This window comes from Sylvia atricapilla, chromosome 9, assembly GCF_009819655.1.
Source record: "Sylvia atricapilla isolate bSylAtr1 chromosome 9, bSylAtr1.pri, whole genome shotgun sequence".
Lineage (NCBI taxonomy): Eukaryota > Metazoa > Chordata > Aves > Passeriformes > Sylviidae > Sylvia > Sylvia atricapilla.
This window is the reverse complement of record NC_089148.1, coordinates 9723116-10001393: the sequence shown is the minus strand read 5'-3', so window position 1 is coordinate 10001393 and position 278278 is coordinate 9723116. Positions and strand designations below refer to the sequence as shown.

The following is a 278278-nucleotide window of genomic DNA, read 5'->3' as shown; positions in this document are numbered from 1 at the left end:
TTATGGGTTTGTTGGGGCTTTTTTTGTTGTGGTTTGGTGGGGTTTTTTCCCAAGTTTCCTTATTTGTTTCCGTTCTTGCTCCTGATATGATAACCAGAGATATAGATAAATGACAGGGAGTTTCCATTCTAGAAAGTCTGGGGAAAAATACCAAGTGCATCCAGCCACAAAAGCTGTACAGGCCTTGAGGTTATTTTTATTTAAAGTTCTGGCTTCTTAAAAACCAGTGATCTCATTTTTTGAATTAGGCAAAAAGATACGGATAAAACAACATGTTCTCAAATAAAACCCTGCTGGCCTTTATGTGTGGTTGCCAACTAAGCAATCTATAGGTGGCAAGGTACAATATTTTTAATGGCACTTTCACACCAAGTTAAAGCATCTTCAAAGGAGCTCTAATCAGTTACAGTTCTGGTTCCCTTTCAGTAGGGCTGTGGTAGAGACAGGGATGACTAGGTTTTTCAATAAACTGTATGCACAATGAACACATTCATTTCAAAAGGTTACGTAATTCTCATGCAGAAAGTCAAGTCTCTCTTTACATTAATTGGCTCCTTAATTTGGGACAGCCCCTAGGTCAAAGCCAGGTAGATATAGTGGGAGGGGCCTGCCCATAAATGCCCAACTCTCATACACCCCCAAAGCATCTGCTCTTGCCCAGTGTCAGGAGGAGTTTGCTATATCAGAAATAACCCATCCGTTCTGGCAGGTCTGATTTTTTCCTTACAGGCACAGAGAGCCAGGAACACAACTGACTTCAAGACAAACGGGCCCACTTGGCTGCAGCTCAGTGTTCACCCTGTGCAGCCTCAGCTCTGTGAGACGGGCAATTTGTGCCCCGTGTCTCCCCTCCACACAGCACAGGGGGATGCTCAGCCTTGAGAGCTCCCACCAAATTTGCACATGTCCAGGAATGTGGAACTCAGCTTTGGAATAATCAGTAGTAGAAGCTTTAACCCACACCAAAACTTCACACAACCCCCAGTTTGCCACAAAACGAAAACAACTCTTTGCCCCTTGTGCAGGAAACTGAAAGCATAAAGAAGTTTGGTGTTGTCACACCTACTGCAACGCTGTCCTCAGGCAATTCCCTTAGGCATCTCCCCTTTCCTTTAACAGTTTGTATCAATCACCCACTCTCTGGCTGTGCCCTTGTAGCATATCCCCAGAGACAGAAAGATTCCTGCCACTCCACTCTAGTGAGGATGCAGACAACTGATGTCACTTGTGGGTGTTCAAAAAACATGCATTCAAAATGTCCATCCCCAGACCTGCTTCTCTCCACACACACACAGAAAATCACCCTGAAAAAACCCCAGACCCCAAGAACAGATACAGCCCTCTCCCGGTGGGCTGGTATCACAGCCACTTCCCCTCCTACCACTTCTTCCTAAAATGACCTTTCTAAAATTTTAAGAACTCTGGGTTTCCAAGTCATCCACAGAAACCAAATCCAGGTTTTCATGGGAAGAATCACGCCATGCCACCAGGCTGGAGGTAGCAAATGCTGCCGTGCCTGCATGTAGAAAACCCCCCCACAGAGAACAAGGCAGGGAAGCCAACCCCAGACCATCAGACCATCGCTCTTCCCAGCAAGCTGCCAAGGGAGCCCTCCAGCCACATAAATTTTGGGGTGCCCTTGCTCTGTGGTCAGCCCCAGTCAAAGACATCTTATCGCCGGCCGTTTCCCCATGTGGCACAAATTCATGTCCCTATCATTAAAGAGACACATGGTTTATTTACTCATTACCATATCCAGCTGTTGGCTTTCCTTCTCCTCATATTTCAGGGTAAGTAGTGATTTGACATAAATAATACCCCATTCAGCTATGGCCTGAAAGATATTGTAAATATAAAAAAAAAAGTCTTTGGCTACAATAGCTCTTTCCAAGTGCTCAGTCCAAATCCTACTTAGTATGGGAGTGGGGGGAGGTTGGGAAAGAGAAAACCCAACGCCATTACCTAAATAGCCCCATTAAAAATGAGCCCAGAGTGAGTTACGGCTTTATTAAACAGATGACATTACATCAGGAATGATGAATCATAATGTTTCTTTTCGGGATTACAATGCCATAGGACCTCTTCAGCTGTAATTGTTTGCCTCCTATTCCCAGGCACCACCAGGTGTGGTGGCCCCTGTCCTCACCACATCAATGCCAGCGCTGGGGACCTGTGAGCATCTCATCCTTAAAGGCTCACAAACTGTCACAGGGAAAGGGACAGAGGAGGACATTCCTTTCAGGAAGTCCAAAGGGGATCTTGGTTTTCATTCCCAGCCCTAGATGGGCAGGGCTGCCTTCCCAGGAAAGCACAGGGTGTTTCTCCACCTTTGCAGGCAGGAGGGGGTTTGGATTCTCAGGCTCACCCTCTTGCCTTGGTCTCTCCTGCATCAGAGCTAAGCAGGGTGAAGCAACAAGAGGGATCTGTGGTGGGAACCAGATTTCAGCATTGTGCTGCTTTCAGCTAGGTTAGAGGTTTGTTTCACCCTGGCTGGTGCAGGGCTGCATTTTGGATCTGTGCTGAACACAGAGATGTTCTCGTTGTGGCTGGGCAAGGCTTGCACAGAGCTGAGGCTGTTTCTACTTTTTATGTGGCCACCATTTATATGGTGAAGGGGCTGGAGGTGCATGGGAGGCTGGGAGGAGACAAAGCCAGGACAAGTGATCCCAGGTGACCAAAGGGATGTTCCAGAGCATCTGACATACTGCTAAGTATACAAGGTGGGGGGAAGGTGTTTTAAGTCTCTGTTTTTACTTCTCATTATCCTGCTCTGATTTTGTTAGCAACAAATCCAATGAGTATCTCTCTAATTCGAGTCTGTTTTGCCTGTGATGGCTTTTGGTGAGTGACCTTTCCCAGACCTTAACTCATGAACCCTTTGTTGTATTTTCTCTCCCTCATCCAGTTGCAGAGGGGAGTAAAAGTGAGGCTTTGGTGGGTGTCTGGCACCCACCCAGAGTCAGCCCACCACAGCATCCCAAGGCTTTTAATACCCAATTAATTTTTCCAATTCCCTGCCAAGCTGAGGGCTGCACTGGGGAACGCAGTAGGGATTTCAGGAACACTACAAGTATGGGAAATTGCATAGTGCAAGATGACTGGGACCACACAGGGTACAGCAAAAGGCTGTAAGAGAAAGGACTACAGGCTGTAGCCAGTCCAGCACTGCTCTGCTGGTTCCCCCACCAGAACAGCAGATTCCCCACTCCCAAAATATCACACATTGAGCTGGCTGCTCACTGTCTCTGTCCTTTGCACTTCTCTTCATCAGTTCCTTCAATCCATCCATCCATCTATCCATCCATCTCTTCCCATGTGTTTAAACCCACATTGTCCCCAAGGCAGGTCACACCCATGGATCAAGAGAAGAGCCCCTCTGAAGATGGACTCTCCTCCCTGTGTCGGTCCTTGCAGGATTGCTGGAGGGACCCATCAGGAGAAAACCCAGGGTTCACAGCGGGCACCAGCATGGCCCAAAACCACCATGTGAAAGGTTTTCCACGTTTTGCTCCTTTCATCCTTCTCCCAAGGTTTGCCTGCCACCTATAAATAGCCAGGAGAGCATGACATCCCAACTCCCAGATGAAGCAGTGCCGCGCCGCAGCCCCGCACAAGCCAACGGCTTCTATTTTTACATTCTTGGTGAGAACCACGTGGCAGCTTTTGACAACACGCACAAGGGGTTGGAAAAAGAAAAAAAAAAGAAGGTAAAGAAGCACAAAAAAAAAAAAAAAAAAAAGCCCCAGCACTCAGATCTCCACTCCCCCTCCACCTTCTGCTCAGGCAGACCTCAGACAAGCGCCCGGCAGCCCCATCTGCTCGTCACCTGCTGGCATTTGGGTAGCAGCTACGTCAAACGCCCGGCTCGCGTTCTCACATGTAGGAGTTTGCTGTCTGAGTGATGAGGCTGTCTGTGCTCCCATTGTGCTGTGCCATCCAGAAGGTTTTCTGGGAGCCTTTAACAAAATGCTGTGTGCCAGTAGCTCTTATGTAAGTTATCGACCTCCTTGCCCCCACTTTACAGACTGGGGAACTGAGAGAAAGCAGAGATACCTGTGATTTCCTGCATCCCCAACCCAGTAGCCCTCTGCCCCCTAGAAACTCACTCCTTTTGCTCTGGATTCCACTCATTTTCACAACTGTAGCTGAATCTGAAATGAAAAATTAAAAAAATATAACCAGCATCCGACAATAAAAGCTTGCCAAGGGAAGTGGAGCTCTGCCTTTGGCCCATGGAAAGGTCCAGGTCGCTTTGCAACCCTGATCACACTGCAGGAGGCCAGGAACCAGGACTCCTCACCTGCCTTGGCACCAGCAGGACCCCTTCAGTCTGCCCCAAACAGACACCTACACTTCTCTTCCCTTGGTCTTGGTTTGACCTCTCACCCCCACCACAAATTATCAAGTCCTAAAAAAAGCAGAGGTACAGCCCTAGAAAAGAGTCACTAACATGATAAGGGATCAAGCAGTCAAGGTCTCAGCAGTGATTCCTACCCCCTAAGTGAGCAGCATCATTTACAGAAATCCATGTCTGTGCATAACAACAAAAAGAAAAATAAATCTAGCGACTATGAAGTTGGTAAGTGGACAACTTAAGTTTAGCTTTCACGCATTAAAATCAACAATGGCAATCATTTCTCTTTCCACTGTAATTGTTGTAGCAGCATTGACTCTAATCTTAAAGAGAAAAAAAATATCCACCCCAGATTTCACTCCAGTCTGGAAGTGAGTCAGCTCTCAAACCTCAGTGAGAGAGAAAGGCACTTGCTAGGAAGGATGTGGGAAAATAGAGGGTTAGATTCACCAGGCTCCTCTTGGGTCATGCTAAAATTACTACGATTTAAGTTAATGAATAGATTTCCTTTTGTTCCAGCCCAGCTTCATTCTGCAGTGTTACAGCCCTTATCCCAAGCTGGAAGCAAGAGCTATTCAGATAAAACAAAGCCCAGCTTCCCTTTAGCATTACCACCAAGACTTCTTCATAATAATATTTATAAAATAGCTATTAAGATGGGAGGGGATAGTAAAACCATGTCAGTAAAAGGCACTCAGGTTATAAAATACCAGGCATTAAATCCGCCCTGCAACACAAATTCCCTTCCTGCCCACGTGTTTGCTTGTTTCAAAGCATCTCTCAAGGCAGAGCAGCATCCTGCTTATTCCTTGGGATCTCTAGCTCATCCAGGCTGTGAGATGAGCAAAGGGGTCCCCAAAGTTCTGCTGCTGCATATCAACGCATCTCACTGCTCTGGGCTCCAGTCTCTGCTCAGACATCCTTGGCACTAATTGCAGGGGCCATTTGGGTCAGGGCATATCCATTTGGATTGTCCCCAGCTCCCAACAGAGCAGGGAGGGTCAGGCAGGCACTGCTCCGAGCCCCCCAGGGCAAAGAGGGAGGGAGACAGCCACAGAGGTCACAGCAGAACCACAGGCCACCAGGGCAATGGGTCTTGCTCCTTGGCAGGCTGGGTTTGGCACCGTCTGTGCTTCTTCCAGGAAGCAAGAAAGCGTTTTTTGTGCTTATTTTGGCAAGAAGAGTGTTCCAAGGACAATCTCATGTGCAGCACATCCCAGCAGACTGCAGCAGCAGGGGAAACTGCTCAGCCTGGAAGTACATCTGCCCTCTGATGCCTCCCAATCCTTGCCCTACATCTCCACCTCCACCAAAAGGCAGCTCTGCATCACTGGGAAGCATCAGCCTCCTGGGAGGTGTCAGCAGCCAGGACAAGAAGCTAGTAAGGTGAAGACTTCCCCCAAAAGGTTAATTTGCTGGAATTGAGCATCAGTGCAGTCACCAGGACAGCAAGAGGGAATGAAAAGCACAGAGCCAGCCAGCCAGCTCACTGCCAGCCACTCGGGACCACCACACAGACACCAGGTAAAAGCACGAGACCGAGAATCAGATTGCAGATCTGCCCATCCAGTGAGGCAGGACCACAGCAGCACCTCTTCCAGGAGTCTTTTTCAGGCATTTTTCAGTGTCTGCAAGATCCTGATAATCCCAAACCAAGAAGTATCACATCACTGCAGAAACCCAATGCTGGTTTCCAGCATAATCTCAGCTCCGGAGCTGACCCAGCAAAGAGTCACGGAGTAGGGCTGCAAGTACCAGCAAGCCAAGGGCCTGGGAGGTAAGGCTACACCTACAGCCTGCACTAACATTCCCTGAGTTTTTCCAGCATCTGAAAGGTAAGGAGGGAGCAGGATAGCGGATTTGAGAGAACAGAAAGAAGCAGCGCATTTATCCAGGCTGACACCTCGCAGAGCACCAGCCAGAGCATCTCAGCTCTAACCCCTGCGCCCGCCAAGCGTTGACACTAATAGGACAACAGCTGAGCAATTAAAAGGAGGAGAGACAAGGAGATATCAAGTCAAAAAGGCTCATGGACAAGAGACAGAAAGCCGTAATTTCTGCTTGTTTGCTTTGGTGAGTGGAATACTGTCAGGCACATACCATTCTCAGGAAAAACTACATTTCTGTCACCACCAATTAATGCCTCTTTCTTAGGAGACTGCAATCCTCCTGCCTTTTTGCTGCACCAGGTTTTTTCACGGTCCTTATGGAAAGAGTGTCAGAATTTGGAGTGCACAGCATCCCTCTGTCCTGAGAAGTGTCTGAGACAAGCCACTGGTCCTGTGCTAGCTCTCAATTAAAGACTGCTCACAAACGGCGGGAAACAATAATTTACAGCCCCTTTGCTAGGGATAGAGGCATGGGGAAACACAGAGGAGAGCCTCGGAATCAGGAGGCAAGCAGCATTTCCCTGAGGCCTTATTTACACACTTCCCCAGCAGAGTAAACAAGCAGGACAGTGTGGAAGAGGGTTTGTACTGGTTTGGGGTGTCAGCTACAAGTACTTCAAAATCCCTGTGTGTAGGAGAATTCATCCCTAGCACTGAAAGTCCTGGGCAGCCTTGGGGCCCATGGCTGGTGAGAGGGCCCTGGGGGGAGCAGGGCTGCAGGTTTGGGCAGGTGTCTCTTCTAACACATTGTTTACGTGTGCAATGGGAAAAAGCAAGCAACAAGAAAGAGCCTCCTCCACTCACGCACAACTAATGCCCCTTACATCCAGCCCAGAGCCTCTGAACCCCTGTCCTAACAAATCCCTCTGAGGTCTCGCAGCAAAATCACAGCTAAAAGCCACTGTGAGGGCTGAGGATAAGGTCAGGAAGGAAACTCAAGGCCGGGGAGGAGGGGCAGCCAGTAAGCACGGACAGGCTGAAGAGCTGGACATCAAATCTGGTGCATGGCAGCAGTTGAAAGGAAGAAAAGCAGGACTGGATGGAGGCTGTGTGTCCAATCATTGCTTTCACTAGATTAAAAAAAAATGTAAATTCCCTGTGCCTTGGAGATACCAAGAATAACAGGAGGCAATTAGGAGTAACAGAGTCACGGCCATGGCAGCAACAGGCAAATGTCTTTGGGAAAAGAGCAGATTTGGGTGAGGCACAAACACCCCTCTTTGAAATCCCCCCACTTTTGAAAGGGTGTCTGGTCCAGCTCCCAGTTTCCTTCCCTGCCAGTTTAATGCTTCCCATCAAGCAGTGGTCCAACTAATTTAATCTAGGTTAATAGGATCGCTGGCACGCTCAAGGGAGACATTGCCGGGAAGCAGCACAGGCAATGTGACCTGTGGGCCTTGGAAAACCATGGACACACGTGGCTTTAAAGCCTGATGTGTGCTTTGCAGCTGGATCCTTAACAAACCTGGAAAATACCTTCCAGTGATCCACTGGAAGCGGACACAGCCTGTCATGGAGGAACACCACATGGACAGCCTGTGGGGACAACCCCACTTCTATCCCAGCGAGGAAGTTGAAATGGAGCAGAAACCCAAGATTTAGACAAGAACAGCCAAAGCAAGAGAAGGCAAATGCCAGGAAATATGGAGCACCTGGAAAAAAGTGCTGGGTGTGAAAACCCCCAGCAACCTGGAAAGCGGGGGTGAAGGAAAGCTGAGAAATAAGAGATGCAGAAGCACTGGTGAGAAGGAGATGGAGTTACATGGAGGCAACTGGGTTATAGGCAATCTTACATCAGTTTATGAAAATATCCCATTAATCTTCATAGCGCAATCTTAATTGCAAAATCTTTCATCAGCCTTGTTATTTGTGCACCTGTCACTGGAGACACTCGGAGTTGTTTTGTCGTCATTTCTCACACTAATTAGAGGGGCTTGGGGTGGTTTGAGGGGTGGGCTGGGGAGGGGGGGTGGGGGCTGTTATTTTTTAATTGTCCTCGAGCATGGCTCAGCTTTATGGTAACGCTGCCAATTAAGGTCCTGCCCTGTGCAGGGCTTCTAAGCCTGCTAGGCACGTTACACAGGACTAGAGGGGTTGTTTTAATTAAATACCCCCAGACTAGTAGGGAAATATTTAGAGCAATTTAACAATCTGCTGCAGAGTTGTTAAGCCTCCAATATATCTGCTTAATGTTCATTTGGGTATTTAATAATCTCCCTACCTTATCTAATCCTGTTTAAATTTAAAGAGATGCATCTAAGCTGGTGAAGTAGCGAGTGCTTATTAACAGCCTCTGGTTATTAAAACATATTTGAGATGTCATCACCAGTGAGCAGTCCCAGCAGCAGGCAGGGGACTTGGAGCCTGCAGATGTATTTCTTTCTTAACTGGGGCTGCCCAGGGACAAGACCCAGTGGTTTCCTCACAAGCTCTGCTGTCACCACACCGGTACCTTTAGTTCCCAGCCTGCTTCCACTGCCTGTGGAAGAGAAGGTGGTGGCCTTCCAGGGTAATTAGAGCTACTGGTGGCTTATTTTTAAGGCTGTTCTCCAGGTCTGCAGCTACTCAGGTTGAGGCATTTTTAAAGAACTGGATGTTTTGTTTTCTCAGTTTAATTAAAGTTGTGTTTTCTTCTGCTCAGAGAGTTCTTCATGACTCAGTGAGGTCCACGGAAAATCATTTGCTTGGGGACAGCCTACAAGACCAGAAAGATTATTTTGCAAAGTTTTAGCCCAGCTGTGCTTACATAATCTGCACGTTTCTGGTCTGGCTGCCCTGTGTCTCCTTGCCTCAATTGGATGCACCTGTCCTTTCCCATCTCTCCTCTCTTTCCTCCAAATCAGGCAGTTCCAGCACATTTCAGAGCGGTGCCGCTAAAAACTCGGATTAGGGCAGGTCCCAAAATGCTGTTATCACAGACAAGAAGAGGTTGTTATAGAACACACAATTCTCAACTTGGACAACTTATACAAAGAGGAGAGTCGAGCCAACAATTTAAGTTCCTGTGCAAAATGGCCTCCAGGCAAAACAAACAATTTTCAGGACACGAACAGTAAGTCACTCTTAAATCCCATGAAAATGAACAGCCCAGACTATTTCACAAGGACTCACCCACCCAATTTTAAAGTACCTTCAACTGCTGAGGCTGGAAATAACAGCTGGGGAAAGAGAGGGAAAAAATCCACCAGACAATTTAAAATAAGAAAACACATCTGGGAGAATTCTCCCTGCCCAACAAGACAGGCAGTTCTGAAGAGCGAAGGCCATGATGCCTTGAAGGTTTAATGTCAGCATCCTCAGATGAGGGAGGCTCCCCATACATCTTGTTCAAGCAAGGATATCTCAGCTTCTTACCTTAGAGGCTGATTTTCATCATAAGTCTGGTGCTCAGCTTTTGGCCACTGTGTTTTGAGACAGAAATGGACCATTTGGAGAGAGTAAGCCCAGAGGTGACACATCTGTCACATGCATTGCAGAGGAGCACAGCCATCAAGTTGGTCCTCACTGATCTGAGAGCAGCTTTCAAACAGCCTCCTGGAAACATGAAGGAAAATGTTTCCTCAGCCATAGCCACCACAGAACATAAACAACAGGCTCAGAATTGAGGCAAGGAAGAAACATAAACAAAAACACCCAACGCACTTGATATGCTTGTTACAATTATTCTTGTTAGAAGTCCTTGGAGAAGAGGCTGAGAAACCTGTATCCCTGAGGGTCTATAAAAACAGGTTAGTACAGCAATGACAGAGGTAGAGATGATCTCATCTTGAGGCAGGGAAAGAGACTCACACGACCTTGGCAAGGTCCTTCTGACGCTTGTGAAGCACCAGTGACACCAAGCTCTGCCCCATCCCCTTTTCCCCCACTGCAAGGGTCTGGTTATGGCACCAGCCAGAGGAGTCTGGACACCAGAAACAAGCTAAAATAGAGACAGAGACTCCACAGAGTCCAGCAAAGGCAGTGTTCTGGCCTGCCAGGCTTGTTGGTCCCATGTGAACAGAGCAAACCCATCTCATATCCCCAGCAGAACCCTCAAACCCCAGCCCTCCTCCACGGTCCCCACTCCAGACTGGGATGACAGATGACCAGAGGGGACCAAACCGAGCAGATAATTTTATTTGTTTTCCCTTTGTTCCTCGTCTCTCAGACACTGGTGTCATTTAGGATTTTTTGTGGAGGAGACACATCAGCACAGTGACGGATCCTGTCTGGTCCCATCAGCACCACGGCGGTGTGTCCCCAGAGTAACGCGAGAGGACTGCCATTCCTGCAGGGAAGGATGCTCAGCAGGAGGTGTCAGCCCGGGAAACACAACAATTGTTTCTCTCCCATCAGTTCGGTGGCACTTGGAAACTTTCAGGGTTGGGGGGGAAGGCGGAGCCTGAAGCCAGCAGACTTCACACCCAGGCATCGTCATCATCTCATCCCTGTCAAGGGAAAAGGAATAAGTGTACTTCAAGTGGCTGTTTCCTACAGGATGTGCCCTGCAGGGTAAGGAATGGAACTTCTGAGTCCTCCTCCCACTAGCTGACACTTCCCACTGCACTCCCTCGTCACCTCTGTGTGCAGAGCTGCAGTCACAAATCATGGGGTTACTTAGACTCTTGAAAAAAAAAGATAATAAAAGGATGCACGTATTTAAAATGCTATTTCCTTAATTCTCAATAAAGGATCCTATTTGCTTCCTCCTCCATAAGTCACCTCTGGCTGAACGGTGTGGGAGCAGGATGGAAGGGATGGTGTGAGTTAACACTGCAGTGCCCTCTAGCCAACACAGCTTCAGCAGTAGCAGAAGATCTTTGCATCCTTTATTCCATCAGAGGACTTCAGATTCTCCGTGGCCATGTGGAGAAAAGCCTAGTGCAGTCTGGCCATGCTGCTCTGCCTGCCAGGCAAACAGGGATCTGACTGAGATGCAGAAAAGGTGAGCTGTGCACCAGACACATCCACCAGCTCTCCAGACACCCAGACACCAACTCATCCACGCTCCCCACCCTGAAGATCTCAGCTAGAGCTGCAGGTATAATTTTATACAGGTAAGGGAAAACTGCCTGCAAAAAAATCATTTATGCATTTGTCTTAGTAAGAAAGGAACCCAATTCTGGGCTCTTTACCTGCCCAACAAAGCAGGAAGCATCAGTACTGGTTACACTGATATCACAACACCACATTCAGTCTCATCTCTGCAGCTCAGATCTAACCAGGCCTTGTCTTCTGCCAGCAGGAGATGCCACGACACGGCTCTTCAGCGGGTGGGAAGCGCTTGGAGGAGCTGCTTGGCGAACAGCAGGCTCAGAGGGATGAACCAGCAGAGGCATGCACAGAGCAAGTGATAATTTCCGTGCTGTGCAATTACAGCTGGGAAGGAGTAAACCTCTGGTGCACAAACCTGCCAACAGTTTACTGCCGACAAGGAAACAAAACCGACAGTTGACACTGGAACAGCTACTGATACCCTGTAATCATCTTAAAAATAGACTCTTTGCAAACCTGCTTGTTAGTAGTGAGAACATATGCTCTTTTTAAAAGGTGGGGGAGAGAAACCTCCCAGCATCTCTAAAGCGACATTTGCGTTAGCCAGAGCGTGTGTTTGGTGAAGCTGAGGCTGGAAGTTTCCCAGCACCTGGTCCAGTACTGCTGGGTGACCAAGGCACATCGAGATCTTGCATTGCCACTGCACATTTTGCAGCCTGAAGAACTCTCAGTCCTCTGAGCCCAGCAGCCAGTGCTCACACAGCTACTGCAGACAGCCAGCTTATTCCATCTTATGACACATATCTGCTTCCCAGGCTGCTGGTGCACAGCTTTTACTCGGGGAGAGTCCTCCCCATGGCTCCCTTAGCCCCTGACCAGCGTGGACAGAGGAACACCATCTTTGAGCCAAGGCCTATGGAGTCTTGTTCCAGCCTGGAGCATTGTCCATCACACAGAGCTGGATGGCAGCACAACGGTGGACATGGAAAGTGCCACAAGGTCTTCCTATGAAAGAGCACAGCTCAGGATGGATCCAGAGTCCATCAAAACAGAGACTGGAACCAGGATTTCGTCTATTCTAGGCTGGTTTTGTTTCTTGATTACAGGTTGATTTTGTTGGCTCTCTTAGAAGACAGAGCATCCACCCAGAAAGAGAGGTCTGATTCGCTTCCTAACACATTCAGCACAAAATTCACTCACCCACAAGTTTCTGTTCCCTCTGTGCTCAGCACAGCAGCACTACAGGAGAGTGAGGGACACGTTCCCTCATAAGTGCATTTCATTTTAGTATAAGCCATTTAGAGATTATATCCACTTCAATTTGGGCAGGGATCCAAGGTTAACCTCCCTGCTCTTGTTAACAGAGCTTTGCTCTCAAAAAGCCCATCAGCTCAGTTTCACGTCTTACATGGGAAAGTCAGTGCAATGTTACATTGGGCACCAGGGTGAGGGGAGAGGAAAGGCACATCTTGGGGAGCTTTGTGACTGCTGGAGCTGAGAGCAACTTCCCATGACTCTTAGACACACATCCCTGGTCTCCTCTGTCTGCCACTCATGACTACAGACATTGCACACTGTTATTGTAAAGCCCTATGGTCACCTCAGATACTTTCTGGTGTCTCTGCATGGCCAGGAAGGAAAATCTTTGCCAAACAGGTACAACACACAGTATGAGGGTGGCACCCTCCATCCAAGATCACAGCAGCATACACAGACACTTGGTCCTTTAAAATTCACATTCATGCAAGCCACAGTTTCCCAGTTCCTGGAAATTGCATCCATTTCTACAGGGCTGCTACTCCCACTGGGTCAGGCCAGCCAAGGTACAATTTCCTGCCTTGCAAGCCCCTTGAGAAGACTGCAGGCTGTGCCTGCACACAACAGGGTGTCCAAGGAGCAGCTGCAGAGCCCATCCTGAGGACCACCCTATCATATAAACGATTTTCAAACTCATCATTTCAGCCACCAGCAGGCACAAGAGTTTGCCTGCAAGTTATGGAAAGCTGGTGTTCAATAGCCTGGCTTCTTCAGGCACTTTGCAATACTCCAAAAAGCGAAATGGGAGCATGCTCTGGGTAACAAGGAGCAGTCTTGCCAGAGCTGCAACCCCAGAAAGGATCTGGCAGCCACAGGAGACTCTTTCCTGCATAACCCCAGCACCTGAGCAGAAGGCAGTTCCTTCATCCAGAGCAAGGGTCCTATAACAGCTCCCACCAGTCAGTACCTCTGGCGTGAATTATTAATCCGTGTGTCATCCAGCCTGGGAAAGCTGATACACCCACACCACGCAAGAAAAAAGCTTTTAGCAACATGCCCATGTCAGCAAGCCTGGGGTGAGCATGCCAGGCCCTTCCTCACAGCTCCGTGCCCAGCTGCTGGAGCCGGCAGCAGGACCCGTGGTGGTGTTTCCCGCTCCCAGATCCGGCTCCGTGAGCTCAGCACATCCACCTGTCACGCGAGCCACTCGCTCGGAAAATTATTCTGCTGGAGCATCACCGAGGACACCTTGCCAGTGAAATATCAGACAACATCAGGCGGTGTTTACTTGCTCCAGTGCGGATACTACACGTTTATTATTTACACTTTGCAGCGTATTTTTGGAGCTGTGTCAATAAGACTGAGGGTTATCAAGTGATCTGTTTGCAGTCAGTTGAAAGCTGCCGTGATTCCCAGGGAATTTCAGGACAGGGATTTACCTTTTCGCATCAGCCTCATCCACAACACAACATCTGGGAGATGCTGGGATTTGTAGGACCTCAAAGTGACTTTGTGTCCCTTGCCGTCTCTCCTTCCTGCATAAGAGTTCTCCAATAGGAACCAGTCCCAGGGGAAAAAAATGCTCCTGAAATTATGTAACAACAAAGTGGAGATCTTCTCCCTGAGTCCCAAGCATTTGAAGAGATGATTGGGTGGATGCAGCTCATCCAGCCTGGAAAAACTTGGAAACGACCAGCTGAGGACTCTCTACACACAGGGAACACAGATGGGTCTGGAGAGTGGGTCCTGGCTGTCCCACCTGCAGATGTCACCTCTTGTCCTAGCCAGTGTTTTCTCACATCTTTTCTACTGTCTTTTGTCAGAGGTAGGGAAAACAATACTTCCAACTCAGCCATGGCATAAGCTCATTATGCCCTTACTAAGAATCCCTTAATAGTAAATTTAGAAGTATCTTCCCTGGAACCTAAGCGTATTTTAAATTTCTTCTTTTGAACTGCTTCTTGAAATTAAATTTTACACTAAAGCTAGAGGAACAACCTAAACTGAGCTATTCTCACATTTTTGATTACCAGAAGTGCCTTCATAGTTCTGGCTGAGAGACCAAAGCATTGAGCCACACACCTACACAAAGCCACCAGGTGCTTTGGCAACCATTATCTGCTGCAAATCCCATTTCCACAATGGGAAATATTTAAGATTTGTTTCTGAAAGGCCCCTTTTACATCACTTCTTGAGCTGGGCAGGTTCTAGCATTCAGCCTAGCTCTGCAGTTTGGCAGCAGAGATCTGAATTCTTGGCCTAGTAATCAGTGCCAAGGCAGTTGTTTTCATCTTATTCAGTCAACAAGAACATGGAAATCAATTTTTCCCAATCTCAGTTATGGCTAGAAATCCATTCCTTTTAGGCCAGCTACAGGATTAATCTATTGAATGGTTTGCAGGCGTTTTGCTGACATACAAACATTTGAAGAATACATTATGCTTTCCCCCTCCTCGTATAGCATTAGTGCTTTTTTTTTTTTTTTTTTTTTCCTGTAAACATCTTTGTTCGGGAATCCATGAGACAGGATGTGGAAATGCATGTCTGCCTTGCAAACAAGCCTCGTGTCTGCAAAGTTTCTGCACTTAAATCTTTGGAGCTGGGTGACTTCAGGAAAAGAGTAAAGATGCCTCGTGCTGCACGAGATGTGCCAGCAACACAAAGCAGGAGCTGAGCTGCCTCTCCACAGCCAGTGCTGAACAAAGAAGCAGCAAGTTTAAATGAAATAAATTACATAAATTCCAATTTCAGTAGAAGCCTCAACCTAAAGAGCTGCCAGTCTAACAATTAGGCTCAGATGCTGGACCCACAGCATCTCCCAGCGACCACTGCAGCAGCCTCATGCAATTCTGTCACCCCAAAAAGGGGGTACTTGGCCACAGTTTGTTCTCTTCTCATAGAAAAGGAGAATCTCATCTCTTTTGGTCCTTACTTGGGCTCCAAAAAGTTTCTTGCCCTGTTCTCAGCAGGACTGGGAGACACCCTACAAACTTCTGGAAGAGTTTGTTACACTTACTGACATAGCTGAACCTTATTTTTTTCCCCAATTTACAGGCTTGGAAATAATAGCAAGTTTCTTTATTTCATCAGCATAAGCAGGTCCTCCTTTCAACACTAAAGCTTTTCCATTTCCCAAAGACTTGTTCCTCACCCAATTCTGGGGATACATCACTCTCCCTTCCAGTATCTGCACTTGCTCATAAGGATCTAAATTTCCACTTGTCCAATATCACAGTTTTTCCACAGCCAGACTCCAAATATCAGGATTGTTTGTAAAACTTTCCACAGGTGATGTATTTCAGGCCAAAGGCTAAGATTTGTTCTAAAATGTTCTTCACAAAATTTGATCTGGGCAGCAATATCGAAATGGTTTTGGAAGAACAGAGAAGGCTAAAGCAATTATATCCCACACAGCAGGACAGCAGAAAGTGAGTGCATCCATCTCACCACAGCTGTCCTTTCTTCCTGCAGCAACCTGAACCCAACAGAGTGTGCAGGTCTATTTCCCACTGCTGGGGAGAGCAGTACAGGTATTTCCGAGTCAGAAAATACTCCCTGTGCTATAATGTGTTTGTCTGACCAGAAGGGACATATCTAGTTATGAAGATATGATAGCCCTGCTTGCTTACCCACAAAAAACCCCCAATGCTCCAGGGCCAAAGGGAGGAAGAGAGCTGCTCCACAGCTGTCCCCACACCTGGACACCCCAGAGATGCAGGCAGCAGTGAAGACCTCAGCATGTTTACAGGACAGCTCTTAAAATGCCCCAGATACAACCTAGAAACCAGTGCAGAACAACAGCACCAACCACACAGTAGCCATTCCTATGAGCAGCTGATCCACACTCCAAAATATTCAAAAATCCAAAAATATTCTGTGGACACTGATATTCTGTGGACACTGACCTTAATGCCTAAATAGCACTACATTCACCTGGAGCTTCACGTTGTCCACTAAGATCTACTCTAAGGAGCTCTTAAGCTGCCCATGAAATAGATATTTGTACCTATCACAAAATCATGGTGCCCTCCTTCCGCCAGCTGATCTTTCCCCTCTGTTTCTGTATCACTTATTTGCTGGGCTGGAACTAAAGCAAAACATTGAAGCTAGGAGCAAGTCTCCAAAAATGGAATTATCTCAACAGCTCCCAGCACTTGCAGCAACACATTTACTCCCAGAGACCTCTGCATGGTCTCCAGCTGCCATCAGCAACACTTGTCAACAGGTGAGTCCTTCCAAACAGCACAAAATAGATCAGTTCTGATTATTTTTTGCAAGATTTTGTTGCCTGCAGCAGGATATGGTCACCAGTCATGAGCATGAAGGCACCTACACCATTCTGAGAAGCAATTCCTGTTGTAGGGAGAGCATAGTGCAACACAGCCGTGCTAAGCACTGCCTGCAGGGGAGCAGGGGCTGCTCAAGGACTCCTTTGTGCTACCACACAGCACCACTGGAGAGCTTCCATCAGGTTCTCTCATCTTGCCAGGACATCCAAGACAGATCCATAGTAACTGAATAATCAATTAATCCTCCTGTAGAGCGCCATTTACATAATGAAAACGCAGCCTCCCAATATACCACTATTTTTCAGTTGTCTAGACCAATATATCTGTCCTGCAGTTGGAAGGGGGAGACCTAACACAGCTTCTATTACGGGTGGCAGAGTTCCAGCTGACATCACGTGGTGGCAATAAAACTTGTATTGATTTCATGTAAGCATTTAACCCTAGCAGAGCACGTATCCCTTCAACAGCCCACAGCGGACTCCAGGTCCAGCAACCCAGACTGAATTACAGTTGCACCTCACATGGAGCCTGGGGAATTTCTCCTCTTTCTCTCCAGCTCCCCAGGAAGCCATAGAGAGGCAGAGAGCAGACAGGCTTCACTGCACATCCTGAAATATGGCAACAAGGTTGGGTTTCTCAGTGCAATGCCTGCAGCTTATCTCAGACCACAGAGGAAGGTCTCGCCCTACAGCTCTCAATGAGAAACAAATCAGCTGTAATTCTAGATCCAGCTCCTGTAGCAAACAAGGACCTGGGGTTGAGATCTGTCCTCAAAATCTGTTCCCAGCCTGAAAAGTGGGATGAACGGGGCTGAATAATCCCCTTTTTCCACTTCACACAGCACTGGCAAAGCACAAGGCAGTAGCCAGCAGAGGCTCTAGAGCTGAATTAAAGCCCTTACTATTCGCTCAGCTTTCACCGGCAAATAGCATATGAAGAGCAAACAACAAGAACATCACAGCAGGGCCAGTTTGCTGGTCCTGGTTCCCAGGACTGGCTGCAGAGGAGTCTGAGGTTAAGCTGCAGCTCCTGGTCCTGCCACAGACTTCTGCAGGCCAATAGACAAAGCATTTTGCACTTAACTCCAGACCCACAAAGTCAGTGCAAGGCTCACAATTGATCTCAGAGAAGAGGGAAGGGGAACAGAATGTCTGGCCAGCACTGCCAACAGCATTGCTGAGCCACTGGAGATAAGGAGACAAAGCTGTGTCAGACCTTGGTGCTTCTATGAAACAAACTGAACACATCTCTGCTCTAGCCCAGGTGAGCTCTAGGCTTGTTTTTTCTCTTTGTCCTTTGAGAAGCCCTGTCCCACTTGACTTTCCTCATCCCTCCTGCTCTTCAAAATGTGAATTCCCAGTTCTGCTGTAAAAAGTCTCTCCAGCTCCTCTCTGAGCTCCTAAAGGGGATCAATGTGCAGACTTACTTAGACTTCCAGGGCTAACTCTGCATCCTCAGCATACAGGAGACCATTAGGAACCATATCACAGCACTAAGAGAAGTGCAGGGCATCCCAAAGCTTCAACCATGAAGAGAGCCCCGGGCTACTGTGATCTTGTTCTACTCACAGGAGTAGAACTCACTTGTTCTGCTCCTGGAGTAGTGCTTACAGGAGCACTAAGGCCTGGAGTTTTCCATTTGTCAGGGGCACAGCACCGCCCAGGGATGACAGGCTGCCTTGGCAGCCCTGTGTGTCCCAGGCACAAGTTCTGGCACAGACTCCAAAGCCCGGGATGCCAATATCTTCCTAGACAGCAGCGATGCTTCTCCGTACTTCTGTCGAGGCTTTCCCTGCTCTGCCCCTCATGCTCTCCATCCCTGGGGACCCTGGCAAGCACAAAGGCAGCTACTCTTTTGCCCGTCTCCGAGTGGCTGCCTCGCACAACAACTCTGCACAGGTCTGGAGCTGCGGAGAGCAGCCTACACCTGGTGCGATGGCGCGCTCTGAGCCATCCCCGCTCCCAAGGGACAGCCTGAGCCAAGCTGGTGTTACCAGCACCAGGAGCATGTTCCCCTCTTCCTAAACATCGCATCAGAGCCGTGCCAGGGGCGTTCGGGAATGCGCCGAGGCCGCCTCTGCATGTGTGTGTCAGAGGACACGCACGCATCCCGCCTGGAAGCTCCAAGGAAGGCCAATCTGCCTTCCATCGCCAACTGGTGACGCTCCGAGGTTCTCCCTCCCTGTCGCCGTGGCCACTGCACGCTGTGCCCGGCTCCGCAGCGAGCTCCAGAGCCACCTCCTGGCCGAACGGATAACAGTCCCGGAGAACGGCAAGAACGGAAAACAAATTTAAAATATCCCCTGACGAATCCCAGCGCCGCCCCGCCAAATCCCGGCCGCCATGCCCTCCGTATCAAGTTCAGCATCACTCCAAACAGAGGCACTAGCCTGCTCCCGTTCCTAGGCATGCCCCAAAATCCAGGACAAGACTGGGATTGTACTCTTGGAGACACTTTTCCCTGCCTCCCTTGTCACCCTGGCTCCGGTGCTGGCACGCCTTGGTGCTCACTCCAGATGTCCCCCAGTCACCAACAGCCTGATGGACGCAAGGAAGGCGGAAGGCACAGGCGAAGTAACATACTGAGACAGAAGCAGAGCTCCTGCACTCAGGCTTAGAAATGTTGGCACTCTCCTTACCCCACCACATCTCCCCTTTGAATCCCACTTGACTTGTGGAAAGTAGAAACCCACCCTGCTCTCCCCAGCTTAAAATATTGTTCTGTTTCAGCCACCTCTGCATCTGTCTACACCAGGGTTCTTTCTTCTCGGCAGAAGGTCCCTGCCATTCCTTTACCAAGCTCAAGCCACATTAGGACAGTCAAGAACTGCTAGAAGGACAGACAGGACCACACACCTGGTCCTTGGTCCAGCAGGACAGAAAAGGAAACTTTTCTCCCAGTCCACAGCAAGGCCAGACCCAGCTGTTTGATTAGGTTTGTTTTCCAGTGAGGTTGTACAAAACATCCAGGCAGCTGAGCCACCTTGGGGAGAGCAAGATGCAGTTCATGTGGCCAAGTGTCCTTCCCCAGTGCTGCCAAAGGCAGGTAAAAGTGTTCCCCCTGGGACCCTTCTCTCTGTTGACAGAAAATGCCCTTCACAGCTGATGCAGCTTTGCACAAGGAAGGGTGCATTACCCAGCTCTGTAGACAGAGGCCAATTAAAGCACAGATTCAAACTCTAAGCCAAGGTTGTTCACTCAAAAACAGCTGATAAAACATCAGACTGAGCCTTATAAAAAGGTTTTCCCACTGTAAAGGTGCTAACATGAGGTAAAGGGAGGGTTACAGCAATTTACAGTAATCTCTAACCCTGTTTTCTTTCCTCTCAATCTTCTTTCTTGCTGCCATTTCCAGCTCATCCAGCACAATACAGAATATCCCAAACATGAGACCAAACTGAGGTGGCAACCACAGACTCAAGAGGCCCGGTGAGAAGAGACCAGCACAGCTACAACCCCACAGCAGGGAAACCCTCCAGCTACCCTTCAAACAGGTAAAAAAGCATCAGGCAAGCAGCGTAGCCAGCAATGACACCGGAGTCCTTAGGATGTAAAAATCCCTTCCCATGTTGCAGCATGTTGACCTGACAACATACCATCAGAATTTTAAATGAGGCATCTGAGCACTCTCCTCTCCGCCAGCGAGCACTTGAACCTGCAGAGGAGCCAGTGAGGAGCAGACAGGAGAGGTAATTACCCACGGCCTCCTCCAAGAGCTGACAGAAAGCAGGGCCCGTGCTGGAGATCCTGGCCTCATTACAGGCTCTCCTGGAGGCTGCAGCTGCTCCTCTGCATGCTCAGATGTGAGTCCCAGTGTTTGGGAGGAGAGAGGAATGCTCCCACAGGCTGCCACCGGCGTCCATCGGCCATGGCACAACCACAGCCATGCCCATATTCGAAGCCAGAGCCCTGAAACTTCAGCAGCTGAGCAAAAACCAGAAGTGAAGCTGGCTGGTTCATCACTGTGCCATTTCTAATTCGAGAAGGGGGCTTTATCCTGGGTCAGCGTGTTGCCTTTTTCCCAGCCTGGAAATGAAACTTGAGATAATTTTAGTAAGGAGGTAATATAAAAGATCTTTATTTGAAGGCCTTCAGAGGCAGTTATGGAAAGATTTTCACAAAAGCAAGAACCAGACGTGAAGCTGGCTGGTTCATCACTGTGGCATTTCTAATTTAGAAAGGGGGCTTTTTCCTGAGTCAGCGTCTGCTTTGGAGCAAACGGAAGTTGTTGTCTTTTTCCCAGCCTGGAAATATAACTCCAGATAATTTTAGTAAGGCGGTAATATAAAAGGGGATCTTTGGTTGAAGGCCTTCAAAGGCAGTTATGGAAAGATTCACAAAATCACAAAGAATCACTAGGTTGGAAGAAATCTTCAAGATCATCAAGTCCAACCCATGTCCCAACATCTCAACTAAACTGTGGCACTAAGTGCCACATCCAGCCTTTTCTTAAACACATCCAGGGATTGTGACTCCACCGCCTCCCTGGGCCGACCATTCCAGTACTTTATCACCCTTCCATGAAAAACTTTTTCCTGGTATCTAACCTGCATTTCCCTTTGTGCAGCTTCAGACTGTGTCCTCTCATTCTCAGTTGCTGCCTGGCAAAAGAGACCAAACCTCATCTGACTACAGTCATCTTTCAGGAAGTCTTAGAGAGTGATAAGTAGAGAGTGATGTCCACAAAAGCAAAAACCAGACATGAACCTGGCTGGTTTATCACTGTGGCATTTCCAATTCGGTGAGGGGCCTTTTTCCTGAGTCAACATCTGCTTTAGAGCAAACAGAACTTGGTGCCTTTTTCCCAGCCTAGGAGACAAAACTTGAGATAATTTTAGGTAATTAAGGAGGTAATATAAAAGGGGATCTTTATTTGAAGGGCTTCAGAGGCAGTTATGGAAAGAAGTCCACAAAAGCCTACTCACTCCCAGGGGTGAGTACAGCTTTATAGGTTTTAAGAAATTAGCATAATTGATAAAAAGCACCAATTACGAGGACAAGTGGTGGTGCAATTCCCCTCCAGGTCAAGCCCCTTCTCTGGAGCCCCACCCTCAGCACTGGCTGCACTTTGTCCATGGAAATGTATTTCCAAGAGTTGAGTTGTTCTTGGCCTTGGTTCCCAGGAAGAACCAAGATGGCACTGGGGCCTTGCACCCCCAGGGCTTGGAGCTCTGGCATTTGTCTTTCTGCCTACAGACAGGCCATGGAAAAGTGCTGGGGAAATCAGTCACTAATACAATAAGGCTACAGAGCTACAAATATATGTGCAAAGAACACAGAGAACATATAAAGAAAAAAGGCAAATCCCAAATGGCATTGAAGTGATGGAACAAACTCTCATTCCTTCCTTCTTTCTCACTGATGGCAGCAAGACAAAAACTGGGATTCCACAGTACCAACTTCTGCAGCAGAGGAAAAGACATTTTGCTCCAAGAGAGCTGCTACTCCAGAAAATCCAAGATTTCCTGGCAGCTTCTCCATGCTTTTCAAACGTTGCCTACACAGAGCAGGGTCTCCCTGTGGACCACAGACCCCCATCTCATGGCCCAGGACAGCCTTCCTGCCAAGGAAAGTGATTTACAACAGCACAGATGCAGCAAAGTATAGGACAACTTTGCTGGGGTTTCCTCAATGTGCTTCCCTAATGGCCTCTCCTGGTAGTGACCCTCTCTGACCTGACAATATCAGAGAACAAGGGAGTAATTCCAGCTCCATTCTCCCGAGCTGCTGCTGCCCATCTTCCCAGCCATGAGTGCACAGGGAGGTTGGGAAACCCCCATGATGGATTGCTGTCCAAAGGAGGCTGAGCCACTGAGCCTGTTTGATGGAAAAACTGCTGGCTGGACATGAACTACAGACCCAGACAGCAAAAGGTGACCTCTTCCAGCCTCCTCAGCCTCTTCCCAGCAAAGGCCTGGCCCAGGGAAGCAAATGTCCAGAATAGCAAAGTGTAGGAGACAGGAAGATAGAGACTTCCTCAGGTACTGAAGGGTTTGATCTGCAACCTTGGGAGAAGCTTAGACTGATGTAATAATAAAAGTACACAGACATTAAGCAGAAAAATCATAAACTTACATTCCTATGGTTGCAAGTAAGAGTGTGCCTTAAATGAGTAGGAAGCTGTATTGGGTAAGACAGTGAAGAGTTTTAGGGTGTAGTGGTGTGATTTTATGGAGTAAGTTAGAGGTCTAGATGATATAATAGAAGGATATGCATGTATGTGAGATAGGAAACTATCAGGTTTTGTGAAAAGTAGACATATTGCCACAAAATTAAGCAAAGGTGATAGGTTAAAAAAAAAAAGTTAAGCTCTGTGGCAACTTTCCATTGGATCAGAATGTTATATATTGCTTTCTAACAAAGAAGCTGGGTTCACAACTTCTCACCATGGCTGACTTCTCATTCCTCTGAAAATACAGTCTCTTAAGCTGATGTTTATCTGAGTAATAAATCATCTAATAACTCCAGTGGTTACCTTCCTTCATTTAAAGGCATCAGCAATATCAAAGGAGGGGGAAACACATCAATAATGAAGCACTGCATGGGTGTGAGAAAAACCCTGTGCCCATCTACTCCAGGAGAGGAGATATGAAGCATGTGAAGCCCCTTGAACACCAAAACAGAGGTGCAGAGGTGATGGAGAACCTGCAAGACCTGTTTTCCCTCATTGCTACCTGCTCTCCTGGCTGGTGGCACAGCCATAGTGCTGGGACACAGCACACCCCTCTCACTACACAGCTGTGACAGCTCTAGTGCTTCCTATGAAGCCAGGAATTACTCACTTTGTCTCTAGAAGGTCCACAATTAACCAGCAGCTTCCTTTGGGGAAAACAGAGACCTCACAAAAGCAAAACCTGAGCATCAGTTGTTGTTTAGCACAGCAAGCAAACCTGAGCTCACAGTGTTGGCAGTGCCTCTCTTTGGATCCTGGGAGTCCAGGGCAGAGGAAAGATGTGTCAGGCTGTTCCCTCCCCACTCCCGAGGAAAAGGACAGGAGGAAAATGTGTATGAATCAAAAGGGTAATGTTGGCACATCACAGGCAGCAAGTTTAATGACACCTAATCATAATGCTACAGAATTTTGGAAAGGATATAAACCCTTGGGCTTCCACTGACCTTTGAAAGACAGAGAAGAATGGGAGTAAGTCCCCCCTGCAGCTGCCTGCTCTTCAGTTTCCTCCTTCAGTTTCCTTCCACTAAACCACACAGGGCTGGAGCCATCACGAACACCAGACTGAATCAAATGGATCTTGGTGCAACTCCCACCATCCCTTCACACCTAAACAATAAATGCAGAAAATAATTTCCTTCTTGACAGGTCTTTACTCAGTTGAGAGCCATTTTCTACCACCTCTCCTCTTCCCAATTCTTTACCTCAGCCTTTCTTTTTCAATCCAAGCCAAATTCTTTGGGCAGCTTGGGGCCTGAGCTCCAGGTACGGCACTGTGCACAGTAACAGATTTCCCACCGAGCTCAAGGGAATGGAATCAGACTCCAAAAGCCTCCTAGAAAGGCTCATATTTCTCTCCACCACATGTCCCAGGAGGATCTGTTAACACAGGCAGCTCCTGTGCCATCCTGGACGAGGCTGTGCTTGAGGAGCCTTAAAATGGAGCATAAACTCCTGCCTCCTCCTAAAGGGATCGGTGGGAAATTTCACACAGGGTTAGTTTTAATGCTTTAAATATTCTGTGAGGTTTGTGTTCAATTTCTCATCATAAAGTTTTAATGGCAACTCCTTGAAATTGCCAGCTCTTCTGATGCATCTTCAGACAGAAACTGTCTGTCTCTGCAAAACTTGGTGAGGTGCATCCTGGTTATATTTATCTGTCTACAGTTTTTAGTCTGAAAAAGAAAGCACATCAGATATGCAAGGTTTAGCAACATTTTTAACGAGGATGTGTCAACATTCGTCCCACTCTTGCAAGCCTGATAGCCTAAATCTTTGGTGGAGGATTATATATATTTGATAAAGGTGCTTTTATGGTTGTCTCCAGCAATGGGAGACAGGAGCTGAGGACATCCAGGCTCAGCTCTGAGCTGCCATAAGTTAAAACCCACTCCCCCACAGGTCACACATCCCTCTCTCCACCATAAAACTCTTGGAAACACCAGGGAACAAAAAACTTTGTGGAAAAAGCTGACTGTTATGCTACCTAACAAGCTCCCAAAAGTAAATCCATCTCTTCTCCCCTGAGACCAAGGCATTGCCAGCATGAGCAGAGCTGTGAGAGGAGGATTTCTAAGAGGCAGTGGGCAGCTTTTCCTAGCACATTCTTACTGTTCAGGGCTGGATCTGCACGCAAAATTTAGTCCTAAACAGTCAGGGTCTTCAGGTAAAAGCAGAGGAAAAGAATTTTAAGAATTGAAAAAAGAAGGATGTGGAAAATGGAGGCAGAGGGAATAACTAGAGACTTAATTTGGTCAGGGAGAAAAGGTAACAGTGGTTTTCCAACCCATCAGCTCAGCATGAGTGTCAAGTGTGCAGATCATGAATAAAAAAGTTACTCATAAGATAGGATGAACTCGATGAATTCTGTAAAATAAAAACAGAAGTGATGATTTCTGCTCTGAGAGGGGATTTCTGAGCCCTTGCATATTATTGCCTGGATTTGACCCTACGTCTCACATGCTGAAGGAGAGTACATCTGCTCTACCTGCTCAGCCTGCACAGGATCCCTCTTGCAGCAGCCTGTGCCCCCAGGGAACAGCAACAGCTCCCAGCAGAGCTGAAAGAGTCACAGAATCACAGCATGGCCTGGCTTGGAAGTGACCTCAGAGATCACCTAATTATCTAGATGGACAGGGACCTCTTCCCCTAGACCAGGTTGCTCAGAAGTCCATCCAGCATGGCCTTAAACACTTCCAGGGATAAGGCAATCACAATTTCTCTGGGCAACAACAGGTCTGCAGGGCTCTTCCTTGGGCAAGAGCATCATAGGGGCACAGCTGAACTGCAGCATCACTCCTCACCTTGCACAGCACCAGCCTCAGCTTGGGATTGGGGATTTTCTGCTTGGGATGGGGATTTTCTGTTCAGCCTCAGCTTGGGATGGGGATTTTCTTCTTTCGACCCACCCACTGACCCTACTCATTGTCAATCCCCCCCCAAAATTAAGCAGCCCTCAGCTGCCTGGGCAGCAGGCCGGGGGTGCACTTCATCCTGCATCCCTGGACCACCTCCAGCCCAGGCAGTGGGGGTAGTTTCTCCTGCTCCTTTCCCCTCTCTTCACCACAAACACTTTATGCAAATCCATCTCTCCTTGGCTGGCTCCCACTGTGCTGCAGAGGACTGGGGAAGGGGAGGAGAGGGGAAGGGGTGGGAAGGAGGGGGGAAGAGGATGGAGCCTTGCTCGCTATCAGCTGCTCAGAAGAGCAGAGCAGAGACAAGATTGATGATGCTCTCTGGATATAAGATCTCCTCCTTGTGAAAGGCTGCTTATGAGGCCTGATAGACTTGTCATCTCTTAATAAACATCGCTGATATGTCGGTGAGGAGAAAGCCGAGGCGAGGGGAGGACACACAGAAAGGCTGCTGACAATTTACTCAGAACGCTGCTCCCCTCTTGCCTCGGCCTCCACGTGCAATTCTGACAGCCTCTTCCCAGGGGGAACATTCCCAGTCCAGCCTCACCTGCACCTCCCATCACAGCAGAGCCCAGGAACAGTCTGGACTCAGCATCTGGGCATTTCCAGTGAATGAAACAACCCCTTTTCCCTGTGAGCCTTTGGCACACACTTGACCCTAAACCACAAAGCCACAAGGTTTTTCAAACAACTTCCACAGTAGTTATGGGAGCAGATCCCGTTGGGACAGAGTGCAAGGGAGGCATTTCATCAGCACCTTGCAGAGTTCAAAGCTGTTTCACTGCTGTTGTGCTCCTTCTCTAAACTGCTCTCCAAATATAAGTGTCTCTGCTCTTGCCCACACGGCTGTAAATCAGAGGGACTTGTCCGTGCTCAGGAAACACATCCTTTGTTTTTATTTAACCTCTGTAAAGCAGCGAGGAACATTTTAGGGCCCTGAGCGGGCATTTGTCCCACCCTGTTCCAGTCCCAGGTAGAAAGTGTGGTGTCATCACCCGGAGCTTGTTTGGATACAAAAAACCCACATCAGGCACACAGGGTTTGTGTGACTATAGCCACATTTCCCCTGCATATCTGGCTCTGTTTGTATTTAATCAAGCTATGCATGGTTAAAAATCCTCCAGAGCATTAGCAGGTGCTTAGTGGTGCTGTGTAAGTGCAGAGCTAAGGAATAACGTGCTGTAAGCACAGCTAACATAAGTGTTCATGGCTCCCTGCGGGCTGAGGATGGCTGCAAACCAGCTTATCCACCCCGGGCTTGCAGATGCCCAGAGAGGTTCGTTCAGTCAGGCAGGCTCCTGCTGGGAATGCCTTTGGCCCCTCCGAGGTTTCTGCTACTCCCTGTCCTCCCCACAGCCTGCCCCAGCACGCTGGTGCTTCGCAGTGTATTTCATCCCACTGAAACTATTTCTCTGTAAAGCACTATTTCTCTGTAAAACAGCACCATACAGTGATTTTCCCTGTCTCACACAAATTCAGCCTTTATCACTTTATGAGCATGGAATAGTCTGGCTTGGAAGGGAGCTGCAAAAGCCACCCAGCCCAACCTCTCTGCAATAAACAGGGACATCCTCAATTTCCTCAGAGCCCTGTCCAGCCTGAGCTTGAACTCTTTCTTTTCAGGGATGGGGTATCCACCACCTCTCTGGACAGCCTGTGCCAGGGTTTTATCACTCTCATTGTAAAAAAAAAAATTCCTCTGAAACAGCCTCATTAACAAGTTCTGGGACAAACTCATTGAGCTATGAGGACTTGCTGTATCTGCAGCACCAATACTAATATTGTAAGCAAAGTAAGTCCTCTCAGGGCTAGGATTAATTTTTGCTCAGAATTCAGTATATTTTTCACCATGGCACCTGTGTTTGCAGAAACCCCAAACCAGTTGCATCTCGTTCCAAAAATCTTAATATAGGAGCAGATTGTCCAGGGTTGGATTCATCATCTGTAAACACTCATGCTAAATGAGCACAGGAGTGAGTACCTGGCACAGGAAACAAATATATTTCTCCCCATTTTGCACATGACCTTTCCACCACACCTCCCAGGAGAGAGATGTCAGGCCTCTCTCCTCCCCAGAATTAGTGACCCACAAGCAATGAGTTCCTCAAGGCTGGAGTTCAGACTAGACCAGGACAGCCTCAATTTCATTAAGAAGGAAAACAATCTCCACTGCAAAAGGTGAAAGTGCAGTGCTGGCATTTCCTGCCCTCGGCAGCCCGTAACAAACCAGTGTCCCCAGCATCACCTTCCCAGCCAAAAGGGCACTTCAGCACTTGGAACCCTCCTCCTCTGCTGCCCAAAGGAAATCAGAGGGATTTTTTTGCAACATCCAGCTCCCAGGATGGCATTCAGGCATTGGAGTGGGATCACTCTCACAACCTGGAGTGTCCCTGCCTGCCTGCAGGAACTTCAAGGCATGCTCAGTTCTTGGACAGCCAACACACCATACCCACCTCTGAGTACACATTGTGACTCTCTAGCTCACATTTTTAATTTAAAAAAAAAAAAAAAAAAAAAAAAAGTGAGCTAGAGAGCTGCTGATTTTGCAGCTACTCCATGCACACAAACATCTCTTACTCGCCTGGCACCTCGACCCAGATCCATGAGACAGCAGTTCCACAGCACTTCCAAACAGATAAAATTTCAGATGCCTAATGCAATATTCCTAAATCCTTATTATTTCATTGTCTTCAGTTATTTCAGGAGCTTTTTTTTTTACCCAGCTTCAGCTGCTGGTGGCAGGTGAACACATGAGACTCATCGTAATTGTGCTAAAGGATAATTATAAGTTTCTGACCTCTGTGGCTGCCAAGTCCTGGAAACCAGCAACAATTGGAAAAATCTCCAGTTGAATTTTTCTTAAATTTCACTCCCCCACATAGCTCCCACTGGCCCCTCTCCTCAGCTTAGGGCTCAGAGCTTAGTTGGAGTTTCAGATTCATTTACAGAGCCTTGCTTCATTGGGATTTTTCATTGCACTGGAAAAGCGATTTTTAATTTTAAATCCCTGCAAAATCACATGCACGTTGTAGTCTTTTCTGCTATTTCCTTTCAAAAAAAAATAGAGGGTAAGAGGTTTTCACAAACATGAAAGGAAAAAAAAAGCTTTGCTGAGGCTATAGACAATAAAGAACCAATTAACTACCTCATCCAAGAAACTGAATTGCTGGCTATTAAAAAAAGATAGCACCAATCTAAACTCTGCCACAGAGATTAGAAACTTAAGGTACAGTATATACATTTTCTGCTCAGCACTTAACCTAATGGTTATAATGAAGATATCTAAGTGACTGAGGATATTATTTGGTCAGAGGGTCACCACAGAGCCAGACAGATAAAGCATAACTAGAAAATATGAGGGTATTTTCACATCACGTTGTACAAGTTATCTTCCAATACAAATAGAGGCACAGAAAGAAAAAAAAATTGCTACACCATTTAGAAATTCTTCACATTAACATACATTTAAATAAACAACAAAAATACAGTGATAAAAAACAGGATTCATGAGTGATGAAGCGATGGAGTAGGAGTATTAAACTTGGTCTTTGAGAAGGATACTTAAAATGAAAAGAAAAGGTATATCTGAACATAAACTAGAAAAAGAACCCACAAAGGGGAGGAGGAATTATTCACATTCAGCAATTGTTTGCAGTCTTCCATCTCTGCACTCCCACATTTTTGTGTGACACACAGACCTTTCCTTCCAGGAGCGTTGCAGGGAACGGGAAGGGGAACGGGAAGGGGGAGGGAAGTATTTGGAGAAAAAGAGAGACTTGAAGGTCTAAGGACAGCTGGGGGTGAGGGGGTGTATTTCTCTAGCACAACCCTCCCTGAACAGCAAAACTCTCAGAAATGCAGGATTGGTGCCCTTTGAAAGCTGCCTCCAGCTCGCAGCAGCAAAGATTAAAACCCCAGCAGTTCCCATCCATAACTCTTCTCGTTTGGCAGGGGCATCACAGCACTGCAAATGCAGAGACAAACGGAAGGTGTCAGCTCAGTAATTTCCCAGCTCTGCAGTGAGCAGCATGGAAAATATGTGAACCTCTACTTCATCCTCCACATCATATCCAAACTCGGATCTCCAGCAAGAGAGAATTCAGGTGTTTCTTCCCTGTGAGGGTGGGGAGGCCCTGCCACAGGGTGCCCAGAGAATCTGTGGCTGCCCCATCCCTGGAAGTGAGGGGTCAGGGTTGGATGAGGCCAACTATCCACTCTGGAATAGTGGAAGGTGTCACTTCCCATGGCAGGGGTGTGGAACAGGATCATATTTAACTTCCCTTCCAGCCCAAACCATTCTATGATTCTATGAACTAAGCTGTTCTAGTTTTTGAAAGACAGGGATAGGAATGTAATGCAAGGAGTGTTTTAGAATATATATTAATATACCAAGTGGAGGATGGAACAAAGCTAATGAACTCAAAAGAAGACATCTGAACAAGTAGTTCATTACCCAGATTCCTGCATGCTCAAAAATCATAGATCATTTGCTTTCACCTAAATGTCCATTATCTCTGGTTTGTTTGGGTTGACTTTTTTACGTCAAAAGACATTATCCCTGCTAAGATCTCCTGACAAAGATTTAATGCTGCCATTTGTCGTGGTTTAACTCAGCCCCACACAGCCTCTCACTCACTCCCCCTCGGTGGGGTAGGAGAGAGAACTGAAGGGACAAAAGTGAGAAAACTTGTGGGTTGAGGTAAAGACAATTTAATAGGGAAAGCAAAACCACACATGCAAAACAAGGAGTCCACCCTCCACTCCCCGTGGGCAGGCAGGTGCAGCCATTCCCAGTAAAGCAGGGCTTCCTCACATGTGGTTTTGGGAAGACAAACAACTTCACTCTAAATGCCTCCCTCCTGCTTCTTCTGGCAGCTTTATATCATCAGGAACATGATAAGTAACATCCCTTGGGTCACTTGGGGTCAGCTATGTCCCCTCCCAGCTCCTTGTGCACCCCAGGATTCCTCACTGGTGGAGCAGTGCAAGGAGCAGCAAAGGCCATGGATCTGTGTGAGCTCTAGTCAGCAACAACAAACACATCCCACTGTCATCAACACATCCAAAACACAGCCCCACAGCAGCCACTGTGAGGAAAATTAACTCCATCCCAGCCAAAACCAGCACACCATTTTGTTGCCTTTCACAGATAAGGAAATATCTCCTCCATCTTCTTAGCAAAAATCTCTCCCCCCCCCTCCCCTGCTGACACAGTGTAATTCTCCAAATCTGCAGTTTCAAGTGAAAGCGAATCTGATTTTGACTCAGGCTCCAGATGGGTCTAGCTGTAAAGATATTGTCATGTGAAAGATTAGGCGCTAGCTTAGACAAAGAGGTGTTCAGCTGCAAGCTTAATAGCCTCTGAAACAGCAACTGCCACCAAAGAGCTTCCAGGTACTGATATTGCTATCCATAATAACCACGGGATTGCAACAGATGATGGAAAGGCTGGAAACTCCCCGTGGGATTCAGTGCTCTTCACAGAAAGCTGCTAACCCCAGCTAGAGCTCTGAGTCCTTGCAGGTTGCCTTTGTCCACGCAGTGCAGTTTGCTCAGAGGAGCAGGATGCTGTTCAAGGACCCCTGTGCAGGTGACCTGCAGCTCCTCAGAGCTGGGGACCTGGGACAAAAGGCATGGAAAATGCAGGAGCAGGTTTAATCCCACCCATCCAACCCACTGACCACCCACTGCTCTCCTCACAACCCTGACCCTCGCACAAGGCTCAGCAGCTACGCGGCCAAAGCAAAGTTACGGGGTATAAGCGAAGGAGAAAAGGAAAATCAGCAATTGCAGCACCAGGCTTGGGATGAAGTCATGTCACCTCCTGCCCAGAAACCCCAGAAGAGGTCCCAGTTTGGGGGCTGGAAAGAATCCCACTGTACACACTGAATTGGCCTCCTGGCCCCTGCAGCTCAGAGTCATCACACACAGCATTCTTCCTGGAAACCCTCTGCATCCCAAGTTTGGAGAGGCCAGTTCCACCCAACTCACTGGCCTGAGATCCCCACTCTGCATCCACCTCAGCCAGAATGAGACAGCTTGGCCAGGTGGTGCAACAGAAAAGCCACAATGCCCATATGGCCTAGACATGATGATCACAGGTTTGAAAACAAGTCCTTCCTCCCACTCAGCAGTGACACAAACCTAAACCTTTTGAAGCAGTGGTGAATTGACCAAGGGGGGGCACCTGGATAGGTTCTGCTGGATATGGAGTTTTTCAGATGAGCGCCAGAAGCGCTGATTGAAGCTTGTCAGGACCCATAAACCCAACAGCTGGTGCAGCAAGCCAAGCTGAGCCCCTCTTCCAAAAATCCCAAACTACCACCATGACACCAAGAGTTCTGTGTTAAAACAACCCCTTCCTCCTAAAGAAATATTGCAAAGGGAGAAACTTCTCTGCTACTTGCCACAGCTCCTGGAGAATGAGAATTCTCAGGGATGAAACAGGATCTATGGACAACAGGTAAAGCTCTGTGTACCTGTAAAATACCATTAAAGAGAATCCAGTAATAACCACCTCACACAGGTAACGCTTCACCTGCCAAGAAAGACAGCTCAAACTGGGAGATGCCTCAGCATCCCTTCCACTTCATCCTAGAAAATCCTCCTGGCTGCAAAATCCTGCTTCCCTGAAGAAAATGCCAAGCTGGGAGCAAAGAGCTGGGTTTCCAGGGCATCCCATCCATGCCTGGAAAGGCACTGAAATTCCTTCAGTGCACAGTGGAGGCCCGTATGTGACCTGTGAGTGCCACATCACCATCACTCACCCAGCCCCACAAACACCCCCCTGCCCAGCCCACATCCCCATTTGCTTCACATGAAGTGTCACAGCCCAGCTCCATGGAAAACAAATGTCCAGAGGGAGGGGGATGGGAAGGGACCTCCTTTCTTTACCTCAGGTTAATTAATCTGCTCTGCTCACTAAGGAGCTGAGCCCTGAGGAGGAAGCCATACATTACACATGGAATTGTGGAGTTCAGCAGTATTCCCTGGCACAGCCATGCAGGTAGAGCTGGGAACCACTAAATTAACCCTGGCAACCATTTGCAGTAGGCAAATACCATGGCTTTGGGAGACAGGAACAATAAAGAGACAATATTTTTAGGAAAAGCTACAGCAGAGCCAAACCATGCAGAGCTTAAAATGAGGATGGTTTTCCCTGTTATCCATCTTGCCTCATGTCCAAAAAGCCAAAAAGGATCAGGCTAAAGGTACACTCTTATTTTTTTCCTGATGGAAATACAACCTTACTACGGACTTACACCACATCAACACGTACACAAGGCATACTTGAGTGATTTTTACACAGACAGCAGGAGGAAAGTTTACCTTCCCTAAGTTCACTTTAAGAAACCAGAGCACAGAGCTGATGAAGTGTGGGATAAACTTTGTGCAAGTCTTCTTTGTTGCAATAGGTGATGAATAGATAATGGGGTTTAAGGCCTCTGAAAAGGTCACCTGCACCATCTTCTTGCCCTAAAACAGGAGCCATAAACCATCTCCATGCCTCCCCGCGTGTACATTTTTATATTTCTGGAGCATCCAGCACAAAAGAGCTCCTTGCTGATGGACACTTTGATGATTTAAGTGTTAAGTAACAGATAGGTGCTATTTATGTGGAAATTATTTGTGTTGGGACAGAGACAAGAAAGCAGCATTTTCTCCAGTGCCTCTGCCTGCCTCACCTGCACTCTCACTGCTCATCCATCTCCCAGGATTGCCAGGAACATTGCACATGTAGGAGCATTTTCAAACAGCTCACATTTTCTTTAGAAAGTCAACCTGTTCAGTAATGGCTCATTCTGCTCCTCCCACCCCCTGCTACAATACTCTCTTGGGACCAAGAGGGGAGAGGATTCAGCCTGCACTGGAAAACAGCTTTATGTACATTAAAATATCACCACTTGTGAGTCTGATGCCACTGCAACCTGCAAAGCCAGAAATAGGAGCTTTTTCCCACGGGAATAGAGAAGGACGAATTTCCAGCCTCCCAGAAGGGCTCAAGGAATGCAGGTGCACTTAGTCCTGCAGTAGCACAATCTGCAACAGCAAAAATGTAACCAGAAGGATGGAAAAAACATTGGTTGAGGTCATTATGTTTTATATAATGCCCTTGTACAGCTGTACAGTGAACCTCCAGCTCAAAGATTCAAATAAAACATTTTATAGAGATCAAAGTAATAATCCCACATTTTCCATAACATTGAAAGAACTTGATGAAGCATTTGGTGGTGTCAAGGACCTCTACGGGGTGCTTGGGTAGGAAACAAAGAAATCATACAATTACTTAGGTTGGAAAGCACCTTAAAAACCGTCTCATTCCAACCCAGGGACACATTCCCCTAGGATCTTGTTGCCCAGAGCCTCGTCCAAACTGATCTTAAACACTTCTAGGGATGGGCAATATTTCCCTGCAACCAGCCATCATCTCAAAGTGACAAATAAAGACCTCAAAGAACTTAACATTATCTCCTTTTCCATGATAATCATAATCAATATTTCAATTTTCAAACAAAACCAATTTTCCTTGTCCACAGAGGTGCAGGTTTCCTGGCTCTGCCACAATCATCCCTTACGACTCATCCAACCCGTTCCATCCTGGATGTGCAGAGGCTTAGACATTTCCAAAGTTATGCAAAGAATTGGGACAACCAGGCAATCAGACATCTCCAAAAACACTCTGGTGTCTTGTAGGATTGGAAGATGATGGCAGGAGTGCAGCCCATCCCTCCCAGAGGTGAGAGGGGAGGCTAGGGAGCTGTCATAGATGATCGACAGGGCTGTTGGGAGTGGGAAGGGTGATGAAAAAAACAAAGATGAGGCTTGCACAGGTTTTTCCTCCCCACACTGAAGGAATTGTGTGGGGAATAGGGGTGTAGATCCTCCTGTGCTTACAGAATCATATGCCAAAAAGCTGGAGTGTAGCAAGGTGAGCTATAGCACCCAGGGAGCAGCTTCACTCTCTTCCCTCAGGGGCCACAAAACCAGTAAAATTGCCGGTTCTCAACAAGGAGGGACAGTTCAGGAGGTCTCTCCAGCCACGCTGAGACACAAATGGAGGGCAAATCAAAGTGAGCCCTCAGTTCACCCCTTCCCCTGTTGCTTTCCAGCCCTTGTGGCCCTCCAGGACAGCACTGGCAGAGCAGCAGCTCTCTCCAGCAGACAGATCAGGAGTGCCAAGGACTGGCACTCACCACAATTCTTCATACACCAAGCTTTGGAGATTTTTTGGTGATCCACATGGCTATAGCAGCAGCAGCCAGGCCCACAGAGGGATGTGCCATGTGACTGCATCACCTTTTGGGAAGATTTTACTGTTCTTTGCCCCAGGAAGCCTAGAGGGGACAGGGCTCCTTTAACACCACAGCAACCGAGCTAAAGCAAGCAGCCAGATTTTCAGGCAGGAAGCAGCCAAAAGAGCCCCAGGAGTTAAAACCAAGAGTTACTAACTCCAGCTATCATCTGCCTCTCAGTGCCATCACAGCAGCACACGGTTTTGCATTTTTGCTGGCAAGATGAGAACCTCAGAGAAGCCAAGCAGAGAGAGAAAAGTATTTCACCAAGCAGAAACCACTGCTGGATGGCTCCCAGTGACCTTCCCAATCCTCCCAGAGACACTCAGGAGTGTGCACACGCAGCCCCCATGGCTGGGGTTGTCACCCTTTTGGCAGCTCCTGCATGCAGGCTGATGGAAAATGCACTGGATGCAAGAGGGGAGCACAGTGGCACTGCTGCAGAACAGGAGCTGGATGCAGCGGCGGCAGCAGCAGCAGCGGGGAGTGCCGAATTCCCATTTAAATAAAATGCCAAAAGGCAGTCAGCGAAAGTGACATTTATGGTGTTACTACAAATGCATTCAGTGGGAAGCCGAGTAGCAGAAGCAGGTTGGGGGGAAAAAAACAAGCTGTAGTGAAAACTGCCATCTGTATATTGTGCCCCATTTTTAATATTCTGTATTCTCATAAAAAGTGTTGTTTCTGTCACTATTCAATCTCCCAAACTCACATGGAACACTGTTAAAAGTCAGCAGTGTGTGAAATGGTATTTTAAAATAAATGAAACCCGCTCGCAAAGCTGCGGAGGAATATTGCAATGCCAGGGTGCTGACAGACAGGCATTGAAAAGTAACAACCGTTATCATCTTAAAGCAAAGCGGATTAAATAAAAACCCACAGCTAGTGGTGCATTACCAAGTCTGATATTGACACAGCTGCCGTGGTGGTTATTTTTCATTGTCTCATCAAGACAAAGCATCACGGGATATCAATCTTCCCTCTGTCAGGCCATGCCTGCTGTAAAGTTTTTCGTTTACATTTTCATTATATCCCTTTTATCTCAGCTGCCAGCAAAAAATATATATATATGTATTTTATATATATACACCCGCATCTACATATATATATGTGTGTGTGTGTGTATCTGTAAGTGTGCATGTATGGATGTACTTTTTGGGAATGCTGAGCCTGGTTCACCTTCCACGTTGCCAAGACATTGCAGTCTCCAGCCAGGAGGATGCTCCCAAGACAAAGCAAACCCCAACTTGGTGGGCTGCAAGGACTGGGTTACATCCAGTAACTGGGGGTGGGCCAGTGGGGAGCTGGTAAAAATTTGACATTTTCAAAAGTATGATCCCCTGTGTGCTTTCTAGCCAAGAAATCCAACCCACACAGCTGCCAGTGCTGCCTGAAAACACCCCTTCCTGTAACCACGTTTTGCTGGGTGGACCAGCCACATCTGTTCTGCTACCAAACTTAGTTTGGGGCATGGAGAAGAAATAAAAAACGAAGCAGAAATTGTAATTCTCCTTGGAAGGCACTGGCTATCTCATCAATATCAGGATATGTTACATTTCTCCCTAGCTCTGCATCTGATCATTCCACGTGCTTCTGTCCATCTTTAAACTTTTCCAGCCTTGCAGCACCACCCAAGTGTTTTCAGGCAAGCCTCGCCAGGGCAGAGAACTCCCCCCGAGCATCCCAGAGCCGCAGAGAGCTCACCTGTCCTTTCCCTCCCACTAACAACCCTCCTCCTCCAAGGGACAGAGCCAGCTGTTCGCAGCTGGCCACAGCATTCCTCAGAGCAACAGGGACTGCAGGGTTTTTTTAAAAAAAGGTGCCTTTTTCCTTTATTCATAAGAGATGTCCATCTTCCAAACCCATCCTACATAGCTGATATGGTTGCTCCCTGCGCTTATGATTTAATTAAGTGCCGCCTACGACATTTCTCGTTCTTGCGTCTCCTCAGAGGCGGCTCAGCGCACAGCCCTTCAAGAGCAGGAACTCTGGGAAACGTAGTTCAGAGCACGAACACGAGGCTAAAGCAGCCACAGGAGGCAGGTGGTGCCCTGGGACAGCTATAAACAGGGCAGAATAAACAGCGAAGCTCCTTGGAAAGGGGCTGCAAACAGACAAGTGTGGAAGTGATCACCTGTGGCTCTCTGGCGCAGAACAGCCCCTCGTTCCTTTCCTCAGCTCCCAAATGACCACCCAAATCCTCTGCAACGTTGGGCACACGCCTTTGCACCAGCCCAGAGGGGTTCTTTCTCTGGCTACAGCTCCCTGTACTGAGTAGCAGGAGGGAAACCTCGATCACGCCCTCCCTAAGCCAGGGAGGGGCTCTCTGGCCCGGAGGGTTTTCCCATCCAGGCGGGGATTACCTCCAGAAAGCACCACTGGCACTCGTCCTGAGGTGAAGCCTCCGCTGCTGAAAACCACAGTGCAAGGTAGAGCAACTCCTCCTCCCACCTTCCCTTCCCTGCCTCAGTTTCCACAGCACTGAGGACAGTGTCCCTGAGCACTCCGCGATCCCTCTCTTCCCATTTCCCTGCTGTAAAGCCCCTGCAAGAAGCGCCCATCCCACCGAAGGGTCTCCACAACCCTGGCACGTGTGTCCTTGAGCCTGCTGCCAGGAGCATTCCCTCCCCATCTCCCGAATTTTTCTTTCTTCCAAACAACCACCAGCCTTCCCAAGGTGTTTTCGTTTCAAGAGAGGATCGTTAACCCCTACGAAAGGAAAACTTCTGCCATGCTCCAGCCCTCATCACTGCATCCCTCCGGGGTCACTAGTGCTCGTGTCCACTCACACCCAGCCTAAATTCGACCCCCAGGTCCTGGCCCTCCAGCCTGGGAGCCCCAAAAGAGCAGCACTTCCACCTTCTCCACAGCACTCGGCCCAGCAAAGGGTTACACCCGCTCTCCCAGCAGCGTTCCCCCTCTCTCTCCCTCTCTGCGAGCAGCAGCAATTGCCATTCTGCATCCTTAATAGCAGCGTAATCAAAAGTTATGATGCATTTTTCAGTAATCACAAGAAATGATCCCCACTTAGCGTTAAGTAAAGCAAATTTGCCACTGGAAGGATGAAAAAAAAAAAAAAGAAAAAAGAAAAAAAGAAAAAAAAGAAGTCAAAAGCATTTCAATTTTCATTTGAAACGAATGAGTCAGAGTCAATTTGGTAAAGCAGTTAACAGCAGCTGTGCTCCCCTTCCCAGCCCCTTAACAGGTACAATTTGCTTTTAACAAACAACCTCGCAGAGGTCTCTGGCACCATGTTAACACAGTGGCATTCAACCCCTCTTGCTGTTGTGTATTTAAATTGGGTAATAGAGGCAGGCAGAGGAGATCCACCATGAATCTTAAGAAGTGCAATTTGACAGCATCTTAAAACAACAACAAAAAAACGGGGGGAGTCTTTATAAAAAAATAATAAATGAGTTTGAGAGCAGCATTTGTTGGGTTGTTGCAAAGCTGCATATTAAAAACAACAGAAGTCCCAGAAAGCCCCAGCTTGGCAGCAAGATCCCAGCAAGTTTGCTCCTAAACCTGGGGTCCTGAGCACTCAGGGCACCTCCACAAAGAGCTCTGCAAAGCAGGGCAGGATGTTTGGCAGCCAAAGCACTCCCAGCCTGGGTGTATTTGGGGTACTTCGACCCACACCAAGAGCTTCAGTGGAAGGCTGTGTGTCAGAAAAGAAGAAAAACAATAAAACCAAACCACAACAGAGCTGCACACCCCACACTTAGGTTGCCCCAACCCCTCAGTCATCCCACAATCCCATAATCTGAGCATTTGCTCACAGCGGGGGGGGGAACTCCTGAGCTAGAATGAAAAGCAGAGATACATGATGAGCCTTCAGCACCCCTTGTTATCTCTCCTGACCCTAGAACAGCCCTGTCCTTCCCTCATCCCAAAGTCAGGCCCTTGAAGATACCCTCATCTCACTTTTGGTCCAGACAGTCGTCATCTCTCATTCATTTGTTCTTTGAAGAAATCTCATTTCATTACTTTCCAGGCTCCTGAGCTTTGTGGAGTATTACAGGAGGTCAATGAAAAATTCATGTTCTCAGTCAGTAATTGGCATTTTTGTTTCCTTTTTTTTTTTTTTTTTTTTTCCTTTGAGGAAGGAAAGCAAAGAAAAGGATGTGAGTGGGGCAGACAGCAGGGTGAGTGGGTATCTTCTGCCAGTTTTTAAGATAAAGTCTCTCATATTGCTCCTGGCCACTGTACTCTGGTGCTTGCTCCAAGCAATCCCTGTAATCCCGCATATTGAAATCTGAAAGCGTTCCTGGTACTTTCATTAGAGGGACAAGTAATGAAAGCAGACTGGACACACACAATTATTACAGTGTAATCCTCTGGAAATGAAGTCAATGCAATCACCCAGCATTCTGCTTTCTTCTCATTTTTTCGACTTCAAGTAAGTGCTTCCCAAATTCCAGCTGAAGTTACTGTTACAATCAATAGCACAAGGGCTCTCAACATAAGACTCAATTAATATGATGCTTGCAAGTGCTCCCCTATTGATCCCAGGCTGGTCTGAAACCCAAGGCAGCACTGGCACCAACTGCAGCATTAGCAAGGAAGACAAATGCAAAATTGGGGGATGCCAGCAAACTCAAAGGAGCAGCAGAACCTCTTTATGGATAACCAAGGAAAAGAGAAATCTCTGAAAGCACGGGACATTTTCCAAAACCCAAAATCTGCCTGGCTGCAATCCACTCTGTTGGATTTGCCACCTTCTAGCCTGAGACCAGGATTTCACCCACTCAGCCTGATGCTTTTTTGGGCTTACCTAGAGACAGAGGCCAGACAAAATTAAGGGAATAAAAAGCAGGTCTATTTGTTGAAGGGCCTTCAGGTACATTTCAGGCAGAAAAAGCCCCCTAGGGACTACACCTGAAGTGGATGATGGGTCACGGGTTTTCACACTTTTATAAGTTTGGACCATTTGACTATTGGGGTTAATCTTCCAATTACAGCTTCAGGTAATTAAGTCATTTACCACAGGTTTGCTCCCTCACAACTCACTTTTGTTTCCATCTCTCGGGGCCTGAGGCAGTGAGGTGTCCTTGATTGCCAGGCCTGGAGCGGAATTGTGTCTGACCAAGATGAGAAGCCACTAGCTAACACTGTATATGGAGTTTAGAGTTCTACACTAAAGAACTGCAGCGTCAACAAGCAGATGAAAACCACAAAAGCTGAAATCGCGAGGCACCAAACCCGCGGGAAGAAGCCGGGCTCAGCCGCCTTCAGGGCAGTGCCCCGCGGAGCCTCGGCCGGGCCCGGCGGCGCCTCCCGCTGCCGGCGGCGGGCTCGCTGTCAGCCTGCAAACAGATTGCTCCGGCCAGCACCGCCAAGGCTCGCCATGATTACAGCTATTAATGCGGTGCATCTGATCCACCTCCAAGGCCCCGGCGCTGGGTGACAAATAGGGACAGGTTTCCTCGCTTTGCCGAGCGGGGCCTGCGGCGCTGACCTCCCCCTCAGAGCCCCCCGGGCGGGAACAGCAGGGACACGGCAGCGGCATCACCCCGAGCCCGGGGAAGAAATAGGGTTGTACTCCCAGCAAGGAAAGAAGACTGGCAGCTGTCACCCCAGTTGGAGGATATAAAGAGGTCCTTGTCTCCTGCCCTTCCCGCGATCTCCTCCAGTCAGGGCTGTCCCCAGTCCCACCACAGAGATCACTCCACTGGCCCAGTGCCTCCTGCCTGATGCCAGCAAAGGCCCTTGCAATTCCATGTGTTCCCACTTACTGCTGCTTGGGATCCACATTTCCCTGAGATCTGTTCCTCTGCGCTTGTCATCTCCTCCAGGATCACCTCTCCTAACCCACGTCCCCCAGCAAGGACAGCCACCCACTGGCAATTCCCTGGGACATGGGCTTCCCTTAAGCTTCCGTGATTCGAATCCCAGGCTCAGGTTCTCCTGGTACCACCTGTTCCAGAGGGTGGTAAGGCACAGGAGGAAGCTGCCCAGAAAAGTTGTGGATGCTCCATCCCTGGAAGTGCTCCAGGCCAGATTGGATGGGAGTTTGAACAGCCTGGTCTAGAGGAACACGCCCCTGCTCGTGGCAGGGAATTGGAACTGGGTGATCCTTAAGGTGCCTTCCAACCCAAACTATGCCAGCATTCCCTGGTATCACAGCCTGCCCCATGGCTCTTCCCTCAGGGCAGGAGGAGCATTGTCCTGTGCTTTCCCTACTCAATATCCCCGTGTATTCCCTCAGCAGCTGCCTCCAGCTTCCCCTTGTCCATCACCTTATGCACTGAAAACTAGAGAAATCACAATTTTAGGACCTCGACCAAGGATGAAAAACATTCCATGACAGATCAAAACCCTCCCCATTCCCTATGCCAACCTGCTGCCTGACTTTCAGAGATCAGCCAAGCCCCACTGCAGCCTCCAGGCCTGATTAACCTGGGGTGAGGTTTTCCTGCCTTAACCTGCTTCCCCAGCCCCACACCTTGCCCTACAGAGCTCGTGGCTCCCCTGCCATGCCCGTGGCAGGAGAGAAAAGCCAGACAGGCATCGCTCCAGCATCGTCTGCTCCTCAGCCAGGGTGACGTCTCCTTGCCAGCAGCTGCAACCCAGGATCTGGGCAGGGGGGAGGCACGCAGGCAACCTGAAGGTGGACACTTAGCACATTTATTACCTGCTTATTAGATACCAGGCTCCCATTATGATGAATTGGCTGAGTGATGGCTCCCGCCAGCTCCCGGTGCTCAGCAAGGCTCTCTAATTCCATTTTGCGCAAGCTGGGCCAAGGCGAAATCGTTTCCGAGAGGAAGGAATAAGCAGTTGTTTTTCTCCTGCATCCAAAACAATCTGACCCTCTGCACAATCTCAGCAGGACCTTTCCTGCCTGCACTGTCTTTTCTCCTGACCATGTGAGTGGTTTAGATTAGATATTGGGAAGATATTAGGTTTAGATTAGATACTAGGAAGAAATTTTTCCCTGTGAGGGTGGGGAGGCCCTGGCACAGGTTGCCCAGAGAAGCTGTGGCTGCCCCACCGCTGGAAGGGTTCAAGGCCAATTTGAATGGAACTTGGAGAAACCTGGGACAGGGGAAGGTGCCCTGCCATGGCAGCTTCATCCTGTAAAAAAGGGCTCAGGCCAAGCTCTGCAGTAAAATATCACATCCATGAGCCTCCCAGTGGAAAAACTGCAGATGGCAACAGGTATCATGAAGTTAAAAAGTCACTAGATGGTGCAAAGGCTTTTCTGGGAATAGGGAGAGTCTTGAAAGACATTCCAGAAAACTGAAACTCAGAGAGATGATTTTGCAAAGCAAAATGATAAGAAGATAAGGAAATTCTTAATTGTTCCACAGGACCACTGCTCAGCTCTTCTTTGTCTTCCACAAAACTGGGATCCAGAAAGGAGACGATTTTGCAAAGCAAAATCACAAGGAAGTTCTTAATTGTTTCACAGAACCACTGCTCAGGTCTTCTAAAGGCTGTAGTGGAAGTCACAACAGGCTGATTGCTGTGGATGCTTCTCCCAACGGCTGTCATTCCTTTCGTGATAATTTTTCTGTATTCCCCAGCTCTGTAGAAACCTGTCCCAATATCCTTTATCCCTCCCTCAGGCCAGATTAAAAACTGCATGCAGGGGCAGAAAGTTCAAAGAAGCTGCATTCTCATCCAGCCACTCCCAGGCTTGGTGCTTTTACACATTCTTGGGCTTTTTCTGCTGAATTTGATCACTGAAAGCAATCCCTGAATGGCGGGTCCAGCAGAAATGAGCAAGCTTTGCTATGTAGAGGTATTTCATCACCCTTCCCCTCCGTTGGCAGGAAAGACATTCCCATGCTCTGGTTTCACAAGTGGCACTGACTGAGGGGTGGCAGCAGTGTCACTTGTCCTGAATGACACAAGGCAACTCCTTGGTCGAAGGACACTGGCTGTAAGGTGGTTTGTGACCCTTGTAGGCTGGTGTGTGTCAGTTCTTGGTGGCCTGCAAACAAAGCAGTCACTTGTTGTGTGAACAGTCCCAAAAGAACTGCTCAAGGGCTTTTACCTCCCTGCAGCTTTACCCAACAAGGTCCTGTGGACTCCTTTCCATCAGGCCCCCACTTCACCATTCCAAAGCAATATTCACACAGAGACAGACGGGATGAGGAGCCTCGTTCCCAGAGAGCTGAGCACAGAGAGGTTGCTGTGAGCGAGATGAACACCTGCCCTCCTTAGGGACAGGCTCCGTGCTCCAAGTTTCAAGTTTCCCTCCCCTCCCATCGCTGGAGGGCCCGGAGCCCCAGCCCGGGGGAGGACCACACGTTCTACATATCCCTGCTGAACTGTTACACATTTCTGCTGTGTTCCTTAGGCAGAGGACTCTGCTACCAGCAAGCAGGAGAGGAGCTGCCATCTGGGACTGCATGTGCTTCCCAGACAGATGGCTGCCTATTCTCGTCGTGTTTTATTTCAAGCAATGGTTCATACAGCAACAGCGCTAGTGTGAAAATGGGATGTGACAAGATGTGTATTGCTTACACCTTCTGGAAAGTTCAGATAAAACCAAGATGTACAGAATGTAAGAATCAATATAATTAGGTAATTAAGAGAAGTGAAAGCCCCCTGGTTTCGTGCTGCATTGTGCTGGTGTGTGTTGCGGGCTGTGTATGTGTGTGTGATATGGAACATACATATGTATGGTTCCACATTTGTGCATGTACACAATGCAAAACCAGTGAGTAATAATGAATGTATACACCCAGCCATTAAAATAAACACAGCTACCTGCTCCAGCAGGCATTTCACCATTTACACAGGGCAGGAAATTACCTCTGTCATGCTGGAGCAGAGCACAGGGCAAGGTCCTAGTTCTGCCCGTGTTCCTCAAATGTTTTTTCTTGCATTCTGCATTGCAGAACACCAACATCTAGAAATGTCAGTAGAAAGAAGAGCAGCATCACATACACAAGCTCTTACTGGCTAAGTTGGGATCATTGCCTTGGTCTCTGCCTGCCAGGAATTCAGCTCTGGGCAGTGTAGGGACACACATCCACAGAGAGATCGACACCTTCCCAAGTACACAGGAGTAGTGAAACACATACAAAACCCATTCCCAAATTGTTTTGCAGCTCAGGTTGCAATGAAAGCCTGAAATGGCTGTGTTAAAAGCCACTGGTCACACATGTGGAGCCTGCTGGAAGCTGACTTCTCTCCCAGATGGGAGCCCTGGGCAGCTCACAGCTCAACAACTCCCATCTCCCACACACAGGTCCTCACACAAACTCAAAGAGGAGGAAAAAGATGGCAAGTAAAGAATTCAGGACAAAAGTACCTGTCCCCTGGCTGCCCAAAGGCACAAGTTCAGGTGTAATGAGCTTCTGGAAGAGGCTGCTGCTGTGCTCAGGTACATCTGAGGCTGCACTTTCCTTATGTTCTGCTTCTTCAGCCCCAAGAGCATGGAGTGTCCATCTCATTTTGCACCATGTGAGACACTGTGGGACTCAGAAGAGCAAGTGAAAGAAAAGTATTAATTGAGCCACATCTCAATGTGCAAATCCCAAACAGCGAGGTCCTGTGCTCATGGCCCAAAACCCAGCTCCTAAGAAGCTCAAGAAAAGCAGAGATGTCCTCTAAGACAGCGATGAGGAGCTGTGCCTATTATCAAAACTCGTTATAATGGGCTGATGCAGAGCAGCTGGTGGTAAGAGACCCAAATGGAGTGTAGCATGCTGAGGTTATCAGCATATAAAGTCCCTGCAAATTATCATCAGGCAGGCAAGAAAAAATGATGCAGCTCTCCAAACATTAAACTGCAGGAATGGAACTCGGTAAGGAGTGGGTGGCAGTCAACACAGGATCCTGGGCCTGTGTGCACCAGTGTCCTGTGCAGGGACACCAGATCCTACTGTAGTGGGATAAGCTCAGGGATGCAGAACAGGGAAAATTCAGCCGAGGAGCAAGGGATGAGCCAAACAGCTCAAACCGCTCTCTGCAGGCAGGGATGCAAGGATCCTGGTCAGACCAGCAAGTGAAAAACCTGCCACCTCCACAGCCCCATAACTAATTCTGACTCAGCAAATGGGGGTTTTATATTTTCAGTTCCCAAAGTACAGTGAAAAGGACCTTGCATAGAAACCACATCGTGTTTGGAGAGTTTTGGCTACTCTGTCTTTTTGTCACTTTGCAGCTCCCTGGGTGTCACTCCAAGTGTAAACCTTCAGTCCGTTCCCGTTAGGTGTAGATGTGTTTTTCACACTTCTGCCGAGGCAGGTACTTTCTGTGCTGCTGCTGCTGGTTAATTACTTGAGGATGAATCACAGTGCTCAGCAGGGAGGTGGGGCAGGCAGAGTTGGCTGAGCAAGTCTGGAGTGGGGAGGAAAACATCTCTGCATCAGGCGGGTGGGCACACGTGTGCAGGATTCGCGAGGAATAAATTCAGAGAGGAACCGCGATAAATCTCCCAGCCTGGCCACTGCGGTGGGAGTTTCTTTTCCCCCTCCCCGCAACAGGGAAATTCTGCTCTTTCCACGGGGGGTGGGAAGTGGCACAGGGCTGCATTGAAATGTAAATTCACTCAAATTATTAAGCACAAGAGAGCAGCTCCTGCCAGCCCTTTGTTCCGCAGTCAGAATGTGTAATCTAGAAGAATAAATATAGTCAGATATCAGCTAAACAAAGAGACCCGGGGCCATGCATATTCAGCGACCCTCTCCCCCAGGACATCCCTTCCCCCTTTATCAGGGAGGCTCTTTCTGCAGTCAACAATTGTAGATCAAAATGCCCTCATTAACCAGGGCTGAGCTGGAAACCTCTTGCTGCTTCATATTGAGGGTGGGTTCCTTTATTTCTCTCCAGGAGCAGAGATCTTCCCAGCCCCTGGTTTCCTTCCCCTGTCCTTCTTCTGTCCCGGGAGGATAGGGCAGGGTTGTCCCTGAAGCCCATGGGTGCTGCACTCCCATCAGAGAGATGGGGTGGCTGTGGTACAAAGGCCAAGAGTCCAGCAGCTGTAGTGGCTCCAAAAATTGTCCTACACTTTGCTGCCATGTCCATCCCTGTTCCAGCAGCCAGGAGAACAGCCCCAAGAGAGGGCAGAAGCCACCAAATATACCTGATTTTGCCACTTCAGAACATACTGCCTGGACAGAACGATGACCTGGAGACTCACAGAGATGCTTTTTTAAAAAACACCACTCAGAGAAACCACTTCAAATGTTTTTTTCCCCACAAGCTCCTCACTCCCTGCAGCCACCACAGCAGCTCCAGGTCCAGCAGCCTTTTGCAGAGCTGCAAGTTCACACTGTGACCAAGGATGTCTCACTGCATCCGCTCTCTGGTTGTACAGGGGCAGGTGATCACACTGGCACAAAGCCGTGCTGGCAACACTGGAAGGGACAGCCCCAGCTTCCCACAGCCCTTCCAAGCAGCACTGGGGAGCTGAAAACCAAGGACTGCCTCTGCCATAAGCCACAGGGAGAGGTGGCTGGAGGGGGATAAAGCACCAGGGGAGGAAAAAAGGGTGCTCTCCCCACCACCTAAACACAGCTTCTCATCTCCAGTGCTGTCAGTCTCACACCTGTCACTGCCACAGAGCCTGCTGCAAGGTTTAAAAATGAGGTGGTGGAGGAGGGAAAAAGAAAAAATTAAAAAAAAAATCAATTTGGCTGGTTTTGAGTTATATGAATATAATAAACCCTGAGTGTCCTGCTTTTGGATGCAGTTTGCGCTTCCAATAACTCAGCAATATATTCATTAACCAAAGAGAGGTAAAAGCAGCAAGCCATTAAAAATAAAGCAGCAGGAGAGGGAAGGCCATGCAGGCTGTAAATATCTTTGACTCTTTTTCAACCTCCATTTTCTTATCCCTGCTCATTCACTAATTGACCTCTGGATCCTGCATCTCAGAACTGTTTCCATCACTGCACTTCGTCCTTCAACCACAGATGCAACAAAGGCACCCTCTAAATGCAGAATAACTCAGACCTCCCAAAGCAGGAGACAGAGTACGTTTCCCTCATTACCCTGGTGCTGTGATGCAACACCCTCTGTGCAAGGCTACAAACCCCCCAGTATCAAAGATCAGATGTCCCAGGTGAAAAAATAGGTCCAGTTAATCTGTTTCTACACTGGGCACAGACCTTCTGTACAAACACATGAAATCCTACCTTCTGTTGTTTCAGCTTCATTGCACAAAGTCCACCCACAGCTATGGAGACAGACTCTTCTTGCTCATCCATATGGAGGCATTCTGGCCACAGGGCACTGCTCCCTTTCCTGGCCCAGGCAGGGCTGAGCTCCATGTGGCAGCCACCAGAGCCTCACATGCTGATCCAGACTGAGGGACAGCACACACACACATTGGCACCAAACCATCTGGAAAGGAGGGCTTCAGCATGGCTCTGCAAGTCCTGAGAAGGGTGATCCTGTCACATGTAGACTTTCAAGCCTAATTCTAGGATCTTCAGGTTCCCTATGTGGCTGCCAGAAGGGTGCCCTTGACCCAGCACCTGAAGTTTTCCTTACCTTGTCCAATCTAAGGGCTTTAACTTCTTCATTAGACACTAACTCCAATCACATGCCACAGCAGTGATTCAGAATACAGCACCTGGCTGGCTCAGCACCCTCCAAAAGCCTCCCTAACAGCTGGGATAGATCTCCCACTGGCAAGGAGGGAAGTGGTTACTTAGCAGGAGGCTCAGCTCCATCTCTGCAGCATCTGGTTCTTCTCTGGAGCTCATCACCCTCTGCATGGTCTCATTTCTTCACAAGTTCCAGCAGCATCTCAGCATCCCCCAACGTGACAGCAAAACAGTAAATGGGGCTTCCCTCACATTTTCTCTGATTAGGAAACTCTGCAGGAAAACTGGGGGAGGCAGGCTTCACTTTGGCGAGGGCACATGGGTTTTCCTGCCCCCAAACCCATTTGAGATTTCTCTATTCCTTGCCTGCAGGCACTCAGAACGCCGCTTTTCCTCCTTTCCGTGGGATTTAAAAGAGCAGCCTTCTCATGTTCTCAATCCCTCCCAAAGCTCACAGCATATGGCAGTTTGGAAGGAAATTGGGTTAAGAGCATAAAGGCTATTACAGGAGTTTTGCTAAGTACTGGCTCTGCAAGGGATGCCACAGACAAGGCACAGGCTGGGGACATCACAGACCTTGTGGGGCCTTGGAGAGCAGAAAGCAGGCCTAGGAACTCTGTATCTTACACCTCTTTGAGGAGTTATTTGCATCCAGTCCCTGCCAGTGCTGAGCAGCAGAACAAAGAGCTCAAACAAGCTCCTCTCCCTGTTTTCTCTGAGAAAAAGATGTTCAGTGCAAGGAGGGACAAAGGATGGTGCAGCCCTCTGCTTCAACAACCCTTGCAGTGCTGCAGACAGAGTAGCTGGAAAGGACCTGGGGGTGCTGGTTTTGGCAAAGCCCAGGTGGGCAAGAAGCCCAAGGGCACCTGGACTGTCCCAGCCATAGTGTGACCAGCAGGCCCAGGGCAGGGATTGTCCCCCTGTGCTGGGCACTGGTGAGGACACACCTCAAATCCTGTGTCCAGTTCTGGGCCCCTCACTGCGAGAATGGCATTGAGGGGCTGGAGTGTGTCCAGAGAAGGGAACAGAGCTGGGGAAGGGTCTGAAGCACCAGGAACAGCTGAGGGAGCTAGGAGGGCTCAGCCTGGGGAAAAGGAGGCTCAGGGGGGACCTTATCACTCTCTACAACTCCCTGACTGGATGATGTAGCCAGGTGGGGATTGGTCTCTTCTCCCAAGAACAAGCCATAGGAGGAGAGGAGATCTGAAGTCACACCTGAGGAGGTTTAGGTTGCATATTAGGAAAAACTTCTTCAGGTAAAGGGTGGTCAGTTACTGTTACAGGCTGCTCATGGAAGTGATGGAATCGCTAACCCTGAATATATTAAAGAAATACATGGGTGCAACACTTGTGGACATTGTTTAGTGCTGGGTGAGTGGTTTGATGTGGTCTTAGAGGCCTTTCCCAATCATAATGATGCTCTGATGCCACAGTTCCTGAAAGTCCTTATTCCCCACATGGCCCAAGACTGATGAGAAACTGTCCATGAGACTTCTCCCCTCAGGCACAGCACACTGGACATCTCTGCTTTTATGGGTTTTTCTCCTTCCTCAGGTTGGGCTGGATTGACTAAAGTCATGCAGGTGCCAAGGACATGCCACAGCCAGCAGCTTTCACTGAACAGCCCATTTTTAACTACAAATCAGCTAATTTAAATGAAAGTGCCACTTTCTTCCCCTAATAACCACAGCACTTCTCTCACTGATTTTACCATGGTGCAAGTTTAGCAAAATATAAATCAGAAGCAAAAGAGAGCAGAATCTGGCCTCAGCTACTTGCATTTTGCCCCCTGAACAAAGACATATTTGACCAGGGATCTCCTTTTCCATCTTCTCATCACTGGCACTAGAAGACATTTTCAGAACAGCACAGCACTTGGATAGTTTCACACAAGATTTCTTACACTGTATTTTTCAGGTGAGTCCAAAAGTTCATCAAATGCTCCTTTATCCCCAGACACCCTCTGATCCATGCACAGGTGTGTGAACTCCCACACAGATCTGACACGGAGCCATTAGAGAGAAAAAAAAAAAAAAATCCAGAGTCTCTTGTTTGACTCATCAGTGAATATTAATTTCTATTGTCATGCAGTTGACTTGTAAATCAACTGGATCATTAACTCAGACCTTCTCTGCAGTAACATTACAAGTTATTTAGACACCACTGTGTTTCCTGCACTCCCACTGCTTTGAACACAGAGTTCTGCTCCCAAGGAAAGACGGACTAAATGGGTCCACACAAATACAGATAATTCTCCATGAGACTGTCCCAGCTGTCCACATTTGCCAAAATAACCACACCACGCCAACCTTGCCTGGCAAATAGTGCCTTCTGCTGGAATTGTAGGACTTTGGGATTAATGGCAGTCCTGCTTCTGCTGAGACAAAGGTATCCACGTTAAGTTTACAGGTCTAGGCAAAAGGCTGAAGTTTTAACTGAGGATTTGTGGCCCTGCAGTTTTGGGGAGTGAACAGATCTGTATCGATTTACAACATCAAAAGGCTCAGATCTTGTCTCTTTCATATCTATAAATAATAAGTATTGACTATAATAAACCAATTGAGAACAAACTGCTGGATCTCAGGCTGCTGTGAATACTGAATTAGTGGAGTGATGTGGAGCATAGGCTGTTTACTTCCCAGGTTGTTGCTGCCACAGATGTCCCATCTTGCCAAAGGTTTCTGAGCCTCTTGAAGAAAGGCACAAGCATCTACAGCCTCTGCTGGAAGCTCTAATTTGCTTTTTCTCCAGAGAGAAGTTAAAACCCAAGGTGCTTCCAAGCAGTAAGGAATGCTGGCAATAAGACATGAATTCACCTGGGCAACATGTAGCAAGTTCAGACCTGTGGGATTTTATGGGGATTCCTACGAGGGACTGAGGATTTTCATCCAGCAGCCTGAGGTGTCTCAGGGCTGGACACAATGGAGAGGGAAAGTGGCCCTGGAGAGGCGCAGGGGCTCCATTTCCAGTTCAACAGCGACCTCTGCTCTCGGCAGCCTGAAGCGCGGCTGTCTGCGATGTGCTGGCTTTGGGGACACCTTCAGACACATCCCTTAGGTCTGTTTTATCTATGGGGAATAAGGACACATCTTTCACACGTGGGCAGCCACCGTGACCTTCAAATCCCATCAGATGGAGCCCAGGGCTCCACGGCCCCGGCAGTTGTTAAAGCATCCTAGGATTTACCTTTTCCTACTTGGCTGATATTTAACCAGATGCCAAGAGAGACAAGGACACCTGGTTTCTAAATGGATTGTTTTCAGCATGCCTCAAGAGGGAATATAGATATATGTGCACTCTCTCACACGCACGAGACTTGCATGGAATCTCTGGAACAGAGCTGTGTAGGCAGGGCAAACCAAAAGGAAGGTTCAGCTTCCAAACCTACACAAACATCCCCTTGGGGCATTAATGAGGATGGTAGGACAGCTGAAATTCCATGACGCAGCACTGGGATACCACATATAACAGGTCAGTTTGAGCTCTCCAGCCCGCAGAACCATTCCCAATATACCCAAGCTAAAAGATCTGCCTCAGCTCCTCAAAACAGAGCATCCTTAGCTCTCAGCTCACCCTCCCCTGCTGGTCTCAACTCAGACTCCCACATCTCCAGATCTGGGATGTCCAGGACTCTTGTAATTCTTCACAAAACATCAAGCTGGATCACAGCTCACAGCTGTGGGAGTTTCCCACCCACAGCAGCAGAAGATCCCATAGAAAATCCCGCTTATGCCGTGGTAGACATCCAGCACTACAGATCCTCTGTCAGGCTGCAGAAATCAGTGACAGTTCTCACTCTATCAGTTCAGTCAAAGACCACCTGCCCTGTGTATCCTGCATGTCAGTGACCCACAGGAGCTGGGATTCAAGAAGAATGTGGTTTCCAGACCCTCTGAGGGTCAGCAGAACAAATGGATCCCTGTCCCTGGGAAGGATGCTCATGCCTGTGGCAGCACTTCCAGCTGTGCTCCCCACCAATAAACCCACGCACAGCAGCCCCTTCTACCCTTCTCCAAAAAGCCCCAAGCACTGGAAAAATTTATTTTGGGCTAAACTAAGACAGCAACGTGAGAATCTCACACCGTGCAAGCTCCAGAGGTATTTTACGAGCTTCCCAAAATATTAACAACAAGCTGAATATCCTAATGCTCTTAGGTGAAGCAGCTTTTAGGACTGCAGTGTGCTCTATGTGGAAAAGCTCCAATCCATGTCCCCTTTCCACTCACTCTACTGCAAGTCATTGGGATAATTCTTAGAAAAAGCAGCAAAGAAAATGAAGGTCAGTTTAAAATACCCTCTCAGCTGTAGATTAAAAAAAAAAAAAAAAAAAAAATCAAGCTAAAAATAACTGTTTTGAGCAAGACAGAAGAGGTATTAAGCAACTTTAAATTGCCCAGCCAAGAGTATCCAAAGCTTGGACAGAAGTTGGCAGAAAACAGAGAATAGATCCCTGCAGCTCCTGAGGACTTTGTGTGCTCACCCTACATATAGATATATATTTAAAAAAAAACCCCAAAACATTTATAAACATCACCGTAACTATAAATTAATATCATCCCACATACATATATAATTCTTTTTCAAAACCCAAAAACACTTATAAACATCACTTTAATTATAAATTAATTTATTGGTGTTTGTAGGGAGTATTCACATTATCTTTAACGAATAATTTGCACAAAGTTTGTCCCTTTTTCACAGCTTTGTGTGGCTTTACTCCTGCTCAGTATAACCCCATTTGTGTTCTCAGGACTGCACCTGCATCCACACCTCATTCACACAGAGCTCCAGAACTCAAAGGCAGAGAGCTCCAACAGATGAAGCTGCAGTTCACCCAAAAATATTTATGCACAGACTTCTGTGTATCTTTAGATCCATTTCTGTCTAAAGATCCTACATAAACAAGTCCTTATAGGGGGATATAGCAGCAAAAAACAGGGATAATAAAACCCTTCTCTCCAGTTTTGACCAAGAGATGGTTTGCCAGCTATTCCTGGGTCAAACATTTCTACCGCAAAGAGCACACAGCATCAGTAAACACACAGGTTTCTTCTTGGGCAAAAGCTGCCCATCATCACCCCATCCCTCCTGTCCCCAAACACAAGTGACGTGGCCCTGTTGGGTGCCTGCCCTCCAAGGCAGCCTGGAACTCCAACCAAAGGCCCAAATGCAAAAATCTCAGCATCACTTTAGCCTTTCAGAGCTCCCCAGCCAAGGTAAGAATGTTCTGCTTCACCACAAGCAGAGGTGGTCGTGCCCTGGTCTCTAGAGCCCTCCTGCTCTCTGATGGGGACAGCTGTGGGTGCATTAGCATCCATTCCATTTTCAGCACTTAGAAAAAGTGCTTCATGACTCTGAACTTCATAACTCTTCCCGTTTTGTCACTCTTCATATTTATAAGACATCCAGAAAATGATTGATTTTCCTTCGGACCCCTTGTCATTCACAGTTGCTTATCTCCTGCGTGTAGGGGGCAATCAACAGATTTATAACAGCCCATAAAAGTTGTTACCAAAAGTACAGTTTCTTTGTGTGTGATCATTTCTAATAACTCTCAGGCATGATAGCAATTACTGACAAAAGTCAGCCTCTGTTAATAGAGTTTATCTCAGTTCATCATATATCCTTTGTCAGTGGAAGCATTTTGACAAGCCTGGGGTTAATTAAAACCAAGAAGACAATAAAATACACCTAATCAAACATTACAGGTACAGAAATCAATTAGCAGATTTATGGCACTTTGGAGCCCTCTATAACGTGCAAAATTCAAAGAAACTGTCAGTTCCATCCCCCCCAAGACAGTGTAATTGAATTTCTAATTGAAACTATTTTTCAATAGGTAACACAATCCGCAAAGTTTGATTTGCATTAAAGTGGCATCAGCAAAGGACAGAGGAATCTAAAAAAAAATAAAGAAATCCCAGGCTACTCCTGTTATTACCAGCAATAATTATTAATATTATTTGCATATTTAACATTTTGATGAAGCCCTTTAGAGTGGCCAAGTCTTTTGCCAAGACAGCTTTAGACACCGAAATTTCTGTAGGAAGAGTTCACTTGGGTGAAAAGGGGGAAGAAGAAGAAGATTCAAGGTGGGCAGAAATGGGAAATAAGGTGAGCAGAAAGCATCTGGTCATCAGCAGAACAAAGCCCAAGAGATGATGGTATATCCTTAAGGGATGGACACTCGGACCAGTGTGTGGGACAGAGCATCCCAGCAGGGAGGGAACACTGGGACAGAGGGACAAGCTATGTGCTGGGGGATGCTGATGAGAGCCTGGGGGCATTCAAACACCTTCACTGGGATGTTTGGCTTTTGTCTCTGAGTGCAGATCTTCACACAGAGCAGCTATTGCCAGTTTGGGCACAGTGGCCACACCGATCTTCACGGAAGCAGCGCAGCTCAGGTCGGACTTTTCAGATCACTCAGCTCCCAACTAGATCTCGACAAGAATAACAAAATAGGTTTTAAAAGGCCAGGGAAACGGGGTTGTTCCCCCCAGCTTTTCTCTCTGAAATGCAATGAGACAGAAAGCCCAGGCGTGCACAGCTATACCGCCTAATTGCACATAGTGCTGTTCAGTCTGTATTATCTCTATTTTACACTGCTTCATTTCTTCTGCTGCCTGTAAGACACAGCTAGGAGCTCTCTCTCAGTAATTTACTGAGAAATGGGAAGGACTAGAAATGAAAAGTCAGGAGAAATGAAGACACAAGGTCAACAGAAAGCTTTCCAGCACTTGCATCTCTTTCAGTGCGGTGAACCAGATTAACCTCTGATTTCAGCACTCTGATATCCAGAATCCAATATAAACAAAAGTATGCTATTCAAAATGAAATATTAACTATTTGCTTAACTTGCAGTAAAATGTTCATTAAATTTTTTATGTTACACAATGAAACAAAAAGGAAAAAATTAAAATTGGCTTTACTGAAATATTGCAATTCTGAACTCCATTTCGCTGGGTCCTGCTTTGTGAGAACCTCAGCAGGAATAAGAGCAGAACATATCAGACTTTAAAAACAATACTCTAGGCAAAACAAAACAGCAAAGAGAAAAGAATGATGGGGCATTCTCAAACAGCAAAATGGGTCTTTCTAGTGATTTTCTCCTATTTTAAGGAAACTGGGCAAATGCACAAGGCTCTCCAATTCCACCCAGTTTTGTTTTACTGCTGTCTCAGCAGCATCTCATCTGGAAGAAAAGCACCTGCAGAGAACACAGCTACAGGAGCTTCACGATGCACTAAATCTTATCCCAGAGAGGAAGGGCATTCCCAGGCAGCTGCCTTAGCAGGATAAATCAGCAAGCAAGGCACAAGGACAGGGATCTTCTCCCAGGGAGAACAGCCACCTGTAATGGTGATCTGCTTTGCAGAGGAAAGATTCCCCACGTTACCAAAGGCAGCTTTTCATTGGGATAGCACTTGCTGTGAAATTAAATCCTGGCACATCTGGGAAATGGTCCATGGAGAGGTGATTATTTCTATTAGAGGATGTGAAGGGAACTCATTCTTATTTCCTTTGTTAAGGAACAGAACAAGAGTCCAGAATTCAGACTCTAACAGAGCAGATCCTTGAAATTGTCACTGCCAATCTACACTGCCTACCATTTAAAATATTCTAGAGAGCCCTGTGTGCCCTTTGGAAGGGAATTGATCCCAGATGGCAAGGAAGCATCACCTTACCATCAACTCCATGAAGGGAGACATTTTCTGGTTTCAATGGCTTTTTGGGGTTTGTTGGTGTTGTTTTATTTGGGTTTTTGTTTAATTTTGTTTGCTTCGTTTGGTGGGGTTTTCTGTGGTTTTTGTTGGGTTTGTTTGTTCGTTTTTTTGTTTGGTTTATTTTGGGGAGGGTATTTTGGGTCTTTTCCAGTTGTGGTCATTTGTTTTGGGGTTCTTTCTTATTTTAGTCTCTTTTTATTCCTTATCTTTCCTTCCCTTCCACTATGAGTACATCTTTTTGCTTACGCTGCTCCTCACACACACTGCTTGTTCCAAAAGAATTGGAGGATTTCTGGCACTGAGAAATCAAACCTTTCCCCTGGCCACCACCAGAAACAGCTCTCAGTGCCAGCCTCCACTGGAACTTGCTGCCAAAGCAGAATGAAAAAGGTAGCAGGGAACAGGAGTTAAAAGTAAAAGCAGGTGGAGTTGGGGGGCCAGAGGGCACATCCAGAGGGTTCCAGATCTTTTCCAGGCAGGCTGAGAGGTGAGAATTGAAGGCTGTGGTTAAGGTTTTCCTGGTATCAGCTTAATTCTCTCCTGCTGCAACTGAAGTTTAATTTTCTCCCTCTGTAAGGCTTGTCATTACTTATCCCCCAGATCATGATTTCCCAGCTCTTTCCCCATTCTTGGCTTTTGAAATGCAGGCTGCAGGGCTGGACACATTCTGCCAGCCTTCACCAAGCAGCACAGAGCAGTCATATCTCTCCCCCGACCCCACAACTTGCTCCTGACACTCCTATTAATGCTTCCAGGAACAAGATTTCTGTTTAAAGGCGCATCACTGACTCACTTATCTGTGATTCACTCTGAAGCCAAACCCTTCTCTGCAGTACTGCTTGCCTAGGCAGCTGTTTCTCATTTTTTTAATCAGATGTTTCCTCCCTAAAGGTAGCATTTGTCATGAATTTCATCTTATTGATTTCTAACCATTCCTGCTGTATAGATAATATTGAACTCAAAGGCTTCTCTGCAGACTGCTGGTAAACTCACACCTCACAGCATCTTCCTGAGGCATTGCAAGGGATTATCTCCTCTATGAGCCAAGGTATTCATGCAGGAGAACAGAACTCGGTGCAGGGAATTTGCAGAACTAGGGTTTGGGTTTGTTTTTTTTAATTAAAAAAAAAAATTTAAAATCACTCTGACAGTAAGCCAAGGGCAACTGTTCTTTGAGAAATGTTCTTCCAATAAATAAGTGTGATCCCACTTGCTAAGCAGATTCAGTTTATGCTGATTTTACAGTGGTGTCCTCAAGGATAACAACTGCAGTCAATAGAGGCATTGCACCAACTGCCCCTTCCCTCACCCACCCAGCAGCCATCCAACCCAAAGGAATCATCCACTTTGGATGATCCCCAGCCCAAGGAGAGAGGCTCAAAATGCTTCCTTGTCCCACCCAAGTGATAATAACTTGATCCTTCCTATCTGGCATTTCAAGAGCCTTCAGAATCCCAATGGTGCAGACCTTTCCACACCCAAACCGCTACATTCCAACCCAGACTAAAACTCTGGGTTTTAACTTTATTTCAGAGAATCACAGCCTGGTTTGGGTTGGAAGGGACATGAAAGATCATCCATGGCAAGGACACCTTCCACTAACCCAGGTTGTTCAGAGCCCCATCCAGCCTGGCCTTGGACACTGCCAGGGATAGGGCAGCCACAGCTCCTCTGGGCACCCTGTGCCAGAGCTTCCCCACCTTCACAGGGAAGAATTTCTTCCTAACATCCAATCTAAACCTCCTTTCTCTCAGTTTAAAGCCATCTGACAGCAGCACAGAGTGCCAGCACAGCAAACCCTGACCAGCTGACACATCTTCACTGATACAGGGCAGGACAGCTCAGACAGAGCCAACACGTGCTCTGCAATATGTTCACTGCTGGTTTAGAGCAGCAGATTACACCAATGCCCCATTCAGAAGATGTCAGGCTGTGTTGGCACATGGTCACAATGTGTTGTTACATGGTAATTTTCCCCTCAGCCCAAATATCTCTAGCTCACATTCTGGCCAGCCGTTGCAAGGTAATCCCAGGCAGAAAAAAAAAAAAAATCCCAAATTCATTCCCTATTGACTCTGTGTACAACATAAATCTTCCTCTTTTTTCTTCCCCTTGTATTTCAGCTTTTTGCCTGGCTGCAAGTAGACAGAGGTTTAAGAGGAATACATTAAAAAAAAATGCTTTCTTAACACCAACTTCAAATTCACCTGTCTCCTCAGTGCTGATACATTTTCCTTCAAAAGTTCGCATCCTTTGACATCTTTGCAGTCCCTCCATGTTCCTGCTGCTGCTTCTCAGCAATAGATAAGAAAACTTCAAAACCTTGCTCTGCAATAATGAGATTCAAAAGAAAAGATTTTTCCCAATCTTTCTACATAAAAAAGGCCTGAATCAGAGCCCAGCAGTGCACAAATATTACTCATGTCATTGACACTAAGAAAAGGGGAGCTGTGAATAAAAAATGTTAAAAATGAACACAAGGAGCATTGTTTGCATATCAGAAAAATTAATCTACATAGAGAAGTGTAAGAGCCTGCAATTCAGAAAGCAAAGAATTAGGACAGCCCAGCTGAGAATAATTTTCTAGCCAGTTAATTTAATTGCATAAATCATTCCTTTGTTAGCAATAAAGAGATATAATTAAAATGAGATTGCTTCTCATTTCTATTCTCTGGAAACTAAAGGAATTGATTTTGGGGAAAGCATTCTTCCAAATACCAGATCGGCAAATTACATTTACCTTTTTAGAAAGGCTAAATTATTTTGCGCTAATATCATGGAGGCTTTAATTAATTATAGATCTGCCATATGATCTTAAAGAAATAATTTACTCAATGCCCACAGAACAGAAGTTTGTAAGTGTGTGTATCCCTCTGATAGATGGTGTGCAGGTTTTTACAAACAGGTCACAAGTTGAACAGGTGGCTGTCAGGAGAAATAGGAGGAAATATAACAAAAGTTTAAAGAGAGGGGATGGTTTGTGAAAAGATATTAAAGCACTGCTTCCTATTTATTGGCACATACCTGGATTACTGGTCTTTGAACCCCTCTGAACTGGCTTTCTTTTAAATATTGTAATGATGATTGCGTTCTATTCGCAAATCTTCAGGGCTCAATAAGCAGTAACAGGTTAATAACAGAACAAGAGCCAGAGAAGAAAAAAACCCCAAACATAAAGCTCACCAATTAAACAGAATATTGCTTTTGCTGAATATTGCAGGGGTTGGCCACTGCCAGGTCCTTAACAAGGCTGTAACAAACACCTCAGACAGAAGAAATTCTTCCCTGTGAGGGTGGAAAGGCCCTGGCACAAGTTGCCCACGGAGCTGTGACTGCCCCATCCCTGGGAGCATCCAAGGCCAAGCTGGATATGGCTTGGAGCAGCCTGGGGTAGTGGAAGGTGTCCCTGCCTGTTGCAACAAGATAAGCTTTTAGGTCACTTCCAACACAAACCATTCCCTGATTCTATGACAATATAGTCAGCATCCTTTGGGATCCCTGCCTTTTCTTACCACCCTCTTTTTGTGCCTACTTACCATGCAGGGGACCCCAGGAAGTGAGAAAATTCTGCCTCCTCCATCTCATTTACCCCCTCCAAGGTCAGCCCCTCTTGCAAAGCCTGCTCAGAAGGCAGGGAACAGAATCCATTTCCTCTCTGCTGTACCAGGATGGGGTCTCGCATCCACTCCCTCCACTTCTCCCCCCAGAAGACACTCTTTTCTACATATTTGAGTCCAGTAGTCATCTCATGAACATTTGTGGTGCTGCCCACTCTCTCAGTTGTCCTCTTTGTCAGGTAAAGGCTGCCACCCTTTTGCCTTCCTCTGCAAGAAACCCAAGGATTCCCATTCCCCACAGCTGGGGCTTTTCAATGGGCAGAATACCAGGTACAAATCTAAGTCAGGCACATATTTAAAGTCAGGCTGCTTTGATGAACTCTCCAAACAGTCACTGAAAATCTTCCACAGACCTCAGACAGAGGCTGCCCTGGATCAGCACACCTGGTCTTTCCCACACACAAAAGCTGCCTCATAAGCTCTTCCTTTTCTGTGTGCTTTGGAACAGAACAGGAGTAGCCTTGTCTCAGGAATATCATTCCCCATGGAGACCACCGTGGTGTAGTGACAGCACACCCATCAGCAGGGACTGTGCTGTGCAGGAGACAGGTAAGTCAAGAGAGGGCTTTGCTTGCAAGATAATAGCAGATAAATTAGATAAATTAAATAGCAGATAGATTAGATCACATCATCTGAGTTTTCCAGGAAAAGTATTGTGTTGCTATGGAAACCCCAACATAACCTGGGTTTTCCCTCCTTTTGTTTGTTCATTTTCTACAAACACTGGCCTCTCCCAGTCCTCCCCAGTTGGACTTGCAGCTTGCAAAAACAGTGATTATTTTTTTTTCTTCCTCTCTAATGTCTATTTCTCTTTGCAAGTACATAATTCAGTGATTGCCTTTTTCTCAATATCACTCTCCCAGCCTCCAGATTCTCCCTTTGCAGTAAGGACTGTTTAATGTGCTGCCCATTAGAAAGTCAGCTCCTGAACACCTTGCTTTTTTCTTCCTGGGGAAAAAAGCCTCATGGTAATAAAACTTTTCAGTGAAAAACCACATGGGAACTCCTACAAGTGTGACTTTGTCATATACATTTACAGCATATCCATTTACAGCATCTCAAGAAACAGCACTCCTTCGTTAGCTTTGGATAAAGGAATTTTGCAAGCAACAAGAATTTGGATGTTCAACTCCAAGTTTTCTTTGGTTTTATTCCCAGGTATCACCAGCTATTTATTTTACTGTATCATAATAAGGATTGCCTTTAACAAGCCTGAAGGAAACATCAAGAGAGTCTTTCCAAAACATGCCCTAGATACAGCAGACCTTAACACACAGGAGCATTTATCTGCCAGATTGCTTTCCTCTGCACCTCACCACCTCGTGATTTACACACACTTGAGCCTTTCACACTGCTGCTAATTCCCCTGCTCAAAGAACAGGGAACAGACTCCTAAGTGCAGGCTCCATCTCCTTCCTCCAGCGCAGTTCCTACTTTGGCAGCATCAAGGGTCATATCCTTAGACGGAAACACCTGTCAGTAAGTTTTAACTTGCAGCTTACCTGGCTAGTCCTAGAACACACGAGTGTCAAGCTGAAAAGCTGTTATCCTGAAGCTGAAGATTCAGGTTTTCCTTTGGCTTCCTCAGCAGAGCTGTGGCAGGAATGGAGCATGAATCCAGGGCCACTCTCCATGCCAACATCCCCACCAAGTGGCCAGCACACCAGCTCCTCTTCCAGCTCATCCCATGGCCTCAGCAGGTGAAAACAAACCTGGCTCAACTCCTCTAGCCCAAAACCTAAAGGAAATCTGACTCTGAAGATCTTTCTTGCCACACTCTGGAGTAAAGACAAAACAGGAGTGATAAAGAGGTTTCTTTCCAACCCTTACACTGGGAAAAAAAAGTGTCACAATCAACCCATTTCTCATCTCAGCCAGTATTATTTTTTCTGCCTGCAGAACTTAAAAACTTGCTTACAGATTATTGTTAGTAAGTCCACACATTTCAAACAAGTGTTGTCATCAGCCCAAGTAGTACAATGCAAACTTGCTACACAAGCTTTATGTTGTATATGCAAAAAACAACAACAAAAAAACCCCACAGCAAAACCCCTACACTTTTAAACAGTAGCTAATACAGAAAGATTAGCAAACAAACCAAACCAAAAAAGAAAAAAGCCAACAAAAAAAGAAAATTTTGACTAACACTGCCCTCTTGAGGGAAAGGGAGCTGTACTTTTCAGCAAAGCCCTTCTCCCTTCCCTGCTCTTCAGGCCACACTAAACTCCCCCACTGCCTTGCCATATGGTTCAAGGTGGGTAGAAGTTTTCGACAAGCAGCAGTAGGAATCAATTCACACCCAGGAATCAATTACCTCTAGATAAATCATGCCTTGGTTGTTTTATTTATAAGTATTTTAGGCACAAATAAGCAATCGTGAAAGCACAAGAACCTATTAGAAATACAAAAACCTGGAAATCAGAGTTTTCCTTCCTTCATGAATTGCAGCCTTTTATTTTAGCCAACAGCTGGCGTGGCAAAATCTCTGAGAGCAGGAACCAGACTCCAGCTTTTTCTTTGTCCTAAAAATTCCTCATCACTGGGATACACAAGCATCATGTCTCTAGCCTAAGAATCTTGAGCTGCTGATTGGAATAATCCCCTGCAGTATCTACTGGAAGTTTTTGGGAACCCCTTTCCCCAGAGCTGCTGCAATATCCAGGCTGTGGAGTGCAGCCTCCAACCAGTCTTTATAATGAAGGAGATGCTACTATAATATTTCGAAGTGTAGTGGTGGCACTTGGGGACAGAGTTTAGTGGTGGAGGGGACAGGGCTGGCTTAATGACTGGACTTCAGCTTAGAGGGCTTTGCCAACTTAAACAATTCTGCTACAGTTCCCCCAAAAGAAAGCTTAAAGCAAAACTTTAGAAAGGTCTGATGCCTCTGTAGGAGCTCTAGAAGGTACAAGCACCTGCTCTTCCTGACTTGTTAGCACTTTTGGCTAGTAAAGAGATGAATTAAAATTTTAATTATTTTTAAATCATACTCCTCCTCCTTTCATCATAAAAGACTGCTCATAGCACACATTTCCCCAAATGTACAAAGCAAAACTTTTCAACTGAAATGTTATGCCAAGTCAGTTAGGGGAGTAGAAAGACCCAAGAGAAAAAGGGTTAAATATGTTTATATTAACTAGTGTCAAAATTAACATTTTATTTTTCCAAATAATGAAAACCACTGTGACCATCACAAGTTAAGGTACAAAACATCAGTCTATAGTTTTTAAGAGCACCCTAACACAGACTGAAGACAGATGAGGGTCCAATACCCCACAAAGCAGACACAATGAGTTGAAACATTGAGATGGAGTATACTGTTGACTAAAATAATATTAAAATTATACTTTTGAGTGTTTACAGTTACAAATATCTACGATGATAGTAACTTGGCATTTAGATGGATGCTACTGCTCTGTCAGGATTTTGTCTTAATTGAACAATGGTGGTGGAGCATCACCTGTTACTGACTTATCTTGAATATTCAAGCCAGATCAAGCAAGGCACCAGGTGATCCCAGATCAAAGTTTGCAGAACAGTTTCTACAAATGCAGGGGTCTGTCTAAAATGTTGAGCAGTTTGGTGTTAGCAAGGCTTGCAATTATTACCAGTAAAACCAGGTGCTGACTGAAACAACAGAAACTGAGCGTTTTCTTATCCGTATCAGCAAGCTAATGACACCAGGATCAGCCTGGAAAGCTAAACATGTTCTGACATGGTTTTTGAGAAAGCTGGATTTGCCTGGAATTATTATCCCTCCCATGCAAAGCAGAAGCTCTTGAGTTCAGGTATGAGCACAAACATAAAGAAAGTGGAACACAAGTGCAGACAGGCTTAAGAACTACTTCCAGAAGGCTGAGTGCTGAACAGCCCTTCTCTTATTTCATCAACTTTTTCTGCTCTTGAGGCTGCAGAAGTCCTTACTGCCTTAAGGAGAGATTCATGACATTTGTCCAATACAGCCTTTAAAATTAGGTGCACTTCCTGGAAAGAGAAGATAAAGAAGGGGAAAAAAAAATTCCATCAGCAAAGTTAAATCTTTATCAAGCACAAATGTCAAGTGAGTAGTCTGGTGGACTCGAATGATTTCAAGGGCATCTCATCCATAGTTTAGGAAGCAGCACTCACAAAACACAGGGAAGGCTGTTTAGAGCATCACTGAGCTGTCCACACTGCAACAAGAATGTAAGAAGATTCCTTTTGGGAAAGGGGGGTAAAAAAAAAAAAAAACCTTCACCTTGGCTTTTGCAGCTTTTTCTTCAGCATCATCCTTCAGCTGCTCAATTTCGTCCTTCTTCTGTTTGATTTCCTTGCGGATGGCCATAACTTTGTCATACACAGCACCTCTCTTCTCCTGGACTTTGTTAAAATGTCTAAAGGTGACAGAAAAAAAGTTAGTACTGAGCCTTTTGACTCATCCCAAATTAAGCTGAATCCCACCGTAAGCAAAGCTTGCATTTCATGAGCACAAAACAGCAGCTTCCAGAAGCAATGATATATAGAATTTTCTTTCTCAGAAATTAATGTGATTTTTAAACTAGAACAACTTAGGCACAAGAAGTGAAACTCACACTTAGCAGGGGCCCATATGCACCTTCCTACCTCAAGGGAACAGTCAGGACACTCTTTTGTTCACCAGAAAAAACTCTTTTTTTCAACGAAGGTTACCACCCTTCCCCTCTTGCTTATCAAAGCATCTAATTTACCACTCAAGGGAAATACCTGACACATTAAAAACCAAAAATTGGCAGCAACTTTTGACAAAAAGGAGCATTAGATTATACTGTTTTCATTCCTAAATTAAAAGCTACTTTTCACAGAATCATTTAAGTTGGCAAAGACCTCTAAGATCAAGTCCAACCTAGTAACACCCCCTTGTTTCTTTGACCATGGCACTTGGTCTTTGCTTCAACACTTTCAGGGGCAGTGACTCCACACCACTCTGGGCCGCTCATCACAAGGTCAAATCACCCTTTCTCTCTAGAAATTCCTCCCAGTGTCCAACCTATTCTCCTCCCAAATAATCTCCTTTAGCCGGTGCAATGCACTAAGTGCCATTCTACACACCACACAAACCTCAAGCGTGACTAAATCTCACTTGGCTCTCTCAGCCGTGTGGAAGAAGCTCCCTTCCATCACAGCCAATAATGCTCCATGTCCCCTTTCCTATCAACCTGTTTACAAGAAAATTGTTTTCAAATCAATTTTCTCCCTAACAGCAGTTCAGCACTAAGCTCACAGTGAAGCCAGGACCTTCCAGGGCTGCAGTTTGGTGCTGCCTTCAGCATATGGGAGGAAGGAAGAGGGGCTGAGAGGCTTTGATCAAATGACACTTTTCCTTTTGTTTAAGAAGCATCATGTCAGGATAATGCTCCTCTGAGATGCGAGCCCCATTTCCCCATGGGTCTTGAACATCTTTGATAATGAGCAAAAGTGGCAAGGGAAATTATGAAAAATTCATGAAAGGCAAATGGGGCTTTGTTGAAGTCTGATAAGTTGGAAAATTATCCCAATGTGACATTCTCTTTAAGAAGATAAAAGAATCAAGAATAAGCATTATAAATTAAATTAGTGCTCCAATAAAAGAATTGCTGTCAAGTCACATTGCAATTATTGATTTGAGACCCCAACTCCCTGCCTGCAGCATTGCTGGTCTTCATAGAGAGCTGTCCCACACTGCTCATTTTCCCCTCACTGCTAAGCTGTGTGTTTGTGGCAGACATGAACTTTGGCAGCACATAACAAAGACATAAAACAGCATCAGGCAGGAACATCAACGCCTCCATACTCGAGCACGGTGCACTTGTGCTGCTCAATGTCTTCACGCATCTTTTTGAGCCGTATCTCAGCTGCGGCAAGTTTCTCATGTTTTGCAGTGACTGCTCTCTTCAGGGACATTTCATCTGTCTTGGCCTTTTTCAGCTCTACCAGAGCACTCTCAAGCTGGTCCTCCAGATTTCTGGCCTAGAGTACAGAAATACAGAAATAAGTTAAATGGGCAGAGGGCAGGATTATTAAGACAGCATTCCCTGTAAATGTGCTAAGATTACAACTAGCTGCCTGCCTTTTGAAGATCTGATTGTCAACTCCTTCTCCCAGTTCACTGGTCTTTATCTGACTATAAATACATCCAAATGTATTTGTACCCTTTTTGCCAAGGGTAATTAGAACACATGCTATACAAATACCCAAAAAGGCTCCTGCACCATTTTTCAATTGCTCCTAACAACTACATTCTCCCAAAACCTAGTAGCAAATACCAAGGGACTGCATTGTGACAAACATTTCATCAGAGAATGTCTGGTTTAGTAATATTAATAAAGTTAAAGGCACTTAAGACATGACTCTTCCTGAAGTAACAATTTTTTTCTTCTTAGTTTCCATTCTTAAGACAGAAGAAACTCGATTTCACTTTTCTTTTCCCATCATTTCCTACCAACAACCCCAAGACACTTCCAACTATTTTAGGTCAGGTTTCTATGGCAACAGAGGCTTTGACTATTCAAAGTGGTCAATAGCTAGTGCACAGTACATTAGCTAGTGCCACCCAGCAAAGCAGCAGCAATGTTTTACTGACATTTTTAACACAGAATTTGGAAACTTAAAAATGCCATTCTTAACAGTGAAGAGGAAAGAGGGGATCATTGCTTAGACATCAAAATCTGCCTAACAGGATATAATTTGGATAATACAAACCTCTGATGATACACTGGCCAGTCGCTCCACATTTTCTCCCTGTATTTCCATCTTCTTTTGGTATAACTGCAATTCCACTTGGCATGATGGCAGAACCTCAACTACATCTCTATAACCTTCATATTTCTCAGTAACTTCTTGCTTTAAAGAGAAAAGGACTATCAATACACAGCTTTAGAGTTCTTTTATATAGAATTAAAGCATATTGAACTTTGAACCCTCCCCTCTTTGTTTAAAGACACTAGAAGTAATATTTAAGAGTAAGTGAAATGAGCTCTTCACTCTGTAAAAAAAAATTTTTAAAAAGGCATTTATTTGGAAGCACAGAAATAAAGGTGACATACAATTGGTTTACACTGAATTGGTCAGTAATCATCTTTTTCCAAGAGCTTTTAGAAAAGATAAAGCTGTACTGTGAAGAAATTCTACACTGGTAAAACAAGAGTTATTTAAAGCTTCATACCTGAAACTACAGTAATCCAGTTTACACCTTTGGAACAAAAATACCTTCAGAGGCAAAGTGCAAACTACACTTATGTGTGAGCAATCACAAACCATAAAAATGAGTGGATATAATAATAATAATAATTTTAAAAAATAAAAAAAAAATAAAATAAAAAAAAATAAAATAAAAAGCTAGGAGAGAACTCGGTGTTCAGCATATTAGTGAAGACAACCATTGATCCCAGAAACAGTGAATGACAACAGAAGCACTATGAAGCACATGTTCTAAATCCTAAGATATTTGGGAGCTGACAAACTATTGTCTCCTCTGGAGAACAAACAGCCAAACAGGTATAGATTCAAGAGTTTTACAAGTGACTGCAATCTTGCTTTCCAAAAGGAAAAAAAAAAAAAGCGCCCAACAAAAAGAAACCACCACCTCTACCACAAACCTTCAATTTTCTCTGAGGCTGTGATTTCATTTCAGACTAACCACTGTCCTGCTGGTGTTTTACCATCATTCAAGAAGCAGTTCTAAATGATGACAGTCCAGTAAAACATGCTTTTTCTAACAGAATACCTCCTTGAGTGGACAGAGAAAAAAAAAAAAAAAACAATCTCACCTTGGATCTCTTCAATTTCTTAATAGTCTCTTTCATCATCTCGTTGTAAGTTTTCCTTTCTTCTGGACTCTCCACAATTTTGGATTTCAGGTCCTCTTGTTCTTCTTTCAAAGTAGCCATAGACACTTTATACTCATTCTAGTTAATGAGATAAACACTTTCAATATTAGTGATTAGGTGAACAAAGAGGAATTGTGTAGCAAAATTTGCCATGATCTTAGGACTAGACAGGTTCTTTTTAGAACTCCTCATTAGGGAGTTCTAAAAATAAATTCTTCTAAACAGCATTAACATTCCAAATCAAAGCAATTAACAGCCCATTTTGCCTACAGGGGTTCACAAGAATAGCAGTTAACTCGTATTTTCCACCAAGAGCCTGCGAGCTAATCCTGGAATGGTTTGGGTTGGAAAGGACCTCAAAGGTCATCTCCTTCCAACCCCCTGCCATGGGCAGGGACGCCTCCCACCAGACCAGGTTGCTCCAAGCCCAGTGTAGCCTGGCATATTGCCAGCAGCTCTTTCCCTCAGGACTCCTGACCTAGGGATACTGAGGCAGTGACTGCAGCATTCCAGAGCCAGCTCTAGCACAAATCTGGGAGAAGAGCAACACATTTCCTGTGCAGCCTATCAAACCCTCCTGTTTTGCCTCATTAGCCCACTCTGTACATGCAAGGTAAACCCACAGCACCTCAGAGGTCCAGATTTCTAGGGACTGAGGGGCTCCAAGAATAATCTGATCGCAGAAAACGAGAGGTCTCAGTTGATCTGAGATGGAAGCAGCCAGCACCCACACAGAGGTGTACTCACCAGTTTTTGAGTTCTCTCGGCAATATCTGTCTTCTTTTGAGAAATCACTTCTTGCAAAGCTGCCTGAAAAAAACCCACCAAGCTTTCAACAAGCATCTCTACAGCTGCTACCTGCCTTATCCTTCTATTAGAGATATGTGCAGAGGAGAAATCCCATTTATGGATGTTGGGGAAGATGAATCAGGGAAACCTTATAAATATGATTGCTTAGCAAAAGATTTTGAAAATATGAAACCTATAATCAGGATAGAAATGAAACTTTACTTTGAGTTGTAGGATACTGAGTCTTAGTTACTATATAACCTGAAAACAATGGTCTAGCTAGCTGAAAGAGAATCCCTTTTGATTGAGCAGAACCCTTTCTGCTGGCTAAGGGATCCAAAGGTCAATGGAGAAAAACAGAAGTTTAAAGAGTAGTTTTTAGAGTTTAAAATATAACACAGTATGGTAATATAGTAGTTCTTATAGGCTGTATGTAGATTCTATAGGATTTTGTGTGTTGTGTTGGTTGGTCACTGAAAATTCATCACAAAAGGAGATATAAGGTATTGTAACAAGGACCTCGCTCTTACCTCTTCCTCCTCTCCTTCCTGCTACACTTAGCTCTTACCTCTTAACTCTTACTCTTACCTCTCCTCTTAACTCTTACCCTTCCTCTTCCCCCTATTCTCGCTCTCTCCTGCTCTCTTCCCCCTGTCACCTTGCTCTCTCACTGCCTTCTCTCTCAGCTCTCACCCTGCTGTTCTTTCTCCCTCTCTCTTTGGGACTTCCCTTCAGCCCAGGCTGGTGGCTGAAGGCAAGGCCCTTTTAGGCTGAAGGCAAGGGCCCACGACCCCTGCAATAAAACCACATGTTCTAGAATATCTCAGGTCAGCAGAATTCCTTGTCCCAGCCATCCACGGATTCGCCTACATATGGATCCTTTAGAATGCCATAACCAGCAGACAAAACTGTAGTCTGTCAGATTCAAAGACAGGACAATATTGTCTCCAAAGCCACTGGCTGCATCTCTTATCCCTAGGAATAGGGATAAGAGATGGGCCATCCCTATTCTCATTGACCCTTGCAGTTACTATACCCCCACAACTTTCTTTGCCAGGGGCTCTACTCTTCAGGGGAAAATATAATTTAATATAAGGTCCCAAATAATAGTCAAACACAAGGTTAATAATGCTAATAACAGAGACGTGGCCTGACCAAAAAAAAAAAATCCTGACCACAGATTATTTTCTTCCTCCCAAAGGAGCTAAAAAGGTTATCCATAAGACCTGAGAGGCAAGTTTCCACTGGTGAAAAGTTACTCCTGCAATTAACCCTACTCTTTTTGCCAGGCATTCCCTTTTTAGGCATCATTTCCTGCCATGACTCACCGCCAGTTCCAATTCTTTGAATTTAAATGAAAAACAAAGAGGAACATCCCTGTGTTCCTGTTTGGAAGTGTGCTGTGCATCTCCCAAGTCATTGCAGAGGTGCATTTCAAAAAAAGAGTCAACTACACTTTTGTATTCCCCAAGTCTGATTTAAAGCACATTTCACATCCCTTACAGTGAAACAAAGAGGACCAACCGCATTTTGCTAACATGGCCATTGTTTTAAATCAGAAAAGTCCCTTTTATCCACTGAGTTAGAGGGAAGGGAATAAAATCAAGAGAAGTGAGGAACCCAGAGCAGCTTTTCAGAGAAACACAGAACAAGATCCTACTTGTTTCCGACGATACTCCTGCCTCAGCAGCTGCTCCAGCTCCCGAATGCTCTCTGTGAGCTGCTTGATTTCTGCCTCATGTTCAACTGGGACTGTGCTGAGAGAAAAATAAAGATATTGGGTAGCTTCAGCATCATTATAGTCCAGTCAGAGTACAGTAGATAAAACAATCACTGTCTCCACAGAGTTTACAGCCAGTAATTTTAATAATTAGAGCAAGACACACTCAAATTAATATACCTTATTTTCCTTTGCTTCTAAGATTTTGCAGTTGAAGCATAACCTAAAGAGCTATTTTGGCAAGAAGTGGCACAAACATAGAGGACCAAGTTTAAAGATCATGTTAAGCAAAGCATGAAAGTACAACACTCCTACCAATTTTAGTGGTGACTTTCATTTATGAAATTCACATATTACCTGTCACACAAATAGCTTATATTAGAGTAGACCTATCCCAGCTAGAGAACCCCCCTGTGAAGCACACACCAAGAGCAGCTGTCAGAAAAAAAACCACTCTGTTTTGAAAGCCTTCTTGGAAACCAGCCATTTCTTCATCTTATTATCCACAAGCAAAAACAAAACTTAATGGTGCAAAGACACAGGCAGTAGGGCTAAATGGCCTGAGACAGAGATTGTGGCAAACATTTCAAATAACTAAGGAAGACAACTTTACTCATCTATTAAGTTAAAGATGGGCTTCCTCCAGCTTTTGGAAGGGATAAAGACATCACTAAAAGCTAACTAAGGGCAAAAAGTTTCAACCTCTCAGCTGCCCCTCATCAGACTTGTGCTCCAGACCATTCCCACCTTCGTTGCCCTTTTCTGGCCACACTCAATGTCCCTCTTGCAGTGAGTTGCCCAGAATTGGACACAGCTCTCGGGGTGTGGCCTCACCAGGGTCCAACACAAGGGAATGGTCACTGCCCTGGTCCTGCTGGCCACACCTGCTGCTACAGGCCAGGTGCCATTGGCCTCCTTGGGACATTGCTGCCTCTTGTTCAGCTGCTGTCAACCCAGCAGCCCCAGGTCCTTTTCTGCTGGGCCACCTTCCAGCCCCTCCTCCCCAAGCCTGTAGCAAGTTATTATGATCCAGGAATGGGGCTCTGCCCTCAGGCTTGTTGAGCCTCACACAACTGGCCCACTGATTCCAGCCTGAGCAGCAAAGGCAAGCAGTGCATCTTGCAGTGCTGACTCCTCACACTCACTTCAGTTTCTCCAGCTTCAGTGCTGCCTCCCGATTCACAGCCTCCAGCTGCTGGTTTTTCTCCATAGCTGATTTCTGCAAGGTAAATATTTAATTTTAGACAAGGGTGGTTTCTCTCTGGGCTTCCATTAGAGCCTTGCTCATCATTATTTCACATGAAATGCACCATCTCTGAACTACTGAGACATTCAGAACAGAAGCCACCTACAACTGCTGCACCCAATTTTTCTCAAAATGATCCAAGGTGCCAATCCTTGACTTACCAGGCTAAAGTATCCAATAAGTTATTGGGGAAAAAAAGACAACCTTTCAGTAATATCCTAAGTAATAATCATTACCTTCCTGAATTACTTGTCTACATTTAATATCCTAACATGTTACATCAACCTGAAGTTAAACCACAACCTTCCTGCTCCTAGTCCTAGGTTAACATCAGTTATACTTTTATAGATATTTGGAATAAAACAGCACCCAATCTTACATAGCTCAGTTGCAGCTCCAAGTAGACCTCACGCCGGAATTCCCTGAAGTTCACAAAGTTGATGATGCCACTCAAGAAGCGAACAGTCCTCTTTGTCCCTGAAACAGGAATTGCAAGAGCTCACTGAGCTGGTTTCCAAAAGCATTGCTTCAAAAAAGCTGGGCCAAGCATAATTCAGAGGAGACAGAAATTACAAAACACAATCCAAATTAGACCTTCCCCCACTCAGCTTGCAAAGATTTCAGACTACACAAAAACTAGCACCAAGCTGGTTACCAACTCTCAGCAATTCTGTGTAATTTAACAAATGAATAATGGCACCCGGGAGAAAAGGCTGTTAACACACAGCCCGCCATTACAACAGAAGCCAGGGAGAAAAGAGTGTCAATCTTGAATTACAGCTCTGAAGAGAGAACCTCTCTGTAGCGATCAGCTGAACTGAAGGCAGCAATTTGAACTGCAGGGACTTTTTAGCTTTATTCCAAGCAAATTTTCTGAAAGATGATTACAAAAGCTTTGAATGTCTTAGACAAGACAGACCCAGAAGTGAAAGAGTTCTTCAGAGTAACCTTTTTCATGTTGCCTTGTTGCGGCAGAATCACCACAATTGAGTATTGAAAGCAATGGAGCACAGGCATCAGCATAAGAAATTCTGAAGCATTCCAGAGCTCTCAGGGTTATTTTCATCACCATCTATTATTACACTGTTATAAGTACATCACAGTCCATCTCCAGACCAGCAGTTCAGCAGATTCACGGCATCCAAAACTGCCCTCAGTTACTGACCTGCACCAGCCCACAAAAGGAATAAGAACTGCTCACTAGAACCAGCTTGTTTAAGGGTGAGAAGAGCAGCAAGAAGTCAAGGACACTTCTCCACACTAGATGCCCATCTGGCTATGCCCAAGGAGAAAAACCACCTGGAATGTCTAGGAACACCCAGCATCCCAAGAAACAGAAGGATCACAAGGGTTTGCTTACTCGGGTTTAAAACATCCGCAATCTGAAAGTCACTAATCCGGCACATCGGCAGCAGGCGCTCCCTGCAGGGAACACAAAACACAACCCCAGCTGCAGTGACCACGGCTCAGGTTTGGTGACCATGACTCAGCTCCTGTCTGCACCCATTTGCTACAAAACAGATCTCATCCTCTCATCCCAGAGCACAAGACAAGCATCTTCTACTTACATGTGAATATACAAGTTACAGACAGGTAGAAAGCCCTCATAGATCCCTGGGTACATTATGTCAACGTTGAGTGGCATCTAAAAAGAGAGTTGGTGCATAAGAAAAGAACACTTAAAACAAAAATTATGCAGCATTTTCTACAGCATAAAATAATTTCAATACATTAAAAATACTAAGGATGATCTTCCCACCCACAGGGAGCACATCTTAAGGGCTGAAAAATGTCATCAAGTTAATCAGCACACTATTTAAGGGTCAACTGTGGCTGGAAAATATAAAATAAAAATAAGAACTAAATAAGAACTAAATAAGAACTAAATAAGAACTAAATAAGAACTAAATAAGAACTAAATAAGAACTAAATAAGAACTAAATAAGAACTAAATAAGAACTAAATAAGAACTAAATAAGAACTAAATAAGAACTAAATAAGAACTAAATAAGAACTAAATAAGAACTAAATAAGAACTAAATAAGAAACATTACAAACTCTGGAACGCAATCTAAACTCTGTTTTAATTTGTTCACAACCTGTGCAGCACAACAGTCTCTGCATTATACAGCTACCAGCAAGAAGATCCTTCTTTCAACACCCCAAAATTTACATGCTTGATTGCTTCATGGAGAAGTCAGGAGGAGAATGTAGTGGTACACTGTCCCCTTCCTCTGGCATTTCAAACCTCACAGCACAGCATGGGAGCTGATGTCACTGCCTGGGAAGAACAGAGTTACTCTGTGCACCTAATACTCTCCCCTTTCAGTTTATCCAGAAATGCCATGAGACAAAACCATTTACTCTCACTTTCAAGGATCAGTTCTTGCCTAACAGAGACAGTAGATAAATTACTGTTAGTCAATTTAGGTATCAGCCTCTCCTCACTTTTCTCTCAGTTAATCGAAGAGTAGAGATGATCAAATATCAAAAACAACATTTACATTCCTTCCAGATCAGCCCAGCCTCCTCCAGCCATAGCCAAAGGCAGGAGCCCAGTACGGCTTTTCAAGGCATGGTGCCCCTCCAAAAGCTTGCCCAGTCGCTCCTGGACCTTACAGACATTTCTGGCACCCTTAGCATCTCAGAGAACAGGTAAGTCCAATATTCTTTTCCTTTCACATTCCATCACCCCTGCCACAGGCAGCCCTACCATGTAGGCGTGCTCCAGTCGGATCCCACACACTTTCTGCAGGATTCTCAGGTAAATCAGGTGTAAAATGTCAAGCTGCAGGAAGAGAGGACATGAGTCAGTATTCCATATATTTGATTACTCGAGGCTCGCAGACCAGGCCATGAAAGCATTCAGCTTTTAACACAGGAAGGCTGATTTCACTGAGCCACCACGACAGCCAAGTTTCACTTTCCAACATTTTGCAGTTCAAGTATTACTTGCTCATAATTCAGTTTTAAGGGGCAGTAGTCTGTGACGGAGGGTCACATGTGTGGCTGCTGTTAGGAGCATGAAAGGATGAAACAGGCCAGCAGGAGGTCAAGCAGGAAAGCTTCTACTTTATTTTTCTGACTCCATATATATACAAATTTACAGACAGGCCAAGATTGGCTACACAGGTAGCTACTTCTTTGACCTCGTTGGTGAACATCACCATCAATCATCTTTCTCCTCCCAAAGGAGAAGAATGTAAACTTGAGATTATTTTCTAAAAACATACATAGTTTACTCGAAGCTGCGTGAAAACAAAATGCAAACAGTGAAAAGCAGGCAAACTTGAGGCAACAGTAGTCAGCTCGAGCAATTACAGCCCTGACTGTGCATTGGCATTGGTTTTCATTACACTGCTGCTGGCTGAGCAGTTTCCAAACCAAGCAATGCCAAAAACCTAAACAGCATCACAGAAATGATAATCCGTTAGCAACAAATGTCCTTCATTAGATTATTAAAATGAAGAGGAAAAAAAAATAATCACCAGCCAAACAGTTTTTCATTTATAGCTCTAATCCATCATCAATTTTGCTTCTTAAAAACCATCTAAACAAGCAGGGCCAGACCCCTCCCACCGCAGGCTCAAACACAAGCGATAACAGCACCAAGAACCACCCGGAGGCACCGGTTCCACTTTAAAGCAAATTTTCTTCCACTGAGGACACTCACTAGCACTAAACACTCAGAGTGAGGAAAGGGGCTGAAGCAGGGAGGGGTTTAAAAGCAGGGCTGGCTCAAAAAGCACTAAATGGATCCGACAAAATGTTGGAACTAGACACCGCGGGACAGAACAGGGAAAGACAGGCCGTGTGCTGCTGGTGACACCACCGCGCTTCCTGGCCAGGAGAGCCCCGGGAGCCCTCCGAGCCCAAGCCAGCCCCGCGGTTACTCGGGCCAGGGCAGCGCGTCCGTCCCACACGGCAGCGAGCAGGGCCCGGAGCCGCCCCGCGCCCCCCTCACGCACCCTGGTGTTGCCGAACACGTCGCCCTTGACCAGGTTCCGGGCCTCGGCGCCCTCCAGGATGTGCGAGCGGAGGAAGCTGATGATGTCGTCGAGGCTGTAGCGGGGAAAGGTCATAGTCTCCATGGCGGCGGCGGGGACGCGGCGCGGACACAACAGCGGCAATGGTGCGCGCCCGCTGCTTGAATCGGCCGCGCTACGCCCCCGGCCCACGCCGACCTATCGGAGACCGCGCCGTCATCGGGGGAGGGACTTTTGCGCGTTCCCGCCCTCTCCTGGCCTATCCACGACAGCGCTGCCATGGTGGGCGTGGTTTGGCAGGCCCCGCCCCGCCGCGGCCGTTGGCCGTGAGGAGGAGGGCGGGGTGAGGCGGCCGGGTCGGTTCGCTGCGGTTGGGCGCGGCTGTCACGGCCTCGGGAAGAGTCATAAAATCCCTGGAAGGACTATTAAAGCTTACCTGGTTTTCCCCCTGCCATGGGCAGGGACACCTTCCACTATCCCAGTTTGCTCCAAGCCCTGATCAACCTGGCCTTGAATACTTCCAGGGATCCAGGGGCAGTCACAGCTGTGCCTGCCGCATCACCTTCCCAGGGGAGAATTTCTCCCTAACATCCACTCTAAACCTGCCCTCTGTCCGTTTAAACCCATTACTCCTTGTTCTTTCATTACCTACCCATGTAATGAATCACTCTTCCTCTTTTCCAAAAACCTTTTAGGGGAAGCTTCCCCAGAATCTTCTCCAGGCTGCACAGCCCCAACGCAGCCTCTCGCCATACCAGAGTTGCTCCGGCCCTTTGAGCATCTTCATGGCCTCTCTGGACCCGCTCCAGCATCTCTACGTCTTGTACTGAGACCCCCAGACCTTGACACACTACTCCAGATGCAATAAATCCTCCTGGCTCCTGAAAAGAGACAATGGCAGCCCAGCATTGCACAGGATTCTTGCCTAACCAGTACCGCCTTTTGCCATGTGTCACCATTTCTGACACAATTTGTTCACACTCTCCCCACAAAGTTCCGATGCTCCCATGTCAGGCACAGCTTCCCACGCCTCCACTCAACTGGAAGCAGGTTAGCAAGGTCACAGCAGTGTCCCCGAAAACAGGCAGCTTCTACAAGCCACTGACATCACGGAGGTGTCAGCTGGCACTGAGTGTGAGACAGAGACGCTCCAGCCACTGTTCTGCACTTGCCGATGTAAAAGCCAGGCTCAGTTTCCAGCCGGGCACTCTGCCAAGGGCTCAGGTGAGCCCACGGACACAAAGTGCTTCCCAACAGCCTTGCAGCCAGACACCTCCTCGGCATGGCTGGGAGGGCAGTGCAGCCCTTGCAGTCCACAAAGGGCTAAGTGGTCTGGAAGGTCTCAAACCATGTCTCCTTCGGGTAGACCATGGTCCTTGAGCCTCATGTTTCTTTTGGGGATGGCATCAGAGGGGATCAACTGCCCGAGCAGGTGTAGCTGTCAGTACCTGGAGGTGAACTGCACCGGGCAGCAGTTGCAGGAGTTCCCTGTGGACATCCCTCTGGACACCAGGCAGCTGATTCTGGCAGCAAACAACGTCTCATACCTGCCAGTGGTGGAACTGAGCTTCCTGGCTGATTTGGTTTATCTGGACTGCAGAAAAAACCTCTTGGGGAATGACCTGGATTTCACTTTCATTGGCGTGGCCAAGCTTGTCTATCTGGACCTCAGCTTCAACAACCTCACACAGGTCACCTTCAGCACCTTCTCCCACCTCCTCAGCCTGGTGGTGCTGAAGATCTCGGATAATCCCAACCTTGTGGCCATTGAGAAGGATTCTTTTGCCAACAACACCTGGCTAAGGCACCTGGATGTGAGCCGGACGGGCTTAACCTTCCTGGACACCAGCACTGTCCGCGACTTGCCCAACCTGAGGCTTCTGGGGCTCAGTGACAACCTGTGGCACTGCAACTGTTCCTTTTTGGACTTCATCACCTGGATGATGGAGAGCGATGTGCATTTTCCAGGTGAGGGCTGTGTGAGCACAGATCTGCTTGGAATAGAGAGAGCCCTCTGTCCTCTTTCCCAAAAGTTCAGTTCACGGGGCTGTGCCACTGCATGTCAACTGTGGGTGCCATTTTCTGCTGTCACACAAACCAGGGATGGGAGCAGCTGGGTTCCACACACTCCACACATGAAGAGTCCCACTTGTTCACATCCCTGGGGCAGCCAGGGAGGTGTAGTCTGTAGCCAGGACACTGCTGCTTCCCTAAAACACCTGGATCCAGCCTCAGGTGTCCCCGTGCCTGCACAGCACACCATGGCTGCAGCACCAAGAACGAGGAGCCCAACACAGCTCCAGGGAGATGTGCACTGGGAAAATCATTGCTCTGAATTTCCTGCCTTGTCTCCATCCCAAAATTATATTAGAGATTCTATAACTGGGCCTTGGAGACGCCAAGGCAGAGTAATCACCAGTTCCCTTTCCCATAAAAACACTGGTCCCAAGGGTGTTGTTTTTCTTTGCAGCTGCAGCATATGGACTTAGGTTTTCCAAACTGGGAAGAGACACAGCAAACACGAACCAGGAAAGCTTTGGTGTCAGTAGTGCAGGGCACAATGATGAGAGAGAGCTGCAGGAGAGAAATTGTATGAGAAAGGCTGTCCACTAAATAAGGAAGGGCCACAAAAGAGCCCAAGGGGAAAAAAGAGAAGGGCAATTGGAAGCTGGTGTTAGGACAGAACTGAATTAAAGACATCTCAGTGTCTTTATTAAGTGTAGTAAGTTCCTTACAGACAATAAAGGTTTTGGGGGTTTTTTTCCACATACAGGCAATTACGGAACAGTGGAATAAAGTACAGCTCTCAGTAGTGAGATTGGAGATAACCCACTGAACCCTGCAACAGGAGAATAAAGCTCATTGCAGGCTGTTGGGGAGGGAAGAAGTAGGAAAGACAGCCTTAAACTGAGGGTTTTTCCAGGCAAAGGGATATGGGGATAGAGCCCTGGAATCTCCTGCAAGCAGACCCCACCCAGGCCTTTAGAAAGGCTCTTGACCTTCAGAAATGTCTGTGCACCAGAATTTAGAGCTCAGACAAAAGCTGCCCAAGTTTGCATGGATTTGGGTAACAGAGAGGTAAAAGCTCTCCAGTTATACTCAGGACCAGCAGCAAGATCAGCATGAACAATATCACTCAGTCATATACAATAGGGTGTAGTGCAATAATAATCCCCCATGCCTTGCTCCCCTCCACCACTCCCATTCCATCCCATGCTTTAAGCAGTGCCCAGCCTGTGGCTCCCTTTCCCTCAGGCTCTTCCATCCTGTCCATTGAGCAGTGCCCAGCCTGTGCCCACCACAGTGACCATGTCTGTGGGGTTCAAAACCTGCAGAGGAAGGAGAGGGCCATGCTGAGGGCACACCCCACACCACATTCATCCTTCACTAGCTTGAAAGGGAGCTGGCAGCATCTGTTTTATCACTGCAGATATTGCAATATGACAGGGTCTGGTTGTTATTTCAGTGGAACTGAATCATTGATGAGTTGCCTCTGCTTCCCTCACAGCGCAGGTAAGGCTGTGCCTCACTGCAAACACCCTCGTTGTCAAATGCACAGCAGCCTCATTATTCCAGCATAATTTAGGCTGTATTACTTCAGAAGGTATTTGAGATTTTAAAAAAACCCAACAAACACAGGTGCTCTTATATGAAGATGAAAGTGCTCAATCAGCAGAGATGAGCAGGGCAGGGACAGCAGTTTACCACAGTGGCATAATCCAGCGGGCAATATTATCCTATAGAGACAACACTACAAAAAACATTCTGGCAACCTGGGAATTGTGGTTTGGCAAGGGTTTAGCGCAGGTTTGGCATGAGTTTAGCTGTCAGACTTTTACTCAAGCCATGGGGGGAAGGGGTGGGTTGAAGTCTGCAGCTATTCTTCAGGCTTTTAGCAAGCACTCCCATAACTTTTCTAGTCCTGCTTCTGCTCATCTCTCTGCAGATGCTGACAACATCACCTGCTACACCCCAGTGGGCCTGCGTGCCCTGAGGATGCCAGCAGCTGAGGTACAGCTCCACTTCAGCTGTCTGACCCAGCTGTACAAGCAGGATTATGTCTTTCTGTGCCTCGTTGGCTTCTGCATATTCCTTGCTGGCACCATGGCAGCCTGGCTGGCCGGCATCTGTGCTGTCATCTATGAGGCCCATGCCTCAAAGGGGGAGGAAGAGGAGGAGGAGGAGGAGGAAGACACAGCCACTTAGGATCAGCCCTTCTGAACTCCCATTGTGGAAACCAAAGGCAGGCTCTTCCTGCCTCATTTCCCATGTGTCCCACCCTAGATTTTTTTTTGTTTGTTTGTTTGTTTGTTTTGGTTTGGTTTTTTGGGTTTTTTTGTTTGATTTTTTTATTTATTTTTATTTTTATTTTTGGGAAGTGAAATAAAACTGCAAGAGAAGGAAGTACCTGTGCTCCAGTTTTCTAGTTTCACTTGCTGTTCTATACTCAGTCTTCTGCCACTGGGCCTCAGGATTTTGGCAAAATATTCATTTGGGGGAGTTGTGAGAGATGTGCACAGTGCCAGGCATTTCCACTTCCACCCTACCTTGAGACCACAGAACCGGGAGGGAAATAAGGACTGACTTGAAAAGGTACTGAAATACAGGAAAGGTCCTGGCATTGTGCTGCATCCAAGGAGGTCACCGGGCCCTTCCTGGCCAAAAACCCCAGCAGGGCTTACTGGGATCAACCTACACTGCTGGGAGCCCCAGGGAATTACTGGATTGCTAGACCCTAGGGAACCCAAGAACTTCCTGCTGTGGAAATGCAAAGAGATGAAAACCAGGAGTTTTAGGAGCCCAGGATCCCACTGGTTCTTCCTTTCTTTTGCATTACACTGGTGACAGCAAAAGAACCCTCTGTGCTCCTGCAGCGCAGCCAGACCGCCTCGGCCTCCAGTGTTGTATGAACATTTACAGAACTGTAAAGTCCAGCTCTGCTTCTGTGTCACATAACCCTAAAACTGGAATGTTTTATAAAGTAAAAATATTGCTAACACGCTCTCCAAATAGTCTTGGAAATGGGTTGTGCGTCCATACCAAAGTGTCGGCGTTACATCTACAGGGAGATGTAAGATCCTTGTTACCACCAGCGCCGGGAATTGCCAAGGGGAGAATCTGCTTACATGACCCAGCACAGCGTGAAACACCGGCTACTTCAGCCGACACTGCAATCTGGCGAGGCAACAGGGGAAACCAGGAGATTACAGCAAGCACAGTGCGAATTATCAAATTTAGAGCCACTAAACTGTAGACTGCGAATCAAAGCTGAGAGCTCTTAGCCGTAACGGGTGCGGCACAAAGGGTGAGGATAAGGATGTCCGTGTGCTGGGCACACGGGCAGAGCCGCCAGCGGCACCGCAGACCCAGAGCCATGCGGGCCCGCTGCCTTGTCGCAGCGGCGAGGCGGACGGCGCCGGGCCGGGCCCCGCCTGCGGGCGGTGCTGTGGGCGGGACGGCCCCGCCGCCCGAGCCGCCCCCGGCGCCGGCCCTCAGCTCCGTCCCGCAGCGCCCGGGCTGCTCCGCGCCGCGCTGAGGGTGAGTGCGGGCCGGGGGGCAGGGGGATGCTCCCAGGGCACGGTAACTCCGGTTGTCCCGGTGGAGGACGGAGGAAGCGCCGTGGACGTCTCGCAGCCGAGGGAGGCTCCGGGGGAAGGGGGCTGTGGGACGAGCGGGGCGCGGGGCTCTGCTCGGCCCCGCCTGGCCTGCGCAGGGCTCGGCCCCGGGAGCGAAAGGGGCCCGGGGCGACAAAAGGCTCCGCTGGTTCGAAGGGCTGAGCTTACATCGGGTAATCCAGTCCCGATCCACGCGTGGGTCTGTTCAAAGACCCTTAATGCGCTTTGCTGACTCACAGCAGCTGCAGTGTTGTGGCAGAGTTGGGAAGGACCCTTTTTCTGCTGCAGCGCTGTGCCGTGTCCTGCTCCAAAATCTCGTGTCTGTGGCTCTAGCCGGAAACATCGCAGGGTAAAAGGCAGAAATTGAGTTTTGTGCACCGTGACGGGGTCTGTCAGCAAAGCCCTTGCAGCTGCAAGCAGAGGTTGCTGAAGCGCTCCGGACACCACAATCCGGAAATGACCGTAGGAGTCCTGGTGACTTTGGAGTGCTTTATGCGACTCCAAATTACGAGAGCAAAGGCTTGAGGTACACTTTGATATCAGTAGTGTAAGAGCAGCAGTTTTATGACACACCCGGTTTAATGCTTTGCCGTGCTCTTTGCTCCCAAGATAAACCCCCAGATTGCAATTTAGTGCTGGAAGATTAAATGCCTGGTTCTCCCAACAACCTTGTAATTTGAAGGGGGAAATGTGACCACCAACCTGCTGTACATGTTCTATTTTCAGTGTCACCTGTCAGGTGCCAGCCTCAATTACAGGTTCGTGCAGCTGACTTTTCTTCATTACTTCAGGGTTTTAATATTCTTACTAGCAATTGTTTGCCACACTTCCTGTGGACAAAGCCAGCTGTTGTCTTCACCTTGCTCCATCAATTATAATCCTTTGGAAATGAGAAATAAACCCCTCAAGTCCCCAGAGATCCCTTTTGTGAGGGGTGCAAGAGGAAGACTTTGCTGCAGTTCCCCGAGGTGGCCTGCTTTTCCCCACACTGACAGATTGTGCTGGTGGGTCAGTGCAGGAGACACCAAAACCTCGCTATACTGTGGAGCCACCATCTGGAGACAGGCATCGACTGGGGTTTGATTGGGAGAATTATCTCGGTGCTGGAGAGAGGTCTCTGCTGTCTTCTGCTGTGCTGTGTTATGCAGTACCCTCCAGGGTCACCCAGACAGGCTTCTGAGGTTTGGGGTTGTGCACGATGGTTGTGGGGAAGGGCCTTGTGCTCTCTGGCGGCCAGGAGGGAGCCAGAGTGCTCTGTGTGGAGCAGGGCAGGCTTATGGGGGCTGGTGAGCAGGAAGGAGAATGTGCAATGTGGGGCAGCATGGCAGAGGCTGCAGGATGCACCTTCTGCCCCATGCTTCTGTCTCAGGTCTGTGTGAGGGAGCACAGAACCATTAAACAAAAGCCACACAGGCCCTGGTGTCCCCTGGCTGCTGGTGCAGATGTTTGTAATGCCAGTTTAGTGTGTTATTTGGAGCTGTTCATCAGTTTGTGACTCTGAGAGGGTTCCTGGAAGCTGCAGGGCTGAGCATCAGTCATATGGCATGGGGCATTTTACTCAAAAGTTCAGTTGCCATTGCTGTGGTGGTGGGTTTTATTAGTATTTTTATAAAGATGGCCTTAGCAGTACAAATTAATCATTGATGCAGTCCAGCTCCTTCCAGCTCAGGGGATTTCTGATCCAGGTCCTATTATAATTCCCAATTTACCTCTTATTCCCAGAACTCACCCAATTTCCTGTTGAATTTATGAGAACTGCCTGCATTGACAGTGTCCCTTGGCAAGGAGTTCCACAGGTCTGGTTCCCAATGCATGAAGAAACATCTCTCTTAGGGAACAGGCTGGAAATAAACTGACCTCATTTGGTGGCCCCCAGCTCTGGGGCTGGAAAGGCACATGAGTTTCTGCCCAGGCTGCACTAAGGTTCTCCAGACACCACTTCCTACCAATGCTTAGGTGATTTTAAGCCTTGCTTGAGCAGGAACTATGCAGAGAACTCCTGGTCTGTGCAGGCTCCAAAAGGTACAAATGCTTTCAGGCAGTCTTTGTGCTGGTAGCTTGTGGGATCCAAGCTGAGCGACTCTTCCATGCACACATACTGTGTGTCGCTACTTCTCCAAAATACTCACGGGCTCCCTTTCTCTGGCAGCACCACGATGGCTGTTCTCTCCAAGGAATATGGCTATGTCATGCTGACCGGGGCTGCCAGCTTTGTCCTGGTCATGCACCTCGCCATCAATGTGGGCAAGGCCCGCAAGAAGTACCGTGTGGAGGTGAGTGCTCAGGCTGAGGGCATGGCACGGTTGGAGCCTGTCTGCTGACAAGTAGGTGACACCTTGATCAGTTTGGGGTGACTTGCTGACATTTCCTGCCCCACCACACAGATGTAGAAGGGATGGAGCTGCCATGGCTCTCCAGAAAGCATAACAGAGCTTGGGATTTGGGACATCGGGTGCTTGGCACCAAGCTGAAAGCATGTGGCTTTGAGCTTGGCAGCACTGATGGGCAAGAAACAGTTTGGCCCTTTTTCCCTGCAAATAAGACTTGATGCAGCACTGTAGGAGAAGGGGTCATAGTGGCACAAAAGGAGGGTTTCTCAAACTCAGGGGGAGCATGTGAGCCCTATCACTAGTCTTTCAAGTGACCTTCCCTCAGCATCCATTGGGGAGCCTTTAAGGTAGAGCTAGGCAGAGCTGTGGGCTGGGTGGGGACAGCTGAGTCAGGGCCATGGCATGCAGTGGCTGCTGTGCCACTTGGCTTCAGCACAAACCACTGCTCCTTTGCTCTTTCACCACTTCATTCATGGAAGTGACAAGCAGAGGTGGGCACGAGGACGGCTCCAGCTGCCTGTTGGGGTGATCTCATTCCTGCTGCATCAAGTCAGGATTGGAGCAAATGTATCCAGGGCATGTGGTGCACAGAGGGCTGCATTTGAGGCCTGGGGAAGCCTCTGGAGCCAGGCAGCAGCTCCAGGAAGGCAGTGACCCTGAACACAGCTTTTGTGGGCCTCAGGGCAGGCTCTAACCTGCCACTGCAGGTTGGTCTTGCAAGCACTCAGGCAGCCCTGGGCTCCTGGGGAGAGGAGCTGCAGGCCATGCTTGCTGACGCTTTGCTGCTGGATTGTTTTTTGGCAGTACCCAACCATGTACAGCACAGACCCTGAACACGGGCAGATGTTCAACTGCATCCAGCGCGCGCACCAGAACACGTGAGTGACACCCTCAAACAGGGCCCTGGAACACACAGGGCTGAGGGGCAGGGCCCACAGCCCCAGAGGTGCTGCTGCCACTGCTCTGATCCAGCCTCAGCCCTGCAGTGCTTAGCAAGAAGGTCCTTCCTGTGCCTTAAACTGTGGGATGGTGCTGTGAAGCTGTCTCCTCTTCCCCACCTCCCGCCTATTTGCTTCCATGGGTAGATCTTAAGACGTGAGGAATCTTGTTTCCACAAGGTGCTGCCCAGCTCTCCCTGGGGAGAGGCCCAAGTCCACCCAGCTCCTGTGGACAAGCTGCAACAGCACAGCAGAAGGGTGCTGGGAAGCACAACTCCTGAGGACTGTTTAGAGTGGCTTAGGGAACAAAATGGAAACAGTAGGTGGGTGTCCTGGGAGAGAGGCACAGGCTGGGAGAAAGCCCCTAAAACTGTGTGTGCTCAGATCCCTTCTTTCCTCAGCCACAGCACTGAGCACAGAGACTCTTAATGAGCCCAAAGTACCCTTGGCAGGGGATGTTTGCAGTTTATGCCCCTCTGGAGTTTCATCTTTTTAAGCAACCTGAGCACAATCACAACCTCACTTTCATTTTCAGATTGGAAGTCTACCCTGCCTTCCTGTTCTTTTTGGGCACTAGTGGACTCTACCACCCCGTAAGTGATGCAGAACTCAGCTCTGGCTCCCTGACCTGGGCAGGGTGGGGGGGCAAGAGGCCAAGACAACCCCTGCAGTAGGCACATCACACTTCACAGCACTGCCTCTTCTTAAAATTTAGTTGTAGAAGGTCCTCTGCAGGAGAATCGCAAGTAATAAACTCATCGCTGCTGTTTCGACTATTAGAGCCTTTCCTTCCCCTACGGGTGCCTTGTTAGACAAAGCAAAGTATTTTCAGCCTCCAGTCACTCACTGAGTGGGAAGAATCCCTCCAGCCCAGTTTTTCCAAGCCCTGACAAAGGAAGTCAACAAAAGCCTAATTATTTTTAACTGAAAGATGCAGACAACTTGGGAGGAGGCAGGCGCATGGGAGAGGCCAAATCCAGTAGCTCTGTCTTTGCCATCAAAAGACAAATTAAGTCTTTACTGAAGACAGACCCTTTTCCAAGAGGGAAGGAAGCAGCACAGGGACATCTGGCAAATGGAAGCCACATTGGAGAAGGCTCTAAATTAAGAGTCAAGGTGGAAGCTTGGAGCAACTGCTAGAGGCAGTGGAGCAGGGCTTGGAGCAGCAGCTGCCTCCACAATCCTGGTCCTTGCTCTGGCACCCTAACTGGCTGGGGCTGAAATGAGATTAAGCACTTGACTTTGCTCAAGCCTCTAAAGCCTTTAATGCTTCTCCTTTCTCTGCAGCGAGTTGCCACAGGGCTTGGCATCACCTGGATCCTTGGGAGACTCCTCTATGCCTATGGCTACTACACAGGAGGTAGGACCCTACCCTGCAGCACACATAGGGAGCTTGGAGACTCAGGTCTCCTACAGTGGCCTCAGGACTCTTTGCTCCCAGGCAGGAGTGGAGGAAAGGGTGCAGGTCTGCTGCCTGCCAACACTGCAGCACACTCTTCCTGCTGTTGGGAAAAGCTCTCATCCTGCAGGAATGCGTACCCTAGGAGGCCTGAGCTGGTGTCTGCTGTTTTGCCCCAGGGATTTCCCTTTAGTTCCTGCTCTCTTCTCTTCAATCTCCAGGGTGGGCTAGTCTTTCAGTGAACTGACAAATCCTGCTTTTTTTTCCAGATCCCAAAAAGCGAAGCAGAGGGGCCATTGGCTCCGTGGCACTCCTTGGGCTGGTGGGCACAGGTGCCTATTCAGCCTTCCAGCAGCTGGGCTGGCGCTGCCAGTGGAGCTGCGGATGCTAAAGGGAGTTTTCCTCTGTTTTCTTCCAGAACTCTTGGCTTCCTGTGTTTTTCCCTTTTCTAACTCAATAAAAGGAAGTTGTTCATTCTGTATTTTCATTCTAAAGTTACAGAGGGTTTTCTTAAGAAGCTCGGCAGAATACTAGAACTACTCTGATTTTGTAGGACTACAGAAATCTGTCTGTCAGGCAGAGATGTTCCTTCTAGCTTTTATGATTTTAGAGATCAAAAAGCCACCTTGCAGCTTGTTTAACCCATACAGCAACAGCCCCATTTCTGGACCATTCAATTCATGTCACTCTGAGAAGGTGTTCCAGAGCAAGTATTTATTTGATCGCTAAAAAAAGATGTAGGCAAACAATTGAAGCTGTTGCTTCGTGATGTGTATAAAGAATAGTAAGTTTACAGGAAGGAAGTGAGATAGCTTTCACTATTCTTGTGGGCAAGGCTGGAGCTCACCCCCATTTTTGTGTGGAGGTGATTCTCAGGGCCATGTCTGGCCCAGGCAGCATCAGCCAACCCTCCCCACAAAGGTTTTGTCCCACTTTTAAGTAAGGTACAGATAGAAAAAAAAGGAACTTGAGGTTACCAAGGGTCTAGAGGGAATAAACAATGCTACACTTAAGGCTTTTATGTGGTCACAGAATAGACAGAGTGAGGATAGTTACAGGATATCATTGTGTCCAAGAGCTCATACTTGCATTGAGTAGGGTCCTACCTGTTCAGAAGCCAGAACTGAAGCTGATGGAGGGTGGAAGGCAATGGGAATCAAGGCACACAGTCTGGGAAGCCTGGGCCTGGCCTTGGCCACTTGACAAGCCTCTAGTAGCACCTCTGTGGCTGCAGGAGCTGCTGCCAAAAGCCAGACTGGTGCCTCCTGCTGTGAGCTTCCCATTGTCCACCAGCCAGGTAAGAGCTAAGCCCTGTGAGTACAACCTGCTTTGCAGGAGCAGGGTGACTAAATGGTGCCTCAGCTCTGCTTCCCCAGGCCCTGACAACTGTGGGGTACTTTATTAGTGTGTACACGATCCGTATCTGTGGCTGGCAGGAGAGAGCTGCCTGAGGCGCCCCTGAGCAGGCCCCAGAGCCACTAAAACACCGACTCCACATCACCCATCTCCACGCAGACAGTCTTCAGCTGAGAGTAGTACTCGATGGCTGCCCGTCCATTCTCTCTGCCAAATCCTGGGAATCCAGGGAAGAGTGGAGTGAGGACACAGCTCCAGGCAGTGCCAGGGGCCACTCCTAGCCCCTGGAGCTGGCATGTACCAGGGGAGGTCACAGAGAGCTCACCTGAGGACTTGTATCCTCCAAAAGGCAGCTCCACAGGGCTGACATTGTAGTTGTTGATGAAGCACATCCCGGCCTTGAGAGCAGCCACTACTCTGTGAGCCTTCTGGATATCCCTGCAGGAGAAGGGCAATTCAGCTGGATCCCCTCCTTCCCTGCCAGGCAACATCCACTGGAGAAAGGCCAGCAGGCCACACTGCTTTTTGGAGTCCAGGCTGCTCTACTGTCTTTGCCTGCTCGAAGGAGGCAGCACCAATTCCCAAGGATGCTCCAAGAGCATTTGATTCAAAAGGGCAGGACAAGGACACCAGCAATACGTGGGGGGTGGCAAGTAGCCAGCAGCAGCACAGCAGGCTCCTGATGCATCCTGGATGTGCAGGAAGGCAGGCAGCAGGCCAAGTCAGGCTGGGAGGTACCCAAGGGACAGCTAGGCCCACCCAACACTTCAGGAAAAGATGGGAGATATGCAGTCATTTACAAACTTCCCTTTTGGCAATCCCTTGCTTCAGCTTTTCTGGAAGAGGATACCCATGCCCAGGCACTGCAAAAGGAGCAGCAAATTACTGCAGTATTTCCCCTCCCCAGTCATACCTGGTGAAGACACCACCTGCCAGGCCAAATTTGGTGGCATTGGCTCTCTCCACAACCTCCTCCTCCGTGTCAAAGGGCAGGATAGCCATGACAGGCCCAAAGATCTCTTCCTTCACACACGTCATGTCATCCTTACAGTTCCCTAGAAGCATGGCACAGCACAAGTGCTTCAGGAGGAAAAGCAGCAGCACAGCCTGTGCATTCAGCAACCCACACAGCCTTGGAGACAGCACCCAGCACTGCAGAGCAGCCAGGCACACTCTGCATCTCAAAAGCACCAACAGCACCATTCCTGTCAGGCCCTCCAACAGCACAGACTTCCCTGGGTGCAGTTCTTGGAAGCCTCAGCTCTCTCTTAGGAGCCCCATCCAAGTGCAGTCCGTGCTGGGGACATCACAGAGCGAGGTGACAAAGCTGAACTCAGCTTTCTCGAGAGAAATCCCACAACATCCGTGGCACCATGACTGAGATGGACCCTACCTAACACACAGGGCCGCATGTAGTAGCCATTCTTCAGCTTCGGGTCATCCGGCACGTACAGGTCCCCACCACACAGCACCTCTGCCCCCTGGAAAAGAGCCAAGACAGGAGGGGATGCAGGCACATCCAGGAGCATCCTGCCCAGCTCTGCCTGGCCCTTAGCCTATCCCAGCAGGCTCTGCTAAAAAGTTTGTCCCCATCTCTCTTATGAGCCTGTTATGTACTGAAATCCTGCAATCTGGTGTCCCCAAAGCTTTCTCCTCTTCAGGCTAAACCACCCCAACTCTTAGCTTTTCCTCATTTTTCCTGTGCTGAGGATTCCAGAGCTTGAAGTGGGGTCCCACCAGAGCAGAGGGGGAGAATTCCCCCTCACCTGCTGCCCACACTGCTTTGGATGCAGCCCAGGACATGGGGGGTTTCTGGGTGTCAGCACACATGGCTGGGGCACATCCAGCCTCTCATCCACCAGCACTCCTGAGTCCTTCCTCACAGGGCTCCTCCACCTGCTCATCCCCCAGCCTGGATTGATACCAGGGGTTGCTCTGACCCAGGTGCAGCACCTTGTACTTGGCTCAGGTCACCTCCCTGTCCTCCACGTGCCTCAACACAACTTCTAGGAGGATTTGTTCTAAGATCTTTCCACAGTCACAGCGGTGAGGCTGATGGGTCTGTAATTCCCAAGCTCCTCCTGTCCACCCTTTTTGAATATGTGTGTTTTTCCTTTTCCAGTCACTTGGGACTTCACCTGCCTACCATGACTTTTCAAGTATCATGGAGAATGGCTAAGCAACTACATCAGCCAAATCTCTGAGGTTCCTGGGATGCATCCCATCAGATCCCACAGACTTCTGTATCCAGTGGTCCAATACACCCACTGAGTAAACCAAAAACAACCAGAAAACCACTGGCTTAACTGTGAAGGCACAGGGCAGGAGAACAGCCGGCAGTGTTTGTAACAAGAGAGACATTTCAGGGCAGCCAAAAGGCAGCATCACAATCTCACCTGCTCCTTTGCCTGCTTGATAAAGCCCTGCACACAATTCAGGTGGGGCCGGTTGATGAGGGCTCCCATCCGTGTGTCTTCCAGAAGAGGGTCTCCAATTTTGATTTTCTGGGTGCGTTTCACCACCTCCTTTGTGAAGGTGTCCAGGATCTTTCTCTCCACAAACACCCGGGTGCCGTTGCAGCACACCTGGGACACAGGACAGGCAGCTCAGAATAGGAAACACAGAACTCCAGTCCTTCCCTGCTTGGGTCCTGCTCCAGAGGCTCTTGGAAAAGCCCCTCCACAGCTGCTACAACAGCTAACTTGTCCCTGGGGACAAGGAACACAAGGAGATTACCCTGCACTGAACAGTCCTTGCTGCCTACAATGGCTTTGATGCCACCAGGTGGCAAAAACACATCAAGTCACCAGCAGCAGAGACCTTGAGCTGACTTCTGAATCCCCAGGAATGACCCCATGGAGCAAATTTGCCAACAGGAATACACAAAACCTGCAGCATAGGTGGACATCCCAAATTTGGGAAGGACAGAACCCTGTCCTCAGGTTCAGCACACCAGGCTGAAAGCTGCTGCTCCTGCAAGGGACACTAGCACAGCTTCTCCTGACCTGTAAGTGCCAGACTGGTGCCCAGGGCACAGAAGCAGCTGTGCTGAGCTGGGTGCTTGGTGCCAGGGAGGCTCCATGTCTGGGAAGGACAGGACACTGGCTAAGTGTGTCCTGTGGCTAAGGCACACTCTGCTAGGGCATCATTCTGACACTGCACAGGGAAAGGTGTGGCAAGATGGGAGCCTCAGGACATCCCTCACCTATGGGAGGTCACAGGCTGGCCCCCTGCCCAATCCTGACCCACCCTGCCTCCCTGGGAAGGAGCATTCCTACCCCACAGACACTCACCTCGCCCTGGGTAAGGAAGTTGGCCATGAGAGCTCCTTTCACAGCATTCTCCAGATCAGCATCTGAGAAGATGATCAGGGGGGATTTGCCCCCCAGTTCCAGGGTGACTGGCTTAATTCCTTTAGCTGCCATCTCCATGATCTGAGGGGAACGAGGACACAAGAGAGAAGTGACCCAAGGGGAGGCTGGTGGGGAGAGGGAAGAGAGACCCAAAGGGAGAATTCCTGCAGGACCCCTCACCAACCTGAGAAGCAGCAAAAAGGGCAAGCTGGGTTCCCTAGATGTGGACTGAGGACAGCCTCAGAGGGTTTGGGGGTTGTTTTTTTATAGATAATACCAACAAAACCTGGATGGGCATTTGCAGGCATCTGAAGTCTTGTGCTCAGTGTAAGCTGCAGGCAGCTGCCATCTGTCACTGCAGCCCACAGGTACAAACATGTAGGGAGCGTTCATGGGACAACATTTCCCCTTCTTCAACTCAGAATTTTTTTCCAAAAGTCTTTCTTTAATTTTGGAATAATAAATAGAGGATGAGAAACTCACAGAAACTATGTCCTTGCTTAAAAGCAGGAGGCTGCATGCAGCTTTAGTGCTTTATAGCAGCCAGGAACACATTTTTCTAGTGCTGCTGTTTTGTGTACTCTTCTCCCAACATCAACACCCACCTGAGCAGCTCAGAGACTTCACTGCAACCAGGGGCTAAAGCAAGTGAAGCTGACCAAGGGGTTTCTCTTCCAAGCCTGTGCCCAGCAGGTTAACTGGATCCCCAGCATGACCCTGCCCATGCTGTGAGCTCCTTGCTCAGCCCCAAAAATGCTGACCCACACAAGCCACATGCAGAAAAGCTCAAGGAAGTATCAGCTACAGACCCCTTGTCTCAAGGTGCCTTTACCTTCATGCCAGTTGGCACACTGCCAGTGAAAGAGATTTTGGCCACATCTGGGTGCTGGCAGAGGAACTGGCCGGTGGCAGCCCCACCCTGCACCACATTAAAGAGTCCCTTGGGCACTCCAGCCTCTGTGAAGATCTCTGCCAACCTCACCACAGAAATGGGGGTGAAGGGTGAAGGCTTGAAGACCATGGCATTGCCTAAGGGAACCCAGACATAGGCAAGGTGGGGTTAACACTCAAACTGCTTCAGGGAAGAAACAAAAACAATCCCCACCCAACACAGTGAATTTTTCCTCAACAGATCCCAGGAGTTCTCCCCAAGAGAAGAGGAAACACTTTCAGCTGATCATTGCAACTAAGGGTGCCCTTCCACCTGGGGAGAGGGCTAGGGGAGATGGGGCTGCTGGTCTTGCCCTGAAGACATTTCCAGAGACTTACCCCATCTGGTACAAAGCCAAGCTATCAGTGTTTTCCTGGATGCACTCTTAACCTCTTGACATCTGACATGTTCCTCCTTTAATTTCCCCTTCCCTTTCTGCCAGAGTAACAGCCTGAACATTCTGCTAATCCTTCAACACTTGGAGATAATCACAGACATCATCCCAGAAATTACTCTCCCCCACAAGATCACTTGGCTTTGAAGAGACCCTTGTGTGGGCAGAAAGGCTCCATTACCACAGGCCAAGGCCGGGCCAGACTTCCAGCAGGCAATCTGGAAAGGGTAATTCCAGGCTCCAATCCCAACACACACTCCAAGGGGTTCTCTCCGAGTGTACCCAAAGGATCCCCCGGGAAGCTGGATGTGTTCACCTGCAAAGAAACAGCCAGAAGGTAGAAAAGAGCAGAGTCCCTTCTTGTCTGATCAGAGCCCACAGGGGTCAGGCCTGGCTTTGCCTGGGAGCAGAGACACAGTTTTACCCCAGCAAGCTCACAGAAGGTGTGTGAGTACCCACAGAGCATGGCAGCATTGGGCAGAGACCTCTCAGAATCTTTCCAAGGTCTTCAGGAAAAGGAATGGTCCATCTCTCAGAGAAATCAGCAGCAAAAACGGCTTTGTGCCAGGGTGGGTGGGACAGAGAGCAAAGAGCAAACTCTAGTAACCTCCTCACCCGCCAGAGATCCTGCCAGCCCTGCGTAATACTCCAGGCACTGCCAGGATATGTCGATGTCCACTCTGGCCTCAAAGATGGACTTCCCATTGTTGATGGTCTCCATGGTGGCAATTTCCTCTCTCTGCTCCTGTGAGAGGCACAGGACAGAGACAACATGTTAGAGGAGCCTGGAGCAGAACTCCACAAGCTGCTTCCCAAGCACACAAGATCCTGCCATAAGAAATGGATCATCTCCAAAAGGGACATTCCCAACTGCTGTTCATCCACTTCCCCATGGTGACTGAGTGCAGGGCAATGTCAGAGGGAAAGCTGCTGGGGTTCACTGCTGGTATAACATCCCTGTTTATCTAAAAGATGAACAAACATGAACTCAGAAGCTGGCTGGCAAACAATGATTAGAATTCTCAGAAATGAACTGGGAAGAACAAACAGCAAGATCAGGATGGAACCAGAGGTCAGTGAAGAGGGACAAAGCAATGCAGCTGGGAAGCCTCCTTTAACAGTCCATCTTCCAGGCAGAAATATTACCCTGCTCTGGAAAGTCTGGCAAAAGCAAAAGTTTGGCACCAAGAAAAGTTTTCCCATGACTTATACACACTGGGGAAAGAAGGCCTAGGTTCTTACAGATCTGTAAGAGATTAACTCTGCTGCCCAAGAACCTGTTATCTCAGAAAGGAGTCTGTGTTAAACTTCATTTATGTGCATCCCCCCCATGTGTATTATCTGATAGATAAAAACCAGTACTTCTACTTTCTCTTATTGGCAGGACACATTCCAGTCATGTAACAACAGCCTCCGACAAGCCAAAAGTTCAGCAATGCCAGTTATGCAATTTCAGCTCTGAAACTGTGTGCAGTGAAATTTAATCTTTGGAGCAGTTAAAAAAAAAAAACCCTGCAGGATGCCAAATGGGTGGCTTCAGCTTTATGCTTTCTAACAGAATTAAGCTGAGAAAGCACACACTGGCCTTGAATCCAGTGATAAGACCAAAGCTGCACCAAGGGATGCTGACTCCAGTGATAAGAGCAAAGCCCTGCCTGAGGCAGTTTCCTGTCTCTTCTGGCCAAAGGTGGGTTTCAACTCCTAAGCAATTCCTGGAGCTCTGCAAGTCCTGCTGAAGCCCTCAAGAGCCACAATAACCCACAAGGAAGCTCAGAGACAGAATCACCCCTCTCCACCACAACATACCCGAATAATTCTGGCAGCCTCCAGCATCACCCGGCACCGCTCCATGCCCGACATCTGACTCCATATTTTAAAGGCAGCTTTGGCGCTCTGCACAGCCAGATCAACTTCCTTCTCCCCAGAGCAGGGCACCTTGCACAGCACACGACCTGGGCACGTTTTAAACAGGGAATAAATGAGATGGAAATCTCAGAAAAGGGGCCAGAACATGGTTTATCTCGCACCAAACCCCACATACTTCAGTCAAGCCACCTATACGAGGCACAGAATTTCCCACTGAAAGCCACTGATTTGTAATCAGCCATAGAAGAGGTTCTGCAATTCAGCTGGTCTGAATTAAAAGAGCTGACATTCTCCACAGTCGTGTTCTGGTTACTAATTAGCTCCAGTTGCTTCAAAATTCCTGGATTTCCCAGCTGAGTTTGTTACACTTTTACGACCCTCTTCAGGACTCTCGTTACACATTCCTCAGGACGGTTAAACGCTTGGGAGTGATTCTGATATCAGCTACATACCGATAACTACAACCATATAACTATAGAGATATGTAAATCTCTATAACCGGGGTTTTGCCAAAGCCAGACCGCATTTTGCGTCTGACAGAGCGAGAGCCGATTTCTGCATAAAGCATGACCACGGCCAAACGCTGTAGGCAGAGCTACAGCCCCAGGAGCAGCGGGGCGTGCAGGGCACCGGCACAGCGGCACCCAGGTGAGCCGGGGGAAAGCCGAGGGCACCGGGCCCTGCAGGCACAGAGGCTCCCCTGCCCCTGGAGGTTCCCCCGGTACCTGTGGCCGGCTCGAACACCTCCTCCAGCTGCCCGCCGTCGGCGGGCTGGACGCGGGCGCCCGCGCGGTAATTGAGCGGCTGCTGCACGGTGACGGTGCCGGTGGCGGAGCTCATGGCGAGGCCGGGAGCGAGGGCGCGCAGCCGGGGGAGGAGGAGGAGCAGGCTCGGCAGCCGGGGCTGTGCCAACATCGGCGGGATCCCGTCAGGCGCCGCGGCCCGGAGGTGCCGCCTCTCCCGCAGACGCCTTTTCACCGCCAGGGCCCGCCCCGCCCGGGGCGTGCCGGCTGCCGGGCCGCCGATCCCGCTCCCCATCGCCCAATTAAGAGACATTGTTAACAGAAATTAACATGCCCATGCCGTTTATTACTCAGAAACAAAGGTCGCGTTATCTTCCGAGAGGAGTTTCTTGGTTGGATGAACGAACAACTGCTGGTGGAATACTCCGAATGGATGATGGTTTCAATACTGCATAGCCTGTTTCTGGGCAGGTGATGCCTCACGCAGATTCCCGTCTTGTTACCTCCCCAAGGCAGTCTTGTTGCACCGGTCAGGCTTCCCGTGAGGGCTGTGCTTCAGGAGAACTTCCCTGCCTGAGGTGGGGGGCCAAGGAAGCCTCCTGCCTGCTTGGTGGCAGCCCGGGAAGGAGCAAGGCCGAGCATCTTCTGGATGTTCTGCAAGAACAACAACAAAGAGCAAGGTAGGTCAGAGTACGACAAGCCAAACAAAGAGGAAGAAGCCCTGACTCTGCTCACAGAATAGCTGGGGTTGGAAGGAACCTTTAGACATCATCCAGTCCAACCCCCCCAGCCATGGCAGGGTCACCTGGGGCAGGTGACAGGAACGTGTCCAGGTAGGTTTGGAATGTCTCCGGAGAGGGAGACTCCCTGCCCTCCCTGGGCAGCTGTTCCAGTGCTCTGCCACCCTCACTGTAAAGAATTTCTTCCTCAGCTTGAGGTGGAACTTCTTGTTGTTTAGTTCACGGCCACTGCTCATCATATGGTTGTTGGGCACCACTGAAGAGTTTGGCACCATCCTCTTCAAAGCCACCTTTGAGACATTCCTTGGATGAGATTCCCTCTCAGTCTTCTCTCTGGACTAAACAGGCCCAGCTCCTGTAGTCTCTCCTCATTAGAGACATTCCAGACACCAAATTATCTTTGTGGCCTCTGCTGGACTCTCTCCAGTAGCACAAGTAAAACCTCCCCCCTTCTTTCAACAGATCCAGGTTCTCACCCATATGGTCTTAATCCATCTGGCTACTGTATATTGAACCTCTCCCTCTGTATGTTCAGAACAGCTCAGCATGGAGCCAGACGAGAATGGCTGGGCCATTCTTCCCCACCTCAACAAAAGCCTCCGAACACCAAATCCATATTTTGGATGAGGATTCTTTCCCATTTTCAGCCGCACACCCCACAGTCAGCTGTCTTTACACACACTATTTACATAAAATACAACTGCAGTTGAACTGCAGTGCAGGTTCCCAGCAGGCCCCTGCAGCCCTTGATTTTCCCAAATTGCAGAAAGCACTGCTGGTGGTGGCCATGGGAGCTGGAGTCTCCTGATGCAGCTGGAATTTGGGACAGCAGCATGGCAACCAGAGCGTGTGCCAAGTGCAAGTCAGGAGCTTAGTCCCAGAATTAACATGAACGCCAGTGCTGCACACAGAACAATGGGGCACTGGAGACATGCAGGATAACAGGACATATGGAGCAAACCCCAAAACCTGACTACTGGGATGACCTCATCTGCATGCGAGCGGGGCGTTTCAGTGGAAAACAACAGACAGGGGAAGAATTAATTAGTAGAGCCAAGCATAAGCCAAAAAAATCACAGCAAAATACTTAAATTTGAATGTTTTTCTCGATTTTTGTGAAATTTCTTTTAAATTTCACAACAGTGCAACTACAAAAAGCCATCAGTTCTTTCCGTTTCATCCTTCACTGTAAGGAACTTCAGCTCAAGATGCTGCCCGTGCAGTGCTGGCAAAACAGAGACATCTGAGATGCAGGGGAAAGAAGAAAACAATTGTGTCCCCCTTGTGTCACCACCTGAGTGCTGGCTATCGAGACAACAAAAGGAGGAAGGGTTCTCCTCAAGCCTGAGTGTCCTCTCCAAAGTAACTGTCAGGATAGGTCAGACAGCAAGGTCACAGAGCTCTTGAACTTTTTTATCATGGAAGGTGAATAAACTTAAAAAAAAAAAAAAAAGAAAAAGAAAAAAGAAAGGCAGATAGTTTTGCAATTCTACAGTAGCTAAAATAAAATCAAATCGGTATTCATTCCAGCTGGAGATTATGAAAAGGAAGGTTTCAGCCCACACACAAGGAACACATGAAGAGGAGTTACATCAGGTTTAGTCCATGGCATACATAAACCAGCCACTGGTTGATGTTCAGCAACTGAATATGCGTGAGAGCATTAACTGCTTGCTGTTCGGTGTTTCTTCGGTAGAGGCAGGGACAGAAAGGAGGAAAGGAGCAGTCAAGGGACAGACCAAGCACACCAGAGGGTGCTGCAGAGCCAGCAGCCCGCAGTACCGGTGTCCTGTCAGCTTCCCAGTGGCTCACCCGCGGCGCAGAGATCCCAGCAGGGATCCGTGGAACCAAGGAAGCGTGCACTGCCTCCTCCCCGTTCCTTTTAGCAAAGAGAGAGAGGAGAACTGCGGTGCTAAAGTTTATTCCAACTGCTTGAAGAGGAAGGGAGATGACAGTGTGTCTGTCTGAATTCCAGACTACAGACACTGTCCAGCATTAGTCTTCCATGCAATCCCCCCCCCTGCTCTGGAAGGCAGAAAGCATGGCACACTAGCTCCAAAGCACATTTTGTTGGACAGCAATCCTGAAATCTACACCTGGAAACACCAAAGATGGGGCAAGGTCCAGCAGAAACCTTGTCCCATCTGCTGTGGACCACCGTTGGACAAGGAAATCTGCAGAGTCTACTTCTAACACAAACACAACCATCCCCCTCAGGAGCAGGGAGGGAAGAGTAAGATTCAGGGATCCAAATTCCTCATCTGAGCTCTTTTGATCTTTCCTCAAATGACTGCAGGAAGCACAGGGGCTGCTCCTGCTTTGGTCTTCAAACCCAGAAGGGACCTCAGACAAGGCAGCAGGTGGCTCCCTGCCCTAAGACCAGGCTCTGTGGGAAAGTAAAGTCCTGGCAGTAGGGATAATTGCTGGCTCCCCACTGGGAATAGATTTTGATGAGAAGCAGCCTAATCTACAGTTCAGATGCATGTGAAAAGGAAGTGAAGAGCAGCAAACACCCCAGGAACAGCAGCATATCCCTCTTCCCAAAGAGCACAGGTGAAGGCTGGGAGCTCAGAACCAGGAGCAGCCACAGAGGATGTAACCCTGACACTGCACCTCCCACCCAGCCCAGCAGCAGACTTTCCCAGCTGAAAACCCAACAGCTCAAGGACCCTTGGAAGGCCTCTCCCAGCAACCCTCCTCTCTCCAAACAGGAAGGCAGGAGGAACTAGGGGACAGGATTTACGTGCCAGGGAGAGCTGGGAACGGCGCAAAGGAAGTTACTCACTGCGAGGTGACTATTTTGGGAGATGCTGGCCAGGTCACAAGCAGCAAAGCTTCCCAGTCAGTGTTTGAAGAGTTTATCACCCCCACATGAAGAGAGTCCCTGATGCTGCTCCTGCCTGTCCCACTAATGTCACTTTAATCACCGCCCAGGAAGTCTCCTACCCCCACAGACTCCCCTGCATTTCCCACCAGGTCGCTGTTTTTTTCACACACACCCGAGTTCCTGCCCTACCTCTGAGCTCCACAGGAACATCTCTGTTCCCTGTCTTTGACGGTTTCACAGGCAGCTCCAGGATTTACGCAAAGACTGAGGGACTATGGTCTGCTTGGTTTGTTCACTACCTTTTCCCCGATTTTTGGTACATCTCCACTCCTCCTCTTCTTGTGTCAGCAGCATCAAGCCAGACACCAGCTCCCACACCACTTGTGCCCTGGGCCAGCACCTGTTTTGAAGCCAATCTGGCAAGATTTTCCCTTCTGCACACACTGAAATACAAGGGATCACAAAGCCTTCACCTCCAAGGTCACTGAATGCACGAAGTGCAAGTCTTTGGCACCATTTTAAGCCCTTAATTACTTTCCTGCCCTCTCCCCTGGCCTGTCACAAGCTCTGAAGTCCTCTTCCCAATGCTGTTATCACCTAGGTTCTTTCAAATAGCAATAAAGCCAAGAGCAGGATGCCAGCAGCAATCACAGCTTCAGTTCTGACCTCTTGTGCAAACTGAGGTGTCACTGCCCTTCCCTGGAGTAGCAAGGAGGAAGAAGCTGAGCTGCCTGACAGCTGGAGTAGTGCAGGAATTGTTAACCATAATCACGTAGATAAGCAGCACTATAAAGATTGCAGTCTCACACCCTTCTCCAAAGCAATAAACTCACACTCCCTCCCCCACAAGGACATCAGCAGGAACTCTAAAGCACAAGGGCAATTTTTTTCCCAGAAGTTTCATGGAAAGCCCAACTCACTGCAAAGAGCTTGGCATTTCTGCTCCTCAGTTCAAGCTGCCCATATAAAACATCAGGAAATCCCCAGCATTAGAATTAACCACAGGAATTATATTTTTAGACAAAAAAAGAAGGGATTTTTCAGCAAGAGAGTTCCCCAATCAACCCAGTGGGTGCAGAAAAATCTTGCTGGTGGTGCTATTTAGTTTCCTATCATAATCTGACACTGAAGAGAAAAGACTTTCCATATAACAGGTAACAGAGAACAGCACCAGCCAAAATTGCCTGAGGGAACAGCATCAGACCACAGCATCCCAGGAATTCTGGAAGGTGATCTTAAGAGCTCACTATGTCTCCATAGCTTTCAAAGCAGCAAACCCTGCTTGAATCACTGGGAAGTGAAAGTTTTTCTTGCAGCAAAGACAGTGAGGAAGCCCTTGCCAGGCCTCTGGTGAAGTTGGGCCTGCTTGGAGTGAGGGGGTGCCCAGATAACCCCCAGGTGATCCTTTCAGCATAAATGATTCTACAGTTCATTGTCTGCTTTTGCACAGGACCAGACTGGGATCCATTTCAGCACAAGCACCCAATACAAAGAGCTACGGAGAATTCCATCCACAGCATGCACTTTATGACTAAAGGAATTTGGTGTTATGGAGCTGCTCTATCAAGCTCACCTCAACTCCTGGCATTACACACCACATCCCTTTGCTTATCTGCTTGAAGTCTAAGTCCCTTAGTCTAGGTTCCCTTGGCACCCCTGAGGAAAAGAAACAACAGGATCAAGGAGAAAAGCAGCAAGAATTCAGGAAGTGAATCAAAGAAAAGGGAAACATAAATACAGAAGAGAAGCTAATTTACAGCTAGTTGCACCAGCATTCATCCTGAGCATATTAACTCATCCCCAGCACCCTGTGGGGAAAATGGGAAACAAAACAGACTTCTTGTTGCACTGAGAAGGCCCACTTGTCCTCACCAGCCATTCCGCCACCTGAGCTGCCAGTGAACCTTCCTGAACAGGTCCCTTATCCTCACTGATATCCTCAACCTCTTCCATAATGGAGCTTAGCTGGAGAGGTCTGTGGAGCCTATTCTTGGCTTACCATGCCAGAGCCCCTCTCTGTGTCACGTCCCTAATGCTGGGAGACACTTGACACCAAAGGTACCGTTCTTAAGACTCTGAAAAAAATCAGGATCCAGCAAAAACAGGAAGGACAAACCCAAAAGAGCAGCTTTAACTCTTTCCTCACTTTTCTAGCAACTTTATGGATTGATGAAACTTTTATAGAGCTGCAAGCCACCTAGGAAGCTCCCCCTAAAGATGCTGCTGTTTGTAAAGATGCACATGTTGCTGTAAAAGTTGTAACTACTAAGGAGCAGGATTTAGATCAGCTTCTGATGAAGACAATCTCCTGGTATGGCAATCCACAAAGTTATCACACAAGTGATAACTTTGAATCCATTTCTGTCAATTTTGTCCCAGAGCCCTGGTGCAAGTTTCCAGCCAAGTCTTCCAGGCCCATCCAGGACAGCGACTCTTTTAATGATCCCAGCCTAGAATTGCTTTGGAAATGAGGCACAGGAATGAAGACAAAAACAGAAATCACAAAAAGATCCCAAGATTATACGTGCAATATTCCTCTTCCTGGAGAGGTATATGCTTTCCAGGGAAGGTGTACTCACCTGTCTGATTGACATGGTGCAGAGAATGTAGAGGAAGATGAAGGAGCAGTCAGTGTAATCCTCACCCAGGAGGTTGCGGTGCGAGAGACCTTGGATGTATGACAGGGGGATAAATGGAAGCTTTGCCACCACTCGGCCATCAAATCTGGAAAAGAGATCACTGGATCACCACTGGAGACAGCAGAAGAGCTTTTGGATATAGAAAGAACAACTGAGCATCTTCAACAGGCCACCAGAGCAGGTAAGACCACATGCAAGGCTAAAAGGCCTTGCTGCCTTCTCCAGCCACTCTCCACACACTACATCAAGGAGGATGAAGACATCTCTCTCTCCAAACCCTCCACAGGGTAGGATTCCCTCAGGAACCATTTTGCCATAATCAAAGTGTTTCCTAGTGGTTTCAGTGATCAGCTGGACAAGCTGCTGATTCATAAAATCTTGGTGTTTTGCAATTTTCTGGTGCATTTTATTCCTAAGTCAGATTTAGCAGATCACTTCCCAGCACACACAGAGTCAGCACTTCAATAAAAGATGAATGACTGTCACCCTGCTGTACTGCAGTTACTGCAACAAGACAGACCCTTTGCTTCAAGCAAAGCAACATTTTTTAAACCAGAGCATAAATCAAAAACATCTTCTCCTTCCTTGGAGCAGCTGTGCTCCTCAGGATGCACAAGAGAGCCATCACCAGAACACTCCATAGCCCCAGTTTCTCTGCATTAGCTGTGGGATGCAGGCAGTGCAGAGGCAGGATGATACCGCATATTCCGAGCGGCATGTCCTGCTCTTGGAATCCCTCCAGGCCCACATTCCAGGGCATCAGGCAGAGTGTGAATTTTGGCCAGTTTGCAAAGATTTCTCCCAAGCCAGACAGTCGACCCAATCTTTTGATGTAGATGTGTATGATGCCTCATCAGCATGTGCACATTTGGATGTTATTTTCTCTGCATGTGCTGATTTTCGAACAGGTGTTTCTTGTTTCAAGAGATCCTAAATGAGCCTCCTTTCCTGTGGAGATGCATTCACACACAGCCACGGCTCAAACACACGCCAACTCTGTTTACATCTCACAGGCAGTTTGGCAAAGGAGCTCGGAACGGATGTTTATCTCCCTGGAACGTCCCCCAGTGGCTTAAAATTCTGCGTTATTCCTGCTGTGAGAATGACAAGTACTTCAGCAGTAGCACCCTGAGGTACCTGCTTTTAATTCCAGCAGGTTTTCACAGCTATCAAGAGGTACCAGAATACACGACTCTTAGAGTAAGGCAGAGGAGTCATTGCATGAGAAAGTTCTTGGCAAGAGAAAATTGAGACACACAGAAGGTAATTTCTGCCCCAGGTGAAATGCCTGGTGGCTTGGAGGCCATTGCTGCTGCAGATCTCACTGCCATAATGAACCTTTTAAGCCACAATAGTCACTCAGCTGTTTGTCTTGGGCACACATTCTGCTCTTTGGGTTTAAACCAGCCTTGCTGACACTTCCACATCCTTCCAGCACGGTCCAACCTGCTGCCCCAGTACTGCTGACACTCCAGGAATGACAGCAGGAAATCATCCCAGTGATTTCCAGTTTGGCTAAGGGGGTACTTGGCAATGGTGAGGTGCTCAGACAGAGTAGCAGCATCTGCAAAGTACATGTCCAAAAGGTGCTGCTTCCACAAAATTCCTGCTCCTTTTTTCCCAGCAGCCATGGACTCATTCAAGAACAGAAAAAGCAGCAAACGTGGCCACAGCCATTACAGGTGTCAGCCACCCTTTTCCTCCTTTTCCTACCACACTCAAGTGCCTCCATGGATACTACTGGATACTCCTGCTGCTCAGATTCCCTCTAAAGAAAGAGGCAGTTAAATAAAAGATATGCTCAAAAGGTTCACGTCAATTTTTTGTTCAGTAGCGTGGTCTCCTTGGGCAGGAATCCTCAAGAGATAAACAAGACAAGTAAACTTGGTAGAAGTTTATTGTTTTCTTCTACCTTTTTTTTTAAGTTAGTATCTATAGAAGGAGGAGTCATATAGAATTTAACCCAAATCACCCCCTTCCTAAAGTTCTTAACAAACCTACAGTTCTGTAGTACTTGTTAGTCACGGAATACTCAGAGCAACTGCCTCTTCCTCCTCTAGGAAAGTGGGCACAGTGGGGTAAAGCATTTTTAGTTTGTTTTTCAGTTTGCTTCAGGGGCAGGAGCTGGTGTTTGTATTGTACCTAAAGAGCAAGGCAAGCACTTGGAGGTCTCAAGTGCAACCCTACAAATGTCCCCTCAGACTCCTCCTTGCTCATGATGCACCTCCAGCCCTGCTCAGGGCTGCACTGAAATGAGACATCACTGACTCAAGGCTGTACACAAATTTTAAAATCCTCCAGTGCTGGGCTGCTTTGCTCTGCTCAGAATGCTCAGTGCTGAAGTCTGACTAAGCTGAATAAATAAAGGATCCACACAGTGGCACTTCTGTTATTATGTTACCCCATGTTTGCAATTTATCCACCCACAGATCTCCAGTAAAATAACAATTGACTGTATCCTGGGGGCTGCCAGCACAGAAGCCAAAGGCTTTGGTGCCCAAGAATGTAAATTCTTGTTTGCAGGGCAAGGATATTGCCCAGATATCAAGCAGCCTCCTAAAGGTTATCCTAACAATATTCATGTCATCTTCAGACTTAACAGCCAACAATTCATATTTCAAGTGAGTCAACTTTTAAAAGCTAAGCACAGCCTTTCAGATTTCCATATCTGAAACAAAGCTGTCCATAACCATGCAAACCAGTTTGGAGTTTCTTGTCTGTTTGTTTTTTTAAACTACACCTGTCCCAGGTCACTTCCAAAACAAATGAAGCTTGGAGCCCATGCCTGGACCTGTTTATATCTGGACCCCGATTACCTCAAGTAGAGCAACAACAAACTCTGCAATTACAGCTCATTCCCAAGGGCAAGGGAGCTGACCCAGTTTTGTTTGCAAGAGCATTCCTTGGTCACACCATTACAGCAAAGCCAAAGCAGCTGAAGACTGAAGATGTTTGCCTGACATGCACCAAACTTGCCCTAATCAGGATGTTCCCATGCAGAGAAGATATTAAAGCTGTGTCTAGACTGAATGCAATTTGTTCAATTTGGTTGTGTTCAGTACTCAATGTTCCCTCTCGAGCAGAATGTGCATGTGACGACCAAACCACCACATCTTCATATGAAATATGGATGCATTTGTTTATTTATAGGTCTTGGCTGGACAATGTCACTCCTAACACTTCAAATGATGAAGGGAAGGTGGAAATTTAAAAAAAAATTCAGAAAAAAATCCAGGAAGTTGACACTTACATGGAGTTGAACATTCCCATCAAGGCAGTGAAGCAGAAGCCGATGGCAAACATGGATTTCATCCGAACCTGCAAGCAGGAAGGTCAGAGGTATTTAAAACAACAGGCCTACACTGAGGTATTATGAGCTCACACCCTTACAAACAGGCTTTGTTCAGATCACTGAAATCAACATGGAAGAAAAAAAGGATGACCCAGGAGACTGAGAGGTTGTAAAAGTGACTGGAGAAGTCCCTAAGAGATTGAGTGCAAAGGCAGCCACAGTGTGAGCACTGATGGGAAGCGCTGCTTCAGGGAGACAAACCCAAAAAGTGCTCAAGAATTGTCCTGTCACCTTACACAGGCTGTTTTGTTTTGGTTGGGTTTTTTTTCCCTTAAGCTTATAAAATCCAGCAGGGGATCATTACAATGGCCAAAGTTGTAGGAAGCCACAAAAATTAATTCTACTTTGAAAAACATAATGGAGACTTATAAAAATGAAAATAGCTGCTAAGGTTTGGCATGAGATGAGGCAGTAATTCTGTGGCTCATACTAAAATCTGTAGTTATTAGAGAAAATCCAGAAGGACCTTTCCAAAGGAAAAGCAGCTTTGTCTGCCAATTGAACAAAGCCTTTCTGTTGGAAAACCGACTGAAATCTTCAGCAGTTGGGAACTGGCTTTAAATTTTCATACCATTGACAAGTCCCTGTTGTTATTCTTCAGTTTCTCTTCTTGTCTCTCTGCAAAGACAAAAACAACAGTTATAATCAGTTATGTCAACCTAGAAACCAGAGTGTTTTCATTTCCAGGAAAACTTAACCTCTTTGGCTCTCCAAACAAATAACACTTCCAAAATCAACTCCAGCTCTCTTTGCTAGACAGTAGAGAGTGAAAAACTGTACATAGCCAACTGCTTCTCCACCACAGCAACATGCAGCAAGTCAGGCACAAAGAGAGGAGGCGGCTGGAATCACACATTCAGCACTTTTGAAAGAAGTGCACCCAATGTCAGATTTGCTAACTCAACCAACTCACACAGGAGCATGAACACTGCTGCCAGGAAACAAAAACAGTGCTCCTCCACCACTGTTCCCAAAGGGAGCAGTGATCAATTTCTTCATGTATCAAGTATATCACACGTTTGCTACTTTTTTATAATTATTATTATTTATTATCCTTACTTCTTCAATATATTTATGATAGCACACTATCATAAATGCATTGAGTAAGTAAGGATTTCCTTTTGGAGGTCTCAGAAAGGGAAAAACCATGCAGAGAGCTGAGAGCTGCACCTCAGCAAGGCCAAAATCCTGCTGGGCTTAGTAATGAATTCTGCACCCTTCTCACCCTAGGAGATTCTCCAAAGAGGTAAGAGAAATGAAATTCAACAATGAGTGTATTACTGTGCTTTGCAGGAAATATTTTGGAAATTCAGTCTGTCCTTAAATCACCACAGACTTCAAAGATATTCAGATGTTGAAGAGGGCATTTTCCATGTCCCTCACTGGAGGGCTGCTGTGGCCCTCAGCATTATCCACTATCCGTCACCTTTCCTGTCCCACGTCCCCATCATGCCCTGTGCTCCTCTCAGACCGAGGGATCCAGGGGGGCAGCCAGGGCTGGGAAGCAACAACCAGCTGAAGTAAGGACATGGGTAATGAAGAAATAGCTAAAGAACAGCAGGAGTGAAGAGGGGAGGATGCAGAAGGACTGCCAAGGGCTATCCAGCATGGGAATTTCCATGGATCCCCACTGAAGTTTCAGTACAAGAGGCCCACAGCTCAGAAACTCCACAATTCTCTACCAAGCCCCTAAGCACAGGGAGTCACAGTCAGTGTTACCAAAAGCAACAGCAACACCCCTACCCAGTTCCTCTAAACCCCTCTTTGCTATTTCCACTTGCTCCTAACTACAAACCATCCCCTCTGGCAGGAACCTTCCACACACCTGCTTCCTGAGCCAGGTGGAAAGTTGTGTCCTGGGACATTTCAGCAACCACAGGCCAGCTCTTCAGGAATCACATTTGGCACAAATACTTGTTTTTTCCCCTCTGCTGCATAACTAACCATCTATTTAGATGGGCTAAAGGTTACATAGAGGAAAGAACACAGCTCTGATTGCCCAGTATATCTGACCTGTCTCACCTATTTCTACAGATTCAAAATGAACATGTTCTGAGTGATCTACCAACTTACATAAATGGTCTATTCCTGCCCAAATCACACATGAACAGCCTGTTAAGCACTTTGCTGGGTACTTCACAGTTGGGTAAAGACACAGAGAAAGAGGATTGGGTTAACACGCAGCTCCCTGGAGTCCAAAATCATCTTACTCTGCTGATCAGAACACAAACCATGATGATAGAGGGAGAGAAATTTGCCAGTACTGGGGCTTTTTATTTTGTTTTAGTTTTGATGTCCATCCAGCACTCATGTGGATTTCTGGGAATGTCACTGTCTTTTCTTCCAGAAGTAAATGGACACAAAGCAGTAGCAAGGTTTAAGCTATCAAATCATCTCTAAACTGAAACTGCACCAATGCTAAAGGTGTCCTGTTCCAGCAGTGCCCAAGTGATTTAGACACAATGTGACAATTGGTTCATTTTACAGCTACAAATAAAGTTTTTTAAGTAGGAAACACCAAATTAAGCCTTCCCAAGCAACTTTCCCCCTACCTCCTTGTGCACATGCATGATTCATCCCTTATGAAACCAAGTAATATTATCCACACACCTCCTGTCTTATTCTGTGCACGGAACAGATGGCAACTGAGGCAGGTCTGTACCACAGCTGTTACTTATCCAGAAAGCCCAGCTCAATATTTACTTTTTGTTAACTAAAATGGTAGAACTTGGAAGAACTCCAGCACAAGTAGATTTGCTGTGACAACAATGCCCCATCTTGCAGAATGATTTGACATCCAGTAAGTTACTGAGATCAGAGATTTCAAAACCATTAAAAAGCTGTGAGTCATTTTCTGGAAGTCCAGTGTGACATTTTGGGTCTGATTCTTCAGAAACACCAAGAATTCATCTTTGCCTGAACACAAATGAAATACTGAAGTTATGCAGCACTTGGGAAAAAAAAAAAAAAAAACACCAAAAAAATCAGATTCAGAATCTCAGGCTTGGCCAGCAGGCATCACAGCAAACAAAAGCAGTGGTCGTTTCCTAAGTTCTGATCTTTGTCCCTTTGTGCTTTGTTTTTCATCTGCAAAACAAGATTATTTCAGTGTATAAAGATTGGTGGAGCATCTGAAGTCCTCAGATTCTATTGTTTATTGGTTTAGTCCAAGCACAAGTAAAATATTGTCTGCAAGGTACACAGCTTGGATGGTCCCCTACAAAAAAGTCATTGTCACACTTTTTTTATTTAATGTTATCTGCAGTTGTTACATATGATCACTTTCAAAGTTGCCTTATCCACCAGTGTTCATTCCACGCAGGGATTAGTCAAGATTAAGAATTGAAATGCACAAGAGGAAGCATTTTGGCTCTTGTCCCTTCAGGAATCTAACGACAACAGGTTTTCTACCTAGGAAGAATTGTTTGAAGATGTGTTTATAATTCCCAAGCTTTGTACAGATCAACTGATTAATCCAGCTACCTGGTGTTACAGAGGAATGAGGAAACCAACTCCCAGGAGCTCTCAGAAGTGTTCCTGCCACAATCTCTGTTATAACTTAACTGAGCCTTGCTGCACGTTGCGAGTCCTGCAGATAGCAGATCCTACTAAAACCTTTAAACATCTCTTTACCCTGTTCTTGCTTAGTTCAGTACTTAAAGAGTTACCCTAACCTAGAAAGAATTCACCTTACTGACAATGAAAAAGAATGGAAAAATAAATCACTGCCTAAAATTGAGCAAAACTGATTTATCAAAATTGAAATTAATCTAAGCATGGTTACAGTTAACATGAACATCTTCAGCTCTAAAGTGTTCAAATGAAGGGGAAAAAAAGGACCTAAAATCACAATTACAGTCCTCCTATAGCTACAGCAAGCTGCCACACACTGCAGCAAAGAGCTTTGACAGCTGAAGTTAGTAACAGCCATGGATATCAAGGCTAAAATGGGAGAAAAAGTCAGGGAGCTCAGCATGAGGTGCTGATCCTCTCAGTGATCCACCCATTTGATCAAAACCATCAGGAGGCTCGGTATCTCCTCCTTGGAAGAGAAAGGCAAATGAATAAACAGCTTTGAAAGGAAGGAAAGGATATTCTCTTCCATCAGTTTCTCAACTTTCCACCACTCTTGAGGCACTAGCCTTACCTATCTTCTTTTTCTGCTGTCGGCCTGCTGATTCAGTTATCGTTTCCTTCTTCTTTTCCACTGCAAAATGAAAAGATATTCCATCATTTCTACACAGTGATACCACCACTCCTTTTCCACACACCAAACAAAACATTTTATTCCTCTGCAGAGCAGGGGCACAAAAGGCAGTTAAGTAGGACTAAGAACACGTTCAGAATCAACAAATTATCGACTACCAAGGCTGTACACCAATCACTTAAAAGATGTAACAAAAAAAATTTCAAAACTCTGGATAAGATACAAACACATTTAAAGGGTTAATTTTGAACTCTGTCAAGAGCCCATAACATTGTGGACTGAGCAGTCTGGGGACAATTTTGGCTCAAGTGACCCTTGCTGATTTGTTATTAGCATCAGACAGTACTTTTGATTCAGTGAGTGGAATGAAAAGAGCTTTGTGGCAAGCTCTGCTCCCAGTTATCTGCAGTGGGAAGCAAAATACAGGAAAGCCTGTGTTCTCCTACATCCCTTCTTCACAGGCAGGCATTCTCAGGGGAAATGCTGGCCAAGCAGGCAACCACAGCCTCTCCATTCTTCAATTCATCAGTACTGAAGCATTTCCAATATTTTAAAGCAGAAGCCTAAGGTCAAAGGTACTAAAAGCCCAAATCAGATGGGCACTGAGCACCTGCCACCAACCACCACTGCAGCAAAGAGGCCAGCAGAGCCAGCACAGGGAAATGGGAACACAGTAAATGTGCTGCTCAGCTGCAAAGGAGGTTCTGGGACAGCAAAAAGGGCTTTTCCAGGAAGCAAGAGACGTTTTCGTTCAAGACCTATAACAAGAGCACTCCACGAAGCAAGGATGATGAAGCATGACCATGGTCTAACAGAGAGCAGCCCTTTCTTACTTTAAACTCTCTGTATTTATGCAAACTGCACGTATCATATCTTCTCTACCAACAAAGAGCCTTGGCTCACTGTCAGCTCACAGACACCTGAAGGCTGGGGCTCCCCTCGTAAAGTACCAGCCCAGCACAGACCTCCTGGCCCTGATTTCAAAGCCCAAAGGAAATGAAGACAAGCCAACCTTCCAAGCCACAGCAGGATTTGTAGAGCTGCCTTATGAAATGCCTGTGAGTCAGTCCCAACTGCTCAGAAAATCACATCAGCCCAGACAAGTCACCTCAACATCATCCCTCCGTGGTAATGGAGTGAGACACAATTCCCAAAGAACAAGAGGATCTCTAGTGGGCAGGGAGGAAAACAGGGAGCTTGTGTCCCTAGGGAATACTGGAGAGAGGTGTCAGATGACACAACGTGCCCAGGGCTCACAGAACCCTGTCTCCATAACCTTCCTTATGCCAAATCCACCTAGGGAACGCCCATCAGTCCACCCCCTGGTCCATAACCTCACAGCCCCAGCTCTGAACTCCAGACAGTGCTGTTAAGCCTCATGCCAAGCACGAGGAACTCCTGGCCCCAATTCCCTCAAGAACATCCACACCAACACATCAGAAATTCCAGGGACAGCCTTCAAGCCTTGTACATTTACCCCTCCATTCACCCAGAACAATCTCTGCAGCAGCCTCAGCCGATGCTGTGCCTCTCCCTAGGAAGGACAGGACAGGAAGAGATGAAATTAAGGAGTAACAATGTCTGCTCAAGCACACTACCCGGCCCCTTTGTTTTCGCAAATCCTAAGGATCAGCTAGGGCTCTCACGGGAGAGCTTAAAGGTCTCCAATGTGTTTTTTCCTGTTTGAGATGTGTTAGATAACAGTTGAAAGGTGTGGCTCAAGTGGTCCACTTGGCAAGTTGTAACCCTCAGGTCAACCAGCTGTCCTCAGCACAAGAGGGGAAGGGAAAAAAGCAAAGCTGAATTTTTACTGACTCTTTATTCAGCTTTACCTTTTTTTTTTTTTTTTTTTTTTTTTTTTTTTTTTTTTTTTTTTTTTTTTTTTGGGGAGGGGGAGGTGGGGAATCAAAGAAGGAGATCAGAAACTAATTGAGATGCATGAACCTCACATCTCTCCCTTCACAGATGATAGCCCAGACACCAGGAGAGCGATAAAAGCAAGCTGCATTAAACTCTTACAGCAATCATTAAGCCCTAGAGATTAAGCCCTGCTAACTGCTTCTGGAATTGAACAGCACAAACACGAAAGGACACCAAGTTTGCAGCTGGGTTTCAACTCCTTCTCTAACTTACTCTTCTGGGGCTAATTCCATCCCACACACAGGACAAGTGGGATTCAAGTGAGGCAGGCAGAGATGCAATCCCCATCTGCTGTGGTGACAAATGCCCCTAACGGCAGAGCTGTGACACAAACACAACTATACTTCATCTCCTCAGTTTAAAATGCCCAGGGGAAGGCTGGAATAAGCTGGGCTGTTAAAAGCAATATGCGATAATATTGTTCTTTCATGCATTAAAGAGCACTGACACCATGATGAGACATTTGTAAGGTAAAACCAGCTCTATTTTGGCCCCAGCTGTCATGTGCTGGCTCTCACTGCTGTAACTTGGGTAGGGTGCACACAGCTGAGGTTGAAAGGTCAGAATTTCTCCTTTGCAACTTGGCTTCTGATATAGATAGGTTTAAGTAACACTCCATGTTTCCTCCTGTATATCATTTCTTTCAATATTTGATGCACATCTGACTGCTCACTCTTCACTTCCTTTTCCTTTCTTCCATCCTGTGTTTACCCCTGCCCAAAGCTCCTCTCTATGGAATGAACCTGGGACTTATTTCCTAATATTTCCCAAACTACTTCCTTGGTTTAAATTGGAGAATTTGGTTTTACATCAGCTGATTGCTCAGACCTTTCTATGATGGCTTTGTCTTTACTCATCTCCCACTGTTAATCACCACTTTTAATCTTTACATAAAATGCTTCTGCCTTGTGGTATTCATTATTCAACCCTAGTTCTTTTTTTCTACAGACTTCAAAGTCCCCTCTTTGGCCCTGAAAGGCAGAAATTGCATGTTTGAATGCATTTCAGACATTAATTTCAAGACACTGGCTGCTCATAAATGCCAATACCGATTTCTTACCTCCACCTGTCCTCCACTGACAGGAGGAGCAATTTACACATGGCAAAAGGTCTTTGGCTGAGCTTCTTCCAGCCCCTGGTGAGTACTTACATTTTTTGCTCTGCTTTTCCACTTCAGCCTTTAATCTCTTGTATTTGTCTGTCCGATAAACCAGCACCCAAGTTATACCTGAAACAAACACTCAGCCAGTGATGAGGGAAGTTAAAACCCCCTGCAAAAATGCCGATATGAGGGAGCCAATCCACGTGCAGAAATTAAACTTTATGTCTACAAAACCCCGTTATGACACAGCCAGGGGAGCACAAAGCACCAGCAAACTGCACCATCCCCTTCCTTCAAATCTCCAAGTTCCATGTAAAATGGAACTGCAAAACAAACCATGAAATGAACTCTAGGTGCAAAACTGAAACAAGTTTTCAGCTTTTACTTTTATTGATAAACCTATTTTGCAGGTGTGGGATGAAGCTTTGGGGACAAAAGGGAAAAAGGGGATTTGGGTTGACAGCACGATGCCAGAAAGGGGATCTGTGACTTGTGACTAACCCAAAAGGCAACTATCCAACACTTCCCTAAAAAGCTGCCCCTATTTTAACCACTGAAATATAAAAAAGCCTTTCAGGCAGCTTAAACCTCCACCACTGCAAGGTCAAGCGAGTTCTTCGCATTCTTGCCACAACAGCTATGGGAGAAAACCACTACGTCCTCTTTCATCCTTCCTCCTGGAGGGAATAACCCCAATTCTCAGTGCTTTGCACCAGAGCTCAGCGCTGCTCAGGGAGGGGATTCACCGCTGTCCTCTCCGTGAGGAGGTTCAGGGGACCCCGAGCCACCGAGCCCCATTTCACAGCCCCCTCTCCCCAATGCCGCCCCTGCCGCTGCTCCCGGCCGCCCTCCGCGCACAGCCGCGCCCTGCCCGGCTCACCCTCGGCCAGCAGCGCGGTGCAGACGGAGATGAACACGATGAGGAGGGTGTCGGCGAACATGGTGCTCATGGTGGTGCCGCCGCCGCCCCCGAGCCGGTAACACCGCCGCGCACCCGGAAGTGCACCCGCCACCCGGAAGCTGCCTGTCCCCGTTGCCTAGCAACGCCCGGAAGCGACCACCTGTGCTTCCGGCGGACCCCGCCGGCTGCGCGAGAAGCCGCGGGACGGGCGGGGGGCGGGGAAGGCGCAGCGGACGCCGTTCTGATTGGGCAAGGCGACTATCAATCTGTGAATCGAGGTTGAGAACGCTGCGCTGATTGGGCGATGTGGCTGTCAATCGTGACGGTGGGCCCCGCCCGCCAGCGGGGCTGAGGGGCGATTGTTGTCATGGCAGGGTCTGCGTCCAGTTCCCGGTGCAGCCCGCCCGAGTCCCGCACACCGGGCCGCGGTGAGGTTCAGGGCTCGCGGAGGGGTTCACAGAATCAGTTCGGTTGGAAAAGACCTGTGCGACCATCCCGAGTCCAACCTGTGACCCAACAATACCGTGGCACCAAGTGCCATGCCCGGTCCTTCCTTAAAGAGCTGCAGGGACAGTGACTCCATCACCTCCCTAGGAGGGCCGTTCCAATGTCTGATCACCCTTCCTGTGAAGAAATTCATTCTAATGTCCCACCTAAACCTCCGCTGATGAAGTTTGACACTGGGTGGGTGTCTGCCCTCCCTGCACCTTGCCGGGATGTGCTGCCTGAACCCGCTTGACAGGGAAGACGCACAAGGAACAAGGCATTTTTCCTAGAGAAAAAAATTTGGCTTGGAGAAGCCTTCCTGGTTTCTACAACTCTGCCCTGGGTTAATTTGTGTGAATGGAATTGTTCAAGACCAACTTGGACAGGTTTGGGAGCAACTGGTCTAGTGGAAGGTGTCCCCGTCTGTGGCAGGGGGGGTGGAAGGAGACGATCTTTAATGTCCCTTTCATTTTAATGTCTGAACTGTTCTAGGATTCTGTGGTGCTGTGAATACCGTGTTAGTGCATCTCACCAGGAGGCACTTTCTGGGATCAAATATTTCGGAATATTGCTGCCTGCCCTTTGCCAGGAGCTGGTTGCTGTCCCACACACTCCTTGTACAGCCAGCAGTGGTGTACAGCGTTCTGTGATTCACAGGGAATTAAATCTCCCATTGCTGGTGTGTGTAAAATATTCATGGACAGAATAGGACTATTGAAAGTGCATTAATGAGGACAGTGCAACAATGGCAAGGATTTGGCAGGCAAATTGACTTTTATTGAGGCTCCAGTGATTACACCTGGAGCAGCAGAACTAGACCAAACCTACGAGTTGTAATGGGGTGAGGAGACCTAGAAAGCAGAAATCCAGAAAAGGAAAGAGGGCAGGCAGGGAAGGGCAGGTTTGTGCCTGTCCTTACGTAATGGAGGAGTTTGCTGTCGCTGACAGTGGTGCGCTGTGTGATTACAGGGGCAGAGCTGAGGGAAAAGCAGTCAAAGGAAAAAAAACCTACCGCCCTTAAATTAAACACGCCGTTCAGAAAGAGGGTGAGTGTTGACACGAGAGGACGAGCAGACAGCAGAAAGGTCAGCAGGGAAAGCTCTCTCTACTTTATTTTTCTGACTCCATCTTATATACACTTTGACAAGCAGGCCAAAGATTGGCTACACAGGTAGGCACCTCTTTGGCCTTGCTGGTGAACACCACCATCAATCATCTTTCTCCTCCCAGAGGAGAAATACATCAACAAAGTAGATAAATTCTAAAAGTATACATAGTTTTCTTAAAGCTGCGGGAGAACAAAATGCAAACAGTGAAAAAAGCAGGCAAACCTGGGGCAACAGGTGAGGAACTGCAGCTCGGAGAAAAGAGTGCAAGCAGCCAGTGAGGGCGTGAGAGCAAACAGCCTCTCTGAGCCTGGGGACAGGCACACGAGGAAAGCAGAGGGCCACGTGTGTGCAGGTGGCTGAGTCAGACGTCACTGAGAGTGGCAGCTACACACCGCAGGAAAAGTCCCAGCAAACCCTGTCCGGGCACGGGGAACTTCCTGCAACATCAGGGCAGAGCTGAGAACTGGATGTCACCAAAATGAGGCTTGGAGCCATCGGGGAGACAGGGATGAAACTGAGGGTGGATATTTCTGTTCGGGGTGAGCAGCAGGAAGATGTTGACAGCTGGTGATGTGGCAGGACTTGCGATATACAAAAAAAAAAAAAATCTTCCCTGTGAGGGTGGGGAGGCCCTAGCACAGGGTGCTTAGAGAAACTGTGCCTGCCCCTGGATCCCTGGAAATGTCCAAGGCCAGGTTGGACACGACTTAGAGCAACCTGGGACAGTGGAAGGTGTCCCTGCCATGGCAGGGACATTGGAACAAGATGAGCTTTAGGGGCCTTTCCAACTCAATGCATTATGTGATTCTGTATTATATGTGCCACCTCATGCAGTTCCCTGTGCTGTATGCCATCCTCCACCTTCTCTCCCTGTCTTTAGAGCTCCCTGACTTCCCTGGCTGTGAGATGTATCAGCATCTATCAAAGCAGTATTTTGAAATAGTTTCTCTTATGCTGCTGTGGGAAGTGATTCACGTGGTATCACTTATTGATACTGAATGGGGGTTTTTTGGCAGATGCAGGCAGGAGGAGATGGTCACTGACATGAACCTCTTTCCTCTGCAGTGTCCCTGCTTTGAACTGGAGGTAGAGGTGACAACAGGCTTTTTGTAATTTCATCCTGTCACTTTGAATCACACCGGGATCCTTATCAGCAGATCATTTTTTCAGGCAACACACGGCATATTACCCTCAATGGCATTTCCTTTTCAAAACAGCATTCTGTGCTTTGATCAATGTGTAAAGGACAGATGAGAGTTGGGTGCTGTCTGATTTGATCTATCAGCCTGGGATATGAGAAAAAGGAAGGTATTTGCATAATACCTCTCTCTGGTTACATGAGTCAGGGGCTGGTGTAGTCTACAAACATTCTAGATATAGAAGTGGTAATATTTATGGAGGCAACCTTGAAACCAGATTAGAGAGACACATAATCCCAGTAGGTTTCATATACTGAAGTCTGCAAACTTAAACTGAACAAAAGGTTCAGTTGCTTTGCACAGTGTGTTAGTGACCAGCAGCCAGTAAAAGGGTGTGTAAAATTCTCTGTTTTGAGGAAAGGTGCCATCTGAAACTAACTGGGACTTGGATTTGGTTCACTTCTAGTTCACAGCCCTGGCCTGGTTTTGAAAGAGCCATTAATCTGACCTTTGCAAGTTCTCCCTGTGTTCTGTATTAAATAAGCCTTGGATATCCTTAGCTCAAACCCCTCCAGGGCCCATCAAGAGGCGTTTACTTCTCCTTCCCCCTGCAGGTGTGTCAGCTCCTGCCACATGTCCAGCAATAAGGGGACCTGGAGATGAAATACCATGATGAGCATCCTACAGAGTAGCTCAAGATGGGCAGCACAGCCTGAAGCAGGTGCAAGCAGCACAGCAGAGGGTTTGAACTGTCCTCAAGCAGGGCAGCAGCGAGGGCAGGCAGGAGGAGAACCCAATAATCTGGAGTTCTCAGTGTCCTGAGGGGGTTTAGCCATCCAGAGGCAGCTGTGTCAGCATTGGAGTAGGAAAGAAGAGCTGTGAATTGCTCTAGGGCCCAATAGGGTGCATAGGAGCTGTGCCCATGGTCAACGCTTGGAAACTGGCGTGGGGCCATGGGAATCCACGGGAATTCATCCCTGCAGGAAGTTCTCATCCATATATAGCACTTCCTTCCCTAGCAGTGGCTGCATGTGGTGCCATTCTCCCATGGCATTGCTGGAGAGGAATTGGGAGCAGTCGGCAGAGGAGTCAAGGCTTCCCAGGAGATCCTCTCTCACATCCTGCGGGATGAGGGCTGGGACATGGGACCTGTCTGGCAAACATCTCCACACTTGTTTTGCTGTGTTGAAGTAGGGAGTTAGAAACCTAAGTGAGAGTTCTGATCCTCTCTGAAGAAGGCTGGGAGGAACCTTAGGAACCTTGCTTGGGCTGGCTCCTGCCACAAAACAGGATCAGCACTACTAAACACTTTCCATACAGGAGCACGTCTACTGTTGTGGTTTTTTTTTTAATTTTATTTTTCTTAAATCCTCAGATTTAAAAGTTGAGAGTCCTTACTCTCCTTAAACAACCTTTTCTAGGATTTAACCATTTTCAGCCCTAGAAAATGTCCCTGAATTGTCCTTGTTACAGTGTTGAGCTGGCAGCACTTTGAATCCCTACTGATAAAAGAAATATATTCCCTTTCTGTTTGTGGCAGTGTTTTATATGTTTGGAAATGGTTTTCATGTCCCCACAGCCTTACAGCCCAGGAGAGACTTTCCCCAGACTAAACACGGATGGGTCCTGCAGTCCTACAAAGCCAGACCCTGGGCTGCTCCCGAGTCCCCACGGGAGTCTCTCCACCAGGCCTCACCTTTCTCAAAACAGGACACCCGTGGATGTTTATCTGCCCCAATGGGATGCTTGCCTTTTCCACAGCGGCGTCACCAACTGACTCTTTGATCCACTTTACACCAGATCTTTATCTGTAAAAGGCCAGGCTAGCCAGCAGGTTCCTATCTCAAATTGCCACTGATCATTATCACATTTGTCTACCTATTGCCAATCCTTTTTTCCATTTTGCTGAGGTCATTTTGACTTTGAATCCTGGCCTCCAGAGTGCTCATGGCTCTTCCCAGAAAGGTCCTATTTGCCAAAGACATAAGCATAGTTTTTATTCCTGGATTTGCATTCTTAATAATAATTTTTGAGTGCTTGCAGGACTAGGACCCAGGTACGGTGGGAGAATCACAGAGTCATTACATTTGGGAAAGACCTCCAAGTCCAACCGTTGACCCAGCACTGTTCACCATGGAACGGTGTCCCCATGCCATATCTGCATGGTTCTTGAACATTTCCAGGAATGGTGATTCCGCCATTTCTCTGGCTAGTCTTTTCCAAAGCCTGACCACCCTTTGAGTGAAGAAATTTTTTCTCATAGCCAATCTACCCACCCAAACCTTGGAATAAGCTGAGGGTGTTTCCTCTTGCCCTTTCTCTTGTTACATGAGGGAAAAGGCCGACCCTCACCTGTCCACAATCTCCTTTCAGGCATAATGAAACTCCCCCTGAGCCTCCTTTTCTCCTGGCTGAGCCCCCCCCAGCCTTGTGCTCCAGACCCTTTCCCAGCTCTGGTCCTACCCTGCACACCCTCCAGCCCCTCAACGTCCTTCTTGTCTTTGTGAGGGGCTCAAAACTGAATCCAGTTTTCAAGGTGTGGCCTCACCAGTGCCCAGCACACGCGGACCAGGTCACTGCCCTGGTCCTGCTGGCCACACTATTGCTGATCCAAGCCAGGATGCCCTTGGCCTTCTGGGCCAGCGTGGGGGACAAATAATGAAGGTTCTGCCGGGGGCCGCCGCGGTGTGGTCCCAGCGCTGTCGGGGATGAAGCGGAGCGGCCAGAGAGGCGAATGGGGCCGGTGCGGGGGCAGCGCGGGGTCCGGCGGCGGCGCGGCCGCAGCGCCTTTGTCCGCGGGCGGGCGGGCAGGAGGGCGGCGGCGCGGTGCGGGCCCATGTGGCCGCAGTGCCGCCCGCCGGCGGGCTGGGCCGGAGCATGTGCAGCTGCGGCAGCACCTGGCAAGGAGCCGCAGCGCCGGGGATGTGAACCAGGCGGGGAGGAAGGCCCTTGACTCATCAGATAAATCCAGCCCCGCACGGCGAGCGAAGGCGGAGGAGGCGCGGCGGCGAGCCGGGGAGGATGGCGGGGGACAGCGAGCAGCGGCTGGAGGAGCAGGGGCAGCCCAGCGGCGGGGAGCCCTTCCTCATCGGGGTCAGCGGCGGCACGGCCAGCGGCAAGGTGCGGGGGGCCGGCGGCGGCGGAGTCCCGCCGGGGGAGCCCCGCCGGGGCCGGGGCAGCTCCGCGGGGCGGCCCCGCACGCCGGGCGCGGCGGCCACATGGCAGCGCGGCGGGTCCGAGCGGCCGCCCCGCCACGTGCGCTGCTCCGCGGCCCGGCCGCGGGCTCGGGGCGGGCGCTGCGGATGCGGATGGAGCCGGGGCAGGGCTGGGGATGGAGCCGGGCGGGCTCGCCGCTTGCCCGGGGAAGGCGGAGGGAGCGCGGCCGCCGAGGCCTCTGCCCGGGCGGCCGACGGAGCTCCGCGGACACGTGGAAGGGGGTGTGGGATTTACTCTCTCCTTCTCTCCGGCAGGGATCTTGTGTCCCTCTGTGTCACCGGGAACAGGGATCCGGCAGCGGGCAGAGCTGAGGGCTGTGCGGAATTAGAGTGGCCCTAGCTCGGCCGGGGTAGAGGCGGCATCTCCCCTCCAGAATCTTTCCTGTGGCTGTGGTCAGCGCCTCCCCCGTTCCCCTTCACCTCCACCGACCCCAGGGGCTGCCTGCCCCGCTAAGCACCTGGGGGGCGATGCGGTTTTTAATTCCTCCCCCGCCTACAATGGGGGTGCCCTTCTCTGCCCAACTTTAGGGTAGCAGAAGCGGGAATTCTGCAGCAAATGCTGACTCACAGCGGCAGAACGACCTCCTGGCTGCCGTGCCGGGAGGGGCTGGCCCTTGGCAGCGGCAGGTGGGAGCGGAGCGGGGCGAGGGCTGCGGGGACGGGGCAGCCGCCCGCCGGAGCAATGCGGGTGTTCCCGGCAGGCTGCTACACCCAAACTGCAGCGCTGGGCAGCCTTACGGCTTCTCAGCCTTTTATTCTCGTTGTTTCATACAATGTGTCCGTCCTGAATTTGTTTAACCTCGCTAGGTCACTTTCTTTCTTAATAGGAAAAGAGAAAATTTTTTCCGTTCTTATTTAAGACCAGTAAAAGCAGCTCCACAGCTCATCGGCGCTCCTATGCAGGGCAGCACATTCTACTTGTCTTTTGGAAAGGATGAATAGATTTGGAAGTAGCTATACCCGTGAAATATTTCTTGCTGAGGAAACAAAACGTGGGCTGGCACAGAAGGATGAGCCTTAGATCTCCGGGTTGATCTGTGTTTGGAGGGAGATCCCTCCTTCTCTTGAAGACATAACCCAGCTGCTGTACCTCAGCCCAGTGTTTTAAGCACGTGTCTCTAAGTACCCTATTGATTCTTGGGCTGCTGTTGCTGCTGCAAGGGGGAAAAATCCAGCTGTAACAGGGGAGGGATGGTGAGGGAGGATGCAATCTCCTGTGGTGGGAACCAAAGTTGGATTGTTCTTGCAGTACAGCTCCTGGTGACTCAAACACGCTGGGTTTGTCTGTTCTCTGATGCGTGGGTCTGCCTCTCTGTAGTTGTCCCAATAACATCGTGTCTGGCGCTGCTGAACTGTTATGTCTCTGAACACTGTGTCTCAGGCCCACAAGGTAAAAGCAGTGATTACAGTACAATGCACCACAGTGGTGCTCAACTTCAAAGTGAAAATGCTCAAGAGCAGCAGGCTGCCTTAGGGAAAAAAATAGGGAAATGGTCCTTTCTAGCAAGGGAGATGTACTAAGTGGCTTTTCCTGTCTGTCAGCTTTGATTTTCCCCCCTCCAGTGACTGCTGTCAACCTCTGTGCAGTGTTGCCCATTGAAGGTAATCCAGCAGATCACTGCAAAGTCGGTGGGAAAAGGCTGCAAGAAATATACTGGAAAAACCTCAATCAACAGGAAAAAAGGAGTGGGACTTGTGTCCACAGCCCCTCAGATTCACACGTGGTGCAGCTGCAGGGCAGGGATGTGGGGAGCTGTCCCTCACCTGATGGGTGACAGTGCCAGGTGCCGCAGCACGTTGCAGGAAAGCAGCAGTGGGGCTGATGTGGTTTGTTTTGCTAAGGGCTTGCCTGCAGCCAAAATCCAGCCCAGGGGCTACCTTGCTGATGTGCTGGCTCTGGGTGAAAAGTGAGTGCTAGCAGGAAAGTGAAGTAGGCACCTTTCCCACTGGGAAAGCGACAAATCCATCCGACTCGCCCTGGCACCAATTGGGGGTTGTTGTCGCAACACACCCCTTTGGCAGCACACCAGCTCAAAGATAACCCAGGGAATTTGCCTTCCAAGGCCCCCTGCAGCTCCTCCCACTGCTGCTTTTGGGTCTGACTTGGGGATAATGGGCTCCACAGTCCCCTCCATCCCTCTTGGTGTACCAGTACAGCCAGGCTGTGGAAGGATGGGATTGTGGTTTGTAGCTTGCCACGACTTGTGTTGTGTCCTGGGGAAGCTGGTGTTGGAAGCAGCCAGCCTTCCCAAAGAGCTGGGGACTGTTTGGGTGGTGTTCCTTAAATCTGTGAGAACTCAAGTTCAAAGGCTGTGAGTGCTCTTCCCTAGTGAGCAAAAGAGGCTTGAGCAACTTTGGCCACTCAAACGGGGTAGAACCCTGAGTGCTTTCCAGGTTTTTGGCTCTGGAAAGAAAGATGGGCTGTGTTGGGAGGAAAACTGGGGAGCTGCAGAGGTCCTGGGCAGTCTGGGCCGCCGCAGCCTCTGAGGGCAGTGCAAGATGCACAGTGGCTGTTCTGAGTCAGCTCAGTTGGGACAGGCTCTTCGCCAAAAAAAAAGCTGTCCCCTGAAATCCAGGCACTGTGTAGTCTGGACAAAGTGTGCTGTGGTTTCCTGGGGTGGAGATGACTTGGCATTAAGACCCCCATCCTGTGTCAAACCTGAATAGGACTGCAACTGCCTCATTCTCTCAGCGAGATTCTCAAGGCTGGTTGTCGCATTTTCTTTCACTCAATTTGTCTGTCCTCAAGTGTTCTGCTAGAGTTCTTGTTTCCCTCTTACACCTTTGTGCTAACAGCTTCTTCCCTTGCTCCTGCAAGAGATCTGGGACTCCCAAGGACTCTGCAGCGCACAAGGCAGGCAGCCAGGCTGCGGGCTGGAGGAAAGTTCAGCAAACTGACTGCTGAGATGAGCTGGGAACTGTTGGGATACCTCCTTAAGCTCTTTCTGTGTCCTCACTTCAGCTTAGTTGCTGGGACCTGGCAGGTCTGCCAGCAGTGCCTGGAGCAGCTTGCTTCCAGCAGCAGCGGTGGCATCTGGTGCTGGGGTGGCTGCAGGGGTGGGGAGAGCTCTTTGAGCTCAGGCTGAAGCATTAATTGTTGTCCCCACGTGAAGTGAGGTGCTGATTGCTGCCTTCCAACAGGAGCTTGTAAGAAAACACAGATTTATAAAGGGCTGATTGCTTTGGTTGGCTCCTCATCGCTCGAATTATACTCAGGGCTGAGTATGGGTGCCACTGCAGCCCTGTAGTTACATCATTTGGGTCTTGAGTTAGCACATCAAGTTCCTAATGTCTGTTTGAACATGCAGCCTCAGAGTTTCCAGCCTGCAGAGCACCAAGACTGCAGCCTGTGTTCAGCCAGGTGTGTTCTTCACTTACTCCACTAGGCACTTTTGAACACTGGGGAGGCTGGCTGAGGCTGGAAGAGTGAGCCAGCCAGGAGGCTGGAACTGCCCAGCCAGGGTGGAAAGCCAGTGTTGGCCCCCAGGGAAGGAGTGCTCTGGGCTGCATGGGGCAGTTCCATCTCTGCATGGAGCCTCTTTTGTGACAGAGCTCAGTCCTCTACCTCAGCAAGGGCTGAGGTCCTCCATGGCATCCTGGGGGTCACTGCCACAACATCACCACCTGGATGGTTGGCAAAGAAGCCCAGGGGAGATCCAGGAATGACTTTTCCCATGGGAGGGGGACTAACAGGAATTGCAGCAGCCCTGTGCCGGTTCAGCACCATTTCCTGGTGACGTTCGTTTGTGGCTGGCAGGAGCCCTGCATCACAAGGTCTGACTAGTTAAACACTGGTGTCAACGTGTGCTAGAGACTCATCAAACTTTCTAGTAGAACGTTGTTCTGTGCCAGCCCTGATCAGACTGATCCACAGGACGTTTTGATGGGTCAGCCCTTTCCTGTTACTGATGGAATATGTGCTCATTATGGAGCCTGCTTACCATAGTCCCGTGGGCTCAACCAGCTCTGGGCTATGGAGTTTGCAGTAGGGGCTAGAGAAAAATATCCTGTGCCTAAAACCAGAGGATTGGGAGGGATTGTGTTAGAGGGTTTGTTTTCCTCCCTGCATGTAATCTGTGTTTAGAGCCTCTGTGTGTGCCTGTTTATGCTCCAGCCCAGGATTGCTGATCACATGCACAGTGTCCCAGGGTGAGTGAATAGAAACCTGCCTATCCCACTCCTGCTCTGGTTGGCCTATGCTTCACAAAGGGAAAGGCAGGATGGTGAACCTGCCTGGGAATGCTCTGCGTGGAGGCCCAGGCTTTTGGTTCAAGAATAGTAAGTTTCCAGTCCTAGTGTTGCCACATGTATGTGCTCCCATTAGGACTGGAGAGGATGGTGTGGGTCATGAACTGGCTGTCTGCAGCCACAGGCATTTGATAGATGCTCTGGGACCCTTCCCAGTTTGCTGTCTGTTCTGTGTGTCATCCCAGTCCAAGCGCTTCCTGGTACTTTATAATTACCATAGCCTTCAGGAAGAGACCAACATCTGTAACTGGTGTGCTGCAGGAGATAAGGGCAGCATGCTGTAAGGACAGCAGAGAAATTAAACAAATAATGACAGTGGTTCCTTATGTTTGATCTGAGGGAAAGTCCTGTCAGAGCACAAAACTGGAGGCTGTTTTATCCACAGAGGTGTGATGAGGACACCCCAACCAGGCTGCTGCAGATGCAGAGCCATTGCCAGCTCCTGCCAAGGCAGCTCACAATCAGATCCCACAGGAAGGGCGTTATGGCAGTGCAGTCCCTGGAGATAATCTCTGGGCTCCTCTCCCTGGTGGGATGTGACTGCTGCAGTCTGTCCTTGCTCCTGGTTGTGCTGTGGGCCAAGGGTATTGCTCTGTTGGGGAGGATTGTCCTCATGAGCAACAGCCTACAGTGGTGGCAGGAGGCTGTGCCTCTCTTTCCATGCTTTTGGCACAACCTTTTTCCTCCTCCTGAGGGATCTGGCAGCTTCGGTGTTTCTTTAGGGCTGGAATCACTTGATCTGGCTAAGTCACTTTTGCTGGCTGTCTCATGTAGAGTCCCTGGGAAAATAGGAGGTCCTCCCTGCAGTTGGAATGGGAACTTGAAGATCCCTCTGAAGTGCCAGGTTCCTTGGGGTTGGACAGACTGCTCTCCGCATGTGAGTTTAGCATATACACCTGCACAAGGCTTAGGAGTTCCTGCCAGCCCAGCACAGCCTCCTGGGGCTGGAGACATCAGCTGTGTCCTGGCCCCTTCTCGTGGTGGCTCCTGGTGGGTGACTGTGGCACTGTCCATCAGCTTTCTCCTTAATACCTGTCGGAAGTCCTAATTCACTGTCTGAATTGGAAGCTGTAATTCTCTGATCAGGGCTACCCAAGAGGGATTGCGGGATAATCTGCATAATAATGTCAGGGAATTAGTCAGCTCCTGGAGAATATTTGAGCAGCTGGCTATGGGCCACGAATGAATGTGAATTAAATATGTAATTAATATATTCCAAATAAATGTCAGGGGTGTGTCTCCAAACACCCATGTGCTGAGTTTCTTCCCCTGTGTACCACCTCCTTTTGGGAAAATGTGTTGGATTTCTTCCCCAGGTGCCCTCTGCAGAATAAAGCTGTACTTCTTCCTCGAACACTGGATGTTTGTGTGCTTGGTTCAGGGGAGGAGTCCTGCAAGGAGAGCTGCAGCTGCTTCTGCTCAGGAATAACCTCTTGGAGCGCTTGCTTACACAGCGCTGTGCTGATACCTTCCTCCCCACGAGCTGGGAGCTGTGGGTTGGTTTGCACAGCTTTCCCAGGGAGCAGCTCAAGCACAGAGCCTGGGGGAGTGCAGCTCTGGGGGTTTGCTCCAACCTGGAGCTGAGTTCCCCTCTCTGCAGCGTGTGGGAAGTCATGGCAGGAGCCAGGGTCCCTCCCTGCTTGCATGCTTGGAAAATCCTGCTTCAGTTCCATGTGGCTACCATGGGAAAGGTCTGCTTGGCAACCACGGAGGCTCAGAGGCTGCTGGGTCCTGGTTATTTTTAGTTTTACCAAGTTCTGGAGGAGGGGAAGGCTTTTGCTTGAGAAAGCATCCTGTTGCTGGGAGTTTGCTGTGGCTGAATCACCATCAGCGTTTGGCTTGTGGCAGAGTGTGCATGGATGAGGTGGACATGCAGAAGGGGCTGAGTAGAGACAAGGAGCTCTGGCATCGCTCTCATTCCTGCAGATGAGTTGTGTCATGTAAGGCATAGCTAGAGAGAGATAGGCTTCAAATCCTCCAGCTTGTGTACTGGGATCAAGTCACCTTTCTCAAGTTATCCTCTGCACTCTTGAGCTTCTTGCAGAAGAACCAATTGTCTTCTTCCCTGGGAGAAGCAGTTGGGAATTGGCAAAAGAAGGAATCTGAGCCCAGGCTGCCTCTTCAAGTGGGTGCTAAGTGCACATTGTCAGTGTGTGTGTCCTGCATGCAGACTGGTGTATGCTGGCACAGTACTTTGGAGTCATGCTCTGTTCTTGCTCTTACTGGGCATCTGTGGATCTCCCCAAAACCTGGCAGTGCTAATTTCCAGTTATTGATGGATCTTTTCACAGCCACACGTGTATGCTGTGTTGCTTTAGGAGAAAAGGGTTTTTAAGCAGGGAATATGTCGTTTATTTGGGGGGACACTTCCTGAGGCTGGGAGTTTCTGTTCCCTCTGTGTAAGGGAGTTTCCAAGGTGTGTGTTTCTGGTTTTTCTTCTTCCTTAACCGTGGGTGTTTATCAGCCAAGGGGAAAAACTGCATGTCCAGCTGTGGGAGTTGTTCAGACTGGCAGCAGGGACTGCCTCTCATGAGACATTGTTTTTCTTACCACAAATGATAGTGAGAAAAGGAAAAACCTTCTCTTGGACCTCACTGAGGTTCTCTGCTCTACTAAGGAAAGCTGGACACAGCCCTGGAATGGACTAAGGCATGAACATGCCCTGGCCTACACCTGCAGGACCAAGGTGACAAGTGTGCCTCTTCCCAGAGCCTGGAGGTCATGTCCCTGCTCACCCAGGCAGTATGGGATGCTGAAACTGAGCTTGGTCCTGAGAGGAAGATGTCCTCATGGTTGTCTTTCTCCATCACTTTTGCCAGCTCTCCAGAGTCCACCAGGGAAAAGGGAAGGGTCCACTGTGTCTGCCAGGTTGCTTTTTCCAAGAGGCACCATCTGCCCCGGAGCCTTACATGGCAAATGCAGCTGGGATATAATCTGTTCCTCCTCTGGAAACCTGGAGGGAGGATGTGTTCCTCTCTCCAGCTGCTTTGGGGTACTTTCTCCTTGGGCTTTTCTCACTATCAGGTGTCTCAAATCGTATGGAGCTAGAGGGGGATTTTCAGAGCTGGTGGAGGCTCTTCTCCACCTTCCAGAATGAACAGACCAGAGATTATTGTGCATAAGACAGAAGGAAGACTGGCACCATTTGTCTCTAATTATTTCATTGCCAATACACATGCTGAGGTCCAAGGGGAGAGAGTGAATGCAAATGCATGTGTTGCTTTCACTGATTCAAAGGAAGGAAGTCCTGCTCCCTCCCCTGGGCTGGGGAAGGCAGTTTCTGGTGCAGATCCGTATGGAACCTGTGTATCTCTCTGGGTGGCTGTGCTGAAAGGTGGTTTATTCCTAATGTTCTGGGAAGTTTGGTGTCCTCAGCAGCTGTAGCCAAGCTTCTGCGCTGTGTCCTGTTGCTGCAGGAGCACACAGTGCTCTCTGAGGGAGTGAGCTGGAAAAGTGGAAGAGAGGCACTGAACACACCCTGGTTTTGCAAGACCTATGGGATACAGCTGGATGAGCAGGAGGGCTGAGGCAGGCCAGAGAAGGATTTGGGGAGTGGGAAAACAGAGGAAAGGGAGAGCAGGCTCCGGATTTGTGTGCAAAAGGGCAAGTGACTGGCACGGACTTGCAGGGCTTTGTTCTGGGTGGGAGCACCTTGCTACAGGGCAGGGCTGCCAGCATGGCTTGGGAAGCATGACCTGCCCACTGTGAGAGGAAGGTGGGATGCTCAGGGGACCCCATCCCTGACCCAAACCCCAAACTGGTGCCCAGGGCTGCCCAGACTGCTGTGGGTCAGCTGGAGCCGGTTCTCTGCGTAGCAGAGCTGTGTGAGAGCCTCTCCAGCCAGGCTGGGGATGACTCACAGCCCAGTGGCCACAGCCAAGTCGGGGCAGCCTGGCCTGGAGGGAAGAGATGGTCTCTGGAGACAGGAATGCTGTTAAATCTTCCAGTTTCTCAGGCAAACAGCCTTGCCCTCTGCCTGGTGGGGTGACCTCCTCTGCCTGGCATGCATTCCCCTCCCTGTTCCCTCTCACCAGTGCTGCCTTCAGCTCTGCAGCTGGAGGTTGCCAGCCAGGTATGGAGCAGGTGGTTGAGCCATCTGGGAGGTGGCAGTGTGGAAAGAGCCACTGGCAGGCTGGGGTAGGCAGGTTGGGGCAAGCAAGCTGCTCTTTGCAAGGCACAGGGCTCAGCAGAGCACTTGTGGTGACCGGGGCCAGGAGCAGCTCAGCTGGACACCTGCAGCCAGGGTGATTCCCTGAGTGGGAGCAGCTCCTTTTGGCACCAGCAACAGCTGCTGTGGTTGCCATGGGGCAAGAGCAGAGTGCTCCCCAGCCAGCCTGGCCTTGGCTCTCGCTGGCTGCCAGGCAGTGATGCAGTCACCACCAGTGCATTGCACAGCAGCCAAGGACTGCCATGACTAAGGAGAAGGGACTGCAGCGGGCTGTGAGATTTGTCCCCCGAGCTGTGCTCCGGGCCATGTCGCAGTGGTGGCCATGGCAGCAGTGCCAGCAGAGCTGGTGGCAGCCACCCTCTCCCAGCTGCTCCATGTGGAGCACTGTGTGCCCGCTCCCTGTGCCAGCAGCCCTCGGCAGCCAGGGCCACGTGGCTGCTCAGCCGCTGACTCCGCAGCGCCCTGAGCCTCGCTGTGCCAGCAGGCACCGGGCTATGCTGGCTCCTCCCAGCCCTGGCAGCTGTGGCAGAGATCCCTGATGAAGTCCCACAGCTCTCTTCCTCGCATCTTCCCATCCTGGGCTTTGTTTGCTCTCCCTCTGAGGATTTTCTCATGCTGTGGTGGGGTTTCTGGATTGGAGCAGAGCTGGGGGAGCCAAGACTGCTTTCTCAGGGAGGAGGCTGAGTGAGCCCTGGTGCTCCATGGGAAAGCTGCCTGGCAGGCTGGAGTGCCTGGGGTCCCTGGGCGTGTGGCTGAACCCAGACAGGAGCCAATTGTTTTTCTGCTGCCACTTGTGCCCAGAATAGGAACTGTGGGAAGGCTGTAGGGGCGGAGGAGGGGGTGGCAAGGCAGCAAACTTGGTGCTGCTGTCACACTAAAGAGTACCATGGTGATGCCTTTGGAGCACTTTTCCCTCAGTGGCTTTGGGAAAACTACAGACTCTTGGCTGGGGAGGTGCAGCAAACAGGCAGGAATGTTACTTGGGGACATCCTCCCTGCGTCACTTGGATGTAACTTGCTGCTCATGCCCTTCCTTTGCTATTCCTTTCCCAGTCATCCGTGTGCTCCAAGATTGTCCAGCTGCTGGGCCAGAACGAGGTGGACTATCGCCAGAAGCAGGTGGTGATCGTGAGCCAAGACAGCTTCTACCGGGTCCTCACCTCGGAGCAGAAATCCAAAGCACTCAAAGGCCAGTTCAATTTTGACCACCCAGGTGAATGGAGAACAGCTCTGGGGCTCTGTGGGGAGAGGGCTGGAGTGGGACCCCCAGCTGCAGCAGCCAAGAGCCTGCATGGACACTGGGGCTCTGAGTCCTTCCTCATGGGTGGCTTAGTTAAGCTCTTGTGGAACTGGATGCATTGCTGGCAGGGTGGCTGGGACCACCTGTGTCGTCCCCCCCCATCTCTCTTGGGAAAGAAATGGGGTGGAGTGTTTGGGATGAGAAAGAGCAGGTTATAAACCCTCAAACTCTTAAAGACCCTCCTCTTCCTGCAAAAACATGCCCCAGTTTGAACAAGGTTTTCATGGAATCGTAGAATCATCAAATAGTTTGGGTTAGAAGGGACCTTAAAGGTCATCTTCCTCCAATACCCTTCACGTGGAGCAGGCTGCAAAGGAACAGATTGGTTTTTGGTGCAGCTGAGTCAGGGACAGAGAGATCTGGCCTGGCAGAGTCCCTGGAGCCAGCAGCTTCAGGTCCCACCTTCAAGAAAGGAACCAGCTGTGCAGCTGCTCTCCAAACCCTTCCACCGAGGGGCCCTGCCCTGTTACTACAACAGAGCCTCTTTGAGCCACCTCTGGGCTCGGTGGGGAAATTCCAGAGCTGCTGTCCCCTCGTCCTCATGAGGACAATAGCCAGAGGCAGGGAGCACTGAGCAAACAGAGCCCTGTCTGTCTGGCAGCTCAGTGCTGGAACACTGCTCCAGTCTCTCTCCAAGGGCTGGAGCCCTGGAGGAGATGCCTTCCTGCGCCTGGGCTGTCAGCACTGCTGTACAAGGACAGTATTGATCTCTGCAGGCCACATCCCAGGCTGGTGCAGAGCCACAGAGCCCCGTGGCTCTGGCAGAGCTGGGCCCTGCCTCGTCCCTGGGGAGGTGCAGGGCTTTCCTCCCGAGTCTGTCTGTCCCCAGTGCGAGGTGCCAAGGGCTCTGGCTTGGGCGAAGCTCAGCATCTGGTGGGTGGGAGAGGTTGTAAAGCTGCCTCGGGTAACGTTTCCTCTCTCCTCAGATGCCTTTGACAACGAGCTGATCGTGAAAACGCTCAAAGAGATCACAGAAGGGAAGACGGTCCAGATTCCTGTCTATGACTTTGTCTCCCACTCCAGGTCTAACAGCTGCTCCTGCCTTGCCGTGCCTTTGCTAACGCCCTGCGGCACCGCACGCAGCCCTGCCCTCCCCAAACTCCTGCCCTCTGCTTGGGTGCCTAACCTGCCAGCACACAGTTTGCATCTTAACTCCTCCAGCCCCTGGTTAGAGCATCCCAGGCAGAGACAGGCACAGGCTGAGGGTCTGGAAAGCTGCGTAGCCATCCAGCAACATCCAGGCATCAGTGCCGGGGGGTTATGACCTCCCTTCTCTTCCCCCATCCATGCCTGCTCTCCCCATAAACTTAGTGTTTGCAGCTTTAACTCCAGCTTCGAACACCCTGGTAGTGCCAGGACAAGAGGAGGACAACAGTTCTTACTCCTGTAACAGTCCCCTTGCATGTGTTCAGCTTGTTTTTGCATGCCTGTGTTGGTCATGGATGGTGTGGCTCTGCTCCGTTTCCCACGAAAGCGCTGTGCTGTCAGGGCAGTGCTGCCTGCTTCCCAGGGAAGCACAGCTGGCCTTGCAGGTTCCCATGCTTAGGCTTTCCTGGGCTTCCTAGCTTGGCACATAACCCTCGTGAGCAGCAGCTGGCCGAGGTAGGGGGAGAAGGGCTAGTGTGCTCCCTGCTTTGCTGTTTATCCTTCCAGGAAGCGTACGTATGCCTTGGATTCCCTCCACGGCGGTGGGGTAGGTCTGCCCTCTCCTCGGTTGCCCCCCTGGTGCAGCAGTGGTGTCCCAGGGTTGCAGCAGTGCTTAGGAGCACCGCTGCCTCTCCCCCAACCTGTGTTTTTGTTCCCCAGCCTCCCCCCAGCAGGCTTTGACTGTGCTTCCCCTGGTAGGAAAGAGGAGACGGTGACGGTGTACCCTGCTGACGTGGTGCTCTTCGAGGGCATTCTGGCCTTCTACAGCCAGGAGGTGCGGGACCTCTTCCGCATGAAGCTCTTTGTGGACACGGACGCAGACACTCGGCTGTCCCGCAGAGGTAGGGACACAAATCCCCCTTTCCTGCTCTTGACAGCTGGTCACAGAAGCAGGTGACAGTGACCAGAGCAGAACTGCAGCTGGCACAAAGCTGCAAAGAGCCAGGGAGCTTTTCCTCTGCAGTGCAGAGTGTCGCTAGGGCAGCTTGTGGCAGCGGGGAGAGCACTTTGCTCTGTGTCTCTTGGGATTTAGTGGGATTTTTGCTGCCTTGGCTGGGATTCCTCCTTTGATGACTGCTGAGTGTCCCGTGTCCTCGCATGGCCCCGTGGCACCAGCCCAGTGCCAGCAGCTGAGCAGCAGCTGCTGCCAGTCAGCAGATGCCAGCAGGGAAGAGTGCAGTGGGCAAGGCAGAGCATCTGGACAGTTCAGTCAGAAGGCAGTGCTTGATAGATCTACTCAGGACCTGGGCTGTGGCTGTGCTCCGAGGATGGCGTTTGGGCCATGGTGTCCACTGTGGGTGGTGCAGGTGGAGTGTCTGGTTGTAGATTTGTGCTACCCAGTGTGGAGCCTTTATATGGTACCTGGCATTGGGGTGATGGTTTGGAGACAAAGAGCCCTAGAAACCAGAGTGTCTCTCTCTAGCACACCCCATGTCCCGCTGGCTTGGCTGTGGGAGGGACACCCATGCAGGGCCTGCATGACTCGAGATGCCCTTTATTTCTAAGCAGCCTTGAGGAGTTGGGTCAGTGATGCAGCACCTCCTGGGTGACTAAAAAACCGTTTGGGGACTCTTGGGGCAGAATTCACATCTGTCTGAACTATTCCTACCCCTGCCTGATTCTGACAGGCTCCACAGGGTGCCTGGGGATGCAGAAGATGACTTAGAGGAGCAGTCCCTTCCAGAGCTCTGTGCTGTGACGAGGGAAGCATGTCTCAGTGCGTCAGTCTGGGACTGTTGTGTGCATGGGACTGTTCCACTCTGCAGTGGAGCTGGTCTTGCCTGCCCTCCTGCTGTCAGACACATGCAGAGCCTCCTCAGCTGCTGGGATGTCATCAGCACCGATTACATCTCCTTTTTATGAATCCCTCTTGACCCTGCCCACTTTTTTTGCATGACTCATCCAGGGAGGTGACAGCACATCGAGATGTGTTATCAGGTCACAGATCTGCACTTGCAGGATCCCAAAATATGAGACCTAATCCCTTAAACTGTGCTATGCAGGAGCTCAGGGCCACACTCAGCCACGGGGTAAGACTGTTTGTGGTGTGACCCCAGCCAGCAACTCAGCCCCACACAGCTCCCTGCTCAACCTCCCCTGGTGGGAAAGAATCAGAAGGGTAAGAGTGAGAAAACTTGTGGGTTGTCACAAAGACAGTTTAATAAGTAAAGCAAAAGCTACAAGGCAAGCAAAATGAGGAATTTGTCACCACTTCCCGTGGGCAGGCAGGTGTTCAGCCATGCTCAGGAAAGCAGGGCTCCATCGTGGTGTAACAGTTATGTGGGAACAAAAACACCATCACTTGGAATGTCTCTCCTTCCTCCTTCTGCCCCCAGCTTTATATCATCATGTCTGTTGTGTGGAACAGCCTTTGGGTCAGTCAGGGTCAGCTGTCCCAGCTGTCTCCCCTCCCCTCTGCTGGGGTGGGGTGAGGAGCAGCAAAGGCCTTGGATCTGTGTAAGCACTGCTCAGCAATAACAAAAACATCCCTGTGTTATCTACCCTGTTTTCAGCACAAATCCAAAACACAGCCCCACACCAGCCACTGTGAAGAAAATTAACTCTATCCCAACCAAAACCATCACGTTCTCCACTCCTTTTTTTTCAGACCACTCAAATCATGCTCAGGTCCCACACTGTCCAGTCCATTCTCATTCCCCACCTTTGGTGTAACACACATAAATCAATCCCCTATTTTATGGCCCACCCCTGTAACAGAGCTTCTGAGTGTCCACAGAGTTAATTCAGTCCCTGGCTTTGGGCTCCATCTGTGCCAGTGGCCATTCAGGACAGGAGAAGGTGGTGTGTAGTGTGGAGTTACTGGGTCACTGCTGTACTCACACTGCTTCTTGTAAGGCTTCTACTTCTCCCACCCACCATCAATCACTTGCAGAAAAGGGCAGCTTTGCTGATGGAGGTGCTGCTGTCTCCTAGTTACTGCAGCTCTTTGTTCTCTTGGTAGGAATCTGGCCATTTCCCTGCCATCAGCAGTTGGTAGGACCACTGCAGCATCAAATCTGTTTACTGTATGTCTGCCTGTCATTTCTGGGAAAGGAGAGCCTGTGTGAGAGGTGCCAAAGTATAATCATGTCCCTGGAACGTAGCTGGAGGGAACTCATAGCAAAAGTTGGGATCTTGTGTTGTGATGTGGCCCTGAGTCATCCTTCTGTCCCAGAAGTCCTAAAAGGTTGCAGCAACTGGGTTTTCAGCGGGGCAGCAGCAGGAGATGAGGTTCCTGGAAGTGCACCTGACAGCTCAGTTATCAGTAGTGCTGGAGTTCAGTATGTGCAACTCGCACTGTCCCCATCTCAGCACCTCTCCCCAGAAATTCTGCTAGCAGAGTGCAAGGGGCAAGGTCTGCCAGGTACCTCAAACAGGGATCCATGGAGATCAGGGACCTAATTCTGGCCAAGCTCCCTCACTGCCCTGTCCTTGGCCAGTTTCCCCTAAAAAAAGAAACCAGGTCCAGTGTCACATGCACGTTTTGGGTCCAGTTTGAGTTTGGACCTGCTGGCTTCAAAGGGGTGCCGACCTGCCCTTGGGATATTTGCTTGCCCTGCCAGCAATCTCTCTGGACAGAGTGCGTGGTCTTACCCTGGGCTGTTGGGACCTACTGCTTTGGGGCCAGGTACAAGACAGCAGGTGTTTGACTTGTCTTTGTGTGTGGGGCGATTGTCCTGCTGTGGTGTGCCCTGGGAAGAGGCAGGAGAGTTTTGCTGTGTCAGGCCCAGGCCCTGCACCCCAAAAAATAAGCTGTGGGACCTGGGAAATGAAAGTGTTATGTTTTCCCTGTCTCTTTTTCTGTATTGTTCGAGTTGGGGCTCGCTGCTGCTCTCTGGAGAGGCTGGCTCGTGCAGCCTGGTTCCTGGAGCAGGCAGGGAGCTGGCACCTGTCCTGCTGCCAGCCCTTTTTGCCCATCACTTCCCCCATGCAGGGCTGTGAAAGGCCACGCTGTGAAGCTGCTGGCCAAGGGCACACACAGCCATGGGGACAGCGCCAGCCCAGCAGTGTTCTGGCCCTGGCTGCACACAGGCAGTGCCTGCCCAGCAGGTCACACAGGCTGGCAGGGCAGTGCTGTGCCTTGGCTCCGCCTGGGACATGAGGGAAGGCTCATTCCAAACCCAGGCACTCACATCCTGGGGAAAAGCCAGCAGCCCCCTGGGGGGACAGCCAAGAGCCGTCTGCTGGGCCACAGGGCTGCTTTGGCTCTTCCCTGCGAGTTGAATTCCTGCTGAGCCGGGGCGCTTGCCCATGCTGAAGTGGCTTCAGACTGGAGATGGCCCTGGTCCAAAGAGCTCATGCAAACAGGCTGAAAGGCCTGAGTGGCAGGACAAGCAGGAGGCCAGTTTGCTCTCCTGCCTTCTGGCTTCCTCATGCGCTGACCTGCCCCAAGCTCCTCCTCAGCCTCTGGTTCTCCTGCTCGGCTGGGGACAACATAAGGAACCTGGCAGAGCTGTGGGTGAGTTTTCCTCTCCTCACCTCTGCAGAGCTGAGTTAAGCTTGAAGGGCCTTAATGTGTGTATGTGGCTGAGTCCCACTGCTTTTCTATTCTTTGGGCACCTCTGCACTGGAATGATTGAGAGAATGGCCAGTCAGGCAGGACAGAGTGGCAGGAGAGAGGCAAAGCCAGAGGCTGGGAGCACTCAGGACTGGGCTGGCACTGGTTACAGCTGGAATGTGCATGCAGATCTGGGAAGGGCCAGAGGCTAAGAAAAGCCCTTGGTCAGGTCAGCCAGCCCTTGGCTCCCAGGAAAACTTGAAAGCAGGTTAAAAGCATGGAGCTGGGCTGGGATGTGCTCTCAGACACATGGACAGCAGCTTCCAGGAACAGAGATCTCAGGCAGAGAGATCTCAGGCAGAATGTCCGGGTGACTGGCCAAAGCCTGTACTTACTGAAGAGAAAGGGGTGGAGAGATTTGTGCCTCAGCTCCTGACTGTGCCTTCCAACTTCCCCTCAGTGCTACGAGACATCAGTGAGCGGGGCAGAGACCTGGAGCAGATCCTGTCTCAGTACATCACCTTTGTCAAGCCTGCCTTTGAGGAGTTCTGCCTGCCGGTGAGTGACACACGTGTGAGGGCTGAAACAGCTGCACTTTGTGCCCAGAGCCCGCATCAGCCTCCTGTGCCCTGCTCCCTCTCTGCAGGCTCTGGCCAAGGCAGGGTGTGATGGAGACTGTTTGTACATCCACTGCCTTCCTGGTGAGATCACCCTTCCCTTTGGGAAGGCAGCATGGCCAGAGGAATCTCTCCCTGTGCAAGGGCTGACAAACCACTGGGCAGCTCAGCCTGGGAGGGAAGATCCTTGACTGTATTTAGCTGGGGAATGGGGGAGGTCGCTGCCCCCAGGCAGGGTTTGCTGTGTCTGCCTCCTCTTTTGGGCTGTCCCTGCCTGCCCTTTTCACCTGCAGTGCTGCTGGCTTCATGCTTGGGAGAGCAGGGAAGCTTCTTCCTTCTCCGTTCAGTGGGATGTGGCCTTGCAGGTTGCATTTCCTGCCTGGTGAGTGGCCAGAGTGACAAGGCCTGCCTGGAGAAAGGAAGCTGCTTTGTGAGCTGCTAACAGAGACAAGGCTCCCTGGCAGACAGGGAGTGTGTGGGGGAATTTACTGCAGTCCTGCAGACTTGCATGGAAATAGCACGTTTGCAGGATCGGCCGTTGTACACCTTTCCTGGCTCTCATGAGGAGAAGCCTGTGCCCTGGTTCTCAATGCTTTTCAAGAAGTTATATGAGGATTTTCTTTTACTATTCTGGAGGAAGTGAGCCAGCAGAGTCCTGAAACCTGGGAACTGCTGGCCAGCACCACAGGCAGGAATTAAAGTGTGCCTTCCACCTTAGGAGCATCCCTATGCCTGTCTGTCTGGTCAGCCCCTTATCTTAAGAGGAACTGATTCGGTGCTACAAGATCTTTTCCTGGCTCTTGCACAGCTCCTTTTTTCAGTCTCACTCAGCTGTGGCTCTGGGGGCCAATTCCAAAGCCCAGAAAGGCTTTTCCCCAGAGGCAGGTCCAGCTTGCAAGGCTCTTCTTGCAAGTCCCCAGCAAGATAAATCCACAATTTATAACAAAGCAGCAGATGCTGCATCAGGCTCTTCTGATGAAGTCTGTAGGGGAACAAAGTGGGAAACAGGGAGGGCACAGAACTGCCTTGTTTCTATCCACAGCTTTTCCATAGTCTGCTCCCACTTCCAGCTTGGTGTAGGCTCAACTGCAGAGCAGCTGCAGGCTCAGCACCCTCTGTTGCTGTTATTTGACTCCTAAAGCAGCCCTGGGCCAAGTGGTCCAGTGCTGAAACAGTCCAGCATATCCTGGTGATTTTTGATATGTCTGGAAGCACTTGGAGGTGTCAGGTGACACCCATCACCCCGGCTGTCAGCTGTAAAACTGACACAAACGGGGAGGAAACTGAGACTGGCACCTGCAGGTGAAACTAGGTCAGGACTGGTGTCCTGAATCACACCTTCTTTGCAAGTGATGTGGTAGAGAGCTCTCCCCCTTCCCAGGCAGGTGTCATGGCTGTGCCCAGGCATGCCAGCTCGAGCTCTTGGAGCAAGTCTGGATTGGATTCAGGGGCAACGATGTTCCCAAGAACATCAGCTGCTGGAGTCGTGTGATTATGAGGCTTCTTAATTGCAGGTTTTGGTTAGGGTGCCTCATACTGGCTTCTGTATGAGCTCATGAAAATGGAGTCAGGACACAAAGCATGGCCTTTGAAACACAGAGCAGGACACAAATAAGAGCATCCAAAATGTACTGTCAGCAATGACATACCTCCCATGGGTCTGGGTAGGGCATAGAGCTGCCCTAGGGAGCAAGGACAGTGCCCCAGCCCAGTGTCTCTCCACTTTCCCTGTAACACAGTGTTCTCTCTCCTCCCAGACCAAGAAATATGCTGACGTGATCATTCCCAGAGGAGCAGATAATGAAGGTAAGCACCCAGACCCTGCTGTCCTGCCCTGGCAGTCAGATCTGGGCTGTTGCAGTTGCCCTGGAGGCAGCAGGATCTGCCACAGAGGGGACTCAGGCCGCTGCCACCTGAGAGAGTGCTGCTACCACTGGTGTGCCAAGATGAGTCTGTTCACTTTGCTCCTGATTGGAGCATTGGTGACTGGCAGTTTGTGTCTCTCTAATGCCTCCAGGCCCACCAGAGGTGTGAGGCTGCTGCCACAGCCTCCAGTGAGGACCTGGAAGGTGGTGCTGGGGATGTGGCCCTATAAACACAGCCTTTTTAGCAGTCTCAGTGCCTGGCTTGTGTGGGGGCAGCATGAGGATACCTTGGTGGCTGTGTCTGGTGGCACTGCTAGCTGACCCTGGGCTGACCTGCCTGGAGGTTGGTTCACCCCACACAAAAGGCAACGTGCAGCTGGGTCAGCCTGGCTGGAATCAGCCTGACCATGCTGGCTCGAGGGGCAGAGGGATCAGGTCCCAGGGGCACAGGAGGGGATAGCAGTGGGAGCACCATCAGGGGCTCAGCCCTGCCTTGTCTCTGGCTGATTTGCAGCCAGCCTAACTCCACCTTCTCCCCCTTTTTGCTCGCAGTGGCCATAAACCTGATAGTGCAGCACATTCAGGACATTCTCAACGGAGGACTCAGCAAACGCCAGAGCAACGGGTACCTGAACGGCTACACTCCCCCGCGCCAGCGGCAGCCCTCAGAGTCCAGCAGCCGGCCCCACTGACCCGGGCAGAGGCGTGAGGCCTGGCCAGGCCCCTCTGTACATACTGTCCACTCGTTCCCCCCTTATCTATTTAAGAAACCAGACGGAGACGAATGCCTTTAATTTTGTATGTTGGAATTTGCCGAGTGAGAAGCAGCCGGTTGCTCGGGAGCCCGGACCACCCTCAGCTCCCCGGCCTTGCTCAATAACTCCTCCAGCACGGAACCGGCTATAAATCTCTATAAATATAGAATTGCTCTATTTTTGTGTAAATGCAGAATAACGTAAAATTACTTGCCGTAAGGAATCTGCCAGGCTCGGTGTTGCTGGGAGGGACTGGGAAAGGGGGTCCTGGGAGGTGCTGGTGTCAGGATCTTCACCTCAAAGGAAGGAAGAACTGTGGTGTCCATCCTGGGGAAGGGCAGTGGCAGCTTGAGTGTGTTACACCTGTGCTGGGTTTGTCTCTTCCTAACATTGCTGTTCAGGTCTCCAAGCAGCCTGGTTTTGGCTGGCAGGTGCTGCACAATGCCTCTGGCAGCTGGGAGAATGATGTGGAGTATCTCCCCTTGACTCTCTGCAGCTCCAAGTCTCAGCCTTTCAGCAGCACTCCATTCTGTGCCTGACACCCTTCCCACCAGAGGTGTGGGGCTGCTGCCACACTCTCCAGCAAGGACCTGGAAGGTGGTGCTGGGTATGTGGCCCTATAAACATGGCCTTTTTAGCAGTCTCAGTGCCTGGCTTGTGTGGGGGCAGCATGAGGATACCTTCAGTCCCTCTGGAGCTTGGTGGCTGTGTCTGGTGGCACTGCTAGCTGACCCTGGGCTGACCTGCCTGGAGGTTGGCTTGCAGGTCAGAGGTGTGTCTCATTCCTCACTTGGATCGGTTCTGCTCTTGTATGGGGATTTTGGGGTTTATGAGGTATGGTTAAGGGGCAGTGGCTGATTAGAGGCAGCTGCTGAGCTGCCATTCTGAAGGGCTCAGCAGTGTGTAGTGTTCCCTGGGCTGCCTTGCATCCCCATGTAGAACATCCACAGGTCCCATCTGGGGAGTGTGAGACTGGGTGCCCAGCAGTCCTCTGCTCCCTGTTTTCAGAGCATGCTTTTGCCTGTCCTGTGTCCCTTTCACTGTCCTGGGGGAGAACACTGTCCCTGCAGTCTGCTGTCCCAAGGGCTGCCCAGGCAGTGCCTTCCCTTGCCCAGGGTGAGAGTTAGTCTCCCCTAACCTGGTGGTGCTATAGCAGCCATGTCCAGAGGGCCCTGGTGGGCCTGTACTGCAGATTTAGGGATGCCTGCAGAGGCGCCTGTGAGGTGGGGCAGTTTGGCTGGGGCAGGGGCTTGGTGGGAGCCAGTGGAGGGGGTTTGGTGGGATGGTAGCCAGCAAAGATCCTTCAGCCAGTGCTGCTAAGACTGACTTGCCCTACGAAACCCAAAATTTCCCAGGCATCCCACAAAGCGTGGAGCAGAGGCCCATAGCCTTGCTCCCTCGTGGTTTTTTCAGTAGTTCCAGAGCATTGGTTTTGCTCTGTGGTTAAGAGTTTAATGGACCATGCTGCATTGCTGTCCAGGCTGATAGGAGCTGGGACAAGCTTTGGTCCTGGAGAGAACAAGAAAGGAAACACCTCCCCCCAGTGACTGCTGCTGGGGCAGACTCATTCCTTCTTGCTCTGTGATGAGGCAGCCTCTTATCCCTCTCCCTGTCTGCCAACACATCAGCTTTGCCACATCCAAGGGCTGGCACCTCCTGATTCCGTGTAGGTAAGAGGGACCAAAGCCCTGCAGAACTGGTGAGGCTTCTCAGGGCTCATGCAGAAGACAAGGCAAAATACTGGCCTCCTCTCCCCGGTGAATAAAGACAGAATAAATGGATGCTGGTGTTGTCTCCTGTTTGGTGCTGCACAACTGTTGATTGCAGTCCCAGGATAGAAACAGACTTGGCCAACCTTGTCTGAGCACTGCAAGTCTAAGCCAGACTTGGAGCAAAGCTGCTGTCAGAGATCAGTCCTTTGGTGAAAAAGGAGGCAGCAGCTCTGGCTTTTGGCTGGTCTCCCCCACTGTAAGGCCCAAAAAACTCACCTGACAAGGCTTTGAAAAAGGCTGATGGTTGTAGATGTGCTCTGTGTTAGATGCACAGGAGAAATACTGACAAGATACTCTCGAGAGGTCAAAACAACCACAAAGACCTTACTGGCAAATTTAGAAAATCAAAGAACTCTGGCAAAAGGTTTAGAGCAGCACACACTCAACATAAAACACTTATCTCGGAGCATTAAATTGGCCCATTCAACTTTGCAAACTTGAAGCCTGTTCCATTTTAACTTACTCATGAATTCCAAGAAGAAGGAATTGGAGGAAGAAGAAAGCAAGAAAAGATAAAGGCACATACTGCTACCTCCTCCTGGGTTCCAGAGGTGTTCCATCTGGTAAAAAGAGGAGATAGGGTCAAGACCTGTGCTCACCTCAAGTTCAGCTTTAGCTGCTCCTTAGCCTTCCTGGGCCCTTGCCCCAGGTGGGTTTTCCAATCATTTTTCTTGGTTAGGGCTCCAGGGGCAGGTGTGGAGCATTGCCTCTGCTGTGCCAGGGACTGGCAGCACTGCAGGGCTGGGATACATCCTCAAGGGATGGGGGATGTGCAGAACAGGCCTCCACCTCACCAGAGCAAGGCCTCACCTGCCCCTTCCCCAACACTTGTGCACCCCAAAATGTCTCAAGACATCCATGTCACACTCAGCAAGCCCTGGTTCATGTGGCTTAGGGCGCTGTTGTGAAAGCCCTCTGCTCTTAGAACAGCAGAGGTGGACAAGTTTAGCCCTTCCCCGTTTGTTGAATAAATGCCAGTCATCAAAAGACCTCACAGGCAGGGTGGCATTAGCACCAGCGGGGTGCCAGGCAAGGGGGAGACTGTTTTTAGCAGAGGGATAAGTCAGTTTGTGGCAAAACACTTGATGTCAGCATAGATGCAAAAAGAGGGAGTCAGGCTTAAATGACCTGATAACTTTCTGAAGGAATGACTGGCTTGGTGGGTGAGGGAAGAGCAGGGCACCCTGTCTACTTCGAGTGAAGCTTTTGATAGGATCTCCTGTAATGTCCTTGTAGTGTTGATGTATGGACTGGATAAACCCAGAGGTAGATGGAAAACTGGCTGACAGACTGGTCCCAGAGTGTGAGGATCAGTGGTGTGAGGTCTGGTGGAAGAACCTGTGTGACTGGGTCCAGCCCATCTGACATCTTCACTGAAGATCTGCATGGTGGAGAAATGGGCTGACAGAAACGTTTCGATGTTCAGCAAAGTCCTGCACTTGGGGAAGAATGATCCCACATGCCAGTACATGCTGAGACATCTGGAGAAGGCTGTGTAGGGTCCTGGTTGTCCAGGAGCCAGACAGCAGAGGGCAAATGATATTCTGGGCTGCTTTAGGGGAAGTGCTGGGCTAGGGTGATCCTTCCCCTCCGCTCAGGTGCAGCCACACCTGAGTGCTGTGTCCACTTCTGGGCTCTCCAGTACAGGAGCTACTGGTGACACTTTGAAGCGTCATGATGATGATGAAGGGATTGGAAGATGTCTCCTGTGGGGAAAGATGAAGAGATGTGGGATTGTTCAGACTGGAGAATGCTGAGGGGGAGTCCTATTAATGTGTATAAATAGCAGGCAGGAGGGTGAAAAGACAGAGCCAGTGTTTGGACATGGACAAAATCTGAAAAAGAAGGGTTTTCTTCTGAACATCAGGTAACGTCTGCTGCATGAGTAATGGAGCACTGGCACAGCTTGTTCAGAGGGGTTGTGGAGTCTCTTCCTTGGAGATACCAAAACTGCAGAAGTTCATGGGCAACTGGTTTGAGACAACCCCACCTGAGCATGGGCTTGGACAAACTGAGCTGCCAGGAGCCTTCTGCCCTCAGCCAGTCTGTGAATTTGAAGTATTTCTCAGGTGGGAAAGGAGCTGGTGCCAGCTTTTTATCCCTTCATCTGAATTTGGCTCTAAGCCATGTCCCTCCTCAAGGGGACTCCCAAACGCCTTCTGCCACTTTCCTCTGGCAGTGTTGGTGCTGGAGCTCTTGCAGGTAAAGGTGATGATGCAAAAGCCTGGTGGCCCCATGCATCAGCATGGTTTTGGCCCTCTTCTTGTACAGCTGGGAACATGGGAAGGTGCACTTTGCCTGGCAGTCTGTCCTCATGGAATGTGTGAAGCTGGCTGTCCCCATCCCTGGAAATGACAAGACCAGGCCTAACCTGCACCTCACTAACCCATCCTGTGTGTGACTGGTTTAGACTGCTCACCCATTTCTGGTTTTTCTGCACACTTCTCCAGATGCTGAGGGCAATATGAGCCAGGCCCAGCATGCTCACAGTTTTCCAGGCTCTGCAGAGCAGCCAGGACATGTCCACCTGGGCAAGGTACTCCCAGAGCTGGCCCAGAGGGTAGGGCAGGTTAGAGGCCACGCTCCCCACAACAAGGGCTGGCGTTTTTTGTGCCCCAGGAACAACGGCCTCCTCCTGAAATGTGGCAGCTATGGGATGCCTGCTGTCCCCCACCCCAGTTCTCCCATGTCTCCTAGAGCACACACACATTCTGGAAGCTCACAGACAGCAGCCTGGCTGACACCCCTGCCTTCCATGTAGCCCCTTCCCTGGATGTCCTCGGTACCAAAAGGACACGTGCCAAGGGACAATAAAATTTATTTATACGAGCCTTTCAAGAAGATTCCGAAAGTTGGCTGCTCCTGGCAGGAATCTTGCTGAGTTTCATCAGACTCTGATGCAGGGGCATGCTCTGGCTGTCATATTTAGGGAGACAGATTGCTGGCCTCCAGGATGCCTGTGGGCCCTGGGAACACCTTTGGGAGAGGTGGCAGAGGGGACAGGCAAGAGGAAGAGGGCATAGGCAGTGGAGGAGCCCCTACCACAGGAGCCTTTGGTGGGCTGAAGCACCTTGTGACTGGTTGTCATCCTGGAGGGAATTCACTGCTGTCTGGGTGAAAACACTCCAGCTGGTATTGTTATCCAGCCCCTTCCAACATCTGTATCTCTTCCAGGTGTGATCCCACCAGCCTTGAAGGTTCTAAGGACTAAGGAACCCAGTGGGCCACGGGCAGGCACTGGGCACTGTCACCTTACAGGGACACATGGGCAAAATGGTCACCTGTGTTAAAAGGAAAGCCAGAAATTCACAGAATTATAGAATATGCTGAGCTGGAATGGATCCACAAGGATCACCCAAGTCCAACTGCTGGCCCTGCACAGAATCCCAGAATGGGTGAGGCTGGGAGGGAGCACAGAGGGGGTCCCGCCTCCCTGCTCAGGCCGGGCCATTTCAGAACATGGCATTGCTTTGTATCCAGGTGGGTCTGGGATATCTGCCCAGGGAGACTCCACAAGCTCTCTGGGCAATCTTTAGTACGCTTCATCACTGCACAGTAAAGAAGTCCTTCCTTCCATTCAGGTGGAACTTCCTGTGTATCTCATCCCAGTGGCTGGCACCACAAAGAGCCTGCCTCCGTCATCTTGGCATCTCCCCTTTAGATATTGATCCACATTAATGAGGTCTCCTCATGCATAGGACAGCCCTGGAATCACACCATGTACTAAATTCAGGCACACTGAGAAATGCATTACTCATTGAGAAGTGCCATTAATCTGGAATTATGGAGGGATAGGGGGACTAGGGAAGTGATCATCCCTTTGTCCTCAGGGTTGGTGAGGCTGCACCTTGAATGCTGCGTTCAGATCTGGGCCCCTGACTTTAAAAAGGACGTTGAGGTGCTGGAGTGTGTCCAGCCAAGGGCAACAAGGCTCCTGAAGGGTCTAGAAAAGAGACGAGGAGCGGCTGCGGGAGGCGGGGGCGCTGGGCCCGCAGGAGGCTCAGGGAGCTCATCGCAATCCGCAGCCGGACAGGAGGCGCAGCCAGGGGCGCTCGGACTCTTCTGCGGGGAGGACAAGAGGAAATGGCCCAGCTGAGACCGGGCAGATTCAGATTAGATATTAGAGAGAAAAACAAATAAAAAATCACTGTCAGGGTGGTCAGGCATTGGGACAGCTGCCAGGGAGGTGCTGCAGTCACCATCCCCGGCCGTGCTTCGGAGGCGCCCGGACCTGGCGCTGGTTTAGCGGTACCAGCGGCACCGCCGGCTGCGCCATCGGCCTCAGTATCACCTTCAGAGCCCTATTCCAGCCGAGCGCAGCAGAGCCCCGCCGGGGCGGAGCGGGCGGGCCGGGCCGTGCGGCGGCGGGCGGGCCCGGGGGCGGAAGGGGCGGGCGCGGCTCGGCGGCGGTTGGCGGGGCCGGGGCCGCTTCCTGCGGCCGGGGGCGGGCTCGGCCGGCGCTGCTGATGTTGGTGGTGTTGGTGATGTTTTCTTCTGCTTTATTCTCCGCTCTCCAGGTGTTGCTAATCTGGGCTGTGAATTTGTAACTGGATAAGGGCTTAAAGGCATATTAGTACGTGGTTGTGGCCAGCTCTGCTCTCTGAGAGGGAGACCGAAAGAAGGTTCTTTGGATTCAGAAATCACCTTTGCTTATATCTTTTTTTTCTTTTTTTTTTTCCTGCTGGATCAGGTCTTGAAGTGTAGGGTGAAGGTTTCTCTCCACGGTGCATGGACGGAAAGCCAATGCGCAGGTAAGACACAAACACAATTGTTCCTCTCTTCCCCAGACAGGATAAATCGTGTGAGTTGGTTTTGTACGTGCCTGGACTGTAAAATGTTGCGTGGTTTTGGATTTGTGTTTTTAAAGCCTGACTATGGGGAATTGGGAAATAAATCATTCCTCTTTAGTCCTTTCTTAAATGTATTTAGTTTTCAATATTTACAAGACCAGGTGTCTTTCAGGAAGAGTATGGAAGATAAGTTACTGTAATTCTCCATCCCCTTTTCCACTCCCCCCATTTACTGTCATATTGAAAATTCAGTATTTAATTTCTTAGGTATTCAAACTGTGGGAAATAAACTGCCTGGGAACAAATTTAAACTTGATTTCCAAGGGGCATTATTTTCCCTTTAACGAAAGGCGTTTGGTGAGGTCTTGGGTGCAAAGGAGATTTCCTTTTCTAATTATGGATGCCAGCTGCCTCAGTTCTAATGAGCTGGAGATGCAGCTGAAGTTTAATTCAGGGGACTTCTTGCTGCGGTTGTGTCAAAAACATTCTCTCATACAGAGAAAAAAATTGTCACAGTAATTCAGCACGATGACAGGTTTGCAAACAGGGTTCCCTGCTAGTTCTTGTTGATTTTTCTTCCTTGATGGCAAGCCCACAGCAAAATTTAACAGCAGATACATTTCTGTGCGTATAAAGGCTGTGTGGAAGCAAAGTTGCCTGAAGTTCTTCACCTCTAAATGAATTGGAGAGAGCTCTTGGTCTGTTTGTGCTCTTTGGGATGTTGGAAGAAGGAAAACTTTATTGTGGGTGGATCTGTAAACACTCATGTAAGAGAAGGCAAGGCTTTTAACCTTTTAATAGATGAATGTATAGAGCATTTTTAGCCACAGAAACCATTAGCCTGGGTTCTTTGTAAGGAGGCAAGAAGTAAGTAGTCACTTAAACCCTTGAAGAATGGCACGATGGTGTTTTAGTTAAATGAACCGTCATGAATTTAGTTTGCTGTGCAGCTGCTGCACTTCAGCACTGAGTGAACCTGGGACATGACAGGGGTATCACTGAGCCTGGGCATTGTGCTGCAGTTTTGCCAAGATAAGAAATGTGGTTTGGCCAATGAGGAGCTGTATGTGACGTTTACAGTGAATTTATTTTCCTCCAAGATGGATTAAATAGCAGATGAGCTCTCTTTCATTGTAGTGGAGGTCGTTTAAATCTTCACCAACATAAACCCACAGCCTTTTAGGTTTTGATGTTGTGCTCCGTTTATCAAGATGTTTTTGCAGAATGACATAAAGTTGGTGGCTAGCTTGGCTTGTGTTCTTGTTCTCTCCCTACTTTTTGTGTCCCTGATGGGGAAATGGAGGTTCTAAACCCTTTCTGTTTCTGCTGCTTTCTGTGTGTCGCATTGAGAATTCACATGCTGGAGTTCGTGTGTCTGTCTGTTTGTGGCCTTGGACTTGCTATTGTGGAAGTTCTGTCTGCCACTCAGACAGTTTTAGTTTTTGTGGTGGGCAGCAGCACAGAGCTGAAGAAGTGGAGAAATATTTTATTATTGCTGCAGCCTGGCCTGACAAGCACATCTCTGCTGTGAGCTGTGGACTCCAGTTCTTGCCTGGATAGACTTGCCTGTTTTAAGTGCCTCAGTGTGGGTTGTTAAAATTTCTGTTTGTTCTCCTCCTCTTGCCTGTCTTAGCAGAAGATGATAAAAAGTTCCTGATTGGCTTTTGGGCACAGATCTTCCTGTGAACTCCAGCTAAGCAGATGGCAGAGCACTTTCTTTTATCCTTTTGCTCAGGGCTCTGAAGCCGATTTAACACCCTCACGTGAGGGTTGTGGGAGGTCCTGCACAAAGCAGGGAGTGGGGCTTGGCCACTAGTGGGTTAATAAGCATACTGAAGATGGTATCAAATGTGTACAGCATTCAAAGGGGGAGGAGGAACGGCTTGAACAGACAAGGAATTCCAGCTATTCCTGTCAAGATTATGGTAGGGAACACGAATTGCTGCTGCAAACAGGATTTACCCTGCATTAGGAACAAAGGGGCGCTTGGGGCAGGCTGTTCTGCTCACTCTCAGGGAGAAGCAAGAGAATGTGGCTTTGCTGAGGGGGAAAAAACAAGGCAGCAGGGACCTCTCAGGGAAGGTCCCACAGCACCAAGGCAAGGAGGGCAGGGCAGGTCTGATGGCCAGGGCCAGCCAGGAGTCCTGGGCTCCTCAGGCAAGTAGGGGTGAGGAAGGAAGCAGGGAAATCAGCTCGGAATGGGTGGGTGCACAGTCAGGTGCAGACTTTAACTCAGCTCAGGCATGAGGGCTTGAGCAGCTCCCAAAGAAACTCACCCAGCTCTTTCCTGGCAGCCTTTTCCCAGCTTTACAGCAGTGCTGTGTCAGAGCAAGCTTGAGCAGCCAGACCCGGCAGGAGGCTTCAGGTCTTGATTGTGCACTGAGGAGCTTATCCAACTACCTGGACATAGCTCTTGCCCAAAACTAACTACAGAAGGCTCAGGAAGGTTTTGGAAGACTCCAGTAATGACGTCTTCTTTCAGAGTTTGGGCATCCTCAGTTTCACCCTGACTGGGATGTTTTCCTCAGGGGTGAAACTGAGTTTTCTGGGCTTGGTCAGTAAAAATCAAACCAAGCAATGTGAATACGGGCAAATGCAACAGATCCTTGCAGTTTTCCTTTTGTAACCTAAAATCTTATTTCAGTCAGGTTTATCTGCTTGTTTGCATAACTTTGATTGAGAAAGCTTACTGAAACCTTGCTAGCTAGGCGAGAAAATGAATCAGTGGTATTTTTCCTGATGATCAGACTTTTAACTAACTTAATTCCTTGAGTACTGATGCCACAATAAAGCATTTCCATTTACTTGGTTGGCATGGGGTGGTGGTGGTGACTTCTGTTGCCAGAGGCTGGGCCAAATTGATGGCCCTTGTTCTTGCTGCCCTGTAATGAGTATAGGAAATATTTCTTAATTTCAAATCAAGGCATTGATAGAAATCACTACCCATTTGGTTTGTTATTTTTATTTGCTACTAAAATCTCTTGCTACTGAAATCCACTCCAGCAATGTATGATTTTTGGATTTCAGTCGATGTTTTTAGCCTGAGGTGTGTGTTTCATAAGCCTTAGGTCAGCCTGTTGTTTTCTGCTGAACTGTGTTAAAACCTGTTTGTAATCTTATGCTAAAACACACATTGTCTTAAAATATATAGATTTGAAGTATAAGATGCTCTTATGACAGCATGGGAAAGAATTTTCCCCAGGTGTGTATTGTTAGGTATTTTTTTGAACTTTGGGAGGAGCTGCTGTATCCTAGGTGCCCGTTAATGAATGAAGTTTTGGGCACTGGCATAACAGAATAAAATGGAGGCAGAGCAGCCTGTTTATTTAGCTGACTTAGTGTTGCAGACTGCCTGTGTTCCCATTTGTACTTCTCAGCAGTGTGCTACAAAAACTGATCCTTTGTCAGCCCTTTCTTAATCCCATTGTATTTGCTGATTTCCCCAGCCCTGCATTTTGATGGAAGCTAATCCCAGAATATCTGCATAGCTGGGTGTGAACGTTTTATCCGAGCACACACACATTTCCTCTGGATCCTCAGCCCTCCTTAATCACCCCGGCTATTCAGGAGCAGCTCTGAGTTCTGTGGGGGGGGAGGCAGCTCCCCTGCCATGTGAGAATCAAGTGCTGCCTTCTGTCTTTCACACCTCTAAGCCACTGACTCATCATTTCATTCTCTGTGCATATTTATGCATAATGCACACATAATGCAGTGGAATTATGATCCTCGTGGAGACAGGAGCCAGCAGACATGTCCTTTAAATTCACACTTCTGTGCCTGTGTGTAGCAGCAACCCACTGAGCTTCACATCACGCATCTAGGTTGATCCAGCTTGGAAATTCTTAAACCTATTGATCACTGGCTTCTGCATCACCCAGAGATAAGTTATGGATGAATCAGGAGCGCTCATTGGGTTGTTCCTCTTTTTTCCATCCATTCAGGCTTCTTTAATCATTAACCAGCACTTTCTCCCCAGGAGTAAGGAGGCTGGGTAACAATTCAGGCTCTCACATAAACGCTGGTGGGAACAATGCAGGAATGACTTCAGTTCTTGCTAACCAGACGCCTTTTCAGTGAGTTAAAGATGTCTTCAGCAGGGCCTCATTTGGGGAGAAAAATCCTGTAATGTCCTGGCTAGGGAAGACAAGGGTTACTGCCTGAATCTGGCCAAGTAATCCCTTGGCACAAGATGGCAGGGAGTCTTGGGCTGTGGGATTGGCAGGAATATTGTGTATTTCTTCTGGCAGCATGGTCTCAGTCTAATCTGTCTGAGCTTAGAACCTGTACCACTCTGAGGTCTGCTTTAGGGCTGGTTTTAGTGGGAGATGTCTTTGAGGAAAACCTGCAGGTGTGACAGACAAAACCTGCAGGCTGTGTGCTTTCTCCAAAAGGATGCCCAGTCCTGGGTGTGCACCATCTCTTCTGATCTGTAGTTACATGAAATGGGTTTTTATTTGAAGAATGCTTCTTCTGTGCTTTGACTGACAGCCTAGTCAAGACAAACTGTCCCCAACTGTAGAAGCATGTGTCTTAAAAGAGCTCTTATTGTGTTCTTTTTTAACTTTCAAGGGTTGGTTTGACATAGTTCAAAACGCTTACCACACAATAAAATCGACTTAGCTTGCTTAGTGAGAGCCAAACTCTACAGGGGAATGTTTGTCACCACCTTTCTCCATCTTTTGCTAGAGGGATTAAATTACTTACCTTCTGGCCTTGGCTGCTAAGGACTATGAAAATAAGCCAATTAGGTAAATTAATCTTCAGCTGAGGTTTCTTGGGGTTTTTGTAGGGGTGCCATTAATTGTAGTTTGTGTGTATTGCTGCAAGGGGAGTTTAGTTCATGCATTGTTTGTGAGGAACTTGGCAGGGCTTTGAGAATGATTGTCAACCCCCCCCACCCAAGAGCAAATTTGGGTTGTGAGGGACAGGAGTGGGTGGAGGAGAGTGAGAGGTAGTGTAACAGCCAAGGATTTGTCTGAGGTGTCAGGAAAGCAGGACAGTGATGGATGTAAAAAAGGTGGAGCAGGGATAAAAACCCAAGGCATTTAAAGGTGCAGAGGCTGAGCAGAAGCAAGCAGCAAAACCCAGAGGGGAGCCCCAGCTGGATCTGTGTAACTAAGATAGGAGGAAGAGGTAATGGTCTAAAACATCTGAATATGATGATCAAGGAGAGGGTGTGGAGGGAATGGGAAAACAGGCTAAGATGTGAGTGAATAATTTGAACTGCTGCAAAGGGACTGGTTTTCCAGTGCTTAGGAAGTGCATTTTACATAATAATGAGGGGAAAAGATGTGAGGTGTTGTTTTTTCTTAATTCTTTCCTTCAAACCGGCTGCAAATTACATTGAGCCGTGGCAAAGCCAGGCTCGATTTCTTTTTAACTCTTAATATGAACAGTGAGGTAGTGACAGCTCACAAGTGTCAGTGCACCAAGGAAAAACTGGTAGTGGCCAGCATGTTTTCAGTACATCTCCAATGGCCATAAACCATCAATACTCTGATATTTTGCTCAATGTCCTTTAATTGCTCTAAGTGATGGTTTTTCCTTTATGTGGGAAGAGGCAGCAGTTTCCTGTTTTTTCTTTAATTGCTGTGGGACCAGGAAGATACTATGTTTTCTCTCTGTGCTGGTATCTTAATTTACGTATTCTTAAGTGATTCTCCACCTCTAAAGGTACCATCCTGACTTCCCATTCTTCCTTCTTTGGTAGGTTGATAGTGGCAGATACTTGTTTTATCTTCTTCCTGTTTGGTTTGTTTTGGTTCTGCCTGCCTTCTGCTGTTCTTGGGGAAGATTAACCTTCTTTTGACACGTGTCAGGGAGGGTGGATTGAGTCAGAAGCCTCCATAACTCAAAAATAATTGAAGAGGTGATGATTAAAATGGGTATTCTGTGACCCTGAAAGATGCTCATGGTAGTCTGCAGGTCATCTCGAGCTCCTGAAGTCTGTGTGACACTTCAGTGTGTTCAGACATTACAGTGATGAGTGACCCCATGAAAAACGTGGGTAGAAGAACAGAGACGTTTGGTTAAGTCACAGAGCTGGAACCCTTTGCAGTGCAGATCCATCTCCAGCTCTGTCAAAGAAAACTCCAGCGCTTGACAGCGGGCAAGCCAGCTAATCTGTGCCTTGAGTCACTCTGTGAAATGGGGATAATGTGCCTTTACCACACCAGGCTACAGTGAGGTTCAGCTCATAAATATGTATGTGTAGCTGGATATTACAGCCGTGTGTCATAGAAAGCGTATAAAAATAGCAATAAATAGGAGCCTGCTGCAAGTTGGCATTTGTTTACCTCCAAGCAGGCTTCAGTTGGAGATGGATTCCTCTTTCATGTGATCACGTGCTTGTTTCCACGTCCTGGCGTGGACTTGCGGGTGCTGCTGGTGCTCAGCGCCGGCTCTGGGCTCCCTGACCATGGTGCTGTATTTTTATCTCCTGCGCTGCAGGTGTGCCAGCACTCGCCCAGGAGAGACCGGAATGGACGTGACCAGCCGCTGCACCCTCGGCGACCCCAACAAGCTGCCCGAGGGGGTGCCGCAGCCCGCGCGCATGCCCTACATCTCCGACAAGCACCCCCGGCAGACCCTGGAGGTCATCAACCTGCTGCGCAAGCACCGGGAGCTCTGCGATGTGGTGCTGGTCGTGGGGGCCAAGAAGATCTACGCCCACAGGGTGATCCTGTCGGCCTGCAGCCCCTACTTCCGAGCCATGTTCACCGGGGAGCTGGCGGAGTCGCGGCAGACCGAGGTGGTGATCAGGGACATCGACGAGCGGGCCATGGAGCTGCTCATCGACTTCTCCTACACCTCGCAGATCACCGTGGAAGAGGGAAACGTCCAGACCTTGTTGCCAGCTGCTTGTCTTCTCCAGCTGGCCGAGATCCAGGAGGCCTGCTGCGAGTTCCTCAAGAGACAGTTGGACCCTTCCAATTGCCTGGGCATCCGGGCTTTTGCTGACACTCACTCGTGCCGTGAACTGCTGAGGATCGCCGACAAATTCACACAGCACAATTTCCAGGAGGTAAGGAGCTGGCCTGCTGGAATTGGGATGTGAAATGCATCAACGTGGCCTGTGAGAGCTTCCAGCACTCTCATTTTGTCCTTTTTTTCCAAATCCTGCCTTTACACCCGCTCTGTGCCCTGATGGTGATGGGTGCCAGATGTTTAGTGGGGAAGAAAGAGGAAAGGGGTGGCAGGACTGTGTTGTACCTGTGGTTTGTGTATGATCCACAGCATTTCTTCCCTGAAAGATGTGTGGTCAGTGCTATGTGGGAGGCAAGGTCGTGGGTGCAGTTGGATTTGGCATTGAATTTGTCGTGCCCACACAATGGTTTCACATTCCACTCCTCTGTCAGAAATATTCTGGGTTCTGCATTCTGGTCGGAGGGGAGGCAGGTGTTAAAAGTAAGGACAACACATCAGTAGAAACCAAGAACTTTGATGCTGAGCTCTGGGATTGGAAAAGTGGGTGTTAGGGGGAGCATGAAGCTGCCTCAGGGGAGTCTTTAAATCCCTTGTTGTAGCAGAACTAGGGTTTTGCATCTATTATTCAGCAGAAGCTGTCTGAAAGTAATTCAGATGTGTAATATTGCAGCTGACCTTTATAAACTCAACTTTCTCATCCTTTGTTAATTCTGCCTAGATGATTTTTTTGTGAAAAAAAAAAAAATGCCAGCAGCTGGTTCAAAGAAGGATCAACATAATAATTAAGGATTGTGTGAGGAATAGTCAGAGAAGAGTGGGTCTTTACTGAACTGCAGAAAAAAAAAATCTCCTCTTCCCACCAGCTTCACAGGGAGATCCCTTCCAAAGGGAGGAACTCCAGGAACTCCTAGTGCTAATTTAGTTTCCCCAGAGAAGCAGCAGTATGGAAGTGCTGTGAGTGATGGCAGCTTGTCTCTTTTTTTTTTTCTTTTTTTTTTTTTTTTTTTTTTTCTTCTGACATGCAAGATGCTGATTGGAATTGTATTAATTTCAGTCAGGTAGTACTTAAGAAAAATCTGAGCAGGAGCAACCCAACTGAACATGACTGTTGGACACTGTAAAGACAGTTCCTGGTATCTAACTGTGGACGCAAAATCAGTTTCCTCCAAAAGCTGCAATTAAATGCATCTTTTCTAACCAAAGAGAATTTACTGTTTCAGATGAGTTTGTTTTTGTTAGAACTTGGTGGTTTCCCAAACCACTACATTTTAGCTGGCCACTTCATGTGCTCTGTGCTTGCTCTGCACTTCTTTTCTTCTCGTTTGTTTTTTGGGGTTTTTTTTGCAGGGGGGTGGGTGGGGAGCAAGATGCTATCCAGATGGTTGTTTATTTTCAGCGCTTGCTTGTTTTACTGGTTATTAGATCTTGTTATTGCATGAGTAGGGCATGCTTACAAGCCTGTAAATCACTTTTTAACAGCTTGACAGTTTTGTTTTAAAATGTTTTAGCACTAATACATGCAGCTGGCTGTTAAGAGCTGCTTGATATGGGCTTCTTTTCTCTTGCAGTCCCTTGAAGACAACTTTTTGTCTTCCTTAGCCCTGTTAAAGCACATGAAGGCAAAAGAGAAGAGAACACTCTTCCTCGAAGATGATGCAAATTATAATTGACTTAACTTAAACACAGCCTCTGGAAAACAGATGCTTAGATTAGAGCACTATCTCTTTGGCCTGGGCAAGTTTTGGTGTCCATTTCAGTGCCCCAGGAGTCCTGTAGCTCTTCATCCTTAATAATCACTTCTTTTGCTTCCAGTGTTTCTCTGCAGACAATGTCAGAGGTGCTGCTCCTTTGGATTGTATTCCTTTCTGGCAGTATTTTCCATCTGGAGAGTGGATTGGTGATTCCTGGGGGAAACTGGGCACTTGTCTATTGAAGCATCCTCCCCTGTGGAGATTGAAAACTGATAAAAAATTTGCCTTTCAGTGCGGGGGCTGTGTGGTCATCGTTCCTCCAAGCTGCACAAAGGAACGTGAGCTGGGAATTTCCTGGGTGGCAATGTGAAATATTAAGCAGCAGGCACCAGGCCAGCCCATGCAGTTACTTTGAATGCAGTTTGAATTGCTTCATGTCCTCTGCCGTGCTAACCTCTGCTTCTATTAATTTTTATGTGTATTGCTGCATTACATCATTAACTTCTTGGTAAAATGCTTTTTCAATTTTTTCCATTCCTCCCAATTTAATTTGTTGCCTATAACCCCTAGTGGATTTTGTGCATGTAATGTGAAATGGTTCTATTAACTCCACTGTACAAAAACAGCTTTTGTTTGTTTGTGGGGTTTTTTTTTGTCTCTTGACATTTGTGTGAAGGGAGGAATTATATTTATGGGTGGACAACTTGTGCTTTTATCAACAGACAAAAATTGCACTCCATATTGTATAGTCTGACATGAATTCTCTCTGTTTGTAAAAGCACTGATGTAGAGGAATGCTGCAGAGGAAATGAAATCCAGCCAATTCTTGTCCACTAAGCAAGTCAGTCGAATAGATCATTAATATTAGTCAGGTAATTATGACTGTCCTGATAATTAAGCCAAAACATTTAAAGTAATGATTTGTTTTACTATGTAAACTAGCAAGTTGCACAGTAGTAATAATTTGGTTTAAAGAAGTGCCTTGAGTGTTTTGAGTTTTGTGAGGCCAACAATACCACTGGGTGTCCTGAGGGTCAAAGGGAAAGAGACTGGATGAGCATCTTTAACTCAAGAATTTCCACAGCTGCTGTTTTCAGATGCTGAAGCTGCATTTAAAAACCATCAGACTAAAGTTTACACATAAGCTTTGTAGGAGGAAGGGAGGCCATGGAAAAAAAGCTGATAAAAATCTCTGATGACCAACCCAGTTCCTACTTACAGGCTGAAGGAAAGCATTGGCCAGCCTGGTTGTGGCCTTTCCTGTCCCCAAAAGCTCGGGTACCCAAGAACTGAGTCTGGTAACTGATCTCATTGTCCGCTCTGTTCTTTTTTAACAAGGTTTTCTGCTGTCAGTAACTTGGTGATCCCTGCATATTTGTTCAGTGCTCTTAAATGACTTCTTCAGGTAATTAAAAGGACTGCACAGCTGACTGCTGTTGAAATGATCATGTCAAAGAGTGTTTTTCTTTAATTTATGCAGCAAATCGTGAAATAAGTCACAGAATTCTAATGTGGTCATAGATGATAAGGACAAGCCAGCATTCAGTTATTTTCTGTCCCTAAGCCTTTTGGAAATTGCAGGCTACAGACTGGGAATGCTTGCAAGGAAGGTGAGCTGGCAGTTATCAGTCAGACCATTTCTGCAGTTTTAATTTTGATTCTTGCACCTTTCCCATCTACCTGGTGTCTGTGCAGGAGCTGTGGTGGTGTGTGAGCTTCCAGGGCAGTCTGACTGACTCATGCTGTGTGAGCAGTCCTCCAGCAGCAGCCGAGGCCTCCTGAGAAACTTGGTTGCTGCTATCTTGGATGCTGAAGGAATTAATGTGTTTGTCAGTGGCTTGACTTTCACAAGAGATCAGTCCTTAGGGGCTCTGAGGCTCTGATTCCCTCTTTAGTGCATCTCGACTACTGCATACTCCATGTGTATATTTAGAGCAAATGAAAGAGGCAGGATCAGATGAGTCTCCTGGAATATTTTCTGTTCTGCCACAAATCAGGCTTTCTGTGTTCTCTGCAATGCCTCTGGTAACTTGTTTGAGATCTTATTTTTGTGCTCTGTTTGCTTTCTGTGTGAATCTCTGCACTCCAGTGCTGCTTTTTAGTCACGTATTTGTTGCGGTTTTATTTCTGCTTTATGTATTAGACACGGCAAACGAGGAGACTGATTTTAAAGAAAGGCTTTGTTTTTCTTGGATTTTGAAACCTGATCAGTGCCTTCTGTGGTTTAACCCTTTAAAAGTGTTAAAGGATGTAAATGGCATGCCCATCTAGGAGTGTCCTGTTGTGTTGCTGGGGGCTGCGTTCTGCCCTGTGCAGCAAACCCTTCACGTGTGTTGGAACTAATGGTGATTTGGCTTTTTACTGGGTCAGTCCGTGAAGTACTGGAGTGGTGAACGGCTCTGATGCTTTGTCCTTACCCCCTGCCTTTTTCCTCTGCCTTTCCCAGGTGATGGAGAGTGAGGAGTTCATGCTGCTTCCTGCCAACCAGCTCATAGACATCATATCCAGTGACGAGTTGAATGTGCGCAGCGAGGAGCAGGTGTTCAACGCCGTGATGGCCTGGGTGAAGTACAGCATCCAGGAGAGAAGACCCCAGCTGCCACAGGTAATCTTGGACACAGTGACGTTCCAGGCTGCTTTATCTAGGGGGAGAGCAATGAGGGATGGTAGGGCAGTGCCAGAGCGCTTCTGAATGATGTAAAGGCACCCAAATTCTCTCTGACTCCCACCTGTGTTAGGTGGCCTGCACTGTCCCTTCATCTAGGCTGGAAGCTGCACTGGCCAGAGCCTTCATTAGGGGCTTTGTTGGATTGTTCCTGGGTAGGACTTGCCAAACGAGCTCACTCCAGCAGTCTGTCCAGACAAACCTGCCTGCACTGCTTGGAGAGTCGTATCAAAACCACAGTGGAGAAGAAAAGGCTTGTCTTGCTTTGCGGTGCTTCTTTAAGCTCTGCTGCTTGATTTGTGCCTCAGCCCTCACGATGTTACAGTGGAGCTTGTCAGAATGGTTTTGTTGGAATGTGATGCTTCATCTGAGCCAAGGCATTTCACGGAGCAGAACCCATTCTGACAAAGCTGTCAGCCCAAAGCCTCTGAAGTCTCGGGCTGGCTGATCAAAAGAGGTGAGCATCTGCCTGCCTTGCTGTTTCTGCTTTGGAAAGAGACATTAAATGCAACTTTATTTACTGGAAAGCTTTTGAAAATGGTTTTAAGTAAACAAACCAAACCTTCCCAAGGCAGCTTTTAATGCTTTTATAACTGTTTGCCTCTGTCTGTATGTGCTTGGGCCTTCAAATTCTAAACCCTTGTGAAAGATGTGTTGTTTCCTGTTGTTCATTTACTCTGCAATACCACTCAGGTTTAAGAGAGCTAAATGGTTGATAAAACCACCAACTTAATCAGTGTTCAGGCAGATATGTTGACATCTGTCACTTTCTGAAGTTTTCCAGCTGTGACCTTGTTTTCAGTTGTTAATAGATCCAGTGGATGGTCCCTTTCCAAAGACTTACTTTCTGCTGGGCAGCTAAACTGGGATATTGAAAAGGTGAATGTGCTGTCAGACAAGCTGCATTTAACTAAAATTCTGTTGTTTTCCATTTGGCTTCTTGCATCTCTCTTGAGTGTCTGTTGTTTTACCGTAGGTGTTCTGGTTTGTGTTTTAGGTCCTGCAGCATGTCCGCCTACCCTTGTTGAGTCCCAAGTTTCTTGTGGGTACAGTGGGTTCTGATCCACTCATTAAGAGCGATGAGGAGTGCAGGTAAATCTCCTCAGCCCTCTACAGAATTGCATGATGTTGTCCTCTGAAACTGTACTCATTTGTCGCTAGTAAATGGGTGATGTCTCACAATTTCATCTTGGGCAACTGGGAGGATAGGAGAAGCAAGAAAAATTGTTTTCTATTTGCATAATGGTCACTGGTGCGTCCTAGAAGTGGTTTTGTTCTTTGAAGTTTTCAGTGAAATAGCAAACTTTGAGTGTGCAGTTTGACTGTTGGTAAAAGACCTTTCAGTGTATTTATTGATTTTCATTTTGCCTCTTTTTTTCTTCTCCCTTCTAGTCGTGGCCTTTTATTGCAGCTTAGCAGTTGCATGGCTTTCATGATGGTCTCGGTGGGATCTAAAGTAGTTTTTCTATGTAGAATGTCTGCACGTTGATAACTGAATTGGACTCTGGGATTAGAGTCTGCTCTTTCCCACAACGATAATGCAAGGAAGTTGTAATTTCCTTCTCTTACGGTTAGAGTCTCACCTTTCTGGTTCTACGGAGTTCTGCATCTTCCACAAAGCACATGATTTATCTTGTGCATATTGTAAAGAAGTTCAGGGCATAGGCTAAATTGTTCTCTTCCTGAATAAGCATTGATACTGCTTATATAGTCCACATTTGTAGAGGGAAGGAAGATGTTTTTGTTATTTTTTGTTTCATTCAAGGGTTTGGAATATTAGGATTAGTCCAGGTGGCAAGTCATGAATGGATGGACAGTGTGTGAGCTGGCCAGAGCTGATGGAGAAAATATTCATCAGAAGGGTACTATCTCCATCTATTGGTCATGTGTTTATTATGTTTTTGTGTGCTTTCCAACTCCTGTTCTCTTCCGAGGCAAAACCACTGACTGTTAAGTTTTAGCTTGAGGCAGGCTGGGTTTTTCTTTTCTGCACAGTAAGCCTGACAAATCTCTTGTTGTAGTTTTTTTTTTTTTAACAGTCTTTTTTGTAGCAAGCTATATCTATTGTTAACTGGCCAGGCACTGGTGCTGGTTTGCTGCTGTCACTGTGTCAGTGGCTTATAAACAACTGATGAGTATTTTGGTGACATCGAGCATTTAACCGGAGCTGTTCATGCTCTCCTCGTGTGACTTGTGAATACCTGAGGTGCATGACTAGTGCTGGCTGCTCTTCCCATCAGTTCTGGTTTGCCCCCTCTCCTGACTGAGCTGAGCTCTGGGGGTTAATACTTTCCTGTCTTGCCCAGGGATCTGGTGGATGAAGCCAAAAACTACCTGCTGCTGCCCCAAGAGCGGCCGCTGATGCAGGGACCGCGAACGAGGCCGCGCAAGCCCATCCGCTGTGGAGAGGTGCTCTTTGCAGGTGTGTGTCCCTGCAGGTGTGTGTGGTGTCTGCAGGAGATGCTGGAGGGTCTAGAGGGGCAAAATGAAGAGCAGCTGAGGTCACTTGGTCTGTTCTGCCTGAAGGAGGGACTGAGACGAGAGCTCATCATGGTTTGTACCTTCCTCGTGAGGGGAAGAGGAAGGGCAGGCACTGCTCTTGGCTCCCTGGTAACTAGCAGTAGAGTGGCTTGGAGCTGTGTCAGGGGAGGCTTAAGCTGGATATTAGATAAAGATTCTTCACCCGTGGTAGAGTCTGGCCCTGGAACTGACTCCCCACGGCAGTGGTAAAGGCACCAGACCTGACAGAGCTCAAGAAGCATTTCAACAACTCCCCCAGGCACATGGTGGCATTCTTGGAGCTGTCCTGTGCAGGGCCAGGAGCTGGATTTGGATCCTTCCAACTCAGGATATTCTGATTCTATGTACTTTTCTCACTGGCTTGGGCCAGGAGACTCCAGGCAGGATTTTCTGGTGGTGGTGTTCCCATAAAGTCTTCACAACCTATTTCTGATGTGACCTGTGCATTAATATTTGAAAGTTTGAGTTAACTTACACTTTCTTACTCACGTGATTTCTTTGGTGCTTGCGAATGCCACAGCATTTCCAAAGTTGAAAATCTCACTCTCTTTTATAATTACAAACCTCAGCAGGAGTGACTTAGAGATGAGTCTGAGGGGTTGATCTTTGCCGGGAGCACAGGCAGTTTGTGGGCTGGGTGAGTGTTTTTGTGACCCTGTTTTTGGTGTTTGGCTGCAGTGGGGGGCTGGTGCAGCGGGGACGCGATTTCCAGCATGGAGCGCTACGACCCCCAGACCAACGAGTGGAGGATGGTGGCTTCCATGAGCAAGAGGCGCTGTGGCGTTGGCGTCAGCGTCCTGGATGACCTCCTCTATGCTGTGGGAGGCCATGATGGCTCCTCTTATCTTAACAGCGTGGAAAGGTAGGTCTCCATAAGGCCCCTGTGCAGAATTTCAGCTCTGAATGTTTAAACCTGGGTGCAACCGCTTAGAAATGAGTTCATTTTGCTGTTTCTTCCTGCCTCACACACCCCTGGTGCAAAACACTTTGTGTCATGCTATCCCCAGCTGAATTGGACAAGCCAAAGCCTCTGGCATAAGGAAGGAATCTCTAGGAGATGGGTCTGGGTGTATTGTTGGAAGGAGTGATGTGATCCTGGTTAACCTTCCATGCAATTGCGGGTTTGTTTTGTTGAGGAAGGTGAGGTTACAGGGAGCATTTCTTAGATGCTGAGGGAAAGATCCTGGAATTTTATTGTGAAGTGGCAACTTGAGAATTAAGGAACCTTGGTACATAGAAGAAGGAAAATAGGTCAGTTTTAGGCCTGTTAAAGATTAAAGTCTAACAAGTTTTACCAAGCTTCCTGCTTCTGGGAGCTACATAGGTCAATTCCCATGCCTGAAAGCCACATGACTCAGGCTCTCCTACTAGTCTAAATCCTGGCCCTGTAACAAACCCAACGAGCTGTAGAAACACCTTCTCCCACCTCGAGCTTCCCCTTCTTCCCACCTATCTCTTTGAATGCTCCCAACTTCCCAAATCATGACCCTAGCATTGGATCTCCCACATCCTGCACTTCCTTGCTATGCACTGTATTTCTTTGTCTCTGGATTCCTAAGTCCGTCTTGTTCCTCCATATTTTATCTGGAAGTCCCAGTGCTCTCTGAGTTCCTGTATGAACTGCAGGGAACAGAGCAGAGTTAACTCTGGCTGCTTCTCTTTGCTGCAAGTTACCACACGCCAGCCAGTCTCTCTCAGGAACCTGAACCTTTGATCTTCAGCTTGATTCATCCCAAGCTGCAGTTTGAACATCCCTGGAGTAACATGTACTGGATGCATTGTAGCACTTCAGGGCTTTTATCCAGCTTACAAAGAGCTGTGTTGCAGCTGAAGCTCAGGATAGGCAAGTTTTACAGCCTTAATAGAACTCCCAGACATGGGAGAGTCTGAAGCAGACCTGGGCAGGTAACTTGTGCTGTTTGGTGTGGTTTTTTTCCAGGTATGATCCAAAGACCAATCAGTGGAGCAGTGATGTGGCTCCCACCAGCACCTGCAGGACCAGTGTTGGAGTAGCAGTTCTTGGAGGTTACCTCTATGCTGTGGGTGGCCAGGATGGTGTCTCTTGTCTCAACATTGTAGAGAGGTACTTTTTAATAACAAAAAACAAAAAAAAAAAAAGTGGGGCACAGCAAGAAAGAGGGTCTCTTAGAGGATGCAGCTGATGCAGACAAGCTGGGGAGGAGATAGGAACTGCACAAATCTTACAGGTATTCTTGTTTGGGGAGAATAATGTCAGTCTTCCTACCCCTTTGTAAAGATGTCAGCTCTTCACTCACCTCTGGTGTTTGTTTTTTTTGCCAGGTATGATCCCAAAGAAAACAAATGGACTCGAGTGGCTTCCATGAGCACCAGGCGCCTGGGAGTGGCAGTGGCTGTGCTGGGAGGCTTCCTCTATGCTGTGGGAGGCTCTGATGGAACATCTCCTCTCAATACTGGTATGCCTCTTGCTCTCCCTTCAGTCAGCCCTTGTCCTGGTCCTGGGAGCCAGTCATGTTCCCAGTTGGCTGTTGAATATCTTACTGATCAGTTTGTAGAGTTTTTTGCCTTCTTGAAATATTATCTTGTCATACAATAACTCCCTCTCCAGACTTGTGAGCCCCTCTCACTTGGTTGTGTGGCATATTTTTACTTTCTCAGTGCTTCATTTGGCAGTATGTCCTGAATACATACTGCTTTGATCGTTTGCATAGCAGTTGCAAGCACTTACGTTTTTTTAAATTCCTGCAGCAGCCGTTTCTGCTGTAGGAAGGAAGGTGCCAGAGGTAAAACTGCTGCAGGTCAGTTTGTAGCATTGGTAGCTCCCTCTGAGGGAATATCTGAGTGTGATTGATGCTGAAGACAGGAGAGAGACTAGTGAGAGTTCTTTGAAAGAGAAGAGAGAACAAATGTGTTCATAGTGTGCAAAACAAGGTTTACTTTCTTGGTAAAATTTAAAATATTCAATAAAAAAGACAACAGGAGACAGAGATAAAGTAAAGGGTTAAAAGGTCATTTTAGCTAAGAGCACACCTACTATCTTCAGAGAAAAATTTAAAATACTTATTACATTAGTGTGTTGCATATTCATAGACTATTATGTATATTTGTATTTTTCTAAGAACTGTTTAGTATAGCTACTCCTTGGGTCCACTTTTTAGAGCATGTGTGTTTTTTGGTTGGGGTGTTATTATGACTTCTAGTCTGAGCTGTGATATATACTTTCTTTAGATGGCAGGTGCTGGTAGTTGACATATTTGTAACAGGGGTCTTTATTATATGTTCACAGGATATTATTTTAACTAAACAGACAGTTCAGTTACAAGCATAACTATATATCAGCTATCTTACTACTATATTTAAGCAAAAAACATGAAAGCTATATCCTTACAGCAAAGTTGTTTTAACATTTTACACACAACATTCATCTTGATATCTGCGAAAAGCCGCCTTTATACCGTGTATTTATAATTGGCTCCAAGAATGACCTACCCACTGACCAAAGACCATCCCTTCCTCCTTCACAGTGGAACGCTACAACCCCCAGGAGAACCGCTGGCACACGATAGCTCCCATGGGCACGAGGAGGAAGCACCTGGGCTGTGCTGTGTACCAGGACATGATCTACGCCGTGGGAGGCAGGGATGACACCACGGAGCTCAGCAGTGCCGAGAGGTACAACCCACGCACCAACCAGTGGTCTCCCGTGGTGGCCATGACGTCCCGGCGCAGCGGGGTGAGTGCAGAGCCTTCAGCCTGAGCTTTTGTGTTCTCCACATTCTGTGCTTTCTGCACCTCTGAGCTTTAGCATACAAAGTGTTAGCAAGTTCTCCTCACAGCTCAGTTAGACAAAACAATCCTTTCCCAGCTTTTGAGGACCAAGCTCACTGTTGCAGTTTCAGGCCCAAAAAGTATAAATAACAGCGAATTGAGGAGAGCAAACTGTGAGGTTGGGACTGCATAACCTGAAGCTGTCATTGGACAATTAACCCCATTATATATACGGACCAAAACTTACAGAAGCATGAAAACTCATGACCCATCATCCTTCTTGAGTCCAGCCTTGGCCAAGCTCTTCCTATGTCCCAAGGTGTATCCTTTGAAGGCCTTTTAATAAATCCCTACTTTATTCCTTTAACTGTCTAGCCTCTGTTCCAGGTAGCCTCTCTAGGCACCAAGTGGGGCTCCGTGGGCTTGTCCGTGCCACACTGTCACCATGTGGGGACAGCAGGCAGACTGTTAGTCTGTTTGTGGGGAGGGCACAGGGCAGGGTGTCATTGTCACTCTTGCTGTGGGGAGAGCACATGGTGAGGTGTCAGTCTTCTCACCAGGCTCTCCTGCTTCCTCTGAGACTTCACCTCTTTTCTGTGAGGGGAAAAAGTTTGCAAAAAGCTCTCTAGCAAGATTAGAGGGTGAAGAGATAGCCAGGTCATGCCACAGACAGCTGTTTAGGATGGGGAAATGAGTCATTTGAGGGTGTTTTTAAATATTTTTGGGCCCTTATACGTGGTCAATTAAAACTGCAGGGGAGGAGCTTTTAGGTGACATAGCTGTACTTGATGTGAGATACCAATAAAGAACACTATCAGATTAGTATCTGGATCTCTCTGGATGAATTAGAAGGTGAAAACACCCACTTGCTCAGAGGAAAAAGCTGTGAAACTGGGTTAGCGCGTGTTTAGGTTCATAATGCCAGCAGACACTCATTGCCTTGAGGGCGTGTGTGGGACCAGGGTTCCTGGGCTTTCACTTAGGCTCTTGCCTCTCCTCGCTGAATGTACCCATCAACTGTTCCCATCAACTGCTGATCGTGATGCTTTCTTGTGAACAATAGATTACTGCAGTGTTTTCAGTAGTCATCATGGTTGGGGAGGTGTAAATGATCTGGATGTTTATCATTAGGTATTGGATTATGTAGTAAAGAGAGGATTACTTATATCTGTGTGTTAGTGTTCCAGTGTTTGGTGAGGCAAGTATGAATCACAGTTTGAGCAACCACTGCTTTTGGAGACAGAGAGCACGTATTTATTTCTGTTCTCCAAGCACAGAGTCAGCTGTCCAACACTGTCCGTTTTAGTTTCTCATTAGACATTGACTTTTATCAGCTGCTTCTGTATTTGCTTTCTGTAGAAACTGCTAAACACATGCAGCTGTGTCTGCAGCTCTTCTGACTTCCTCAAAGCCAAAACAGGGACTATTTCACATTGTGTACCTTCTGTTTTCTCTGTTATACTCCACGTTTTCCACTGGAAGTGATCATGTTTTTGATATTTCCGTGATTTTGTGCTTCTGCAGAGAAGGCTAAGTAGAAAGTCTGGAGGCCAGGGTGCTTGCAGATGGTCCAAGCCCCGACCTGAGAGGTTTGGGACCAGGGGTTTACCTGTGGTTCTGCTGCTTTAACCAAGTGTTGTAGATATTCTTGGGGAAGAATTTTAGTCGAGAACATAAGTTTTTGTTTGAAAAATGTTTAGATTCTCATGTATTTATCATCATACAGATGGTTTTACTTCTTGTAGCTGGCCGTAAGGGGAACTCTCTGCTTTTTCTTTGAGAGATTCTCTATTCTGAGATATGTATTTAACTTTCCATGTCTCATTTTTTAGGGAATTTATTTGTGCTGTGTCCTAAAGAAATAAAACAAACCCAACCCTGTCCTGGAGATGCCTTTCACCAAACATGGTTATAAAATAGTTCTATTAATATTTTCTTTTCAGGACATCCCAGCTAAGTAGCCGCTGTCTGATGTTTTGCAGGTTGGCCTGGCCGTGGTGAATGGACAGCTGATGGCAGTGGGGGGCTTTGATGGCACAACGTACCTGAAGACCATTGAGGTGTTTGATCCAGATGCCAACACGTGGAGGTAACTTGAATTTATGTGATGGTCAAAACCATGAAATCCAGCTGGAGCTGTCCCAGGCAAATTAGGAGTGTGGTAAACACCGTATAACAGAGAATTCCTGTGAGGTAGAACCACCACAACACTCCTATTCTGGCTTCTTGCCTTGGAGGAAAGAATCACATCTTGAAAAATATCCCAGAATGCCCTTTCTGTTCATTTTGGGCTGAGTCTATCCTGCTTCCCAATAAAACTGAGCTTGTCCTTAGCAGAAGGAACTCAGAGCCAACGTGTAGAATTTGGCCTGTTCATTTCTTGGTTTCAAGCTGAGGCAGTGATTTCTGAATCCTTTTGGAGGAGCTGAAACACTATAAGCGCATGATGTTATTCCCCTTTAAATCAGCAAGATTCAGCCACTGGAAGAATGTCCAAGCACAGACAAATAATATGAAATTGCTTATCAATATATACACTGAGCATAAAAGAGGAAAAATAGCCTTTATAGTTGTAACTATACTTTTGCCTGTGTATTTATTCCCAAATGTAATTAGCATAAAGTATCAAGCTCCTCGGGCTATTTTTGCTGCTGTGGTAATCTGGCAAGGGTGGGGAATAGAAAGAAAATAGTGTCCTTATTCTTACTAGTGATAGTAGTAGCTTAACCCTTCACTGATAAGGATGGCTGTCATGAGCATCAGTGGAGGAATTTCCCCTGATTTGGTGAGCCTCAAATCCACAGGATTTTTGGAACTCCTGTTCAAAAGTTGAGGAGAGAGGAGTACATTCATCACATTCATTAGTGGAATGGTTTCAGCTACTCCCTGTGACAGAGTTAGGAGTTCCTGCCTGGCAGGCATTCACAGTTTTGGGAGGTTATTCAAGGTAGTATTAGCTTGTGGGTTTTTTTTTTGCCACTGAACTCAATATAGGTGACCAGCTTCCATGGTCTTCCCTTCCTTTTGTTTCTTATATATCTTGAAGATATTTTTTATTTGTGCAGCTTGACTGAGAAACGATTCTGATGCTGTTTGGAGAACTTGCTTCTCCTGTTGCTGCCAGCAGACTCCAGTGGCACAGAGGGGAATATGCAGCTGGAGTCTGTAGGGATCTGATATCCCTGTGAAATGCAGACACCACTGCAGTCAACAGATGGTGCTTGGGATTTGTTATATCTTGGTTGGATCAGCTGAATGTAGGGCTTTAGAAATATAAATTAGTTGAATTGTGAGGACTAAGCCTTAGTCCTGTGTGTTAGCCAAAACAAAGCCTAAGGTCAGCTCCAGCCTACAAAGTTTTGTTGTATCCTGCTGTCCTGGTTTGGAGTAAATTAGGGAAGAACCTCCAAAAGGAGTCCCCTAAACCAAACCTCCACCACCCCTTCCGCCCCCCAGCCCTGGGTTCGGGAAGGAAAATACCTCGGAGGAAAGTGGAAAAACCGGTTTATTGACAAAAATACACTCCCCAACACCGAATAGTGGGAAAGGACGGGTTACTGTGTCGATGGGGAGGGTGCTGACGCGTCTCTGTCTGGCCCGGGTCTTCTCCAACTTGTCAGGTCAGGTCAGGTCCGGAGCCGGTTCAAACCTTGGGCGGGGGGGGGGAGAGAAAGAAAGGAGGAGAAAAAAAACAAACAGAAGCAGCGGGGGGAAGAAAAACGGCGGCAGGGGCAGCCGGAGAGCAGAGCGAGGCAAAGCGAAGCGAAGAAGGCAAAAGCAGCTGAGCCAGCTGAAGCAAGAGCCGAAAAGCAGCCAAGCAGCCAAAAGGAGGCAGGAACTGCAGGCTCCTGCCCAAGAGGGCGGGATTCAGCTGCGAGACATAACAACATATCCAAGATATGGGATGGATATATGGGATAGGAGGCAGCTCAACCCAGAACACCTGCACATTACCAGACAGGGAGCAGGAAGTATTTATTGTGACAGAAATTTGGTGTCAAAACAAGGAGCAGTTTCTGTTCTGAGAGAGAAAGGCATGAACAAATACAGCTGTTTACTTCTGAAGTGTGTAAGATGGGTGCTCCACAGCTACTTCTTCGTGGCCCACTCTAAGCAGGCATTAATGATAGTAACATAGGCTGGTTCAGTCATTTCTCATGGCAGCTCTGGTTGGTTTTTATCTTCTTTTCTGCCAGAGTTGGGATTAAGTGCTTGAGATGGTGTTTCTTGTTCAGACTCAGATGTTTATTAATTCTTATCTACATTATAGTCTCACAAGCCAAGAGTTCTAGCTAACAAATCAAAAATGGCTCCTATCTCTTTCTCTACAGGCCCTTTTAAGAGTAAACTGTCCAATTGAGAAATGACACCTAAATTATTTTCACTTTTAACCCAATAACCTACCACCCATGGTCTGCAATGTGGACTTTTCTATGCAATTACAAAATGCCACCTAGACCCTTGAAGAACAAGGCGAAAAAGAAGGACTAACCTCCACCCTAAGACCTCCATCTTGCTATATATACATTACTATAATCTGAAACCTTAAACTCCTAAGTTTTCTACTGTGTGATATTACACACTTCTGTTCAAACTACACGCCCACAATCCCAGTGCTGTCATTCAATTTTGGAAGCCTTCTCCATGGCCTCAGGTCAAATGCAGTGTTTGCTTAGGGGTAAGTCAGCACAGAAAGCCTAAAATTCTCAGTGCCCAGGGTTCCAGCAGCTCCCAAGGGTTGGTGTCCCCATGGAGGATGTGACCATGGCGTGTTGTCTCCACAGGTTGTACGCCGGGATGAACTACCGGCGGCTGGGCGGAGGCGTGGGGGTTATCAAAATGACACACTGTGAATCTCATATATGGTAAGCTTCCAGAGGGAGGGAGTCCCCTGCCTTCTCGTTCCTAGAAAAAACTGAAGAGACTTGTTGACACTGGACCTCTTTGCAGCTCTAGTATGCACGGTCTAGCTCCAATGTAACTCTTTGCCGGGGAACTCTTTCTATGGAATTATAAAAATTGACTTCTGTGAGAGTGTGCCCAGCGGGAGACCACGTTTTCAGACTCCAGGGAACCACTGGACAAAAGTAGAAGTGTTGCTTATGTCTGTATTTTTATTAACTAGTTCTACATTTTTTGAATAAACCAAACCGTAACAGTTGTTGTAGCGTAAAGGATGCTGATGTAGAGCCTACACTCTGTACTGAGAGTCTGGCCAGGAGGAGGGATTCCTGCTTTCTCTCCTGCTGTGGGAGCAGTGGATGTGGCAGCTGTTTGGTGGGCGAAAGAGAAAAAGTGATACAGAAAACATTGCTTTTGCCTTATTTACAGAGAGCTTAAAAAAAAAAAAAAGTACTTGACCTGCAAGGTGCCACCTTTGCACAGAAGCTTTTCTGTGCACAGAGTATATTTATTTTTTCATTTGATTTGTATCGTGTATTTCCTTTGTATCGCTCACAGCGATGATTCCAGCTTTTTATATACATCTGTGTGTGCATATATATATATGTATTTTATATGTATATATATATATATGTGTATATGTGTGATTTGCATTTTGACCAGCTGGTGGTTTGGGCAGGGCTGTGTCCTGCTAGCTACTGTGGTTCCAACCCTTGTGGTATGATTTGGGATCTCTTAAGAGGACAGGTGAGCTGTGAGGATGGGTGCCCTTGTTAAAAATGGGCCAGGAGACCTGCTCCTTTGAAAGGCCTTTATTAGTCAGCACTTTCAAGAGGGAACTCGAGGGGTCGCCTGCACTGTTTTCGCTCCTGTTGCCGTTGTCGTTCGGGCCGCCGCTGAGGAGGAGATGCCAGTCGAATCTGCTGCTCTTCACCGCAGAGTCGGGAGTTCCAGCCTCGCGGGAATCCTCAGGAACTCAACTGGGCTCGTGTGGTCTAGGGGTGTCACTGTTTCCCAGTCTCTTTTTGGTCATGACAAGGCGGCAGAAGCAGAATTCAGTCCTTAGGTAGCTGAGGGTCTTCTCGTTGTTGTAGTGTCTCCCTTTTATTTGGATTTTGTGCCGGGTCGCGGCTTTTGGGTCTGCTTGCCGGCAACTGCACTTCGGTTTGGAGCAGTGCACCATGGAAGTCCTTGGATTTTCCTATTAGGCGGGGCCAGCAGTTCGAGGAGCTGGTGGGGAATGGGGACAGCCTAGCCCGACGGAAGGGGAAGGGAACCCGGGGTTTTAGAGGGGGTATACAACTTGGAATAAGGTTTTGAGGGTACAAATTTTGGTACAAACAGCATAACTTTCTTAACAGACAGGTTACAACTGGCATAACATTTTAAACAGTATAACTTTCCTAACAAATGACAGACTGTGTCAAAAATGGGAATCTCTTACATTTTATTCATTTCAGTCCCCCCTCTATTTCTTTGATCGGGCCTTTGCCCGCATCAATTGGCAGTTTCTGATTCATGGGAGTATCTTTTATTTAGTTCTTCAGTTTGGGGTTCTAATCAATCAAAGTAAACTCATTCTTTTATAGGGCACTCTCCAGTTAGGTGCTGCTTAAATGTTGCAGCATTTTTTGCAATCCAATGCTGCTTTATATCAAAACATGTGGGATTCACATGAGTGTGAACTCTTATAAGGGACTGTAGATTCTCCCCGTCATAGATGAGATGGTGTGTTTGCTCATTAACAGAACTATGATTAGTCCTCCCAAGAGTCCAGTATGAACCATTATTTCGATCTCACCTGGTCTTGCCTCTTGGGTTGGGGAAGTTATCTAGCTGGAGTTCCTTTCAGTGTGTTTCCACTTCTTTTTCAGTTTTTGATTAGCCCTTCTGTGTTGTGCCCTGTGAGAGATCTGTAATGATGTTATTATCATGACTTTTTTTTTTAAAACAGCTTAACACTTCATGATAACTTAGAACAGCAACTTACAGAGAACACTTTTTTTATGACAGCTTTTTGATAACAACTTGGAAAGATTTTGAACAACGGGTTTTCTTTCGTTTCTAATTGGGCTTTGGTTGTTTCTTGAAGGTTATTGTAAGTGTGTCTGGGTCTCTAATGGTAGCCCATTCGGAGGGAGTCTTTGTTGGGGTAACAGAGTCACTGGGAAGTGGCAATGGTCCTTTTACTCGGGATATGTGTGTCCAGGCCTTTTCTTGGGTCCTCACTGCAGTGTGGGTTGTGAGCAGGACCTGGAACGGACCTTCAAATTTGGGGGTTAGCGGGGCGGTGTTCCAAGATTTAATTAGAACCCAGTCTCTTGGCTTTATTTGGTGTACATCTGCGTCCAAGGGGGAGGTTTGAGGAAGATACCTTCTTTTTTTAAGATTGGCCAATGTTTTTCCAATTGTTTTTATATATTCTTGAGTGGTTGCCTCCCCTTCTAAATAATCTCCAGTACTGTAAAGAGTCAGTAAGAAAGGGAGTCTAAACATCATTTCATATGGTGAAGCCCCTATGTCAGACCTCGGTCTAACTCGGATTCTCAAGAGTGCTAGGGGCAGACATTTTATTAAATTCATTTCAGTTTCTGTTATTAATTTAATCAATACATTTTTGAGGGTTTTATTCATCCTCTCAACTCTCCCTGAGCTTTGGGGATGCCAGGGTGTATGTAATTGCCACCTAATTCCCAAGGCTTTAATAACATCATGCAGGACTTGTGCTACAAAGTGGGGGGCCTCTGTCTGAATCGATGTTATTTACCAGTCCATACCGTGGGATGATGTGTTCTAGTAGTATCTTTATTACCACTTGTGCTGTTTCCCTTTTTGTAGGGAAGGCTTCCACCCAGTGCGTTAAGTGATCAACTATAACCAAAAGATGCTTATATCCCTGTACTTGGAGGCATTTCTGTGAAGTCTATTTGTATACTCTGAAAGGGTCTTAATGCTATTTGTCTTCCCCCTGGTGTGGGCTTTTTCATTACTTTTTGATTTACTGTCTGACAAATTAGGCATCCTTCAGTAACTGCTTTAGCCAGGTTATAGACTCCCAACACATAGGTGTTCTCTCAGGAAATGATCACACAACCCTTGGGTGCCCCAGTGAGTTAAATTGTGTATTTCTGCCAGCGTTTTTCGAGCTATTGCTTTATTTAGGAATTTTTTTCCATCTGGGGTCAGCCATTCCCTTTGCTTTCCTTGGTGTAAACCTAACTTTATTTCTTTTAATTCATTTTCATCATACACTGGTTTAGTAACTTTGTCAGCTGGTATATCATTCAAGGTAAGAATTTTTATTGGTTCCTCCAGCTTTTGAGCTGCTAGTTTGGCTGCTTGGTCCGCTACTTGGTTGCCCCTTCCTTCAAATGTGTCCCCTTTTTGATGTCCCTTGACATGTACAATTGCTATTTCTTGGGGCTTCATAAGAGATTCTAATACCAATTTAATTAATTCTTTATGTATTAGATTTTTCCCTTTTGAATTTAGGTACCCTCTTTCTTCCCAGATCTTTCCAAATGTGTGTACTATTCCAAATGCATATTGCGAGTCTGTGTAGATTGTACCTTGGTCTTGTTCCAATAACTCTAATCCCCTCTGGGCTATCTGGATCCAAATTAGAATATTGCTGGAAATTCTGTCTGAGCCTGCTCAGCCAGGCTGGTGGGGTTTCATCTTTCTCTTGGGCCCTGTCAAAGGCTAATTTGGTGTTACTACTCCAGGGAACTGATTCTTTAATGCCTCTTATTATTAGGTTTCTATAATCTTCCATATTTCTCCTCCCTTCTCCTCTGTTTGGGTCCCTCCCTGGGTCAGCTACTGGCAACTTCTGGTCACCGGGAGGGCCCATTCGGTATTCTCTTTCCCAGATGTGCATCCCCGCTGTCCTAACCAGCCGAACCTCATCTGGATTGAAGAGTATATTTAAGATGGAGTTTAGTTCCCCCCATGTATAAATATTTGGGCCCAAAAACTGGTCAATCTGGTTGGCAATTCCCACTGTGTTTTCAACTAGATTCCCCAGCTCTTTTTTAAAATTTCTGACTTCTGACGCTGTTAAAGGTGCATTGACAAACCCTATTCCTCCAATTGCCCCACCCATCGGGACCTCCCTTAGGGGAAAGAGTTTGGTTTTTGACCTGATGTTACTGTAAGGTTCTTCTGGGTTTTTTATTGCCTGCCAGGATGCACTGTTAGGTGCCAGACCCAGCTCCCAGCTGTGAGGAGGTGCAGGGATTGTGGATGGTGAAGGAGAGGAGGCTATACTAGTATTAGGAAACGGCAGAGGGTAAGAGGGGTTATAAGCTGGAGGGGGGCAAGCTGGGGAAGGAACAGGGATTACAGTTTCAGAAGGTGGGATATGATTTTTCAGGTGAGGTTGGAGGATTAGTAGGGATAGTTTGTAGTACTTCAGGAGGAGGTGGTAAATGTTCTAAGGGGTCCCAATTATGGCTAGCTTCCTCTTGGTTCCCCTTCTGCTTTTCATTCCTTTGTTTCCCTTGCTGTAACTTACATATTTTTGCTGTTTCATTTTTGATTACTTGTTTCTGCCAACAGGCAGCATAGAGTATTTGTTTGGTACTTGAATCCCCTTGGGATTTCAAGTATTAAGCTAATTGTGACCACATCCAGGGGTCTTTAGTTCCACACCATGGCCATTTTTCAGGTAAATCTAGGTTAGGCCAAGCCTCTATGCAATAATGGATCATCTTGATTCTGTCCAAGCTTTTTGTGGCCTCATCAACTTCCCATACTTCCAACATTTGTCCTAGTGGACTGTCTGGTGGAATATTTCTTATCTTTTTCTTTCTTTTCTCCTCAGCTGGCTCCAGTTTACTTATGTACGCCCCCATTTTCACAGGGTCTCAAAAAAAAACTACGGTGCTTTTACCCTGACAGAAACTTTACTTCAGGGCAACACAAAGTAAAATTATCTGACCTTGTTTTAACTACACTTCTTTAAGGTGCCCCTACACACACACACAAATGTAAAGACGGGCAACCCAAATTTTAACTTTCACTCACTCTTTGAACACTCGTAAGTGGCCCCAGGGACCCTCTCTCAGGGTTTGGGCACTACCCCTGCCAGTGCTCGGAATGCCCCACAGGTAGCCTGGTGACCCGCCCTTAGGGCCTCAGCCACTACCCCTTAGCCAGCACTCCTTTTCTCTCCTGTACGTCAGGCAAATCCCTGTAAGTGGCCGGTCAACCAGGGCCCAGGGTTCCAGTCACCACCTACTGCCAGGATCTGGACATACAGTGTGCGATTCACTTACTCACCCTATCTTTAAGTCCCTTGCACTTTGGGACTCCCTTAACTCTCACTCCTCTGCACCTGGACAGCATCCTCTTGGGCCCCCCCGACCAGTTCTACCTCTCTGTACCCGGACAGCGTACCTCTTCCCTGGGTACCCCCAACCAATACGACACCCTCGAACCCGGAAAGCGTACCCAAGATACCCCTGACCAATGCAGACTCTTTTATCCCAGCACCCTGACAGCTACCCCAGCCAGCCTCCAAAGCACCCCAAAAGCAGCCTATCTTTGCTACCCCAGCCGGTACTCAGACGGCCCAGGCCATAGCTTCAGCCAGTGCTCTCTTTCTCTCCCCACACCCCGGTAGTTACCCTGGTCACTGTCAACTCACAAGCCCCGAAAGTAGCCTGGGCAACCCGCCCTTAGGCTTCCAGCCGCTACCCCAGCCAGCGCTAGTCTCTTGTGACACCCTGGGCTATAACCTCAGCCAGTGTGGTGCGTGCCTCACACACAGTGCTCGAGCCCTTTCGCACGCTTGAAATTGGCCCAAGCCTTTTCTGCCACACGCTTCTTTGACGTGCCACTCACTCTCTAAATTCCTCCGCACGTCCGGAGGGGGCCCTATGCCCCTGGAGACGCCTCAATCACTCCCAGTCCACTCGCTTCCTCCTTTTCCCGGCCGGCCCCCTCGCGGGGGTGTGGAAACGTGGTACTCAGCAGTCCAAAATCACTTGGGGGGTCCGAGCTGCTGGCCCCCCTCTCATTCACTCCACACTCGTTCGTCTCTGCTCCTGCCAGCGGTTGTCTTACCGATGCTCCTCAGTGGCATCCCATGAGACTGGTGAGTGTTGTCCTCTGGTCCAGGATGTCCAGGAGGTCCGAGGCCGGGCTGTGCCTTCCCGTCCTGGTCCTCTTCTGGGCGTGGCTTAGATCCCGGACTAGTCCCCAAATTGTCCCACAAATACCTTGCGAGAGATTTCAAGTCAGAGTTACAATTCAATAGAAAGATTACAATAAATGCAATGAATACAGGAAGACTGGCATAAAACCAGTTGTTAAACAGTGGTTGCAGTCCCGTTAGAGTGATGGATGAGGTCTTGTCAAAAGCAGTGGTCCTGTGGAAAGGCCTGGTCCTTCTGTGGATGGAAGTGGTGGGTGGTTGTGTCCAAGTCCCCGAACCCCCAAATCATAGACCCTCAAAGTCCAGGCAGGAATGTTGAGTCCATCTCCCAGGACAAGGAATTTCACATTGGAATGATGGAATCCTATGAGTCAGAGGATATTCTAGGGAGTCCTTGATGGCCCATTGGCAGAGATGACCCCCCCCTTAGGGCTGGGTGTAGTTGTCACTTTGTGAAGACAAGGAGAACACTGTACCCAGCTCGGGCTGTTACAAATGAGCCACCTTTAACAGTTCATCAGGAATAATGCAGATGGGTGTGGAATACAGAGTCTGGCTGCACCTACACTGGTACTTTCTCCTGCAACCACTGACAGAACCTAAACCAAACTAGTTCTAGCTCATTTCTTAAAAGCCTTTTTTCCTCCTTGTTGCCTGGTCGATATCAGTTCTTGTCTGAAGCAGAGTGCAAGTATCATCTGTTAATTCTGACACCCACTTCTTGTGTTCTTGCTGGAAGGGAAGACCCGCAGCCAGCTCGTTCCTGCTGAAAAAAAGCTCACGCCAGCCTCACCTCAGCTGCCCTCTTGTCTGTGTCTGTAGAATTCCTGACCAGGATGGACGGTGCCCTCTCTTTGAGTAATTTTTGTGCACTTTGCCTTGTGTATGGTTAGAGCAGGGAAAGGTGTGAGGCTCATTTAAGAGTTTGGAAGGGAAGGGCTGTTTGCTGGCACTGTGAATAACTCCCTCCCTCGGGGGTGTGGGGAGAGCAGGAAGAACTCAAGACTCACAGTTCTATTTGTACTGTAATTTCTATTGAGTATGGAAGAATGACCTTTTGCACTTGATCTAACTGTGGACCTTACTAAATCTGACTTGAGGAAGTGGACTGTAAATTCTTGACATGAAAAAGGCAGTGCTGACATCTTAAGTTCTTTAACTTCATAGTTTGATTCATGTAACTCAGATTTTAATGTGCTTGAATATAGTAAAAAAATACACTACAGTCATAAATGGGACATCAAAACTTTTTTAGAAGCCCCTTTCCCCCTAAAGGTCGGTATTCTTGTGTTTACATATGACGATCATTTGCACCTTTACAAGGAAAACAAGTATTCTGTAAACAAATGTTTACATGTATCATTTATGCTTTTTTCTAGCATGAGTAACTTGTATAAATAGTGCTATCTTAATAAATTTCTTCTACACTGTTCTTGGTTTGTTCCTTGGGGTGAAAGTAGTGGGGGGTGTTTTTCTGTGGTTTATGTGGACAAAGATGCTGGAAGTTTTTTTTTCCCCCCCACATAAATTCCAGTAAAAGAGGCTTAAAACTATTTATTGTCACCCTTCACATCACTCAGAACCAGCTTTGTCTGGAAGGAAGCTTCTGCGCTATGTGGCTAAATCTTATCTTTGCTCGCTTAACTGCATTTTATCAATGAGGACAACACAAGGAAGAGATTAAAAGAGGCTACAAGAATGTAGGTTTTTAGCGATTATTTATGCAAATTTGTTGGAAAGAGCTGAGCATTAGATTTAAAACTTAGCCTTAGGTTATAACAGTCCTATTTTTAAACCAAATACAGGTGCCAGTTATTTCCAGACCTTGTAGTCCTTTGTCCAGAGCTCTTCTGACTCCAGATAGCAAACTTTGTCTGACGTATTTCAAAAAAGGAAACTACAGCACCAGAAGAGATAGTTTAAGTAGCTGCTGAGCTGCCAAGACGTTCAGGAGATCACTCAGCTGCTTGTACCAGGATAAGAGTTACCACAGACTTCAACTTTAACGTGCAAAAAGAATCCATCTTCAACTAGTAAAGAATCTGAAACCAAGTGTGTATTTCTTTGTTTAATTCTGGAAATAGGTTAGGAACTAGGCATGCAGTTTTGTCCTGTTGGGCAGGTCTACACTGGGAAAAGAAACTTGCACCCCTGTTTAGGAGAAGGTCATAGCACAAATCAGCTCCTAGAGATGTTGCACAAATGTGAAGCAAGAAACTAGACTTGGAATTTTGCTACTCACAGAAACATTTAATAAGTAACAAATGGTGGTTTGGTAAGCTGTAGCTGGAAATAAACTTCATGCAAGGGGATATATTTAATTAGACATAGGTGATCTTTCCTTAAGACAAAAGATGGAAAATATTTTCTTTATTTAGTACTGCATTACAAAACCTCTTAACAGGTGCTACTTTCCTGCTCCTTAAATGCCTAGCCAGACACTCTGCACTGTCCCTCTGAGCTCCTACCTGCTCCAGAAGGGAGGGATTCAACATCAAATTATAGCACACAGCTCCAACCTTGAGAGCTCTGGCCTACAGGATTGCATCCAAGATTACAAACATCCAGACAAAGCCTAAAACAAGCTTATCCACGCCTCACTGTAGTATCTATTAACTTGCCTGGGAGAACCAACAGGCTGACAAGTGCCTTGTGTCCAATCTCATGCCAACTGTAACATAAGTGAACATTATCAATATTACACATATTACCATGTACCCTTAACAAGCTAAAAAGGGAGTTAGAAACCCGGATTTTTCTGCCCTGGATTGTGGAGCATGCACCTTTTCTCAGGTGTGCTGAACTTTGCATTTAGACTAGCCAAGGGCAGTCAGTTTGGCCATGGCCTGTGTAGCTTAGGCTGTCCAGTGAAAACAACAGAAATAACTTTGAAACAACAAATACCGGTCAGCAAGTTGCATCAAGAATTTGCACTGTTTGTCTCTGAGCTGTCAGCTGCACATAAATGAACTGAGCGAGTCTGAGAAAGCAAAGCTGCCAGGGAGCTGTCACAAGTCTGCACTGCAGCCCTTCCTCAGGGACCAATGTCTGCTTGACTTTGCTGTGCATGGCATGGAGTTACACAGCCAAGTGCTGGAGTTACATCTGACTTTGGACAGACAGCATGCTAGGAAAGAAGATGCTGCAGGAGTGAGTTTCCTGGTGGTTTCTCAGCACAGATTGTCCAAACAGAAAGCCTTTTTAGAACGAAGAGCTACTGGAATGGCTGTCACTGTATCTGAGAGATTGCAAGTTCAGTCAGTAGCATCAGCACTCCTGGCAGGTATTGGCTGTGTAGAATCTGCAAGAAAGAGAAAAAAGTCTGTCAAAGCAACACTTGGCAGCTGACAGATTTCCACACCCTGAAGCCCTGGTTGGAAGGAAACTACCTAGAGTGTTCAATGTGTTTATTCAGCTGCTCTGTTGTTGCTTTTCAGGTACCTATACTTTTCCCATACTGAATATATATGACTTGAATTCCTTATGAATTTATTAATTATGAAAAGCCACCATTATGAAAAGCCATAACTGAATATACAACACACATTCCACAAGAGCACCCTTCAGAAAGCCTGAGATATCTCTGTGTACTTGCCTGCAGCAGAAGTTGTTTCAGACAGTTTTAAGCTATTACAGATAAAAACAAGCAATGTAATGCTACCATGTGCCAAAGACCATCACAGGGTAAACTTAAACAACTGCATTTACACAAACTGTTCTTTAACTCAGAAGAAAATATTGTAGTGCTTAAAGGATTAGTGTTCCATGGTTTGAAGGATATTAGAGATACCTCTGTAGAAAGACCAACACCTTTATGACAAAGGTTACATGTGAAGGAGTCTTTTGCATATGTCTTAATAACTACAATGCTAGAAAACTAGTGAACTTTTTTAAGTTTGGGATCTTTTTAAGTCCATAAGAAGTTTTTGTGGCCTAAGAAACTTTCCTGTTCATACCACAGCTAATACACCTGTTTCTGGCCCCAGGCAAGTAGCTCCTGCTGCAACACAATAGTGAAACACTGCACTGGCAGCTGCCCCAACTCCAGAGCTAAGTATGACTAGCGAAAGCTGAAGGTTTAACAATTCCTGGTAGGAAATCATTCAAAACTAACATGAAACCTTCAGGTACAGCTGTTTTATTTGGGCAGCATTAGGACAACCTGCTCCTTGTGGCCTCACCTTTACAATCCCATCACAGTGTGCCGAGGCAACCGCTGTGGAAACCTTCACCAGCTTTGCAGCCGACAAGTGGATCTTGAAGTGCCTGTGGAAGTGGGCGTAAAGGCAGTCCATGAAGACATCCACCTCCTCCTGGGTGATCTCTCCTGGCGTTTTCTGCACCGTGTCCCACAGAGCTTTGGCATCCTCTGGGTGGATGGCGTATGAAATATCCAGGGGCTGGGCCAGGCGGGGCACGGAGAAGACGAGTTCCACGGCGGAGGCAGCTCTGTCCAGCTTGCAGCCAGCCCACATGGCCACCATCCAGCTGAGGTTCTGGGGGCTGATGGCCAGGCGGCGGAAGCAGCAGTCGAAAGTCTTCTGGAACCAGCTTCCAACCAAGGCTGTGTAGCTCTCGGCGCCGTGGCTCAGGAACAGGGGCAGGCTGGTGAAGTCCTCCGGCAAGTTCTCGGAAAGGTCATCTCCAAACATGGAGCAGAACCAGCCCGACCACACCAGTTTGTCCTCAGAGTTCCTGGAGGAAGCTTTTGACCTCGAAGAGAGCTGGGATGGGGAGAAGAAGCATTTCAGTGCTACAGAGCAAGAATGGCTTTTTTTTTTTTCATCAACTAAAAATAGGTTTTGATTTAAAGCTTTCAGTGTTTGGTAGAAGTAGTGTTTTTTTTTTTCCTTGGGACCTTGCATGCAATGCTGTTTTACTGTCAAACACATGAAGTTATTCAGTGTGTCCATTACATTCCTAAAAGTTGAATGCAATTCTATAGAAAACAGCAGGAAAAGTCCATTTAATTTCCTTAGGAACAATCCTGACATCTGAGTTTATGCTGCCTAAATCCAGTGCTACATCCTACAGCCATTTGCCACAATGAACTTGACATTTCAGTAGCACATCTCACTTGAGGCAAAGCATTTCAGAAATATTAATTAGACCCGAGCTCTCACCAGGAAGTAGGATTATGGAAACTTTATCCAGAAAGTTAAATAACCCATCCAAGTCCTGGCAGTAAATTGACTGCTAAACTAAAACATCAGAGAGTGCCCTGTATGCTCATACTCTGATGCTGTTAAAAAGTTGAACTCAAACTTGCTGTATTCACTGTATACATCGCTTAGGGCACCACGGAATCAATTAGGCCCAAAATGACCTCTGAGGTCATCAAATCCAGCCTGTGACCAAACACCACTTTGTCATTAGACCGGGGTTTTAACTGTGTCACATCCAGTCTTTCCTCGAACACCTCCAAGGATGGTGACTCCATCTCCTAGGGCAGCCAACTGCAATGTTTAATCATTCTTTCTGTGAAGAAATTCTTCCTCATGTCCAACCTAAACCTCCCCTAGCACAGCCTAAGGCTGTAAGTATTTAAAAACAGACAGGATTCACTTTCATTAAATCACGGCACATGCCCCAGTAGTTATTCCATACAGCTAGGGTTTCATTTTGGGGCTTTCTTTCAAGACACAGCCTTTCACCACAGCAAAATCAGCTCGTAAAACGCATCATCTCGATGACCAGCCCCTCCCTCACCTGCACCAGGAGGGCGGCGTGGTCCAGCTCGCTGCCCCTGAGCTCGGCGAGGCTGGACAGGGCCACCTTGATGTCCAGCTCGGTGCCCACCTCCACGGCCAGCCCCTTCTGCTTCTCGGCGGCGATGGAGGCGCTGAGCAGCCGCGCGTAGTCCCTGAGGCAGGCGCGGCGGAAGCGGTACATCGGGGTCACGCTGTACAGCGTCCAGGCTTTACGCAGCAGGAACGCTGTTTTTCGCGGATCGACGCTTTCCTGGAAGGGGGGAGCAAACGGAAAGGAACGAGGTAAAACGAAAGGAATAAAGTTAAAGCTCGCTTTTCCCGCGCGGCGAGAGCGCAGCGGCGCGGCTGAGGGGACGGGGAGGAGACAGAGAGGCGCCGCCGTACCTGAGAGCACAGCGCGGACGCGACGGGGCGGCTGCTGGAGCTGGTGCCGAGGCGACCGTGGGTCCGCCCGAAGGGCAGAGCGCAGGAGAGCCGCCTGAAGCTGGGCAGGGTCCGCGTCGCACCGTCCTCCTGCGCCTCCTCCGCCATGGCCGCCACGGCCCGCCGCCGCCGTTCGAACTTCCTTCCCGTCGGCCCCCGCGCGGGGACGCGCCCCCGCCGCCATCTTTGAGGCGGGCGGCAGTGCGGGGAGGAGGCGCCGGGGCTTGAGAGGGCTTCCCCTTTTGCCCTCCGGAGCTCTTCTTTTTCACTTCCCGCACGTCTGTCGTGCTCCTCCCGTGTGTCTGCCTCACGGGCGGCTGTGGCATGGCGCTCCCCCGGCTGCTGGTGCGGGCGCTGCACCGGGCGGCCGCTGCCGCCGCACCCGCGGCTCCAGGTGAGGAGGAGCGCCGGTCCCATCCCCTCGAGATTTGGGTTCCTTTTCTCCCGGGTCAGGCTAGTCCGCACAGTCGATTAATATCACGCTTGCGGCAAAGTTATTTTCCCTGTATCCCTTTATTTAAAGTGTCTTCTCTAAGTCTCTTTTATTTCTAAAGGCTTTGATGAAGGTAGTGAGATTGGTTCATAAAATTATTTATATACGTCCAGGAATGGTGTCCTTCAGGCTTCTCCTTACTGGCTGAACCTCTTGCACATTCGGTAAATGGTGTGTTTGGTTCTATACCTTAGGCCGTGATTACAGGCACAGGGGGGTCTGTGCAGAGCTTTCTGTAAAAAAAGGGGTCTGTGCAGAGCCCTTTCTGAAAAGGGCTTTTTCAGGCCCTTTTCCACTTGGTTCAGGCGGGAACTGTTCTATTTACACCTGCACGGTGGGTCTGCTCCGTGTGTGCTTAACTCTTGGTTTGTTAAGCCCTGTTTTGAGGTGTCGCCGCCAGGAACTCCCGTGGCAGGACAAGGGGGAATGGCTTTGAACTGAAAGAGGGCAGGTTTGGGTTGGATATTGGAAGAAATTCTTCTCCGTGAGGGTGAGAAGGCCCTGGCACAGGGTGTCCAGAGAAGCTGTGGCTGCCCCTGGATCCCTGGAAATGTCCAAGGCCAGACTAGATGGGGCTTGGAACAACCTGGGACAGTGAACAGTGTCCCTGCCCATGGTAGGGGGAGGAATGAGATGAGCTTTAAAGTCCTTGAAACCCAAACTATTCTGTGATTCTAGATTTAAATGTGGGATTGTCAACATCCCTCAGGACTGATCTGTGACTTTTGCTCCTCTTGCTCCTGAAATTTGCAGGGCAGCAGTTTGCAGCAAGGCTGTGTTCAAGCATCTTTATGAAAAGTTTAACTGAGAACCATAAGTAATCCCTGTTTAAAACACATTTAGACTAGCTTCATTTCATGTTTATGACATAGTATCTTAGTGCAGATTTATATATGAAGAACTTCTCTGTATATGGCATGAATCATATTGGGAGGGAAAACTATTATTTATTCTGTCTCATCTGCAAAAGCCATGAGAGATTTTATATATATGTAGCATATATATGTACATAAATATATGTTTATATATTTTTTTTAATTTAAGATTTCAACAGTTTTGTCAGTCGGACCAACACGTGTGGAGAACTGCGTTCTGCTCATGTGGGACAGAAGGTGACCCTCTATGGATGGGTTCAATATCAAAGGTAAGGGCAAACCATGGTGAAAATGGAGATGATTATTTGCCACGTCCAGTCTAAGTTGTGCATCATCCAGCATTGCTCTCCACTGATGGTTTGCAAGGATTTTAGGAGGTCCTGAGCATCTCATCTTTGAGCAATTGTGGATGGAGACCGAGGAGAAGGAGTTGGGATTATTGCAATGTGATTGTGGTGATCTTGTTGTTAAAGACACCAGAGCATGTCCCACTGGGCAGTTTTTTGATGGACAAAGCACAGTGGCAGCTGCACCTGCTGCAGCTTGAAAAAAATCAGGATTTACGGTTCTGGGTCTGGCAGTGCGAATTGTTCATCTGGAACTTTTTATGGGACAAGTGTTCCCCTTCTTGACTTATGATTAGATTTTGTTGTTGTTGTTTTTATTCCACGTGAACTTTAGTTTTATTGCTCATTTAATTGTTTTTAGCTGAATGATGTTTCCCAGCAGGAAAATTCACATGTTCAGAATTCCTGCTCTGCGTGCATGAAAGCTCAAATTAAAATCCTGCTTCTCCTAGTTATTTGCATGTTGTCATTGGCTGGTCACAATGTGAAATAAATGGTTCAGGTTGGGTTCAGTGTGGAAAAAGTGTCTATAATTGACTACTTGGAAGTGCTTTGGGATGAATTGCAGGGTACTGAGAGTGTAGCCAGTAGCCATATGCTTTAAAAGGTAGAATCTACTAAATTTGTGAAAAAATGTTCTTCCTTTTGTGCTTTTCATGGATCAGACAAGGCCTGTTTCTGGTTTTGAGGGATTTCCAGGGATTGACCCAGGTCATCATTCCTCAGGATGAGGTAAGTGCTACCAAAACATGACTCTGTGTTTTTATTTTTCCTTTGGTATTTCGGCTTCAGCAGCCGCAGAGAGAAGGAAGGGCTGTGTCAAACTGAGTGCTCTGACTCACAGGTAGATTGAAGTGTCATGAGAGCCCTGGCCTGACACTGCAACAGAACCATCCGTGCTGTTTCCCCTGCCTTAAGAGTGATTTGGGTGGAGGTGCTTGGCCAGGGTGCCTTTGTCTGTTGTGTGAATTTCTGTGAGGCTCTGTGCTCTTCCTGCAGGCACATTCCCACGTGAAGGAGCTCCTGTCCAACGCCCCGCTGGAGTCTGTGGTGCGAGTCACTGGGACAGTGTCCCCTCGGCCCCTGGGGCAGGAGAATCCGGTGAGGAGGGGCTGGGAGCGGCTCTCAGGGCTTTTGTTCCTTGAAGGAAACAACTCCGGATGTTGGGATCATGGTGGGCTTTGTGTCAGAGCAGCATCACCACGGGTTCTGGTTGTGTGACAGCCCATCCTCAGATCGTGTGAGGTGAAATATGTGCTGAGTCATAAACAACAGGATCTCAAAGCACATTACAGGCACCCACAAATTAAACTGCATCCCAGCCCTTTGCAAGGAGAATGCTGGCTTGTTCCAGGCTTTCAAAATGCGGTGGGAATTTCTTTTGCCTGAAAATACATATTGTCATTTTGAGCTCCACAGCATGTGGTGACCTGTTTATTGATTTTGCTGGCCTCTTTGTATAGGAAACAGAGGATGAATGAATTTTTAATGTTCTGCCTTGCTCAGCTGTCATTGTAATCAGCTGTAGATTGATCTTTCAGGATTGTACATATAACTGGCAGGTCTAAAAAGAGGACTGTAGTTATGATCATAACTCCTTTTTGCTCCATCTTATAGATGTCCACTTAAAATCCAGGCTTCAAGCAATGCCTTTATTTCTTTTATTCTTTTCTTGGTTTGGGGAAGGTTGTGTGTCCTTTCCCCTGGTAAATAGCAAGAGCCCTGCAGGATCAAGTGAACTTTGCTGTGCCTCAGTGCTACGTGAGGGGAGCTGTCTACCCTCCCTTGGGAGAGAATCAAAAGAAGACCAGTTCTGAGAACTGGTGTTTAGAATCGGGAATTCTGAGAAGTTCCTCATGATTTGCCTTTTTTGACTCATATGAAGGGCTGCTGCTGCTCGTGCTCACTGAAACCTACACTGTGGGGTTTTGCTGAGACTAATGTATTTAGAGACCAGTATGCTACTGGGAAAGAAGCTGCTATCTTTGGTGAGGTGACTTGTGTTTCCCTGAACAGAAGGGAGATCTGGGAGAAATCTGTCCTTGGGAGAAGCTCTCTGACTTGTACACTGTGTTAGAAGGCAGGGAGGGTAATCACATTGCTTCTTTTTTTCCCTCTGACCATCTGTGAATTACCTTTGTCCAACTGTTTTGAGTTCACTTTTTTTTCTTGCCTTTTTGTTCCAGAAAATGCCAACAGGAGATATTGAAGTGAAGGCAGAGACTGCAGAGATCCTAAACTCCTGTAAGAAGCTGCCTTTTGAAATCAAGGATTTTATCAAGGTGTCTGTCTTTTTCTTATCAAAGTGGTGGCTTTTCATTGAGTTGGGAATTTGCCCAGGGTGATGGCAAAACATCTGAGAGCTGAGTCTGGTTCTCCCCACTTCACTTTGGAGAAATGGTGGTATTTAAATACCAGTGGTGCTGTTTCTTTGTTGGGAGGATTTATTTCCAATTACACCTAAGCAGAAAACAAGGCTTGAATGATTCCAGATTTCTGGAAGAATTCATGGTAAAGGAAAGAGTGAAAGAAATGGGGCTCTGCTGGGTGTCTTTGAGTGTGAAATGAGGCTGTTTTATTTGACTCGTGGAATCCCAGAATGATTTGGCTTGGAAGGAACCTTAAAGATCATCTTGTTCCAGCTCCCTGCCATGGGTAGGGATGCACTCACTGTACCAGGTTGCTCAGAGCTTCATCCGGCCTGGTTTTGAACGCTTGCAGGGACGGAACTTTTGTGGGCAGTTTGATTTTTATTTCAGGTGATTGCCATATTTGCGTAGCTTGCGTGTAACAGGCGCGTTGTGGCAATGGAGCCCCAGCCCTTTTCAGCTTCTCCCATTTTCCCCTTGGCTTTAGGAGCACCTCCACTGGACGTGCAGTTTGAATTTTGTCTCTTAATCCTGATGCTCTCTCGTCCCCAGAAGTCGGAGGCGCTCCGGTTGCAGTATCGGTACCTGGACCTGCGCAGCTCCCGGCTGCAGTCCGCCCTGCGCCTCAGGTCCCGCCTGGTGATGAGCATGCGCGAGTATCTCTGCAACCTCCACGGTGAGGGAGCTGCTTGGAGCACAGGCTGCTGCAAACACTGCAGCTCTCCCTGCTGCTAGTGCTAGCAGAGATTCCGAACCAACTCACTGCTCCAAACTAGCCCCACTTTATAAGGACCTGTCTGCTTTTGGTGGGGTCTTTAGTGGGATGTTGTCATGCCTGAAGAACAAAGTCTGGTTGAAATCTCTTGGCATGTTGCAAGCCAGTTGTTGCAAATTAGCTGTTTCCAATGAGAAAATACTCTTTGCAGGTGGTTGCCCTCTTTTGGTCACCCAGTTGAGACATGTCAGAGGGATGGATTTTGTTTAGGGCCTTTCCTTCTCTTAAAATCAGAAAGTGCTTTTTGGAAAATCAGTGCCTGGTTCAGAATAGATAGAGAATTAACACAATTTCAACCTGTTTGGAGTCCTCTGTCATCAACAGTTCTGGCAGGACATCAGAGTAGCTCTGAGCCTTTAGATCTGTCATTACAAGAATAATAATTATTAGAAGTAGTAAAGTGTGTTGGTTTTGGAGAGGCTCCATGGTGGTAGATGACCTATTCTGCTGACTAACCCTACTCTAGCCTACTCTGTTGTGTTAGTTCTCCCTCTTCTCAGCTTATTCTCTGTTTGTTCCCCAGGGTTCGTGGATGTAGAGACTCCAACTCTATTTAAAAGAACCCCAGGGGTATGTATGTGATGCTTTTTGGCCTCCTGCAGCTGCACAGTCAGGACTGAATCATTTTCAGTTGCTGCTCAGCCTTCATTGCTTTTCCCTTGCTAAACAACAGCTTGTGGAACTTCTGATATCATCCACAGATCTTTTAAAAGTAGAGGGAGAGAAAGGGGAGAGGTGGTAACTTGTGTCCTTGTTTTCAACCTTCAAACGAAATAAGCTTCTGCCTTGTAGAGCACATGTTGAATACAAGTCTGTCCTGGGATTATAAACCCAAAACACTTTGAAGCACTGTCTTTTCAGCATTTATCTCTTAGCCAGTAGGTTTTTGTAGAGGTCCTGCTCAAGTAAATTTAATTTCTGATCTTATATTCCTTTCTTTCACTTCAAAAATAGTCAGAGAGAAGAGAGCTGTAGCTGAGGAATTGTTGATGCAACTTACTTGGAGTTCTTTCATTTAAACCCCAGTCTTGGATGGTCTATTATGCATTAGTCTCTCAGAGAAGAAGGTAGAGAATTTTCCTTTGGGATATTTTGGATCAAGTTGGTTAACAGATGTTAACCATAATGTACAAACAGCCATTTCCTCACAAATGGGATTTCATAATGGGGAAAATAGATCCTTTCCTCTTGCACTTCCAGTGTTTAGGCTCTGTTAGGAATTGGGGCCACTTACTTGCTGAACTCTGTAAATCTTCTTTCTGTCGCCAGGGAGCCAAAGAATTCCTTGTGCCCTCGAGGGAGCCGGGAAAGTTCTACTCTCTGCCACAGAGTCCTCAGCAGTTCAAACAGCTCCTCATGGTTGGAGGCCTGGACAGGTAAGAGTTTCTTGGGCTCTTGTTCTCTGCATCTCGTATCTAGGGTTTCATTGCTTTATCTGTGAAGTTTTAGAAAATTCCCCCCAGAAACTTACTGCCAATGATTTGTGTCTGGATGAGGGATCCTCAAATACTTGGAACTTTATAGTCAAATGAAATGTGTCCTTCTGGAAAGATGAAATCTTTACTGCTGTGTTAAACACAAACCTGATCTTAAGCAGAGCCTGCTTGAAGGGCAGAAAATCTAATGTGTGGTAAAAGCTGCTCCAGGGGTCACCTACAGAACTAATTGAGGTGAGGCTGAGCAGCTGAGCATGACTGAGACAAGGAAAAGCATGTCAGGGTGCCCAAGTGCCAAGCTTTTAATTGGGCTTGCTTCTCCAAATCAAATGGATGGACAGGGAGACAGACAATTGTTCACACGGTGAAGTGCGGGCCAGATCTCGTCTGAGAGTTTTGCATAGCTGTTAGGAGAGTCCTGGAGTGGAGTGGAGTGGAAGGTGGAATAAAGAGATGAGTGTGCTGTTCTTAGGGGATAGCTCACCTGGCAGTCTCCATGTGCCTCTGGAGGATATGGCTGGAGATGGATACAGCTGCTGGTAGAGCTGCTTCCACTCAAAATTCCATTCTTTTGAAGGGATGGGAACATAAAGATCATCTGCTGTGGGAACAGGGCATTCTCTCTGTGGTTTATTTCTCTTTCCCTTATCTTTTCTGTGGTGAATTCTATAGCCACAGTGCAGTTCAGGATACTTTGGGTTGTTATCTAAATCCAAGTGTCACTGCAGGTACTTCCAGGTCGCTCGCTGCTACCGCGACGAGGGTTCACGGCCTGACAGGCAGCCGGAATTCACCCAGGTAACCAGCCCGTGCTGCCTTGCACCCTGCTCCTCAACCCAAGTGGCTCATAGCTGTTTTCCCTTCCGGAGGCTTAGTCTGTGCTAGTCTGGTGCTGTTTGGGAGGTGCAGAGTTGTTTGGTGTGTGTTTCACAGACACAGCCCTTGGAAATTGGTGTGGGATGGCTGCATGATTCGTGTCGTTGGCTGGCTGCAGTGCCCCAGGTGCACATGTGGGAATTGCAGCAGTGATTTTACTTTAATGGTACAATCTCCTCCTGTCCTGCTAGGTCAGACGTCCCAATCCTCAGCCTTGAAATCCCAGGCTGAGTTAGCTTGGTTCTCTCAAGGCTGCTTCTCCTTGTCATCCTGTCCTTGTCATCATTACCTCATTCACTCTCTCTGAGGAGGCTGTTGCCTGAGTCATCAGCCTGGAGGGTGATCCTAAGCACATTCCCAGCCTGATGCAGTCATGCTGTGATGTCATTTCGTGTCTTGTTTTTTGTTTTGCTGGCTTTGTACTCACCAAGTGTGAGTACATTAGCAGCGTGAAAGCACAACCTGTAGCTCATGTGGAATTCCCCCCTCTTGTTCTTTGTTTTAAGATAGATATTGAGATGTCGTTTGTAGATCAAGCTGGGATCCAGAGACTCATAGAGGGCCTTCTGCAGCATTCCTGGCCTGAGGAAAGAGGCTCCATTATGACTCCTTTCCCTTCCATGACATACGAGGAGGCACTGGCTGAGTATGGGACTGATAAACCAGACACTCGCTTTGGGATGAAGGTGAGGGTTTGCCCATTGGAAACTCACAGCTTTTCCTTTCAGTCAGTGTTTTAATAACCTTTGGATTATGAATTTATGGTTGGCTGGAGTTTTGAGTGCTGTAATTTACCCAAGGCGCCTGTCCCATTGTTGCTGCTTTGTGCAGTCTGCTGAAGAAGAGAGGATTTGATCAGTTGACTGTGAAAAATGTATGTTCTAATCAAACATTATTTTAAAGGTGATGTAGTGTTAGGGAGCAATGCATCTTGATTGTTTCAGGAGCAAAGGGAATAGTGTTGAAGGTGTTAAGACACAGGTGCAGGAAATTTTTCTTTCTATTCCTACCAGCAGTGCTTTTTCCTGTGCTCTCTCCTTTGTCAGATTGTGGATATCAGTGATGTTCTACGAGGATCAAACATTCACTTTGTGCAGAATGCCCTCAGCTACCCACATGGTTCCATCAGAGCCATTTGTATCCCTCAGGGAGTGGTAAGTGATGCTCTTACATCCTGTTTATGGTTTATGTGGAATAAATAAAATGCCAATTTGAATTCTTTTGTTGGTATGGAAATGTTCCTTGCTATTAATGGTGTTCTTAAGGGAACTTGGGATTGGTCGTAATCCATGTCAAGTTGGGCTGAGTGGTGTTAGAATGATAAGACAACAGGAAGAGTATTTTATCCTTAAGAAGAGGAGGAAAACAACAGAACTGCAAGATCCCATGAGGATAGGGAACCCTCTTGGGTTTCACCTTGCTTTTTGTCACCTTTTTGATGTGCATCTCAACAATGAATTGTGGCTTATGATGGGAGATTGAAACAGGGCTGGGCATGGCACAGCTCTGGGATAGGCAAAGAAGGGTCAGGTGGTTCCATGTCCTTCTCCTGTTTGCTTTAGCTGCATTTTTGGGTACAATTTGTGTCTTGTAATGAGAATGTCATGGACTAAATTCAAGGCTGACAGTAGATGTGGAAGACTTTTGTCACAGCCCTGCATTTTGGCAAGGAAACAGATTTAATTCTGGCTGTAGGCATCTTTGTAGCTTGGATAGTATGGAAGAAACAAATCCTTTAAACACTGAGGTTTTTTTGGGGGAACAGGGCTTCGTGGGCATGGTTTCCCTTGGGATTCCTTTCTTTTTGGCACAAACTGCAAGTTTGTGGCTTCCCATGAGAGGGCACAGAGGTGTTTGTCTGAGCAGCACAAAAGTGGCATCCAGACCGACCCTAAACACTGGAGTAGATGGAAAGAAATCAAGATCTTGATGCAAGTCCTCATTTACTTCATGCAAGAGTCAGCCCAGTTGTTTTTTCTCTGCTCTTCCTGCGGTTTGAGCTCTGAATTCCCATCCACAATGTGGTGGTAAAACCTTGTTTCTGCAGGCTGGAGGCCATGATCTGACCCTGCCTGCTGACCAGATACATTTATCTGTGAGAGGGGGAAAAAATGTAGATCTAGAGGGGTCTCTTCCTGAAAGGAGCCCTCAAAGCAGACACCCAGCCCAGTGGTAAGGACCCTGTCCTGTTCCACAGCTCTCATAGGAGCTTGAACTAGAAACAAAAGAATTGAGAAATTTGGAACCAGCATAGATTTGATACCTAGTCAAGTTTTCTGAGCTGATGTTTGCTGTGCTTTCTCTTGCTCTTTCCCCAGAGGTATCTTACAAATAAAGACTTGGAGTCATTGAAGGAGTCTGCAAAATCCCAGTTTAACCAGGTGAGACAGAAGCTCTCCTGAGGCTTTGGGAAGGCTGAGTGACAAAGTGTGAGACAGGCAGAGGGAGGTAGGAGAGCAGTCTTTAACAGCTGAGTCAGAGCCTGAGCATGCGACGCTTCACGGCGAGAGAGGGCAGCACTGCACTGAACGCGCCCTTACCTTTCTCCAGGAAATCATGGAAATTATCTGCAGACCTGACGGAAGCTTGAAGTCTCTGCTTACCAAGTTCCTTGGTGAGAAGGAGAAGTCAGAGCTTATCCAAGCACTGAACATGCAGGAGGGTGATGTGGTGCTGCTGGCAGCTGGAGAACACAAGCAAGTGGTAGGAGGCATTTCTTGGGTGGCTCTGTGAGTTGAATGTTGCCAATGATGGTTTTGATGTTATCTGACCTTAGTCTGATTCTTCTTATAATTAAAATAGGTCATCATCTAATTTTCCATTTCTCTGGAACGGCAGCTATAGCAACAGCAAATAAAGCATGAAAGGTACCTATTACTTTTATGGCCTCCAGCCAAATTCTGGGCAGGACTGGTAACTGAAATGAAGGCTGAAATATAAAAAACCCTGCAACAAATCAGTGCATTCTTTTCTCTTAACTTCATTTTTAAAGCACCAAACAGATTGGAAAATGAGGTCAGCTAGGTAATTGTGTCTCCCATAAGTGCATGACTTATTAGCAGCCATGGTGGGAGATTCTGTCCCTACCCTTCTCTCTATTCTTGCCAACAGTCGTTGCCTTCCAAGCATTGTTTTATTACAAGGTGTCATGCTTCGCTCAATAACCAACATTTTGTTGTATTCTCTTCTGTGCCTTCATTTCTGTCTTGCAAACATGCTCCCCCAGTTAATCCACATGTGTGGAGCTGGAGGTTAGCCTAAGAAAGTTCTCAAGATGGAACAGCTGGAAAAACATGAACTTTCTGGCTCCTTCCTTGGTCTCTGTCAAACTCTCCTGCTGCTGCTGCCTCAGCAAGAAGGTGATATTTTTCAGGGTATGAGGCAGAAGTGTTCAAGGCAGCAATGTATTCCAGTGCTGTCTGTGGTACTTCTTTATGGAACACTCTTTCCCTGGTTGGTGTTTGAGTGGCTTCCTTGATGGTGAAGCCATCTTGTCCCATCTGTCCCTTCTCTGTTGCAGTGCTGTGCATTAGGAGCTCTGCGGTTGTTGAGTGCCAACCTCCTGGAGGCAGCTGGGCTGGCACTCCGTGATCCCACAGCCTTTCACTTCCTCTGGGTGGTGGATTTCCCCCTTTTCCTCTCCAAGGCTGAGAATCCCACTGAACTGGAATCTGCTCATCACCCCTTCACTGCCCCTCATCCTTCAGATGTCAGCCTCCTGTATTCTGATCCCACAAAGGTAACCAACTTTCATGGCTGCCATGCTGGCTCTTTTACAGCTGCTCCTGTGGAAAACCAGGCGAGCGGCAGCTGGGTTTAGGGTAAAAAGAGATGATGTTTCATGGGACTGATTGTACAAGGAAGATTTAGATCTGCTGGAATGAGTCTAGAGGAGGCTGCTAAGATGATCAAAGGATTGGAGCACTTCTGCTATGAGGAAAGGTTGAAGGAGCTGAGGTTGTTCAGCCTGGAGAAGGGAAAGCTCAGCAGCAACATTAGAGCTCATTCCAGTCCCTAAAGAGGCCACAAAGAGCTGGAGAGGGACATTTCGCAGGGGCAAGCAGTGAGAGAACAAGGGGAAATGGTTTTAAACTGAAAGAGGGTAGACTTAGATTGATTTGTGTTAGGAAAAAGTCTTCCCTGTGAGGCCCTGGCACAGGTTGCCCAGAGCAGCTGTGGCTGACACATCCCTGGCAGTGTTCAAGGCCAGGCTGGACAGGGCTTGTGGCATCCTGGGATAGTGGAAGGTGTCCCTGCCCATGGCAGAGGGCTGGAACTAGAGGATCTTTAAGGTCCCTCCCAACCCAAACCATTGTGTGATGCTGTGATCTTCTATGTATCTTGAAGAGATGGCTTCCTGATTACTGCAAATAGCAAGTATTCACGTGTGCCCCAGCAAAAGGAGCTTACAGCAAACAGAAATCTTATATTCTGATCCATCCCATGATGAACTTTTCAAAAAGATTTGTTCTCCTCCCACATCAGTGAGAGGCAGTCCATGCCTCCAGTACAGATTGCAATGTACCCCTGAGAGAAGAGTTTTACAGAGTTCCATGGCTTCATTCCCAGTGTCTGCCATCTCTGTGCAGGTTGTTTTTAGGTGCAGCTGTGGCCCAGCCTCAGCAGGGTGCCTGTCCCTGTCTCCCTGCAGGTCCGTAGCCAGCACTACGACCTTGTGCTCAATGGCAATGAGGTTGGAGGGGGCTCCATCAGAATTCACAGTGCAGAACAACAGCGTTTCGTGCTGGAGAAAGTGCTGAAGGTAACACCTACAGATGCCTCTAATGCTCTCTTGGAGATTTAAAAGCACTAATTAATTGAAATATTAGTTGCATATTCTGAAAGAAACACTCATGTGCTTCTCAGAAAGAGACATAATTCCTAGCCCTGAGCAATGGATGATTTCATTGTACCTTCATCTTGTGATGCTAATAGGAAGAGCATTTCTTGTCCAGTGACACCTCTTAATGTGATTTTGCAGGAGGACTCCGAGGTGCTTTCCCATCTCATTGAGGCTTTGGAACTTGGGGCTCCACCTCACGGAGGAATTGCTTTAGGTAAGTGATCTGTAGCTCCACAGATGCAGGTCTTTTGTGATTTTTGCATATTAGATCCTGGGAACAAGGCTGATGGTTGTTAGGAAAAGCTTTGGTGCTTCCATCTCTGCAGCAGCTTTGTGGAAAGAAAGAGAGGTCTGGTCACCAAGAGCAAAAAGTTGGGATGTTCCTCCCCAGAGTCACAGTGGGATTTAAGTCTTAAGCAAGGACATTGGTGGCTCTAAGGCTGGTCCATATCTGCTGATCTGCAAACCTGCTATTCAGCAAGGTTGGGTCAGCTTTGTTCCCATTCCTGTGCAGCCAAAGCAGGATCCCTGTGCTGCCTGCCTGGAGGCATGGGACAGCAATGGGACTTTGTGTTTCACATCCTTCCCCTCTGCTGCCCTCTCACTTCCTTCTACCTCACCTCTTTTGGTCATTAATTCAGAAAATGTCAGGGTTTGTTTTTTTCCCTTGAACGATGCAAGTTTGTGGTTTAAAGAGGGAAAAATCCCAACCAACCATTGACACCCTCCCTACACTCACCAAAATAAAAAAACCTACAAAAAACAAAGGTATTTCAACCTGTAGTCTTCCAGTTTGACTTTCCTCCATCCAGTCACTCAGAAGCTTTTGCTCCTCTTGAATTTTTCTTAAGTGGTTGTAATCCTTCCAGACTTGTTGATGCAGAGCTCTGAGCTGTAAAGCAGAGCCCTGCCAGTGTTTTGCCATCCAGCTGCCCAGATTTTGTTATGCTGTGTTTGCTGTGTCCTGCAGCCCTTAGTTTGTTACAGAACTTCCTGCAATATTGAAAAGCTTTATTTTGGTAGACATTTCTGCTCTCGAGGCTAATCTGTTTCTCTGCTACCAGCTGAGATTAATTTTTTTTCTCCCTTACTTGCTTCACTCTTTTTCTTCAAGCTTAGTGATATTACCTCCTCAATCTTTCTGATTTTTCTGACTCAGGGGGGATAATACAGCGCCATAACTCAAGTGTTTCACCGATTTGTTTTCTGCTTGTAGGACTTGACAGGCTGATCTCTCTCATTGTTGACGCTCCAAGTATCCGGGACGTCATTGCCTTTCCAAAATCCTTCAGGGGACGGGACCTGATGGGCAATGCTCCAGACTATGTCACTCCAGAAGAGCTGGAGCCATATCACATTCAGGTTTCCTGGCCTCTAGAAGAAAAAGAGGCAAAGAAAAACTGACTTCATGCCAGTGATGTAAGCTGATCTGATCAACCAGAGGTGGTTGCAGCTTCTAAAGGCCAGGATTCGGTTCAGAAAACAGCAGCTGTTGTGGCAGTGTGGGGGACAGTCCAACTCCACTGTACTGGGGCAATTTCAGGATAGAGTGGGAAGTAGATAAGGGGTCTCTCTGATAGGAATTCACCTTTGGGATGTAATGGGAAGTACATTATAGAAAAGAATGTAATTTTAGCATGGGATATTGGGACTGTTTGCTTTAGGGTGTCATATTGGAGGGAAGATGGGATCTGGTTTTTCCCAACCCTCAGTTTTTTTATGTCCCTTGTAAAGTATTCCTCCTCCCATCTGGAGGAGATAGTTACCTTCCCTGGCAGGAATTAAATCATGATCCTCATTAAATCATGTCAGCTGAGCACTGTGACAATAAAACTGTTTTGGACCAGGAGCTGTGGAGACTGCACAGCCAAACTTCTGTGCAGCCAGCAACTTGTCTGGTGTTGGAGGATACCAGATCATGCAGAACTTTGCCACAGGGAGTTCACACTCAGCTGTGTTTTCCCTTCAAAGGAGAGGGAGAGAAGCATCCATGATGATTGCAACACTTGTCCTTGTAATACTCGTCAAAGAAGTGTTGATCTGTCTTTGGGGCCTGTGGTCCTGGTGCTTTCAACACAGTCATTCAGGAGTTTGTGTGTTTATAAATAAAGTTTACCTGGCAGTATGGTTTTGCCTGAGCATAGCTTTGGGCTTTCTCGACAACAGCAAGCTGTCAAGTTTGGCTTTGTGACCCCTGGTCCCTCCAGGAGATGACAAGAAATCTGTGGGATCACAGCACGGTTCCCAGTCTTCTGTGAGCTCTGTTCCTGAAGGGGAAGGTGAAGAAACTGAGAAGAGTTTCCTTGATGAGGGTGAGAAGATGGTGCAAAGGAAGGAGAGGGGGAGAGCTCCTGTGTCCAGCTGGGAAGGACAGCAGGAGGCACATGCCAGAGAAAGTGCTGGAGGACAGAAGGAAGACTGCAGTTCTTGTCTGAGCTGATGCTGAGCTCCAGCCCTCTATCAGAGAGCCTGTCCTGCAGATTGTCAGATCCTGGTCTGCTCCAAGGGTTAGCTGCTCTTTCCACATCGTGGGATAATGCTGCACAGTGGTGTCCACAGTTGTTTTTTAAGTACTGAACTGTCCTGATAAGAATCAGAAATGCAGGCAGCTCTTCTCCTTAAGGGTGGTTTTGGGGTTTTTTTTTGAGTACCCTCCATAGAAAGTGACACTAGAGCTGACTTGCTGCTGCTTTGCAGATTATAAAATGGAGTTACATGTGTAAAAGAAAAACACTTTCTTTGCTTCTGGCATGATTGTTATTTTCAGTCTCAGAGCTGGTTAAATATTATTTAAAACAAAACAGAACAATCCTGGTTTTGTATTCACATTCATTTTAGCCAAACATGGAATTCCTTGATTTTTTTTCTTCATATGGGCTATTCATTCCTACTCTAAATCAATTCATCTGTAGTAACCTTTTTTTTTTCTTTCTCTGACTAGAAGGTGTCAGTAATGGAGTGAAGATTCGTTTTCAGAGAGAACCTTATCTGAAAAATGGATCCCTAGGCAGATCCATGGTAAACTTTATGATCTTCATGGGTCCGGTCCAATTGAGGACATTTTGTGACTTGAAAAACAATTACTTAATTTTTGCTGTTGTTTTTGCAGGGAGGAGAGTCACCCTGGGGCAGTTATAACAGATATTTTTGTTCTCCTGACTTGTCAGTGGTGATGTAAAATACAGGCACTGCAGGCTATGTGTTGTCTTCAGACTGCTGGTTTAGAGGATGCTGGATTTTCTGATTTAGTTTCTTTACTGGTAGTGTGATTAGGATTTGCATGGAATTTGCTTGAGGATCATCTCTGTTCCCAAAGCAGGGATGTCATAGGCTTGTTTTAGGTCATGGAACATAGGAAATAAGTTACTCTCAGAAGTTCCTCACTCCCTCCAGGCTTTTATTTATAGTAACTGTAAACAAACTGTGCTGAACTTTGCTTTTTAATTGTGAAATCAGGAGTAGTGTATCACTTGCTTAGTACCTGCTTGCAAAGGCAAGTGCTGTTTACCTCTGATGAGTCCCAAATTAGGATTATTGAGTGTTAAGGGGAAGCTGATGCTCTGGGAGGCTTAGGCAGAAATGTAACCCTGCCTGGAACATTCTTTTTGAGAGCACTTGTTAAAACATGTGAATGAGCTGTCTCCCAACCATGCACATCCCTCTTGTGCAAGCGGCCTTGGGTGCTGGTTGTTTACCCACTGCTAGATGAGGGACTCACTTCAGTGTGAAATAAAAAGTGCAACAAAACACCTTGTCCGAGCTGCTGCTGTGCTGCCACAATTAGCTTAAATGTTAAAAGGTGTGTCCCAAATCCAGGCAAGCCATTTGTGACTGGATTGGTGGATGAAGGTGTCTTCCAAGGCAAGTGTGAGTTCGCCAGGGTTGTGTGAATGTTGCCACAGAGAAGATACTAATTTTGTTTGTTGGTTGGTTTTATAGAGTATTGTGTAAGATTTTGCTTGGGCTTGTGGAAGCCAAATCTACAGAAAATCCCTGAAACCACGATCTGCTTGGCACACTTAGCTGCATATTTTGGTAGGAGCAAGAGTAGACAGGCATTAAAAGAAATCCGTGGAAATGAGGGCTGGTTGTATTGCAGACCAGTATCTCCTGCTTGCTGGAGAAAAACGCTGGCCTGTGATCCTGAAAAGAGATGTTGAAAGCATTACTTCAGCACAGTGTTCATCAGAAACACCTCTTGCTAATAATCCAGACTGCAAACTTTCACAGACCCCTTGTTGCTTCTGCTCTTCCTTATTTTCCCTGGGTCAGACAAACCTGTGGAAAAAATGCTGCTCTGCCAGCTGTGCCAGAAGATGCCAAATCCTGGGCTCATCTGTTAAGAATTATTCTTTAGGTAAGAATTTGAGGTTTAATGTCCCCTGATGTGATCCTCTGCACTCCAGTGAACTTCATGACTGGCACAGATGGGATGTGAAGATCAAGGTGGGCAACAGGATTGTATAAAGAGTGCTCTAGCAGGAGTCAGTCTTGGATGTGAGGCCTCTGCACTCTTTGACCCCACCTCTTACTGGTTTTCTTCTATTTGATCTGAACAAAACACTGATAAAATGAGGGACAGTTTATTCCCCCCCTCTAGGAGAACCTATCTTGTGTATGGTTTCAATAGATTTGACCACAACAACCGTCTACTAAATTTATACTACCCCTTTGTTAAAGCAAAGATCAATTCTGATGTGTTTCAGTATAATTTTCCCCTTCCAGAACAGGAATGCTGGTGGGATTCTCAGCAGCCCAAGTGTGAGTTGTTATTTTAGTTGAATTTTTTTTTCTTAAAAGTTTCTAAGCCTATCCAGAATATTTCAGGTTGGGCCAAGCTGGGGAGAAATTGCAGCCTTTGATTTCAGCTACCCCAGGTGGTTTGGATGAATTTAGCTGGAAGGGTTTTTTTATAAAGTGCCAAAGACAGAAAATGTTCCCAGAATTTAGGATGGAGTTTAATCCTGTGTTGTGGTGGTATCTCTCTCGAGATTAGCTAAATTACAATATAATTTACTAAATTGCAATGTATCCCAGCAGCTTTGTGTAATCCAGTGCTGCAGATACCCAGAGGTTCAGAGTGCTGATTAATTCCCAGTTCTGCTGCAAACAGAAAATACTACCACCTGTAACAAGTCAACTGAAATATTCCAAGAATGGTTTCAGCTGTTTGCAGGTGAATTTGTACCCACTATTTTATCCTGGGTGTGAGCAGGAGGTGGGGCTTTTTACATTCCCAATCCCAGGAATGCCTCTGCTGCTCTGGATTCCACCAGCACCTCTCCCACTGTGAGGAATGGAGGAGTAATGCTGCACTGAATGTAGGCAGCTCCAGAAAGTGAATCTCTCTTGGTAAAAGGAGATGGATAAATAGAATTTATGCTCTCAGATCTATGGATTTCTATTTACCCCCAGTTATTTCTTTTGCTTCCACTGGGGTTTGTTTAGAGCACTCTCAGTGCATTCTTGAGCCTCTGTGCTCACAGCAGCAGAACAGGCAGACACAACCACAGCCACCTAAACAGTGCCAGATGGAAATCCCCCATGTCAGCTTCACATGACTTCACCTCTAAATGTTTGGGCTCTGATTCCAGGCTTGTGCTCTAGTTTGTTGTGTTCCTTTGAAAGAATTGTTTTCTGTAATTAAAAAATGATGATTACATGCGGTCACCAGCTGTGCCAGGCACAGTTCTGCAGCTCCGTGACAGATACGTTCAGATGGATTGGTCACATTTTTCTCTAATAGCCCATCAGGAGCCAGCTTGCTTGTTATGTTTTTATAGTCTTGGTGTTCTCTGCAAAGCTGAAGAAAAGCATTGTGAAGTGTTTCTCTATTAGTTTGGTTATATTTTAACCATACTTGCATTTCATAGAATCACAGAATCCAAGAATGGTTTGGGTTGGGAGGGGTCTTAAAGACCCTCTAGTTCCACCCTGGAACAACTTCCTCTATCCCAGCATGCTCCAAGCCCTGTCCAGCTCAGCCTTGGACACTTCCAGGGATCCAGGGACATCCACAGCTGCTCGAAGCACCCTGTTCCGGGGTCTCCCCACCATCACAGGGAACAATTCATTCTCAATATCCCATTTCAACCTGCTCTATGTCACTTTGAACTTCTATCCCCTTGTCCCATCACTACGTGCCCTTGCAAAAAGTACCTCCCCCTCTTTCTTGTAGACTCCATTCTGTATTTTCATAGCCTTGAGCTCTATTAAATTATGTGTTATTCTAAAAACTACTTCCTCATGCTTAATTTAAACCTCTCACCTGATCATTGCACAAGGCACTTTCCCATGTAGCTTATAGAAGTAATGATATTCAAATTTTTTATGTTTTTTCTGTTCTGCTTATAAATTCATGAATTAATATCTCTCTCTCTTTTTTTTTTTTTTTTTTTTTTTTTTTTTATTCACATCTATTTTAATCTGTACAGTTTTAGGTAATTTCACCTACTTTCCTGGGGAAAGCCCTGCATTCCTTCTGTGCAGTGACTTTCCATACATCCATGGACAGGTAGATGGCCAAAGCTGAATGCTCTTGGTTGTTTTGGTGGGGTTTTTTTCCCCCCCACATACTGCTATTAGTATTTACCAACTTTCATTTCCAGTGACTAGGGCCTTTTTTGGTGCAAAAACTAGTATAAAATCACATACATATATATTTAAAAAATATTAACTGCTCAAAAAGATCCCAGTCTACCTGAAAAAGCAAGAAGCAAATTTGGATAACACTTTCTACTTGCCCAAGTGGCAAAGTAAACAGTATAAAAACATTTCTGAGAACAGTTGGTACAACTAGTCTGTTTGGTGGCAGTTTTCTCTGGAACAGTAATCACAGTGTACTCTTGGATTTTTTAATAATACCCTCTACTTGGAGAGTGATAGATTTAAAACACTGTCAGTCCTGAGAATTTTACTTGTTTACTTGAGCAATTTGAAGGGAATTGTAGTTGAAGTCCCCAGCTCCTTGATGGTGTTCCTTGAAATGCAGGCTTCTTGTTTGTCATCTATTCAATTTTCCTTGCCATTATTTTTATTGGTATGTAAAGGAAAAAGACATCCAGGGTGGTTCTAGGAAAGAAAAGCCTTCAATAGATTTTTCCCCGCAGCATGAACAGAACTAATTTGAGAGCAATTACAGCACCAGGGCTCTGAGGAGAAGGACTCAGTGACTCCCATCCTTTCACACAGCATCATTTCACTCCAAATGGTAAAACAACAATGGCCAGAGCCAAACACTGCCCAGAGCTGGCAGTTGTCTTGAGGATGACACAGCCTCTGGTAACTGTGGAATTGCCCTTTTTTGCAGCTCTGTGCAAAGCTACCAGAGAACCATGAGGAGATGTGGGTGGATGACAGGCTGAGTAGCTCAAGGTGCCCCAGGATATTGTCCCAGAGGGAGCATCCCAGGAATAGCCTGGGGAAGAAACCTCATTGTGGCCTTCCAGTACTTTTTTTCCCTGTGAGGTAAAAAGGATGCTCAGAGAAGCTGTGGCTGCCCCTGGATGCCTGGAAGTGTCCAAGGCCAGGTTGGCTGAGGTTTGGAGCAACCTGGGATAGTGGGATGTCCTGCCCACAGCAATGGGGTAGAATGAGATGTTTAAGATCCCTCCCAACCCAAACCATTCCATGCTTCTCTGAGTACTTTAAAGCTCACACAGAAAGCTCACTGATCTCTAACCTCCCATGCTTCTTTTCAAGGAAAGAGTTTAAATAAAAGCTACCCTGTCATATTCATAGTAAAAGATTAAAAAAGCAATTATGGAAGGCGAGAGCTTGATTTGGATGTTTAAGATGTCTTGTAAAAATCCTGAGAATTCTCTAAATAGAATTTAAACTGAAAGCATATGAAGCCATGAATTCTCAGCTCCTATTTTCACTGTTAATATTGTATAACTAAAGCCAGATCTAGCAAAAAAAGGATTCTTTTAATGGGAGGAGCATAATTTTAGCACAGCTGCCACAGAAACACACAGGGCCAAGCTCTGCCCACAGTTGCCTCTGGAGATAGCTGGATTTAATGCATTTGCAGGAGCCGTGTGGAGAAAATCTCTGGCATGCTGTTACTAATTTCATTTGTGGAAGATGAGATAAATATTAATGAATATAAACACCTATTAAATGTAGACTCACCAGTTAAATAACTGTGCTGACTGAATTAATGTGCAGAGAGGTACTTTGTAGTCAGGAATGTTCAGCTGGAATGATGCTTTCTGAAAGGTAATTTCTGCAAGTTTATCATTTTATTAAGGCTACCTGAAAAACCTCCTGTTGAAGATGGGAGCCTGCAGACATTTTTTTTCTTCACATCAAGGTCATTTCCATCCCTTTTTTCTGCTCCTTGCTGCTTCCTTGGCAGCACTGATCAAAGCATCTGAGGGGTGCCCAATGAGCAGCCCTTCATTATTTCAGCCAGGACCAGCTTTTGGACCCAGAACACTGCATGGCCTCCTAAAACAGCTGCTGCAGTTCTGGTGAGGAACAGGACTAAATAACAGCTTTGGGGGCTATAGAAATTAGCTGACAGAAATAAAACAAGGTGCAGCTAATTCGTGCTGCCTCTCTATGGCTCCTGCTTAAAAAGATTTAAAAATACTGAAAAGTGTCAAAAAAATCAGAACCTATTATGCAACAGTAGGAAATACTGAAACTGTTCTTTAAATAGCCAGTGACACAAAACATTTTTATGTGCTTTCCTGGGGGTTTCTGTTCCTTTTGAAATCACAAAAGAGGTTGCTGCTTTTTTCCTTAGCCTTTCACAGTAGTGGTAACTAAAAGCTGGAGGTATAAATTGTGTGTAGATACATAAATTAGGTGATACTATGCATCCTGTAGTGAAGAATAGGCATCATACAACGTGCAGTTATAGAGAGCTGTAGTCATTTTAACAAAATCATAATCAGGAAATGTCATTTAACATAGAAGTCAATGTATGGTGCTCATTTATTTATTAGGTATACCAGGGGGATAGGGAAAACTGAGGATGAGAATTCTGCTGGAGGCTGTGTTGATCATAAAAGAGGATTAAAGTGCTCAGGAGGGTGAGTTGCTTCACTCACCTTGCTCCCAACAGACAGGAACCTAACGCTGTAAAAACACTGGGATGTTTCTAATTGAGCTGAATTTGAATTGTGACCTCTTTGGCAACTTCTGCATTTCACTTGGCTTTGCTTTTGAACTGCTGCAGGTTTGTTTGGGGTTTTTTCTCCCTCCCTGGAGCTGGAGTTACAAATTTGCCATGTAACATTTCATGATAGATGGAGTGTTGGACTGTTGGGATTGAGCTTTTTGTGACATTGACCTAAGGTGCTGCTACTCAGTGAATAAAAACACTTCTCCCTTTGTAACCCTGGGCTTGGTTTATTCTCTGAACCTGCAGGAAAAAAAGTGGTTTGCTTCATCATGATCCATTAATGTGAAAACTACTTGTTCTGACTGTGACAACTCTTCCTTTCAGTGGTCCTGGTAATCACAACGAATGAGGTCAGCATTTCCCTTGGTCCTCCTCAGGCTGTTAATGTCCATGTGGGATAATCATGGGGACAGAAAGACCTATAAAAAATGTCAAGAAGGCCAAAATGGTTATTTTTCATAGTTGTCATTGTTAGAAAATTCAAGAGAAAGAAGTGCTGAGTATCACTGCTGGTGCTAGTGACAAACAGTGAAGGCTTTGCTTAGAATAGAGGGGGGAAAAAATTACATTCAAGAGGGCTCTTGGGAAATCAGGCAGTCTCAAGCTGCCTGGGTGGCAGGAATTTCGATAAAGAGCTTTGAAGTGATTTCAGAATAATTTGTGGTGTTTTCTGATAAATTTGGGTGGATAGGTGAGGAACCTGACTGCTGTAAAACTTGCTCATTACCTCTCTCTAATAGGAAAAAAGGGGACACGGGTAATTACAGATCAGTTTAATTTTCACTTGCAGGAGGAAAAAAAAACCTGTAAAAATCCCACAGGTCTGGAAGGTGTTGGACAGGTGAAACCATGTGGTTGGGGAAATGTCGTCTCAAACGAGAGTAATGTCATCCTCTGACAGGATTAAAAGTTGCTAGGGGAGAGACATTGTGTGACAAATACCAACTCTTTTGGCCATGGTCATAACTGTGCCAGACTCAGGATGAAACTGGGTGCAAAATGGTTCGATGATCATAGAATAGTGGAATGGTTTGAGCTGGAAGGCACCTTAAAAATCATCTCGTTCCAGCCCCTCTGCCACAGGCTGTGACACCTTCCACTAGATCAGGTTCCTTAGGGCTCCATCCAGCCTGGCCCTGAGCCATTCCAGGGATGAGGCAACCTTCACCACCCTCAATGGGAAGGATTTATTCTCAATATCTAATCTAAATCTATCTTCCTTGAGCTTAAAGCCATTCTCCCTTTGTCCTGTCACTACATGCTGGTGTGAAAAGTCCCTCTCCAGCCTTCTTGTAAGCCTCTTTTAGGTACTAGAAGGCTGCTAAAAGGCAAATTAAATGCCTCTTTTCAGGTCGTTTAGTTCAGTCTGAGATGGTGAATAGAAAGCGTTGTTTCCTGTATTTGCGAACAAACGAGTACAAATTTGAGAATTTGTAGGCTAGTGGGAGAGGTTTCAAGCCTTGATAAACTGAGAAATGGTCATGGAAAACCTGGGGAAAGCAGGCAATGAGTGTGAGATGCTGGATTTGGAGGAGACAGCCCTGCAGTCAGCAGCAGGCAGCGGCTGTTGTGCCAGCAGAAGCTGCGGCTGCTGACGCTGGGTCACAAGCTGAACATGAGTCAACAAACTCGGCCCATTGTGCAAAGGCAAACAGCACGCTGGGTGTAAACTGTCTTGCAGACAGCAAAACACACACTGCTGGCTCCTCCTGCTGCTCTCACCCGGAATACCCCAATCTGAGGCTTGGAGCTGTGCTGCTGAGGAGACCCTGCATGCTGCCTAATCCCGGTCCGTGCTGGGCCAGAGCAGAGCTGCTCACGGCTGCCTCGTGACCTGGGTGCTGCATGGGGCTGTCTGACACACAAAATCTGCTTCCTCCTGCCGGCAGGGAAGGCAGAGATTGATGTGGGGGAATAAATGGGGTTCCCTTTTGGAGGCTGTGGGTGGGGAGTCTGCCCTGGGCCACGCAGAGGTGGCCTGCTATGACAGCGTGCTATAACACTCTTTGACCACTCCAGCTTCTTTAGCAGATGTCCATGTTTTCCAAGCTCATACTCAGGTAGTTGTGGAAGTCCATTTTTTTTTTCTTAATCTCATTACCTATTTCTCTTAGTTTTAGTCGTTCAGTCCCACAGAATGACCATGTCCCAATACTGGATTTTTAGGGAGATGTTATTCACGCAGTACCTGGTTGCATTCTGTGGGTGCTGCCTGAAGTCCACAGCACTCCTGGGAATTGCATCCACTCTGTCTTTGCAGTCAGTCTGAGCTCAGAATGGATCTAGATCAACTCCTCTTGTCCATGCAGCTGTGGGGTCTCAGGAATATCTTATTTGCCTGCTGCTAAAGGAGCAACCTGAAATATAACCCCCTCTCTGGGGGTCACCTTGTTTGCACGTATTTGGTCATGTATAAGGGGACTGCAGAATATTCAGAATTTGGGCAATAAATACAGATTTATGGCTTTAAACCACAGTGAGGACAGGTAGGTATTAACAAGCTGCTAGACCAGGCTTTAGAATACTTCTGCCTTCCTCTCCTAATGACATCCAATGAATCTTCCTTGGCTCTCTAGCATTGCCAGGAGCAGAAGGGTTGGTCTCCAGTGCTCCCTGCAGCAGATCTCAACAGTGCTCAGTTGCTGTCTTCTGCCTCCACGAGTATTTCCTGGAGAGTTTTCAGACCTTCCCAACAATGGCTATTTATAAGGGACTTTCTGCTGGCTGCCAGCACGGATCTGGGTTTTGCTGGGCTGTGCTGATGGAAATGTGAAAGATAAATTAACCTGCAGGTGCTTAGTCAGAGCTGGCATGTGGTTTTCCAGGCATGGGAGCCAATTCTCAGGGTCAAAGTGTCTGGACTGCATTTGGCCAAGTGTCTGGATGGTGGCCAGTGTCATGAGAGCAGCTAACTACAGCAGGCTGGGCAGGGGACAGGCCTTGGTTCTTGGCCTCTCCTTCTTTGCCAAATGGCCACACTGACTTCCACAGGGGGGAGAGACACACATGTGTCCCTGCTCTTTGAACAGAGGCTCAGCACTGCTCCCAGATGTTCCTTTAGCAGTGCAAGGGATGAACAAACAGCAGCAGATGGAATGGCCCCTGTTGTCGTGCTCCACAAAGCTGCCAGACGACTCCAGGACACGTTTTGCAGAGTTGCTGCTCACAGTGGGTCAGTTTGAGTGATGGGCAAGGAAATGAGGGAGCAGCAGGATCGCTATTGGATCCTTCTCAGTTCTGATTAGGAAGAAGCACAGGAAGATGATGGCTCGCCTCTGAGCTCTGTGTGCTGCTCCTGCAGCGAGGGTAAATACAGAATCAATAGCACGTTTTAGAACACTTTTTTTTCTCCCCCAGAAATGTTTTGCCAAGACAGTTGCTCCCAGGGGCATTTATTTTAGGAGAGAGGTGATCTCAGGAGTCATTTCCCAAGAGATTTCTCTGTTATGTGATGTTTTAGCAAGAAAGACCTTCTCCAGAGACTGTGCTTTCTCTCGGGGGATTCATGTTTTGCAGAGCATTTCCTTGCATGTTTCAAAAAACCAATTTCTGTCCCCATTTATTTGAAAACAACACCTCATATCAGTCATAGCCTTCAGTCTGTGATGTGGTGGCTTCCCTCACCTCCCAGGCTGGACTTCAGGTGGACAGGAGTTATCCTGATGTCTGCAGCTGGTGCCTGTGATCAGTGCTGCCCTTGGCTAAAGGTCCTCAAAGCCCTGGGTCACCATCCTTTCTGGAAGTCTCATCCATTGTTGCTTTAAGATAAATGTCCAGGAATATGTCCCCAGGCTTAGGGAATAGTGGATCCCCAGGGGCCACAGAAGCTTCCACAATTCAGTCCTTTTTCTCTTGGTTTCCTCACAGGAATGGCTTTGCCTTTGCTGCCATTTGCAAGCCCAGTTCAGCCCTTTAAGGTCTCAGGGTGACAAATTCAAAGCCAAACAAGGAGTAGTGTCATGCTGTTTCCCACCAGTGCCAGCACTGCCACATGATGATTTCTGGAGCTGAAAGACCCCTGAAATACAGGTTTGTCTGAAAAACCCTGGAGTGACTGGCTCTGGGGTTTCCATTTCCAAAGCTGGGCATTGCTGGATTCCCAGCCTGGTTTAAGTAGGGCAGAGAATGTGAGTGGAAGGGGAAAGAAATGTCACCGGCCGGCGGGGAGCTGTCTGCCCCTGCAGGGACCGGGCTTCCCGAGGTGGATCCAAGCCATCCGCCTTCACAGCCAGGACGAGCTGCTAATTTCAGCCGTGGCACTGCCCCAGCCACCCTGCTTGGAAAAATGCTTGGGTTTTGTTTGTGCACAAGGGAGTCGTGTTTTGCGGGTGCCCCGTCCACCACGGGGGACGTCTCTGTGAGCAGAGGGCCAGCACTAATGCCATCCTGTGTGGCTGGGAATGAATTCACCCTTTATTCCCTGCTCTCCATCCCTGCTGGGCCCAGAGCCCTGCCCCGCTCACAGGCAGGCAGAGATGCTGCCATTTGCAGCTCCACACCCTGGTGCCTCTAATCCCGGACAAAACCCAGTCCGTGGAGCAGCAAACATAACAAGACCTCTATTCTTAGCCTGGAAAGCCTCAAAGCTGGTTCTTTTGGGGTGTGGGGCAATGAATATGCAGTTGCTGGAGCTCTCACAAAGCCCTGAGCTGGGAGCAGACTCTCCTCTCCCATTGGATCTGTAGCCTTCACTGCAGCTTTTCACAGTTACATAAATATGGCCTATTTTCCCCTCACAAATTAACATCTTGCTCGCTAAGTTTAGGCTTTTGCATGCACACAAAACAAACCTGCTTTTTCACATGCAGCTGGAAATCCTGGGTCACCCAGGGAGAAGCTGTCCCTGCTCCAATAAAGCTGGGGGGCACCTTCCCAGTGGTGACAGAGAGTGGCACTGACAGTGTCCCCTTGCAAGTCCTGGCCACCACACTGCAAACCATCAAATTGCCCATTTTTTTCCCCCCTCTGGGAGAGTCAGATCCCAGCCTACAAGGCTGCCAGAGTGTCTGCCCTCCTGGAGACTGGAAGTTTTGCTTGGGGCACAGAGCAGACAGCTCCTCACTCCCTACAAGCCACAGATGTGGGGATTATTTCCCCCAAAGGTGTTTCTTGCCCATCCTCCCCAATGGCTCTGCAGTCTATCCACATTAAAAACAGCCCTACAGAGAATGGATGTCACCAGGAAATGTCCCAGCCCTGGGGTGTAGGAAAGCTGTGCATCCTCAGAGACTTCCGGCAGCTTTGTTAGGGATTTAAGTAATACAGATGCAGAGCTGCAAAAGAGATGCCCACACCCCCCTTTGCAGAGATATTGCTCCCAATTTTAGCATCCTAAAGGGATCCAGCTCCCCAGCACCACTGGGATCTCTCTGGGATGGAGGAACAATCATGATCTTGACACGACATCAAAGCTCAGCTTCTCCTTGCTCTTGTGGTGGGAATGAGGATGGGATACCTGCTTTTAGGCCCTGAAGTGATCATCCATTGGGCCTTGGATGTGCTGCTCTAGGCAGGGAATCCATCCACGCCTATGGATCCACAGCGATTTCCTCTTGTGGGGCTGACGGAATGCTGAGACTTGAAATATGTTCTGACAGCTCCTGGCAGGGTGACCTGTGAGGGGGAGGTCTCCTGGAGCTGGCTGCCAACATCCTGAGGCCAGTGGAGCAGGCAGGCATGCAGGGTACTGGATTTTAGCTTGGTAGGATTGATCCTATCCTCTGCTGTGGGAATGTTCATCATTTTAGGTGAGTCTTGAAGGTGTGTGACTGAACACAGCCACCCAGAGATGGGGATGAGCCTGGCGTGCTCCCGGGTTAACTGCTGAGGAGGGTATTCACTTGGCAATCCTGCACTTGTAACTTCTGCATCACCCATTAATTTCTATTAACAGCAGCCCTGTGGCTAGAGATCCATGTGTCTGCAAACACGAGTGGGAAACCTTGGAGTAAAACAGGAGACTGAGGGTTTTGGGGAGGGTAGAATACCTCAAGCATCTGGCTTGACTTTCATTTTAATCCTTCTGACCAAACTGAGCTCCCCCAGACCCTCTGAGTGGCAAAGCACTGGAGCAGAGGAGGGGAAGAGACCTGGGAGCTTTCAAAAAGCTGAAAAAGGCATGAGGTTACAAAGCTTTCACTTCCTTCCAGAGGATCACACACTTCTAAGCATGCGATGTTTGAGAGAAATTAATTCTGTGGTGTGAGGAATTGGTGCCCCTTTGGGAAGGACTCTGGCTGGATCTCTTGTTCCCACTGTTTTGGGTCTGCCATTGCAGCAGATGAGCAGTGTCAGGGACTGCAGGCGGCTCTGCCAGCAGCCTCCTGATGGCATCCAAAGGGGAGGTGTCATGGCTGGAGTGTCTTTCCACCCCCTCAAACAGCCCTGCCAGCCCTTTGGATCTGTATCAGGACAACCCAGATCGTGGGGATGAGAGGAGGAGGCTGAGCTTTACGCAAAATTGGTGCTTTGGGGATGTGCAGCCCGGGGTCGGGCCAGCCCCATGCCATCCCTCCGTGTCCCTGGGGAGCACTTGGGCATTTTGTTACCTTCAAAGGAAGAAAGGTGTCACCAACGAAAAGCCAAACCAGCCTTGCAATCCCTTCCTGTTCTTCCCCTGCCAGGTACCAGCAAACAAAGACCACAGAGTTGTCCGTGCCCAGGCAGTCCTTTCCTTGCTCTGATGGCCCTCATCCCTTTTCTGTCCCTTTCCCCCGTGCCCACAGCGGGAGCTGGCGAGTCCTCCATGGGCAGCAGCCAGCCTGCGGCAATAACGAGAGCAACTCAGGCAGTGCCATCCTCCACAAGGCTCTGTCTGCTCTGTGTGTGTGTGTGTGTATGTGTGCATCTGCGAGAGCTGTCCCTGCTCCCCCTTCCCTCTTTGCTAACCCCCCTCCTTCCACCAGCTCTTGTTCTTTGCACAGCATGCGGGGCTGGGGAGCCGGGGGAAGTGGGACAGTGCTGCTGCTCTTGAGGACACAACCGTGGCCAGCCCGGGTCCCCCGCCCTGCCCGATGCTCCAGGACCCCGCAGCTCCTCGAGGCCCCAACCAGCCATGTCCATCAAGCACCAAAAGTCACGTAGCTGCAGCACAGGTAAGAGCCAGCACAGGTATCAGCCCTTGGTGGATGATGAAATAGCCCTATGGTCCTTTCTTTGGCTGCATCCCTATGGGAGGAGGGATTTTTGACTTGCAGCTGTCCCAGTTTCCTGCGGGGAAGGAGGAGAGTCCTTCAGCAGGCAAAGTGGGAGGGAAAGGGTGCTGCTCGGATGTCACCCCTATTAATGCCACTGCAGTGCTTCTCCCCGTGCATTAATCTTCCCGTGGCATCTTGTGAATGGTCAAAGGGACACAGGCACGGCTTGTAATTAATTAGCAGGCGGGGAAAGAGCAGCGTTTCTTATGCTCAGCCCAGTCCTGGGTGGGGAGGAGCGGGACTGGTTCTGGGGTGATCTCCATTGCAATGGGATTAGCGCTGGGCCTTTGATGCTGGGAGAAAACCTCAGCCTGTGCTCCTGTGCTCGTGCCTCCACCTCTGAGATCTTCACCATCTTGGCATCTTCCCCCCACCCTTGCTTTGCTACTGTTGTGGTTTTAAAATGGTGGATTGTGTTTGCTTTGAATATTTGGGTATCTGTGACATTGTGACTGAGTGCTGGGGCTGAGCTGGTTAAAAATAAGACTAATTGGAGCGAAAAGAGACCGTGTTGGAGGCGAGAGAGCTGCGCTGAGCCGAGGCTGGAGCGAGAACTTGCAGATGGCAGAGGCATGTGCACTGTTTGGGGGAAGAACCAGCTGAACTGGGGTGGTTTATTTTCCTCCTGCCGTGACTGTGGGGCTGCTGTAACACCCCCACAGCGCTGAGGGTCAGCTCCTTGCTCTTCCACGGGTGGGGGAAATAATGTGGTTATTTGGCACAGCTGACAAATACAAGGGGCCCGTTGTGCTGGCATCTTCTCCCCGGTGGCTGATCCCGGCGGCTGCGTCCCATCCCAGCGGAATGCGGGAATCCATCCGGCGAGCTCACAGGGCGCACAATGAACGGGCTAAGCTTGCTCCGTCCTGCTGTGCTGCCCTTGTCTCGTCCCTGCGGCCCCCAGAGCAGCGCTGGGACAAGCCTGGCCTGTCGCCCTGCCTCCCTTGCGTGCGGCTCTGGGGACATTTGCCCAGCTGGGCTTTAGGGCTCGGGCTTTGGCAGAGCTCAGGGAACATCTCCCTCCAGCCTGGCAGGACACGGGCACTGCTGGCAGCCACTCTCCCGAGAAGAAACTGCTGCTGGATGCATCAGGCATTTTTATGAAAGAACCACCGTCTGCTGGAGAGAAAGGACGAGCTCATCTCGCTCACCTCCTTTAAATTTCAGTTCAGGCTACAGCAGCAGCCTGAAAGAGAACCAGACAGATGAATTCAGATGAAAAGAGAAAAAACAGATGAAAGAGAAATCCCGGCTCACCCTTGTGGCTGACTCTGTCTGTATTTCACCCTACAAATGCCCATCCAGTGTTTCAAGCCAAGCACGTGCCCAGGTGTTTTGCTCTGGTGGGAGTGAGCTCCCCGAGGCACAGTTGTGTATCCGTGGAGCAGTAAATGGCCCCAGGAAATCCTCGCTGTGGGACCTGGATGCCCTGCAGTCCCCAGCCTTTGGAGTAACAGCGATAAGAGCGGAGCAGCGCAGACCTTGTCCATCATAAACGGCTTTGGGGCTGCAACCCCGAGGCCTGGGGCTGATTTTTAACACTCAATAAACAGCTCGTTTGCAGTAGTCAGCTCACAGAATGCAGGCTGCTTGCAAGCACCTCGGATGATCTCCCAGCAAAAAATTAACCCTATCTGTCAGCAAGCCTCGCTCCCTGCCGTGTGCTGAGCATCAGATCTCCATCAAACCCTGCGAGGGACGGGGAATCCGTGGCAGGGGATCATTGTGGAGCTCTGTCTGCCGGAGTGGATCCCCAGCCATGCACAGAGCCGCGTTCCAGCCGCTGCCATATTGACAGCAGCAGCGATGCTGAAAGCTGGGAGGGCTCCAAGGCTGCACAGAAGCAGCTCTGTGTCAACTCCAATCCTTTCTGCCTCCCTGCTCCACACTCGCAGCATCCTCCTCCCCATCCTCCTTCCCCACCGAGCTGCTCCTGGGCACGGCAGCGCGTTTCCTCGGAGAACAATTACGAAATTGTAATAAAGTGCTTTAAAGGGGAAATTCTTCTCTTTGATTCTTGCCCGCCCTTTTCAGCCTGGAGCTTCCTGCCCTGCTTTGCAGTTGGTTTTGTGTCCTACCTGCCCGGAGGAATTGGGGAGAGAGCAGGGAAGCATCTGTTCTGCTGCAGCGACTGCCGAGCCTAGGAGCCACAAGCATGGCCAGGAGACACTTCTGTCATTGACACAGGGGACAATTTAAATGTGGCCACGCTCTCGAGCTAAGCCACATCTGCGGGTTCTCACTTTATGTAACTCGTTTTTAATTTTGAAGGTGTTCTTTCATTTCCAAGGGGAGTTTGGCTCGGTGGGTGTCTCCCATCTCCTGCCTTGCCTCGCAGAGGTGGCTCCCACATGTGAGGTGGCTCCCCTGATCAACCTCCAGCCAGATGCTTGCTCTCCTCACCTGCCGCTGAAACTCTGCCTCTCCTTGTTTCACCTTTTAGGATTTACTCCCTGCCAGACCTGACATGGAGAATGATTTGAGGTTTAAGATGAATAGATAAATCTACTCCTTAAAAACATTCTGAGCTTCAGCTGTGGATATTTCCAGGTGCTACCTGAGATTTTTTTTTAATTATTTTTATTTTTATTTTTAGAAAGAGGTTCTGTTTGCAATTAAGATAAGTGTGTGGTTTGTTTTGTAGTTTAGCAAGTGGTCTACACCTATCATAATTCCTTCCTTCCAAGGCAGTCACCTTGCGCTGGACCAAGTGTGCTTTCAGACAAGACAGCAGGGCAGCCTGGCACACAAGTAATTCCCTTCCAGGTTTAATTGCAAACAGTGGTGGAGCACAGCAATCTCTGGAGAGTGATTAATTGATTACTAATCTGAATTCCCTTGGGCTTGGGCCCGTATCAGTGCCACTCTGGATTCTGGATAAATTTTGAGTGATTATGAAAGAGAGCAAATGACATTTTATTCCTTTCAGGAGTCTAGCAAAAGCCCAAAGCCCCCCCAGGGTTACAGCAGTGTGGCTGCAGATTTGTGGCTGAGCCTAACGAGCAGCTCACCTGAATTCCCAGAGCCAGGACTGCTGTGGGAGGCAGGCAGCCCCCTCTGATTGGCATTTTGCAGTCACAGAGCCTACACAAAAACCCAGAATGGTTTGGATTGGAAGTAATCTGAAAGCTCATCAAGTTCCAACGCCCTGCCATGGGCAGGGGCACCTTCCTGTGGTTGCTGAGCATCCTCTGGAAAGATCTCAGAGGCAACAGGGTCTCATGAAAACACACCAGGGAATGAATTCTCCTGCAGGGATGTTGCTGCCCAGCACCACAGCAAAGTGAAGAGGTGCTTTTTTTGGCAGGAGGGAAAATCCTCTTGAACCAACAGGTCGTGAAAGCTTGAAGGAGGCCCTTGGAGCATATCACCAGCCAGGAGAGATGCTGCCAAAGACCCAAGAAAAATCAACTGGGAAAAGAAAAAATCAAAAGCAACTGAAGCTGGTGGAACTGCTTGATCTGGACGAGGCTTTTTGGATAAAAACCATTTGAATAATCATCGATGGTCAAAATACCTGGTATAGGCAGGGAGGCATGAGGCACTGAAAATAAAAAGGAACCTGGAGAGGGAGATTAACATGTAAGGAAGAGGCTGGCAAATTCCCTTCTGCCCCTCCACAGTGACAGCATTCCCAATGCTGCACGTGTTCACTGCTTGTGTGTTTGCTGCTGCCAGGTTAGGAGGAAATTGCTTTAGAGTAATTTTTGGAGAGATTTAAATTTTTGGATGGGATTCAGGCCTAATATCAAAATGAGTTATTTTATTAAAAGCATTTAAATAGAAACTAGAGAGCGGTCAGAAGCAGGAGGGCTATTTTAGAAGGAATTTGCTATAAACCTATTGCACAGAAGCTTTCTAAAATATTACCCTGTAAAAACCCCATAATTCTCTTTATCTGCAATTTAATTACATTTCCTGTAGTGCCTTTGTCAGAACAGTTAACTTATTCTTGTTCTCTATTAACTCACACCTGCCCCGGGAAACTAGAAGGAATAATTGTTGGCATTCAGAGTCATTTGTGTGTTATTCAGGTCTCACTGAGCTCACATAAAGGATCTAATGAGGGACTGGAGAAGCAAGAATTGGGGGTCTCATACTGGTGACGGCTGTGAGAAGGCAATATCTAAAACTGGTGTAAAAGCAGAGGGAGAAGTGGGAGCACTCCCATGATCCAGGGATTTGTCCATCCAGTGTTAGTGGACCAGAGGTTGAGCTGTTTGGGGCTGCAGCAAAGTCTCAGAGTATCTGAATAATGCAGCAGAATCATCCAGAGCTGTGTGGATGGAACATTTCAGTGACCTCCTACAGCCCACAAGGTGTTTGTGAGTGAGAGCTGAGGGGTGTCCTGGGACTGTTACAAAAACCTTGTCAGTTGTGACCCCCTGAGGTGCCCAGAGGGAACCTGGGGGCATGAAAATGATGTATTCAACCAAAAATGACATGTTGGAAGTTAAATTTGGCTCTGGTTTGGGGGCAAGGGCTGCAGCTGACTGGTATTTAACTGGGACAAACCAGCCTGGGGTAACAGAGGCAGAGGATGGACCTCAACCTTTGACTGGTTTAGACGAGATTCCACTGGCCACGGCATTTTTGCAGTGCTTGTCTTCTGATAACTGGAGATGTGATTAATCCCCGTCAGGATGACCTGGGCTCTGCCAGGGGAGGACGAGAACAAGGCAAACATTTCCCTGCCACGCCAGGCTGGGAAGGAGGGGGTCCGAGCTGACAGAGAGCCCGGATCTTTGCTGCAGTGCTGCTAATCCCTGTGTTTTTCTAGGAGGTTTTGCAGGACTCTGCCTCTCCCCAGGGATGGTGCCTGGTGATAATGTGCTATCTCAAGGCATGTTTCCTGCTTATAGCACCAGGATGCCAGGGCCAGCAGTGTTTTAGCAGAGAGGAAGGTGACTACAAGTTTCCAGGGAAAAAGCAATGACTTGTTAAAATGCAGATGACTTTTTATTATTATTATTATTATTATTATTTTCCTTTATGTTTTTTTTTTTTTTATTTTTAATTTTTATTTAAGTCAGTCAGCTTTGTTAGGATCAAAAAAGCAATGAAGATCCCATGGCTTGAGCTCTCAGTGAGCCTGTGACCCCTGTCTGTGCCTCTGTGACACCAGGTGTTGTCACTGCTGGCTGTGCTGAGCCCACAACTGGGGGGCTGTTGGTGCCCTGGGTGAGGTTGTTGTCACTGTCACCGTGGTGCCCTGGACATCCCATACGTGTTCTCTGGAGGATGGAGGTGGGTGCAGGAGAGAAAAGGGGGATTGGAGCCCTTACACTGGGGTGAGGGCACCGAGGGGGCTTGCAGGAATGTACAACCCCAGATGGTTCAGGGGTTCTGCCACACCACTGGGCGGGTTTTTGCTTCTGTCATCCCGTGCCCAGCAGTAAGGTCCTCTTCTGCTTAGTGCCAAAATCCGACACCTGGGACTCTTCAATGACCCTGCTGACACCCGGGCTCTTCACTGAAACTCTCCCACCCCTCCAACTCCTGTGTGAGTCTGTGCCAACTCCTGCGGATGAGCGATCTGAGGGCAGCGACCTTCCCTAAAGCTCCGAGGAGCCGCTCAGAGCGAGGCGGGCGGGCGCTTTATTCCAACCCAAGCGAGCGCTCTGGCAGGCATCATCCCCCCCTTCCCCGCCCCTAGATGCTCCCCGGCAGCCTTTGGCATCCTCCGCCCGTGCGCGGCGGTGCCCCGGCCCCTCGGGGGGAGAAGCTGGGCTTCTGCTGCCAGGTGGGTGAGGCGGGGATGCGCTGGGATGCGCTGGGATGCGCTGGGATGCTGAGCAGAGCGCTCAGAGCCGGCTGCGCAGCCGGGCTGGGGCTGATGAGAGAGCGGCTCTGAGCTGCTGCTGCTGCTGCTGCCCGGGGAGGGTTGGGGAGGGCTGTGAGGCACCCCGAGGTGTGACTGGCACCCCGAGCAGGGGGCTGTCTCTGAAGAAGCTCGCTCTGCTCTCTCCCCAGAGCTTCTGTGACCGCGCTGTCGGCACAGACCCACCGGCAGAGAGGACAGGTCAAAGGCAGTGAGTATCTTTTCCTCGGTGTCTGTCTGTCTGTCTGCAATGCCTCTGTGCTCGGTTTTTTCCTGGTTTTCTCTGCATGTGAGTGGATGGTCTTAATCTCCTGAAGCCCCCGAGAGATCTGACGGTTTGCTGTTGCGTTTATTTGTTTGGTTGGGTTTTTTAACCTTTGTGCTGCTATTTTTTTTTTGGGTTTTTTTTTTTTTTTTTTTTGTATTGGGATGGCTTCTTTATCTTTGCTCAGGTGGTTTGATAACCTGAACGTCCTAATCACACCCCTCCCTTGCTGTCTCTCAAGGAGAAACCCCCAAACCACATCCATGATGAGAATGGTAATTCTCCTTGACCGGGTTCCTTCCAAAGGAGGGAGAGGCAGGATGAAGGATGGAGCAGGGGAGGCGAAACCCTTTACCAAGACCTTTATTGCAATCTACCAGACACCACAGATTACATTTTAAAGTCATAACTGACTGGGTTTGCTTGCAAACAGAGGGAACATCCATGGGTATGCCAGCTGAGCAGTGGGATTGCCTCCACGGGAAATGTAGGTCCCAAGCACCCCTGAAGTGGGACAGACTTTGAGATCTCAGGGAAGTTGGGAGCGGTGCTGTGGGGGTTGAGTGGGTGGCAGTGGGGGCAAGCAGGAGGCTCTTTCATAACAGTACCCCAAAATTCAGGCTGCTGGAGGAGGCTGCAAGGGAGAGGGCAGATGGTTCCACGTCCAGCTTTGGAACAGCAGTGGGAAAGAGAAGCTGATGGACCCTAGGAAGTCATGTGCTGTGGCCCCACATGCGGGTGAGGCTGTTAATGAGGAAATTTAAAGGGGCTTAAGGAATTACAAGGATTGGTTTCAGTCAGAGCGCAGCGAGGCAGCCGGTCGGGGTGGGGATTAAGGAAATGCACTCACTGGCAATGCAGAGCAATCCCGGCTCCATTAATTTAGTGGGGAAGAGGCTTTGTGCGTTTTTAATGTAATCAGGTTTTAAGAGGGATGTCTCATTGGACAGCCCAAGCTCCAGGGTCTCCCCAGGCCCCAGCAGAGCAGGGTCCTGACCCTTGCACACCCTCTGAGTTCTCATCAGCTCCTTGGGCTCCTCCTCAGTTGTCCCCAGTGACAACATGACATGGAGGGTACCTGGAGCTTGGAAAATCAGGAACCTTTGCCTTTGCTCATTGTAGAGTCCTGTTCTCTGTCCCCTGGCTCTCCTGCCTGGTGGATCTCACCTTCACTCTCTGTTGATGTTAAGAGTTGTCAACCAGTTGCTCCCCAGTGTGCCAAGGCTCACGAGAACCCTGCCGTCTCAAATCTCCCTCTCTCCTTCCCTCCTTCCTTCCCTCCTTTCCCCCCTTTTGCAGGCCCTGCATCTCTTTGGTGGCTCCCCGCAGGCTCCCACCACCTCAACGAGGCCTTGCTTGTTTTGAGTTATTTTTGTGTGAGTGCCTGAGCCTGTGGTGGTGAAAGGAGCAGCACCTGCAGATGCGTGAAGTCCTCCTGTTATTCTGTTTGCAGTGGCAGCTTTTCCATGATGCCTGGCCAGTAACATCAGCCATGACCTGGAGGGACAGGCACAAGAGGTAGTTTGGTCTTCTTAGCGAGGTCAGCCTGGAGCTCTGCCCATTGAGGAGAGACCTTTGAAGGATGAGTGGGATAATGCCAACTCCTGCTGCTCCCTGGTGAGCTGGGACACCAAACTCAAACTGCTTTAGACCTGAAGCTGGACTTTACCTGCAGTCCTGGTCTTAGAAGGAAATGCTGTCTCTCCTCTGTGACCATCCCTCAGCTCTCAACATCTTCCATTGAACAGTTGACTTTCCACGCTAGGAGGCAAGGATCAAATGGGTTGAGGACAACTGGCCCTTCTTGGCTTTGGCAAAGAGGATTCTTTGGTGTACTTCTAAGTGCCAGGACATGAAACAGTAAATCCCTTCTTCCTGCACTCCTGCCTCTTGCAAGCAGCCCCGACTGTGGTCCAAGCCAGCCAGTTAAAGGGTTAACCATAGCTGGATGCCTGAATGGCTGCCTTACTGATCCCACGGAGGTAACTGGAAAGACACATCCCTCACCCCTGCCCATCCTGTCGCTGTCTGCCTCGTCCAGCAAGCCCTTCAGCTCACTGCAGTGTCCCCTCTTCCCTCCTGCCCTTCCCTCGCCTCTCCACCTCCTGCAGACCCAATTTCCTTCCCTCTCTCTCCCCTGTGTCCTGTCTTGGGAGTCCTTGCTGAGAGAAGTGCGTTCCGTGAGGAGCAGCTCCCTGCTCTGCCCCTCCACCCACTCTGGTTCCCCGCTGCAGTCCCTTGATCTCAGGCATCACAGGGGGATCTGAGCAGCGCTGCGGTAACGCCTGTCACACCTCTTGCTGGGAAATTCGTGAGCAAATAGGAGGGAACAGAAAGGTGGGGGGTAGGAGGCATCTGGAGAGGCACCAGAAGGATCCTGTGGCGGGCTCAGTGTCCAGCTGAGAACATGGCACTCCCTGTGCTCCCATCTGGGGTTTGTGTGTGGAGTGCAGCATCCCGGGCCCATGGCTGTGGGGCCAGAGCTGGAGGCTGTGCAACAATTCCTGTGACCGAGGAGTTCCTGGGTTTTGTGCTTGTTAAACGCTGCGAGCTGCCTGTGCTGCACCAGGGAGACACTCGGTGCATTTAATTAACATTTAATTTGCTTTAAGATTACATTAAAATGTGCAATAATAGAAGCTCTCTGAAGGGCGGGAGGAGAAGGGGGAAACAGGCGCACTACAGATTGGCTCAGGCACTGGTGCTGAAGTGTTCTGCAAGAATTACAGATGGAAAGGGGAAAAAATGCTGTACTTCTGCAGCCGCAGAAAGTATTCGGCATCTGTTTGGCAGCAGGGCTTGGAGAAGAGCTTTCAGCAGCTCCAAAGTAGGTCCAGCAGGTGAGAAGTGGAGATGTGGTCCCCAAATTCTCCTCCCATGGTCCGGAGCAGAGAATGGCCTAGTCTGATGTCCAGAGGAGATGCCCTAGGGCTGGAGGATCACAGAGCCCGTGCAAACCCATGAAGCAGCTCCTACATGTTTTTGGGGAGGGGGTGATGCCAATCCCATGCAGTGCATGTGTGTGTTCCCCTCCCCTGCCCCTCTGTGTCCCTGCCCATCCCGGGTTATGTAATGAAGGATGCTGCGGCTGCTGTCCTGGGAAGGGGCTGGGCAAGGACACCAGGGGCTGGCACAGGATGGAAGGCTCTGGGGCTGGGCTGAAATTTAGAGGAAAAAAAGCAATAAAAGCCATTTTCTGCCTGGGTAAGCGTGTCAGGAGACAGGCAGTTTGATCCTGCTTATGTAACCCTGAGTCTGAAGAAGCCGCTTGGGATCGATCCTGGCCGGGAACTCACGGTGCTGCAGCACAGGCTCACCTTGCAGGTGCCTTACTACTCCTTTCCTTCCTCCTGCCCTCTCCTGCCCTCCACCTCTGGTATTTGTGCTGTTTCTGGTGCTGCTGGAATGCGGTGACTGATTTCTTGTACTGCTGCCCGTTGCTCTCCTCCCACACCTGACCAGAGCAGGACTTTCCAAGAAACCATCCCAAAGTGCAGCCTTTCAAAGCCTTTTTGCCAGCCCAGGCAGCTGAATGCCTGGTGTGAGTGAGCCTTCAGCTGCTCTGGTGCCGTGTTCACCCTCAACATCTGCCTGGAGATGTCTCAGGGTCCCTCTCACACATGAGGGAACCAAGGACACAGATCTGGCACAAAGCCATTGACGTTTGGTTTTTTTTTTTTTTTTTCTTTGGGTTTGTTCTTTTTCTTTCACCAAGCTGGCTAGACTTATAATCGTCCTCTTCTTTGGTTTTCCCCTGCTAACACCCCTGCTTCCCCACCTCGACCACAGGAACAGAGGGATGAGGACTCGCCTGGGCTGCCTGTCTCACAAATCAGACTCATATAATGATTTCACAGCTATTCTTCCGGACAAGCCCAACCGGGCTTTGAAGTGAGTATAGCTGCAGCATCCCACCCCAACCCCACTCCTGCCCTTTCCCTCCCCACCCAGCACCCCCTCCCCTCCAGTATTGTCTTCCTTTTGTTGTACTTTGTATGAGCTGTGACTGTTTCCACGAGGAAAAGAAACCGGCGCTGATCCAGCAGGAGCAGCCTCAGGAAAACACCTGGATCTTTGACACGAGCTCTGCCGTGAGACAGGACATGCCCACAGCCCCCACTGCTGTGTGTGGGATGTGTCTGCATCTATTTGGGGATGTAATTTACACCTCTGGCATCACAAATCAGAGCCTGAGCAGTTGGCTTGGTGTAAGAGGTGACATGAAATTTCGTGGTCATCTTCAGCTCAGCCTTGTATTTAACACTGCCAAAATTTGGGTGATGGTTTGCACAATGCTTGAGAGAGATGCTTCAGACCCTCCAGAGTCCTGATTTGAGATGTGTGGGATGGGACTGATCTGATCACAAGTCCCTGCTCACACCTGAGCTAAGATCTGTCCTTCCCCTGAAAGGTGAGCGAGAAAAAGAAACACTTCTGCAGGACTGGGTTTCATTTCGCCTGACTTTTGGCTTTTACAATGTAAATATCTTCATCTGAGCTTGTTCCCTGGGCCTCTGCTTAGAGTCAATGAGGAAAAATTGGTCCCTTTTTGGGTATGATTCATCTGGCCTATTTTACCTGCCTGCCTGGGGATGTGAGATGAGCAGAGATGACTCCCTGCTTATTGCTGGGTGTCTCCTCACTGATTCTAAAGGAAGCCCTGGGTTGCTTGGCTCAGTTCTACACTCTAGACCTCCAAAATCAGGTGAGAAGAATTCCAGCCTCCCTCGGTGTCCTCATCAAACAGCTCCAGAGCAATGAGCAGCTGTGGGTTGTCAGTAACTTGCGCCTTCCTTTCCTTACAGAAGACTGTCAACAGAAGAAGCGACAAGATGGGCAGACTCTTTTGATGTCCTTTTGTCCCATAAATGTGAGTAGAGATCAAATTCTACCTTTTTTTCCCCTCCACTACCCTTAAGCCCTGTCCAGGGGCATGGTCCCTCAGAACTGCTCACACCCAGCAGTCACCATCCTTTACAGGCAGGGAAAAAAACCTGAATTTTGTGTGTTCCCTTCATGTCTTTGCTCCTGATCACAGGGAAAACCCCAGCTGCTGAAGCCCATCAGCCCAAGGTGCTGCCTTTTCCAGCTCAGTACCCTTGACCAGCTTGCCCTGTCTCAGAGGGATCACCCGTGGTCCCCCTGAGCAGAGCCTGATTTGCAGTTCTCCCAGCAAACTCAAAAATTTCACATCCAGAGACCTTATGCCAAACCTATAATCAGCACCCCTCGCTCTGTTCAATCCTGTGAGTTCTGTTCAGCAAATATTGCTCTGCTTCACCAGCATTTTCACACTGAGAAATTATAAACAAAGCAAAGTTCCCAGTATGGGTTCATTTGTGGGCTTCCATTGGAGCTGAGGCTGTGGAAAAGTCAACGTGGGTGCTGAGCTGTTTTATGGCAATAAGGAGCTGTCTGGCTTGCTCAGAGTCTCATGTTTTCCTTACATTTTACAATGTAAGTATAGAATTATATTATTAAGCGAAGGGTAATTTTGCTGGGTTTCTACTGAGATGACAACAGTTTTGGCAGGGAATTAAGTGACAACTTTAAACAGGCTGGTTGACCAAGGCAGGGAAAAGCAGGATGTAATTTTAGCAGCAGTATCTAGTTGAGATAATTGCTCTTGCAGCCAATAGGGGAAAAAAAATATGTGGTGTAGCTGGATACGGCTAAAAAGAAACATTTCTTTTGTGGAGATTCAGAACAAGAAGGGGAAAATGCACCAAGGAGATTATAGGGTACCTGGGGGATGGAGAGAGGGGAGGGCAGGATATTCACATCCCTGTTATCATCCTGAACTCGAACCTATTTCTTCTTCACTGGTGTAAAAGTAGAAATTTTCTTGATTAGACTGCAGAAGAAGCACTTGGATTACAAACCCCAGTGAATTTACCCACCTATGTCCTGATGTTATACAAATTCTTCCCTCTTCAGCTGACTACTGTAAAAAATGCTAAATGAAACCTTAGTTCAATTATTTTATCCAGCAGTCTCCACAAGGGTGTCTGGTTTTATTAATAAATTAGCCTTAGAGAGTGATAAATGAATTATCAAGACCATTCCCATCTCTTAGAATGGAAAGTAATTCTGATAACTCTCTGGCACTAATGAAAAATATTCAGTTTCTAATGAAAAATATTCAGTTCCTAATAGCAACAGAAGGTGATCTTTAAAATTTAAATTAATCTTTTTTTATCGGCAGTCACGGTGACATTGCCTGGTGATTGGTGACAAAAAAATTTGTTGTTTAATAAACTGCTTTCTAAAGGAATATTTTATAACTGCTCTGCACCTGAAGTTTCTAGAATTGCCAGCCTGGCAGTCAAGGATTATAGTGATGCAAGTACAAAAAGTTCTGTGGAAACAGAAGTGTTATTTTAGTTACACAGGTTTAAAAGAGAGAAGAGCATGTACTCATAGAATTAATTCTATTGTATGAGTTGCATTTTTGCTGTTAGGATGTGCTGATGTTAGGCAGGTAAGGGAGCCTTGTGCCTTAACTGGCCAAAATATGAGAGTAAATAAAGCCTGGCCTGCCAGCCTGGCCTGCTGGCATCTGTCTGTAGGGAAGCTGCCAGCAAAAATTCTGCTTTTAGTGCCAAGAGGAGGACAGAAGTGTCCCAGTGTAATTTCCCTGTGACTGCTCAGGTGAACAGCATTAGCCAGGGAAAATTGGAATTCATGCTTGGGGGCATGGGCTAAGCACCAGCTGGGCTTGGGGAGAATTCCCCCGGGGCTTACAGCATCAGCAGGTAGAGCATTTCTGCTTGACACAATCTGTCAGAAGCTGTCTTCACTAGATGGACGGTTCATTTCCCTTGGGAAGGGGATTGTGATTTCGGGGGGTTGTGTGGTGCTTTCTGCCGAGCTCAGATGGCTTCGGTCCCTTCCAGCCAAACGGTTCTCCAGGGAAAATAAACCCCAAAGTGCTCCAGCGGCACTCAGGAACTGAATGGAGCAGCTGAAAACGGGGCAGACCTTGTGGGCAATATTGCAAGGGGTTGGACAAGTGGCAAAATTGCTCCAAGGAGCAAGAATGTGGATCAGAGCTCCCCAAGAGGCTCTCCAAAGTGCCCAGCTGAGCAGGCTGCCCTCACGCACGGAGGAGGCTCGCAGGGCTGCAGTACTTTGTGAGACGGGGAAAACTCTTCTTCCCCTTCCCATTTGCAGGAGTCTCCAAAAGGTCTCTAAGTGGAAGTGACCTGAGGAGGTGCCATGCATTCCACAGATTCCACCGAGGGTCTCATTAAGCCTGGACTGGCCGGGGATTTGAGCCACCTGCTCTGGAGGGAGATGTCTATGGCAGAGGGGTTGGAATGAGATGCTTCTTAAGGTCCCTTCCAGCCCATTTTGTGATTCTGGGATCACCTTTGCCAGGTATCCCTTGAAGTGTGATGGTCCTGGGGAGCTCCCCCTGGTCTCCTCTCACCCTTTTAATGAATGAATGAACGACTGTGCAGGTAATGTTTGATCCTGACCTGCTGCTGTGCCATGAGAGGAGGATCAAAATCCCTTGGGATTTGAAGCAATTGTTTTGTCTTGGGAGATTCCCAGGCTGGGCAATGCCCCTCTGCATAGAGTGGTCTGATTTGGTTTAATTTCCCGAGCCATTCAAAGGAAAATTTGAGTTGACTTAACAAGAAATAGTGAGTAGGAAATGCGGGAGGACTCTCCCACCTCGCTTTTGTGGTTAGTCGATTCCCTCATCCCTCCTGGAGTGAGCAGTGCTGAGCGGCAGGATGCAGCAGCTCCAGACCGATAGGTCAGTGCAATGATATCCTAATTGTTTTTGCTAATGTGTGAAGCAAAATCCACTCCGGAACCCTGGGGTCAGGCAGACAATCCCTGTGTTCACACCAGCAGCCCTGTCTGAGCTCACTGCCAGACACAAGCACAGCGTGGCCGTGTTCCCTGGGGTCAGGGCTGCTGAGCAAGCAACAGGAGAGGGGAGCCTGATGCTGCTCCTGTCAGGGAATAGAGGGAGTGAGAGGCAGACCGTGTGCAGCCTTTCCTTGGGCACCCAGGGAGAAAAAGCAGCGTTTTTAACACGCTGGATTTAGGCATCTTTTCTCATTTTGTGCCAGGGAAGTGAGCTCAGCGTGGTCCCCAGAGTGTGAGTGCGTGTGTGTGAGTAAGTGAGGAGTAATCCCCTCGCTGTGCCCGTGCCCAGGAGGCACAGCCTGCCCAGCCAGATGAGGATTTCTTTTGACAGGCTGCTGGAGGGAAATACAAGCAATAGCATGTCTCATTCTGCATCCCTCACGGGGCTGGGCACATGGCTTATCCTTGGTCCAGCATCCAGCAGGACAGGCTGTCCTCAACCCTTGGTCACTCCTCAGCAAAGCACCCGACACCAAAAACCTTCATGCTGAATTCCCACTTTTATCTCAAGGGTGATTTTTTTCACTGGATTTTTTGTGATCTCTGTGCTCTTCTGCCCAAACTTTATTGTTGTTCTCCTCCTTCTGTTGTCTACACATTCCTTCACTTCCCACACAGCACAGGAATATCCCAACCTACTCCCAGCTCTTTTTAAGCCAGAACACCATTAGCATTATGCTGGTGACAGGCAGCTGAGTTTAAGGGAAGCACTGCTCAGCAGCACTGAGGACATGTTCATGTGCTGTGCAGAGCAATTGTGACCTTGTCCCTCCAGCCCTGGACCCAACACATTCCACAGAGCCAATCCATCCATCCACCAGCCACAGGGACTCCCTGCATGAAGTCTGGTTGCTGAGGGGGTGAAACATGTGCATTAAATAAATGATTGTCAATTGCTTTCATGCTCTGACAGCAGCAGGTGCTTGGTTATTAAAGTGCCTGGATGATTTAGAGCCCACGACTCTGGGCTCTTCCTCATGCTGATGAAGCTTAGTTAAGACCTGTCTTGTGTTTTCTGCTCCCCACTTGCTGGAAAGGATCTACTCTCCATCTCCTGAATTTCAGGAGTGCCTGTCCTCACATGGCCATCGAACTCCTGGCACTGCCCATCCATAAAACACAAATTCCTGTCATTGCCTGACTCACAGGTGACCTGCAGGGTCCTGAGTAACTTGCACAATCCCTCCTGCACGATCCTCAGTCAGTCTGAATGGAGAGCAGGGCATTTTGAAGCTTCTATTTACACTGCAAAAGTAAAATAGCAAACAAACGTCTGCTGCTTCTCCTTCAGACTCTCAGCATCCAGTAGAGAGCTCTGCTTCTTTGCCTTCAACTTATCTGCTCCATCAAGATCCATTTCATCCTTTGGCTTCAAGGAAATTTGAGTCAAATTCCTGAAGAATTGTCCAGTAGTTGACCTGAAGGGCTGTGCACCTACACCAGCACATCCTGTGCTGAGTGGCTGTGCCTTTGGGCCTCAGGTTGGGGGTTATCTCTATGTGCTGCTGCCTCTGCAGGCTTCTAACCCTGCTTTTAATTGCTGTGCTTCCTCTGTCAAGCATTGCTTTGGAATTCAGGAGGTGAAATCTCTCTCCTGCTCATATCACACTGCACACCAGTGGTGGTTGCCTTGGGAAAAAGGACATACAGTTGGGTGGGATGAGCTTTTTACGTGATCACTGCTGATCATCCATGAGTGATGATTCCTTGAAAGCCTACGTGTGCTAAGAAGGAGAGGAGGAGATTAAAGTCAACATCCAGGTCAAATTCCAGCTCAGGTAATGGTAGTTCCCATGTCTGATTGTCCTCCTGCCCGTCCCATCAGACTTGTCATTGTTCCACGACAAACTTTTGGCAGTGATTCCCCAAACCCAGCTGTCAGGCACAGCTGGAAAGGCTGGCAGGCAGTCAAGGGCTAAAGATGAAAACTCTGGAAAACCAGGCAGTCAGGGATGACCTCTCCTGCATCCAAAATGTCCTGTACAAGGTCCCCACAGCTTCGGCCTCACCACCTGCAGCTCCTTGAAGACTGCATGACAGGAGTGTATTAAAAAAGCAGAAAACAGCCAGACACTACTATTTATCCATTCACTGTCTAAACTTATTTCAAGATAAAAAGGAGCTGATTGACATTAGAGCAGGAGGCAGAGCTCATGGAAACCTCCTGGTCCCAGGGGAACCTGCTGCAGCTGCTCTCTGGGGCAAGGCTGTAGCAAACAGCAAATGCCTTTCTCTCCTTGTCACTCCCAACATTCCCTTCTTTTAGCAAATATTCTATTTTTCAGGTATTCTATTTCTCAGGTATTTTATTTCTCAGCTATCATATTTCTCAGGTATTATATTTTTCAGCTATTTTACTTTTCAGGTATTTTATTTTTGGGGTATCATATTTTTCAGGTATTATATTCTGCATCAACGACCTTTTGCAGATGTGGTACTTTCATGCAACACTGCTATTCTTGCAAGTGATCCTCTGTCAGTACTGCAGCTCTGGGCCTGTTGTAGAGGAAAAGGAAGGGAAAAAAAAAAGGACCAGAGCAGAGACAAGAGAGAAAAACCTCAGCAGGGATGCAGCAGAGACTGCAGAAACATAGCAGTGTGCTTGGGTGCTGGAATGTCAAGCATCCTAGGAGCTGATGATTTATAAAATGACAGATCTTGAGGAACTGGAACTTCCTCCCTGTTTTATTTCCTTCTATCTGAAAGCTATCAGCCTGCAAAGACTCCTTGCCCAGTTCTCCAGTCCTTCCCTTGCTCTCACACAGGCCCCTGTGAATTTTAGAGGCACTAAGGGAGAGACAGGTTTTGGAAAATGTTCCTGTGTCCCATATCTCAGGAAGGGGAGCAGCTCTACAACACCCCTCACCTTCACCATATTTATCCACCCACGAGATGCTCAAAGCAGCCTCGGGCAGGGTGATCCTGACAGGTGCCCTGCTCCTTTGGGATTCTGCTCTGCAGCTTCTCCAGGGCGGATGTCACAATATTGCCCCAGGCTTGGACCCACAATCCACAGCATTACTTGGATGAGAGGCTCGGTTTTGTCTGCCCTAGCAGTGCAAACCCCTGATCTCCTCCTAAAACTGCTTGAATGGAGAAGTGTCAGGATGAGCTGGAATAATGCAGCTATTTCTGGAGCTGACAGCAGGCGGGAGCACGGCTGGGATGGGATGGATCCATTCTTATTGCTGATAGCAGACTGCTGATGGAGCAGTCAGTGCCAAAAAACCCCTAATGAAGGAGCTTTGAGGAACACAGAGTAGGGAGGTTTAGGCACTAATTTGGACTTGTCTGGTCTAATATCTCTTCTGCCTTTCCCCCTGAGGATCTGGGCAATCAAACATCTCCTCTGACTGACACATAGACAGAAATAGGATTGTTTACCAATACCCAGGGCCACGGCTTAGGGCTTGAGGCTTCAGGAGGAGCTGGAAAATATCTCCATATCCTAAGTTATTACCAGAAACAAGGGAAGCAGGAAGAAGTTTAGGACATGCAATGGAGATGCAGGGCAATGTTACATTGCTATAGATCTGTATCACATAGCATATAGATATATACAGCATATAAATAGCATCTATATTATATATAGCATGTATACACACATTTACATCTATCTATCTATCTATCTGTAGATGTCTATAAAGCTATATAGATATATAGGTAGCATATAGAAAGAACTGTCTGAATAACCTGTTTGAGAAAATGTTAGGATTATCCACATAATTAGGGATCTGGACACACTTGAGAAATGAACCCATGGAAATCTCATGAGGTTTAATAAGACCAAGTGCAAGGTGCTGCACCTGGATTACCCCCAGTATCAGTCCAGGCTGGGGGATGAACAGATCCAGAGCAGCCCTGCTCAGAAGGAGTTGAGTATGCTGGTGGATGAGAAGCTGGACATGCCGTGTCCTTGCTTCCTTCATGCTTCCGAGGAGTCTGACCTCACCAGGCTTATCCCAAGGTTCCATCCAATATTTTCAGACAGTTGCTTGGAAGTGGCCAGTGCTGACTCAAGAGCTTTCCAGTCATGAACTGCAAAAACCTGGACTCTATTGCAAAAGACCAGGAAGAGTTAGAAACACGTTACTGGGGAGAAAAAAAAAAAAAAAAAGAAAAAAAAAAAAAAGAGAAGCTAAATTTATCTCGAGGAGAAAGGGTATGTGTGAAGCCTCCAGCTACGCTGGTGCCATTCAGGGAAAGGAAATAAAAAACAATGGCTGTGTCCATAAATAGGCCCAGGCAGGGGTTTAAGAGGACACAGATTGCCTAATAAATCTTTCCATATTTCTAATCTGCCCCGGCTGACTCAGATTGCATTACTGAAATGTCACAATTGCTGAGCATTAGCAAGTGATAAGCACACTTTTACCATTGACGAGACAAACCCTAATTATGCTGAGTCCTTTCCCTCTCCCCTTTACTGGAGCCGTAACAAACTCTAAGAGAGCTCTCCTCTGTTTAAATAAGAACTAAAAATGGCACAAGGCAATAAAGCAAAATGACAGAAAACACAGGAGACAAGTCCACATCAGCCACGTTTTATTAAAGGTTTTTCTTAGTGACAGATAGGGCATTATAAAGCACTGCATTAACATGAGTTAAAACTTGATAATTCCATGGGTAACTTTCTAAAGGGTGGGTGTCCCAGTCCCGAGGAAAGCCTTTTGTTGGCTGGAAAGCACTTCTTCAGAGTTATATCAAGTGATGTTTGGCTTTGTGGCAGCTCTTGGGAGCCCAGCTTGTCACGGGTAGAATATATGGATGCCTCTCCTGGGATGGCAGAACTCGGGAGAAAAACCAGATGGGTCTTTGGTAGGCAGGGGTGGTGTATAGGTTTGGAAAGACAGGTGTCTGCCAGTGAAAGCTGGAGCTTCCTTGAAATAGGAATGTAAACTCCCTCCCTCCAAATTATTATAATTTTGCAATTAAGGGGGCTTTTAGGCAAAGATATGGGAATAGGAATAACAGTTCTTTAGTAGGAATATTAAAAATCACAGATGGAGTAGTACAAAAAACCAAGCAAACAAATACTCATAGAAACACTGACAGAGCCAGAATACAACCTGACACCCTGTTAGTCAGGGTGGTGGGAGCAGTCCAAAATGAGTCCTCCTGGAGTGACAGATGTGGTTCTGTTGGAGTAAAGAAGATCCTGTAGAAGGGTCCGGTGGCGGTGAGATGGGTCTGGTCTTTCCTCTGGGAATCCAGTGGAAAACAGGCTGCCCTGGTGTTCTGAATGGCAGGTTTTATCCAGGTAGGAATGGTTGGCTCCTCCCCCTGGGCAGAGCATCTCCCAATGGGATGATGTAATTGTATCAGCCCTGCAGTGAGCCTCGATGGCCCATTAACAGCAGATACCCCTGAGGGAGGATGGGTTGTGGAAGAGCTAAAGAACACTGCCCCAGCTGGTCTGAACAGCTGCCCATTAACAGAAGGCATCTGACCCCTGGAGTCATGAGGAATGGGTTTTACAAAACATAAAGAAAACAGCTCCCCAAATGGTTTCAACAGATGGCAAACAGAACACACAATTTTGGTTACATATTGCAACCCAAAACAGGTGGATGGAGTGATGTCTGTGAGAGGAACAGCTCCCTGCCTTCTCTCCCTCCCTTTGTAACTCCCTGTGTCTCCCTGGCAGACGGGCTGGCAGCTTTCCGTGCTTTCCTGAAGACGGAGTTCAGCGAGGAGAACCTGGAGTTCTGGCTGGCCTGCGAGGACTTCAAGAAGACGCGCTCGGCGGCCAAGCTGGCCTCCAAGGCCCAGCGCATCTTCGAGGAGTTCATTGACGTGCAGGCCCCTCGGGAGGTGGGTATGGAGCCCCCCAGGCTGGCACAGCACCCCCAGGGTACCCAGCAGGGCTGTCACCCCCAGCTGGCTGCTCTCCCTCTCCCCCATCCCTCTCAGAGAGTGGCGATGCCAATCCTGCCTGCTGCGGCTGCCTCTGCTCACCGTGACTCAGCCCTGATGAGGGCAACTACTCTGATGGCACTAAATTAGTCACAGCCAGGGAGGTCACTGGCAGCCTCAACCTACACTTTCTAACCTCGCTGAGCTCCCCAGGAGCATTTCACCGTGCTCCTCTCATTTGCTATCAACCCTTCAGCTGCTGGGCTCTTTCACCACAGGACCATCCCACCCATGAGCAACTTGTTGACTCCCAAGGGGGGAGAGTTTCTCTGCTGACTAACTCTCCCCCCACCCAGACCTCCTGAGAGATGCAAACAATAACTCTGAGCTGAACAACAAAAAAAAATGCAGCCACAACCCGGAGCCTGGGGTTGTTAAATCCTCTTCCAAACACTTGACAGGCTGGTGGCACTGTCAGATCCTGCGTGGTGACAGTGCTGGGTTGTGTTCCTGCAATCACAGCACAGCCAGGGGAGCTCACACTGCACCCAGCCCCTCCTGCTCCACTGCATGGATGCTTGTCAGACCCTAAAAAAGCTCATTTTTCCCCCTCTCCCAGCTAGGAAGGCCACTGGGAAGGACCTAGTTTCACACTGAAGTGTGTGGGTGTCTCAATGCCCTCTGCTCTCCTTCAGCATTTTTCCACTGTTATTCAGGAAGGTGGATGAGATTTTAAGGACTGAAAGGCTGATTTTGGAGTAGAAATGGGAATGCAGGTAGGATGGGGTCTACCCTACAATTTGGTCCTGTGGTGAAATTTCCTTACCACTGTAATTTGGCATGCTTAGAATATGAAATAATTAAGCAAATGCAGAGAGCTAATCCATACTGCTGACATCCACGTTGAGGCAGACAGCCTTACTCTCCAGGCTCCTTCAAGTTTGGACACTGAGTTAATAACAACAAATAACATTTTTTTTCAGCCCTTTTTTCTTCCAGACAATAACCCTAAAAATGCTGATTACTTTGCTAGGGAAGGAAAGCAGGAAAACTCCATTGGCTGGCTTTGCAAACAAATGGCAGTCATAACATGATAGGGTGGTTTATTTTTTTCAAGCTTCTCCTCCAGATATCATAAAGTGAAGCCACTGTGGGAAAAATCAAACAGTTTATTTTAGATCAGCAGAGTTTAAAAACATTTAATGAGAACGTACTAATGGTTTAAACCCAGTCAAAAGTGCATTCACCCATCTATTGGGCATGTGGTGAAGAATAGAGGGAGCAGGAGAGGTTAGGCTGAGTCAGCAGTTTTAGGTGATGTGCTGCCTGAGAGTCTGAATGAAAGTAATTTGATTTCAGGAGTGCTCAGAAGACTATAAATCAAATTTTCCAGGCTTGGGGCAGGACTCACATCCCTGGATCACTAAACCAGAGCTATAGGGGCTGTTCAGGCATGGATGAGGGCAGGACCTTGGTTCTGCTGCTGTTTCACAGCCATGGCTGAGAGGGAATGTGCCGTTTGGAGGAGGCCCGCTGCACACCCAGTGCCAAACTCTCTTCTGCTGCTTTCCCCAGGTGAACATAGACTTCCAGACACGGGAGCTGACCAGAAGAAATGTGCAGGAGCCCTCCCTCTCTTGCTTTGACCAAGCTCAGGGGAAGGTGCACAGCCTGATGGAGAAAGACTCGTACCCCAGGTTCCTGAGATCCAAAATTTACACAGACCTGCTGTCTCAGACCCAGAGGAGGCTCAGCTAGAGCAGCGATGGGGCCCTCAGAAACCACGTTCTTCCCACAACAGCCAAAACCCATGTCTAAACATGAAACTTTCTCGGTGTTAAAAGCAGTGGGAATGGGAAAAGAGGGAGAGGGGGCAGAGGAATCTTCCAGAGAGTGATACTGGTGTGGTATTAAGACTCTTTTTTTTGTTTAATTTTTGTTAGCAGTAGCACCTTGCAGTCATTGCCTCTCTCTAGCACAAACCCACAATCCTCTGGAGTCACGGGGTCGTCTGTGGGCAGGGCAGGTTTCCTTTAAAATTGCTGCATTGGTTTGTGTGTAAATAACACCTTTCCATCCTTCCACACATCTCCCTGTCTCTCACCTCTCCCTGGTGCTTGGAAGGGCCCCAAGGGCAGTTCTGACACTTGTGAAGCCACATCCAGCCCACGTGTCTCGTTGGCTGCTGGGGTCTGCAGAGATCAAGGGGAGAGAGAGAGGAGACAAAGGCACAGGATTCGTTCCCTTTACTGGAGTGGGAACCATCAGCAAACTCAGCTCACCTCCCCATTTTGTTTGCACACCTTATGACATGGCTGCTACCCTGTCACTGCCCCTTTTTACCTTCTGGGATGGAGACTCAAGAGTTTTCTCCACAGGACTGTCAAGGAGCTGAGTTTTCCTTGTGAGGGAGGTGATCCCAAAAGCTCTCACTAGGCCTGGGCAGGCAAATTCTTCTAATGTGAATGATTGTTTTTCATGGCTGTTATTTATTTGTGTGGTGGCTCAGTCTCAGGGCCCCAGTCGTCATCTAGGCTCTGTTGTGCTGGGCACTGGACCAAAACCTTCCACAAAGGGGCTCCTGGCTGCCACAGGCTTGGTGGCTGCTCAGGAACGACCTGTAGGGAGACAGTGGAGAGAAGGAATGTCCCCTCTGCCCCTTGCTGAGGTGTAAGAAAAGCACAAGACCCATCTGCCACAGCAGATGGCATTTTTCAGCTGTACCTGGCCGGCGCATGGCAACGTGAAAAATCACATTTCTGGTTTTTTTTATTATTTCCTGATTACTGATTGTTCCTTCCCACCAATTGCCCACTGTGGGTTCAGTGCCCTGCAAAGAGCTCTCTGAGACACAGACCCTGCTGCAAGGTGCTTGCTTCCAGTGGGACACAGAGGGCATGGAGTGAGCAGGATGGGTGTCTGGGTGTGAGGTATCCCTCAGGTATTCCCATAGCCTGGATGGCCACTGCAGGAGGAGGCTCTGTGCAGGTGTCAGGGGTGTAGCACCTCCTCTGTGCTGGGCAATAATTCCTACCATCTGATGGCCCCATTTCCATGGCATTGCTGCTCCAGCTTGGCAGATTCTTGCAATATTTTTGAGGTGAGAAGCAGACAGCCTGTCTGTGGATTTGAGCCGACAGACCAAGAGGTCTGTTTGCTTAATTTAATGAAGGCCTGGAAAGCGACCCCATGGATCTTTTCCTTCTCTCAGTCATCCCCAGACCAGAGGCTGTGAATCTCTGCTCCAGCCAAGGGTGATGGGTGGGCTTGATACGTCAGAAAACTGCTGATAAAGACTTGGTGTAATGTGGTGTAAATGAGGTAGTATGAATTCTAAAGCCAAGCATAATGTGTTTGGAAGAAGATAAAAAAAAGTCTGGTTGGATATTAAAAATTACTGTCCATTAATTAAGTAGGAAGCAGGTTTTTGAGGCTTTTTGCAAGGGTGATGTGCAGGACAGTAGGACAAATAGGTTTAGGATCAAGACAGAAGTGGTAACCATGCTGGGTTTATTACCTGGAGGTGTTTTCCTGTGGTCCCCAAGACACTGCAGTCTAAATACAGTGCAAGTGCAAACCTTATGTTCAGTAGAGAAACCTGCTTTTCTATGCCTGCTTGGTCAGAAGCAGAATCCTCCAGGTCTTTGGAAGGCAAATCCCATCTCCAGTTAACTTTCCGTGAGGACTGTCCAGAAAGAGCAGCAGTGACCCATCATTCCTGGCTGTCCTCTATCCCCTGTAAGGACACCTGAGGAGCAGGGTGGTGACAGACGTGGCATTCTGCAGCCAGGCTCAGTGACACAGCTCCTGGAACTGCTGGGGCACACGAGGCCCCTCTTGGGACACAGGAGACACGAAGCTCAAGGTCTGGATGTGGCAGTTTGGCACAAACTTTGTGCTGCTTGCTTGAAAGTGGGCGCAGTGAGAGACACCAGGAAAATGCTCAGGGTATGCCATGATTTCTCCAAGGGCACCAGATCATGCAGGAGCTCAGTGTCCCAAAGCTTTATGGCATGCAAGGCATGGTGAGACAGGTCTGGGGAACCTGTGCAGTGCATGGAAGGAATCAGAAATGGAAGCAAAGGACACAGTGCCACACATCCAGTGGCTGTCCCTGGTGCTGTCTGGGCTGTAGGAAGGAGCTACATCATCTCCACAGCCCCTGCCTGGGGTAGGGAGTGAGGAGAGAAACCCAACCACACTGCAGTGAAACCCTCGGGGCTTGACCTGCAAGAGAGGATGGAAATCTTCCCTCTCTGGCTGTGAGCAGAGGCTGGAGGTATTCCCCTTTCCCACACCTGTGTCACACAGGACACACTGGGATCTCCCAGGCTGCCTTTTGCAGTTTCCTGCCCCATTTGGGACTCCAAAAACAGATGCCTTGGAGTGGCTACCTAGAACAGAGGCTAGACAGAGTTAAGAGGATAAAGTAGGTATTTATTAAAGCCTTCAATAGATGCACCTTGGGCAGTTAGAAGTCTCCCAGAGGCTGCACCCAGGATGGATGATGATCACAAGTTTTTCAGACAATTATAAGTCTGGTCCATTTACATATCAGAGGTTAATCCTCCAATTACAGCTTCAGGTAATGAATTCATATACCCCCACCTTGCTCCCCCCAAATTCACTTTTGTTTATACTTTTCAGGACCTGAGGATGGATGTAAGGTGTCTTTGGATCACAGGCCCAGAGGGATTGGTTTTTTCTAACTAAAATGTGAAGACAGTTAACTGACACTTTCTATGGAGTTTGGAGCTATGCACTAGTGCAGTACAGGACTTAGAAAATATAAAAGCTAAAATCTTAAGGCATCAGCCTGTGGTGCCAATTTTACCCAGTGATCCCACTGCTGCTCAGCTTCCCAGCACTGTGACATCAAACAAGTGTTGCAGGTGGTGAAGGGAGGCCACCTTGCCTGGTCCTGCCTTCCTCCTTTCTACCCTTCTCTTGCCTGCACTTGCAAAAAGCACCCCAGAACAGCCCAGGATGTGAGCCAGCAACAGGAGGCTTAAGCAGTCAGAGCTTTGAAAGAGAAGGCAGAAGGCCATGACAACATGCCTTGTGGTAATTCTCTCCGGACAGACCTTCTGAGTGGGCTTGGGTGGTGCTGACCTCTAGGGCCAGCTGGGACACCCCAGACAAGGCTCTGCAGCACCTTGGGGGGGTCACAGAGACAGCCAGGCCAGGGCACACAGCAGGAACAAGATGCTTGTGTCGAGGAATGTGAGTGGGGACAATCCCCAGGCTCCCCTGGTGGCTACAAAGCCTGGTCCTGTTCAGAGTGTGACTCCATCTCTCCACAAGATCCTCCAGCAGCATTGGTGCTGTTGTCCTTCCATTCCATGTCAGAACTCATGGGAAAACTTCGAAGTGGCCAACACCCTCTAAAATCCAAGCTTCCTTCTCTCCTCCATCCACCTTGAATTGCTTGGAGCAGAGCACACCTGGAGATGTTGTGGTGACAGGGGCAGGAATCAGGCTGGCTGATGTAGGAGAAATGTTTTCTCCATTAAACTGGTGCCAGATAAAGCCCTCCACTGGGAAGAGCATCCTAGAACACAGAGTGGAGCAAAAGTATTGTCTGAGACATGTGAGTCTACCACGGTTATTTTTGTGGCTGCTCTTGCAGTTTGTCTCTCTGGAAGGAAAGCAGACTAGTTATTTAAAGTAAAATTCTATTTTTCTTAAACAAGAAAATGGCACCAGCTGCTTCTTTTATGACAAATGCCGTTCTGAAGTGAATCAAAATAAGCAGCTTGTAGCTCTACCCCTTAAACCTGGGGCTGATCAAGGAAATAATGACTGAGCCAAAGCTTTGGAAAGAGCTGAGTGCTGACTAATCCCCACCAAGGACGAATATCCTATCCTTGATTCATCTCTTCCTGGTGTGAAAGGGATATTCACAACCTACAAACCCATTTCCCCTCTCCACAAGCACACACCTCCAAAATTTTCCTCCCGTTCTGAGAAGCGTTGAAGTGTGCCATCACATAAAGAGAGGGGGAAAAAAACTAGTTCACCCAGTTCTTTTTATTCTGTTTGCTGGCACATATCAGTCAGCTCCCAGGTAGTTTGACGGCAGAAGGGAAGGAGTTTACAAATTTCCTTTCCCTTTTCTATGAGCTTCAGGTGGTGTTAACTCCAGGATCAGATGCTGAACTCTAATCTGTCTGAAGGTTCTCCTGCTTTGGTTCATCAGCCAGGCTTGGGATGATTTCCATCCCTTTTAGCGGACTCATTAATGCACTGAGGGGTTCCTGTTTTCCATACTGGGGAGGTGTGAAGGGCAAAGTCTTGCCAGTCTAAGAAGGGGAGGGGGAAATTGCTGTGTGTGTCTGGGGGTGTGGGTGGATGAGAGTGCATGTGACTTCATCTGTATCTTATTTAGTGTCCTCTACTAGAGAAGCTTTTCTGAGACATAGATGTGCATGTTAAAATAGGAGAACTAGGCATAAATGACATAAACTGAGATCTTTAGCCAGTGTTGTGTTTGCCTCGTGTATAAGTCTGAGTAGTAGTAAGAGACGTAAAACTCTGCTAGGCTTCCAGTTACCCCTAAGAGCACATGTATCAAACTGAACTGAATGTTCACTGATAGACACAAAACCAAAATGTTTACAGCATTCAGAGCAATAGCAAAGCATACCTCATGCCAGTCCTGGAGTGCCTCTCACCCAACAGTGCAAGCTCTCCCCTCCCTGGGGGCCTCTGGCTTCTCCCTCCAAACTCCTCTCTCCTTCTCTGCCCTGTCCTGGTTGTCTTCCCTCCTCCTTGAAGCACTCCAAACCTTCCTGTCCACCAGCACTTTTGTCCTCGTCTGAGCCTGGCACTCTCCTAACCTACTCCTGTTTGCCTCTCCTCCATCCCCATCCATCCCTCCCCTCTTCTTTGCCTTTCCCTTCCCCAGACACTTGCCTCTGGTCATGCCATCTCCCTCCTACACGCCTCCTACTACCATTGTAAAGCTCTTATGAGCTCTCCCTTGCCTGTTATATAAGAACAGAACATTTCACATCATTTCTGCATTATCTTTCCATCCCTGGGGCTGCTGCAGTTGTCTCCTTCCTTGGTGCTGTGCTCTCTCCAGCATCGTAGCATTATATCCCAGAACTGGAATTAAAGTTCATTTTGCTGCTAGACCAGAATGCTTCTCTCTACCATGCATCCCTTGGGCTTTGCAGAGGCTCGTCTTGTCCCCAAGTCTTTTGTCTTCCTCCTTTTTCTCCTTCTTCCATGCAAGCTGCACATGCAGTGCTTGTGGCTGGGGCTGGCTGGGGGAGAGGGCGGCCGTGCTGGGGTCACTCACATCTGGGCACCCCCGGGGCTGTCTGGTTTATAAAAATAGTCTCAATAAAGGTGTGTGGGTTGTATTTGCTCGGCAAAGTCAGTCACTGTGCTCTGTGCCTCCTCCTGGCTTTCCAGGAGATGTGTCTCTGATCTGGGACTGCGGTGAACTCAGCGGGAGTTCAGGGAACCGAGGCCGTGCGAGGGAGGTGGCAGAGGGGGATGAGCTTGTTACCAAAAACATCCAACATTCCTGGCAAAAAGGCACCGGAGAAAAGGCAATGCCTGCTTCTGGAGGGACCAGGGAGCTCTGGGGACCAGCTGTGCTGTGAATTGTTTGCCTCAAGTAGCCCCACACCTCCCAGTTTGCCTCACGTGCTGTGTGCTCCAGGCTGGCTCTGAAACATGATGGATGAGGAGCTGCTCAGCTCTGCATTCCCAGTGTAGGTAACAGCATTATCCTGAGAGAAATGTCTTCATGCTGCTCTATCAGTGCCTGCAGCCACCAGCTGAAAAGGAAGGAGGCACCTTCTGCTGTCTGCTCCTGCAGAACTCTGCAGGACTCCTGGCAATGGAGAGAGCAGGGCACAAGGACATCCTGGGGTAGATCCCTGTTCCTTAAGAACCATGATTGAAGAGCTCGTCTTGTCACAACCTCTCCCTCCAACTCCTCTACGAGTTACCCAAATCAGAGCTCAGATTTGTCCTTAAGCTCCTTGGCACCTCCGCCTTGGTGGCATGGCAGTGTTTCCTTGAGGACCTGACTACAAGCCCAGTGAGGCTGCTTGAAACAACAAAGATGTCTCGTTCCTCTGGAAATAAACCCGTGGGTGGCTCAGAAGAGACTGAGGATGGCTCTGCTGCACGCAGTGAACTCAGAAGGGAGCCACCAGGTAGAAAGAACAGCTCAAAAGTGCTTTCCTCTGACACATTTTTTATTTTCATGGCATCCTGCTGCTGCAGCTGCCACCCCTGTGGTGTCCAGGTGCGGGGAGATCTGGGCAGGAGCAGTTTGGGCAGGCCACACAGGCTGTTCAGTCTGATCCCTTCCCTCTCAAGGAAAGGCATTAGGGATCCCCCTGCATTAGCTGCTTGTTTGCCAGGCTTCCCTTCCCTGGGAGGCTGGAGAAGCTCCTCAGCCAGGCCACAAATCCCTCTGGCGATGATACTCCTGAGCTGTGTCACCGTCGTGTCACCGCGTCGTGCAGTGCTACTCCCGTTCTGTAGAGACACCCTGAGGACCTAATAAACAGCCTGAGACTATTTGTTCTCTGCCTGAGTGTCTGAAAAGCTGGGGATGGAGGGGTGACTCCCAGCCAAATTGCTGAGGAGGAAGAGGAGGGGAGGAGCTGTTTCTCCTCAGCCCCTGGTTTCAGTGGTGCAGACATGATGGATGGGGCAGTAGAGTGGGGATGTGTTGGCTCCAAGCTGTTGATGGATCAGCTGGAGCAATTTAGAACCAGGCTTCCCAGAGGCGCAGTTTGGGGAGATGAGTCACAAATGTGTCAGTAGGACCTGCAAGGAAGAGAAATCCCAAGAGCCTTTCAGCAGCACACTGCTGTCCTTCTCTGAATACACCCCACTGCTGCTCGTGGTGGATTCCCTGCCCCAAATCCCAGTGCCATCATGGCCAGAGGTAGGAACAAGTGCTGAGCCTGCTCCTTGCACCAGGAGCAGAGGTGGGGGATGCACAGGCTCCTGGGAAAAGGGAGCAGTGTGGATGGATTGAGCACGATCAGGTCATGAAGAGCAAACAACAAATGAAGAGTTTCTCCGGACCATAAAAAGCAACCCTGTGCTCCAGCAGGCAGCTCACACCCAGGGCTCAGCTTGCTCCATCCTTATGGGATAAACCAGGGAGGAATGAGCAGGGGTAGGGTGAGAGTCACCAGCCAGTCATTTTGGGGAGTCTGGAGGAGCCTGGGATGGATGGGAAAGGGCCAGGCAGCAGCTGAGGGCAATCCTGGGTAGCAAGAGGGGAAGGGGAGGCATTAGCAGGGGCAAGGAGTAGGGCAGTTGAGGCAATTTCAGTGGGAAATTGCATGGTGAGAGATTTACTGCAGAAGTCATGTAGGGCTTCAGTGAGGAAGGGCTGAGCATCTCCTGAGCAGGGCTGGCCTGCAGGAAAAGCAGTGACCTGGATCTCACCTGGCCCTGGGCACACTGAGGGCTCCTGCCTTGCCTGGAGCACGACCCCCTCTCCCTGTGAAAGGTGAGTGTTTGCTCTGCAGTCTGCACGGGGTTGCATTTAAAAGCAAAAATTCAATGGGCTTGTTTTCCTCTGGAGATAGGTGCAGTGGAATTTATCAGCCCCTCTGGCTTCTTTCTATCCCCCTTTCTCTTCCCCCTAAATCTCTTCTTCCACTGTTTTTCCTTTTCATCTGCTTGCTTCTTCCCTCAGCCTGTCTCTGAGCCAAACCAATTTGAATGCATCCAAGGAAGGATCTGCCATTAGTGCTGCTCTGCCTCTCCTCTTTAGTTAGGATATATTTAGCCATCATCTTTTTTTTTTTTTTTTTTTTTTTTTTTTTTTCCTGGCTGTTCAGTGGCTTTAAAAAGCAGGTGCTGGGAACGGAAAGAGAAGATTAAAAGTACCTGCTGTCAGCTCCCTCTCTCTCCTTGTGCAGCTGTGCAAAGCCAGCACGTGAGCAGAGTGGATAACAGCTGCCCCTCGAAAGCCTCATTTGTAATTCTAATTATTAATTTTTTTATTATCATTTCAATAATCTCTTTCCGCACTGCTACGAATTTCCCGAGCAGCGATTTCCTCCCGTGCTGCACATGGATGTGGAGTGTTGGGAATCCATCAGACACCCCAGGGGCAGGGTGAGGGATCCTGCACGGGCAGCTGGGATGTCCTGGGATGGGATGGGCTGGGCAGGCACAGATGGAGCCAGGCTCACCTGCAGCCACAGCGATATGGTGTCCCCCAGCTGTCCCTGACTGTCCCTGCCCCACAAGCTGTGCCCATGGCTGAGACCCAGCTGCAATGTGGCTACTCAGGGACCACTAGCAAATGCCTGGCTGCTGTCTCAGCCTTGGCAGCTTCCCTGCTCCTCCCTAGCACCACCACAGAATTTCTCAGGTTGGGAAAGAGCTCTAAGATCATCAGGTCTAACACAACACTGCCAAGCCCATCATTAAACCCTGTCCCCATCACAACACTCCTGCCTGCACAGCACCAACCTCCATCCCATTCCCACCTCCTTGGCTTACTACCTTCCCTAAAGACATCCAGAGCTTATCAACAGCTTGCAGGTGGAGGAAGGGGCTATGCAACACGAGCACGGCCTTTAAACCTCTCATTTCTGCCCCTTTGCATTCAAGGCCTCCCTGATTTCATGGCAGGCTCTGCTGGAGTGCCTTCAGGTTTGACCATTCCTGATTGCCACCTCTGTGGTTCCCCACTGGTTCTGGAGAAGTCAGAACAGACCCTTTGGTGAGCCCCCAAAAGCACAGTTCCCTCTGGCTCTTCCAATCTTCCTTCTCCCTATCTCTCCCTCCCAATCTATTTCTCTATTTTCCCCATATTCCACTGGAACAGTATAAAAATACAAAAATACCTCTGCCAGAATCCCTCCTCAGAGCTTGCCTGTGCACACACACGAGGGCACTTTGGACCCTGTCACCAAACCCTTGTTTCCTATTCCCCACCCCATTTCTGTAGGTTGGGGCTGAAACCTTTGTTGCTGTGTTTCCCAAAGTTGCTGACATTTTGCAAACACTAACCCAGAAACACCAGCAGCAGTCTCTGGGACTCATGGGGGTGTGTGTTGTGTTTTGGTGCTGAAGGTGAAGCCATTTGGGGGCTGTACCCCCCTAAATGCTGGCTATGGGTGCCTCCAGAGCCCAGCCACGTCCCAGCCTCAGCAGAGCACCTGCCTTGGTGCTGCCAGGACCTTGCTGGTGGAAATGGAACAGGTCCACATGGATGGGAGGTGGGATGGTGCCGGCAAGGCTGTGGCACGGTTCTGGGAAGGGAGCCTGGCCCCAGGCGTTGCGACACAGATTTCTGTATTTTTTTTTTTTATTTGAGTTTTTTGTATTCCAAAACAAGGGCTGATAATGGAGGCAACGGAGCCGGAGCCGCGGGAGGCTGCTGAGCTAAATGAGACAGGAAGCACGTAATTAAATTAGATACAGAGCAGCACGAAGACATGTGAGTACACATACGGGGCAGGGCTGAGAGGCTGTTATTGCATAACCCCGGCAAGAGCTCTGCAATATGAAATATCTCACCTAGGGCAGCCCAGGCTGGCCAGCTGCCTGTCTTTGAACAGCGCCATCCGAGGGGAGAGGCAGAAAAGCTGCCAGAGGGAGCAGAGGGGTCAGCTGGTGGCTTGTGCAGGCACCTGGTGGCTGTGGCACAGCGGGCAGAGGGTCTGTCCCAGCCTTGGGGAGGAGGACTTTGCTGGAACAGCTCAATCCCACTTCTGTGCCTGGGCTCAGACCTGCACACATTGATCTGGCACTGCCCTGTGTCCCAGAGCCACACTCTGCATCAAACACCCTGGTGTGAGTGTGGCATTTCCTGTGCCTCTTCTGGCTGAGCTGCTGTGGTGCCCAAAACCACACAGCCTTTGGCTTCCCTTCCCTTCCCTTCCCTTCCCTTCCCTTCCCTTCCCTTCCCTTCCCTTCCCTTCCCTTCCCTTCCCTTCCCTTCCCTTCCCTTCCCTTCCCTTCCCTTCCCTTCCCTTCCCTTCCCTTCCCTTCCCTTCCCTTCCCTTCCCTTCCCTTCCCTTCCCTTCCCTTCCCTTCCCTTCCCTTCCCTTCCCTTCCCTTCCCTTCCCTTCCCTTCCCTTCCCTTCCCTTCCCTTCCCTGGGGTTGTACAGGGCTCTCTTTCTCTCACCACGGGCAGTTCCTCATCTCTGCTTCACTGTCAGCTTGGCCTCACCCCAGCCCAGAGCTGCAAAATCTGCCACAGGGAACGAGGTAAAACCCCACACACCTTTCTCCAATGCACTTTATTACTCTGGGGGAAAGCAGCAGGCAGCAGGGCCTGAAGCAGAGAGCGGGGGTCAGCAGTCTGTAATCTCGAGGCAGTGATGTGCAGAGTGTCTCTGCTCTGGCTCACATCCCCACTTGCTGTCGCTGCCATCCCAGCTGTGTTTTTTGCCACAGCTAGGATTGCCTGGCTGCTCCAAGCAGCACGTGGCTCCCAGCACGGTGGCTGTGCCAGGCACCACGGAGGTGCAGCCAGAAATCGTCTGTTCCCTGTGCCTGCAGCACGTGTCCAGGCTTCTGGAGGTTTTCCTCTCGGTGTGACCTGCTCAGACCGTGCCTCAAACACCAGGGAGAGTTACCACAGCATCCTGTGACTTTGCACATCTCTGAGGGGGAGGATGGGCTGCAGTTCTAGAGGGGAAAGGGATGGAGGTGAACACTTCCCACAGCATTTGTGTGACAAACCAGGGAGGAGATGGAGATGTAGGTGATGAGGAGAAGGGACATTGCTGCCATAAACCCTCTATCACTATCACCTACAGCTGGGAGGGGAGTGCCAACCTGCTTTAGCAGGGGGCTGGACTGGAAGGTCTCCAGATCTCCCTCCCAACCCTGACCATTCAGTGGCTCTGTGGGACAGCTGAGTGTGGCCCTTCCCACACGTGGCGCTGCTGCTGTGACACCAGTGCTCCCAGCATGGTGCTGAACTGGGGTGGAGCCCCAGGCTGGTGTGGCCAAGCACTTCCAAAACTGATACTCAGCTCTGTCCACGCTGTGGGTGTGCACTGACCTTCTCAGCAGCTGTACAGGCAAAGGCTGCCCTACCGCCCTCTCCCCTTTACTCTTCCATTTCTTCCCTTGAATCCACAGCAAGGAGCACAGCTCTAATCATGGTTTCAAGGCATAGGGAAGACATGAGTAAGAGCTTCGTGTAGCTCCAGCCATTCATCTGTAGCTGAATATTTGCTAACCAAGAAGGCTTAAACTTGATTATTTGAGTGAAAAACCCCAGAGCCATCAGGAAAGAGGCTGCTCTTACATTACAGCTGAGACAGGAGCTAAAAGTGTGTGTTCAGTCATTAGTCCTGATACATTTTTCCTGTCTGTCCATGAGCAACACCATTCTGTGGCTTTTTCTAAGTGATGAGAGGAGGACAGGACTCTCCTTTACTGCTCAGTGGGGCTGAGGTGCCTCATGCTCCTTCCAAAGTCTCCCACCCAGATATACTCCTGCTCCTGCTCCCAAAGGCAGCTTGAGATGAGTCTTTTCTCCCTGGCCCAGGGCCGAGATGGCTTCGTGCTGCCACTCTCCTGGCAAAGCTCATCTCTCCTGGGAAAGATGCTCTGGCAAAGGGAGAGATGCTCTGGCAATGTGCTGTGTGTGATGAATGCAGGCAGCAAGGGTAGGAGACAACTGGAGCTCTGGAAAAATGTCTGAGCTGGGAATAGCAGGGAGGAAGGGAGAGGATGAGGAGTGGAAGTGGCAGCTGTGGCCTGGTGCTTGGCTGGCCGTGAGCAGGGAGGTTTAAGGTCACTCCCTTCCAGAGCCACTGAGCTGGGAACTGCAGGGAGGGTAGCTCTGGGATCCTGTGTGAGCCTGACCTCACCACAGGGGACCTGTTGCCTTCTTGGATCTCTGCTTCTTGTAGCACCAGACCCTGGGGTTTGCTGGTGTACGCTGGTTTAACCCTTTCTCTTAATCTTTCTCTTTTGCTGGCTCAGTCCTTCCCCTCCAGCTTCCAGCCTCTCCCCGGCTTTTAATCTCCCTCCAATTTTCAGGTCTCATCAAGATCCTCCATTATCAGCCGCTTTCCCAGGTTTTGGCTCCCTTTAACGTGCATCCCTTCCCTTCTCTCCCCACACGCCCAGCAGGGGATTTGTGACGAAGGAGTTCAACTTCAGCCAGCACACGGGGCCGGCCATTGTCCTTACATACCCCATCTGCGGACTGGCGGCGGCATTAAGAGGGAACATGACACTCTTCTGCTGCATGGCGGCGGGAAGCACAAACCCTCCCGCCCCTGCCAGGGGCCGGCATCCCCCGCTTAAGCCCCTGGGGCAGAGCCCGCTGCTGCTGCACTGCGGGGACCGCGGGGAGGTTCGGGAGCCCTGGGCAGCGGGATGGAGCTGACGACTCTCTGCAGCCTCTGTGCTGTCCCTCGCTCTCCCACCGGCGGTTACTCAGCAGGCTCCACACGTCGGTGGAAACGAGCCTTTTTTTTTTTTTTTTTTTTTTTTTTTTTTTTCCCCTGTTCTCGAGGAAGCGGCTGTGACTGTGATGCTCAAGGACGAGCCTGGGCCTCCCACTCCCCCCTTCCCTCAGCAGCACACACAAACTTACCTAAGCCCTTATCTCTTCACGGGCTCTGCCTGAGCAGCTTTTGGTTGGCTGGAGGCTGGAGCGATGCCGGGGCCCCCTCCCCGTTCTCCCGCCTCCCACCCGATATAAAGCGCGGCTCGGCGCCGCTGTCGCAGCCGCCAGCACAAGGGACCGCGGGGCAGGTGTGCCCCTGTCGCAGCCCGCTGCCCCCAGCCCCGGGAGGAGCCGATGAGTTGCTGGATGCCCGGGTGCCCAGCTCTCAGCATGTGCCGGGGCTTAGCCGCGCTCCCCATCACTTGCCTGGAAAGGTAAGGCGCTTCTGGGAGGCAGAGGGCTCGCTGGAAAAGAGGCACCTGGAGCAGCCCGTGCTGCTGTAGTGTTAGGGTTAGAACCGGGGTACAGGCCTCGAGAAAACACGCAGCCAGGTGATTTTTGTCGTGGCTGCATCCCCTCTGCTCCCCTGGAGGGGAAAGGAGCGGAGGGAGAGGAGGCTGGACAGGGCTGTACACACACACACACACACACACACCCCAGGGTTTCTCCGGCTCTGCCTCTGCACAACTTGCTCCGAGTTGGCGGCAGCAGCAGGAGTGTTATTGTCAACACGGTGGAACTGTTAAGTGACACGTCGCTCCTCTTGCAAAGCCCCGCGCTGCCGGCTTGACATTTAAACCCTTCTTTTTGTACCAACGAGCCCCGGCACGCAAAGGGCGGCGGGGTCACCCTCCGCCTCGGGGACACCCTGGGGACGGACAGGAGCCGCTCCTCCTGCCCTGCTGCCGCAGACAGATCCCGCTAGGGAGGTGCCTCCTCCGTGCCCTGGCCGCGGAGCCGCGGGGACAGGCAGCAGCATCCCAGCCTCTGGCACAGGAGCATCATCCCAGCCTCTGGCACAGGAGCATCAGCGCTGCCGCTGCCTCCTAAGGGCATGGGGTAGGTGGATGGCGCTGCAGCGGAGCGCTGCCCTCTCCACGGCCTGGTGACAGGCTTCTGGGGACCCTGGGGCACCCCAAAGAGGAGAGCAGGGGAGCAGCAGCCTGGCAGCAGGGAGATGCTCCCGCTCTGCCGCGCGGGAAGAAATCGCTGTGTTTTTCCAGCGGTTTGCGAGCAGCGGAGAGCTGCCGAGAGAGTGGGATGGGAAAGGGAAGCAGGTGAGCTCCGGGGAGCTGGGGGGGCTCCAGCTGGGCACTCGGCAGCTGTTCTGTTACCTGCCCCAGAGGAAAGAGCTCGTCGTGCTTTATATTCCATGTGTCTCTGCCTGGGAAGCGAGCAGGAGAAAACAGTTCCCCAGGCGTAATGCGCTGCCGAGCGTGGTTGCCAGGGAGCAGGAAAAGCAAGTGGGGAGCGTTTATTTCACACACCAGAGAGCAAAGAAGTGGCTGGAGCTGGGGAGCGAGGGCTGTGCCCCCCAACCTGTGGGGTGCAGCCCCTGCCAGCAGTGGGGCGGCGGCGGCAGACTGACGGTCCAGCCATCCCACCTCTCCCCTTCCTCCCTCTCTCCCTTCCAGAGCCAAGGTTCTGAAGACCCGCTTGGGCATCCTGCTTCATAAACCTGAGCTGGGACACAAGACTGGGAGCTCCAGCAAGCTGCAGCTGGGCTCTAGGCGCAGGTAAGCCCAGCACTGCTCTGCCCCGGGTTCAGGCCGGGCCAGATCCCCGTGGAGCAGCCTTTTCCGAGGGATGCTCCTGCCCATCTGCGCAGCTCCCCCTCCACATAGTCCCACCCAGGCGGGCCGGGAAGGCGGATCACTTCCCAGCTCCAGCGGTTATAAAATCCGACGGGGGAACGGATGCTCTGGCATTAGGCACAGAGAGCAGGGCCCTGGCAAGAGGCAAGGAACCCGCGGGGCTCCTGCACTTTCTGGTGCCTCACACCAGTGTCTGGGTTATTACCGGGGAATGCAGGCAGCATTAAACACAGAACACTAAATACTGCTGCTGAGGGCAGGGGGTCTTCCTGCAGAGGAGGCTCTGCTGGAACAGCACTAGCAGAAAAGGAGCATTCCCTAGAGAACCTGCTGGACTTGCATCGGCAGGAAAGGGTTTTTCTGAGCATCCCCTAGAGAACCTCCTGGCCAGCAGCATGGAGCTGAGGCCGGGTGAGCCATCAGGGAAGGTAAAAGAAAGGGAGGAGAGAGGAAAGAGAGCCCACAGGTAATGGATATTGGCCTCTCCTTTGGTTTCCTGCCAAATGCTGCTGTGTCTCGGAGCTGCACAAGTGAAGGGCTCCCACCCCTCACAGCTGGACAGCGAGCCTTACATCCTTTTGTCTTTTCCAGAGACTCCTCCCGAGACGTGCTGGAATGGAGGGAGTCCTTTGACCAGCTCCTCAAGAGCAAAAGTGAGTAGCATCTTGTTTTCTTCTTCCTGTGAGAGCATGTAGGACAAATGTCCTCGTGGTGAGCTATACGACTGAAGTCAGCGTACGATGAGGTCTCGCCTCCTCCTCAAATGAGGTGTTCTAGGATTTAGAAAGGGGTCCCTTTCCTGCCCAGATCTCAGGCACAGGGCTCATTGCCTGCCCTGTGAAGCTGTACCCTTCCCTCCTGGGTGGGTGTTTTTGGGGGGCAGAAGTGTTGTCTCGCTGCTGCCCTGGGTCAGGAACATTGTCATGGGCATCCCATGAGGAGCAGCCTGCCAGGGGGGAACGTCATGGTATTCCCAACCCAGCCCTTTCTCCACGCTTGGGAGAAGGCAGCGTCTGCTCTCGGTGTCTGGTGGAAACAGAGATGCAGCCACCTCCCCTCAGGCTTGTCCAAACAACTGCATTGCTGCCCTCTGTCTGTCTGACCTGTGCCTCCGGGGATGGCTTATCCACAGGGAGAAGGAATTCAGTTGTTTCACTGAATAACCGTGGTCTTTTCCCCCTCTGAGATCAGCTCTGTGTGTGCGAGATGCTCTGTCCCTCTCCCTATGGAGGCAGCTCCTCCAGAACCAGAGATGGGACCTCTTTTTTAGACCCACACATCATCCCCTCCTTACACTGGGCTCTGCACAATGGCACAAGTGCCAAATTTTAACCCAAAAGTAGGTGTCTGCCTTAAAAGCTCTTCCCCAGCCAGACAAAGTCCTTCCACAGCGCTAGGCTGAGGCCAAGTGTATTTTTTTCCCCCCAGTCTTCCTCACGTGCTGTGATGGCTAATGAGCATCTCCAGCTTTGTAACTCAATCCACCCTCCCAGCACAGCTTTGAAATGCTTGCTGCAATTACTCTCCCGCCCTCAGCATCTCGTTCCCCCCGGATCTCGGCTGAGAAATCAAACCCAAGGCAGTGCTGCTGGGCTCCTGCAGCGTTCCGATGCGTCAGCCAGCGTGCTCCTCCTTAGGTAGAATTAGCTCTTTTCCAAAGCTGTAAAGAAAATACTCTGAGGCCTCATTACGGAAAGGTCAGATAAATAAAACCAGAGGATTACTTGTCTGTGGGAAAGGATTTTATTGGAGTCTAGAGGCCAATTAGCAGTGTCTCAGAGGGTGGAATTTGCCCGGAGGGAAAGGAAATCTGCAGATGTCACAGTCTGAGCTCCCAGGGTGATGTTGCTGCTCGACAGGCAGTGTCTGCTGCTGGTCCTCTTCCTCCCTTCTGTTCCATTCACTGTTCTTCTGCCCCTTCCCCAGGCGGAGTAAATGCCTTCCACACCTTCCTGAAGACTGAATTCAGCGAGGAGAACCTCGACTTCTGGCTGGCATGCGAGGACTTCAAAAAGACCCGGTCGAAAACCAAGCTGGCCTCCAAAGCCAACAGGATCTTTGAGGAGTTTGTCCAAAGTGAGGCGCCTAGGGAGGTGAGAGCATTTTCTGTGGCATCAAATAGGGTGGGAATGGAATAAATTATCCTGGTGGGCTTTATTAAAGTGCTTTTGGATCAGGGGGAAGATGTGCTCTTGCTCATGAGAGCTTTAATTTCTAACACCGCGCGGTCCATCACAATTGGCTCGTTAATGTTGGAACAGAAATTGAGTCTAACCATGAAGGGATAGAAAGGTTTGTGAGCGTCTTCAGCCTCACCTGAAGATGGATTACAAACAGGTTTTGTCCTCATATGGGAGAAGGGTTAACATTTGTGGGCACTGCTGCCTCGCAGGTGAACATCGACCACGAAACCCGGGAGATCACCCGCAAGAACCTCTCAGGGGCCACCTCCGCCTGCTTCAACGAGGCGCAGGCCAAGACCCGCACGCTGATGGAGAAGGACTCCTACCCCCGCTTCCTGAAATCTGCCTCCTACCAGGACATGACCCGGCAGGCTGCCAGCCGCGGCTCCAGCAAGCGCTCGCACACCTGAGCCCAGCGCGGGGACCGGCCGGGGGACAGGCACGGGGTGGGACACGCTTGGCCAGGGCTGAGGCCCGCGTGGCCGGGCTTCGGATGAAGTTCTGGAATTTTAGCAGGATCCCCCAGCACCTGGAGCAGGACCCGGCGTTCCTCCCTCTCCGGCTGGGAGCCCGGAGCCTCCCCTGCGCTGCTGCGGACGCGGAAAGGAATCGGGTTTGAGCTGCGAGCTCAGGGAGAGGAGACGGGATTCCCACGGGCATCCGCAGCCAAAGAGCTCCCACCTGCCCTCTGACCTGCTGAACCGGCCAGCACAGGGGGCTGCCACTCCTGCCCACCGGGAATGGCCGGGATAAAAGCCCCGAAACCACCTGGCATTTTCAGCTGGAGGGATCCTGCGCCTGCCTTCTCCTGGTCCCAAGATCCTCCAGCTGTGTCCTGTGCATGCGCTGCATCGAAGCTTTCCACCTCCTTCCAGTGCAGTGACGTTTTTATCCCTCGCTTGAGCTCCACCACGACCTTCAGATTGCACCTAATCTTAGGTCACGTGCACAACGGTTTATTCCTATTACTGTTATTTATTTTATCGCTGTTGATATTATTATTATATCTGTATTTATTAGAGGAGCACTGCTGAAAGCACACACGCACGTCCCTCGCTCCGAGGAGCTTGTAAATTAAATTATTTTAGCTGTTGTAGCACTTAGCATGCCTCCCACCTTTTCTGTGTAACGATTTGAGAGCACCAGACAGATTTGTAGCACAAGTTGTGGAGCGAGGTACACCAATAGCAGCAGGGAGAGCTGCTAGAGGACCACAGAGGCAGTGCAAGGATGCTTTGCAGACCAAGTTGCTGCCTCTCTCCCCTTAAAGATGGGGAAGGCATCTCAGCACACAGCAGCTTGTCCTAGGCAGGGAACAGAGAGTCAAACAGGCACTTTGGTGAGAAACCTTATGGGAAAACTTGATTTTCACACATGGGAGAGAAATCCTGGGGTTTTGCCTGGGTTTACAATCGGGCTTGGTGTTCCCTTGGATGGTGAAACCAGTCTGCAGCCACAGCACTTTAGCAGAAACCCACGGAGTGAGGGAAGTCAGTGCCATGAATTCTGTGACTCAGAGGGGTGGCAGGGCACATCATCAGCCCAGACCTGGGGCCAGCTCTTCAGAAAGTCCCTCTCAGTAGGAAATTTGGGGTCCTGGAGAGGTGTGGATCCCACTTGGCAGCAATGGTGGCAGCAGCTGTCTGGGTGGGTGATGTGGAGCCTGTGCTGGAATGTGCCACCAGCATTGCTCCCTGCTGAGGGCTGCTTTCCAGGGCTCTGTTTATCCCTAAAGACCAAACCTGGAGATCCTTATCCCACTGGTACTCACTCCTTGCCAAGGGAACTCTCTTTTGCCCCCCTGTCTCAGCAACAGCCAGAGCACAGGATCCTTTGGGCTTTTCACAGCTGCTTGAGCAGAACAAGGGACCAAGGACCAGTTCAGGGATGTTGCTCCAAGTCCTCTTCTACCATCCCCAAACTGGTCCCACCTTTGAGCCTCTGGCTGTGTTTACAGGGAGATATCAGCTGCTTTCTTATTTATTATTTATTTTTACAACTGGAACAACCCTTGCTGTGTTACTGAGGCGAGCGATGCACAATGGTCTGTTCTCATTGCCAACATGACGTTGTCATTACTAAATAAAACATAAAGAGAAAAATACCCTGACAGCATGGGCTGGGTCTGTATTTCTTTTTTTTCCTTCTTCTTTCTTTCTTTTTTTTTTTTTTTTTTTTTTTTTTTTTTTTTTTTTTTTTTTGCTTGTGGGCTTTCAATTAAATCCTACATTCTCATTCTTAGCTGCTTGTGTTGGGTGACTCAGGGGGCATTTCTGGTTGCTTTAAAACTGACAATGTCAAGAAAAGGAAAGGGGAAGACTTTTGAAGAATGAAGCTTTGTGGTATTTGGTTTATCAATAAAGACCAAACGGTTCATGGAAAGAATGAAAGCAGAAGTGAAGCTTTGAATGCATGAACTGCCAAGGTATTCAGTACTGCTTGTATTGCTCATCATTTCTGAGCCATTTACAGGACTGCAGTTCCCAATATCTGCTCAGTATCAGTAAAACACAAGTGTCTTAAATTTTGCCTTAAAATTGTCTTAAAATTCTGAATTGAATAGAGAGGATGCAAATTTTTTTTGCAGGAAAAAAATCTGCTTTTTGGGTCACTGACAGAAATAATACTTGATTTTTGTCAGTAACACACCTGATTGAATTCACTGACAAGGGGGAAACACTGGTATCAGAGGGGTTATTAAAAACCATCCTATTCGTGTGCAGAGTGAGTTCCCTGGAATTCCCTGTGAGGGACGGGGGATTTTGCATGGCAAAAGCTTTCCATCGAAGCACCCAGGCCTGCCTGGTGGCAACACATGGAGAGGAGCACCCCAGTGCAGCTCCAACAAGTGCTTGGAATAAAAAACCCAACCGAAATAGATGGTTTTATTTCAGTTGCCTTCTTTCTATTTATTGCGTGTTCTGGAAGCCAAAATTAACTGGCCTGCGTCAGTGGAGGAGAGCGTGAGGGGACTGCCGAGGAGGAGCTGGAATCACTGGGATCACGGGGGAATAGCTCGGGAATATGCATCTTCCAAGGTGTTACTATGAGCACAAGCCACCCCCTGCCATTCAAAGGCATTTTACAAGCACCTGCACCTGCAGCAGAGCCTCCTGTCCCCTCTTGTAGGCGAATCCACAGATGGCTGGGACAAGGAATTCTGCTGACCTGAGATATTCTAGAACATGTGGTTTTATTGCAAGGATTGTGGGTAGAAGGGCCTTGCCTTCAGCCACCAGCCTTGGCTGAAGGGAAGTCCCAAAGAGAGAGTGAGAAAGAACAGCAGGATGAGAGCTGAGAGAGAAGGGAGTGAGAGAGCAAGGTGGCAGGGGGAAGAGAGCAGGAGAGAGCGAGAATAGGGGGAAGAGGAAGGGTAAGAGTTAAGAGGAGAGGTAAGAGTAAGAGTTAAGAGCTAAGAGCTAAGAGTAGCAGGAAGGAGAGGAGGAAGAGGTAAGAGAGCGAGGTCTTTGTTACAATACATTATATCTCCTTTTGTGATGAATATTCTAATTTACAGTGACCAACTAATACAAGACAAAAAATCCTATAGAATCTACATACAGCCTATAAGAACTACTAAATTACCATACTGTGTTATATTTTAAACTTTAAAAACTAGTTTTTAGATTTCTGTTTTGCTACATTGACTTTTGGATCCCTCAGCCAGCAGAAAGGTATTGTTCAATCAAAAGGGATTCTCCTACAGCTAGCTAGACTATTGTTTTCAGGTTATATAGTAACTAAGACTTGGTATCCTACAACTCAAAGTAAGCTTTCATTTCTATTTCAATTATAGGTTTCATATTTTCAGAATCTTTTGCTAAGCAATGATATTGATTAGGTTTCCCTGATTCATCTTCCCCAATACCCTCTGACACAGCCATGCAGGGTGCAGGGATCGCCAGGCACCGTAAAATACATCGACTCTGCTCCACCCCCACCTGTCCAGAGGAAAAAGCAGGTTGAGCTTGCCCTCACCTTTCATTTCCTTTGAAATTAAGCATGGCCTTGTCTTACAGGCCAGGAGATTTGGGATCATAGCAGTTTGCATCTCTATCTGATCTTTGTCCGTGTCAGAGGGAAGAAATGAGCTGAAAAGTAGCCAGGAAATATTTAAATCACTTGCCAGCAAAGAGACTAGAAGCATCTAGAATCAAAAATAATGTTGTTGTTGCCTTTTTTTTTTTTTAGCTGCAGCTTCTGAATGAAAAATATGAATACTTTGTCTTGTACACCTTGAAGTTAATTTAAAAAAAAATTAAACAAGCCAACGCCAACAACAACAAAATAAAGAAGTGATAAAAGTAAAACCTTTTTGAGGTTTCTTTAGGAGGAAACGTGAGGCTGAGTCCATTCTTGCTGCATCATGCACGGCCCAAGCTGAGCCTCAGCCTTGGTGGCAGCTCTCAGACCCCAGAGCTGATCCTGGACAATCCCATTTGCAGCCCAGGTTCCTCGGGGATGCTTCTCAAAGAGAAAACCCAGTCGCTAAAAGCAAGCCTTGCATCCAGCTGTGGCTGCTGCCAAAACCCAGCGGTGAGACAACAAAACCTTAAAGCCTCGGGCTGGGAGGGGGAAGGGGAGAAAAAAAATACCAAACCCCAAACCACAAAACCACGTTTGAGAAAGAGGAGCCAAAGCTTCCCTCGGCTTGCTGTGGTCATTCCCAATAAACCTCGGCTGAAGTTTCCCAGGGTTTGCAAATTTGGAAGCAGCTGAGGGGATTTGAGCTCTTTGGGGGCTGGCACTGCCCTGCCCTCCAGGCTGTGAACACAAACTTGCTCCAGGGCCAGGTTTCCATGAGCCAGGATGGGGAGGTTGGATTTATTTGGTGGAAAGAAAGCCATTTCCCCCGTGCCCTGGGAGCTGGAGCATTCCCAGCAGCAGCTCAGCCAGAAGGTCCCTGCTCCAGTGGGACCAAGCAGTTTTGGGGTGGTCTTTGGACAAGGATGCAGGAGTGCACTAAGACAAGGATTCAGGCTGGTGGATGTGCAGACATTTAAGTGTAGCAATCCTGAGCTTTCATTTTCCACGGATACACACACGTGACAACAGGCTGTGTATGTGTACATCCCTGATTTATTTCTCTTTTGAAAGAAAGGCCACGAAGGAACGCTGTACAATGCCATCTGCATGTGCTTTTTGGAGGGAGCTGAGCAGTGTAGAGGATGCACTGAGCCATTCCAAACATGCCAAACGCCTCACCCCGTGCTCTGCTAGCCCCAGGGCAGCCAGCAGGGAGGGAGCAGCTGGATGGCATCGCTCTGCAGCTTCCACTTCAAGGCCTTTGGCTGAACTGAAGTGCCAGAACTCACAGCTGATGTGAGTGTTCCCACTGAGCCTGAGCGTTGCCCCTCCCCTGACACAGCAGCTCAATGCCAAGGTTGCACAAGGATTTGTGCCCCTGGGCTGCCTCGGGAGCTGAGAAAAGAATGAGAGAGAGTTTTCATGCTTTCTGCTGCTGCTGGGGTGTGCAGCCCTCCTGCCTCCCCGGCGCTGGGCTGCCTGTGCTGCAGGAGAGCTGGGACATGGTGCAGCCACAGCCTGGAGGTAAGGATGGGGATGAGGAATGGAAATGGGGAGAAATCCTGCTGGAGATCCACCTGCTCTCCTTGGGAAAGGCATTTCTAAGCTCAGCTGCTCAGCCTGGTTCCTTGCCTGACCTGTTCTGGCTGCTCTGGGCTGTTTTAAATGGATCTGCCCTGCTCTCCTTGCTCAGGGACTGGGATATGCTGCCCTGTTTGGTGAGGTCCCTGCCTGTCTAGCTGTTGTCCTCACCTCTCCTTCCCTGCTGGTAAAAACTTCTTTTTTTGGTGGTGATAAGGATTGAGCAGCAGTCTAAAAAACTAGAAGATGAAGTTTAAAAAATGTAAAAAAAACTCTCTGAAAGGCATGGATAATGGGGGATGTGGTTCATTGGTGGACTGGTGGTGATGGATGATGGCTGGGCTCAATAATTTTGGAGATTGGACTCAATGATCTCGGAGGTCTTTTCAAACCTAAATGGTTCTGTGTGAAGTGGTTGATGCTCCTCCATGGGTAGCATCACCTGCCATCCTTCTGTGGACTATTTTCCAGGGTTGTGTTCCAGCACTGAAAGTCACATCAGCATGGCCAAGCACATAAACCCTGGGATATTCCCACTTGGAAATATACTAAAAAAGCACGTGAAGGGAACATGAAGCAAAAAACCCTCATCCTACTACTATTCATAGCTCCTTAAAAAAATTATTTTGCCCTTGTCAGGCAGTTTTGTTGCCACATTTTGCCTCGTGTTTATTTGTGGCTGCTGGGAGGACAAGGACTCTCGGGAGATGTCATCTCAGGGGAAAGGATGCAAAAATGGGTGTAAGTCCATCAGAATGAAGGAAAAGGGAGATTTGTTTAGTGTGCCCTTGATTCCCCTGCTGTCTGTGTCTCAGCAGCTCATCTCCTGAGTCCCTGGGTGCGTGGGAGCAAATAATGACTCTGCAGATCTACAAATACAGCAGGAACTCCATAACCCAGAGGCTATGGAATGGTGGTGGAGAGGAGCTCTGTTACTCCCCTGCTGTAGAAAACCTTTGAGATCCTTTCATTCCCTGGAAATTGCCTGTTGCAGAGACTCAGAGTTTAAACTTACGGCTCTGTGAGAAACGATTTGGATCAGGAAAGCACTGCCAGCAAACCCTTCTTGGCTGGGATGCAGGCACAGGACACTCCTGCCACAGCCCTGCTGGCTGCAAACAGCTCATTCCCACCACCACAGGGTTTGGGTTCCTACCATCCTAGGGATTTTCATCTCCCCACCATAAGATAAGAAATGACTTTAATTAAACCAGTAAGCTGAAGAAGGCTTTTGTACTTGGCTGGGTGGGCGAGGTGATGCTGTTATATTGGCTTTTTTTTTTTTTTAAATGTCTTTTGGCTTTTTTTGGATGCCTTTACTGCCTTTGAAGCTGAGATGCGCCCTTGCTCTGGTTGTTTGTCTGTTTTGCAGCCTGCAAATGGATAGTTGAACACCAGAGGCTGCAGCCACAGCCCTGCTCAAACTCTGTGAGAGATCCTTCCTGTGAATTAAAATGAGATCCTGACAGCCTGGAGACAGATTGGAGGTTGCTCCCTGAGTTTTCAGTCTCTGTCCCTGTGAGGCGGTGTCAAGGTCTCCTGTGGCAGCACAACCCTACAAAATCCCATGCAGAGACCGTGGGATGTTCCCAGACCCTGTGGATGCTGTGGGAAGCAGGATGCCCAACACCACAATGATGTACAGGGATGTGACTCCTGCAGAGGCAGAGCTGAGTGAAAGCTGCCCTGGAGACACGAGCCAGCAGTGCAGGCACATCCATCAGGATTGGGATATCTGTGGAAAACACGGGCAGGGCTGCCCCCACCCAGCCCTCTTTAAGGCTTTTCCGTGCCCTTGTGCCTGGATCAGGCCACGTCTCTGTGTCCACAGGCAGATTCTCAGTTTGTGCCCTGTGCCAAGGCACCACAGAAAGTCAGGAATGGTTGGACTGACACAATTCCAGCCCCGTTTCCAACCTGAGCTGAATCCTGCTGCCGACACAGCCCAGGGGAGCTGACTGGGGGAGCAGCTCCGGCTCTGCTGAGCTCATCTCACCTCACAGGGCAGTGAAGGAAACTGGGGGGGAATGACACAGCCTGGGCTGAGTGTTTCCTGCTTTCCAGGCAGATAAGGAGGGCCTGGAGGAGCAGGCTGGCTGTTTACACAGAGCTGCCTACAAGGAGCAGGGTGCTGCCTGCCCAAGCAGTGAGGAACCCACAGCTCAGCGATTCCCTGGCTGTAATTTAGCAGCATTGAGCTCTCTCACGGGGATGGATTTACCAAAAAGGTGAGGAAAAGCTTAAAATGAAGCCCCAAATGTCTCCCAATCCACCCCCTCGATGCATTCAATGCCTGCATGCCTTCAGCTCCTGAACCACTGCTGAGCAGATGTTTCTAAACAGGGGCTGGGGCTATGGGGAGAGCCCTTTGCTCATGACTGCTCTGCTGCCTGCTGAAGAAAAGGCTGCCAAACACCTCCCCCAGAACCCTAGCATCTGATGAGTTTCTGCATGGTGCCAGAATGTTTTTAGCCCTACAAAGGTGTTGCCCCACACTCTGAGGGTTGCCAGCAGCCTCTCAGAAATAAGAATAATTACCGAGACAGTTGATTGGAGGGGTTTGGAAAGAGCAAAAAGGTTTTAATTAAGGAGAAAATAACAAACTATACAGAACAAAAGAATAAAAGGGAGGTCCCCTGCACCTGCTAAGACACCCTGAAAAAGCCCTGACAGCTTCCATGCTCTCTCTTAAAAGCATCCTCCTGCAAGTGGATAAAGCCCTCCTTCTGGCAGGGGCCAGCACATTTTTGGGGAGCCCTTGCTGGCTGTGTCGCTGTGGGTGGCAGCAGGCAGGACGGGGTGACACATCGGGACAGGCGGATGTGATCAAAAGTCAGTGGGGCGGGGCTGGACATATTTAAACATTTCCGTGAGTACAAAGCTCACCACTCGGCTGGAGGAGGAGGAGGAAGGAGCTCAGCCCCTCTCTTCCCCCTCTCCGGGGCTCTGCCATCCTGGCAGGGGTGAGGAACTTGAGCCCCACCGTGCCCAGGGGATGCTGTGCTGCTTCTCTCTGCCAGGAAAGTGACACTATTTATTTCTTTTTCCTGCGCGGCAAAAGGTACAGAAATTAATACAAGGAAATGAAATGCATCTAAATCAATGAACTACTGTGTTTATTTCCGGCTGGGGCAGGGAAATAAACCATCCAAAAAACCAATCTTTGGCTTTCCTGAGGGAAAATTCATGTAAATTTATACTTTGCTTTTATACCTTAGGACTTCTCTATCCCTTTCGTGATTTGCTTGGGTAATTTATTTCCAGTTCAGCTTGTCAGGCAGTAACTCCTGGAAGTCCTGATCAGGAAATGGGTATTGCAGCCCTACTTTTTCTAGACACCAGATAGATAAAGGTAAATTAAATCCTACCTGATCAATCTCCGAATGTGGTGAAAAGCTTAGGAGAGGCTTCCTGTCAGGTAGGGTCTCCTCATGGCCTGTAGAAGCAGGAGGGATTAAGGCTGGCTCCAGGTGCTGGATCAGGGGCAGGCAGGGCTGTGTGTGGCTGCCATCCAAAGCTGAAGGGGAATGCCCATCTCCACCTGACACCGTGGCTGGGTGATGCCCTTGCCAGGTAACCTGTGATGAGTCTGAGATGACATTCACAGCAAAAGCAGCAGGGACACCTCCCTGGGCCGTGAGAGGGGCTGGGGCCAGGCAAGGAAACAGGGAGCCTGTGAGTGCTAAAGCTGTGCCTCTCTCCAGGCCTTGACTCTCCTGGCTGGCACTGGCACTGCTGTCCTCAGGATAGGACACGGAGTGCAGGTGGTGAGGTTTCACAGGCTAATAAAGCACCATTTCCTGTTCATTAATCAGGTGAAGAAGACCACAGAGCCCATAAAACTGCACCCGATGGGTTTCATCAGCCACGCCCAGGGCATCCCCTGCTCCAAAGGCACTGAGCACTGCACCTCTGCTATCCTCCTGTGGATCCCTGTGTTCTGCTGCAGACCCCAGAGCCCTCCCTCAGACCACCATGGAGCTCCCAGCCCACCACCAGGCCTCCACCCCTCCCAGCATGAAGGCAGCAGAAGCCCTTAACTCCGAGTTAAATGCTGCTGTGAAGGACGGGGATAAAGAAGCCGTGCTGGAGCTGCTGGAGCGAGGGGCAGACGTGAATTCCAAGGTAGACAGTGGCTGGACACCCCTGCAGACTGCAGTGCAAACCAGGGAGGAGGACCTGGTCCGGCTTCTGCTGGACAGGGGAGCTTCTGTGCATGCCAGGAAGGACAACGGTGGCACTGCATTTACTGAGGCAGGGATAAGAGGGGACGTGGGGATCCTGCAGCTCCTCCTGGAGCGAGGGGCAGACATCAAGGACCGGGACATCAACGGCTTCACGGCATTCATGGAGGCCGCCTGGTACGGGAAGGAGGAAGCCTTGAGATTCCTGTACAGCAGAGGGGCAGAGGTGAATCTGAGGAGGGAGACCAGCGAGGAGAAAGCCAAGCTGCACAAAGGAGGTGCCACGGCGCTGATGGACGCTTGCAGGGAGCGCCACTTCTCGGCCGTGAAAATCCTGGTCCTGGAGATGGGGGCTGAGGTCAACATCCGTGACAACAGAGACAGGAACGCCTTGATCCACGCCCTAAAGAAAGGCTCAGACAAAAAAAGGTACCAGTCAGCTGTGTCCATAGTCCATTTCCTGCTGGAGCGTGGCGTGGATGTGAAGAGCAAGGATGAATGTGGGAAAACTGCCCTCATCCTGGCTGTTGAAATGGAGAGCCCGGAGCTCGTGATGGCTTTGCTGGAGAAGGATGAGATAGACATTGATGACGTGGATGAGGAGGGCAACACAGCCCTGATGGTGGCCGTGGAGAAAGATGACTGCGAAATAGCAAAGCTGTTGTGTGAAAAGGGAGCAAGGACTGATCGTGGGAACTTGCTGGCAGTTGCGAGGAGAAATCGTTCTCTTAGCATGGAAAACCTCCTTCGTAAGCACAAGGCCAGCTCTGCCCCAGAAACCCCCAGAGATTGGGAGCCAAACAGCAAACGCTGGGAGGCCCAGCTGAAAAAACTCGATCGAATGTATCGGCCCATGATTGGCAAACTGAAGATATTCCCATACATCCAGCAGAAAATTCAGGATGGCATCTACCTCGGGCTCCACGGAGGGACAGAGGTGGCAGTGAGAATAATCCGCAGTGCAGAGGGTAACAAAGAGAAAGAGTTCTTGGAGGAATGTTCTCACTGTGAGCATCTACTGAAGCTCTTCCAGTCTGAGAAGGAAAAAGGCTGCATGTACTTGTGCTTCCCACTCTGGGAGAAAAACCTCCAGGAACACTTGCAGGACCCTGAAGGCCGAAAGGATTACAAAGCTGCTCTGAAGATGATCTTCCAGGCACTGAGAGAGCTGCACTCCCTCAGATTTGCTCACCAGGATCTACAGCCCGGGAACTTTGTCATAGGTTACGTTTTGCTTTCTTTATGTTTTCATTTTGTTTTCCCTGTAGTTTAGAGGGGAAGGTGCCTCACAGCTGTCTGTAAAAGTAGAGATGTCTTTGTGCTGAACGGGTGGCTTTAGAGCTCCTCTTTGAAGAAGTACAGATACGTTCACAGAGAGAACAACCTTACATATCCCACTGGGGCTCTGCAGGCAGATCAACCCATCACAGATGCCTTCAGAGAACTATTCTTTAAAGAAGGGGTCATCCAGAAGTCAGCAATGAAGCTTTGCCACCTTTATTTGTTAACAATTCCTCTTCTTTCCTCAGATTTAGGTGGCAAAATCTACTTGGCGGACTTTGGTAATAAAAGAAGGTCGATCGAAGGCCGAGAGGAACTCGTAAACTCAGATTTAGAGGCAAGTTCTCTGTGAACCAAGCTGTGGTTTAAAATTTTGGGTGCTCTGTAGCTGTGGGTCCTAGGGAAAGGCTTTTTGCATCTAGAAAATGCTTTGATTTGTGGGGAAGCCTGTGCAGTGACAGATGTTGGTTTGGATGCCCATCTCCTCCGTCTTTGTGCACACAGCCTCGAGGTTTGTGTTGGGTGTGTATTCTACACTTCTGGGCACCTGAAGGGCCTGGGGAGATGAGTCCATTAGTGTGATGGTTCTGGCTTCTTCTCTGCCAAGGTTGGGATTAATACACGGGAATCATTGTTTTGTGTTTGGACTTGGATATTTTTATTTCTTATCTATATTACAGTCTCACAAGCCATGAGCTCTAACTAGCAGTTAGAGAACAGAGGTAAAATGGAGTACCTCTAACTCTTTCCAAGGTTATTTAAGTGCTGGTCACTCAATAACGAGGTGACACCTCTATTATTTATATTTCTGACCCAATAATGACCACCCAAGACTGGTAATGGGGACCTTTTTCACCCAATTACCAGAAAACCACCCAAACCCATGAAGAAGAAGGAAAAAGAAGGTGAAGAAGGAGAATTTTGACAATGCCCAAAGTCCTCCATCTTGCCCCATACATTACTATACACTAAAACCTTAAATCTAAGTTTTTCTCCCTGTGAAATCACTAAACAATACCATTCCAACTACACATCCACAACCCCAGTGCCATCGCTCAATTTTGGAAATGTGTTCCACGATCTCAAGTCAAATGTGCTACTTGCTTGAAGGCCAATGTCTTTTAGAACAGAAAGCCTGAAATTTTCAGCCTCCAGAGTTCCAACACATTGGGTTAGAAGCTGGGTGCCTCTGATGTCTCTTTGCAGGCCCTGGGCAGGCTCATGCTCTACGTTTTAACAGGGGGTAGAAAACCCCTCCAGCAAGTTGGGATCAAGGATTTGGCTCCCAATTCCCCAGATTACACAGAGGCTCTGGACCTTGTACAAAGCCTGTCCTCTCGTGATGGACGAGGCTTGGAAGGGCTGAGCAAACACCCCTATTTCTGGAGCAATCAGAGGTAAGTCCTGGGAGTACAAAGGAGGTGGAATTTTGGTGTGGGAATTGCCTGTAGTGCTGGAAACAGTCCCATTGAAGCTAATGAGGCTTCTCATCCCACAGCAGGTTCAACTTCCTGAAGACCATATGGAATACAATCAAAGACTACCCAAACCGAAAAAGTATCTTTCAGGATCCTAATGTCACTAACAAAACTTTTCCTTATCCACGGTGGACCAAAATGGTAATCCTCTTCAATCTGGGTTGGTATCAGCTCTGAGCTAGATATTCAGGCAGATAATTTTCCGAGGGTTCCAGGGGCTGTTTAAAAATGGAACTGGAAAAAGTAGCCTCAACAAAATACAGACAACTGGGAAAAACGATTCGATTGAAGGCATATTGATGCTAAAGGGAGCTCTGCTAACTGGGGTGATAAAAGCGGTTGATCATTCTTGAATTGGCTGGCACACCTTCAAGGTCTATTGGTTTTTGTGGGGTGTGAAAGGCAGGGAATAATCTGTGTGCTTTCTTTCAGATTGACAAAGATGTTTTACACATCATGGAAAATCCCAGGAATGCAAAACCATTCAAATACAGGAATGATGTCACCGACCTCCTGAGGCTCATGAGAAACATGGATGAACACAAAGATGAAAGGTATGTGTTCTCATCCTTGCCCCTGCCATGGGTGCATAGAATCAGAGAATATCCTGGGCTGGAGAGGACCCACAAGGATCAGAAAGTCCTGTCTTTGCCCAGGACAAGCCCAAAAATTCCCATCATGTGCCTGAGAGGGCCGTCCAAAGTGAAAAGCACATGGAGATGCTAGAGGAAAAGCCAAAAAAAAAAGGAAAAGAAAGAACTGAGAAGTAGAAAAGATGGCAGCTCTGGGGTTTCTAGGAAACCTCCCTGTGTTATCAGAAAACCTCTGGAATTGCTTTTTCTCTGCAAGGACACCCTAGAATATTGACCCCTCGGACATGCTTTAAAAATCCTGTGTGTTTTTGTTCTCTTTCAGGATCAGCAACAAAATAGGAGACTATGCTGAGTATTTCCTGAAGGTTTTTCCAGAACTTACCATCTATGTGTACAACAGTTTACGCCAGAACCCCACATGCAGTCACCTAGCAGACTTCCAGGACCCTTCTTTGTAGGATGTCACTGCCCCCTGTTCCATGTCTGAGTTCACCACCACTCCTTTTATTCCTTATTTATTCACCTGCAAATGAGCTGAAGATGTGGGTAAGGAGATGGGATAAAGGGACAAAGTGTGGAGGACTTAAATTAGGACAGACTGCAAAGAGTTTGGTGTAACAACCATGAGCTTTGGATGCTCTGACTTGCACTGTGATTATACATTGCTTATGGACATGTTTTTCAGCTGATGAAAAGGTTGAAAAAAGCTGGGTTTTGTGGTTTATTTGGTTTTGGTTTTGGTTTTTTGGTGAGGTTTTTTTTGGTTTTTTTTTTTTTTTCTTCAAACTGGGATTGTTATTTTTTCAATGACCCCACAGAGAAAAAAAAAACTTGAAATAAACTTGACCAGAAAACTGACTCTGCTCTCCTTTAGGAATGGGGTACCCCCATCCTCTCTGCATAGGAAGAGAGGTTCTGTAGCACTGTCAAAGCACCACCTGCATCAGTGGTCCTGCCTTGGATCAAAGCTCCTGCTGATCATCCTGGGAACCTTTTAAATCCCTTATGGAAGTTTGACTACACAACTGTTGATGAGAAAATCCAACCAGGAGAACGCTGACTCCTCTTGTGACAATATTTGTGGGTTTTTTATCTTTCCTCCCTGCATTTTTTTTTTTTTTTTCCTCTCTCACTGTGCCTTTCTCATCCCCAGAAGGCAGAAGGACACCCAGAGAGGCGTGCTCAGGTCTCAGCAGTGTGGGGAGCAGAGAGCTATGGAGTGCCCTGTGCCACAGCAGCATTTCTGCTCTTGCATGAAGACAAGCAAGGCCGTGGGCTGGGCTCCTCCAGCCTCCTGGAAAACACCACATTTCCAGCATTTCTGTTTGACTTTCGCAACTTCTTCCATCACTCTGCTGTTTCACTGAAGGGCTGTTCCTCCAAAGGCATGCCCAAAACTGAGCAGGGATTAAACCCAGGGAGGCTGTGACTTATCTCTCTGGGGAAATCTGGCTGCTGTGAAGAATTTCCAGAGACTGCTCCTGTTGTCAGAGAAGGAACCTGATCCATGCCCAGCATCTGCAGAGCAGATTGCTTCTGGAGCACCGGCCCATGGGAGGAAGGAATGCAGGACTGGGAGCAAGGCTGGGGAGAACACCAGGCTGCCTCTCCCAGGAGGATGAGCCCAGTGAGACTCCAGACAGGAGGAAAACTGGTGGGCAGTGCTGCAGCTGGGTGGTGTGGCAGTGTCTGGGGCACAGCCCGAGGATGGAGGCGTCCTGGGGAGCTGGGGGAAGAACCAGCTACCAAAATTAGTGCTGTGGGATGTCCCAGCCTGTCCTAGGCTTAAAGAGAGGAGGGAGATGTTGGGATACAAATCCCTCTGAGTCTCATCCACACAGGCTCAGAAGCACTGAGAAATGTGAGGGTTGAATTAAGCACTTCAGAGAAACTAAAATACATAAATCCACGCAGACATGAAGTAGAATGAAAGTTTCGTTTTAAATAAGTAGAAAGTCCTTTAAGGGCCTTAAGCAAATGAGAAACTGTATTAGTTTGCAAGAAAAAGCCTTAAAGTCTAGTTTAAAGCTCAGTGGCATCAGTTTTTACACAGTTAGCTAAGTTATGGACATAATGAAAATGTAATGTAGCCTTGCTAGCATTCCTAGATAGAACAGACAGGGCATGTAGGCAGAATTTGTGTGAGAAATTAGGACCACTTTCACACATCAAACTTCGATTTGCCCACCTGGGAGGTGCTGCCTGCCTTTGCCAAAGGTGTGATTTGGACCCACAGGCTTCACTGCCCTGCTCTCCTGCCTGCATTTGCTGTGCCTCTGCCTTTTTGCTCTGCTGGGGCTCCCCAGGACAGCTGGCTCAGCCCAGTGTGATGGGATCAGGTGCTCCCTGTCCTGGCTCTTGCACGCTGAGGACGTGTTTGTGTGCACAGGGATGCTCCCAGCTCACCGTGCCTCATCTGCTGCCCTGAAAAACAAACGCACCAAGCAGCCCACAGGAGCAGTGGAGTGAAGGCTGCTCCTAGCTGTGGTTTTGCTGTGCTGAGCTTCAGGCACATCTGTGAGGCTTTAGAGGGCCCGGGCTCAGCTGGGCTCAGGAGTGTTGGTGAAAAGCTCACAAAAACACGGCAAGATTTTGGGGTTGAAAGCTTTCGGGGGCAAAATCAAGTTCCAGCACAAGTGCAATTCTGAGAGTTGGGTCACATTTCATGTTGTAGGGATGGAATCAGCTTCCCAAGCCCTTGCAGTTAAATAAATGTTCTTGGGTTTGCGTATTTTTGATCCTCCAGGGGTAAAGTGTTGATAATCACAACTGATAAACATGAAATATCTCATCTGCCTTAACATGTACCTGGTGTTATTCCCAGGATGCATTCTTCTAGGATCTGGGATTAAAAAGTGGTTAAAAACAGCTCAAAATAACAAAGCTGAGAGCTTGCCTCTGACAAACTGATAAAGGTTGTGGTGCTTTTTTCACAAGGTCCAAAGAATATTTGTGATTTCTGCAGCTTCCTGGTGACTCGGCAAAGTCACTTTGACTCAGTTTCACCTGGAGAAAATGAAGGCCCTTGCTGTGATTTGGTTAGTGCTTTGTAAACACACCCTGGCTTAAAAAAAACACCAACAAAACCTCGAAATTTCACAAAAAAAAAAAAAAAAAAAAAGCATGCTGAAGCCCCAGTCAGGCATGAACTGATTTTTTTTGGAAGATCAGAAAGGCTTTGGCAAAAGAGGCACCATCTCAGCAGCCAGCTGAGTAAGAGAACCAAATGGGCTCTCTCAGCCTTGCTACCCACAGGAAGTATTTAATTTGGGTGGAATGGTGAGGAGCTGAGGTACACTTCACCCCATTTACAGATCCATGTGAGGAAGGAGATTTGCGTGGTGTTTCAGCTGGCGACACGTGTCACAGCCCGTCCCTGCCACGGCTGCAGAGCTGGGAGCTGCTGTGCTGTCACCAGGTAAGCTGCAGGATGCTGTGAGCTGCTTTATTTTTAGGTCTTTTATTGCTGAGTGCAAACCATTCCCTGTGTCCAGGCTGCTCAACTTCCTTGGATCACACCTGTGTGGGTGCTGCTGTAGGAGAGCTGCTGGGAGGAGGGCTGAGCATCCCTTCGTTCCTGCAGGGGAAGGAGAGATGCTGCATCAGTGGCTGCTGCTGCTGAAGGCAGAGTGAGGGTGATCAGGGACCAGCACAGGACTGTGTGCTCCCAGGGAGGAGTTCTGGGCATGGAGAAAGATCAGGGATGCTCCTGCCAGGAATCCTGGACATGGAAAGGGTGAACAGGGGTGAGCATAGAGCTGTGTGCTCCCAGAGAGGAGTTCTGGCCATGGGGAAGGATCATGGATGGTCGCAGGGAGGAGATCTGGCCATGGAAAGGGATGCTCCTGCCAGGAATTCTGGGCATGGAAAGGGTGAGCACAGGACTGTGTGTTCCCAAAGAGTTCTGGCCATGGAGAAGGATCATGATGGCCCCAGAGAGGAGTTCTGGCCATGGAGAAGGATCTTAGGTCCCAGGGAGGAGTTCTTGAGCATGGAGAGGGATCAGGGATGCTCCCAGCCAGGAATTCTGGGCATGGAGAGGCCCAGGGATGCTCCCATGGAGACATGCAGCAGCTGGGAGTTTTCTGTGACTGGAGACGGTGAGGCTGACCAGCATTCTGCACAAACCCTTGTGATTTAAGGGGGGCACAGCCTGTGCAGGTGGGGTCTGGAGGGGCTGAACACCTCTGGGAGCACTTACCCATCCTGCGGGGCAGAGCTGCTGAGCGAAGGTCTCTTCACCTCACTGGGACCTGGATCTGAGGGAAACAACAGCACAACCTTTCCACCATGGGCTGCTGCAGGGAGCCCCCAAGGCCAGCTCCCAGCCCTGCAGCCCTCAGCAGCAGGAGGGTCCCTTTCAGCCCCAAAAAGGCTCACCATTTTGCTCCTCTGAGGGCTCACTTTTCTTCTGGGGCCGTGGTAGCAGGAGCTCGAGGCCTTCTGACAGCTTGAAGATAAGGACAGGCTTTCTACCTGGTGAGGGAAAAGACAACCGCTGCCTTCAGTTTTAGCTTTCATATTTTTCAGATTCTGTACTACATTAGTATACAACTCTGAGCTTTATCATACAAAGTGTTAGCAAGTTCTCCTCACAGCTCAGTCAGACAAAACAGTCCTTTCCCAGCTTGAGGACCAAGCTCACTGTTGCAGCTTCAGGCCCCAAAAAGTATAAATAACAGCGAATTGAGGAGAGCAAACTGTGAGGATGGGACTGCATAACCTGAAGCTGTCATTGGACAATTAACCCCGTTATATATACGGACCAAAACTTATAGAAGTGTGAAACCTCATGATGACCATCTTGGGTCCAGCCTTGGCCAAGCTCTTGTACTGCCCAAGGTGCATCCCTTGAAGGCCTTTTAATAAATCCCTACTTTATTCCTTTAACTTTCTCTAGCCTCTGTTCCAGGTAGCCTCTTCAGGCCTCACACGGAATGCTCTGATGGGAAATGGGGGAGGACAGCAGCTATGCACCCCTCAAATCTCTTGGGGTTTGCCCAAAGAAGGATGGCTGAGCAAGGACTTTGAAGGCAAAACAGTTTGGGGGCTGCAGGGTGGGGGTGACATGTCCCACCCCGTCTCTGTGGCAAGGCTGCTGGCAGAAATGGGAGATGGGGAGGTGTGCCAGGCTGTGTCCTTGTCCCGGGAGTGGCTCCGTGCTGATGGCCATGCCCTGGGGTCGGGCAGTACAGCCACAGTGACGCCTGGTGACAGCAGATGGGTCCCTGCCCTGCCACCACCCAGACCTGCTCACACCCCTCAAAATAAGGGAAGAGCACAGCATGGGGGAGAGGAAGTTTTCTCTGCAACTACAGGGGTTTTTTTTCCCCCAGCAATTTCGGTGCTTTTTAAAAGGCAACAAAAACAATTATTTCCCCCTGCCCAAGATCAAGAACAAGTTTTTACCTAAAGGTTAGAAAAGCAAAACTCTTAGAGAAAGGTCATTGGTGAAAGCATAAGGTGCAGGAAAGTGCCTCTGGAGCTGGTGTGGACATCAGCACAGTCAGGAACAGCAGCTATTTTGGGCCACATATCTTGTCCCCCCACATGCCAGGCAAGCTGAGGGATATTTTTTTCTGCCTGGCTCCTGTTACTCATCCCTGTGAGACACAGCAAGGAGCGGTGTTGTCCCAGGGACAGTCCCTGTGGGATTAATGTCCATGTTGGAGTGATCACAGCCTTTTCTGCGAGTCCAGAGCAGCTCCCAGGGCAGCCACTCCCTGTGGCTGTAGTTAAACATGGGCTGTGCTCTTGGGTCTGTCCCAACCCGTGCAGCAGTTTGCACTGATTTAAACACAGAATAATTCGTGTTGGAAGGGACCTTTCAAGGCCATCTAGTGCAGCCCCCAACACCTTCCACTAGACCAGGTTGCTCAGAGCCCCATCCAACTTGATCCCGAATATTTCCAACCTGATCCTGAATATTTCCAGGGATGGAAACCACAGCGTCTCTGGGCAACCTGTGCCGGTGTTTTACCACCCTCTAGTGTAAAAAATGACTTCCTATCTCTAATCTGAATCGGTTTAAATGACACTCTCTCTGCTCCCTGAAAACCCTGGCAAACACTGTCCCTGTCCTGGATAACACAGCCAGTAGCCCCAGTGTAACACAAGGCTTCTGGCTTACCACTACCTTGGAATACACGTGTGATACATGAGGTTTATCTGGGGCTATTTTTGTGACTTTTGCATTAAAACAACGATGTTTGACAAGGTCCTGGAAGAGCAGTGAGGCTCTGGAACCAGGTGGAGACCCAAGCTGAAGACTGGATGTTGTCCATGGGAATAGCCAAGGCGTGAGGGGGTTTGAGCTATGGATATGGCTTGGCATTCCTGGAGCACAGGGCTCTGTCACCTCATCCCTACTGTGGAGCAGGAGTTCAAGCACCTGCCTCGAGGCATCCAAATCCTCGAACTCTGCTGCTTTTTAGCCAGAACTTGACAGTGATAAATGACAGGGAGCAGAACAGCAGCTTGCTGACGCCCACTCATCCGTCAAAGCAAGATTAGTATGTGCCTATTTTGGTTTCCCCTTTAATCAAAAATCAATTAGACAATTTCCAAATGAATATTCAGCCAAGGAGCAGGCTGTCAGGCAGACTGACAACGCTCAGCATCACTTGGTGTTTTCCAGTTTAGGGTTATTCAGTGTATTGAAACTAAACAAGAGGATGATGAGGAAAAAATATCTCTTTCCCTGGAGATGTCACCTTAAATCCTGATGGAGCTTATTCTCCATTCCAGATATTCAAAGCACCCTCCATGGAATGTCACTGTGCCTGGTGTTTGGCTGCACAGTTGTTCTCCTTTTCCTGCTCCCATTTGGCTTGCAACCCGAAGGATTGGGAGTTTTATTTCTGTTTCAGGGGGTGTGCCTGAGTATTTTTAACTCAGTTATTGAAATAAATAGGAATTATGCAACAGCTCTTTGCTTGGGAAGTCTCTGTGCTCACTTCCCTATTCACCAAAGAAAATTTCTAAAATCCCTCTGGACAGTTTTGACTGATTTTGACAGAGGAAAAAAAAAATTCCATTCCATTTTCCCAGAAGGCCTGCACCACATATACCCTCAAAGCTGTGTGAAGGAAGGGGATCTTTTCAGGGGAACTTAAAAGTGTCAGGTCTGGTTGTTTCTGCACTGGAAGAACAAACCTGGAGCATAACGTGTAGCAGAGGGAACAGCCACCAGCTTCTTGGGAGCAGGGACCTTAGGCACTTTGGAGGGGGGTTTTGCAGGTGAAGAGGCTGGAACCTTGCCCTCTTTGTGGCCCCTGGAGCTCCTGCCCTCCTTGGACTCCTGAGAGCTCCTCTCCTCCTTCTGGGCCCCAGAGCTCCTGTCCCTCTTGGGATCCTGAGAGCTCCTCTCCTCCTTTTGGACCCGGGAGCTCCTGTCCCTCCTGGGATCCTGAGAGCTCCTCTCCTCCTTCTGGGCTCTGCAGCTCCTGTCTTCCTTGGTGGACTGAAAGCTCCTGTCCTCCTCACCGATCTCAGAGCTCCAGACCTCCTGGTAGACCCCAAAGCTCCTCATCACCTTCCAGATGCAGAATCTGTGTGAGAAACACCGGAGAAAGCAAAGCTCCAAGGAGACAATTCCAGCTGAGCTCCTGGGGAGTGTCTCATCTGCACTTTCAGTGTGGCAGAAGAACAAGTGGCTGGAGATAAAGGCCTCCCCAGAGCCTCCTCCACCTTGGGAGAGAGGGGATGGATAGGTACCTTCTCCAGAAGTACATCAGGATGGGGAAGAGAGTGACCTTGGCACTTTGGTAGATGGCCCGGGTCAGTGGCTCCTTGGAAGATGAACGCTGGATTGAATCCCTCTCTTTGTCAGAGATGTTGACCTGGGCACAGTGGAGACCAAAGCACTTTGATTGGGGCCAGGTTTCTCTTCTCAACCCCACCTCCAAGAAGAGACCCAAATTCCATCCTGGCTGCTTGCCCCAGGCACAAGGGCAGGATCCCACCTAGATTTCTGTGGGAAGCATTATGCCCTCCAGAGGGGAGATGGGGTGGGTGCAGTGGGGAGGGGATGAGGGTGACCCTGGCCTCAGAAGAGTGAAAGGACTGGATTGGTGGTGTGCAGCACCATCCAGGCACTTCAGCCCTGGCACTTGTCCAGCAGGAAATGCTGCAGAATCATCCTCGTCTCTCCCATCCTTATCCACATGCTTGTTCTCAATTCATCAGGGTCTGGTTGAGGGTTGCTTCCCACTCATCCCAGCCCATGTGGAAGCCCCAAGCTCCAGAGCACGCCCCAAAGCCCCCCCCAGCAGATCCAGACCCCTGCCTGTTCCTCTTTCCCCACCACTGTTCCCAGCTGTGCTGCAATGGCCTTGAGCAATGAGCAGGGAGCAGACTGCAGCCTTCCTGGGTGGGTCCCAGGGTCTCACCCGCAGCTGGGGGGGGATGTCAGAGTTCAGGAAAAGTTTGCTGATGATGTCGAGTTTCTTTTTGAGGAAGGCACTGCGCCTTTCTGACCGCCTGCCGTGGTGTGCCACAGCTCCCACGAGGTCAGCCAGCCTGCAAAACCTGCAAAGGCACGCGGGGTCCTGCTCTGAGACAAGTGCTGGTAACTGCTGGGCTAGACAGTCGGGTTCTTGCCTAATTTGATATTTGCTTGGCCAGGAAAAGCAATCCTCAAGGTGTGGAGCAGGGACATGGGAGGTATGAAAAACCACCTCCCTCTTCTGCCACCCTCATGGTCACAGGATTCACCTGGGGCAGGTGACGTTCCCCTTTTTTGGGAAAAGAGGAGGACTGAAAGCTGGGGATTTGCCTGTTGTGGGAGTGTTGGCTGCAGGGCTGTTACCCTTTGGCCATGGATTGGTCTTACAGGTTTGTTGGGAGCATGGACAAAGTCGAGGGAGAAATGCCACCGCAACTGGGACATCCAGAACAGTGTGGGCAAAATGTTGGATTGCTTCAGACTACCAAACCAAAAGGATTTTGAACAGGAGCCCTGAGCCAGGGGATGACTGCAGGCTGAAATGGAGACCTTTGGAGGTCTCCATCAGAGATGAGTTCAGGCCAGAGCCAAGAGAGGCTCGTGCCAAGTTGGATGGAGCTCCCAGCAACCCGATCCGGTGGGACACATCCCTGCCCATGGCAGGGAGTTGCAACGAGATGACCTTTAAGGTCCCTTCCAACCCAAACCATTTTGGGGTTCTGTAGGTTTCCTGGTGGAAGAAGAACTCACCTGTCCATCTCCAGGTAGAAGCGGAGGTCGTCGATGAGGAAGTTGACGACGATGAGCTGTTTGTCCAAAATGCGTCGTTTTATCAGCGTCACCTTCTGCGGAGGGGCCTTGCCCTTGTGGGGCCTCTTTGGGGGGCTTCTCTTCTTCTTCTCCTTGATGGGCAAGTCTGAAGCAGGGGAAGAGATGCTGTGTCCTGCTGCCCAGCACTGGGTTTGCTCCTTCACCTCACCTCACCTGTGCTTCCCACTCCTGCATGCAATGTGCTGAGGGCCTTTCGACCTCTGTGGACTTCACCTTCCCTCTACTTGGTGGTCTCCTCCATCCCTTCTCCTCTTTGCACCCATGGAGTGTTAATGTTCGCTGTTTCCATAGGGAATGGCCTGTTCCTAAAGCCTGCTGCTCTGTCTAGCTCTTGCCCTGGCTCTGACAGAGCCCACACGCAGATGAGTGAGGACAAAAGGGAAAAAAAATCTCTTGTTTCCCCCATATACAAAATTCTCTTGATCTAAATAGGGTTTCTGTATGTTTAGCAGATTACTTTTTGAACTGCTTCTCCAGCCTCCTCTCAAACCTGTGTGTAAACTTTCTGTTTAGGTCTGCTCCCTGTTGCCCAGAAAACAATTTCCTTTTGTTTATTCTTCTGGCCTGTCTCACCTTAGCTCCATTTAGTGTTTTCCTGTTTTGGAAATTTTTTTTGTTTGGTTTTGGTTTGGCCTGTTTTCTTTTTTTCTGAGGCAGGGATGCAAACTTGCATATACAACATTGTTTGAGAGAGACGCAACAGCATAAGGAGGCACTAAGTCATGGTGGTGGGAGGTAAGGGAGAGGTTTTCTCCATTTTCTTCTCTACCTAAACCCAGGGGTGCCCTGGGGAGGAAGGAGAGAGAAGGAGTGGCAGGACACTGGACATACTTTCCCTCTCGTTTCTTCGCTCCTGGCGGAGGAACTCCTCAAACTCCACGCGGCGTTCGTGATTTTCCATCTCCCTCTGGAACTTGCAGAAGCTCCGGACAAGCTCCCGGATGGCATCCCAGGCCCATCCCTGTGGAGACACGGCACAGCTGGCATCAGCCAGGGAGCTGCAGCCCCGGGGCTTGGCCCTCCTGTCTAGATGCACCACGGTGAGCTGGAGCAGCCTAGGCAGTGGGATTTGTGGCCCAGCCATCACCTTTGCTTCCCAGTATTCCTCAGTTTCCCTGGGGGCCACAGGGGAGGCTGTGAGTGGCTTGGCCAGTCCTAACCAGATGTGGTGAAGTCTGCATGGAGCAGGACTCCAGAGCTGTAGGACAGAGCTTTTCCCTGCTGCCTTCCTGCAACTCTCCAAGTCTGACCCCCTCACACCATTTATAGGACATCCCTTGTCTCACAGCATCTCCTCTCTCTCGTGCCTGGTGAACAGCACCCGGGGTCTTTCCTCACCATCCTCTGTGCCTCTGTCCCTTCCCGCACATACTGATGACGCCTAGACCTGGGCTTTCTGCACCAGGGCAACAGATCCTTCTCCTCCTCCTGCTGTTTCTTCTGTTTCTGTTTCTGCTTCTCTGTCTTTTTCTGCTCCTGTGTCTTCTTCTTCTTCTTCTTCTTCTTCTGATGGTAGTGCCCTTCCTTCTCTTCCTCATCCTCCTCCTCTTCATCATCCTCCTCGAACCTGCCAGATGGGAGAGCAGACAGAACATCAAGGGCAGCAAGAGGCACGAGGAGGGCACTGGTTTGTTGGAAGGGGGGATAAGATGGGGAGCAGCTGATAGGGGATAGCCCTGGGTTGGGATCCCACTGGATTTCTGTTCCTGAAGGAGGTTGGACAATGGTAGAGGGCACTAGATACCCTCCCCTGGGCTCTCTTCTTGCATGTGGTCACCTTGGGAGTGTCTGTCCTGCTTATCTGCAGTGTTTCCTCCTCCTGTCCAAGCAGCCTGCACACCCAGAAGCGATTTGGTGGCTTTGGGTCTGGATGTAATATCAGTGTAGCGGCTGATGGGTCGTAGAAAAATGCATTTATAGCAGTTGCTGTCTGGCCCCTTGGGGTGGGATGGATGTTGAGCAGGGTACATTTGCAGAGCTGGGCTTAAGCTATCAGCTCAGCCCAGGTGCTCCCCATCATTCTTGCATTTGCTTTATACCCCAGCGTGAAGCTGCAATGACTCACGGCTGGAGTATTCCCAGGAGGTGAGACACAAGCCCAGAGATTTAAGTATGGCTACAGTGTGATTTTAAGTGATTTTTCTGGGAATCTGAGCGCTGCCCAGGTGGCATTCCAGGGGTTGATTGAAGATGAAGTGCACAAGAAGTGCACGAGGTACAAAGAGTAAATCTGAAGTGGGGGTGGGGAGTGATAATTTTTCTCCTTTCCCTGGTAATCCTGAAATTTAGACCCAAAGGCCACCTATGCCTACATCTGAGAGGGCCAAATGACCAAACGGGAGCACTGGCCCTACAGAGGAGTACTGGGAATAATGTGGAAGAGTGGAAGGAGCAAAGCTCTGTGCAGCCAGGTGCCAGACCTGTGTTTTCTAGATGCCTTCTTCCTTGCAGCAGCAGCAGCATTCTCTCTAGCAATCCTCTCAGATGCAACAGCTGTGGGGACAGAAACAGGGCTGGCCTCTTCCTCAGGTGACAGCCAGAGCCTGCACACAGCAGGACCCTGGAGCCTCTCCGTGGTGTCTGCGTGGTGGCTCTGGCCCAGGAGACACTGTGGGAGCTCTTCACCTCTCCTGGCTTGGCCTCCTCAGAGAAATCCCCCACTCTCACCCTCCCTGGCTGGATTAATGCCCCAGAGCACAGCCTGTCGTGGGTGGATTGGCCTTTCCTTCTGGAGAAGTTCCAGCAGATGATCTGATGCCTGCAGGGAAACCTCATGCCCACCCAGTCCCTGAAGCACTTCCAAGGGTGGTGGAAACTTGGGAGCCCCCCAGGCCTCTTGCCTGCCCAGCCTGGACTCACCGTGTGCTGCACTCATGAGCTGCAGAAGCTCCTCTTCCTTGCTTGGGCTGCTCACAGCCACCTCATCTGACATCATCCTCTGGAATTCTGCATCAGAGAGAGGAGAGGGGACAGATCCCATGTCCATTACCTGTGGTTACGGCAGCCCTTCAGCACTGGCTCTGAGGGCTGCATTTTGTCACCTTCCCTGTCCCCTTGTGTGTCCTCTTCCACGAACTACCCGTGACACTGCATTTCTTGGGTAAAACCGAGGGCCCACAAGCTACAGAGGTGCTACAGGTGACTGCTCTCACCCTCTGTGCCTAGAAAATTGGTGTCTTTCCCAAAAGACTGCATGACAGAACAAAGCTGAGGGCTTATACCAGTAGCACCAGCATGGCCAGCCGCAGCATCCTCAGGAGAAGGCCAAAATGTGGAACTGGGGTGTCAGAAGCCACTGCTGGCTTTGGGCTTTATTCCCTTTGCTGCAGTCTTCGACTGATCTGGTGATCTAGGCCAGCACAGGGATGTGGCATCTGGTGCCCCTGGTACTGGCAGGAGGGATTAGGTCACTGCCAAGACTCTCAGACCCACTGTACCGACCCGCTCCATCATGGCCATCACCTGTTGAGTGCCACTGGTCACCAACAGAGCACAAAACATGCCTCACTGGCTTCAGCCAGCATGGAATTGAGAGCCTCCTCTTACCAGCACTGCCCAGGAGCACTTCCATCTCTGCCTGGATGGAGCCACCTTGCTGGAGGTCCCGAGCAGCAAGCAATTGCCAGTGCTTGGAGGAGACCTCCTCCAAGCTCCTGGTGCCATGCAAGGCCTGGCTCAGCTTCAGGGACCGGTTCATCCTCTGGGATAGGTGGAAATGTTCCCCTCTGCCAGCAGCACGGCCTGGCACCTCAGGCACGGGGACATCCATCCCTGGAGCCTGCGGTGAGAAGAGGGCAGGGTGGTGGCACAGAGCACCTTCCCGATCTCCAGCGCCGTGCCCACGTGTTTCACTGTGCCTCAGACTACAAACCCGCCCAGTTTAGATCCCTGCTGGAGCTTTTAGCAGCCTGGAGGGAATCTCTGTGAGCACAAAGCTCAGCTCAGCTGGCTGGGATGCACTGGGGACAGGCAGCCCAGAGACAGGCCAGACACGGCTTTGCAGCTTTCCTGAAGGGTTCAGCATCCCCCCAGGAGGGCTGGAAACAACCCTGAAGGTGTCCCCACCAGCCTCATGTGCTGTTTTGTTGGCTGCTGTCACCAGGCGCCTCCCTCATTCCCCCCAAAACCCTCCTGCAGATTTGCCTCTCCCCACAGTCAGAGAGTTTGCACAGCTTGCCAAGCAGCAGGGGTAGAGTGGCTGGTTTCTGGCTGAGAGCTGAGAGCAGGCACCAAAAATAAGCCTGCTAAGCCCCCAGCAGCTCCCCTGACACCAGAGCAGCAGAGCCAGGAGGAGTTTGGCTCAGGGGATGGTGCCCACAGAGAACATGGCCCCGCCGCCTGCTCAAGTGATAATTGCACTCCCAGACCAGCTCTGACCTCAGAGGGGAGATTTCCTTGACAAGAGATGCCTAAAAACCTGGGCAGCTAATTAACTTCCCACCAAGAACAATTAATGAGCCAGGGTCAGGAGCTGCCAGCTGACTTTTCCAACATGCTCAGCTCTCACTGGCTGAGGCTCTGGGAGCCAGGCCTTTGAGGCTACCAAGCCCTGACAGCCTGTCCTCAACATTTCCAGTATCAGCTGCTGATTTTACATTTCGTTTTGGGAAAACAGTTGGTTTGAAGAACACCATCTGCAGTAAGAAAAATTGCCTGCATGGGTTGTGCAGGTACCAGGGCAGGTGGGATGCTCAGGGGGTTCTGCTTGCAAGGAGGTTTCTGGGTGTAATGCTGGAATTTGGGGTTGGTATTACAGGATTCCTGATGCCAGGAGGAATAATAGTCTGGGAAGAGTGCTTGTGTGATTTCTTTTTTGGTGGAAAAAAACCATGTGGAAAACTTGAGGGTGGCTGAGTCATAGGCTAAAAGGCTGCATGGCCTCTTCCCCCCTGTGCTGGCCAGGCACTGGTGCAGGGCAGGGTCATCCCATGTGTGTCATGCACATGAGTCACGTTAATAGCAGCAATAATTACACATTAATTGGGTGGCCAAGGTTAAAAAGCCAGGAGGAGATCAATTCCCACAAGTGCTGGGCTCACCCCTGCCTACCCTAAAAGCCCGCAATTATGTTTCTCCCTGCTTTTAGGCAGGGTCACAGCTTGTCTCGGGGGAGCTCTTGCTGGTTGTGCCTGCAGTGCTGCCAGACTAACAGGATGCTGGAAGAGCTAAGGATTGTTGCAACAGGCAGCTGGAGCAGGATCTGCTGTGTCACCCTATGGCAGCATTGGCTGGGGATATTGTGGGATGCCAGACCACTGCAGCTAATGCTGGGCTTCTCCTCCCTCCCTCTCTCTCTCCAACTTTTCACATCCCCACCAGAGCCTGCACACCCCGAGGATGCCCCTGTGCATCCGCCCTACCATAAACTGGAGGAATGTCCTGTCATCATCAGCCAGAAATTCCTCGTAGACGCCACAGAGCACCTGAGGAGGAGCACAAGGGGATTGTTCTCAGGCAGGGTTACAGTGCTGGTGCCATGGGTGGCTCACAGCTTGAGGACAGGCCCAGGACATGCCTGCACATCGAGCTTGGTCCATTGGGCTGTCCAGAGGGGCTGGGGTTCTACATGGGTTTTACTGGGGTTGTGCTGGAGGCAGTAATGCAAAAGGATGGCTATGCCCGGTCACCCTGTCTTGGGTTAAAATAGGTCACCAAAAGTGTGTGTTCTGTTTGCCATCTGTTGAAACCATTTTTGGAGGTGTTTTCTTTATCTCTTGTATAACCCATTCCTCATGACTCCAGGGGAAGGGGGCAGGTGCCTTCTGCTCATGGGCAGCTGTTCAGACCAGCTGGGGCAGTGTTCTTTATCTCTTCCACAACCCATCCTCCCTCAGGGGATTCTGCTGTTAATGGGCCATCGAGGCTCACTGCAGGGCTGATACAATTACATCATCCCATTGGGAGATGCTCTGCCCAGGGGGAGGATCCAACCATTCCTACCTGGTTAAAACCTGCCATTCAGAACACCAGGGCAGCCTGTTTTCCACTGGATTTCCCAGAGGAAGGCTGGACCCATCTGACCACCACCGGACCCTTCTACAGGATTATCTCTACTCCAACAGAACCACACTCCAGGAGGACTCATTTTGGACTGCTCCCAACACCCTGACCAACAAGGTGTCAGGTTGTATTTCTGACTCTGTCATTTTTTTCTAGGATTTTTGTTTGTTTGTCTGCTTGGTTTTTTTTTGTTTGTTGGTTTGGTTTTTTTAGTATTACATTTGTCCTTTTAATACCCCTAGTAAAGAACTGCTATTCCTATTCCCAAATCTTTGCCTGAAAGTCCCCTTAATTGCAAATTTATAATAATTTGGAGGGAGGGGGTTTACATTCTCCACCCCAAGGGAAGCTCCAGCTTTACCTGGCACACACCTGTCTTTCCAAATCAAGACTCTTTCCCAGCCCTTGGAATGTACACCTAGCCAGGGTCACCAGAGATATTCACTGACTGCTCACCCCTGCTCTGCTGCCCAGCACACCAATGAGGATGCTCCCCTCCCATGGCCTGGGGCATATTGGCCAGTGCAAGGTGACTGCAAGTTTTCCCCTCCCTAATCTCTTTTCCTCTTAGTTTTCCAAATGCTTGATTTCCTAAACATTCCCACAGCCCTCCCACCACCACAGGGATGCCAATTCCCGCTGTTCCTCCCAGAGTGACCGCTGCCAGCACCCCTGTGTACCTTGCAAATCTCCTTCTGGGCTATGAATATCCAGGGTGAGAATTCTCCACATATCAGATGGTTCCACAAACTCACGAGAATCCTGCTCTCCAGGGGAAGCTTCTCAACGCTGTCCTTCTCCAGGTAGGTCTTGCAGATCTTTTCCCCAATCAGATGGCGCAGGAAGAAGCTGTTTTCTCTGCTGGAGTTCAGCACCACGGGCAGGAACTCCTCCAGGTCGTGCCACAGGTCCAGGAGATGGGTCTCCACGGGCCGGTTCTGGCTCTGCAAGAAGTCCCTGAAGGGTCGTCCTGCACAGGCCTCGGCACTCAGGGCCCAGGAGAGGAAATCCACGGTCTTGACTGGCTTTTTCAGGGATGGCAGCTGGGCAAAGGATGCAGAGGGAGGCAAGCCAGGGAGGATTTTCTCTTTCCAGAGGTTTTCTAGATCCTGCTCTGCACTGGACTGAGGTGTTTCAGGAAACATTACTTCTCCTCTGCCTCCAAAGGCAGGATGCTCTGACAGCTGGGGAGTCGATCCCAAAGCATCCTTATCCAGACACAATTCCTCCGTGCTCCCAGCTGGCCCTGGCTGCTGCTCTGGCTTCACCCAAAAAGTGGCCATTTTTAATTCTTGGCTGTCTCTCCCCTCCTTGACCAGAGCCCAGATCTCTGCTTTGGCCTTCTGGCTGCAGTAGGGCCCTGACAGGCCCCGGCTCCTTTTGATGTGCATGGTGGGCAGGGGCTCTGAAAGGCCTGGGGGCTCCTGCCGGCAGGCCTGTGATAAACGTTCCTGATATTCCTGGAGCAAAAGCTGGCACGATTCCTCTTCCTCCATTCCCATCTTGCAGTGCACAAAGAATTTAGGGAGCCAGTAAATCTCAATCATTAAAAGAGCCTGGTCCTGCATCCTGCTTAGGATCTCCCTCCTGGTTCTGATGGACTGGATGTGCCTGACTTTGGGCAGAGATCCTGAGATGGATGCAGGGAATTACAACAGGGAGATGGCTCCATGCAGGCTGGGTGCTCCAGCCAAACCAAGCAAGGATGGTATCCCATCCCCCTGGGAGCATCCAGGAAGATCTCCTGTCTGGAAGGGCAGTGCTTATGCCCAGCTCCCGTGGCTCTTACCAAGGAGGGTGGCGCAGAGGGTGACGACGCTGGAGCCCTCACGCAGGTGAGTGGCTCTCAGCCTGAGGACCAGGGACAAGAACAGGTCCCTCTGACTCCCATCTGACTCATCCAGACCCAGCAGCTTTTCAGTGATGAGCCAGAAGTCAATCAGTTCTTCCCCTACGGATCAGACAAGGGATGGGAGTTGGGAGAAGCCCCTGAAAACCCCGAGGATGGATGAAGCAGAAAGATCACCTGGATGAACCGAGGGAACAGAGCAGAGAAAAGCCACGGTTGTGCAGCTCTGCTGCTGGCTCACCTTCCAAAGCTTTATGTGGCACCTTACCCATGCCCCCAGCTCTGTGCCAGGGTCCTGCCAGGCACTGCTGGCTGTGGAGCATCCCGTGCCCACCTGCTGTTCCTTGGACGAAGGTGAGGAAGTGCTGCATGCCTTTGCTCCCACTGATGCACCTCTCCAGCAGCCACTGGTCAGCATCCTGCCAGTTCAGGAACTCTGCTGTGGGACAGAACACACAGATGGCATCAGGGGTTGCCTGCCAGACCCCAAGGAAACTCTCCAGCTCCCACCCTGAAAGAGGCTGCTGGAGGGAGACCAGCAAATCACCCTGAACTGGGAGTTTGGGGTGGGCTGTGGGATGCACACGAGGATAACTCGCTCCTGTCAGGGACAGCCTGTCCCGCTATTGTGCCTCTCTTCCTTGCTAATGTTTTATCTTTTCATGCTCGAGTTTGGGGCTTGCCCTCAACTTCCTCCAGCTTTGAGTTTCAGCCTGACTGGAGAAGCAGCAGCAATATACTCAGAAAAAGCCTTGCCGAATTGCTTGTTTTTCTGAAATGAGGATCTGCATTCCTGCTGCCACAGCTTTCTTTCCAGTGGCAGCTGGCACGCAGGCTGAGGAAGTACCTGGCTGGACTGAGAAGGCTCATTTTAGGGGCAAAATGAGCACAATCCAGACTTGTTGCCAGTAAGAGAGACCACAGCCTGTTTTCGCTGGGCATCCCTGCACAGCAGCAAACCCGGGACATCTGCATCGCGTTTTCCCGTGCCCCGGGATGATTTCCAGCCCCACTCCACTCCCGGACCCCTCGGCAAATCCTGCTGGGCAGGTACTTAGCGAGCCTGTGTTAACAGGATGGTGGAGTAAATCCCTGCACATCCCATTGGGACCTGCTACATCCCTAAAAATGGGATGTGCAACGCCTTCTTCTTAACCCTGAGCAGAGGCACGACCCACTGGGCAGGCACCAGGCAGTGACAGCCCCGGAGAGAGAGGAAGGCCAGGCTCGGAGGAGAAGCCGATCCGATTTCCTCCGTGCCGCGATGACTCACCTGCTTCCCCCGAGCGAATGAAAGCCAGCAGCTTCTGGCAGAGGACGAGGTGGAGGCACAGGCTGGATTTGCAGAAGTGAGGCAGCCGGTGCTTTTCCAGCCAAGCCAGTAAAGCCGCGGGGCTGGGATCCTGCGCGTCCCAAGGAGAGGATTTAGCTGTGAGCAAGGAGCCTGCCCGGCGATCAGGGTGAGTAACAGGTCCCTGCTACGGGGGAAGGAGGTGGGGAAGGCGCCCTGTTGCCTTACGGCGATGAAAGCCACCCCGGTGCTGAGGCACAAAGGGGATAACTCGAGTTACAGCCCCCAAAATCTCTGCCTGCGAACGGGCCACCTGCACGGCTGTGCCTGCAGGGCTTCCTCCCCCTGCCTCTCCTTGCTCGCCTTGCCAGAGCCCAGGCATGGCAGCTTCCCGGGAGCTTCCAGAGCAGCAGGTTTCTTTTTTCCCTTTGGGATGTGAGCGCTGCGAGCGGCGCTGGCGGCTGCGGGGACGGGGACGCGCCTGGGGAGCGAGGGCTGAGACAGCCCAGCGATCAGCAGGGCTTCGCTCCTGTTGAATTCAGGAGGAATCCGGGACAAGGGGTTGATGTTTGTGGCCCTCTCTGCCGCCACACATGCTCTCCTTCGCTCCAGCTCTCGGTGTTTATAGATAGACCCCATAAAACTGCGGCAGCAGGACTTTAAATGGCTTGTGCTCCGCCCAGGGCTTAAAAGCGAAATGACGGCCGGGTTTGAAATGATCGCCCAGCTGCACGAACGGGAGAGCCAGAGAGAGGGGCCTTGGCACTGAGGAACCAGCTCCTTCCCTCGCCTGCCCTGTGCCCTTCCTCCCTCCGCCTCCCACTCCTCCTTTCTAACACAGGAGACATGCTCTCACCAGGTGGCTCGGCAGCTCTGGCCACAGGTACCACCGGCCCGTGCCACTGATGTAAAGGGGTGTCTGGCCAAAAACCTGGATCAAAACGGAAAGGGAGAGCTGAAAGACATGGGGGTGGCAGAGGAGCCCAGAGCCCAGCTGTTCTAGTTAGTGCCTACTACAAAGAAGGGCATCGAATTCCCTTTTAGACCTCTGTCTCCAAGCTGAGATCCTCACATTTCCCTCATTTCCCAGCCTGAATGTGGCATGCTCCCAGTTTTCCTGCAGCCTCTAATGCCACAGAAAGTTCACCTGAGGAGAGCTCTGGAAGGCCCCAGGTTTTATGGTGCACAGTGAGTGGACTTACAGGAAGGTTCAGAAAGGTGTTGAAAAAGTCAACAAAAACATCATCTTGCAGCAGCAGCCTCATGTCCGTGGAGGCCAGGGACGCTACAGGGGAAGAAGAGAAAGTCACCTGGGCTCTGTATTGCCAGCTGTGATATCAGTGTGAGCCAAAGGAGGAGTTTTGAGGGGCAATCAGCTTTAGGGCATGTGTAGTACAAGTCTGTCCTGTGAGCACATGGGAGGATTTGGGGCTGGGACAGTCTGGGAAATGTGTTTTGGGAATTGGTGGCACAGGCTGTTTGGAAAGCACCAGGAGCCGGGAAGTTTGAATGGCAGCCTCCTAAACAGCAAAGGTGTGTGGTTCACAGAGGCTGGGCACAAATGTGGTGGCATCCACAGGGCAGGAGAAGAGAGGTGCTGTGGCTGCAGGGCACAAGGTGTGCTCCTCTGCCTTCCCCAGACACTGGGCATAACACAGCTTATCCACCCAGGACTCAGTGCCAGTGTCAGGACCCAACACCTCCCACCACCCTGTGAAGTTTTATTCATGTCTGAAAGATCTGGATGCAAGAAGGTGGGCTGGCATCAGCCTGCTGGTGGGTGGATGTCCTTGGAAATGTCCTTTTCCATGAAGGCACAGCTGTGTTACAGGGAGGACCCATATTTCAAAGCTTAATACTGCTTTTCTCCCCTACTCTTTCCACGTTTTGGGGTGTAATTAGAGGGGCTGAAGCCCCCAGCAAAAGGTAACTCACCAGCAGTCATCGTGATGGTGCAGAGTTCCGGTGCTGCGTTCCAAAGTGCCACCCTGATTGTGACACACTTGTTTTGGTGACTCCTGGGGGACTCCCGAGGACCACAGGGCTCTCAGCAGCTCCCTCCTGGCTGTCCTCTAGCTTGCAGAGGAGAATTGTGAGAGAGGATCTGATCAGTGTCTGTGCCTGAAGGGGGCATGTCCAGAGGATGGAAGCCAGGCTCTTCCCGGTGGTGCCAAGCAAAGCGATGAGCAGGAATTGAAGCAGAGGAATTCCCACCTGAACATGAGGAAAATCTTCTTTACTGTGATGGTGACAGAGCACTGGAACAGGCTGCCCTGAGAGGTTGTGGGGACTCTCCCTTACTTTGAGAACCACCTGGGCACAACCCTCAGTACTGAGCTCAGGGAACTCTGCTTGAGCTGAGATGTTGGACCAGGTGGTCCCTTTGAACCTGACCCATGCTGTGATCCTGTGAAATGTCACTTTTTAAATCACCAGCCCTTCGGACACACTCAGGCAGTCCTGAAACGAAACCCTTCCCCTCTCCCTTCTGGGGCAAACTTGTTGCCTTCAGAGCAGGCTCCTGGTGGCACCTCAGCACTGGCTGTGGTCACTGTCAGTCCATCTGCTCAGCTTGGGGTGGGAATTTCACAGGAGACTCCACTGTGTCTGCCCCAAACAGACCAAGCTCACATTTCTTATCAGCTGTCTTTTTTTCATCAGATCTGGGGCTGAGACCCAACCTTGGAGACCCTCCAGCTGGAAGAGGAGAAGAAGGAGGAGCCCGTCCTGGAGCAGGAGTGACCTGTTTCCCTGGCGGGAGGAGCAATCTGCTCCCCAGGTGGGTATTTGATCCCGCTCTTTGTAATGCCGTGGTGCCAGACCTGGGGGCAGCGGCGCTCTGCGCGGGCGGGACAGGAGCAGAGGGGCAGGACAGTGTCCCACAGTGTCCCACAGTGTCCCCAGCAGCAGGGCCACCTCACGAGGTGGCGCTGTCAAATCAGGAATGCGAAGCTGTTCCCAGCAGCAGCAGGAACTCTGCATCCCGGCAAGCGGCTTGTGACACAGCCAGGGAGTACAGGGACAGCTCCGAAATGACCGCGGGGCTGGTGCTGGGGACCCCAGGGGACAGCGCTGGGCTGCCGGCACCGGGGATGGTGCCAGT

General features: G+C 48.8%; 13 protein-coding genes and 1 long non-coding RNA gene across 19 annotated transcripts; 9 read left to right on the top strand and 5 right to left on the bottom strand.

Moving 5' to 3' along the window:
• Positions 1-61962: 61962 nt before the first annotated feature.
• Positions 61963-74699, bottom strand: NUF2 (NUF2 component of NDC80 kinetochore complex). Its single transcript, XM_066324773.1, has 13 exons — positions 74542-74699; positions 73287-73361; positions 72142-72218; positions 71934-71995; positions 70953-71050; positions 70473-70546; positions 69268-69364; positions 67566-67628; positions 66759-66896; positions 65692-65832; positions 64784-64959; positions 63233-63368; positions 61963-62979 (listed from the first exon to the last, which is right to left on the bottom strand). Exons 1-13 carry the CDS (start codon positions 74662-74664, stop codon positions 62830-62832), a joined length of 1410 nt encoding a protein of 469 aa, XP_066180870.1. The 5' UTR covers positions 74665-74699; the 3' UTR covers positions 61963-62829.
• A 1209-nt stretch (positions 74700-75908) lies between these two features.
• On the top strand, positions 75909-78823 carry LRRC52 (leucine rich repeat containing 52). The gene is made up of 2 exons (XM_066325551.1): positions 75909-76527; positions 78506-78823. Exons 1-2 carry the CDS (start codon positions 75909-75911, stop codon positions 78763-78765), a joined length of 879 nt encoding a protein of 292 aa, XP_066181648.1. The 3' UTR covers positions 78766-78823.
• A 1179-nt stretch (positions 78824-80002) lies between these two features.
• Positions 80003-85319, top strand: MGST3 (microsomal glutathione S-transferase 3). Its single transcript, XM_066324771.1, has 6 exons — positions 80003-80097; positions 82324-82447; positions 83309-83382; positions 83978-84035; positions 84730-84802; positions 85111-85319. The coding sequence occupies exons 2-6, from the start codon at positions 82331-82333 to the stop codon at positions 85230-85232; spliced, it is 444 nt and encodes a 147-aa protein (XP_066180868.1). The 5' UTR covers positions 80003-80097; positions 82324-82330; the 3' UTR covers positions 85233-85319.
• A 221-nt stretch (positions 85320-85540) lies between these two features.
• ALDH9A1 (aldehyde dehydrogenase 9 family member A1) lies at positions 85541-93675 on the bottom strand. The gene is made up of 11 exons (XM_066324769.1): positions 93467-93675; positions 92682-92827; positions 91491-91620; positions 91057-91191; positions 90383-90579; positions 89491-89631; positions 88594-88782; positions 87591-87678; positions 87111-87252; positions 86523-86635; positions 85541-86414 (listed from the first exon to the last, which is right to left on the bottom strand). The coding sequence occupies exons 1-11, from the start codon at positions 93654-93656 to the stop codon at positions 86320-86322; spliced, it is 1566 nt and encodes a 521-aa protein (XP_066180866.1). The 5' UTR covers positions 93657-93675; the 3' UTR covers positions 85541-86319.
• Positions 93676-93809: 134 nt separating this feature from the next.
• TMCO1 (transmembrane and coiled-coil domains 1) lies at positions 93810-111264 on the bottom strand. Its single transcript, XM_066324772.1, has 7 exons — positions 111152-111264; positions 110320-110397; positions 107190-107249; positions 103614-103660; positions 102941-103008; positions 99631-99775; positions 93810-94138 (listed from the first exon to the last, which is right to left on the bottom strand). Exons 1-7 carry the CDS (start codon positions 111219-111221, stop codon positions 94040-94042), a joined length of 567 nt encoding a protein of 188 aa, XP_066180869.1. The 5' UTR covers positions 111222-111264; the 3' UTR covers positions 93810-94039.
• Positions 111265-116796: 5532 nt separating this feature from the next.
• On the top strand, positions 116797-135907 carry UCK2 (uridine-cytidine kinase 2). Its single transcript, XM_066324768.1, has 7 exons — positions 116797-117026; positions 126591-126750; positions 127764-127860; positions 128683-128825; positions 132942-133039; positions 134856-134904; positions 135516-135907. The coding sequence occupies exons 1-7, from the start codon at positions 116928-116930 to the stop codon at positions 135653-135655; spliced, it is 786 nt and encodes a 261-aa protein (XP_066180865.1). The 5' UTR covers positions 116797-116927; the 3' UTR covers positions 135656-135907.
• A 6082-nt stretch (positions 135908-141989) lies between these two features.
• On the top strand, positions 141990-164991 carry KLHL20 (kelch like family member 20). 3 transcript variants are annotated; one of them, XM_066324765.1, is made up of 12 exons: positions 141990-142241; positions 148731-149304; positions 153345-153503; positions 154561-154655; positions 155870-155985; positions 156762-156945; positions 158023-158166; positions 158385-158518; positions 159587-159795; positions 161813-161919; positions 164615-164695; positions 164781-164991. In XM_066324765.1, exons 1-12 carry the CDS (start codon positions 142219-142221, stop codon positions 164809-164811), a joined length of 1857 nt encoding a protein of 618 aa, XP_066180862.1. In that variant the 5' UTR covers positions 141990-142218; the 3' UTR covers positions 164812-164991. The 3 variants fall into 3 exon arrangements, with proteins under 3 accessions (XP_066180862.1, XP_066180863.1, XP_066180861.1); XM_066324766.1 differs by having other exon boundaries at positions 164615-164991; XM_066324764.1 differs by lacking the exon at positions 141990-142241 and having other exon boundaries at positions 148699-149304.
• Positions 164992-172095: 7104 nt separating this feature from the next.
• Positions 172096-177158, bottom strand: CENPL (centromere protein L). Its single transcript, XM_066324767.1, has 4 exons — positions 176988-177158; positions 176602-176853; positions 175074-175616; positions 172096-174193 (listed from the first exon to the last, which is right to left on the bottom strand). Exons 1-4 carry the CDS (start codon positions 177132-177134, stop codon positions 174122-174124), a joined length of 1014 nt encoding a protein of 337 aa, XP_066180864.1. The 5' UTR covers positions 177135-177158; the 3' UTR covers positions 172096-174121.
• A 53-nt stretch (positions 177159-177211) lies between these two features.
• On the top strand, positions 177212-191172 carry DARS2 (aspartyl-tRNA synthetase 2, mitochondrial). The gene is made up of 17 exons (XM_066324763.1): positions 177212-177420; positions 178564-178663; positions 179407-179473; positions 179741-179842; positions 180928-181023; positions 181663-181786; positions 182409-182455; positions 183155-183261; positions 184050-184119; positions 184704-184883; positions 185244-185351; positions 186516-186578; positions 186748-186900; positions 187718-187936; positions 188849-188959; positions 189179-189254; positions 190257-191172. Exons 1-17 carry the CDS (start codon positions 177351-177353, stop codon positions 190442-190444), a joined length of 1881 nt encoding a protein of 626 aa, XP_066180860.1. The 5' UTR covers positions 177212-177350; the 3' UTR covers positions 190445-191172.
• A 20157-nt stretch (positions 191173-211329) lies between these two features.
• Positions 211330-232565, top strand: RGS8 (regulator of G protein signaling 8). Of its 2 annotated transcripts, XM_066324761.1 has the most exons (6): positions 211330-211401; positions 212909-213437; positions 215245-215346; positions 216261-216325; positions 224987-225153; positions 226771-232565. In XM_066324761.1, the coding sequence occupies exons 2-6, from the start codon at positions 213412-213414 to the stop codon at positions 226951-226953; spliced, it is 543 nt and encodes a 180-aa protein (XP_066180858.1). In that variant the 5' UTR covers positions 211330-211401; positions 212909-213411; the 3' UTR covers positions 226954-232565. The 2 variants fall into 2 exon arrangements, with proteins under 2 accessions (XP_066180858.1, XP_066180859.1); XM_066324762.1 differs by lacking the exon at positions 212909-213437 and having other exon boundaries at positions 211358-211401.
• Positions 232566-234532: 1967 nt separating this feature from the next.
• LOC136365210 (uncharacterized) lies at positions 234533-239392 on the top strand. The gene is made up of 3 exons (XR_010744297.1): positions 234533-234691; positions 236537-236638; positions 239294-239392. It is a non-coding gene; the product is annotated as an uncharacterized lncRNA (long non-coding RNA).
• Positions 239393-239972: 580 nt separating this feature from the next.
• On the top strand, positions 239973-245727 carry RGS16 (regulator of G protein signaling 16). 3 transcript variants are annotated; one of them, XM_066324759.1, is made up of 6 exons: positions 239973-240052; positions 241253-241354; positions 241737-241898; positions 242024-242085; positions 243359-243525; positions 243825-245727. In XM_066324759.1, exons 1-6 carry the CDS (start codon positions 239973-239975, stop codon positions 244023-244025), a joined length of 774 nt encoding a protein of 257 aa, XP_066180856.1. In that variant the 3' UTR covers positions 244026-245727. The 3 variants fall into 3 exon arrangements, with proteins under 3 accessions (XP_066180856.1, XP_066180857.1, XP_066180855.1); XM_066324760.1 differs by lacking the exon at positions 241737-241898; XM_066324758.1 differs by lacking the exons at positions 239973-240052; positions 241737-241898 and adding an exon at positions 240622-240677.
• A 6399-nt stretch (positions 245728-252126) lies between these two features.
• RNASEL (ribonuclease L) lies at positions 252127-257499 on the top strand. The gene is made up of 8 exons (XM_066324756.1): positions 252127-252283; positions 252693-252795; positions 253038-254629; positions 254936-255024; positions 255894-256084; positions 256186-256306; positions 256598-256719; positions 257081-257499. The coding sequence occupies exons 3-8, from the start codon at positions 253198-253200 to the stop codon at positions 257214-257216; spliced, it is 2091 nt and encodes a 696-aa protein (XP_066180853.1). The 5' UTR covers positions 252127-252283; positions 252693-252795; positions 253038-253197; the 3' UTR covers positions 257217-257499.
• A 6420-nt stretch (positions 257500-263919) lies between these two features.
• On the bottom strand, positions 263920-277120 carry RGSL1 (regulator of G protein signaling like 1). The gene is made up of 17 exons (XM_066325532.1): positions 277111-277120; positions 276378-276460; positions 276032-276106; positions 275158-275362; positions 274219-274323; positions 273825-273986; positions 272716-273665; positions 271396-271458; positions 269582-269813; positions 268895-268981; positions 268390-268528; positions 267374-267602; positions 266811-266996; positions 266371-266377; positions 265955-266120; positions 265149-265287; positions 263920-264599 (listed from the first exon to the last, which is right to left on the bottom strand). Exons 1-17 carry the CDS (start codon positions 277118-277120, stop codon positions 264390-264392), a joined length of 3048 nt encoding a protein of 1015 aa, XP_066181629.1. The 3' UTR covers positions 263920-264389.
• Positions 277121-278278: the final 1158 nt, after the last annotated feature.

Coding starts and splice junctions, on each gene's coding strand:
- RGSL1 (XM_066325532.1), bottom strand. Junction 275,363..276,031: donor CAGAGCTGCCGAGCCACCTG/GTGAGAGCATGT, acceptor CTTCCCCCGTAG/CAGGGACCTGTTACTCACCC. Junction 274,324..275,157: donor CATTCGCTCGGGGGAAGCAG/GTGAGTCATCGC, acceptor TCTGTCCCACAG/CAGAGTTCCTGAACTGGCAG.
- KLHL20 (XM_066324764.1), top strand. CDS start 148,699: ATGGTGCTGTATTTTTATCTCCTGCGCTGCAGGTGTGCCAGCACTCGC. Junction 155,986..156,761: donor TGGAGAGGTGCTCTTTGCAG/GTGTGTGTCCCT, acceptor GTTTGGCTGCAG/TGGGGGGCTGGTGCAGCGGG. Junction 158,167..158,384: donor TGTCTCAACATTGTAGAGAG/GTACTTTTTAAT, acceptor TTTTTTTGCCAG/GTATGATCCCAAAGAAAACA.
- RGS16 (XM_066324759.1), top strand. CDS start 239,973: ATGAGTTGCTGGATGCCCGGGTGCCCAGCTCTCAGCATGTGCCGGGGC. Junction 241,355..241,736: donor CAGCTGGGCTCTAGGCGCAG/GTAAGCCCAGCA, acceptor CAGCACTAGCAG/AAAAGGAGCATTCCCTAGAG. Junction 243,526..243,824: donor AAAGTGAGGCGCCTAGGGAG/GTGAGAGCATTT, acceptor GCTGCCTCGCAG/GTGAACATCGACCACGAAAC.
- MGST3 (XM_066324771.1), top strand. CDS start 82,331: ATGGCTGTTCTCTCCAAGGAATATGGCTATGTCATGCTGACCGGGGCT. Junction 83,383..83,977: donor CAGCGCGCGCACCAGAACAC/GTGAGTGACACC, acceptor TTTCATTTTCAG/ATTGGAAGTCTACCCTGCCT. Junction 84,036..84,729: donor CTAGTGGACTCTACCACCCC/GTAAGTGATGCA, acceptor CTTTCTCTGCAG/CGAGTTGCCACAGGGCTTGG.
- UCK2 (XM_066324768.1), top strand. CDS start 116,928: ATGGCGGGGGACAGCGAGCAGCGGCTGGAGGAGCAGGGGCAGCCCAGC. Junction 128,826..132,941: donor CACTCGGCTGTCCCGCAGAG/GTAGGGACACAA, acceptor ACTTCCCCTCAG/TGCTACGAGACATCAGTGAG. Junction 134,905..135,515: donor CAGAGGAGCAGATAATGAAG/GTAAGCACCCAG, acceptor TTTTGCTCGCAG/TGGCCATAAACCTGATAGTG.
- RGS8 (XM_066324761.1), top strand. CDS start 213,412: ATGGCTGCCTTACTGATCCCACGGAG. Junction 213,438..215,244: donor GCCTTACTGATCCCACGGAG/GTAACTGGAAAG, acceptor CCTCGACCACAG/GAACAGAGGGATGAGGACTC. Junction 216,326..224,986: donor TGTCCTTTTGTCCCATAAAT/GTGAGTAGAGAT, acceptor TCTCCCTGGCAG/ACGGGCTGGCAGCTTTCCGT.
- ALDH9A1 (XM_066324769.1), bottom strand. CDS start 93,656: ATGTTGGCACAGCCCCGGCTGCCGAGCCTGCTCCTCCTCCTCCCCCGG. Junction 91,192..91,490: donor GCTGGCAGGATCTCTGGCGG/GTGAGGAGGTTA, acceptor GTTTCTTTGCAG/GTGAACACATCCAGCTTCCC. Junction 90,580..91,056: donor TGGCCCGGCCTTGGCCTGTG/GTAATGGAGCCT, acceptor GGGTTCCCTTAG/GCAATGCCATGGTCTTCAAG.
- DARS2 (XM_066324763.1), top strand. CDS start 177,351: ATGGCGCTCCCCCGGCTGCTGGTGCGGGCGCTGCACCGGGCGGCCGCT. Junction 182,456..183,154: donor TATTTAAAAGAACCCCAGGG/GTATGTATGTGA, acceptor TTCTGTCGCCAG/GGAGCCAAAGAATTCCTTGT. Junction 188,960..189,178: donor TGCTGGAGAAAGTGCTGAAG/GTAACACCTACA, acceptor GTGATTTTGCAG/GAGGACTCCGAGGTGCTTTC.
- RNASEL (XM_066324756.1), top strand. CDS start 253,198: ATGGAGCTCCCAGCCCACCACCAGGCCTCCACCCCTCCCAGCATGAAG. Junction 254,630..254,935: donor GCCCGGGAACTTTGTCATAG/GTTACGTTTTGC, acceptor TTCTTTCCTCAG/ATTTAGGTGGCAAAATCTAC. Junction 255,025..255,893: donor TCGTAAACTCAGATTTAGAG/GCAAGTTCTCTG, acceptor GTCTCTTTGCAG/GCCCTGGGCAGGCTCATGCT.
- TMCO1 (XM_066324772.1), bottom strand. CDS start 111,221: ATGAGCACCATGTTCGCCGACACCCTCCTCATCGTGTTCATCTCCGTC. Junction 103,661..107,189: donor ACAGCAGAAAAAGAAGATAG/GTAAGGCTAGTG, acceptor TTGTCTTTGCAG/AGAGACAAGAAGAGAAACTG. Junction 103,009..103,613: donor ACAACAGGGACTTGTCAATG/GTATGAAAATTT, acceptor TCCTGCTTGCAG/GTTCGGATGAAATCCATGTT.
- LRRC52 (XM_066325551.1), top strand. CDS start 75,909: ATGTCTCCTTCGGGTAGACCATGGTCCTTGAGCCTCATGTTTCTTTTG. Junction 76,528..78,505: donor GAGCGATGTGCATTTTCCAG/GTGAGGGCTGTG, acceptor ATCTCTCTGCAG/ATGCTGACAACATCACCTGC.
- NUF2 (XM_066324773.1), bottom strand. CDS start 74,664: ATGGAGACTATGACCTTTCCCCGCTACAGCCTCGACGACATCATCAGC. Junction 71,996..72,141: donor TGTAACTTGTATATTCACAT/GTAAGTAGAAGA, acceptor TGTTCCCTGCAG/GGAGCGCCTGCTGCCGATGT. Junction 65,833..66,758: donor AGAAATTGAAGAGATCCAAG/GTGAGATTGTTT, acceptor TTCTCTTTAAAG/CAAGAAGTTACTGAGAAATA.
- CENPL (XM_066324767.1), bottom strand. CDS start 177,134: ATGGCGGAGGAGGCGCAGGAGGACGGTGCGACGCGGACCCTGCCCAGC. Junction 176,854..176,987: donor CGTCCGCGCTGTGCTCTCAG/GTACGGCGGCGC, acceptor CCCCCCTTCCAG/GAAAGCGTCGATCCGCGAAA. Junction 175,617..176,601: donor ACGCCGCCCTCCTGGTGCAG/GTGAGGGAGGGG, acceptor TCCCCATCCCAG/CTCTCTTCGAGGTCAAAAGC.